The sequence below is a fragment of the Leopardus geoffroyi genome, chromosome C3, assembly GCF_018350155.1.
Source record: "Leopardus geoffroyi isolate Oge1 chromosome C3, O.geoffroyi_Oge1_pat1.0, whole genome shotgun sequence".
Classification (NCBI taxonomy): domain Eukaryota; kingdom Metazoa; phylum Chordata; class Mammalia; order Carnivora; family Felidae; genus Leopardus; species Leopardus geoffroyi.
This window is the reverse complement of record NC_059338.1, coordinates 56,860,244-57,107,683: the sequence shown is the minus strand read 5'-3', so window position 1 is coordinate 57,107,683 and position 247,440 is coordinate 56,860,244. Positions and strand designations below refer to the sequence as shown.

The window sequence follows — 247,440 nt, the reverse complement described above, 5'->3', positions numbered from 1 at the left end:
AGCGGCCGTCACAATGTCCCAGCCAGGCCTGCCAGATCAGGTCATTTATCATAAGGATCCAAGAGCCTGAATATTTATGTGGAAATCTCCGTATTTTTCAGTGCTGGCTCGAATGTGTTTAAACCTGTATGGGCCAAATAACACACGTTTGAAAAATCTGTGGCAGTCAGTCTGCAGTTCTGGCTTTACCGTAATAGAAAAAATAAAACATAAAAAGAGTTCTTACTAACTCTGGTGGACGTGGTAAGAAGTTGCCAGTTCTAAATAACATGGCCAAAAATTCTACAGAGACCTTTAAAAATTTCAGTTTAAAAATTGCACCCTTTGAACAAACACACACCCAACAATCATTATACATAGACCCTCTAGATTTTTTTGTTCCACTTTAGAGAAGTTCCACACAACACTTTCTGTGTTACCAAAGTATGAGGGGCTGCTGAAGACACGTCTAAAACAGAGAATTCCAAGTGCCTACAGACCCACACACATCGTTATATAAAGAACACAACATGGACAAAGCTAAAACTATCTAAAATTGAAACTGTTCAAAAATCCAAGAATACTTCTGAGGATAAGAACGAAGTCGTCATTGTAACAAATCCACTGGACTCCTCCCTATTCTGCAGTTGACCTTAACAACAGCAGGGGGATAAACAGTATTAAAAATGCCAAGTATCCGAACTATGTGTAACGCCCACCTTTCTACCGGGACTACAAATAAAGTGTCTACGCGGGCCCACGGAGAAAACCAGCTCCCGTTAACTCCCCTGTTCTGGAGACGGCATGATACCTGTGACAACACCCCTGCTGAACAGCGAAGGTCACGTTGAGTAGTTGGATGTTGCCCCTCTCCTCTAGGACACAGTTAATGGGTCAGGTGCCTACCCTGGGCCAAAGGGCAGTCAATTCACACATTAGCCATCTCTAGGACCCCCGGCCAGGTCTTTATCTGCCTCGGGAATCTGAACGCGCAAGACATATTTCTATTTGCTGAAGGTAAAAGGATGCCATGAGGTGGAGTCAGGGCCATGGCCGGCCAAAGCCACAAAGAAGCAGAAACTTGGCAAGCACAGAGGAAGGCAGCTGGCAGAAGGAAGAGCAAACACTGGGAGTAGCTTCGTCAGATCTGCAGGGGTGCATTACTACCCTCCATCTCGAGGCTTCCAGAAGCCCAGCTGGAAATGCACTTCCTCACCGCCACATGGACAGCCTTACAACCAGGGCTGGCATGAGGGGGCAGCTTGAGAGGTCCATGTTCTTTGACCCCAGCTGCCATTTCATCAGCAGAAAATGCCTACTTCTCTAGAACTCCTCTGTGAGAACGGAGGCATTAGTCAGAGAAGTGTTACTTTGAAGAGTGTGTAACGGAGGCCAGTCTAACTTCCTTCTCTCTTAGCCGCAAAATACAGCTTTTCAAAACCAACACGGGGAACTGCAAGAAAATGAAAATCCTCTTGGGAGGAAAGCACGGTGTTCGTGTAGTTTTAGCATTCGTCCTCAAAGGAGATAAGACGGCCACCAGGATGCAGGGGCGGTGCTCTGGCTGACTGAATGGCACTCAGCAGAGGCACAGCAAGGGACATATAGTTTACTTAGTCATTTCTCAATAGCAAACTACGTCGTTGCCAGAACACTGGGCCCAACAACACCTAGAGTTAGGAAAGCTTTAAGCGGTTAAAACCAGTTTTTCTTAGCAGTGGATACATTGGGTCTAAGACCCCAAGAAATACAACTTAAAAAAAAGAAAGGGGGGACGCCTGACGGGCTCAGTCGGTTAAACTTCTGACTCCTGGTTTCAGCTCAGGTCATGGATCTCATGGTTTGTGGGACCGAGGCCATGTCAGGCTCTGCGCTGACAGCACGGGGCCTGCTTGGGATTCTCTCTCCCTCTCTCTGCCCCTTTGCTGCTCGCGCTCGCACTCTCTCTCTCTCTCTCTCTGAAAATCGACAAACATTAAAAACAAGAAAAGAGAAAGAAAAGAAAAAAGGCAAGACGAGACTCCCTTTCTTGGGACAAAGGCTGCCATTTTACTGTTTTGAAAGCGTGATTAACGTGGACAGAAGTCTTCCCACGTCAGGACTGCAATGCTCACAGAAGAGTAGGATTACAGCCTAAGCGCAGGGCAAACTTCATCAGGTGGCAACAAAAAGATGTGCTGTTGTCTGCTTTGAAGTCAAGAAGTCACGAGAAAAAAAAAGTTACAAGAAGACAGAAAAGGAGAGCATGGATATTCTGCAGAATTTACCATCCCCTCTCTCTATAATATGTTGGGTCGGCAAGGTCTGCTCTTGAAACATGGGTTCACCTACCTTCCTCTACCCTTTGGCTTCCTTGGGCAGCACATCACATTTCTGGGCCACCTGTGGATTATGCAAGCGCTTGTCTAGGTCACCGGGCAACTCCTACTAAGAAATCGATGTCATCTGGGGAACTCTCTCTCCCTCTGTTCTTCCACAGCAATTAATCGAGATGATCTTGGTTCTAGCTCTCTTAGCTTGGAGGTTCCAAAGATAAAGGCTTGCATCGTGAGTTCTAAGGACGCCCTATACTCATCGATACTTTGTTATCTGGTGCTAACATTACTCGGACCCTTTGCTGTGATCTGTTTCAAGTACACGTTCCCTGTAATGAACTCAGTCCAGCATTGCTAGCTGACCAGCAATACGTAAAGACGCCTTTACGGACCAAAACAAGTAAGTATGATTTCAGCTAGGATTTGAAATGTTACGTGGGTACGCACACAGGTCCTTAAAAACAGCAGTAACGGTGATTCCAGAATTCAGGACCCGACTCAGTATTCACATGGTTTCCTAAACACGCTCTTCCGAGAAATGTTTCATCTTTATTCTAAAAAAAAAAAAAAAAAAAAGGCACTAGGCAAGGACAGAGCCGGCTGGGCCTCTGGGGGCCCGGCACTCGTCTTGGAGAAGGAACGCAGGCGGTTTCCCGGCGCGGGCGCGACCCCCGGCTCCCACCGCTCCGGTGGCACCGCGCACACTTGCCCGACCCGCGGCGGGGAGGGCTGCCCGGGGGCCAGCGGGGTCCCACCGCGACCCGGCTCGGGGTGGGCGGGGACGGCGCTCCCGCTCGCTGGCCCCTCACCTTCCACACCTGCCCGCGAGGCCCGGCTCCGCGGCTTCTTTCGCTGGCTCCGGCCGCCAGCAACGCGCCGGGCGGGGGTCGCCCCCGAAGCCCAGAGGCGAAGGGCGCCCCGCACCAAGCAGGGGGAGGCTGCGCGGAGGCGGAGGGCACAGCTCAACCGGCAGCGGCGCCGCGCCGAGCGCGGACCCGCGAGCGGGGCGCGCGCCCACCGTCTCCGCGCCCGGCCCGGCCCCTCCCCCGCGGCCCGGTCCCGCACGGACGGAGGACGCGGCGCAGGGCTCCCTGTTACCTGCGGGAGGCCGGCGGGGGAGGCGGCCGAGGGTCTTGGCTCCGGTCCCCTCTTCGCCCCCTGTTGACACCAGCCACCCTCGCCTACCCTGTGAGGCTGTGGCCACTACACCCACAAATCTTCGGGGGGTATGCTCCCTCCGACACCATAGAGACGGGTCCGGAAACCGGACAGAACGCCAGCCTTCAGCCCTCCGACGCCACCACTGAGGCGAACGAACCCGGAACCGAGAGAGAGAGAGGCGGCACAGGTGACGCTCAGGCCGGCGCCATCTTGAGTGTGGGCGCCGGTGCCGGTCGGCACTTCGCGCCCAGCTCCCAGCGGCCTGGCTGGTTTGTGAAGGTGTCTCCTCTCTTGGCGTTTGAGTTGAACTCGCGGGTTTGTCTTGATTTTAAGTCTTAGGCTTTTAGCCGCGCGGTTTTAATTTGACACCCGCCCGAATCCAAAATGGCCACCGCCGCCTCCAACAAATAGTAAAGGGGCTGGTCGCAGAAAAGAAGTATGGAAATTGGCCTGGACTTTTAGGAGAGTGACGTCACTCACCCCCGCAGCCGCGATTGGTTGCGCCGCGTGGGCTGAAGTCGTGCGGAACTGCGGCTGAAGCTGGCGGAGGTGATGGTGGTTCAAGCTTAAACCTTTGAGTCGGGAAGTTCGAAGTTACGCTTAATTCAGCGTACATTGGGCTTAATCATGTTAATAGTACCTGTTAATGGTTTCTACTTAATAGGATTCTGTGTGTGTTTCCCTGTTCTCATCTGTATGATCGCAGTAGTGGCAGCCATCACTACTGCTTAATACAACCTCACAGTTGACAGCTGACCTCAATAATTTGATCATCCAAAACTTGTAGTTTCTTTCTGGGAGCTGAAAGTTTCTGGTCGCTGAAAAGGTTTAAGATGGATAAGGACACCATAATTTCCTCCTGAGGTTAAAAGAAAGCAACTAAGCCTACTTTTGCTCCATATTCAGAAATGTATTAAACGCATGTTTATTGGGAGGTAGGCACATATAGTATTTAATCTGCCGGATAAGCTTGACAATGGCTGAGCTGTCTATTCTGGGTCAGCACTGGCCTATAGAAACTGAATTCAAGCCACATATTAACTTCGCTAGAAGCCACCTTAAAAACTTTTCATCTTTTTAAAACTTTTTAATCTTTAAAGATTTAAGTCTTTAAAACTTTTAAATCGTTTACTAAAGAAAAGAAGATGAGGTGAAGTTAATTTTAATATATCTAAACACAGTATATCCGGAAGATTGTCATTTAAATATGCATTCAATAGTAAAAAAAAAAAAAAAATACTGTGTTACTGACATTTTTTGTACTGTCTTCAAAATCTGCTATGTATATTTTACAATTTGGACTAACCATATTTTAATGCTCAGTAGTCACCTGTGGGTAGTGACCATCATTTTGGAGAATACAGCCCGAGGCCGTGTGACCCACCACCTTGCACTAGAAAGTTGAGAGGCAGAAATGGGTTCACCTACCTCCCTCCACCCTTTGGCTTCCTTGGGCAGCACATCACATTTCTGGGCCACCTGTGGATGATGCCACATAGTCACCATCTGACAACCAGAGATCTTACAGACCAGTGGTAGAGCCAGCACCATTAGGGATGCAGCCTCAAATGGAATCTCCGAAGGCTGAGGACACCTCGAATTTTTAGACCCTGTTCATTCAGATGTGGAGGGCATTTTCTAAAATATTTTAAACAATTCACCCAGCTTGAATTCTTTTGAGAGCCCATTTCTACTAGTCATCATGATAATTAATAAGTTGTTACTTTTGCCAATAAATACTCACTTCTGACACTCATCGTGATAATTAGCAAAGCATCCAGTGCCATCAGCGATCCAGTTGGCTAAAGTGTTTGTAGCTCCATCTCTGGAATGTAGCCTTTCTGGAATGATTCCAGCTAGCAACCTCTGGAGTGTAGATTCCTGATTACTAGAATGCTGCGTCTAGGGCATAGCTTCAACCAATTAACCCACGCAGAATATTCCACTGTCAATGCGGAAATAATTTAAATCGCCAACAAACATCATGACACCCATGCTTTAAGGAATATTGGCATCGCTTTGGAAACTGTGAACACTATACAAGTGTTGCAAAACTTAAACTTCATGTTGTTACACACTAATATTTATTCCACAAATATTTAACATATACCTTTTCTGTGTCATGTACTATGCTGACCACTAAGAAGGAAGAAGACACAATCATTGCAAAAACGTGGGTTCAAGGGGCCCAAATAAAACTTTTTTTTTTTTCCTTTTTAAGTGATTGAGGATGTGCGAGTAGCTTAATGCTAGAAAAGTTATCTTAGTTTTGCAAAGTTCCCTGCCCCGGCTTCAGTATGTAAGTTTCAAGCTACTGTTGTGTGAGGCTAGATAGGAACTAAATGACTCTACACTTCCTTGATTCCTCTAAGGTTTTCCTGACAGTTGCTCCTTGTTTACTTACTCAGTACAGCAAATACTTTATTTTTTTCTAATGTTTATTTATTTATTTTTGAGAGAGAGAGAGAGAGAGAGAGAGCACGCGCACAAGTAGGGTAGAGGCAGAGAGAGAGAAAGAGAGGGAGACACAGAATCTGAAGCAGGCTCCAAGATGCAGGGCTTGAACCCACAAACCATGAGATCATGACCTGAGCTGAAGTTGTATGCTCAACTTACTGAGCCACCCAGGCGCCCCCAGCAAATACTTTATAAATGCTCATGGTGTATCAACCTCTGCTGTAAAGACTGAGGAAACATCGGCAAACAAAACAAGATTAATTCCCTGTTCTCACAGGCCTCCCTCAAATTTTAGGGGTTTGACGGATAAGGGGAGAAATAGACACTAAGTGTATAAATGAACAAAGGTTAGTTTTCACAATGATAAGTTCTATTAAAAAACAAAACAAGGTGTTGAGGAGGAGGAATTCTACTCTGCTCTTCAAGATTCTTCCAGCTCTACTAAGGATTAAATTGACATGAAACAGATGAACAGGAGAAAATCAAACAAAAGTTTAATAACATGAGTACTTCCTATACACATGGGAAAGACCCAGGAAAACTAACTCCCCAACATGGCCAAAGCCATCACCTTAAATCCCATCTCCAGCTAAAGACAGAAGGGTTTGTGGTGGGGGAGACACTTCTGGAAGGTTACCAGGAAAAGTCCAGTAAACAAGGACAAGGTTAGTAGGTAGATTTAAATCCGTTTCTTCTCCACTGATAACAGTTTCTAGAGATTTAGGGTCATCCCTCTTTTATGAATGGAGATTTCCCTTCTACATGTAAATATCTCTTACAAAAGGGTAATTTCTTTTTTTTTTTAATTAAATTTTTAAAATTTTTTTAAATTTTAATTTAAAAAATTAATTTTTTTTTAAATTTTTGAGAGAGGGAGAGAGAATATGCAAGTGAGGGAGGGGTGGAGAGAGAGAGAGAATCCCAAGCAGGCTCTGCACTGCTAACAACAGAGCCCGATGTGGGGCTGGAACCCATGAACTGTGAGATCATGACCTGAGCCGAAATCAAGAGTCAGATGCTTAAACGACTGAGCCACCCAGGTGCCGGCCCCCCTCCCCCTTTTTTTAAAGAATAGTTTTCCAGCCCCACCCTCCTTCCTATAAAAAACCTTCCCTTTATACAGCTTCTCAGAGCTCCCCTCTGCTTGCTAGATGGTATTCTGCCCCATTCTGGAATCGTTTAAGGAAGCCAGCTAGATGTCCAAATTTATTTGGTTGAATTTTGTTCTTAACAGAATGAATGGAAATATAGAAGGATATCTACTAGTCTGTTAATGGTCCCTATATGGGGTTAGAGAGGGGATTACTTCTTTTGCAATATGTATCTGCATATTGCTTTATGTGTTACAGTGAGCATATGTTACTTCCATAATTTTGAATTTAATAAAGGACTGAGGAGCTGAAATGTAGACTTAGATTGGAAGCTCTTGCGGTCTTACATCTATAAAACTGGCCTCGTGATTCTTCATTATGTGGTAACAATGTTGCGGGGGGGGGGCATGCAATAGTAGCTGAGAAGCATTTGATAGGAAAGACGGAAGGATACAGCACGTGCACATTTTCTGAGAAGGTACAGATGGCAATTGAGTTAATGTCACACACTTAAGCCGAGAAATAGTGATGCATGATTCTCTGCGATTTTCTCAGTTGTCTTCAAAGCTGCCCTTCTAGCTCAGAATAAGTTAAACATTATTTGCTCGATTTCCTTAAGAAAAAAAAAAAAAAGTCCCTGTTCTTGCCACTCCCCCGAGTCTTCCTGAGTGACTCCTGCTACCTCCCGAGTTACCCCCTGCTCCCTGCAAACACTCACCCCAGTCTATGTTCTAAATCGAGGAAGAAGCATCGAGATGGAACAACGGAGTGCTCAGAGGACAAACGGAGTCCACAAAGAGTCTGTCCCATGGTCAGCAAACATGGTTTTAAAAAAAGTAAGCAAAGCTCTCCCAGAGATTTCAGAGCTCCTCCTGCAGGCTTTGGCCCCCACTTTAGGCACCAAAGTTCTTAAAAAATTATTTTCGCTTTTTCTCCCAACGTTTCTCTTCACTGATCCTCTTGATTCTTTCATTTACTTTTCCCCACCGTATGGGGTAAATAGAATCCAGTGACACTGTCACCACACTGGTTTGGACAGCCAAGCGGACAGGAAAGACGCCTGTGTCACAAAAGTGCAAAGGATGGCACCACCATTGCTTCCTGTTCTTTTTTTTTTTTTTTTTTTTAATGTTTATTTATTTATTTTGAGGGAGGGGGCGCAGACAGAGAGGGAGAGAGAGAATCCCAAGCAGGCTCCACCCGGCTGTGAGCATAGAGCCTGATGTGGGGCTCGATCCCACAACTGTGAGCTCATGACCTGAGGTGAAATCAAGTGTGGGATGCTTAACCGACTGAGCCACACAGGAGGCCCCCCTGCTCTTTCGAGAAGACGCAAGAGTGGAAGAAGGGCTCATCTGCCTTTCCTACCTTCAAGACACCGAGAAAGACCTGATGGAATCAGGTAGACGAGTGCTGAGATCAGAGTAACCCTACACAAAGTTTGTAAACAGGCATTTTAATAACAGAAAATCAGACCAAGGAAGAATAATTAGGTATTATATGAAAACGTGATCACACGAAAGAGTTTGGGGAGAGAACAACTAAAACAGAGGGAGACGCCATCAGACAAACTCACAACAAAGGCAAGGCTGGGGAATAAGCTTGGTCAGGTTTCAGATGGGGGCTCAGTACCCCGGCACTCTTCTGTTCCCCTTGGTGGTAACCACATCGCTTAGGTAGATGGGTGCACTTGGAACTTTACTGTGTCTTCATTCTGAGTGCTGTATTGCTGCCTAAGGAGTGGCGACAGTGATGAATGGAAAAACAAGATGTGGTATAACCATACAATGGAACATCATTCTTCCATATAAGAAGTATTGATACATGCTACAACACAGAGGGAGCCTGAGGACCTTCTGCTACACGAAAGAAGCCAGACGCAAAAAGCCACATATTGTCTGATTCCATTTCTATGAAATGTCCAGGACAGGTAAATCCATACAGACAGAAAGCAGACGAATGGTTGCCAGGGCCTGAGGGTAGAGGGGAAATGGGAATTGTCAAATGGTATGGCAATTTTGGGGGGGGGGGGGTAATGAAAATGTCCTGGAATTAGATCATTGTGAAGGTTGCACAACCTTACGGGTATACTAAAAAACACTGAGAGAACAAGCATGAGCAGGGGAGGGGCAGAGAGAGAGAGAGAATGAGAATCAGAGAATCCCAAGCAGGCTCTGTGCTGTCAGTGCAGAGCCTGACGCGGGGCTCGAACTCACAAACCTGAGCCGAAATCCAGAATGCGATGCCTAACTGACTGAGCCACCCAGGCGCCCCTGAACTGTGCTTTTTTTCTTTTTTAAATATGGAAGCTTCAGGAATTTGTGTGTCATCCTTGTGTGCCGGGGCCAGGCTAATCTTCTCTGTATCGTTCCCATTTTAGTATATGTGCTGCCCAAGCGAGCACTGAGTTGTGCATTTAAATGGTGACTTTTACATGAATTATTTCTCAATTAAAAAATAAAGCCCACGTAATGTGTGTGAGCAGGCACAGGTGTGCATGTGAAGGAGAATGGATATATTCATCAGGTCATTGTGCAACACTTGTAACAAAAGAGAACTCTACATTGATAGCAGGGACTTGTGTCATATTCTGTGTTATTGTAACTGAACTAACGTGAGTTCACAGCGCGACAAGTCCCAGATAGAAACTACATCAGGAGGAGTTGCCGCACAAAGTAAATTTATCTGCAGCACATACAGAGATCACCGGGAAAGGTTTCCAAAGCCGTGATTCCTCCAGCAAGGGTGGATGGGTTAGAAGGAACCCTCTTTAGGGTTAGAACGAATATTCAGATAAGGAAGCCTTGTCCTGGGATGTAGGGGCGGGCCTAAGGCTGCGCATGCGCCTTAAGGAAACAGGCCTATACATACTTTGTATATTATGTAAACGAGGTTTGTGCTCCTTCTTGGGCGGAGATCTTAGTATTATAATGAGGTACAGGTAGTTGTCAGTCATTCTAGTGGTCGCTCTATCTGCGCAGGCGCCAGTCAGGGGTTTTGCTCACACCGGTCTGGGTGGTCCGGGCCTGCTGGAGGTCGCTATCAGTGGAGGGGCAGTTTCAGTTCCACTTGACCTGTATTAAGAGATAAGCTGGAAAGAAGAGCTGAAGGAAAAATGTGGGACAAAGGTCGGTGAGTACCGGCAGGTGGGCAGTGAAGGTCGGGTCTTGGGGTCTAGCTGGTGACCTTGTTGAAAATCAAGTGTCAGAAAAACTGAAAATTAATTGGCAAGTCATAAAGATGGCATTAGAAATGCTCCAAGTAGGTAGACTGAACTAATTTCAATGAGAAATGATTGACAAGCTCAGAATCCCTTTCCAAAGTGTCTCATCGCATTTCTGGAGTTTGCAGATACCTTGAGCTCCCCAAACGTGTGTGGGTCTCCTTTTCAAAATCACAGATTCCTTCATACCCAGCACTGGAAGTAAATGAGCTCTGAAAGTTAAGCGAATTGAAAAGCAACACTTCCTTAGCCAGCCCTCCTGGGATCTAGGCCTTGACGGGCAGCCCCACGTTCACCTGGCGCAAGCTCGGATATTCGTGCTCTGTGGGGTCTGACTTAACAGTCACACACTTGCCCAGTGCTCATTACACAGCCCACTTGAGACGTTGGTGAATTGCAGGTTAGGAGGAAAAAGCGGACTCATATGAGATACTTATTCTGCTTTTAAGTAGCAGTTACCAACCTCCAGATTCCAGAATCATTTCCTTCAGTTCCCCAAACTGCCAACCTAGCAAGATTAGGAGGCTTGGAAGAGAAAAGGAGTAGAGGAGGTGATGTGCATGTTAAACATTTCTTTTCACAGTTAATGAACTGCAGAGTTTCTATATCGAGTGGTCGTGATGATCAAATACAAATACTTAATTATTTATTATTATTATTATTTTTTACAGTGGAAGTCCTGTATATTGTACATCTGGCAAAGGAAATCTTTCTCAATGCTTTCAGAGATCATGATTTGTAGTAACTGATAATTTTGCTGAGAGATGAATTTAAATTATTCGCACTTCAGAGTGGTAGGTTCTCTAGTGGTCTTCATTTGGGTAATAACTCTCGTGAACTCATAATCTTCGTTATCTATGGAAAATACCTGTGGTGGTGATGGATGTGAAGAGAAAGTGAAAAGGCTTAAGGAAGTCCTAGTACTTGTGATTTGGAGGATTTCTATAGGCCTTTGGATGTATCCCTGATAGAAGCAACTGTCGCATCACAAAACATCACAAACTTAGTACATAAGACACTGCGTACTTTGCTCACAAATTTGTAGGGATTTGGGCAGGGCATGGCAGGGCAGCTCATCTTGGCTCATGTGGCCTCAGCTGGGGTAGCTTGAGGGCTGGGGGCTGGGATCACCTGAAGCTCATTCACCGGTTGACTGGTTGTCTGCTGGGACCTCAGCTGCAGCCACCTGCTGAAGCCCATACACGTGGCCTCTCCATGTGGCTTGGCCCTCTCACATCATGGCAGCTGGCTTCCAGAATGAGCATCCCAAGGGAAGGAGGCAGAATTGAAAGTATTTTTATGACTTAGCCTTCACCTTTATGACTTACGCTTAACTCTATTGGTTGAAACAGTTTAAAAAAAAAGTCCATCCATGTTCAAGGGGAAGAGGTATAGACTCTATTACTAAATGGAGGAGTATCAATATCACTTTGGAAGATGAGCGTGTGAGATGGAATATATGGGGGCGGGCATCTTTTGAAAATACAACTTGCCGCATCAGCCCAAAACTACAAAAATTGAAACAACAGCGATTTATCATTTTTCACAGAGTCAACTTTCTGTGGTTGGCTGGGTGGTTCTTCTTCGGGTCTTGCTTGAATTCACAAGACTGCGTTTTGGTGAGAGGTCAGCTGAGGGAGTGTGCTCAGCCGAGACGGCAGGGCTTCTGTCTCCCAGTTTTTCACAGCATGTCAGTCTCAGGGAGTGATCCACAAGGGCAAAGGCAGAGGCCGTGGGTCTTCTTGAGGTCTAGGCCCTGGACTCCTACGTCGTTTCTGCCACATTTTGTTGGCCAAGGCAAGATACAGGGTGAGCCCAAATTTAAGATGTGATAAAACAGTCTACCTCATGATGAGAAGAGCCTGACGAATACCACGGCCATCTTTTTCAGTCAATACACATTGCCTTCTGGCCCCAATGATTGACCTTCTGTTCCCATGCAAAATAGGCTCACCTCGTCCCCCCAAAGTCTCGTATCATTGTGGCATTAGGCTCTGGCTTGTAGTGAAAGATACCATCGTAAAATCATATTCAAGTGAGGATGAGGCTTCTTGGGTGTGGTTTTCAGGGTCTCCTCTAGTATGGTTCCTCTTGATTCAGAGACTTGTGAACTGAAAGAAGTTATCTGCCACCTCCCCTGTCCACTCCCACCCAACACACAAAGATGAGACAGGGACAGGATAATCACCAAGGATACTTGCATTCTGAAAGGGGTGCAATGGGAAGTTATTGTTCATTGCAGATCTGAAATCCTGCTAGGTACACCTGCAACTTACTCTGGGGTCACAGGATGTTCTTAGGGCCACTTAATGTCAAAAGTCTGAGCATACTCTGTTTCTTGGAAGGCATTTTTTCTTTCTTTTCAGGATTCTTAAGGAAATTTCAGTTCATTTTCTCAAGAATTCTTCCAGAATATGTCAAGATAGATGTCACACCCATTTTTTAAAAATGATTCATATGTTGTAGGGAAAAAATCCTTTTTAGCTCAGGGATGTTTTCTTCTATTATCTTCTTGGCTATTGTTCCTATATCGTTTTATTTATTTATTTTTAATGTTTGTTTATTTCTGAGAGAGAGAGAGAGACAGAGAGAGAGACAGAGAGAGAGAGACAGAGAGAGAGAAAGACTGAGCACAAGCAGGGAAGGGAGAGAGGAAGACATAGAATCTGAAGCAGCTTCCAGGCTCTGAGCTGTCAGCATAGAGCCTAATGCAGGGATCGAACCCACAGACTGTGAAATCATGACCTGAGCCGAAGTTGGACATTTGACCGACTGAGCCACCCAGGCACCCCGTTCCTATACTTTTTAAAAGGACTCTTTTATTGGAAAACCAACCAAACGTTGGTGCTCTGATTTTTACCTTCTATATTATTCATATTTAATCTATGTTCTTCTCCTCTGCTTTCTCAGAGAGCTTTTAGAATTTTTCTTTCATATTACTGATTTTTTTTTTCAGTATTAATTCTATTCTTTAATGGCTCTCTATTTCCTGCAAGTCTTTATCCCAAACAGTAGGGAGGTTCTGCTGTCCTCCAAAGAGAACGTATGTTGAAGCCTAATGCATTATCACTCCAATTTAGTAGACTTTCAAGAACATGGCTAAAATGTATATGTGGGATTTTTGATATCTGAGGACATACCAGTGTTTTCTACATTCCCATTAAACTAGCAAAAACACAGAACTAGCAAAGACACAAAAGAACCCAACAACTCACCTCACTGAAAACCTCAAGGTATCCTCAAAGACAGAATTTGGGAAGACTTGCCAATAATCAAGAACAGCTGGGTGGATTTAGACAAGACCCCTCCAGGAAATGCTTGGAAAAAAGTAGGAAGATCAGTTTATCTTTCTCTTATTCTCTGTTTCATGACTAAAGACCAGGAGGTTAGTCACAGCTAATCTTGTTACAAGAAACAAAGACTCTAAAAGCAGCCCTTCAACTGTGTTGAAGAAAAACCATTCTTTTCTGTGGGACCATCTGACCATCTGGCTTAGGCCTATCCTGAAGATTCTTAGCATACCCCTCATGGCCTGGGGCGAGCCCTGGCACGCAAGGCCGAGTGACGGGCTTCTGACTGCCAGCTGTGATCAGAGCTGCAAGTGGTAATAGTACCAGGTTACTTTGTGTGATGTACCCCATCTGTCATTTCTGAAGCTTCTGTAAAGTCATGGCAAAATTTATAGCTTTCAGTTCTCTGCTGTGCAGAGTTAAGCACTAGGTGCTTATCCCGCGTACGGAAGGCAATAGGAAGGGGTAGAGTGTCCTCCTTCCCCAAATCGCGACTGGACATGGTGGCTCTCCCATGTGGTAGGCATCGTGAATCTTAGGAAGGTGACCAACACAGATGCAGCCGTGGGGGGACAGGAGGAGGAAACAGAACACGAGGAACCTATTCCTGGCCCTACGTGAGAAAGGACCTTCGGGAACTGTCAGAAAGAGCAAAAAACTCATGAGGAGAAATAATTTACAGCTATACACCAAGGCCTAAAAGCCATGGCAATTTAGTCATTAAAGTAAATGTGACTTTAATCTGTAGTCAAAATTTAGTGAGGCCAGGATATTTGACTTACATATAAATGGTATTTCTAAAAGTGCCCAAGGCCAAAATCTTTTGTTGTCTGAAGTAAGAATTTTAGATATTCTTCCTTATTCCTTTAGTAAAATATTCCTTCATAAATAACGTAAAAGTAAACCAGCCCCTGCCTGAACGGAGAGTTCACGATTTCTGACTTTGTGAAGTTCCAGAACTAATGCAAAAAACAGAGAGAGAGAGAGAGAGAGAGAGAGCACGTGCAGGTAAACCTCAGGGAGCACAGCCCTGGAAATGTTAGGAATCGTTGGTGACGCTCTTCCTAAATCAATTTACAATAGTATGAGGAAAGTTACACGTTAGAATGTTTGCTTTATCTTTCTATTAATGTCACTTATTATATTGCATGTTTTATACTTTGTAGGTATGATAAATAATATTTAGTACTGAGGTTACTGCATTGGAAACATGGAGACAGGTCAGGTACTGACCAAATATATAAGCTTGGTCAAGTCTTTTGATGTCTCCTGGCCACAATTTTTTCAGCTGTAACAGCATGACAGGGTTTTGCATCAAAGACCCTTACCAGCTTTAATATTGTGTGGTTAAAATGGAAACTAAGACAAATAAATGTATGCTTTCAGAAAGATCAATTAGGTTGCTGAGTTCAAAGACACAAATCATATCTTAGATTCACATATTCCCTAGAAGCATATATACTTCCTTATACATAGCAGGTAATTAAGAAAATCTGTTTATGATATTTAAAATTTTTATGTGTTTGGTTTCTCAAATACATAGATAGACTGGGTTATTTAAAAGGCCCTTTCCAGCTCTATTATTCTACTAAAAACATAAATCAAGCCAAATAAATTGTGTAGTAGATCAATGAGATTTTCAATTCAAGGACAGAAGTCTTATCTTTGATCTATAAATTCCCTTCAAAGCCTCATATAATTCCTTCCATAGCAGGCACTCAAGCAAATATCTCTAGATTATAGTTATTCATTTTGCTTTGTTTTTCGAGTAAATCTCCAACACTGTAATATGAATCACTTTCAAACCTCATTATTAATTATAATGTCTATTTCTAACTACCTAAATCTTATAAAGACAAGTACACAAATGGGAAATGGGTGAGAAAAATATTCTATCCCTTAATTGTCCTCAATGAGACTTACAGCTTTTCCATACTTTAGATTCCATGAGTAATAAAATTTAAAAGCCCAATACGAATCTAGGTTCATGTGCACTAACGGATGTCTCAGGTATTCTGCCTTAAAATCAGAAAGACAGGAATTCAAATCGCGAAGAGACTCCATGCATACATAACACAGCCTGTGGCACATGTTCCATTGTAGATTGAAAACTCATTGTTAACTTTGGGAAGCAACCCTGAAAAGGCAGATGGAATGGAAAAATGAGGTGACATTCTTTTTACAAACTTTAAAGTAGCACACATCACACAAAACACTTAAGAGTTTATGAGGGGGGAAAAAGGGCAGGGGAAAAGAAAATTCATACGCACCCTATATAAGCATGAAACTCTTAATGATACACATTAAATAGAAACACATGACTTTTGCTAATTCATTTGTACTTTATCCTTCTTTTTAATAGAAATTAAATTAGTCACTTAATGTACATAATGTAGTGTTTGTTTTCCAGTCTAGTTGCTTTTCAGCATTTTCTTTTGCGTCTCTTTGAATAACATGGGCAATGTTATTCATCATCAAGATGTGGTTTGATGAGTGAACAAAGTCAAACATCAACTATACTTAACAGAGGACGGAGGGGTTAGAGTTAATTTGTAGCTAACAACATGGAAAAAATAAAAAGAAGCACAGACCCACAATAATATCAACATGCATTATTAGTCAAGATTCAAAGTTAGCCCAACCCACACAGATTTCTTCTAAGCTGAGAGTACATATGGAAAGGGATGACTTTATCGAGTTCCATAGCCGTAGTAGTAAGGTTCATCAGGGCGGAATCCATAAGCTGTGGCAGGGCGTCCAAGAATGCCAACTGATTGGCCAAAGCCATCCATTCCAAGGCTGAAAAGAGAAAAAGGAGTGATAAGTTATATTTTTCATCACACATCCACATGGGAGGCCGGGAACTTGACACCTCCAAGATTTTCTTCCTAGCAGCAAAAGTGATTAATGTGGCTATCATTAAGCATTTTTCTTCTTCATATATATATACATATATATGTGTGTGTGTGTGTGTGTGTGTATGTATGTGTATATATATACACACACACACGTTATATATATAATATATATTTAATATTAATTTTACTGAATTAATGTAGCCACAAAAATGTGCATAATAAATATTTCTAACAGTGTGTGTTAAAAATGTTGGAAACCTCTGTCATCAGGTAGTATTCAAGACAAAGAGGAGGACAGATCAGAAAAGTTTTCATAAATTACATTTATATATGGCTTTTATGCCAGAATATGAAAAGATTTTATGTGCTAGCAATTATCAGTATAGTACTGTTAGGGAACGACAACACTAAAACTTGTAAAATGAGTTTTGTTATCGATAATAAAATTTTTTTCATATAGGATTGTTAATAATCATGCATGCATTTTGAGTTTTAGCAGTAAAACTCTCACTCAGGGTCAAATCATATCATAAGCCTATGACTAGAACAGGACAAGTAATTTTACAACATTTGAGTTAGTCAGATTTGATCTGCAAATCCTTCTCTGACTCCTCAAAAAAAAAAAAAAGTCATACATTTCTTTTGAATTACAACAAGATAATTATAAATTTTGTCAGTTTATTCTATGGAAATAATAGAAGCCTAAAGATGACCTTCGGCGTTATAATGACATTTGATACATGGATAAACTTTATTGCTTTAAAAATTATTCTTTCATCTATTAGTAAATTTAAAAGAAAATCTGTTCTCCAAGGCACTTTTTAAGGATCAGAGAATTATCCAACACTTAGCCAAATGACAAGGTACTTATCTGGCCAGGCAAAGATGGCAGCTAGAACATGCTCATGCACAGCTCATGCAGTGAATGCTTCTGAGCTTATTTGCAGTCAAAGGAAAACAATTTAGAATATAGAAACATGAACTTTGAAAAAAATAACATTTAAATGATTTAAGATTATTTGAGGCATATACTAGATGGAAACATATTTTATCAGTAAAATCTCAGTATGATTAAAAAATGTACTCATGTAGGCACTACCTTCCTCTCAAAACTCAAAACGAGGTTAAGTTAAAACACAAGAGAAGTAACTATTAAAATATTAAAGGTTTTAAATGATTTGTGTATGCGTGTACACATATGTGCATGTGTATACTGAGATAGGACTAAATAGTAAATATAAAAAACCTAACACATGTAGGGCATATTATTCATGTGAATCTACTGCTCAGGGAAATGGAATTTCTGAGATTTAAGTTTTAGGTTAGCATTTGTAGTGAGTGATCCTGAAGGAAACAAACTTTTTGGGCTTCTTCTAAATATGTGTCTATGATTCTCCCAAAAATTGGTTGCAATTTTTAAGTCTGAGTTTTATTTTGAAATGGCAAAATAGAAGTACATCCTTCCTACCTTGGCCTCCTGGGAAGAAAGATTAGTTTTATGATGAAGGGAAACACTGCTCTAGAGGTAGCTTTAAAGATGTTACAGAAATTAATGCAGTCCATGAACACAGATACACCTGCATCAGTTTAAAATTAGAGGAAAAGTCGGCCGTTGACATTTTTTTCTCCTGAAGCACTAAGGCTAACAAATACTCATGTATCCAGACAACTCTCAATTACGTAAAAGTTGACTGGATAGCTTATGCATTTCAACTCCTTCCTTTTTCATCTAATTATTACCTGCCTTCAGACACTGCTTATGTTTTTTAGCATCTCTTCCGAGGCCTAATAGCAGGAGACTTAGGTTAAGCTCGAGTTAATTTTATCTTTGTTTCTCAATCAATCTAGAGGCTTCCAAGGGCTTGGAAACAAGAAGCACAGAGTAGATCAATAAAGAAAATACGCAAAGACACCTTAAAAACAGAACATCTCACAGAGGAACTCGTAGCACTATTACTGTAATTCTATCGAAAAGAAGAGAAGCCTCAGAAGGGAGACTGTCAGCCATGTTGGCACAGAACAAGATGCTCCCCGGTGGCAATGTTGGTACCAACCCAAGCAATTCCTTGGGGTGACCTATAACACTATTGGGAATATCTGATTTTTGGCAGGCTTGTCCTCATTGAGGAAGGGACCTTAAAAAAGGTTCTGAGAGTGTGAGGTCATTATACATGCAAACTGCAAAACTGATTTCTATGATCAGTAGGCAAACTTCTGATCATTGTATTTCCATGTGGCTTGACAAGAGGGTAAAGAATACATTTGGACATTATCCAATCTGCCTGATGTAAATTGACAAATGGACATTCAGCTGTTTTTTTAAGGACATTCTCTGTCACACTGTTGGTAAGAATTTGCACTCCAAGTCAAGTTAAAGTAAGATCGAACCTTGAACACTGGCGAGTTTCAGTTTCTGAACCTGCAAGTTTACTGTAATAAAGTTCTATTTATGCAGTCAACAGTTCACCCAGAGACATCTGTGTGTTCTGGCCAAATTGTTTGAACTTCCACAGATATCATTTGCAAAAAAATTTTAAGGAGAAAAATTAGAAACTCTAACAATGAGTTTTTCTGTAATGATCCATCACATATCACAGATGAACTTGCTGTTCAAAGAAAAGAATATCTGAAACATTATGACCAGTTTGAATGGTACTTTGACAGAAGTCCTAGGTCCTTTTGTATTATGAAAGATCAGCTATACGTACACAAGATCTTCTAAATAAAATTCACTCTGAAACAGAATAGCTTGATTTTCTAATCTCTCGTTTGGTTCTAATACAGAGGGGACACTGGACTATTCAGGATGCTACAACCTGAAGCTAGATATTCTTCTGGGATATGTGGATACATGCTGTGCTTTCTCCCTTGGAATAAAGATGTAGCCTTGTTACTTTTGAATCTGGTTCAAAACCAGGAACACCTAATCATAAGTTTTCCTTGAAACAGGAACGGATAGATTCTTTATGTAAGTTTGTCTAAAAGGAGATAGAAATGTGAATATAAAAGGGAAGTGTGGCAGCAAACCTTGTGGTTTCCTGATCCACTAAGGACTCAGAGTACACAGTAACTTGCATGCCCTCACTAGGGACCCTGAGAACCCAGAGAAACTAAGCTGTGATACGGTGCACCTGCCCTTGCCCTGTATGACTGTTCTTCAGATGAGAGTTTGCACATTTAACTATTTATATTGGAATTTAATCTAACAGCTCACATGTGTTTCCATGTGTACATACTTTCTTCCAGGCATTCCTAACCTACATAAAAAGCCGTGTGTCCTCTAGATCAGAAAATGCCACTACTAGACCACTATTTTTTTTTAATAGGACTGTGTAGTGTCATTTAACCATTATCCTCAATGTCTAGATATCACTTTTAGACCTTTAAATTAGAAAAATAACAAAATGCAATCTCTTCTTAAAAATATCTTATTTTTAGTTCAAAGAAAATGGTTACTGTGTGTTGTGAAAAGACAACTAGGAAAGGTAAGGGCCCCCCAAATCCATCTGCTACTAAGTTTTCTGTCCCAAGAACAATGATTTGGAGGTGCCTAGAAAGGAAAATGACGAACTCTTTGTAACTAAGAAATTACATTTAAAATTGAACAACAAATATAGAAATCACATCAGGATTTTATTTTTACATGAACATTTAGAAACCTAATTAGCATTCAGCAGGCAGGAGACGGAATTTTGCTGTAATATTTATAAGGCTTCAAACAAATTTGTAACAGCATTCATTATATTTCTAAACTTGCGATGATTCAGAGAGGGGGGAAAAAGGGAATCGAGGCATGACAAGTGGCCCTTCACATGCAGCACATCACAAGGGGACCGGCAGCCAGTAAAGAATCGTAAGCACTTTGGGGCTCTACTTAGACTTCTGTGCCAGGGTTGACGTTCCCGTAGGAAGGGAAGAAAATCACCTACCTCTAGCTGTTTGTGAGGCTTAATTAGTGCATATTTGTAAAGCACTTTGAAATCCTTGGATGGAAAGTGCTGCATAAGTGAAAAGTATTATTATTTTATTAAAATTCGATGAAAGCAACACATGTCTTTATCTTCTTTGAAATTTCCAAGTCAGCAAAATGAATGCAGAGCAAATGATGACAATATTAAAGGATGCTAATAAAAATAAAAAATAAATTCAAGCCAAGTTCTCTTTTCACAGGTCACAGAATCTTTGGCTTGGAAATATTTTTAGAAATAAGCTAGACTGTGCTTCCATTCACCACATCCTTGACAGGGTCTATCGAATTCTTTGCAGAACATCTCCAGGAATGGGAGTACTCACAGGGCAGTTCTTCCATTGTGGGCCTGTCACACTGTTAGAAAGTTCTATATCTTGACCTGTAATCTGGTTGTATTAGTTCTAGAATTACCATTTGGAACCACAAAAGAAATCCAATTCTTCTTTAATATGGTTACTTCACAACTCTTGTTTACTCAATCCTCATGACATGGTTTCTCAAATCTTTACTATCTGATTTGCTCTCTAAATAACTTTTGAGGGCTGCTGGGGTGGCTCAATCGGTCAAGCATCCGACTTGGGCTCAGGTCACGATCTTGCGGTTTGTGGGTTTGAGCCCTACATTGGGCTCTCTGCTGTCACCACAGAGTCTGCTTCAGATCCTCTGTCCCCCTCTCTCTCTGCCCCTCCCCCACTTGCACACATGCTCTATGAAAAATATTAAAAAATAATAAAATAATGATTTTTTTCAATGTTTATCTTAAAATGAAGCTGAAAATAATGTGATACTGTACTTATTATGTGGTCTGAAACCAGCACAGAATACAATGAGATCCTGTTTCTGACTCTCTAATAATGTAGGCTAAAAATGCACTGATCTTAAATTTTTTAAAGAGTCGTTACTACAAAATGGCTCACATTGAATGTATATGTGTGTGTATAGTTGTGCGTATGTACACACAGAGACACACACATGAAATTTTCACACTGAATTTCATCTTTTTGGCTTGCGTCTTTTTTTTTTTTTTTTTTAGGAATTCTATTCTCCCTAAGATAAAATCCTTTAGAGTAATATATTTATAAGTAGAGGGTGGTGATTCTTATTAACTACCTTTGTGATCCATGGGATAATATCGAAGGCTAGAATTCTTTTGGGATTGTCAAGTGAAAGGACTTAACATAGGCTAACTTTTTTCAGAGGAAGGATATTATAGAGCTGTGTGAAATGTGATCTGATAATAGTTTTCTAGAACAGTTCATTCTTTTTATCAAATATTCCAATATATTTATCATAGAATCAAAATCAGTATTTTTATCTTCCTAAGTAGATTATAAATTGATCAGAGTAATTTCAGCTTTACTATGATTTGTCATGAGAAATTTAGTAATACGTAATTGTGGTAGTGAAATGTAATAGTGATCCTTTGTATCCATCCATCCATCCATCCATCCATCCATCCATCCAAATAGTACATGAGTTCCTACAATGTGTTAAGTATAGTATTGACAATCAATGTTAAAAAAAAAAAAAAAAAAAAGATGTGGTACTGGGAAGGCAATAAGTAAGACATGATCCCTTGGCCATGCACTGGAGGCAACTAAACATGGAACAAAATTCTGATAATAATATGATGTTGTATTACCCGTAGTACATTTATAAATTGCTACAAAAGAATAGAAGAAGAACAAATATTTAGTATAAAGTTAGAGTATAATAGAGGTATGTACAAATTGTTCCAAAAGAACCTAGGGGACTAGGAAGTCTTCACAGAAAATATTTTTATTTTAATGCATCTGTCACTTCCTGACTATATCTATACCTATCTATTATCTTTTTACTTTATTTCCTATGAGACTATAAGTACCATGAATAAAGGTAAAGACTGTCACTGTCTTATTCATTGCTATATCACTAGCATCTAGCACTGTATCTGACATGCAGTGGGCATCCAAAAAGTATTTTATTGTATGAATGGATGAATCTAAAAGGACAAATTGGATTTCACTTGTGGCAGCCTGAGCAAGAGAGAGAAGGCACTGAAGAACAGCCTCTGGTTTGTTATGGTTAAAGTCAGGGTTACGATGAAAGCTGAACCCAAGTGGCAGCAGATAAGGCTAGAAAGGGATGTTAAGACTAGATTTTGAAAGCTCTTCATATGCCATGCTAACTATGTACTTTGGGAAATTTGTCTACGATTTTTTAAAAAGGGGAACAACTTACGTGTTTTAGAAAGAGAACTGTGGTAACTAATGGTGTTAGACAAAAACATGGGGAGCATTTAATAGAGAATATTACGGCTGTCCATATGTGAAACAGTGAGAGCCCATAGAGGCAGCAGCAGAAATATCGATAATCAAATATGCTACCTTTCATGATCAAAAAAAAAAAAAAATAGTATCACTGGGGTGCCTGGGTGGCTCAGTCCATTAAGCAGCTGACTTTGGCTCAGGTCATGATCTTGCTCACAGTCCGTGAGTTTGAGCCCTGCATGGGGCTCTGTGCTGACAGCTCCGAGCCTGGAGCCTGCTTTGGATTCTGTGTCTCCCTCTCTCTGCCCTTCCCCTGCTCGCACTCTGTCTGTCTGTCTCTCTCTCTCTCTCTCTCTCTCAAAAATAAATAAACATTTAAAAAAATGGTATCAATTTCTCTTTTGAAATGGGTTTTTTAGTTATATTTTTACCATTTAGGAACTGAGAATGAAAAGAAAGAATATCAAAACTGGCTGAAATTTTAGAGGTTATAGCTAACTGGCATGAAACAATTTTGCCATAGAAATATGCTTCATCAAATAACTAAGAAGCCGTAGTATTCCATGTAGATGAATACCACAGACTGTACAAATAGCTTGCCTTTGAATTCAGTAGGAAGAACTAGACTATTCTGGCAGAAGAGAACGTATTTTTCTTGAAATTCTTATATATAGTAACAAGAGAAGTATAAACTGAATGGGATAAAGCCTATAAAATTGCACCCAGCATTAGATATATGATTAAATCAAGATCTCAATGCTTGTAATTTATAAACCAAACACTAGATGGAGAGCTTGTCTTATCACTGAGTATCATTTACTTTTACAAAGTTTTAAAGCAAGTTTTAAGTTTTATCAAATTGAAACTTCTTAGCATACTTAACATTTAGAGAACGTGGTTTCCATTGCATTTACCATATAGTCCATGTTCTCATTTTATAAATGTGAAATAATTTAGAGCTAAATAGGAATGTCATTCATATGCAAAAAGGTTGCGAAGGTGGGGGCCTACGAGTCTTGGACACTGAAAAATGTAATGTACGTGCATGTTAAGTACTACTGCTATAGGGACAGCTTCTAAAATTTTAGCTGAACCTGTCAAAAGCACCTTGTCTCTCTAAATTTATATGCGACAAATGCATATTTTAGGTTGCTAATAGGTGTTAGTTGTTGAACTTGAGCCTTTGTATTACTGAGGTAAACACAATTAAGCAGTCTTCTGATGAGCTTTACCAATATATATCAAGTTCAGCTGTCATTTCCCATTTAGTTTTTATTCTTAATCTTTTACATGCATAAGTATCAATTTTCCTTTTATTATGATAAAACTAAATGGCTAATGACTCTTAAAGAATATTTTAGTGGAATCGAACCAAGTAGTATTTTCTCCAAAATCAAGGGCAAATGATACGAGTAGTGGGAGGTTGTACTTAAAGTACTCATCTGGAATTTATTTTGAAAAAGTTTTTTAAAAGACATCTGTCAGTTCTAAGGGGATATATACCACCTTGGGGACAGATCCTTTCAATTTAGTTACAATACTATGACGCTTCAGATAAAAACTAATTTGTAGTAATGATGGGAGAAGCATGTGTAAAACAGTCACTGATTTGTTCCAAATGGTAAAGAAATTCCATTTTACTGATGCTCTTCTAATTTCATTTAATTCACACTTCTCTTATTATGCATCTTAATCTGTTGTTTAACCCATCTCCAGGACCTATTTTAATGATTGCATTTTTTATGTTGAGACGTTATAGTTGGCACTTTTTCATATTATGACATTGCACTAATTTTCTAAATTCCTTTGTCTTTTTAAAAATGTTATGGTCTAATTGAGAGTCTTCTATTAATTCTAGTTCCTGGGCATCCTAACTCTCTGTTATGCCTGACAATTCCCCTTTGTGACAATACTTTTCTTCATGAGCTTTGCAATTTTTTTATTGTGTTCAATTTCAAGTTGCCTTTATTTATTCATTTGCTTTTGCCTGTCTGTTAGTCCTTGAACTTGAAAATATTACTATAGAGAGGTTCTGTATTTGTTTATAATACATTGAGGCTCCAGGGGGTTCCACTGTCCTGAAAACATTTTTAATGAAAATTACTTGATTTGGGGTTCACTAAATTGGATGAATAGTATAAATTCTGAACCCACACACGCTCATGGAGAAAGCTTGTGATTTCTTTCTCCTGGGTAACTCTCCTCCTAGGGCCTTGGGGCAGAAGATAAGTTTTGGCCATTTCTCTAGGCTGGTGAATTACAATCATCTAGTCCTTTTTTCAAATGATGAGAAAAAGGCAGCCCATTGAAGTTCCGGGCCTTATACAGGAATTCAGTTTCATTTTCCTTTACTATATAACCTATACCGAGTTCATCATTATTCTCATGCGTGGTTATTTTGTGTGTGTGTCCTATCTTTGTGAATTTGGCTGTGAATTGTAAATTTTTGTTAACATTTAATCCGCCTTTTTAATATATCTATATGGGGACACCTTCTAAGTCAGCCGGGTCTACCATCTTGCTGGAAGTCCCTTCCACTTTACTCATTATCTGCTCTGCACACTCAAGAAAATAATTTATCAACCTTGTATTCCTGTGACTCAGAATTGGCCCGCTTGAAGAGAACAATGACTTGAAAGAAATAACTGCAGCTATGAGAAGATATTTTCTTTTTCCTTATTTGTAGCAATTAACAGGAAAAATACTCTCATAGGTGCCTCATGGCAGCTGTCAAATGTGATTATCAAGCTGAAGTGAGTATTTACTCAAACCTATAATGGTCTTGAACTTTTAATAATAATCTTTTAGGGAAAGTATGCCATTCTAGTCATCTTTAACTTGTTCTTCAATTAAGTGCAAGGACTTCTTGAAATTGTCAGTTCTATACTATCAAGCAGTACCTCATTTCATAACACCAAATGTTCAGGGAACCCACTGAGCTGCTTAAGTAACCCCTAGGTCAATAAACCGAGTCATTAGCACCTCCTTTGAATAATTGTTTGTCTGTTACTGGTTCAACATTTATATAATCTGTCATAATACCTTGGTTTTTTAAGGTACAAAAATTACTGCTGTAGGCTTAAAGTAGTGAATATAACATAAGTAGCAATGTTTTCGCAGCGATAGTTTAACCATATTGTCTGGTACTGAGTGAGTTAAAGCCTGAACACCACAGCTAATTACTATGTAATGCTAACCTTAGTTGCTGGTTCATTTTGAGATTCTTTAAAATATGAACTGTGTATTTTACCCCTATGCACTCTCTTAATGATTTGTTTTTTTAGACTGAAATCACTTCCAGCCATCAGTTATACTCTTGGTCTCTACATATGCACTTCTCCAAGCACAAATATTTCTTTTTCCTATTGGTCTGCCAGCCCTGTCAGAGCAAATTTCACTTTAAACTAAATGCTATGATACTTAAAACCTCTTGGATTACTCAGGCTGCTAGTGTGATCTATGACCTTCCAAGAATGACAGCTGAACTTTCCAATTTGCTTATACTGCTTGGGGAACTAGAAAGCACATGCCAAATAGGAAAATGTTTCTGATGTTGAACAGAGAGAAGTTCTTGTTGGAGGTGAGAGCAGGAGACTATTAAGTACTGAAAAATACTAATAAGAAATGAAAAGAAACTAAACATGCTGCAAAGTCTAAGACCTTGAGCATAATTCAAACGTTAATGCTAGTACTCAAAACTTTTCAGTCCAGTAAAAATATGAATAATGACCTTCGGTTACTGTAATTTAAGCACAATCCAGAATCTTAAAGTGATAATGCACTATCAAAACGAACAAGTTCAAGATACAGAATAGAATCTAAAATTATCATGAGTACTATGTAAAATGGGCTATATGAAGTCCCCATCTTTCTTTATGAAACAGACAGAAATCCGACATATGGACACAATCAGAGTAAACAGGGCTATCTAACATGCATGCTACAGATCACTCTCTCATAAATGAAAAATTAATGTTAAGCTTCTGTTAATACCTTGTCTCTCAAATCCTCAAATAAATAATACAGTTTGGGGATATTTTGATATACTTTAAACCTTTTCACTTTCTTTTACTACCTTACATAAGAGGTAGATAAGTGTTGTAAAAAAAACCAATCTCAAAAATCTTATCAAATATACGAAGCTTAATGTAAAGTTTCCAATATATGTCATATTCTACTTATTCGTTTGTCTCAATAATTTTTAGGCTAATAAAAATCAAATGGTGGTTGATAAGTAAAGACTTTTTTTTGTACCTAAAATCAAACCAAGTCACATTTTTCTAAAATTGAGGGCACGAGTATATATATAATAGAAACTATGTTTAGACAAATTCAAAGTGTGTATTTTTATTATTTTATTTTTTTAATGTTTATTTTTGAGAGAGAGAGAGCACAAGCAGGGAAGGGCAGAGAGAGAGGGAGACACAGAATCTGAAGCAGGCTCCAGGCTCTGAGCTGTCAGCCCAGAGCCCGACATGGGGCTCAAACTCACAAACCATGAAATCATGACCTGAGCCGAAGTCGGACGCTTCACTGACTGAGCCACCCAGGTGCCCAAAAGTGTGTATTTTTAAATAGCTAAGCATGGAAGTGTGAAAATTTGATCCAAAATAAGTTTATAATACTAAATATACAACAAAAGACATTGCCTTCCATTGTGATATTTTAAAACATCTATGTTGGACACTGTTACATAAATACTTTCAGCCACTAAGTCAGGAATCACTACAGGTCAGATAAATATTTCATAGCTATTTTAGTGTCCTCTAGAGCATTTAAAATCTCAGTATACTATACAATATACCAACATTGTATTTAGCACTGGAAAAACAGGTACTAAAGTAAATCTCTACTCTTAAGTTTTTATAAGCTCTCTTGTCCTTGAGAATATGTTCGTTATGTCGTGGGTCTGTAAAAAAACAAAAAACCCCAAATCATTTTCTGTTTATGTCTAAGGCTAACTGTCAGATGACTGTCAAGATACGGACTGATTTAAATCACTCTGTTCAACCAGACTGTAGAGTTCTGATGATACAGCCAGGTATTTCTGTACCATCTTCACAGAACGGGGCCAGCACAATTTGGGCACATGCTGCAATGATACCCAGCAAATTAATTCAGCGTAGACTGGAATGTATACGATGCTGACAATTACTTTTCTGACTTGTACCCTACTGCCATAGTTAAATTACAGTTATTTTCAAAGCAACATAAGAAAACATCATACTTTTTTTTAAATCACTGATGTACATGGGCATTTTTTCTCCCTTAATTTAAGAAATGGAAAGTATATTTATGAGCAAAACTAACTTAAGTATAAACTTATCAACAACTCCCGAATTTTATTAAAGTTAGTGGGGTGCAATGACCTCAAACCCAGAATATCTGGCTATGTTTTCTGCTTCTACTGATATACCTTGTTTCAGCCTATATTTGTAACTGTCATAATTTCTTCTTGTAAAGTAAGAATAATGGCTATCCCTTTTAACATCTGCCTTGAGATTATTATACGTCCAAGTCTCTTATAAGAACAGTTAAGAGATTATATATTTGGTGTTGTTATTGTTATGACATATGAAAATGATAGAGCCTTCCCTAAAAATACTTATGAAATTCTGGCTCCTGCCACATGATCTAGACAGTTAAAAGACACTCGATCATATTTGGCATGCTTCTTACACATGCTTTCCGTTTGCTTTTATAGGGCTGTTACATAATTCATAGAGATTTATGCCTATACGTAGGCAGCTAATTGTTATTGCACTAAAATAATGCCAAGGCCAATCATATCTTCCTTTTACCATAGTGAGACTCGACTGCTTGTATAAATAAGGTTATTCAAGCAAAACCCTTCAGATTCTATATCATGATTGATGCAAATGATACAACACATGTTGGGATGAAAATACCGCGAATGTCTCTCTGCATGCTTTTCTACCTTATTTTATATTCAGTGAGTTTATTTTGAAAGCAGTAAATCAAGGGTAAGGTTTTTAGTTATTCCACACAAATCATCACTTCCCAAACTGCATACATTTCTGTACTCAGGTTTACTGCTGTTAGAAAAGGGCACAGGTCACGGACGTGTCTAGGATAGGGTATTTTCATTCCGTGATGTTCATTATCTTGGGGTTGTGCCAGCCCGACAATCTGGGACTTATAAGCAAAGCTGGGCAACTATCAGGAGAAATCTTCAGGGACACGGTAATGCACTGACTGTACATTTTTGAGATTATAGGCAGTATAGAGTTTTAGGCAGTATTTCAAACTAGCATATAGGTATAGCTAGATTAGGTTTTTCAAGTATGCAGGACAAGGAAAGATTACAAACTGACTTATTTAAAATGACTATGGTGCCCACTTGCTGATGGCAAACAGTACCCCCCACCCCAAGACTTGAGGGGAAAAAGGCAAGATGCAACTGTAAGAAAGTTTAATAGTTTCTTTTTTCCCCTTAGTGTATACAGAGAACAAGTTGAATTACAATAGTCCAATATTTATAAAGTCCTTAAAACACACAACTTTTTGAGACTTTTAAGAATTCCTGCGGGGTTTTTTTTAACCACTTCAAAAAAGATCCTAGCATGAAGTTTGAACACCCATGTAAATACAGTTTTATGGGGTTTCTTGTATCAATTTGAAAAGATGTAAGTTTTAGGTTACAGTTGCAATTTAAAAATTTACTTGCCAAACTATGTTCATAGAAGCCTCCTCCCATCCTTTCACATTTGAGGGGCTCTAAATTAGCCACCTGATACTGTCCACACAAATCTGGATTCCTTTTTAAGATTGTATTGCCTTTTAATTTCTGACAGGCCAAGGTGCTTTGTTTTTAGCTGGAAGAACCTGAAATGGAAAGAATTTCTGAAAAAATGGGATGTATCAACTTTAGATAAACTTTAGATATTACTTGAAACAGAATGCAGATATATGTTCACAAAAGAGAAGATATTCAGGAAATCATTAATTATGCTCCTGTTTATAAGTTTATTCAAAGGACTAATTATTTTATAATATTTAACTCAATCAAAGGGAGTAAGAAATAATTTGTTGATCGTACCTCTCCAGTCTGAAATGAGACTGTAGAAAGGTATAACTTTTACATGAAAACCAACATAGACATACACAGATTTTAAATTCACTAAGAATTAACAGTTAAATAGATGTATACATTTTAGAAAATTACCAATCATTTTTTCTCAAATATAAAAACAAAGTAACATTTGAAAATTGATTTTATTACAGGGGTGCCTGGGTGGCTTAGTTGGTTAAGTGTTCGACTTCAGCTTAGGTCATGATCTCACGGTATGTGTGTTGGAGCTCCACATTGGGCTCTGTGCTGACAGCTCGGAGCCTGGAGCCTGCTTGGGATTCTGTGTCTCCTTCTCTTTCTGCTCCTCCCCTCCTTGTGCTCTGTCTGTCTCTCTCTCAAAAATAAACATTAAAAAATTTTTTTAAAAAGAAAATTGATTTTATTACAGACCGTCCCATTTGTCTCTCTGAAGTAGGTCTGAGTTCTATTTATTTGCTAGAGGCACTAAGCAGTTATAAAATTACTAAGTGGTCTGGGCTACTACTTAAAGACTGCATGTTGGCCTAAAATCCTTACACGATTATAATCTACAGGATAATAGTACATAATCAATCCCCTTAATTCCAGACATCTCTTCCATTTCCAAACAACTACCAATGGAGGTTTATTGTCTTTTTTTCTTTAATGAGAAAACCTGAAACAAATCATGTGTAATCTGAAACTCTTTCAATTAAAAGCTTTGAGAATTCATCAATAGCTATGATATCAGTGTAAATCAAAGACTAAAATGTAGGGTCACGTATTCCCTTGGGAACAGCTATCTGCCTACCTACCTGCCCACCTACCTACTATGTAAGAGGAAAGGTTTCTATTCAGTAAGAGTAGAGATAGGTGGCATCAGAAATCAACATTCACATCAAACTCTGATACAATGCCTTTCCTCAAATCACACAATTATTCAAAGTATGTTTTGTAGGACACTGATGTGTTTGTAAAGAGGCATTGTCTCTATTACAAAGCCACAACAAGCTGCTGTCTGGACTAATCTTTCCAAAGTGCTTATTGTTCTAATGAAGTAACTAAATTCTAGGGAGTTACCAGACCATCAAAGTATAATGTTTTATTAAACAGTCTATATAATTCAGGGGCTATATTTCAATAATAATGTGATTCTTTGTCAAGTATTGCAATGCTTAGCTTAAAATGCAAAAAATCTGAATCTGTCACTCTATTTACTTTGTTATCTAAGAAAATTCTTCACAGTATCTTTAACATTTTTAAAAATTTTACTTTTCTCCAGCTTTGAGATATAATTGACATAAAACACCATCAGATTATGGGATTTTTTTTCCTTAAAAAATTTCTAAAGGCATACTTTTGTAATGGAAGTTAAGAAACTGTAATATTCTAAATAGCATACTCTTAAAAAACTGTTTATTAAGGTAGAGTGGCATTCTTTTCTAAAGATTGTGTCCTCTAAAGATTAAGGACAATTCAGAAATGTATAATACATATATGTACAGAAATGTACATATACAGGAATGGGGCACCCCTGGCTGGCTCGGTCTGTTAAGTGGCTGACTCTTGACTCTGGCTCGGGTCAGGATCTCACATTTCGGGTCGTAGGATGGAGGCCGGTGTCAGGCTCTGTGCTGACTGCATGGAGCCTGCTTAGGATTCTCTCCCCCTCTCTCTACCATTCCCCCCTGCCTCTCTCTCTCATGTTTTTTTTTAAATGGGCAGGAACATGTATTAGACCAACCATGTCCAAATACTGACAGCGTACTTAGTATTAATTCCTTAATTCCTTTTCTAAGCCTGCTATTACCCTTAAAAGTTTTCAAAAAAAAAAAAGAAAGTTGATATAAAGAATAATAAATAGGATAATGTAAGTTATCTCAAAAAATTATATTTTAACCCTGAACTATAAGCTTCTCAAAGGGAAGTGATTTTGATCTCTTTATCCGTAGAAACTAGCCAGTGCTCGTCAATCAAAAAGGTTACTGAGTATAGGAAAATTTAAGTATTAAAACATTTAATGCACATCCTTACCTTGATTGTATCTTTATTTTATACTCTATAAAGTTGATTTCATTTATCATTACTCTATAAAGCTAATTTCATTAAATGTCTTTAATTCAAGTAAAAGTTAAAGGTATCTTTTGGAAATAACAAAATAACCTCCAACATGTTATACTTCTGATTTACTGCCTGCTAACAGGTCATTTTTATTAAGACCCAGTAATAGGAATGAAACAAGATCAAAGAAAACCTTTATTCATTTTAAGTATAACATAAAATTTGTTTCTAACAGGACATAAGCTATTTGGTAATGAAAACTAATGCAAAACTTGTAACACTGGGACGTTAAAGTTTCTTTTGGCATTAACACTTTTTTATGGTACAGAATGCTTACAGTCAGTAGAGATGAGTACTTCTTAGTAGATTCAAACAGATATGTAGTATAATACATGTGAACTGAGAATTTCTTAATTCAGTCTTAACTACAAAGGCAAGTATCTTTATCTATAAAATACTGCAATTCAGAAGACAGTTTTTTATCCTATATAGAATTTTCCCATATAGCATGGGTTCCTATCCCAAATTTTATAATACAAGCACATAATATATTTTGATTGCGTATTTAATACGTTGCACATTTGAAAGAATACTGAAAAAGTAAAGATTAAATATAAAACTAAGACACTGTAACAAAACAACACTGAAAGTAAAATACAGCACGGGAAATGGAGCAAGACATATATGTGTTTAAGCTAATGGCTCTGACCCTTATAACTCATTTATTAAACAAATATGTACTGAGAAGCTAGTGAATGCCAGGCACTGTAGATGCTACTTTGAATAAGAAAGTCTAAGTTCTTGGTCTTCTGGAGACGACATTCTTGTGGAAGGAGGGAGATGAACAAGGGAACAGCAAATAGATGATTAGGGTGCTAAAACCGACAGTAAGGACAGGATCGGGGAGAAGGTGCTACTTTTGACAGTTTTGTCGGAAAAAGACTCTCTGAGGAAGGAATATATGAGGAAAAGGGAGGAATCAGGAAAGACTCCCAAGTCTATGCCTTGACCTACTGAATGATGGTGACACTCACTGAGATGAAGATTAGGGGAGGGACCTATTTGCATGGAGGAAATCAAAACTTATGTTTGATCATCTTAGTAAACATTCAATTGGGTATGTTAAACAGTGACAGGAATGGTGGGTGCTCAGAGGAAAGGTCTCAGATAAATATTTAGGCTAAGATCGTATTTAAGGCCATGGAATCTGGATGAAATCCTTTAGGTAGTGGATGTAGGTAGACGAGAGGGCCCTCCAAAAGGGTGTTGTTAGAGAACAGGGCCGAAGCCCTGAAGTAACCAGTGTTTAAAGGGAAAGGGAGGAGGAATATACAGCACAGAACACTGGGAAGGAATGGAGAAGTGTTTAGAGGAAAATCAGAAAAATGGGGTATTTTGAGATGAAAGAAGGGAGATTCAAAAAGCAGGGCCCGGACATCTGTGCCGAATGCTGCTGGGTTAAAGATGAGAAAGGTCCACTGGATTTGGCAACATGAAGATTACCGATGATTCTGACTAGACTGGAGAAACTGAAGAGTACATGGGAGTCTTTTGAGGAGTATTCTATGAAGAGAAGTGAGACATGAGCAGTAGTTGAAGTGTGCTGTGGGGCCCAAGAGAATTTAACGAGGGGGATTCCAGATTATGTTGGTAAGCTGACAGGAATGATCCAGAAGAAGGGAAAATAATGATGAAAAGTCATGAAAAATGATGAAAATAATGAGAAGTCCTTGAGAAGGCAAGAAGGGATGGAATTTGGAGCAAAATGAACTGACTGGACTTTGAAAAAAAAGGACATTTCCTTCATTCTAAGCAGAAGGGAAGAGAGAAAGATGGGTAAAAGTAAGAGAAGAGATTAGGTGGTGGAATGATTACCTGTGGGCAAGTCACTTAACCTGATAAGCTTTGGTTTCCTTAACAGTAATGTCTGCTTCCCTGAGCTGTTAAGATGAAATTAGATAAGGAATGTAATAAACAGCAACTGGCATATTGCCTGGCACTCAGCAAATATATTTCAATACATATCATAATTATTAATCAACATATCTGACTGCAGACAGATGCAAAATCATTTTAGAGAATAACTTTCCAAACAATACAATTAGAATAAAGATGAAGTCTATATGGTATTGAAGCCTGCATTGTTTCTATTCCTTTCCAGTAATTTCATTTAAAACTGGACTTGACTATTCATGTTCCAGAAGCAAACTTTTGTGGGCAGCTTCACTTTAAGATTTTTATTTTATTAAAAATTTTTTTTGTTAAGTTTATTTATTTATTTTGAGAGAGAAAGCATCAGTGGGGGAGGAACAGAGAGATAGGGAAGGAGAGAAAGAGAGAATCCCAAGCAGGTTCTACACTGTCAACACAGAGCTCAATGCAGGGCTCAAACCGAGGAATCAATCATGAGATCATGACCTGAGCCTAAATCAAGAGTCGGATGTTTTAATGGATTCAGCCATGCAGGCGTCCCTAGGTTTTAATTTTTTTTAAAGAACAACAAAAACTGAAAAAAAAAATGTTTATTTTGTGCAGAAATTTTGTGTGGACTTTCAAATCCAGAATTTTGGGGGGCTTACGGACTAATGGTCTGATACAGATTTAAAGTTGTAGAAAAACAAAGAAACAAACTATAGAACAGTTTTCCCCACAGATAGAGTCTAAAATTTTGTTTTAGCCTCATTTTTTTCACATGCAAACTATGATGTTACAGTGAAAGTACACCTAGATAGGCTTATTTGAAAACATAATAATTCTAAGAGAACTAAAATTTTAAAGTTCAACATTTCTACCTTATATTTAGCACCTGCTGAAAAAGGCCTTGGGCAGTAAGGCACCTGTCTTAAAATTTTCAAACCACTCCTTTCCAACCCCTTTTTAAAAAAAATTTTTTTTTTTTTAATGTTTACTCATTTTTGAGAGAGACAGAGACAGAATGCAAGTGGGTTGGGGCAGAGAGAAAGGGAGGCACAGACCCTGAAGCAGGCTCCAGGCTCTGAGCTGTCAGCACAGAGCCTGACGCGGGGCTCGGGCTCAGGAGCTGTGAGATCATGACCTGAGCCAAAGTTGGATGCTCACCCGACTGAGCCACCCAGGCGCCTCTCCAACCCTCCTTTCTTACTGTGGTATCTAACAACTGGTACTGTCCCAAAAGTGGGTCCTCTCTCGGTTTTATCGGGAGATGTGACTTTACTGCCTCCAATTTAGAAATATTCTGAGTTTCAATACATTTTTAGTCATTGTTTTTATGAGAGTTATGTAAATCAATGAATGGATGTTACACACTATTGATTTATCCCAACATTTTGATTTTTATGAGACTATAAATACCTTGTCCTGTGAAAGCAGAAGTCCTGTGACTTCAATGATGAGGAACTAAAACCAGCTTTCTTTTATATTTCATTTTATAATATATATATGATCTATATAAATACATAATATTAATAAAGTACATATATCAATGGCTATCATCTAAAATGGCCTCTAAGTGTGAATTTCTTGAGCTATAAGTTCCAGTTGCCAACTACAAAACAAGACCGAAGATTAAAGGTGTGAGTGAAATAAATTTAACATAGATTAACTGAATCAAATAATGCCTCAACTGAGAGATTTCACTGTAGCCAACAATGAAAAATAAAAAATGTAAGATTTTCTTGTACTTCAGTATGAAGATATATGTATTTAATAATGTACAAAATTCAGCTTGCTTTATGTGATTTTTAATTTCCATTGGTTTATTCAACAGATATTTATATATCACCAGTATGTGTAAGGACCCATTTGATGAGATGGTTCAGTAGATGCTGGTAACAATGTTATTTTTACTTTAAGGACAGCTCTTATAATGTAGGGATCAAAGTTTTTGAAATACTTTAAATTCCATTAAATACTATAGACTCAAAAGAAATGTATGCAATCAAAAGTGAAAAACAATGTTCTAACCTATTAAATAAACTCATGAGGTACAAATTTATGTTGAAACGGAATATACAACATAATCAAAGTAATAATAAACCAGCTTGTTATTTGAGGAGAAAAAGAGGCTTGGTCTTTCGAAAGCATTAAAGTAGACCCAATTTGAATCTCAACGGTGGTACAGATCCACGTGCACTCACCGCTTCACCCCTCCTCCCCAACACACACACACCTTTCTTTTCTCAGTTTATTAAACATTCTAAATCTTCCTCCCAGGTTTGGCTTTGGAACCACTTACTTGATAAAGTAGGTCACTTAAAAAGGAAGAAAGCCCAATAAAATGAATTACAAAGACAACAAGATTAAATTGATTGCACTGTTTTCATACATTGTAGCTAAAATTTTGCAAATATGCAGTTGGCTGTGGTTTGGCATTTAACAGCATGTGATCAGTAAGAAGGAGGAAATTTTATTCTCATTAACTGTTGCAGATTTACTGCAGTGAAAAAGGGCTATGTAACCCGAGATGTGACAGTACAGAAAGATCAAAGCCATGGACTGGAAACTAAATAAACCCTCTGGCTACTTCCTGCAAGGAAAATTCACTTTGGCAATGTAAAACAGAGCCCAGTTAAAAACTACTCTCAGTTTTATGAGCTGTCATAGCAGCTCAAGTGGTTTGGACCGGCTGAGTTTAGAACATTATATTTCCTTGTTTTTGTCTTAGATACTTCTGTAAGCAGTTTTATAGACCTTTTTTTTTTTTTTTTTAAACACAATAACCAAAAAAAAAAGGCAACTCTTTTCTTTTGGTTGAAATTGAGAAGGTAACCCACTCAACTTATTAAAGCAGGCAGGTCTTCATTTGCACATTCTTTTCTCATTTACTACAGTTTAATATTTTGCTCTTAGATTTATTTGGCAATTATAAATATAGTTTAATAATTCATCTGCAATCTATACAATTCCTATTCAAAATAAGTGCAAATCAGTTTACAGAACCCATATGGCTCATATCTGAGGGGTGAGCTATTTGTAACAGCACATCTGGAAGGACTATGGGCAATATGGAAAATATGGGAATTAATTAATATTATGTTTAAAAACCTATAGGCTCTAGATTTCATGTTTTTTAAAACAAAAATATTTGGTTTAACATTTCTAACCTAAGGAATTTTTTTAACAATTGTTCATAAATACTTAAATCACATGGTTAAGTCAATCAAAACACAGATGGGTTACAATAAATCAACTTTAAATTAGAGAGTATCTCTGAGTTGAGGAGTAAACTCAATATCACCAAATCCAGATTTACAGGAAATAAAAGACATGATGTGTTTTCCTCTCTTATTTTTTTGGAGGGAGTGGTTGTGTTTATCAAACAAATTGCTTACGGTTTTGTTATTCTCATTAGAATGTCAATAAGCAAGGCTTTATAATGGCAATTTACATCCTATTCCCTTAAAAAAAAAAACACTTTTTTTTTTTTTTTTAAATAAGTGCATTGTTCACAGGTCAAACATGTCACAAAAGCAGTCATCTTTGCTTATGGACTTCCTATTTTCTTTACATTTAAATTTACAACTAATTTTTATATATTTGTATAGTCAAAGAAATACAATTAATACATATGAAAATGTATAAACTTTAGCACTAGATAATCCTTCTTAAAAGGTGGTGATATAATTAACTTCCTGGCCACGACTGGATTAACTTCCATGTCATGTCTTCTAGTACAAAGCTACACCATAATTGATGTGTTAACATTTTTATAGGATCCAGTCGTAGTCCGATTACTTTTTTTATTTATAGACTCAGTTATGCTGCATTTCTTCTAAATAAAAGTCCTAATAAAGTGACAGTAAATTTCGTTTTCATTTGGAGCATCTTTGGGCCTTATATACAGCTAACGCGTATTGCTCAGATCACCAGACTGAAAATTACCACAAACTTAACGAGAGCAGTTTTGTTGCCAACTTCTTCTCTTGCTTCTAAATTTCCAAAGGAAGGTAAATCACTTAAAATATTTTTACAAGTCAGGAGTATAATTTCTCTAGGATAAAACATCTTCCCAAGTTTCCGGGATTCTAAGCCTTGAATTTTGGCTTGTATTTCTATATTTCAGTAAAGTTTACAATTTGCTAATGCTGATGTGTGATAATCTAATAAAAATCTGGCCTTAAAAGTTATAGGCCCAATTTACTAATAAAACCTAATTCAATTCTCCTTGGGAAATGCAAATCATTAGTGTCCCAGCAGCAGAATAAGCCTTTGTTTAAGGCTAGGAAGACTGTTGTCTCTATAAAATGTCTAAACAAATAAGACAATTAAGACTAACATATGAGGATTCATATATAGGTACAAAACAACAGCATCATGTATATAAACATGTACATTAATTAGCTAAATAAATGATTTGCACGAGATATTAACCCTTAGAGACAGATTATTTTGCTCATTTCATCCTCATTTTTTATATGATTGGATTCTGTGGAGAACTTTTATTTTGTTTTGTTTTTATTTTTCTTTATTCTGTGGAGAACTTAATGAACTAAGAAGTACTTAAGAGAATTTAACAGTAGTTAAATTACTTATTAGTTCACTATTAATTACTTAAGTAATTAATTACTTAATGTGTTCATACGTTTTTAGCAACTTGCCTCCAAGCAATCTGAAGCATCAGTTTGCAACAAACTATGTGAAATATATGAAAGCAAAGTAGGTAAACAATGTTGTGCTGCACAGCAGAAACTAAATATCTTACTCTGAATTTTAATAACATTTACTCTAAGATACTATAAAGCACAGTTCACTGTTAGACTAATAAATCTGCCTGCCTTTTGGAGGCCATACTGGTATAATAGTAAAGGCTTCACTATTTTGGACTACTCCCTTAAAAATCTCTAAGCCTTCATTTCTACTTTTGTTAAAATAGAGACAGGATTACCCTTTCCCTTATCTACTTCACACACTATCGATGATCAAATGAAATACATGATGATATATACATAAGTGCAAGTTACTATTTTTTGTACGCTCTGATTTAGACCAAAAAAAAAAAGCCTTAAACATTTTTCCTTGAAACTTTTAGAAGGCTCCTAAGACATGTCACCTCCTGAAATAAAAAAAATATACTGGCAGAATGGCTATGTATTTAAAAAGAAAAGTGCAATTTAGTGTAATACAAATTATGTTACAGCCCGAGTCTCATAGTGTAAAAGTCACTTATTTGCATTGACTTAACGTTCCCATCAGAACTGTGTTACACAGCTATTGCATCTTGTGTTCTCCTGTTTTCACCATTCCACAAGCTTAAGAGTAAACTTTCATTACCTTAGATATAATTTTACCTGTCACATAGTGTTATTTCTTATAAATGGTTTAAGAAATTTTACCATACATTTCTGTTTGGTTAATATTGGTGAAAGGAGGAAGAACTTAAAATGACTAGGTATAGCACTGATTACTAATCTTGAAATACATGCTTACATATATTAAAAACAATGCTATTTGGGTAACTTAATACAATTATAATAAAAATGTGCACAGATCTAGATATTTTTAGACCAAATAATACACCCTGAAACAGAGCAACTTTCAAAACTAAATAGAATATTGTCTGTTACCCAACCCCACTGGCTTCTATAAAGAAGTTTTCCTCTAACTGTTTTAATTATGATTTAACATAATTGCATTTAAACTGAGAAGCAACTCTTGCAAATATCTCAAACTAGATACAGCTAAGAACAAATACTAGGGACCTATACAAATGTGTATGCCAAGAACAGAGTCGATAAAAGGTATAATAGTGCCTTGTATATACAAAGCATTTAGTAAGTTTTTGTTTTTTAATGTTATACATTCTTTAATAATAGGCTTGTCTTAAAATGAAAATATGTTTACATATTAAGATTAAATCAGTGAGTCTATTGTCATGTTTTATACATGCAACTGAATATAAATAGAACGACCAAATACTCCAAAAATACCGTCAACTTTCACTACTAGAAATCATAGATGTGGCAGTAGTATACTCACTTTTATGCTACCAAAACATTATAGGTAAATAACATTTTTTTAAACAGAATTTTCTATAAGGAAAAACCAAATGAAAAGCTCTCTGTGGTCAATTCTTTAAAAAGTGGAGAATTTAATGTAAAGTGATTATCTATTGCTAAATGGATCTGCTTTTACCTATTTTGACCTTTATATTTATGCTTTTAAAAAAATTTTTAATGTTTGTTTGTTTTTGAGAGAGAGAGAAACAGCACGAACAGGAGAGGGGCAGAGAGAGAGGGAGACAGAGAATCCGACTCAGGCTCCAGGCTCCAAGCCATCAGCACAGAGCCCGATGCGGGGCTCGAACCCACAATCTATGAGACCATGACCTGAGCGAAAGTCGGACGCTTAACCGACAGCCACCCAGGCGCCCCCTTCATATTTATGCTCTTAAATCAGAACCCTGGAGTAATATAATCTAATATATGGATAATATCATGTGACACAAAAGCAGCTGCTAAAAATAACATGCACTCCACAATTAGATAGGTGTACACTACACTCACTAAACTCAGTGTATTTATTTTCTTTGACACACACTCACTTTAAAAGGATTTTTTTTTAATGTTTATTTACTTTTGAGAGAGAGAGAGAGAGAAAGAGAGGGGGACACAGAATCTGAAGCAGGCTCCAGGCTCTGAGCTGACAACACAGAGCCTGACACAGGGCTCGAACCCACAAACCACGAGATTGATCCTGACCTGAGACAAAGTCAGATGCTTAACTGACAGCCCCCCAGGCACCCCAATCACTTATTTTTTTTAACAGTTCATTTATCTAGTGTTTATTTTTTATTGATTCATTAAGGATAAATTGTTAGAAATGAAATCACAGAGCTAAAGGAAGTGAACAATGTAAGGATCTTGTTCTTGATTACCAAATGCATTCCACAAAGGTTTTATCCATTTAAATTCCCACAGAGGTGTATCAGAGTACTTCTTTGCTTCTATGTGTGGGAATTAGTATTAAAAAAATTTTGGCAATTGATTGGTGAAAATGGAATTTGGTTGCTTTATTTTGTAACCACCATATCTGGAAAAAATTACTAAAGTCAGGAGTTTTTTTAAAGGCTTCTCATAAATGTTCTCCTCTGGGCAAAATTGATAGGAAAAGAAATCTATAAATAATAATCTATAATAATTTTTTTAAAGTTCGTTTTTAATGCTTATTTATTTTTGAGAGAGAGACAGAGAGACAGAGAGAGAGAAACACACACACACACACACACACACACACACAGAATCCGAAGCAGACTCCAGGCTCTGAGCTGTCAGCACAGAGCCCGATGCGGGGCTAGAACTCACGAACTGTGAGATCACGACCTGAGTGGAAGTTGGAAACTCAACCAACTGAGCCACCCAGGTGCCCCAAGCTATAATAATTTTTGATAAAAATTTAATAACACACTAAATAAAGCAGTATTTTAGTTAATGATTATCTTTAAAAGATTTCATAAGTATATACCAATTCATTTAGTTCCTAAAACACTGCTAACAAATGGATGGTCTCAATGTCTATCAAAGGAACTACTTCTAGGAGGTTCTTTTCATTTTCTTTTGATCCTTCCATATACTTTCTATATTACTTACTCAATAATGAAGATCACTAAAACTTTATTAGAATGGAAGAGTTTGGGTTATCATTCAAAATTGATATCAATTTTTATAGGCATATTTATATTCCTCTCAATAGAAAAGAACTTCCTGACTAGCCAAGTGAAGGGTTGTAGCAAAGACAATAATTTGATTTCTCCTTTGAATAACTGCTTTGAAATAATCTCATGATATTCAGTTCTAAGCGTAATATGTAGTTCTGTGAACACCACACAATGCCTTTTAGATTGAGAACATGTCATTTTGAGGTTACTCTTTTCAAATGAAAAAACTGGCTGAATGGCTGAGCATACTGGCCTTAGAACTAAAGAAATTAGCCTAATTTTCACATGTAGAGTCCTTGTCTCAGGAAAAAGTTATACATTTAAAACCGTGGATAAAAGATCTTTTTTTATATATTGAGAAAATAATTTGTCAGTTCTATTCAGGAGGATTTTAAAGTGCAACTGCCATTCCAACTGTGATTTAATGTTTGAAAAAAATAAATTAGAACAGAATAAAAAAATGTGTATGTATAATATATAATACATATAATGAACAGAAAGTTAATGTCAAAGTATGCTAAGAAGGGGAGAAAAAGAGGCAGGCTACATAAAATATGTACAGAAAATGAAAGTGTGAGAATCAGATGCTCAGATAATGGCTTTGACTCCAGTGAAATGGTCAGTCAATGACATCAGTGTGCCAACCACAAAGAAGAACTCCAGGCCTGAAAAATATTTTTCAAAGCCCCAAGGAAACCTAAGCAGTCTCTGCAATTTTTTTTCCAGTTTATGAAAATTGGATTCCTATAAAAGAAAAATGGACCATTTTTACTGCAACAAAACCTGATTTGTAAAAGCTGGAAGCAGTTTAAAAATACTCAACATGAGGTTCTTGTTAGTCTTGAAAAGTAAGAGTTATAATAAAAAAAAAAACGGTCCAAAAATATGGTACGGATATATTGTATAGAAGGGGGAAAAAAGCTAGTCCTACTCCTATTATTTTTAATTAGCTTCAATAGCAAGTTCCACTTTACTTTCTAACACCAGTTCAGATGTGTTTGGGGGGAAGATTTACATCTAACCCTCTGGGATTGGCAACTCTATAGCTAACCTGAGAGCCCTAATGTATTTTGCATCACCTCCAAGTGTTGGGAAATTCTGGCGCCAAAAGGTTCAAACTGATAGTGACACATGTCTAAAACCCAGGATTTGCTGTCCAACTGCCAGTATCTATTTTATCAAACATTCAGTCTCCCCTGTAGAACAGGATAGATGAGTTTAACAATTTTCACTGTTTCCAATTAAACTGCCTTGCTATATTACAAAAATGTAGGCATTCAGGTTAAGAAGGACCTCCTGACTTGGATTTTAAGAAAAACACCGATTTAAATGGTTTAAACGATTTTCTAAATCTGGCTCAGTGTCCCCATTTTAACAGATTTGTCCTATTACTAAACTTTGTCACTTTAGGAATAAAGGGAAGAATTTTTCTTTGAACAATTAAAAAATAAAAACTTTGCATCATACAAATTAGAAACGTATTCTTTGTCTTTCAGGAACTTGGGATCATGTACTTTACCTGAACCCACTGAAACAAACATATAAAACCACAAAGACTGAGAAGCCACGAATACTGGTTGAAGAGCGTGCTTTTGCTTCATGTTCTCAAACCATTAAAAACAATAATAAAGATAAAAATTCACATTTTTTATATTAACTGTAAAAAAATTCTTCTTCCAGGGGTGCCTGGGTGGCTCAGTTGGGTAAACATCTGACTCTTGATTTCGGCTCAGGTCATGATCTCAGGTTTGTGAGTTCAAGCCCCACACAGGGCTCTGCACTGACAGCATGAAGCCTTCTTGGGATTCTCTCTCTCCCTCTCTCCCTGCCCTTCTTCTGCTTGCTCTCTCTCTCTCTCTCTCTCTCTCTCTCTCTCAAAATAAATAAATAAACTTAAAAAACAATTCTTCTTCCAGGTTACTTGACAGTGCTTATTTATCAAACACATGTGATAAAGAACAACAGGGAAAGAATTTGTAAGTCATCTGGACAACTTCCCTGATTTAAAGGGAACCTCCCCCGCCAATAGGTAACGTTTCCTCGCATTCAGAAATCAATCAAGACATTACACTTTCATAGTTAACCCAAATTCTTCATGTTGCCCATTAAGTCTGCATATTCTCAAGAATCTTTCCAATGGCGATGAAGAACAAGAGTCCAATAGCTTCTGTTAACATTTTTTTAAAAAAATTCCTATTTTGTTTAAAATATTCCTATTTTGTTAAAGTAAAAAATTTCAAAAGTAGTATTGTAAGTCAATGTTATTTGATCTAATAGGCTTTAAATTTACCTATTGGATATCAGAAGCTGAAAGTAGCCATTAGTTTAAAATTTCACATCTGGGACATTATGCAGCAAAATTATGCCAAAATATGTGAATAATTATGTAGCACTTTAAAATACTTAAATCTCTGCAGAATTAAAAAGTAAGCCAGAGTTAAGATGCATGGTTTGTCACTATCAAAGAAGAGCCTACGAATCCTATTAAGATAGAATCCTAACCAACCAAAAATGATTGAATAAAACAAAGTAAATGATTCCAGAGCAGGTCAATAAAATAAAAAGCAACTATGGGTATTTGGCTATATTGTATACTTTCTCTGTATCTCTGCTGATACAACTGAGTCCCTTTTTATTTGATCTATTACCTATTAAAAAACTGAGGAAATTCATTGTAAATTATTTCTTCTGGAAATAAAAAGAGAAAATGATACAGTTATATGATTTAAGGCCTAAAAAATTACAAAAGACAAGAGATGAAAGACTTAACTTCCTCAGGAGAAGTCCTTTTTACAGGTCAAACAATTCTCAAGTCAAAATGATTATAATAAATAAGTAGTTCACTCTTTTGATTTGAAAAAAGAGCCTACAGTAAGTTTTGTTAGCTAATCCTTTAAGCCAACATTACTGTGTTGTGTCTTTTATGATGTAAAAGAAGCTACTTAAATATTTTTGCCCTTGAAAAGCAACTGAAGGTACAAAGGTAAGAGGATTCCCTGAAGTCATGTTTTAAAAAAGTTACTAACAGAATTGAGGAATAAAATCCTGAAATCTTTGAACAGTGTATAATTTACTCACTGCGTACCACCATCTCTCAAAAAATTTTCATTGTTTTATAAAATGACCATTTTTGAAAACCAGAAATGAGAGATTTTGCTGAATTGAGCACAGAAAGTTCACTGTTTTGACTGCTCAATTTTAATGAAAGTGTTCAGGTTCTTAATCATATAATTATGTAAAAAAAAAAATGAAAGCAAGTCTTTCTGAAATAAGTAATGTATGAGTAATATCAGTCTGCTTTCTTTAGACTGGCAATATCTGCAGGAGATACCAAAATAATGTTTTTGTTCATAGTGAACAAAATAGTGAAACACATATGTGCCATAGTGAAACAAATATGCCAGCATAATTAATCTTGTGATGCTATCGGCAAAAATCTTCAATATAAATAATTAGGATTATATACCCAAATAATTTCTTCCTTTTCCAATTATGTTTCAGAAAACATTTTTACAGTGAATTGTCACATGATCGAGTATAGTAGTTACAATGATTAAACAGAGCCTCTATTGAAATAATTATAGCTAATATAGACAGAAACCTCAGAAGCAATCAAAAGCCGTATGCTTTCTGATGTTTAAATATGTTTAACTTTTATGTCCTAAGGCAAGGAGTTTCCTACCATGACAATCCAGTCACCAATGAAACTATTTCTGAAGTGATATTATTTATTTAAAATCCACTACAGAATACTGAACTGTATATAATGTTATATCACATTTCATGTAATACTCCTCTAAGTTTTTCCACCATGCTTTTAAACTTTGGGTCACAACCATCAATGAGCTGTGAAATCACATAGTTGGTTGCAATCTGCATTTGAAAAATGAAATAGAATAGGATAAAACAGAATTCCTTCTTACTATCATTAAAAATTTTTGTCTTACTTACAGGCATAGGTATATATATGTATATAAACAAATATATATATGTATGTGTGTGTATATATTAATATATGTGTCTATATATGTATATATACACACACACATATATAAACAAATCTGTATGTGTACACTAAGTTGCAATATAAAATGTATTGCTTAATATGAGTTGTGGTTAAAAACACATACACACACACACACACACATACACACACACTTAAAAGTCACTATAGTATGCTGTGTTTTCTTCCAAATTAGGCATCATGTTCTACCAGAAAGAATATAAGCTTTGAGACATATAGACTGGAGTTCAAATTTTTCCTCTGCCACCCTACCTGTGATAGTTGGTCATTTAAGCTGAAATATTAGGGCCTTGATTTCTTCAATTGTAAAATGGCTATAATAATACTTGCTTTAAAACATTGCTGTGCAGGTTAAAGTAAATATGATGGATATTCATAAAATAGATTATACACAGATGATCAATATTGCTTGCAGTAATAATTATTGGATTAAAATGGCTTACTATATGTGATCATTAAAAATCATAACATATTGGTCACAACTGCATTCTTTCATGTAAAAAAATACATTAAACACATCCTTCAAAGAGAAAATAATTGATATTAATGAAAAGTAGAATTTTAGAAGAGGAAATTAAGTCAATAATTTAAACAAGACCCCAAACATTCATCAAACCAGTGTAATGTGAAATTTCAACAAACTATTGCATCTCTAGGAATGATAGGAAGGAGAAAATAATGTACATACTTTCTGATAACATCTGAAAAATCTATGATACCAGTAATGAAGTAGGATATTTGCCAGGGGAATCTTTATTATAATTGTAAAACAACACTGGCATGCCATATATTTCTTAAATATTTTACTTGAATGCCATGCAGGGAAGAACAGTCTTTAATCAGCTTTTAAAGTGATGTTTGAATAATTATTAAAATACATGAATCGTGTTCTTGTATTTTACTGGCTTTGGGGAGCACTTAGGGAAACAATCCGAGTTCATTAATTTGGCAATAAGTATTTCAATGGACAGCCTGTATTTTCCAAAGTGATGAAGCATTTTTATTTTCAGATCTGCCATCTCCATTTTTTAAATATAAAATATGTGACTTCATAAGTTAATTTAAAATAAAACAAACATGTTCTTGAAAATATTGAGGACTTTTTCCTCTTTAATGAAAAAAGATAGAGAAATGGGGAGTGAAGAGATTTCTAGCCTTTCAAAAACAAGGGAAGCACCATATATTAGATTTTTCTTGGATGACTATTTACCTGCCAGGAAATGAGTGCTGCCCAACTACATCTCCATTTTGAAGGTGATAATCATTGAAGAAATCTGGACTTATGGCTCCTTCAGAGGCAATTAATCCATCTAGAAAGAAGGAAAATTGGTAACCAGTGAAACATATTTATAGGGAATAAGAAGGAAACTATTCTATCAAGCAACAGAAGAAAATAATCTATATGTTTAATCTGGAAAGAGAAATGTTAGCACGACATGCTGCTCTCGCTGGAAATATGAGCAAAAGACCATATACACTTAAGTGCTCACAACAACACAGCACAACTGAACATTTCTTGAGCATTTACTATGTGGTAGTACAATACTAGCACAGAGATAAATAAGACAATCTCTGCCTTCAAGGGACTTAATAGTTTTTGGAGAAAAAAGATAAGGGGTGAGGTAAGGTAGTATGGGACAGTAAGGATGGTCCAGGCTAAGAGAAACAAAATGAATACAGACAAGGAGACATTAAATAGCCTGGTGTCAGGGGTACCAGGGTGGCTTGGTCGGTTAAGCTCTTGATTTTGGTTAAGTTCTTGATTTTGGCTCAGGTAATGATCTCAGCGTTAGTGATCAAGTTCGAGCCCTGCATCGGGCTCTGCACTGGCAGTGTGGAGCCTGCTTGGGATTCTCTCTTTCTCCCTCTCTCTCTGCTCTTCCCCTCCCTCTCTCAAGATAAACCTTTTTTTTTAAAAAAAGAAGTACAATTGTTTTTTGTATAATATTCTTGTGTCTACAACCTTACTGTACTCATTCATTAGTTTTAGTAGTTTTTTAGTTTTTGAGTTCTTTTTCTTTGCTTATAAAGTGCTTCTTTTCCTATATCTAAGTCTTTGTTATTACTTCTTGTTGATTTTAGAGTGATACTACTTTCTTATTTGCTCCAGTCTAAGCAATAAGATAACGTACTATTGATAGAATGATGAATAAGTTAAGAATAAGAAAAGAATTTGAGGAAAAAAGTTCTAAGTGATGGCGTCAGGACTATCGTAGGCATAGAACAAATATATTTCAGTATATGGCTTTTTAATAATTATCTGAAAAGGGCTCAGGCTTTTTAAAGTTTCCTTTTCTGAAAGTATTCTGGGTTGTTAAGTGACCTATAGATAAATATTGGCTAGGTCATACTCACAACATTGTTTATAAACCTGGCACATAGTAAGCAAAATTGTTTAGTCACCAGATGATCATTTTACACCTACCAGTTGCATAAAACACTTTACTAGGTTCTGTGGGAAATACAAAAAATTGCAGTTTCTGTTTTTAAGAATTTTAGATTAAGTGAAATGTAAGACAAACACTTAAGATGCAATTAAATAACACATTTCACTAATAAATGATATACAACAGGAATGAATGTATGTACTGAAAGTGCTGGAGGCAGAGGAAGCTAAAGAGAGATTACTGTGTTCTGCACAGGTTAGAAAATCTTACTTGGAGAGGAGGGAGGAAGCAGTATAACTGATTTGAGTCTTGAAAGATAGGTAGCAATTAAATGACAAAATCTGTTTGAAGAGTAAAGTTACTACAAATCAAGTGAATGGCAGAATTAAGTAATAGTGTCGGCAAATGAATGAGTGAGCTGATTTGTACTTCCATAAGACAAGTATACTTACTTGTTACATATACCCATTTGTTACATTCACAAACTAAAGATTTGTATTATTATATAATTGTTGAAGTGTTAATATCTTTGGTATTTCTCTTATTGCTTTAGTAAATTTTAAATGCTTAAGAGGTAGCTTAAAAGTATCTAATATTTAGTCCAGTTTCTCTGCTCTAAATGTTAATAAATCAAAAGACCAGTTAAACACAAAAAGTTATAAAAAAATGAAATTATGGAAAATGCCAGGACACAACAGATTGACAGTTAACCAGTTAAAAAAACAATTTTATCTGGATTGAAGACTTCTCAGGAGCATGGCCAAAATTAACAAGGTTAAGATCACAAAAATCAACAAATTCCTCTGTTAAATTAAAACCAAATAACTGAAGATCAAGGTTTAAGAAACCTGCCAATTTCAGAGGAACATAGCTAAGTAAAATGCCAAGATAAAATACGTATCACACTTTGAAAATGAATACAAAGATATTCAGCCTGCCAGTAGAATAAAAGATTCTAACACTCAGAAAATAAATACAAACAATAAGCTACTGGAATTAAATTTTAAAAGTTTATACTACATGACCTAATGAAGTAAGCCAGATTAAGAAGAAGAAATTAAATGAAAAACTGTTGCCAATTTCTCAACATCTTCATTTTGACCCGGAGCTCCCATTGTCTTCAAAGGGAAAAAAGAGTAGCAAAAGGCTAAATGGAATACAGGAGACTACAAACTGGGAGCTCATCAAATAGAGATCAAACTAAAAATGTCTGAGTTTAAAGATCAGTCAGCAATTTTATAAACCCAGAATACAATAAGGATGATATAATAAACATGACATTATGTAAGTACGAAACAGTAAATTTATACCTCTGAAATTAATTTCTAAGAATTCTAGGGCACAGCAATTCATTCAGTAAACTATAGCTTCTATTTGTGCCCTTTAATGCCTTAACAAAATTTAGGCAGCTCTGATAATATGGGCAACCTTTCTTTACTAGAATGAGGAATAAAAATTAAATTACACCCTAAATAAATAAAATCCTCAACTCAAACACCTCAACTTCTTTGGAAGTTGGAACTTTGGTAGTTTGGAGCTACCCTATTTGTTTCTCAGCATTCTGCATTCCAAATTAATTCTTTTATAGAAAAGATAAAAAGGAATCGTATATTCTTGACTCCAAGTCCAGATAAATCTAAGAGTGCCCTTCCAAAGCTCCTACTCTAACACTGATTCAAAGATAGCAATAAGGGGCCAAAGAATTTCAGGTAACATTTAAACTACCAGAGAACAAACAGAAGACCGAGATGATCTACACCAGAGCACTTTGTGAGCTGTAGAGCATTATACCCATTTAGGTTATTAAATTATATGAAACCTTTTAGACCACAGTTATACAACACACCTTTCTGAGGTGCTCCTAGTAATGATGATAATAGGACTATGAGTAAAATGGAGTAGGTACTGGAACAAAGATGAGATCTAAGCACATTTATTGTTAGCACAGGTAATTTATGAACTTTCTGATTTTTGAAAGTCAGTTAAAAAACTGACTTATAGACATTGTGAAGAAAGGTAAAAAATACAAAACCTCAATATCTTCTTATATATTGTTACTAAAATAAACTTTATTTTTTTAAGTCAAGAGAAAACATAACATTGGGCTCCTTAGTGAACTAGGCAAAAATGAAATTGTGGCTGTGTGGCAGAAAATAGGTATCAGTAATGAAGAGAATGAGAAAAAGAAATGACTAAAATAAACCATAACTTACTGGGCTATATCTGATAAGAGATATCACAAAAGCTATGAAAATAGTTTATATAAACTATTAGTATGAACTATTATTATAAAACTATGGCTTTACAATAATCCTGAGATAGAAACAAAGTACTGTCAACTTCACATTCCAGAAATATATCCACATATTAAATGCTAAGAATAAGATTCAGCAAACTGATAAACAATAAAAACAAAGTAAAAAGTCATTTAGAAATATGTAGTAGTGATTCAGCTTTATAAATAATACTTTCTCTGTGGGTAAATTTGCTTTCAGCAAAAAGCAGCATTTTCATGATGGAAGAGGAAAGTACTCAGCGACTATAATCACAATAATTTTAGACTCTAAAGAAAAAAATACTGTAACTAAAGAAGATACTAGATTCCTATTTTCATAGGACAACAGCAAGATCCTTTAAAAAAATAAAAGCAAGAGAGAAACACTTATTTTGACATATTTAATAGTTTGAAAATATAGAAGGCAATACTAATGACTAGGAAGCAGCAAATGCTATTTCATCTTAAAGTGAGAGACAAGGCCCAGGGAATCACAGGTGATTTAGCTTAACCTCTGTGGCTAAAAGCTACTAAGGCTGCTTTTATCGGAAACCCTCTACAGTTCCATGGAGACCAAAGACTTAAATAAGATGGCTCAAGCATTCAAATGAATCTGCAGTTTTACAAATTTACCTGATGTTTCTGAAGATACAACCACACACAATAAAAGACAAGAGGCTGGTATTATCTAAATTTTAATGACACATATCAGAGAGAGAGAGAGAGAGAGAGAGAGAGAGAGCACAAAGATTCATTTAGTTGAACTATTCATGGAAAATGAACTAGGTATAATAATGGACTAAAATACTACAGATGGCTTGATATGAGATCTTTATCTTTAAACTCACAGCAATGTAATCGCCCTTATCAAATGTCTACCATGTCATCAGGCTACAGGGATTTAAAAAACAACCATGAGGATATCTAATGATAATATTCCACTTCTCATATGCTTAAATTTTTTTTTTCCATCAGCTGTGGCTATTTCTAAACTTCGATATATAAAATATATATATATAATTCAGATCTCCCACAAAAGCAGAAGTTGTACATTTTAATTATAAAACACCCCAGAAAAATGTTTATGATTTTTATTTTAAGAGGTTAATGTAAATGAATCAATTTTGGGAATATAGTATAATTTTTTAGAAATTTGTCCTGAAGTTCTAATTATACTAAAACAAAGTTGAATACCGAGGTGGTTTCAGTTGTGGAAACTAGTAATCGATTCACACTGAAAACTAGCTATCAATCTTCAAAGCAAGAAACCTGATTCCAAAACATTCTGATTCCTGTTAACAAAAAAATTTATATCATATATATTTTACATCATTTCACTTCATGAATATCTGAATACGTAAGGAACAGCTGCTTGCTATTACTGAACTAAGACATTCTGGTTGGCTGAAATTAATGATCTACTCCATCTGGTTTAAAACACAAAGCAGTATTTCATAACTACTGTAGAGTTTGGTTAGGAAGAAATTCATTTAACTTTTAAAGTAAAGTATCAATTTTACAAGCTTCTAGTATCTATATCAAATATAAAAATAATATAGTTTATGGGCAATCTGCACAAAACAAAATTATGAAAATAAAGTGTGAATGAATACATAGCAGGGAGAAAAAGTAAGCCACCAATTCAGACATAATTACTTTGATGCTTTTTATATCCAATCTGCTACAGATCTTAATTAGAAATCCTTTCTTCCTCTCAACTAAATGACTTCAATGAAGTAATATTAATATTGGCAACAGTGCAAAACTTCAAAAACCAGAATATGCAAGAGCTTACCAGCCTTTGTGCCAAACTCATCCTTGGAAAAAGGCAGTATAGCAGAATCAACAAAGTTATAATATATGCATGATTTATGTAAAAATTAAATTTTACCCTGAAAACACTAGCAGAGTTCAAAGGAAAAAAAATATTACTGTAAAGTGTCTAAATCTTCCCAACCAAGCAGAGTTTATTAGTTCAAGACTAAAGCAAACCCATGGCAAAATTAGACTGTGCAAATGAAATATGTTAGAAAACAAAACATAAATTAGTTAAGTTACATATTTAAATGAATGAAGGATAGAGAAAAAATATTACATTTTCAACAGAGGTCAGAAACCTTGAGGATGTCGTTTTAAGTTATACATTGTAGAAAGCAATAAACTAAGAGTAATTAATTTTCCTAGGTACAACCTTTTTTTCTGGAGAGCACATCCAAGACTAACTGGAAAAAAATAATGGTGAGTTAATAGGTTTGTATGGTGTATATGGATGGTACTTCTGAAATCATTCGGAGAAGTCTATTTATATATCATAAGACGTGCTTCCAAAGCTTGGGAATGAGCAAGGCTGGTAGACCAAAATCCCTATTTATAGCACACAAATGTTTAATTTTGCCTTGGTTACCATCTTACCGGAGTTATAGAAAAGGTCAGGTCTTTCGAGAATATCTCCTTCATGGATATATGGCTCAATTCGATCATCCCCATACAAGTACTGCTCACTCTCATCCATCTGACGGCTCTCTACCATCTCTAGCCACTGGGAGTTATGCCAGCGGAACTTTTCACTCTGAATTTTCTTAGCCCATTCTTCATCATATTCCTATTGAAAACAAATAGTCAAGTATTACTGCATAAGCTTATAAAGTTACTCCCTTGGCCCTCAGATAACAGGTTATAATAATAATTTGGAGATTCTTCATTTGGGTCACAGGAAACATTAAAAATACCCGTTCAGAATTATTCTATACAATAATCAATAAAACCAATTGAAGACGTATGTTAAAGGCATCTGTTTGAATTACCAATTGCGAATGGTAACAGCAAAAACTGGAAAAGTTTAAACTTCACAAATTCTCTATTACTAGAATTTAGGTAAGCAGTCAGACTTCAGCTCCCAAAGAAATTTGTGGCAATAGTTACCTGTAATGTTAGTTACCACTAATGATAGGTGGTTAAGCATCAAAATGGTATCTTTCATGATACCTTATTTTAGATAATACTTCTTAATAGGAAAGAAAGCACTTGAAAAGAATGTCTCCTAACTGCTGAAATGGTTTACCATTAAAATAACAGAATTTAATTTAATTTTATTTCAACCACAAAATAACATTATCTTATTTAGTCATAATTATTTCTTTAAATGTCTGTCTCCTCCTCTGATCATGAACTCCCGAGGAGCAAGACTGGCTTCTTCACTGATGTATCTATAATACTTGTTCACATAGAACCTCCTTGGAGAACATTTCTGATATAGGCAAGTTATACAGGCAAGTTATTATTAGCTACAGATCAACCTATCTAGTTCCCTACTTTTCCCAAAGACTGTAGTTATTCTGACTAGTGTATTCACTTAACAATGAATGGACAGTACCACTGATGGCATAGATTAAAAAAACAAAAAAGATTTCAGGTATTTCTTGTCATTATAACTCTAGAGTCTTAGTTTTAAATTCCTCTGCCATATCTTTAACATTTTTGTTTATAGTTATCTAAAAGAGTTGGAAAGGGGCCAGGCAATAGTACTGTCCTCCAACAGTAAAGATGACCATGATAATTAACAGGTGGACCAAATACACATTGTAGTTAAATAACGAGCAATTTTCATAGAAAGCTGAGGCTCAAGTAAAAAACTGTCATCATAGAAGGAATTTCTGGGATGTCCTAATTATTAAGCTTTCTTTAAATTGTTTTCATGTTTATTTATTTATTTTGAGAGAGTGAACAAATGATCAAGTGTGAGTTGGTGAGGGCAGAGAGAGAGAGAGAGAGAGAGAGAGAGAGAGAGAGAGGGAGAGAATCCAAAGCATCCTCCACACTGTCACTGTCAGCACACAGCCTGACGTGGTGCTCAATCCCATGAACCATGACAGCATGATTCAGGCTGAAACCAAGAGTTGGAGGCTTAATCAACTGAGCCACCAAGGTGCCCCTAAGCTTTCTTTTTTGATAGTTAAATATTAACATTCCTATTAGTTCTCAATCTATTTCCTAATATAATTATTTAAAATTTAATTGTATGAAAGAGCGATTATAAACATTATTGTATTTTATTTTAAAAATAAATATGTATTAATCCACTTGTTATAATTTCAACATTTAAATTGCTTAAGTTTTTACTCTGAGTTAAATCTACAATTTTAGCCTACATTTGAAATTGACAATTTAGATATAAACAATAAATTCTAAATCCAAATGCCATCTTGTTGATATGCTTACAGTGAGTAGATCATATCGTATCATATAAATATGATAATTTATACAATCATTCATCTACTGATCACATGTAAGTTCTTCTGATAAAATGACATAATACACGTAAAGCATTTAGAATGCTTAACTTAATGTTAATCAATACTGTTAATTAATTGAAGAAGGTACATTAATTGAAGTACCTAATTAACTGAATTAGGTAGGTACTATAATTAGGTACTATTAATTATCGTCTTTTTACAAATGAGAAAATGAGCTCCAGAACACTGAATTAACTTGATCAAGTGCACACTGCTAGTTGTGGCTATTACAGCTTTGTAAACCTTGGGCTGGCAATGTGAAAAAGGCAGAGGATAAATGAGTATTTGTCAGGGTCACTGTAGAATGGATTCTTCAGTAATGAGAATATAATAAATGAACTCCACGGTCAACTTTCAGCTCTAAGAGTCTATGCATGTGTTGAGTTGTTGACCAAGCAGCGATAGGAGAGAAGTGGCTCTGGTCTGGTTAAGTATATTACATAACACATTATATTCTCAATCATGTTCTCTCTGACCTGGCTGTACATGGAAGGATGTTAGGGAAAGAGGGAGTTGAAAAAATAATGGCACAGTGATGTTGTTACAAGCAGTTTCATTGGCTACAATTTCAGTGGTTCACTTTGGGTTTCCAAAATTAGACAGAATACTAAATTGTGCTAATTATGTAGTATGAGCAGTGTGATTAGCTTTAAAATAGTTTGGCCCAAATGCTAAATATAATTTTGAACCTCTTTAAAATTCATGACTTCGCAAGTATACTTTTTGGTTCCCTATGTAGCACAGTGAATGTATTAGTTGCAAAGTTGGCTGCAAAAATGTATTACTATCATATTAGAAGTGGCTAGATGATTTAAGAAGAATGATCACATATACTTACAGAAAAAAAAGGATGAACTTATTGTCCATTAAGGTAAAAAAATTTAATGCATAAAAAAAGTAAAATGGTATTTTGGGGGAGAAATTCTCCATACTAATTGGCTTTTTTTCTAAAAGATAAGTTAGTTACAGGTCATCAGAACTCCCAGAATATGCCTTATAATATCATTATGCCTTATAATCCTATTAAATCTACATTAAATACTGGAGCTAATTTGATAGGTACTGTTTCTTTTGTGAGTACTAGTTTGTTTCACTTGGCAAGAGGTATGAAACTAACTTTACTTTTTAAAAATTTTTAATGTTTATTTTTGAGAGAGGGAGACAGAGCATAAGTGGGGGAAGGGCAGAGAGAGACAGAGAGAGAGAGAAAGAGAGGGAGACACAGAATCGGAAGCAGGCTCCAGGCTCTGAGCTGTTAGCACAGAGCCTGACGTGGGGCTGGAACTCATGAACGGAGAGATCATGACCTGAGCCGAAGTTGAAGCTTGACTGACTGAGCCACCCAGGCACCCCGAAACTAACTTTATTTTGATAGAAATACTTTAAATCTGATTATCTGAATGAAGAAGTGTTCAATAAAGATGACAGAAAGAGGTATGACTTGATTGTTTTAATTTAGGTTCAGGCTTAAGGATTCCTAGTGTAAGAACAGGATATAAAACCTAGTCAAGTGCTCAAAACATATTAAAATATGGGGTTTGCTATTTCACTGAGAGTAAAACTTGCCTCTTACAAATTTCTGTGAAATGTTACAAAAACAAACATAATTTAAAAAGTAAATTACATATCCATAAAGTGTATTTAATCTAGTAAATAATGCTCTGCACAAGGGGAAAAAATCATGCTTATTCTAGGCATTACTATTTTACATGCTCCTCATAAGATTTCCCTATTCTAATAAAAGTACAGTAATAAATGTAGAAAGATGCTATTTTCTTCACAAATGCCCTGCAAACTTAAGCTTCTGATCACCTTTCAAGCTGAGAGCAATGTTCTCATTAATGAGCCTACACATACAAGGTTTAGTTTCTAAAATAAAAAAGACCACCTATCCACAGACTATCTATCCATTTGACAGAAGTCCATACACACAAACCAAAAACATCCATAAGCATCTACAGCTAACTTTTGATACTAAAGTTTGATTTGTTAGTGTCTTGGGGAAGCTGATTTTCCAAGGCAGTGAATTGGCACAGACCTAGCACTAAATGTAATTAGACTACCTTATGTTAATCTGAATTCCTTTACAGTTTTCACCATATTTCTTTGGTCACTTTATGAGTGAATAAACTCATAGAACCAAGGCATATCTTAACATTATAATGCCCAAGAGTATAGCAGCAATGATGCAGATTATACTATCATTTTATTAAAAATAAAAATTTTTAAGTATTTTTGTACTATAAAACTATAGGTTTGATTTTCTATTACTAACATAATGATTAATGTGCAGATTATTGTTTACAGGATCGCAATGAAAACACTATGGCTGTCTTAGGTCTTTAGAAAACAACAGTTTCTTCCTCAGGAAACAGGAGACAAAATATGTTATTCTGTACCAAGCTGTTTAATCATTTAAGATATAGAAAACTATGTTTTGCAGATGATCCAATGATAATGGATTCCTACTATAATGAATCCACTAAAATGACAAGAGGATTTTTCATGAGGTAACCGTTAGCAACTATGTGTGGCTTTTTGTCATAGATTATTGCAAAGAAAATGGCAAAAACCCTTGACCAACCAGTATCAAGCCCTTAAAATCTCAAGAAGTTATAACATAGCTTTTTGAAATATTTATAACCATAAAACTATTTCATTATTGAAAGCTGAAAATTATAGAAAAAAATACCCATACCTTTAGCTAGCTAGAATCCTAATACTCTATATACACTATCGGTTTTTGATGACTTTCTTAAGTCCAATATTAATAGCTAACTTTAGGAAATACTTTTTAAATGTATTTTTAAAATTTAGAAGCTAAGTATGAGACATTATTAATATGTAGTACTTGTACCATAAAAGTTTTCTCTAGTTTGTGATAATATGGCCTTAGGTATTTGAATGTTTAACAAATACAGCATCTTGGAATGAAGCATGGAATGAGGAACACAGTATTTGTTTAAATAATTGATTTCTCCTTTTCCTTAATAGTCAACATTAGTGAAAATGAGATAGTACTATTTCACAACTAAAATGCTGGGTTTTGATTTTTATGTTTCTGAAACACTGATTTTTATGTTCCAGATTACTTTCTTTTCCTTATTTCCTTCTCTCCTTCCTTCCTTCCTTCATTCCTTCCTTCCTTCCTCTCCTCCTTCCTTTCCTTCCTTCCTTCCTTCCTTCTTTCCCTCCCTCCTTCCTTCTTTCTTTTCTTTTCTTTCTTTCTTTCTTTCTTTCTTTCTTTCTTTCTTTCTTTCTTTCTTTCTTTCTTTCTTTCTTTCTTTCCTTCTTTCTTTCTTTTTCTTTCCTTCCCTTCCCTTCCCTTCCCTTCCCTTCCCTTTCCTTTCCTTTCCTATTCATTCCCTTTCCTATTCCTTCCTTCCTTCTTTCCTTCCTTCTCTCTCTCTGTCATCTATTTATTTATTTTTGAAAGAGACAGAGAGAGTGTGAACAGGGGAGGGGCAGAGAGAGGGAGAGAGGGAGAAACCTAGGTAGGCGCAGAGCCTGACACAAGGCTCATACCCACAAAATGAGGAGGTCATGACCTGAGCTAAAATCAAGAGTTGACGCTTAACGGACTAAGCCACCCAGGCAGGCGCCCCTATGTTCCAGATTTCTTAAAAATCAATTATTTTAGCTTATGCCTGTTGAGAGTCTATTTAGTACTAAATTAATAGGCTTGGACAGTGGTCCCAAGAGTTTTAGATTTCAGGAAAGTTTCAAAAACAAATTTGGGGGACTGATGTTATATGTAAATCAACTACTACCTATTATTGACTTAGAGAAGAAAGACCATTTTAAGACTATAAATGTAAGAAAGACAATCTCAAAATGAAGATCTACCTATCCAAGACAAAACATGTTAACAACCTTATATTTGTAACAGCTCCCCAGCCCTAACATCTCTCTCTGTGTGCCCCTCCCTGGACCTCCTCTCACTATTTTTTTAATTCCTCTCTCTCCCATTTTAGTGAAAACCAGTAAAAGCTTTATCATGCTCCAATGGATCAGCACTTAGCTATCTTCTGTATCTAACCTCAATGAGTAGAGTTCAACAGCCATGGCAAAGCCAGTTCCTTTGTGTCTCGGAGTCTGAATTTATAGGAATTGATGGTATTACAGTATGGTATAGAACAAAGAACAGTGGATTAGGAATCAGGGGACTTGGGTTCTATTTCCAGATCTGATACGAACAACCTTCTAAAGGCATTTTAATACCTTTTGGTCTCAGATTCTTCATTTCTAAAATGAAACAAATCTAGGTAAGATTTACTAAAGTTCTAACATTCTATAAACAAAAAAATGTATGACTAATACCGTTATTTCATAAAGCTTTTGAAATAATTATCCCCCCAAACTGAAGAATACTGGCAGTCTAAGGAGTTTATTTTTAAAAATTAAATATCAACTCTAAATGAATATCCAGTGTCAAACATTTAATAAATTCAACATATATCAATTAAAATCTATTCTCCCTAACCCCTCTCACCCAAATCCCCTTCCCTCTTAAATATCCCCTTCCCCCATTGTCAGGAAATAACTGGGAATTCAGGGATGTTACTGCTCAACCACAGCCAAGATACGTCATAAAAATTTATCAAGCTGTTGTGGAAATACACCAGGAATACAGTTATTTTTTTCTTCATTTTTGAAATACTTCTTTTCACAAAAAGGGTACCCTGATAGCCTTGCTCTGAGACTTGAGTTTGTCTTGTATTTAAAGGTACACATGCTTTTTTATTTTCTTCTCAGCTCCTGACATGATCTTAAGCACTCAGTTTCCATAAAAACTACATGTCATGAAAGACTTATGGTTTGATTTTAAATGGAATGTGCCATCCTTTTTGAAGTCCTACATCATTTTGTTTACTACTTAACCATAGAAACATTGTGAAGCCTCACCCAGCCTATTATCAGAGCCTGTTCACTATCAGAAAAACTCTTTGTAACTGGCTTCCGTCACACCTTGTATCTGATTAACACACTATAGGATAACATAGAGCTACATAGATCTGCTTTGTGTTCTAACACAGCTGATGGAAAACAGATTTTCCTTTCTCCTTTAATGTGACAGCCCCCTAATTGAGAATGTAATATGGTTTATTTAATACACTTCTTCATACTAAATTAAAGCAGATCTAGAGTAATTTAGTTGCTCATTAAGGTTAAGGTAATAGTTGCTAAACAGATGCCTTTTATATCGTAGAAAATACTTACCCCAATGATATGTATAGGATAAGTAAATATAGATATACACATAATTAAACACATACATAACAGAACTGTTGACTTTTAGGCACATACTACCTACTTGTCAACAGTACTATCCCAAGTTTGTCCTTTAGTCTTGACTATGAATGACATTTTCTAACCAGACCTCAAATATAATGCTTTCTTTGACCTCTGTTTAAAGTGCTGGGGAGGCTCATCTGTGCAATATCATTTCAAATATCATGTTCAGTCAGGCCACAAAGTTAAAGATAGAACTAAATGAAATTTATTTAATTAAGACATCATGATTTTTATCTTTTGTACTATGCTTGGGTTCTTTTGAATCCAGTATTGCCAATCAAAAGAAAACCACACACAATAAAGCAACAACATGCATAAAGCTAGCAAGAAATACATATACATTCATATACATACGATCACATTCATATCATACATATATATACTCTATATTCTAACGAGCTAGAAGAACATCCTAAATTTATGCCTTTCAGGTTTATACAATATAAAAATGAACTCCAAAAAAGGGCTAACCAAACTTATCTCTCTAAACCCAATTTAATTATACAGAATTGAGAAATAAAAAAATCTCACTTACAAATCCGAGCCAATGAAAACTGGTACCAAAACTATAAAAGAAGCAAGAACCAACTCCACCTGTTCTGGAAAGAACACCTCAGTAGTTTTCTGTCAACTACTCACTTAAAAATTCTCTGCTCTGTGCCCATACTCAACCTGTAAGTCAATTAAAACTGACTGCTGTCTACCCATTTTACCCAATCCCCACCCATTCCCTGCTTTTGAAAGCCTGCCCTGAAATAACCTGAGTTCTAACCCGGTTCTAATCTAATCCTATGAAATCTAATCCTAATCTAATCCTATGAAAGTTTCTCCAACTGTCCATTCCAAGATGTCATAAGACATCTTTTTAAACTGCTTTCCCTTGCTGGCAAGATTAATAAACTTCTGTAGGACACAGGCTGGCCTGGCAATTTTTGTGGGGACCATACCAATTGATGTCTTAGAGTTTGTATGTAAACCTACAATGGTTTATCTCATTTTAAAACACCAGTCTTATTAAATATAATTTTGACTATCCAGGAATAAAGACAGCACCTAATTTTTCAAGTTTAAAATACCAAAACTAGATATTAATTCCAGGTTACTAAAATATACACAATTTGCCCATGATCACGGACTTACTAAAAGAGAAAGGAATGTCCTTCAAAATCTCAGTGACCAAACTTGTGTTAGTATCAGATCACAGGGGCCTGTGGCTGGTCAGAAAGACAACAGACATTAATCCTTTACCAGAGAACCTAGGGACATCCCTTTTCCCATAAACACCTTGTAGATACAATGTACCATTAGTGCAGAACATCTTTTGATAGGGCCATAGAGTAGTACCGCTCCTGGAAGGCAAGTTCACCTCTGGATGACAGTACCCTGTATTCTCTAGAGTCTAGGATGTAAACTTTTGTATTCTAGGGACTTTGTGTTGCTGAGTTTTATATTCCCAGTGCCTTAGTGTTTTGACACAGTACGTCCTTAATAAACATGTATTAAATGTTTTACAACCCAATAATGTCAGGGGAGGGATTTTTTTTTTTACCAACTGGGAAAGAATTCCTGAGGTCCTCAAATGCTTCACGCAAAGTTGAGGAAGTACTTAAGGATAAAAATCTAATTGGGGTTTTAGAAGCTCTCTATGTGTAGAGGGTTCTGTTCTTCCCTTCAGGATTCCCAAGGCTTGGAAGAGAAGAGACAACAATCAACTGCCATATATCCCCTTGGAAAACGAAGCTAGGCTCCTCTCCTCGTGTCCCTACTCACTGCAGCTACTCCAATCCCTGCCTCCCAAAGCTACCCGTAAGGCCTAGTCAGACAGGTGACAACTTGCTCGTGAGGCCATAGAGACCACATCACCAACCATATAACCCTCCAGGTACAAAGAGTACTACCACCCCACATCTGTTTTAAGTTGCCAATTGAGGGATTAGGCCCAAATTCATTAAACAAATCATCACTAACGTAACATTTCCATAATTTGGGGGACAAGTTCTTTACGGCAGAAGGCATATTTCCCCAAGCACCACAAGGTATCGAATTTTTCTTAACTATTCCATGTTGTTCTGAGTAAAAATGAAGTTTGTTTTCTTAAAGATAAATTGCCTTAAACTACAAATATTCTCATTCTTTTTCTTTTCTTTCTCTCTCTCTCTTTTTTTTTTTTTTTTTGATTTATTATTGTTCTAGAACACAGCCATGCTGAGAACACTAGGATATCAAAGCCTAGTGGTGAAAAGAATCTTAAGAGATCATCCACTCCCATTCTAGGCAGGTTTCTAACTATTTCAGAAAGTTGGTTATGTAGTTATTACTAATGCTTACTGGATGGAGGCTTCACATTCTCCCTTGGCAGCTTATTTCTAGTGTTTCATCATCTTTGCTGTGTCTAATCAAAGTTTCTCCTGTTTTGAATTAAGCCAATTTCCTCTTGTTTTACTCTTGAAAAAGATTCAGGACAAGCAAATAGCACCCTGAGTCATGATCAGTAATAGAGTCTGAGCTCAAAGAACCGGACTGGCAGCTATGTCTCAAGTGAACCTGAGAAGCTGTCATTTTACTGATGCATTAAAAAAGCCCACTCCTCAAATTTCTCCCAAATAAGGAGGCCTAGACAGGTAGGAGTGTCACTCTGGTCTGAGGTTAGCCAATAAATTGAGTCCAAATTAAAATAAGTTACTGCAGATTCAGAACGTGGGTAATTTAACAGATAAGGCACTTCTACACTAGAAGAGGCAGATTCCTGTTTACCACACTGTCCTAATCAAGGCCTTTTGGTTAATTACCCTATTTAGAATTGCTGTGACATGGAGCTTTAAAATGCCAAATTCAGCCATTTTGTAGAATAATCTTAAAATATAAATAGTAATATTAATATATCTGGCCAAAATACATACTCCAAATAATTTTCCACAGTTAAAATCCAAACAGTGAACAGATTATTTTCCAATACCATTTAAAATATTTAAATGGACAGAAAATAACATAGATAATTAACTGTACCAAGGAAAGAAAATGTTGGTCCCTGAATTTAATCAACATATAAACTTCTCGGGGCACCTGGGCAGCTCAGTCAGTTAGGTATCCAACTCCTGATTTTGGCTCAGGCCATGATCTTATGGTTTGTTGAGTTTGACACCCGCATCGGGTTCTGTGCTGACAGCTGGAGCCTGTTTGGGATTCTCGGTCTCCCTCTCTCTCTGCTCCTCCCCCACATGTATGTGCACGCACACGTACACTTGCTTTCTCTCAAAAATAAACACACAAAAAAATTAACTTCTCAACTAGGTCTGAGTTTTGGTCTAGTTTGAACAAAACAGAGAGTGACCATCATGTAGTAGATGCTTCATATGTATTTTCTCTAACCCTAACGATAACTCACTAATCCTCAAAAGTGTCATTGTAAACTGAATCTTCAAAAAGTTATAAAATGTCTGAGATTATTCAGTAAGTGAAAGAACTAGAATTAGTTGTATTCTAGATGCAATACTCTATTAGACCAAGTTGTCACATCATAGAGGCCAAAGTTGAAGATCAGAACCCTTACCCAACTGAGAAGGGGAGAAAAAGTTCTGAGAAATGGTGCAGTTCCTTACTATCAAGCCAAAACTGAACCAGGGCCTGGACACTTATACATGTATAGTGGCAGAAACGTAAGGAAACATTCTTCCAGCAGGATGCGGGGTGTTTCTAGCCCTTTTATCATCTATATTAGACTACTTCTTTTCTTGTAAGAAACTCAGCTGTGAATATGATGAAGTTGGGTAGCAGAGCAGGACTTTTAAATCATATAATTCACACACAAATATCTTTAAATATTCTGTTTAATAAGTTTATTATTTCTAAATATCTTTTTAGACTAAAGTTTCCCAATGTGTGAAATGAAACAGTCCAAAATTACTTGGCATCATATCAAGTACGTACTTTGTTAAATCTCGTGTAGAGAGTCATAGAGTGATTAGGTGAACCTTCAGAATACTTATTCAAATTTTTGTTATACTAAGTCAAGTGATCAGACGGCATCTTAGGGAGCCATATATAGGTAGCTGATATATCAGCAGTTTCATTTTATTGATTGTTCTTCTTTAGAGGCCTTACCAACAAGGTTCTTTATGAATATAATAACCTAAAATAATTTTCTTTGTGATTTTACATTTTTAACTCTGACTAGGATTTATAAGTTCCCTTAAGGACAGTAAGATCAACAAAGTAAAATGAAGATTAAAAATGTTCACTGGATTTAGAAAAATGAAGGCTAGGTGACTTTAGTGAGCACCATATCAGTGCAGCAAAGGAGGCAGAAGCTAGAATTCATATAGGTTGAAAGGTGGATGAGGGGAACTGAAGAAATGAAGGAAGTAATATGTAGACAGTTTTTTCAAAACATTGGTTCTAGAGAGAAAGAGAGAGCTAGGACAGCCATCTAGAATAGAAAAGAAAGGTAGACACAGGGTGGGGAAAATTCCCGTTTAAGATGAGAGACTTTACACGGAATTCTATTCCTGAAATCATTATGTATTAATATATTAACTAACTTGGATTTAAATTTAAAAAAAAAGATGAGAGATTTCAGCCCAGAGTTTAGAAATTATTGGGAATAAATGTTTTTATATTCATATTTTATACTAAATTTTTTAATAATGAGACTGAGCTGGCATTTTGGAACTATCACAAATTTACTTTCTGTACCAAACATATCTAAACATTACTGCCTTCCATCTACTTTTCTCAAATAAGACAATTTTAAAAGTATGCTAAAGGCATTCTCTAACAAACTGACATCTCTTTCCCTTCTTCATTGCTTAAGGTAAGATAATCACAAATAGAACTTGATGAAGTTTTTTCTTACACTACCTGCTTTATACACAACACTAAATTTAGTGATCTACTAGAAAATAGTATATGAGCCATGAAATTATTCCCTAGGAAGATAAATATTCTCTATTCATAAACCCTGTCACCAGGGGTCTACATGTATGAAACATCTTACTGGAATAAGTATTTAATATGCAAAGTTTCCTTATTTTAATTTAGAGATCAAAGCTAAAAATGTCAACATACTCATTTAGTTTTAAGCCAGTAATGATATACTCAGTCCAATCTGAAAAATAGATGACATCAAATAAGATGAATTTTGAAATAAAATCCAGGAAATTAGCAAGGAAGTACCTGATAGTGACTGTCTGATTTCATAATGAAATCACTAGCATAAATGCCAACTTAGAGGACTTCTACTAAAGTTGTTAGCTGATTCTTTAAAATGTTATTCTAAGGCGGGCCAGGGTGGCTCAGTCGGTTAAGCGTGCGACTATTGATTTTGGCTCAAGCCATGATCTCAAGGTTCATGAGACAGCCCTGCATTGGTCTCTGCGCTGACAGCCTGGAGCCTGCTTGAGCCTGCTTGGGATTCTCTTCCCCACCCCTCCCAGCTCCCTGCTTCCATGTGTTCTCTCTCTCTCTCTCTCAAAACAAACAAACAAACAAACAAACAAACAAACATTAAAAATGTTATTCTGATCATTTAAAAAGCTTAAGTTAAACTTTGAAAACTACTGAATAGGGTATATTCAAGAAACTTCTTACTGAGTGAGCCAAAATAGAAGGTATAAATCCAGTTCAAAGAAGGAAGCACTTTGTGTATGCCACAGGTGAAAAACATTTAAAGTAATCTAGTGTATGGCACATCCCAGGTGCAAGGCCCAAGTCCAGGCAGAAGACTAGGTGGTCAGCAGGAGCATGACTTCTGAAAAAATCTGTACAGAGAGCAAGTTTCTAATCCAGGACTCAGATCACCCTTCTGATTATATTCCTTCCGTTATACATCCTTTCAAAACTTCTAAGGTCATGAATAACATGATTTTTGTATGTTTCATCATTCCAAAGCAACTGGCAAAACAAGTGTATGCATATGACAAAAATCAAAGCACTGAAAAAATAATTGATATAACATTTGTCTTATTAAAAAAGTTTAATGGTCAAACTGCAAAACTGACTATTAAATTCTGGTAGAAATTCTCATCAAACCCCTGCTCCAATGTAATAACTTCTCTGAAAAACAAATGATTCTGAGAGACATGTAGACCTCTTCAAGGAGCCTAAAGGCTGAAAGCCTTTAATCATTTTTTAATGATTAAAATATGAATTTAATATCACTGTATTTTCAGAGACTCATCAAAATACAAATTTGCATTTATATTAAATGCCAAATTCTAAAAAGATGTACAGAGTTTTCTTTTCTACCAAATAAAGACTATTATTACACTTTGCATAAGAAGAAAAATTACTTACCGCTATAATATCTAAAGTATTATCACAGACCTTTCGGATTTCATTATTTTTATCATGCATCAGATCTATGAGATACGCTGGAGCCTCTGAATAAAAGTGGTTAAAGATGCAAATTGTGTTTGAGATTGAGCCTATTCAAGGATATTAGAAACATCTCACATTTCTCTAAATTCAAATTGCCCCGGGAAATCTAACTTCAAGTTTTAAAATTGAGTCATCAATAAAAGCTGACCATAAACATTTAACATTTCATTTAATTAACAGAAATAAGAAAGAAAAAAAACACTAAATAAAAAAGGGTAAGGAAAACAGAACCAGTAAGTCTCAGAAAGTACAAGGCCATCTTTTTGAAAATAACTGAAATTATTTTTAAGGCCATCTTTTTGAAAATATCTTCATGAAAATAACTGAAGAGGGAGCTCCAGAGCCACACAGCTATCTGTTAAGCTTTCCTGAGAGAGCTGGCCCACCTAAAAGTTCCAGTGAATTAATTTCACATAAAAATAGCAACAGAAAAGAATCACAGTCAAATTTTGTAGATGATTATGAGAAAAATATAACATTTTCACATAAAAGATGAAAGGTGTAACCCAATACTTCAAAAAGAAACAAAAGAATGTAAGAAAATAGAATATATGTATAGGAACAATATATATCAAAGTTAGAGAACTCAAAGAAATGAAATAATTCAGGAAAGAACCAAAAATAAAGATAAAAATAATTCCAGATATATAAGAACTAAATTTATAGTAACACATGAGTAAATAAAAACAGATAAAACTCCGAGAGGAATGGGAGCTAAAAAGGAAGAAAACTTTTAAAATTTAAAAACAAATAAGAGAAAATATTAGAAAATGACTAATTATTTAAAAGATAGGCAAAGAAGATCCAACATAATAGAAATTCCAAAGAAGACAATAAAAGCTTTTAATAAAAGAGAACAAATACTAAAAACTAAAATTCAAGAAAATTTTCCTGAAATTAGGGGAAAAAAAGACAAAACTATATACTGAAAGATCACATATGATACTTAGAGAAATCAAGCAAGGATGATGAATACCAACTCAAATTCTAATAAAGCTATTTGGCTTTAAAAATACAGAAATGCTCCTCTGGTCTTATTGGCCAAAATATCAAGTCATTTATAAGGGAAAAAAGAGTAAATTGTCATCAGACACTGACAGCTATCAATAATTAGCAGACTACAGACGGCACACTGTCATCAATTCAGGCAAGAAGACAGCGGAAAATTACCTCTTAATTGTGGAGAAAAATCATTGGCAATCTAAAACTCCATATTCTGCTAAATGATTATTAAAGAGAACATGCTAGTTATTTTCAGATATATTTTATTATTCATAGATACTCATTTAGCAGTATAAGAGAACGTAATTATGAAAGGAAACTCAGAGAGATAGAGAAATGGAATTCAAGAAAAAAAATAGCAAACAGGGAATAGGTCAACATATTCTAAGTCTTGAATAAGTACTAGTTTTTAAAAGGCAATAGTTAAAATAATAATTCAGTTTCAAATGTTAGAAAAATGTTACAAAAATGAGGTGAATTATTACACTATCACATACCATGGAAGATGCAAGTGGGGACGTTAGACTTACAAGTAGAAGAATACAGTCCTTTAAAACTGGAGAGAATACATGTTGAAATTGGGTTTAACTCCTACAAATAAGTAGGGGGAAACAGAGGAAAAACAGAAAACTCAAATTAACAGAGAAACCCCAAAGAATCCAAAAAAGGCAGTGAAGAAAAACTTCTTGATCTCCAATATTTACAGCCGATCTTTGTTAAAATTGTATTTGAAACAGAAGCCGGACGTTTCCTCCAAGAAACTCTAGCACACATGTACACAAGCAAATGACATTCTTTGCAGCACTGATTACAATGCCGAAAAAAATTTTATCAAGTTTCACAGCAATTGCAAAGACAGAGGTTAACCCTCATCTTCTACTCATTGGTGCTACTTACTATTTTTCTTAAGGGGAAAAGAGGATACATTTAAAATGTAGAAAAAAATACAGAATAATACATTCTCAGAGAGAATCTAAAAGGACCAAGTCAAATTTGACTTATTTTCCCATGCTGCCATTGTTGGGATTGTATGAAAATTATTACAATAGCATTGGTTCTCAATTTCAGATTCTCAATTTCTATGCATTGTGCAGAGAGCTATTTCTGATATCCCAAACATTTTAATATAAATCATATGTTGACCTAATATAAGTCTATACCAGCCTTCTTAAACATCAAGTTTCTTTCATTCTGTTTAAAATTATATCAAATAATGTTGATCATTAATCTAAATTTAAAAACGGGAAAAGGAAATAATTAATAAATCTTCACTTAAAAATTTAAGTATAGTCAAAATCACGATAAAGTACTTAAAATTATAGTGAAATATTTTAATAGTTCCTAATTATGTGACAAAAGACAACAAGACATATTTAGATATCATTGACATCAACAAAAATCCCGGCTTTTGGACACCAAAACACTGGGCAAAAGCACTCTAGCAATCTTTACAATCTCAAGGCATGGATGAAAGCATTGGATCTAAGTAGTATTCCTTGATGCTTTTGTAAAAATTTTAAATCAGCAGATCTTTTCTGTCCCATTCCTTCCATTTTCAACATGTTATATTCGTCAGAATAACTATTTAAAAAGTACTCACTTCAGATTCAATGGCTTCACAGAAATTGAACTTGGGAGAAAATAAAGTTACACTGACAAGAAAAATCAAATGGAAATGGTCTTAATACTGTGAACTTTGACAATAAGGTACTGAGAGTACATTTTAAATAGATAGACTAGGGTAGAGACACTCACTATGCACTAGCACTTGGTAGGTACCATAAATACTTAATTCCTTAGTCTTCAAAAAAACCCTATGGCGTGACATGTAAACAAAGGTCTCCTTCAAAGAAGTTACCTTAGGAAAGCTATGCTTTCACTTTCATATTTTCTAACATGTGTTTCTTATAGTGTCTTCTGTAGTTACAGAAATATTCTATTATAGAATATCATTTCAGATTCGCTCAACCCAGAAAAGCATATTAAGGTTTCCAAGAAGACCCTGTAGCAAGAAAACCTGTTTAATTCAGTGTTTTCCAAATTCATTTATCACAGAACCTTTTTTCATGAAGCAACTATTAATACAAAAAAAAAAAAAAATCCCTGGAACACCACTGGGGAGAAGGAATTTATTCTAATGTTAATACTGCTCAAAAGAGTGTATCTAGAATTTATTTTCCTGAGTCAGTTTATAAGCCACATTTAAAAAATATTACTTATGACTGGGGCGCCTGGGTGGCGCAGTCGGTTAGGCGTCCGACTTCGGCCAGGTCACGATCTTGCGGTCCGTGAGTTCGAGCCCCGCGCCGGGCTCTGGGCTGATGGCTCAGAGCCTGGAGCCTGTTTCCGATTCTGTGTCTCCCTCTCTCTCTGCCCCTCCCCTGTTCATGCTCTGTCTCTCTCTGTCCCCAAAATAAATAAACGTTGAAAAAAAAAAATTACTTATGATAAAGGAAGCTCTCTCTAGTTAAGGCAAAACAGTGTTTGCATTATTGATAGCCCATATTGAAATCAACATTTCTGAGTTTAGACTTGTTACTCAGACTTGACTCTCAGAGACTCCAGTAATTAATCTCAAAAACAAGGCAATTTTCTCCAAAGATGATACTTAAAGCATGTGTCATTGACTTTGAATGTAAGATCAGAGGACTTTAAAATGATGTTTTGAGCGATGGCCCATCATCATGCAAAAGAAAAAAAAAAGTCTTCCAATGTATTAATTTTAAAATTAATTAATTTTAGACACATGTGTTCAGTGACCTAAGTACTACCCACATGCTAGGTGCTATGTTAAATTTTGAGTATAGATAAAGATGAGGAAAACAAAAGCTTGTCCTCTAGCTTGAAGAGCTCAAAACCTTTGGTAAAGACAGGCATATAAATATACAATTTAAAGTTCTTTACTGGAGGTGAAAATAAATTACTCCTACTGGGAAGGAAGGAGGCTTAACTGGATTAGAAAGGCTTAACTTTAAAGATGGCTTATAAATCTACCTTTAATGAGCTGGAGATTATTAGGTAAAGAAAGAGAGAAATGCATTTGAGGTTGATAAGGCACACGAAGAGGCAAGAAGATGGGTCCTATCTGATAAATGATGAAAAATTTGGGTGTGCTAAGAGAAAATTGTGCACTGTAGAGTTAAAGGGGGAACTCTAGAAAAACAGATTAAGGTTATCCTAAGTTTAGATTTTTCACATGGGTAAATAAGTATTTTACTAGAGGAGTTCAAAAGTAGTTTTTTTTTGGGGGGGGGTACACAAACATGCAAATGACCACAATAACACACACACACACACACATACACACAGACACACACACTCACACACATGCACACACACACACAGAGATGCAGCTTAGATATCACTTCTGCTGCCAGCATTATATGACATCCCCAGACTCGGTTCTATATATATCCTTGGATATACATATTCTTTCCTGCCCAATGCATATACCTTTATGACATTGCTACACTGGGTTATAATTTAATATTTCTTATTTACTTGTCTGTCTCCCCAATTAGACTATAAACTCTTTGAGTACAGGGACTGACTTTTTTATAAATCTAGCACTTAAAACACTATCTGTTAATGATTAGAACTTGGCAGATGTCTGCATTATGAATGTCCAATTATGTGTCATAAAAGAGGTAGCAGACACAAAATGCTCAGCTACGAGACTGATGGATGGTACTGCCATTATCCACTGTGAACACAGAAGGAGGATACAGGGGAGGATGTTGGCATTATCAAGTACCCTTTTCAATGCAATAATGATAAACTCTCACTTATTGAGTATCTCTGTGTGTTGGAAATAATTACAGGCACTTTAAATCCATCAGTACTTATAACAATCATACAAGGCAGGAGATGTTCCCATCATTTTTATCAGATTATGGTCATTTTATAGATGCAAGATTTTATACTCAAGGGAGGTTAAATAACATATCCAAGGTCCTGCAGCTTGTAAGTGGCAAAGGTAACTTAGAATTCGGGTTCTTTGATTGTAATACATGTAACAGCTCTTTCAACAGGTGGAAGACATCCAGATGGCAGTTAGAAACAAATGCCTGGGACTCAAGAAAGAGAATTTGAAGATACTAAATACTTAGCATATAGTTGGTAGCTGAAGCCATGGGAATAGATTTGTAGAGTGAACACGTTAAGATTGAAAGAGTACTATGAATAGTACCAGGAACATCTGGTAGTTAAATTATGTTAACAGAGAAGAAAGTTCTGATATGTTTGTTAAGTTCTTAGGAATCACAGCCCAATAAGTTAATAAAATCGCTTGTGCTGTTCTACCTGTACGCTGACTTGGGGTCAAGAGCTTCCATGAAAAATAGCTTGCCCTCTGAAATTATTTTGGGGCTTGGTATTTCCCACATCATTTGAACATCTGCTAGGAAAAAATATGTAAAGATGCATCTTTTCTGAATATGTGAAATGTCATTATCTGTCGTAAACATTAAAAGGATACGTGTTTCCTTGATTATGACATCTCTTGTGGCTTGGTGAAAAACCATCTGGTAGAAGACATAAATTATCTGACACACAAATTCATCATCTTCTTGTTGGGCTGAAAGGAAGCAGAAAACGTCAAATAAGAGAATTCTATAGTTCTATACAAAAGTGAAATACATCGATTGGAATAGTGGAGAATGAGAAAACTAAAAGGGACAGGAGACAAGTAAAGGGTAATCAATTTAAGTTATTTATAATATATGGGTGGCATATATCATTTATATCTTTATTTAGATATTTTTCTAAATTCCATGATGATGATCAGGAAATTTTATAACACATTTTCAGAAGTTTTAGTAAATTTGGTTAAACTACATAGGTAAAATTACTTTGAAATAAAAAGAGAAAACTAAGATTTTGTAAAAAAGAAATTATATCTGCTCTGAGTTTACATCAGACTACTTGAGATGGTCTCAAAAGATCAGGCTGGACTTAGGAAGCACTGAAGGACAAGACTGGTGTAAGAACACAGTACCAGTGTTTCTCTGTAATTAATTCTCACCAGATTTTGCCTCCAGGTATAAATACCTTGATTAAATTAACTTCTATGGCCCTAATGTGAAATGGCGACACTTAACAACACTTGTTTTTTTGTCCATCGTAAGAATTTTTTAAATAATTCTAATTTATGAAATAAACCTGGTTCTATATTTTGTCTGTATAATGTTGACTCCTCATGAGAAAAACAGTTCTTAAAAAAAAAAATCACACCTTCTAAATTCTAAGGTTTTGGTAGAAAAACTTACAAAAATTTTTTCTAATGTTTATTTATTTTTGAGGGGGAAAGGGAGACAGAGTGTGAGCGGGGAAGGGGCAGAGAGAGAGAGGGAGACACAGAACTTGAAGCAGGCTCTGGGCTCCGAGCTGTCAGCACAGAGCCCGACGCAGGGCTCGAACTCACAAACTGTGAGATCATGACCTGAGGCTAAGTCGGATGCTTAACCGACTGAGCCACCCAGGCACCCCAAGAGGTATTATTCTTGAATAATGTTAACAACATTAAATTTTACTTATTGTCATAAGTTATTTTAGTTTTAATGTAACTGATTATATAAATAGTAAAAGGAATGTTGCATATCATAAGCTAATTAATGTTTAATATTATATAAAGAATAGTTTAATAGGTTAGCTGATACCCACTGATTAATATATAATGGCAAAAGCAAATACTTATAGAAATCTAATTTTTAGGTACTGGTTATGAAATTTCATTTATTAATAGTTTTGTATCAACTCCTGGCATTTGTTCAATGATACCTGTTAGACACAGATTTACAGGTCAACAGAGCATTAGCTATTTGTGTAGAATAAAGTGCGGGACCCTTAAAGTCCAATCTGTTCCAAAGGATTTCCCTCACTAAGTTGCCAATGAGAAAAAATTCACTCAATACTCACCATGGTAAGTGTAGTCACCACCTGACATCATAAATTATTATAGTATTATTGACTATATTCCTGGAAATCCATGTATTTCTTAAAAAGAGAAGCATATAGCCTCTGTTCATGATAACTTCATGGCAGAGAACATTAAGACACAGTAAGACACTGTGAGCTGGCTCTGTCAGCTTGCCTTGTACATGTCTCAGCTCCCTCAATCATAATCAAGGGGGGAACAGCAATTCAAGAAAACCAGTCATTTTGTTTCAGATTTCTCCAGCTCATCACAAAATCTTCATTCTCACTCTGCCAACTACATTGTCTTCATTTACACCTCCCAACCACCTAGTCTCTCTTTTAATTGTTTCTCATTTGGAAAACTCCTGGCTGGGAGAAGGGTGCACCAAAGTAAATATGTGTGTGTGTGTGTATATATACACACACACACACACACACATACATATACACACACATACATATGTATATATACACACACACACACACACACACACACACAACATGTAGGAACACTTCAAAATATGGAGGTATTATCTCTAGATGATCTATTAAATGCATTATGTTAAAGAATTTATAAATCAAACTTAAAAATTCAAAAGAGAGAAATGGGCAAAAGACTTAAATAGGTATTTAACTTTATTAGCCATAACTAACTGGCCAATAAACACAAACAGGTACTCAATTATTAGTCATTAGGGAAATGCAAATTAAAACCACCACTCTGAAGGCTACAATTAAACAGACTGATATTGCCCAGACATGGAGGTGATGCAGAACAACTGGAACTTTTGCACATTGCTGGTGGGACTGAAAACTGACTCAACTACTTTGAAAAACAGATTGGCATTATTTACTCAAGCTAAACTTATATAGACTCTATGACCTAACAATTCTACTCCTAGTCATATGTCCAAAAGGAATGAATACATATATTCATCAAATGAAAAGTTTAAGAATGTTCATAGAAGCAATATTTATAATAGCCCTTCTCCTATCAAAAAAAAAACCCCCAAAAGCCACCCTATCGTTTGCCAATAGTAGAAAGGATAAACAGTCGTATATTTGCAGAGCAATGAGAAGAAACACACTTCTTAACACAACATAGATGAATCTCACTTTATAACGTATGACCAAAAAACCCTGGATTCTACTTACATAAAGCTCAGCACCAGGCAAAAGTAATCTACATGTGACAAAAGAAAGGATAGACACCAGTTTGGAGAGGGTGATAATGACTGGGAAATGGCAGAAGAGGGACTTCTAGGGTGATGGTGATATTTTATTTCCTCATGTGAGTGGAAGTAACATGGGTGTGCTCATTTTGAAAATTCATTGAGCTATATTTTTGTATTTTTCTTGTTATACTTCAAAAAAATCTATGAAAAATAATACAAAATGCAGATTTATTATACCTGGCAGGAAGGCCTGAGATTAGAAAGTTATTTCAGGCTTCCCATACCTTCCAAAATCCCTACCTTAAAGCCCTAACCTAAATGTGACTCTAATTTGGAGACAGGTCTATAAGGAAGTAATTAAGGTTAAATGAGGTCATAAGGGTGGAGTCCTGATCCCACAGGATTAGTATCCCTTAAGAAGAGATACCAGAGCACTGTGCGTGTGCTCTCTTACTAGCTCACACTCTCTGCCCTGTGAGGATGTGAAGACACACCAAGAAGGTGGCCTTCTGGAAGTCAGGAAGAAAGGCCTCACCAGGAACCAAATTGGCTGATACTTTGATCCTGGACTTCCCAGCCTCCAGAACTATGAGAAAATAAATTTATTTGTTTAGGCAATCCAGTCTATGGTATTTTGTTATGGAAGCCTGAGTAGACTAACACAGAGTCCTAGAGAACTTGACGCTAATAGAATAATATTAGATTCAGTTAGATTTTGTATGCAGTGTGGAAAACAATGAACCCTGGCCCCTTAAAAGCAATATGAAGTTAAGGGAAAAATTCCATCTAGGCCTCATTGCCCAATTCTGTAACCATAGCCACTGTGGCTAATTGAATTAAAATTAAATACAAAATTCAAGTTCTCAGTCCCAATAGCCACATCTCAAGTACTCAACAGCCACATGTGTTGGACAGTGCAAACAGAGAACATTTCCTTCACCACGGAACGTTTAGAGGACAACATTGGACCTAGAAGGGAATAGGATGCTTCCAAATGAATCTTCCTGATTAGAAATCAAGACATTAAAAAAAGATAGGAGATCCAATTCAATCAACACAAAGCTCAACAGAAGGACAGAATATTAGTATTTCATGATTGCAGATCTTTTATATTTAAAAATGTAAATAGCCTGTTCATATATTAACAAAAGTAAATTGAAACAAATTATAATTTACCATTTAGCAATTCAATGAGTGCAGGGATTATCCCAGATTTGGCTAGCAATGCAGCACAAGAGTCATCCATAGATACAGTTCCAATCATTATAACCACTTCTAAAACAAGGTCATCTTCTGCAGCACCTAATAAAGTCAAACCACAGAAAGTTTTCATTGAAATGTCTTGATCCAAATCCATTTATACTGCCAAAACTTCAATGTACAGAGAATATACTGTAAGCTATTAAATCAGTTCTTATGAATCCTTAACCTGCTTGTAACTTTGCCCTTTCTTCCCATTTCTATGCTCAATGAAGAAGATAGTTCATAATAGTAAGGGAGGGCAGCACTGAAGTGATAACACCTCTCTGAAAATGTAAACAAATGACAGTGTAAATACAGAAAAGCGAAGAGTCATTTGAATGGCTCAAAGAACTTTGTGTGTTCACAGGTATGCATGCATGCAAAGAGGATATGGTATTTGGTAATTTTTAAAAGGCAGGATAAAAAAATAAGCAGGGTAGGGAAAGGAAACCAATATTAAGATAACACGTTTTTAGGAAAAAGAGTACATACATCTAACAGGAGACCTAGTGATCACCTTTCTGGGAGGAAGAAACTAGAACTAGAGCTGAAAGTTCAGGTGTGGGAAGAAAACACATTACCTAGTATAATAATGGTCACAAAATACTGCTCTAGCAGTTGCTCTCAGCCGCAACAGAAAGAAATAGAAATAACTTAATGATTACGCAAAATGGAAATACTTAGCACAGACCTGGTTTTAGTTTATCCTTGAGGTATGGGACCAACTTGTACTCCTTAAGAACCAATTCCCAGTCTAAGTCTGGAATGGTCAAATTTGCAAGAGTTCCCAGACATTCAATCACAAACTCCTCTTCCTCATCATTAGAGATCTGGGCTGCAAGGTCCCCAACATAATCCTAAATAAAACAGAATTTTAATACAAATTTAAAATATGATTTCTGCAGAAGAACCAATCTAATAATGTAATCCACAGGAAGAAAAAGTAAGTATCAAATGTGATTCTCTTAATAATCTTGAGCCAAATTGCTATAGGAATCATTGGTTTAAAGTTTATTATGTATTTTTTTAGTTACCTCTATACCCAAAGTGGGGCTCAAACTCACAACCCTGAGATCAAGAGTTGCATACTCTTCCAACTGGGCCAGCCAGGTGCCTCAGGAGTCACTTGTTTAAAAGGCAAGACAAGTAGAGTGAGGACAGAAGTGTTAGGGGTTGGGATCATAAAGTGAAAACAACTCTAAAATTGAGCATGGGATTTCTGGAAGCTAAACTTACAAGAAAGTTTATAACAAAAGAACCAACTTGGGTCACGAGTTAATATTGATAAGAGCTCAGTAAGAGTTTTATTTCCAAATGTAGGACTTTAAAGCTTCAATTCTCAGGCTGTTTTAATAGAAAGAAAGAAACTATACTCACAATAAATAAATTTTTAGTTGGTCCATCATGCTGGGAAATGTTCCTAATCATTTTCATCAGCAATGGATCCTTAAACTTCAGAGCCCTCTTCATGAGCATCTTTAGCCCATTTCCTGCAAAAAACCAGAAAACTCCTCCAATAGAATTAAGGTTCATTTAAGTTTAATAAAATTTGTTTAGTTTACAGTTCTCAAAAAACCCCCAATTTACATACAGTAAAATGCCTGAATCTTAAGTGTACAATAGATTAATTGTGATTAAATGTGTGCCCCTGGGTAATTCATACCCATATCAAGATACAGACATTTCCATTCATTCCAGAAAGTGTCCCTTCTCAATTTTCGTCCCCAAATGTAATCACTTTACTTCTCCTTTTCCTCTTCCTCCTATTTTCCTTCTCTTTCTTCTTTTTAAAAAAAAATTTTTTTAAATGTTTTTATTTATTTTTGAGACAGAGAGAGACAGAGTATGAGCAGGGGTGGGGCAGAGAGAGGGAGACATAGAATCTGAAGCAGGCTCCAGGCTCTGAGCTGTCAGCACAGAGCTTGATGCGGGGCTCAAACTCACGGACCGTGAGATCATGACCTGAGCCAAGTCGGACACTTAACCGACTGAGCCACCCAGGCGCCCCTTCTCTTTCTTCTTTTAAACATAGATTAATTTTACCTGCTGTAGAATTTCATATACATGGTATCACACAGTATGTGCTCTTCTGTGTATGGAATATGCACCACAAATTTTAAAAATGTAAATACTTTTTGAAATGTATCCTAAGAACATGAAAATCGAAATATGAAGTTTCAGAGAAAGAAAAACTACTGCAACATGGTTTGTTTCAGAAAAGAAGTGGCAACAAACTGAATATCCAAAATAGCTGATTAAATTATAGAAAATCCTTTAAAGGATTATTTTGCCACTATTGGCAATTATTTTATATAAAATACCTAATCGCATGGAATGAGATTCAAGATATAACTTAAAAAAATGTCACCATATATAGATACAAAAACCAAATTTTATCTTAAAAATCTGCAGAAGCATTGTACCAAAATTTTACCTATGATTATCTCTGGATAGTGGAAGAAGAGATTTTAATTTTTCCTATTTGCTCATTTGTCCCTTAAAAAAACAAAAAACAGAAAACAAATATGTATACTTTCCAAATAAGAAAAAAACTATTGAGCAGATTCTGAAATATCATAATGCATGACAAGCTATTTTACAAAGGTATTATAGAAACAAATATCTGATACATTTTTATTGTTATTATCTTACACTGTAACAGATTGTTTTGCAAATAAAAAGTTTTGTTTCATCTAGAAATGTTTTTAAAAATGAAATTTAATTAAGGGTAACTAAACCCTGGTTTATAAAATATTACTAAAGGTAAGTATTTCTACTCATGATATAAGAGTATTTGTTCTGAATCTATCTGACCTTTAAAGATTAAAGCTATAATTTTTAAAACTACTTAAAAATAGGATTTACACAGCTACTGTAATTCTTAATTCCTTGTTTCTTTTCCAGAATTTGCCAGTTGCCATATGATTAAAGGTTATCTATGAAGCTCAAAGGCACTAACCTTCACAGATAAGCTGTACATTCCTTTTGTTAGCAGCAAGATTAATGCAGAAAGAAATGAGTTCCAAGTCAATTCGTTCATCTGAACATTCAAACAGCATCTTCATTAACTAGCAAAAAGCACATGGAATATTTTATTCAAAAAAACACACAAAAAAGCATCAAAAACACCAGATGTATTTTATTACAATGTATTATCTTAGATTCTGTGATGGGAATAATATAATACATTTCAACATATAAGTGGTAAGCTCTCACTATGGACTACTGAATGAATAAATGGTTGATGAACTACTAGATGTTCGGTATTAAATGTAAACTACTGAGTACAATGGAAAATACAGGAGGAATAGTAGATACAGCCTTTGCATTTAAGGAATTTAAAATATTATGTAGAAGTAGAGCATTCTGAGCAAAAAAAAAAAAAAAAAAAATAGCTTGTGCAAAGGATACAAGGTAAGAAAGAAGAAAAGAAGGCAAGCATGGTTGGGAGTGAGTGAAATAGTGTTCAGATATAAGAAGGTAAAAGCCAAATCATGCAGGGTCTTGAAGTACATGTTAAAGATTTGGGCCTTCATTGTAAAGATAATAGGAAGCCATTAAAGGCTTCTAAGTAAGTAAAATGGCAGGTTAAGATCTGTGTTTCAAAAAGATCTGGCCAGTGTGGAAAACAGACTGAAACAGAGTGAGAAAATGTAGGAAAACCATCTAGGAGCCTAGAGGAAAAGTCCAGGTAGGATGATGACTCTCGGACTACATGGGGCCATGGGGATGGAGATAAAAGGATGGATTAAAGCTGTATTTAGGAACGAGAATCAAAATGGGATTTAATAACTGACTAGATGTTGGGGTTAAGGGAGAGGAAGGGTTAAAGATGACTCCCAGGTTTCTGCACTGAGCACCAACATGGACAGTGGTGTCCACATTTACCAAACAGGAGAAACTAGAGTAGGAAGACTTTAAAGGGAAGACAGTCATTTTGGTTTTAGATGTGTTGAGTTTAATAAGCTGCCAATGTGATAGTGTGATACAGATATTCAGTAGAAGTTATAAATGCAACCCTGAGTTTATAAGAAATGTTTGCACCGGAGATTTAGGAATTGTTACATATGGTTGATTACTGAAGCTCCATGCTGGATCCAATCATATGGGCATGGGTATAAAATGAGAAAAGAACTCTACTTAATGATAAAAGAAAGAGAAGGTGGGTCTGAAAGGCAACAGACAGAAAAGCAGAAATCTAGGAAAAGGTAGGCTACCTATGCCATCTATCTGTAATCCAGATTTGTCATGATGAAAGATGGTTGCTATAATAAAGGAGAAATGAACTTTATGCTATAGTTTTTAGAGGCTAGTCTTCTATGACTGGTAAATCAGCAGATTAACTGAGTGTATACTATGTAAAGACATTTTTCTCTAAGTCAAATGGCTAAGACATAGGAAAGTCAGTCCTAAAATTTGTTACCTAAGAATTTCTTATGTTTTGCCTCAGGGCACTACAATACAATACCTTTTTAGATCAACATGCCCTTGTGAATCCAACACAGCACTGTATATACAGGAAGTGAATAATAGCTATTTGTTGACTGGTTAGACCCTCTTCTGTTAAATCTTGTTTTAATTATTCTCTTTGTAAATTTCAGATAACTTAAGTTTCAAAAAGGATGTATGGTCAACATACAAAAATCAACTGTATTCCTATGTGCTAGCAGTGAACAACTGGAAACCAAAATTAACACAGATCCACTTACAACTGCTCCAAAAAATTATACCTAAGTAAGTACAATTCTAACAAAACTATACTTATATATATGCTGAAAACTACAAAACACTGTAACAGGTGAGTAGTTAGCAATATATCATGCCTTTTTCCAGAGGGCAGCTCTTTAACCACAAATGTTGCTACTAATGGAATCTTTAGATAAGGAATCATTAACACTTAATAATATTATAGAACAAAAAAATTCTATGGCAAAACTAAAATAAGCTTAATCTATTGGATATACATTTAATAGATTTTGCTACCTATCTATATGTTAATTGCCAATTAAAAGTACAAATCAATAAAAATGTATGTGATAATCCTCGAATTAGTATGTTTTTCATACTCTAATTAAAAATTTACTATAGATTTCTTCCAAATTTTTACTGATGTAAGAAACTTCTTTATAATAACAAAAATCTGTTACAAAAGCAAATGATCTGTTGCTATTTACTTGAAATTGACCTTGTAGTATGAAAATTGCCCTTGCAAATGGGGTTAGAGGTGATCTATTAGAAGCTGAGGGGTTTTGTTTGCTTTTGGTAATTTCTATGTTAAATCCTGTGGTGAAGTAATCAGGGGCTAGATTTTTAAAAAATAATGCACAGTTTGAAATCTTATCCAACTACCCCCCCCCCAAAATCAAGAGAAATTAGGACTAAATGTGAATGAAATGTATGATGATATAGAATTAGTTTTTCATAATAGGAAAGAGAAACACTTCAATTTTAATTAAAGCATTCACATTTTAAAATAATAGTTTCCTTCAAACTCCATGGGCAACATTATGTCTCTAATTTGATTGCTACCCCTGGCACTTCAAAAGTAAGTGTAATTGCTGACAACTAGGAAATATTAAAACTAGATTTGCTCTGTTTTAACTATGTCCATTGTCATCTTTTACTAATTTAACAGGAAAGCACTAAAAGGCCTTCAGCCTGTGCAATGAAGAGGCAATAGTGCTCAATCAGACAGGTCCCATATTGAGTATCAGATACCAAAGACTCAAGACTGAAATCACTGTGTCTAGACTCTCTGGCACCTGACTTCACTTATTTACCAGTGACCAGAGGCCAACCCCCACAGCTCTCTGAATTCACATACACCTCTACTACCCCCATCCCCCCACCCAAACATCTTTGAATGATTATGGCAGAACTTTGCATGCCTCAGGAATCTCTTCTGACTGGCTACTCCCTAACTGTGCTGTTTGAAGTGATGCTCTGGTTTCTGAACTTCAGCAGATAATGGCAGGCAGGAGCAAAGGGGGCTGTCAGAAAGGACGTTTACCAGCATTCAGCTAAAAAGAAGCATGTAGATCAAAGAGGGGCCAAATAGGACAACTGTGGTAGAAAACATGTGGATCGCTATGAAGATTCTTACACACTGTTCCAGGGTAAAATATTAAATAACGCCATGACATCATTACCTAAACATGCACTTTGATTGGCCATTCTAATACCAATAAATACTTTTATAAGCATCTGGATGGCATTTACACCTATTTAAACAAAACATGCATCTTAGAGGTCTAAATAACAATGAACTGTTAATGTGTACTTTTAACTATTATTAGAATACAACTATTAACTCCTGGTTATCCCCAAGAATGCTTACCTGAACCAATTCACCCACTGAGACCATTAAGATCATCTATAAAGCCAGACTAGCCCTGGACCCCAAATTTTGCAGAATGGTGACATAATAGGGAAAAAAATTACAATATATTGGGTAATTAGAGGCACTAAAGTACAAAAGAAGAAAAGCAATATAATACTGGGAGAGATTATGAGGCATATTGAACATATAAGCACCTACTCTGAGTATTAAATAATTTACAAAAAGTCTAATTACAGGTTTATCTTATAAAATGCATATAAGGCAGTATTTAAAATGGACAGTGAATGGATCCAAAATAATGTGAATGATTTGATATTTTACTAAGAGTACCGTATTTTTGTATAGTCTTTTATGGTTTATAAAGCTCCTTTACACAAATATCTAATGTAATTAAAGAACAAGACCATATTCCACCTTTTTTTTTTTTGTCATTAAAATGAATATGGGTGACTAATGAACCACTGTTTTCCTTCTTTCAAAGTTATTTTAGGCTTTTCATTTATAATGCTTGACATTCTTCTTTTTTTTTTTTTTTTTTTAAGAGAGCGCAGGGGAGAGGGGCAGAGGGGGAATGGGAGGAGGAGGGAGGGAGAGAGAGAGAGAAAGAGTGAGAGAAAGAGAGAGAGAGAGAGAGAGAGAGAGAGAGAGAGAGAGAGAGAATGAATCTCAAGCAGGCTCCACGCTCAGCACAGGGCCCGACACAGGGCTCGATCCCATGACCCTGGAATCATAACCTGAGCCAAAATCAAGAGTCAGATGCTCAACTGACTGGGCCACCCAGGCGCTCCTTGACAGTCTTTACTAAACAAATATTAATGTGCATAATTTCAAAGTTAACCAAGTATTACATTAATTCTAAGATCCAAACATTAGATATAGCTTTATTTAATAAGTACAATCAGCTGCTGTCACAAAGTTTTTTTCTTTTGTTTTGTTTTGTTTTAAGGATTTTATTTTTAAGTAATCTCCACATCCACCATGGGGCTCAAACTCACAACCCAGAGATCAAGAATCACACACCCTACCCACTGAGCCAGCCAGGCGCCCCAGCCAGTAGTTTAAAGCTTTGCTATATTTAAAAACATTACTCTGAGCAGCCTCTACCTCTGAAAGGAGTATCTTTTTAATTTAGGAAGGAAGCTTGGAAATTGCAATTTAATCCCAGACTTGCTTTCCACAATTCTGTTATTCGATAATGCATGTCGCACTGGGTGGCAATCAAGCCATGTCAACTTTTCCATAACTATTTCAAAATTGAGCCTTATAAGTATAAGTCATTGGCTGGATAGCATGTTAGGACCAAATATATGTGAGAGTGCCATTTGGTTTCTCAAAATATGGCTTCATACTAAAGAGCTTCAGGATGTTTATGATGTAATTTGGTAACATCACCTCACCGTTCCTATAAGGGTTGAATTTTATTAAAAATTAAAAAATACTGACTACTAAATAGGTTTTGGAAGGTTTTGTTTAAGAAATATAGTTCATAAATGTTCTGAAATGTTCTGAAAACCCCACTGCAGAAACGTTTGAGTTAAAAATCATTAGTCAAGAAAACATGCATGAATATTGTTCTTGAAAAGGTATGGGAGAATTTTCTACATACAAAGTTTTCAAGTGCAGTGATAATATTTTTCAGAAATGACCTAAAGAGGCTCTTACTTTCAATTCTTTATTTAAAATAAAGTTTTATGTCTTATGGTTGAGATTATATATTCTAAAAGAGGATAACTCCAATTTGAAGACTCACCAAGAGTAAGTTTTCCATCCCTTTTTATTTTACATTTATTTCTTTTTTATTTAATGTTTTTTTCTTTAAGTCTAATCTGGATAAAAACAGTCAATCTAGGCAAGAATACTATTCTTCTTTGGCTGCTTTCCAATTCATATCCTGTAGTCAATGAAGTTCTGACACTGAATGCGTTGGAAAAGGAACACCCTTTGAAACTGCAAAGCAGAAACCCTTGGAACATATGGAGTGAGACTGTAGTAAATCACCTGTAATCTCTCTTTGACATGGCTACTCTTTTATTGAAAACTTGTTTGACAAAGAATTTGATTACACTTTGCACTGGCTACACTTCTGACATATGTTATCTCTATAAGAAGCCTTGCCTTGTTAGATAAGATATGCTCTATATTCTTTGAAGAATGTCTATTTCCTATAAACATAATTAGTTTATCCTCTTGATATAAAAGGCTAAGAAATTACCCTTAAGAGTTTATCAGTTTTTTAATTGCATGTAGATAAAGTGTTAAAATTCTGGAATAGCAAATTCAATTTTAGAACTATCTCACTAATTTGGGATGAATGAAAAGATTGTCAGTAAGAATAAAAAGAGAAATTATGGCTGATTTTTTTACTATACATTAATTAATTCTCAAGTAATATACATTTAATAACTTATATCAGCTTAATGGGGAATTGCCTAGCAGGAGTCTTAAGAGGAAATACTTTTCTAAGTGTGACTTACTATTCATACTCTTCTGAAGTGTTGGGTTTTTGTTTTTTTGTTTTGTATATAGATTTAATCTTTATTTATTTTTGAGAGAGAGAGAGAGAGCATGAGCAGGGAAGGGGGAGGGAGGGAGGAAGGGAGGAAGGGAGAGAGAGAGAAAGAGAGAGAGAGAGAGAGAGAGAGACACACACACAGAATCCGAAGCAGGCTCTGGGGTCTGAGCTGTTAGCACAGAGCCCAATGCGGGGCTCAAACTCACAAAACTGTGAGATCATGACCTGAGCCGAAGTCGAATGCTTAACTGACTGAGCCACCCAGGTGCCCCCTAAAGTGTTTTTTAAAGTGTTATTTTTATTGTTTGCCATACACCCTGCAAGTTTGCTTTTTCTATTTTAGGAAACCATTTTATAAAAAATAATGTAATATTTAAAACTGGCCCAACCAGTGTTCCAATCATCAGATATTCAAATTACTGGAGCTCAGTTTAATAAAGATTGATGGCAAAATAGTGATTCTGTGAATGTATATTCCCTAAGAGCAAAATATGTATAATATGTATAGAATCTCTATCCTTATAACATAGTCCATGTAAAAAAAAAAAAATCACTGAACTACTTCAAGATAAAAAGGCCTAACATATGAAATATATCAAGCAACTGAGTCATAGCAAAATCTTTCTTAAAGATAAAAGAATTTTGATAAATCATTTAAAATCACTGAACATAAACCAAATGAGCAGGCAAAGTTAGGAAACACTAGCAATATGACAAAGAATTAAAATAGTTCTTTCATATTTGGATCTCATTTATTAATACTAAAAATATTAACGTGCCAATGGAAAAATTGGCAAAGGACATGAATAAATAATTTGTAATTTTTTTCTACACACACACACACACACACACACACACACACACACACACACACATTACTCAGCCATAAAAAAGAATGAAATCTTGCCATTTGCAACAACATGGATAGAGCCAGAGAGTATAATGCTAAGTAAGAGCAGTCAGAGAAAGACAAATATTATATGATTTCACTCATATGTGAAATTTAAGAAACAAATGTGCAAAGGAAAAACAAAAGAGACAGAGAGACTCTTAATTATAGAGAACTGATGGTTACTAGAGGGAAGGTGGGTGGGTGGATGGGTGAAATAGGTGATAGGGATTAAGGAGTGCACTTGTGATGAGCACTGGGTGTATATGGAAGTACTGAATTACTACTGTATATCTGAAACCAATAAAACACTTTATATTAACTATACTGGAATTAAAATAAAATTTAAAAAAAGGAAAAAAGTGACATGCTAGTTGGAAATACAAACTTGCCTTCTTAGAAGAAAATATGTCAAATACACAAGTGTTTGTACCTTTTGACTTAGTAATTCTACTTTTAGGAACTTAAACTAAAGAAAAACACAGGGATGTGGATAAGCATTTATATACCATGATATTTATTCCACCTTATTTCATCTGTTTACCTAAGTTTACTTACATCTGTTTTTATGTGATAAACTGGAAAAAACACACAATTTAACAATAATTAAATAATGATACATTTAATTTAACAGACTGATGATACATTTAACAGAATATCATATAACTATGAGAAATAATTTTTTTTTTTCAACGTTTATTTATTTTTGGGACAGAGAGAGACAGAGCATGAACGGGGGAGGGGCAGAGAGAGAGGGAGACACAGAATCGGAAACAGGCTCCAGGCTCTGAGCCATCAGCCCAGAGCCTGACGCGGGGCTCGAGCTCACGGACCGCGAGATCGTGACCTGGCTGAAGTCGGACGCTTAACCGACTGCGCCACCCAGGCGCCCCGAGAAATAATTTTTGAAGACTGTTCAATGACATGGGAGAATACATTGTGATCTAGTAAGTAAATAAAGTAATTTATAATTACATACTGTATATAATCTCAATATGTTATTTTTTAACTCTGTAGAAGGAAATATACCAAAATGTTAAATGGTTATCTCTGAGTTTGGGATAACAAAGTTATTTTCATTTTTATACTGCTCCCTATTTTCCAATTTTCTATCACAAACTCATATTATTTTTAAGAGGGAATTTTTTTTAGGGAAAAATGTATCTGGAAAATCAAGAGAAGAAAATGGAAAATACCTATTTTTTTAATGCTTTTAAAAAACACTTAAACCACTTACCTGTGGTATACAGTCAGTGTATGCAAACATTGATTTAAAGCGATCATCCATGCTAATGTGGTAAAGAACACACATTGCTATTTGTTTGTAGTTTTCATTACCTGGGAATAAGAAATCATGAACATGATTAAATCATGGATATAATTAATTTTTTTGGTATAACACACTCAAATTAATACATTAAGACTTTTAACCTCCTGAATCAAATGCTTATACACCTCTAATTTAGAAAATATTTTGACCTCCCTATTTCAATTTTAAAGTCTAGAATATACTGTCTGTGAAATACCATTAATTTCCAAGAGACAACGTGCATTTTGCAAAAAGAAAATTAACCACAAACCAAAGAATTTATTGTTTTCAGTAGCCTACTGTGAACCAGATTGGATCACTGGCATCCTCACCCTGATGTTCCATGAAAATATGTGATTAACACAGCTCCTAACAGTGAGGACATAAGAAAAATAGCGAACAGAAAGTATATTTAATTCTTATGAGTCAGAAACTGGAAAAATAATCTAAATGATAAAAGAAGTACAGTAGTATTTGTAACATTAAAAAAATACATGACTATAAAATGCTAAGGCCTACAAATAGACTAAGGACCGCCTCAGTACTGAGGCCTAATACACCTCAAAACTGAGAAAGAGAAACAAATGATATATCATAGAGTGAACAATAAAATGGGATTCTATGTATCATGCAGTCCTTCCTGCCTTCAGATAGGTCATATTTTAAGGTCCGATTTATGATCTCTAAGTCAGTGAGTGACAGAACTAGAATTAGAAAACTTGTCTAACTAAAAAGTTTATCAAGAAACAATATCCTTTTTGAAAATTCTAGGCTATGAGAAATACTTGGAGATATTTGGAATTTAAAAGAATCAAGTAGGTAAGTGAATTTAATTGATAAATAATATATGAAGATTTTAAAAGTTTTAACATGGAGGATAAACTTAGCACCTTTATCCTTGTGTCTACCATACCACAAAATTACTAAAATATGTAGTGTTTTTTAAAATTCTGTTTTAGATTTTTATTGAATTTTTTGATATATTAGGCATATCTTTCCAGATGGTTAGAAATTCTTAGACCATGTGAACTTTGGTATTCTCACAAGGCTTAGTAGAACACATGGTAGTTTCTTATTAAATATCCACTGACTGATTTTAATATTTAAACAGCATAGTGATTATAGTTAACAATCCTGTATTGTATATATTTGAAAGTTACTGACAGACAGTAAACCTTGAAAGTTCTAACCACACACCCACACCCATCCACACACCCCCCAACACACACACAGTAACTGTGTGAGGTGACAGATATGTTAACTAACCTTACTGTGGTAATTATTTTTCAATATATATATATATCAAATCATTACATCACATACATTAAACTTATATCATGTTATATGTCATTTAGATCTCAATAAAGCTGGAAAACAAGGAGCAGTGTTACATTAAAAAACCAGAGGCTGGGGTGTTAAGGAATCTACTCCTGAAATCATTGTTGCACTATATGCTAACTGATTTGGATGGAAATTAAATGAATGAATGAATAAATAATAATAAATAAATAAATGGACTAGCATGTCCACTGGGTTATTATTTTAATATTTTAATTTATTTAATTATATCCAAGTTAGCTTGGAGTTAGCTTATAGTGCAAGTTGAAGTTAGCTTATGGTGCAACAGTGATGTCAGGGGTATGGGTTATTATTTATAACTGAAAATTTGAAAATAATCTAGATAACCAACATTTAGAAAATCATAAAATAAATGGTGATATGCTTAGGTAATATTATCTAAACATTATGCAATTATTATGCTTTGCATGTTATAATTATATAACATTATATAAATATTAAAAATCATTTTTAAGGATGCCTGGCTCGCTCAGTTGGTGTAGCATGTGATTCTTGATCTTGAACTCCATGGTGGGTGTAGAGATTAGTTAAAAATAAAATATTTAAAAAAAATAAAAAAAAATCAGAGGCTAAAACAGAAGAAATAAACACATTTATTCAAAGACAGAAATTACTAAATTCTACAAGAGCTTCAGATTTGAGGCAAATATTTTTAAAGTTATAGGAGATCTTTTACAAGTAAATAAAAAAATATAGCGACTAGCTCTAACTTTTTGTTTTCCTTGAGCTTATATGTTACATAAAAATATATCACGTGGTGGGACACCTGAGTGGCTCAGTCACTCAGGCATCTGACTCCTAACTTCGGCTCAGGTCATAATCCTATGGTTCATGAGTTTGAGCCCTTTGTTGGGTTCTGTGCTGACAACGCAGAGCCTGCTTGGGATTCTCTTTCTCCCTCTCCCTCTGCCCCTCCTCTGCTTGTGCTCTCTCTCAAAATAAAATAAACATTAATATATATATAGACAGAGAGAGAGAGAGAACAAAATGAATCTTCAAAACAATAATCTGTCAAGTAAATATTATCCCTATGCTTCAGATGAGGAACTTAATGCTTAGAGAAAAATATATATTTGCTACACGGCCTTGTAAATGAGCAGGGATTTAAACTCTGATTCTAAAATCTTCACCAGGTTATGTTACAATAACACTCAAATACTTTTGTAATTGATAAGATGAAATGGCCTTCTAATACTGGGTAGGAAAGACTGATCTATACTGACTGACAGACATATGACAGAATAAAACACATTTTTGAAACACTTTTTTAAAAGCTGGATTTCTGCATCTTTCAAAATAGTTTGGTTAAAGCCTGTTTCCTTCGGCTTTCAATATCAGCATAAAAATGACTCCTTGGGATAAAACAAACAAAAAAAATCCATTCCTTATCTGATGAATACATACTAGTATACATTTTCATTTTAACTAAAAATCTGTGAATTCACTAACTCAACCACTTGGAACACAACACATGCAGAAACTACATTTTATATGTGAAATAACACTTATTTTATCTCATGTTTTATGTCTGTTTCTCTATAGCATTATAGTTTATAGAAAATTTGCAGAATAAAGAGTGCAGGAGAAATCATTTTGGGTAAATTTCAGGTCCTTTCTATTTGAAAAATGTCACTACACAATCTGTGGAGAAGACAGATGCTAAATTCAAAAGATAAGCTCTAAGGATAATGACCCTAGGCTTAGATGAAAAGGTGAGATATAAGAACAGAGGAGAAAGTACACTTAATCTGAAGATGAAGAGTAGTAAATTCAGAAACACAAGTTAGCTGTAGAAAATATATACACTAAGTATTTAGGGGTAAGAATTCTACTTGGAAGATGTGAGGCAAAAATTGTGAAATTACTCCAAAATGAGAAAAGTATAGAAAAATTGGGTATACCACCAATTCCAACATTTTGTTCTTGGGACCAAAGCAAATATAGAAATAGAAAATATAGAAATCTATAGAAATATAGAAATCTATAGAAACAGAAAATATAGAAATATAGCAATAGAAGATTCACAGATACTACTAAAGCATATTTTCCCACTGTTGAAGGCATGCATTTACACTTATTCTAGTATAAAACACACCTGTCATAGGCAAACAAATCTTTGTACAAATTTTCTTTTTTTTTTTTTAATGTTTGTTTATTTTGAGAGAGTGTGCACCCACACCCATGACGGTAGGAAAGGGGCAGAGAGAGAGAGAGGGAAAGAGAGAATCCCAAGCAGGTTCCACATTGTCAACGTAGAACCTGAGGTGGGGCTCAATCTCACCAATTGTGAGATCATGACCTGAGCCGAAATCGAGTCATATTCTTAAACATCTGAGCCACCCAGGTGTCCCTGTACAGGTTTTCTAATACGTGGGTTAAAAGAGAAGAAATCTAGGGGCGCCTGGGTGGCGCAGTCGGTTAAGCGTCCGACTTCAGCCAGGTCACGATCTCGCGGTCCGTGAGTTCGAGCCCCGCGTTGGGCTCTGGGCTGATGGCTCAGAGCCTGGAGCCTGTTTCTGATTCTGTGTCTCCCTCTCTCTCTGCCCCTCCCCCATTCATGCTCTGTCTCTCTCTGTCCCAAAAATAAATAAACGTTGAAAAAAAAAATTTTTTTTAAAAAAAAGAGAAGAAATCTGGGGCGCCTGGGTGGCTTAGTTGGTTAAGCGTCTGACTTCAGCTTATGGTTCGTGAGTTTGAACCCCAGCTCAGGGCCTGGAGCCTGCTTTGGATTCTGTGTCTCCCCTTCTCTCTCTCTGCCCGCCTCTCTTTCTCTCTCTCTCTCTCTCAAAAATAAACATTAAAAAATTTTTTTTTTAAAGTGAAAAATTCCAACTTTATTCTCCAAGGAGGAGGGTATCCTTATGGTTTGGTCAGATTATACTTCACAGTATTTAGCTTTTTTTTCTAGGTATTGAGATATTTTTAAATCTTTTCAAGTAGGGTCCTTCAGCAAGCTTTCATATTTTTTTAATTTTAATTTTTTAATGTTTATTTTTGAGAGAGAGAGACAGAGTGTGAGTGGGCTGGGGCAGAAAGAGAGGGAGACACAGAATCTGAAGCAGGCTCCAGGCTCTGAGCTGTCAGCACAGAGCCCGATGCGGGACTCGAACTCAGGAGCCACAAGATCATGACCTGAGCCGAAGTCAGATGCTTAACTGACAGAGCCACGCAGGCACCCCAACAAACTTTCATATTCTGAAGGCAAATCTCTTTTTCCCTGCTATTCCAGTTTCTTTCTATATGTTGTTCAGCTGTGGGTATGTTCTAATCCTACTTAACTTTTACAAAATATTTTTTTAACAAAATATTATTTGAATATATTTTCTCTATGTAGTGGGTTCACTGAAAAGTAGGATTCCAAAGCACACAACTTGGTAAATGGTAAAAGAAACAAAGAATCAATAACCAATAAAAAGATTCTTCAAGATCAAAGTACATCACCAAACAAATTAGAATTCAATGTGGAAACAGGAATAAAATGGTCCATGCTTGAGGAGAGTCTATTGCTGGCGTCAATGAAAAGAATTCTAAGAACTGTTTTAAGGTGGTACATCATTCATATAAGATGAGAGAAAAGATTCACTTTTAAGAGATCTGTACTCAATAAGATAGGTAACAAGGAAGCTCCTTTAGAGCTAATGATAATACACACTGATAATACAATGTATATAATGGTAGTATATCCTAAGGATAAATCAAAGATATAGAATACGTGATAGAATAGGAAGCCTGGAGTAGAGTCCTAAAATTATAATAATTTCTGAAAAGCAGATGAATCACATATGTAAGAAACAGATCTCAGATATGACAATAACTTATTTTTTTTTCACAACATAAATATCTAGTTTCAAGAAACAGAAAGATTCATTCTTCAGCCAGTCCTGCGTCTGCTCTTGTGTGCTGTCTCTTCTCCTCTCTCCACACTCGTGTCCCAAGGTGAAAACTCCTTGCAGCTCTCTAATGCCTTCCTAATTCTTCTCTATCGTGACCCACTATTAAGAAAAAAACAACAAAACACCTCTGAACATGTCCCCAGTTCCCATCATCTTCCCCCCCCCCCATAATATGTACCTAAAATGCTAATCATGCCCCAATGCATGCTGAAAACTGAAGGCCTGCGGTGGAATCTCCAGGGAAGCAGTGCTGTCCTGAAAGCCTGGCAGACAGCCAATCTTTTTAGAACTGTAGTTGTTTGAGAAAAGGGGAAAGAGAAAGGGTTAAGCCAACAGTGATACTGTTCCTACTGTATGTTAGGCATATGTTTTCTCATTCACCCTGTGAGGAGGTAGATCCTATCTTTGATTTGGAGATGAGGCAATGATATTCATTAAGGTTATGAATCCTTCCAAAGGAGACGGCACCATGAATCTGAGACTCAAATCTAGGTGGGACTACAAAGCCTGCTTGTGGGCTTCCTGTTATTATCATTATCCCTTAGTGACATAGTACAGGAAGGAGATAAAATTAGAAGGGACTCTATGAGACCTGGGAGTCTTAGAGAAGACAGTGGGAAGGTGGCCGAAGAGGGGAAGAGAAGATGGAATGCACAACGACAACCAGTTGTTTACCGGAAGACCTGTGCCCAGATACAGTAGGTTCTGAAGGGCCAAAGAAGTTCCTGACAGGGACAAAAGGAATTATCCCCCCAGCAGTTTGGGGGACTAGATCTTCAGCAGTTCTGAAGCTCACTTTCACTAAATTGGACCAGAGCTACCATCAGGCAGTGTTTGAGTTTATGAAAAAACACAAGGTGCTACAGAAGCTTAAAAGATGAGTGGCCCTGGTAGCATAACACTGTGGTTCAGAGCTCGGGCTCTGACAGGCTGGGTTCAATCTGTGACTCCTGCACCTGAGATAGAGCCTGTGAGTGTTATTTAAACTCTCCGTGCTTCAATTTCTTCATCAGCGGAATCGATATAACAACTGTACCTAACTCAAAGGGTTGTTACGTAAGGATTAGTTAGGAGAATTCTGGTAAAGCAATTAGTAGTACTGAGTCTGACACAGTAATAAACCAATTCAATACATGTCATTTCTTACTCTAATTATTATGTGAACAAGAATGTTTTTTTCTGTTTTACCAACAGAACAGTACTATCGTGCGCCCCTAACACACACGGTGGGTTTTTCTCTTTTCAAGATCGGATCATAGTCAGAAATAAAGCAGGCTTGAGAAGCAGCGGAGATTTCTCCAAGATGAGCTAGGCAGGGTCCAGAGGTATATTCTGAGCCTGCAGCTAAGCCACTTGTCCTTCTATTCAGTCACTTTCCCGTAAAGCTTTACTATTCCCAAAGTATGGGCTGAAGAGAGTTACCTTACTACAAGATTCCACTAAGTGACCCCTATCTGATAGGAGCCCTTCATCATTCTCTCATTCTTTTTTTTATTTTTATTTTATTTTATTTAAAAAAATTTTTTTTTCAACGTTTTTATTTTTGGGACAGAGAGAGACAGAGCATGAACAGGGGAGGGGCAGAGAGAGAGGGAGACACAGAATCGGAAACAGGCTCCAGGCTCTGAGCCATCAGCCCAGAGCCCGACGCGGGGCTCGAACTCACAGACTGCGAGATCGTGACCTGGCTGACGTCGGACGCTTAACCGACTGCGCCACCCAGGCGCCCCTATTCTCTCATTCTTAAACAGGGTTATAAATTCCTTAATAAGAGTGCAACTTGAGAAAAGAACATAATCAAAATACAGATTCAGTACACATTCGTCCTCCACCACTACCACAAACACACTGTGAATCTCTCACCCCTCTTTCATGCTTCTGCATCTGCAATAGAACTTAAACTCAGTCTTGGAGTAGGAAACTATACAGGTGATCGGCTACCAAGAAGATGAAAGGACTCAGGCAGAAGTCTAAGAACACTGCAGACAAAGCTCACAATTAGCTACATTACTTATTTACCTTCAAGTGGCATGTCCCATGCTTCCCCCCTTGTTTAGGCCGAGCACAACTGAACAAAAGAAACTGAAATATGACAGGCATTATACCAGAGGTATTCTTTTTCCTTGAGAAAAGTGGGAAAGGAGGTGATGACAGATCTAAGGGACTACAATATTGTACTCACAGGTCAATATAACACAAGTTGCTGATATGTCTTCTGGTTTTGTCTGGGTAAATGTTCCCTGGACCCCAATCACGTGATTTACAAATACCTATAAATTTGATTTTCAGGGCACCTGGGTGGCTCAGCTGGTTAAGCATCCAACTTTGGCTCAGGTCATGGTCTCACGGTTCATGGGTTCGAGACCCACATCGGGCTCTGCGCTGTCAGCTGTCAGAGCCCCCTTTGGATTCTCTTCCTCTCTCTCTGCCCCTCCCCCACTCACATGCTCATGGACTCTCTTTCTCAAAAATAAACAAACTTAAAAAAAAATTGATTTTCTGGGGCGCCTGGGTGGCTCAGTCAGTTAAGCATCTGACTTTGACTCAGGTCATGATCTCGGGTCCATGAGTTCTAAGCCCTGCGTTAGGCTCTGGATGCTGACAGCTCAGAGCCTGGAGCCTGCTTTGGATTCTGTGTTTTCCCCTCTCTCTTCCCCTCCCCCACCCATGCTTGTTCGCTCTCTCTCTCTCAAAAACAAATAAACATCAAAAACTTTTTAAAGGGGCACCTGGATGGCTCAGTCGGTTGAGCGTCCGACTTCGGCTCAGGTCACGATCTCACGGTTCGTGAGTTCGAGCCCCGCGTCGGGCTCTGGGCTGATGGCTCAGAGCCTGGATCCTGCTTCTGATCCTGTGTCTCCCTCGCTCTCTGCCCCTCCCCCATTCGTGCTCTGTCTCTCTCTGTCTCAAAAATAAATAAACATTAAAAAAATTAAAAAAAAAACTTTTTAAAAAATTGATTATCTTCCTTTTTTTTTTTTGTATTTTTTTAGGGAATTTAAAAATACAGAAACTGACATTTGCCCTTTAACTCAGAAAAAAGATGTAAATATCCTATACATGATCTTCTAACCCATGTTACCTTGACAATTCTAATTCACATCTTATTGCTGCAAATCACATATTTCCTTTCTCTACTAAAGAACTGCAATATATGAATGAAGATTGCAATATATTACAGTATATAACCGTAATTATTCACTGAAGCATTAATTATTATATAAATGATTAGTTGCTTGATGAAAATACAGCCTATAACTTCATGGCATCTAGCAGATATTCTGACAGCTGTAAAAAAAGGACAAAATATTTTAGGACAAAAGTGCATACCCGCAGTGGGAAGATGTCTGGAAATAACCTAAATTCATCTCCTCAAACACAGCTGCACACAAAAAGTAATGGCTTTCTGGCAGTCAACATTTATTATTACTTAAAGGCTAATTTGCAGATCACATAGCAATAAACAGTCATTAAGAGAGATTAAATGGTCCAAGTAAAATTAAGAGCTTATCCTTCATTATAAGCTAATCATCTTCTTTGATTGGAAGAAAGGATATCTGAGTTTTTAAAAAATAAACCTCAAAAAAAATCTTGTATATCCTAAATGAATTTGGGGCTTGGGGGTATGATTTTCCCATAAGAATTCATGACTAAGAACCATAAACTGCAGCTAACCAGCTATGATTCCTCTACATCCTACAAATGGCAGGCATTTCAAAAGGGCTCCTTTAAGACTTACAGACATCAATTATTCCCAAGTAAAAACAGGCTGCCAATAGTCCGTATGCTGGCATAGCACCAAAGGCCCTGTGAATTTTGAGCAGAGCAGTGAAAAGACTGAATATTTTTGAGAACTAGGTCCTTAATGACTAGAGGTGGATTAGTCAAATCTGTTCAAGTAATAAGGCCAGGGTGGAAAAAAAATGGCCTAGTCATTATGATTCCTTTGGTATTTACGGTAATAAACATGAATCATGATGAACTCACTGGCTATTAAACGCAGAGGTCATAAGTACTTCGATAGGATTTCCACAGGAATTCACCGTTAATTAGCTGGATCATTATTTGAAAGTGTTAGTGAATTATCTTAGCAGTTGTGCAGCCATTCCCCCCAAATTGGTCATTCCCAGCTGAGGGCAGTTAATGCCTTAACAAACTGGTCATTAACTCCAGTAACTGATTTGTGGGAATTACTGCACTTATAAAGTACATTCAAGACTTTTTTTTCCTTTTTTAAAAAATCTGCAGCTGTAGTTCAACTGGAGCAGCTGAAGGAGGAAAAAAAAACGTTCTCTGGACTGCTCTCATGATCGATTTTCTGCCAATTAAAGGGCAAACGCATGCTGATGGGTTTTGAATTTTAAAATGTCTTCAGTTTTTCATCTCCAAAGTGATTAGTAAAAACACCAGTTAGTTACTAATTTTGTAAGACACTTGGGATTTTCCATTCACAGTTCAGTCAAGCAGAAATATGAGTTTGAACACCAGAACTCAAAGCCAAATTTCCGCTTCTGCAGTAGACCCAGCCCAACACTTTGTAAAAACAGAGTGAGAACACAAGTTATGGGCCACATTATTAGCCAGATTCTCATTCTCTTTTGCACTCCATGTCTTCATTCAAAGTAGAAAACTCCCTTTGAAGTCACAAAGGCCCCAGGAGAAGATAAGATATATATGCTCAGTATGATCAGACAGCCTTAGTTTAAACTTGAATTTGAGGAGATCATTTTTAAGACTACAACTATACTGGACAGTCTCCTTTTTAGAATAGATTTGTTCACAGTATAAAGATTTGAGATGAATAGATAAAAACCAAGAGCTTTTAATCATGAGCTGAAGGGGGAACATTACAGAGTGTAGGTTACAATGATCAGTATGAAAACAAGTGTAACAATAGTCTTGTGATACAGGGTTTCATGGATAAATGATTTTTGTGTCCAATGACTTGATATAAAAACTATAAAAAACTGAAATTGTAAAGCTACCAGTAAGCTCAACAGCTCAGTCACATTAAGAGATATTCACTAAGTACTCTAAAATCAAATACTTTTGATGCATTTTCATTCATTTTATGTACAACCGCACATTCTGCCATATAGTTCATTTTTCAAATATTTGCAACATATTTTAATTATTTTATTACCTGGTCTATAGTGGCCTTTTATTATGTCTAAAGCATACTATAACAACTTATAATACATCCTACAAAATGTGCACTCTTGTGGTACCAACGATAGGGACCAAAATAAAGCCCTTAACAATGACTGCTTTCTAGCCTACAGGTCCACACCATTGACTTAATGTGCTTCGGTCAGCTTTTACCTTGTAGAAATGGAGACACCCCAGGCAATATTCACACACAGAGTATTGGAACCAGCTGGTGATAGAAGAATCCTAAGAAAAAAGGCTTCTTGATTTAATTGGGAAAACAGGAGGAAGCATAAATTTTACTGCCATTAATAACTTCAAGCAATCTTGATATGACTCTACCTCACCCTGACGGCTAAACATGTGCTTTTTGTTAAAGTGTTTGCCACATCTGACCCCTATTGTTTGCTCACTTGATCAGGTAAGAAAATGTAGGTTTATTTATAGGATAAATGAGGCCTATTAAAATTGAGAAACAGTGCAGTAGTCTATGAGGAGCTGCATACTGAAACAGATGTGTGAAATTCCATAACAGTTTTGTAATAAACAGGCCAAATGAAGTTATTTTAAAAAGTCTACTTTAAGTTTCTTAAACCATCATAAAGGCAACCTAGTTTTTAAAAACTGGAAAACACCTCCTAATTAGAAAACATTATTCTGACAATTTCCCACCAATTTTTAATAAACAGGCCAAAAAAATGTCGTGTACTACATATTACTCTCTCCACAAAATAAAGACGTGCTTTATTTCTTAATTTTAGGATCCTTTTGATAAAATAAAAATTAAGCCATTAATTATAATGAAAAATAATATTATGGGGGACTTTCAAAGGTGTTCAGAACCTAACTGTTTCAATTTTCTTTTAAGGACATATGACAGAATGGTCAAAAGAAATAACCCTTAATTTTTAAGTGATCAAAGTTTAGAGTCCAACAGTCTCTGCTCTGGTGATCTCCCACAATAAGGGAAATCAGACTTGTCTCAACCGGAAGAAATCAAACATTTATCACTTAACTCTTGACCTGGTCTGACTTGCTACACGCTGATAAAATCTTTCCACAGCCTTGGAAAATGCCCTGAAACCCAGATTACCTAATGTAATCTAGACCAAGATGAATCAGGTGCCATTCCTACTCTCAAAACCATTCTGGGTCTACTCACAGAATGCAGAAACATTTATATCCATTTAGAACACCTTGGAAACGCTAATTTATCTTGCAGTGAAGACAATATGGTCCAGCAATGCTGTGACTGAAATTTGGGTCCTTTTTGAAATGATTCATGTGGAACTGTGAAACAGGCGTGACGATGTGCTACTGAATCTCAGAATCCTAATTTTCCTGCCATAACCAATAAAATTAGTTTCAGCACAAACCAGTCATGTAAATTAGCATGCTCACAACTTTCAAATTTGGAAGAGTCAAAAGTTATACAGCTAGAAATTTAAATCAAGATTTAAATTACAGACCAAACTTTCTCACTAGTTGTATGCAGTGCTATACATGTATCAATGACCTGATGCCTCTGGTGATTAAAGGGCAACTTGAAAAAGATGTCTGGGCTAGTTAACTTTTTTAGTTAACTTGCACAGAGATTCATAAATCACATGTGAATGTGCCTAATGCAAGTTAAGCACATGATGAATATTTATTGAGTGTGAGTTCGATCTTTAGCTATTACTATATTACTATATATATATATTGAAAAGCTACCAACATCTCTAGGTAACACTACGAATTCCTCAGTTTTTTTAGGAAGCATTCTCCTGTCTGCTCATAAATGAACTAAAGAAGTATCCCTAGGCAGGGTAATTTGTGATGCTGGATTCAACATTTGGGTTTTGGCTTGTTTTTTTATTTTGTTTATTTTGTTTGCTTTTTGGTGGTTTTAAAAAGTTTCCATTAGGGGCGCCTGGGTGGCGCAGTCGGTTAAGCGTCCGACTTCAGCCAGGTCACGATCTCACGGTCCGTGAGTTCGAGCCCCGCGTCGGGCTCTGGGCTGATGGCTCAGAGCCTGGAGCCTGTTTCCGATTCTGTGTCTCCCTCTCTCTCTGCCCCTCCCCCGTTCATGCTCTGTCTCTCTCTGTCCCAAAAATAAAAAAAAAAAAAAAAATAAAATAAAATAAAATAAATAAACTTAAAAAAAGTTTCCATTTTAATTCCAGTTAGTTAAGGTACAGTGTTACGTTAGTTTTAGGTCTACAATATAGTGATTCAATACTTCCATACATCACCCTGTGCTCATCAGGACAAGTGCCCTCCTTAATCCCCATCACCTATTTCGCCCATCCCTCCACCCCCTTCCCTCTGATAACCATCAGTTGGATCTCTACAGTTGAGTGTTTCTTGATGTGTCTCTTATTTTTTTCCTTTTGCTTGTCTTGTTTCTTAAATTCCACATGAGTGAAATCCTATGGTATTTGTCTTTCTCTCACTGAATTATTTTGCTTAATATTATTATTATATTCTCTAGTTCCATCCATGTTGTTGCAAATGGCAAGATTTCATTCTTTTTTATGGTTGGGAAATATTCCACTGTGTGTGTGTGTGTGTGTGTGTGTGTGTGTGTGTGTGTGGTGTTTGTATATGTGTGTATATCTTCTTTATCCATTCATCAATCAATGGACACCTGGACTGCATCTGTATCTCAGCTATTGTAAATAATGCTGCTATAAACATAGAGGTGCATGTATGGGCTTTTGAATACTTTAAAAGAACAGCATGCTAATCTAAGATCAAACCTGTCTTTTCATCTATTTGAATAGTGCTTCTCAAACTACCTGTGGTTTAGGGTCAAGTTTTTATTTTTCCTCCCATGTGTCAGAGACCAACACTTTTATAAATTATACTGAAAATTAAAGAAAATATATGCAACACAGAAGTTCAAAAAATGTATTATACTCAGCAGACATAATATTATATACATAAGTTGCTGTAAATTGTCTAAACTCTGATTCTTAATTTCTGGATTTACTCATTTCAGACAAGTAAAAAACAGTTTATGAATGTGCATTGGTCGGTGGACCATACTTTGAGTTATCACTGTATTAGAAGATTCCTGCCTTGAATCACAAAATTCACTGAAGATATCTGTACCATATAAGTGAAATCCAAGTGCTATTTCAAGGTTTACAACAAACCCCCAGGCATAGAATAGTCAAAACTATGAGGTAAGAAGACTTTTTACTATGCTCATCTTTTTTCATTTAGGGACCATTAACCCTCAAACCTTCCCTTCCTTTTCTTCCACCTTATCATAACTAACGTTTGTATAAGGCCTTTTACTTATGAAATAAATAGACATCAATTCTCTCATCAGAGTTGCAAAACAATCCCGTGGGATGGATTTTCTAAACAGGACAAAAGGCTCACACCTATTGACTTGCCTAATGTCACCCAACCAATAAGGGGTGAACGGAAGGAAGGAGACTCAAGCTCAGTTCTTTTAATGGTCATTCCTTTCATGTGTTCCTTTCATACATTAATCCATCCAACCACCTACCAGATATTTTCTGAGAACTTACAATATGCTAGACATTATTGTAGGCACTGGAAATGTAGGAGTGAATGAGACTGATACAAATCCATATTTTCATGCAGCTTATAGTCTTTGGGACCCAATAGGAATGGTGGTGATAGTGGGTGTGTGGTGAAGACAATAAACAAGATAATTACATGAAAGATAGATCATGTGGTGATTAAGTGCTATGAATAAAAATAAAAGGAAAAAGAGAATAACCTGAGAGCAAAGCCCTTTCATGAGGGAATGAACTGTGCAAACAACTAGAAAAGGACATGGTAGGCAGAAGGAACAGGAAGTGTCAAAGTCACGAGGTAGGCGTGTCATTACTGGGTTCAAGGAATAGCAAGGAGGCCAATGAGTTTTCAGCAGAAAGAACAAAAACAAGAGTACTAGAAGATGTAGTTACAGAGGTAAGGGGCAGACAGAGAACATATAGATGCTTGTAGGCCATTGTTAAGACTTTGGTTCTTCTCTGGATAGGAAGTCATTGAAGATTTCTGAGCAGAGAAATGACAGGATTTAACTCAAATTTTAACGTGATCACTCTGTGTGCTGTGTTAAGGAGAGAATGTGGGGCAAGGGTAGAAGCACAAAGACGAGTTAGGATGCTACTGTATTAAGCCAGGAAAGAGAAGATGGGGCTGGCAACAGGGTGGCAGCAGCTATGTTTTGAAGACAGAGCTGACTGCCCAGACAGACTGGATGGAGGGTAAGAGGGAAAAAGAGAAATTAAGGAGAACTTCCCCAGTTTTGGCTGGTTAATTACAAAGTTTCCATTTTATGGAGAGAGAAAAGACTGAAAACAGTGGAAATTATCTATCTTTCTGTTTATATTGGGGAGTCGTCCACATAGGCAGAGTATTTAAACAGAATGGATGAAGTCACCAAGGGAGCAAGTATAGATGGAGAAAAATTCTATGGACTATGCCCCGGAAGGTGTTCTAATGTTTAGAGACGGGGAGATAAGGTAGAAGCAGAAAAGGAGACTGAGAAGGACTGGGGACTTAGGGGAAAAACCAGAAGAGTACTGTGTCCTGGAAAATCAATGAAAAAAGAAGAGGAGAGAAACTACCAAATGTTCACTACTGATGGAGTACTAGGAGTGCTGGGAATTGACCACTGGATTTGGCAACGTAGAGGTCACTGGAACTTGACCACAGTGATGCCATGGGGGTGTGTGTATGTGAAAGTCCAACTGGAGAAGATTAAAAAGTGTAGAACAGTGAGGGAGGGGGGAATTGAGATTGGATAGAGAAGAGAGGAGAAAGAGGGAGTGGGATGCAAAGAGCACAGAGCAGACAAGAAGGGATATGAATGCATGCAAAAAGAGAGAAACTGGGAGATAGGAAATGACCGCAATTCTTGAGGCATTCTGCAATAATGGGAAGAAGAGAAATGGGATGGTAGTTGAAAGATGAAAGAGTGAAGTGAGAGTAAAGAAGAATATTAAGATGGAAGAAATAGTAGCATATTTATATGTCGATGGGAATGATCTTCCAGAGAGGGAAAAATTAATGCAAGGGAGGAGAACTGCTGGAGCAAGAACCTTGAGTAGGTGACAGGGAATGGGATGGAGAGGGAATGTTGGTCAATGATGAGATTAGGAGCAAGTTCATCCAGAATAATGTAAGGGAAGCCAAGTACAGACAGAGGTAGGAGGGTAAGTGTGGCAACAGGAACTCATGGAAGTTTTTCTGACTGCTCTTATAGTGAAATAGGAACAGAACAAGGTAATGAGCCTAGGATGAACATGAGGTGTTGGATTTATGAGAAGGTATAGGAATGAAACTCTCACTTAGGAGAGTGGGAGGACCACATAAAGAAGAAAATGTAGTATGACTGCTGGGCAGCATGAAAAGTCTAGTATTGGTTAATTATCCAGAATGTACTGTATGCTGTTGTCCCTGTGTGCTCAGGGTCTTCCTTTTCCACTCTCCTACATCATGTCATACATTCCCCACCCTTCTTCACAAAGCACCAAAGAAAGTGATAAAAATGATTCTAAGATGTGAGTGGCTGAACACTCAAAATGTCTAAAGGGCAAGGCAAGAAATATAATGAAACGTCTACGAGAAAGTAAGGTTTATCTCAGGGGAATGGGAGAGTTTGGATCATGCCTAGAAATCCAAAGATCAAATTAAGAGACTACATTTTGGTAAAGCCGAACATGTCTTCTAGCTGGATTTAAGCTGCTAATTTGAGACTCCTGGTGTATTATTACAATCAGGAATGTATGCATTTAACAGGAATTAAAAGCTTTAAAGGAATGCTCTAATTCACTGGTCTTCAAGGTGCAGCCTGAGGATCCCTAAAGGGGATCCCCAAAGTCACACCATTTTTATAACAATACTAATATATTACTTTCCTTTTTAAAATTCACATTCTCTCATAAGAGGCTAACACATATATGAAATATGATACCACGACAGAGTGTTGAGGGAGCTAGGAGAGCCAGCTGTTGTCTATTAAGCCTGACTTTAAAGAAATTTGCAAAATGAAAAAAAAAAAAAAGAAATTTGAGAAATATAAAATTATGCTACTCTTGTCACTAATTTTTGTCTTGTTTTGGAAAGAGTTTTGATAACATATTTATGTTAAAGTGTAGCAACTTTGTTATTTTAAGATGAATATTTAATTTTTTTCTCAATTATGAATATAGTAAATATCTCTAGATATAATCTCTAATAAACAAAAGTGCTTTGGAGGTCCTTAATAATTTTTAAGAGTGAAAAGAGTCCTGAGACCAAAGTTTGAAAACTGATGCTCTCTAACCACTGAATTCCTACAGTCTCCTGATAAACAGGGAAAACTTACAAAATAGCAGAGAAACTGTGGGAAGTGAGGATTGCCTATAATTTATAGGTAGCTATCTAATCTGTTTAACCACTAGGCTGGCTATGACTATTCCATTTTTGTTTTAACAAACGCAAAATTTCGTATATGTAGGATGAGACCTACACATTTTATGTGTGTGTTTATTCCCTTGAGTTTAAGTCCCTTTGAAAATCAAGTTAAAAATTGAAAAGCTGACAGGAAAACTTGGAACATTACTCACTTTAAAATACACATCAATATCATTCAAAAAGGAAAAAGAATACTGTAAATAAACTCAAAATTGTTCAAAAGAGTTTACCAGTGAAATACGGTAGTTTTTTTTTAAATATTGATTATGCATTCTGTAATAAAGTATCTCTCCCATTATGTGATGTTTAAAGCTTTCTGTACAAACTATTTCATGATGAACTAGGTAGGCTCTCCCAAAGAATGCACTTCAGTTGGGGATTTATGCTTGCTCCTTTACTTAACATCATCCCCAAGCACATCAAGCAGTACTTATTAGCTTATGAATCATCGGAGCCAGAGCAACTGAGAGGTGCAGAAACATTTGTCTGGTGCATCAGATGAAAAGCTAGGAACATTTAGTTTTCAAGTCACTTTTGAAACACTATCAGTGCATTCTCCAGGAAACTGAAGAACACACTATGACGAAGCATTTCCTTGCCAACTCCCAACCCAGGATATTCTGACATAAGGAAGCACTCTTGAGACACATCAAGGTCAAATGGCTTAAGAACTTATGACAGAGAATTTTTTTTTATAATGATTTCTTAGATGAGCCAAAAATCTCTAAACATTTAAAAAAAAATTAACTCTATATCATAAAAAACCTGACTGAACTAACAATTGGCTAAATAAAGCCAAACTTTCTAGGTCCAATTCAATTTGCATACAATCACGTTTGCGGAAACCCCCGGCTATGACAGGTCTCCCAGATGGTAATATGAAGTTTCTAAGCCTAAGAAATTATGTGTCAAGCATGGGAATGAATAACACTGAAAAGATTTTATAACTGATACTGAAATAGTAAGCAGAGGTAAGTTTAGGATCCTTTATGAAATCTTAGGAAAGTAACATTATCAAAAATGAAGTAAGAATGGAATAATTTTGGTGGCATTTAAAAAAAACAAAGGGATACTTAGATACAAGGGTTCTCATGGATCCAAACAAAAATTGTGAAACATTTTTAACCATCAGGCTGGCTGTGACTAGTCCATTTTTGTTTTAACAAATGCAAAAATTCATATATGTAGGATGAGACCTACACATTTTATAAGGTTTATTCCCTTGAGGGAACTTCTATGCCTAGCAAAGGATCAAAACTATTCAAACAAATCAATTTCAGGAAAAGTGGAGAAAGAAAATTTTAAATAATGATTTCTAAAATTCTTTATTAATCCATTTTTTGTGTCCCTGATGTCAAAAGAAAAGCTAAATTCAAAATCCCTAAATGAAATGCTTTATATGACAATATTTTTAAATAATATTTGGTTTTACTGAGTAACATTTCACTCAGCCTCACATGGCGAAACAGATGAGCTATAACAAAACCTCTCTGCCTTTAAAAGTAAGTCAAATCACAAAATCTTCCTCAATTACATTTTTTTTCTCAGTTATTCAGCAATTCTGACAACAGCAGGGGTCGCAATGTACTAGTTAAATGTTTCAGGATGCAAGAGAAGGGGATTAAATGTTCACATAGCACAGCTTTATTAGAGCCTGAAAGATTCATGATTCATTGTACTCTAGTTAAAATAATCTATCATTAAATATAAAAAGATTTTTCAGTTATGGGGTCCCCAAATAATAGTAAAGAAAACCTACTTAAAATCTGATAGCATTTCCAGTTGAAACAGCATCCCTTAAAAATCACTTCTGAAAAGTTCTCCACATGTGTAGCCCTACAAAAGTGGCTTTACATTTTTTGCATCTTTTAAAAAATAAACAATTTCTATATATAAAATAGGTAACTCTTTAATTCAGTCCTCTATCAACCTGAACTGAGTTTCTTTCTAATAAAAAACCAACCTGACCACTCATGTTCTACTCTATGCTCTTTAATTCCTTCTCGGTGATTACAATGAAGAAAATGTACTCCAAATTCTTCAAATACTTGATTTACAAAAGGTTTTTTCCATTAAAAAAATTTTCAATTCCATGGAATCACTCCCATCACTACTTGCCAAGAATAACCTAGAAGAATTTAGATAATCTACTGTTCAACACACAAAAAATCCAGCAGAGACAGTGATTAAGATTTCTGAACATTTGATGGGAAAGAAATCTAATCACTTTCCCATAGTTCAATGTTTTCCAAATGAATGTCAAATCAATCAGAACACAAAATTAATATAAGTCATAAGTAGAATAAACAATGAACAGAAAATAAATAGAAAATACAGTTCACTGCACACAGAAATGGTAAATACTGCTTTGTGAACATTTTTAAAAATTACGTATGTTAAAATCTGTAATAGATGTAAGAAGTAAAATGTAATGTATATAAATATACACATATGGATATATACACATGCATATATATATCACATACACATGTGAGTATTAGGTTGTAGTGTAAACTATACTATAGATTGGGGTAAAGATGTTTGAAAGTCATTGCTCTATACTAATTATATCCTATCCCTTTAAAATCTATGCTCTGTGTAATGCTTCCTCACTACAATTTCTATATAATTGTAGTGGCCAAAGACCAGAGATATTAAATGTATCACTGAATTGCTCAATTGAGAAATTTAGTTTATTGTGTTAGGAGTTAATGATTTATTTTTCCACACAAGTAACATATACATTAACAAGTATAAAAATGACTATTCTATTATTAATAGCTTATCAGCAAATCATTTATACACTCAATGCAATTTCTTTGGACACAGCAGAGAGAACAAGCAAAATAGGTTTCTTCACAGTTAAAAGAAATGTTACAAAGTCTGCAATAAACCTTACTAAGAGGAGTGTGTTACTGGGAAGAGAACCCTTTGGGCATTCATTTGGAATTCATTTTTAACAAAATATACACTTCAAATAAGCTCAGTTGTCAGTTTCCAAGACCACAAGAGATTAGAAATATATCATTAGAGAGAGGAAAATTGCTGCTATAGAATTGCTTCTGGAACAGAAGAAATGAGAAGTGACAGCTAAAAATAAGAGGGGAAAACAGAAAACCTGTACATAAAACATTTAAATACATGGAATTCTGAGGCCATTTAGTAAGGGGAAATAGTTGAGCACAGTAATATTTACATTCCTGTATAATAAATTATTTTGACTCGATGATTAAAAAAACTCATATAGCAGGTGAACGCTGGTACTCTGGTTCCAAAGCCCATCGTACTAACCACCACACTATACTTCTCAATAAAAATTAAATGACGTTTATGGTATTAAAAGTACATTTAAGAAAACATTTATGAAAAGAAACATGTAATCAATTTTAAAGAACTTTATATAAAATGATTAAATACCCTTAATGTTATAAGCTGAGAAAACTTTCTTATCATAAAGACCCATTCCTTGGATATCTATAGTTTGTATTCTATATAATTTCCTAACACTGTACTCTTATTTAACCTTTCCTTATTAACATGCATTATTATCTATATACTGAAGATGAGAAAATGGACACATAGGTTAAATAATTTACACAGTATCACATAGCTAATAACAGATGAAGCTAATATTCAAAGTCATATGGTATGGCTCCAGAATTCTAGCTTTTAATTAATGTGCTCTGTGGTACTATAGTAGTTAGATACACTACATATGGTAGTATTGCTATAATGTCTCAGGATGTATTTTTTTAACAGATTCTGGTAATCCTGGAAACTCAGCTAAAATAAAATTCAGAAGTGCCTGGCTGGCTCAGTCAGCACAGAATGTGACTCCTGATCTCAGGATTGTGAGTTCGAGCCTCAACATGTGCATAGAGATTACTTAAAGATCAAAATCTGGGGTGCCTGGGTGGCTCAGTCAGTTAAGTGTCCAACTTTGGCTCAGGTCATGATCTCACAGTTCGTGAGTTCGAGCCCCACATCGGGCTCTGTGCTGACAGCTCAGAGCCTGGAGCCTGCTTTGAATTCAGTGTCTCCCTCAATCTCTGCCCCTCCCCCACTCATACTCTGTCTCTCTGTCTCTCTCTCAAAAATAAACATTAAAAAATAAAAAATAAAAATAAAAATCTGAAAAAATAAGTAAAAGAAAATTCAGAAAAACTGGAAAATACTTTTCAGGGTTGTTAGGTTGCTAACGCACCAATATTCTAGTTCTAATCCTTCCAAACATTTGCCAACCCCTTAAAGTTCGGCATGGCCATGTGACTTGCTATTATCAGTGCCAAGTGTAAGCAAAAATTATATTTGTCAGTTCAGAGCAGAAGTCTTCAAGAGAAGTTTACAACTCTGCCTTTTCTCTTTCTCTCTTCCCTGGTGCCATGGTGACCCAGAGATTCTGTTAGTCTTGGTCTCTGATGGTGACACAGACCAACACTTTCTACTCACTTATTATGGATACGTAATACGAGGAAGAAGTAAATCTTTGATGTGTCTTAAGGTACTGGGATCTTAAGGTTGTTTATTAATAATCATAGCCTTGTCTTCCACTAATACAGTTGACAGGTTTTTCGTGGGAAGTGATGAATAAAAGGGCCATTTTTGGACGATGATAAATATAAACAATTATAAAGTTTACAAAATGGTTATGTTCTAAAAACTCATACTGAAATCAGTTATTTGGAATTTGAAATGCTTTTTTTCCCCATAGGCTCACCTTATAAAAGGCCCACAGAAGCTTATTTAACTCATAATTTAAATGAAAAAGTAGAAAACAACAGTGTCTTTAAAATAATTAAAAGAATGTATGATACGTAAACAGATGTAAACCTGTATATTCTAAGTACTTATAGGCATTCTGAAGCATTTTACAGAAGCTGAAGTCACTGTTCTCTAGTATATTTTAATTTCTCTTCAATATGTACATTTTCTCCCTTTCCTTGATCCTGGAATATCAGTAGATATTCTCTTTTGTTTACTATGTATGATTGCCATTGCTTCCATGGCTTGTAAGTAGAGAATGAAAAGGTGGAACTAAACAAAGTTATTAAGCAAAAGATACGTGAACATTTGAAAAGAAAGAAATTGCTTAGGTTAAAATTCAATAACTTGTGAGCAGTGAACAAAAAGGGAAAAAAAGATGGGACATAATCTTTACCTAAAGAGGAAGGATTTTAGAGCCTACTTATTAGTCCTCAGATAGATCAAAGTTGTCATGAGTTTACAAAGTATACTGATTCCCCACATGGCAGAAAAGTTGAGCTGTACCCAAATTTCTGTTCACTTTTAACAATTATTCAAATCACAACACTATTCCATATTTTTTTCAATTTGTTCTCCCAGAAAATTTTTGTGGCTGTTCTTGTGAGGATTTAACTATCAACCTATTTTATTTACCATACAAAGGTAAGCCAAGAAGTTATGAAGGTAAGCTACCCATAAGCATCTCAACAAAATCATTCTGCTTTTAATCTGTTTTTACAGATAACAGAGGTAGAAAATTTTCAGATCTTCTACTTCTACCTATGTAATGCAAGATTTGAATAATACTAGCTTTTTACTTTCCTTGGTGTAGTAAAATCCGATGCCTTAGGAATTCATGATATTTCAAAGAAAATAACGAAGTAACAACACTTTGAAAGAATAACTCAAACAAGGTAAACACTTTTCAGTTGCTCTTCCTACTCAAAACCTCCTCATCTCTGAAGCATGAAGAGTCCTAGATTATCATGGCTTCTCAGTAACGGCCTAAACTTGATATACTTTTTATGTATTTGTCAAAAAATAAACACATTTCTCTGGCTGTTATGTCTCCTTTACTGGTTTACTCTTCCCACTTTTCTTCTATAAGGTAAGTGTTCCTTTTTTAACCCTCACCCCTCCGGACCTATAGACCTATGTTTCTACTTGTCTCCAAAATGTCTCACACTGAATCTATTGCTAGCTTCCTCAAACTACTTCCCTCACACTTCTCTTTTTCTGTCCCTGGCACTAGACTTCTAACAGTCATGGGGTATGAATTCTTCCTATCATCACCTACATTCGAAAAGTAAGCATGTCACATTAAGTCTACCTGTAATATGTATTTCTTTTGCCTCACATCTGACATACTACCTCTTTCCTAGTCCATGTTTTCTGTACTTCTGGTCTTGCTGTTACAATAGACTATTATGCTCTTCTGCAGACTCTAGTTCTAGTCCATCCAATAGAATAATGTCAGATTAATTTCTCTAGAGCAGTACTCTGTGACCCAACTAGTTTAAAAACCTGCAATGATTCCCACCATCAGCTAAATTCAGTATAACTTATTAGCATAGTCTTAACCTTCATAATAACACATAAGAACATAAACCCCATTTATTTTCAGTTATCTCCTACTATCTTCTTAGTTATTGTTCCTCACACTGGCTTAGCACCATCTATGCCTTAGGTAATGTTGGTCACTTTACCTGAAATACTTTCTACAGCCTCTATTCTTCTTCCTTTATAAACATCACCTTGGTTAAAGTCAACGTGCATCTCAAATGGCATTTTGCCGATGAAGGACCAGTAAGGAAACATTCTCTCTTTTGAATTTCAACATATCCATAGATTGAAAAATATTTTCCTATAGTGCTTAACACTGGGCTTTGCCATAGCAGATCTTCAACATTTTACTGCATTGAAATTGAATCAAACCGCACACATCCCAGGAGAGTAAAAATAAATAAGCTACCTAGTTTGTATAAATAAAGACATAATACCTATTTGAAGGTATTTGTATTCAGATCAAGGTAAGTCAGCAACACTTATAGAATGTCCACTTTAAGTAATGATGATGATGGTGATGATGGTAAAAAAATGATTTATAGCTAATATTTATTAAGAAGATACTATGTGTCAAGTACTATTTTAAGCACTCTGTAATACAATACCTCATTTAAGCTTCAAAAGAACTTTAAGTTGGTTACAATTATTATCCCCATCTTAGAGATGGACAAAAACTGGGTCAGAGTTTGGGTACCTTGCCCAACACAACATAGTTAGAAGTAAAGACAGCCATAATTCTAATAAGACAATCTGACTCCAGAAATCGAGCTCTAGAAGAGATGAAAGAAATTATTTTATTAAATACTATATCTCATATCACAAAATTTACTATTTGTTAATAAAATATAGACTGCGTATCCTGTTCGTAATTTCCCCCAAATCTCTCTTAAATCATTTGTTTCATAAAAGTAGGTCACTAAATACAGAATAAACCAAATAGCCTATGAACTCCTTCAGGACAAGAAATATAACTTACTCATCTGCATACACTGAGAATCTAACCTAATATCTGATACATAATTCTGCTAGATTCATGCTAGATAAAGGATCACATGAATTAAATTCAAAGTGCCATCAATTTTACTTTTCAAGTTTTCCTGTTTCCTTGTTAAATGTATTGCTTTGGTTCCACAAAAGCAATTTTTGGAAGTGCTTCTCAACAGAGTTCCTTCTACACTGTATAATAAAAGTCCTATGCAATATTTGTGCACTGGTCAATAGGCCAAATGTTCTTGGACTGACTGGTGAAAGGTTTTCCTATTCTGAGAAAAGGATTAAGAAATAAGTTTCCTGAAAACTTCCTTTATTTTAAGGGGAGTTGCAGAATTGGATTTTCTACTTAATCATGGTCTACTTAATATACTACACAGTGTAGTTTAATGTAGTAGTTAAGAAATCCAACTTTGGCAACAGACACAACTGAGGTTGAATGTGGGCTGTGCCTTTTATCAGTTGTGTAGATGTGAGTAAAGATCTCAGGGATTCCACGAGATAATGTAAAGAAAGCACAAAACAAAATGACTGGCACAGTAAACATTCAATATAAATGTTATTGCTAGTATTATAAAGAAAATAATGATATCAATGAGAGACTAGATTCATAGATATTAGACAGCTAAGAATAAACTTAATTTTAAATCATTCTCTTCTATTACACTACTAGTGGTTAACAGTTAAAAAAATATTTGAAAACAAGGATAAAGCTACAAAAAAAAAAAAAAAAAAAAAAAAAATGAAGCCGCAGTGCTGAACAAAGGAACGGAGTCTTAAAAGATGGGTAAGAATTGTGCTTTCTGGTTAAAAAACACAATGGCATTCCAGGTAGAGAAAAAAAGCAGGTGGACAAGTACTTAGGTATAAAGAGCTTGTTTAGAGAACTGTATAGTTCAGTATAATATATGTTCAAAATATGTTATATGTGCAGTATAAACATAATAAAGTATCTGTTGGGGAGTAGCAAGTACCTATGAAGACAGACATTGAACAGATCATAAAGGACTTTTTAATCCTCTTCCAAGAAGCCTTATGTGTGAGCATTAAGAGTTAATTATTCAATCCATCTTTGCTATATAGTTATCTTGCTAACAGTTAAAAGAAAACAATGTAGGGGCGCCTGGGTGGCGCAGTCGGTTAAGCGTCCGACTTCAGCCAGGTCACGATCTCGCGGTCCGTGAGTTCGAGCCCCGCATCAGGCTCTGGGCTGATGGCTCAGAGCCTGGAGCCTGTTTCCGATTCTGTGTCTCCCTCTCTCTCTGCCCCTCCCCTGTTCATGCTCTGTCTCTCTCTGTCCCAAAAATAAATAAACGTTGGAAAAAAAAAAAAAATTAAAAAAAAAAAGAAAAAAAAAAAGAAAACAATGTATTATTAACTAAATCTGCCAATGCAATATTTTCTAACCCATGCTATTAAAAAAATGCCCTTTTCAACTTAATGACAAAAAAGCTCCACAAATTTGTGTATTCAAAAGCAATATTTTAACAGTATGGCAGAATGTAAGAATTAAATGATACCTGCTTTAAAAAATACTATTAAAGAGAAAGTAATTTTTCCTTCTTGCTTTCTTGGTAGTACTTTTATATTTTCACTTTCACATCGGCAAATGAAGTCAGAGTTAAAAGTTTCTATTCCTTCATTCTATAGCACCATGGAAATCCTGGCTCACATCATTTTTCATTCATTCTGCTTATTTTTAGTATTGAGTTCCCAAAGAACATATATAGAATGATTTTTGCTCAGCAGACTTCAACACAGAGCTCAATTTTCCAATGGTGTTGAAAATTCCAAGCAACCCCATCATTAGATTTTAAAAGACATACCTAGGAGTGCAGTGAGTTTGGGAAGCAGTCCAACTTGTACCATCTTATTCCTCAGTCCTGTGTCAAAGGATAAGTTGAGTAAAAGTCGTAGGGTGATATTCAGCAGATCTTCATGTTCACAGGGTATCATTTTTACCAGTTTTTCAACAATATCCATTTCCACCTATGTAATACAATAATACAAATGCAGTGAGGTTCAGTTGTACAATACGACAAAAAAGATTGCAAATAATTATTTTTTTACCCTTAGGTATGTCTATTTTATAATTATGTGTTACTCTGTTTACTCATTTTAATCTATAAACTTTTGTAAACTCAAACTTTTGAGGAGAAAACACATATTTCTACATTATCCCATCCTTCCTTCACTTAATAGTGTCAACTGAAGCCAAATTACACTGAGACTTTGAAAACACATTCTTGAATGCCACCTACAAAGTGCCAGGCCCTGTGCTAGATCAAACAAGATCATGTCTTAGCCTTTAAGGATTCCACAGTCTAAAAACAGAGCAGACAAATAGAACAAATAATTAAAATACAATGTAATAGGGGTGCCTGGGTGGCTTTAGTCGCTTAAGCGTCTGACTCTTGACCTTGGCTCAGGTCATGATCTCAGGGTCGTGAGACAAGCCCCAGTCAGGCTCTGCGCTGGGCATAAAGCCTGCTTGAGATTCTCTTTCTCCCTCTCTCTCTCTGTACCTCCCCCTCTTGTAAGTACATGTGCACACGCTGTTTCTAAAGAAACAAACAAAAACCAAAACCAATGTAATAAAAATGGAATGCGTGAAGTCTTCTTGAAGCAACATGGAAAGAATACCAAGCTATCTAGAAGAGTAGAGAAGACTTCAAATTAGGAATAAAGTTTTTAAAACTGTCTAATAATTTACTCTCTGGTTAAGAAAGGCAATGGAGATCCAGGTAGAAAAGCTAGTGGCTAGACACTTAGGCATAAAATAGCTTATCTGGGGCACTGCAAGTGCTTTGGTATGGACATAGTATAAAATATAAGTTGGGGAATGGCAGGAGCCTATTAAATAGATGTTGAACAAATCACAAAAAACTTTTAGTGCTAAGAAGAATGCTTTGAATGATTTTAAGTCCAGAGGGTGATGTGGTCAGACTAGTAGCATAAAGATCAATATATAAATACATACATACATATATACACATATGCATACACAGAATAGGACACAAACAAATGAGTAAGGGACATCATATAAGGATAGTCTGCAATAGGTAGAGATCGAAAGCAGGCACTTAAGAATATCTTGCAGTAGACAAGTGAGAGGTGATTGGGGTCTGAATCAAAGAAAGGACAACGAGGTTGAAGAGGAGGGTATCGGACAAAGAGGACAAAAAAAAAATTTATTTTTGTCATGTTTAATTTGACCTGGTAGTCATCTGATATTTGAAAATCTTATAAAACTCAGGAGAGAAGGGGCACTTGGGTGGCTCAGTAGTTTGAGCTTCCAGCTTCTGCTCAGGTCATGATCTTGCGGTTCGGGAGTTCAGACCCATGATGTCCGGCTTGCTGCGTCAGCGGGGAGCCTGCTTAGGATCCTCTGTCCTCCTCCCTCTCTGCCCCTCTCCCACTTGTGCTCTCTCTCTCTCAAAAACAAATAAACCTTAAAAAAAACAAAAAACAAAACCTCAGGAGAGAAGCTGGTCTACGAGTAACAGTGGAAACTCCAGGTTGGGGTCAGCAAACTATGGCTAGTTTGCTAAACTAGCTAAAGAGCTAAAAATGGTTTTGACTTTTATATTTTTAAATGGCTGAACATAAATCAAATGAATAATATGTCATGACACATGAAAATGTTTAGAATTCAAATTTCAGTCTTTGTAAATAAAGTTTTATTAGAGCGCACTCACACTCATTTGTTTACAGACTATGACTGCTATCATGCTACAACAGCAGAGAGGAGAAGCTGCAACAGAGACCACATGAACCAAAGATAAATACATCAAATGAGGACTAAAATATTGGCTACCTGGCCATTTACAGAAGTTTGCTCACCCTCATTCTAGGTGATCATAAAACTGTTTCGAGAGAAGCCTGCTTTACAGTGAGAACTCATAGAAGACAGAACTTTTTTGGTAACATAAGCCCCATATTCACTTTTCTTTTTAAATTTTTTTTTAACATTTATTTATTTTTGAGACAGAGAGAGAGCATGAACAGGGGAGGGTCAGAGAAAGAGGGAGACACAGAATCTGAAACAAGCTCCAGGCTCTGAGCTGTCAGCACAGAGCCCGATGCGGGGCTCGAACCCATGGACCGCGAGATCATGACCTGAGCCGAAGTCAGACGCTTAACCGGCTGAGCCACCCAGGCGCCCCAATATTCACTTTTCTTAAGGTAGCAATCAGAACAAGTTGGTTATAAAAATATCTCACACCTCTGTCACAAAGCAATGGCTAAAAAGGAGAGAAATTATTAAATAATTACATGTTTCTTCGATCATTACCGAAAGACTTATGAGTAATGTTGCTCTACTTTTCTTGTATTAGAAAACTAAAGCATTTATTTGCCTTACCATACCTTTACTGCAATCTTTCATTGACCTCATAAAAGTCACATTGCTAACTGAGCCCTCAATATACCTTTTTCCCTCTCATTCCATGCTAAGCGGTGAACACTGGTTTTCTTAAAAAATACTAAATTGACAAACCAACAATGATTTTTCCTTCAGACCTCTATCTTCACTCCACAGCCACACTGTAATCCTATCTAGAGCTCTTCACTAAAAAGTACAAATCCATCTCCAAAGACTCTAATTTTGGTTCTCCCTTTCTCCTAGTTTAACCTTCTGAGTAGGCCAGGTAAATATTTTGTTACCTTCCTACAATTTCCATAGAGGCCAGTGAAAAAGATTTGTCAAATTTATACAGAACCATAATTCTATCACTAGCTTCACTGATTACAGTAAATAACAACTTTTTAAGCTTCATTTATTCATTTAACAAATATTTTTTAACTTAAGTCCCAGTTACATATTGGTGAACAAGGGAGAAATGATACCTGTCTTCATGGAGCTTATATTCTAGAAGGAGTGAAATAAAGAAATTATTATACAGTTACTCAAGAAGATTTAAACAAAAGCCAGTACCATGAAAAAATATGAGTGGATCTGATATAATCTCAATGTGAAGAGTTGTCGAAGAAGGCTTCTCTAAGGAAAAATAATCTCCTGGATGAACAGAAGTTATCTAAAGGTAACTGAAGAGGCAGAGGAAAGAGTGGCCTAGATGGAAAAAAAATAGCATGTGCAAAGGCCGTGGGGTGATATGGAAGATTCAGCATTCAAGGAACTCTTTAAAAACTATCCTTCTGATTACAAAGTGGAAAATGTATTGGAAGGAGGCAAGAATAGAAATAGGGAGATTAATTAAAATGCTATGGGAATAGTCAAGTAGAGGCATAGTGATTAAGAAAAATAGGCAGAACTATGTGTCTGGCCCTGTGCTGGACAGGGTGGGAGATATAAAAGTGAATAAAAAGCATATCCCGTCTTCTGAAAAAGAAAAAAAAAAAGGCAGAACTTCAAACTTACTTTTAGGATATAAAAATCTGGACAAGATGTGGTTCCCACCCTAACTGGAAGAAAATTCCAGATATAAAATCATAACTTAAAAAAAAAACAAAAAACATTGGGGTGCCTGGGTGGTTCAGTCGGTTAAGCGTCCGACCGGCTCAGGTCATGATCTCACGGTCCGTGAGTTCCAGTCCCATATCGGGCTCTGTGTTGACAGCTCAGAGCCTGGAGCCTGTTTCAGATTCTGTGTCTCCCTCTCTCTGACCCTCCCCCATTCATGCTCTGTCTCTCTCTGTCTCAAAAATAAACATTTAAAAAACAAAACAAAACATCAAAGAGCTGAGGTTCCAAGGAAATCAACTGGCCTGAAATATAAGGAAGGTAGGTACCCTGAAGGAGAGAAGGGCCATGAGCGCTGGTTTATATACACAGGGTGGTTCACTGGAAAAAAACAGAGTTGCCACAGAACTGGGAGAGAAGATTGCATGGAAGATTTTAAATAAATTGTGAAGAAGCCTGACGATAGAAATGTGACGCTGCAGATGCTCAGGGTGTTTGCAACCACTCGCAAGGTCTTTTCTGGGACCTGATCGGAAGGTCACAAGAAAAACTGGGGACAGAACAGGACATGGAAGAAAACTTCCCCCTTAGTGGAGGGGGCCTCAGGGGAAGGGAACGGCTGCCATTAGGGAAGAGGCATAAAATGCTGCCCAGATCTTTTCCTCCTATTTCCCCTAAAAAACAAAAGACTTAATTAAGCTTCTTGGGTAAATACGACAAAACCTGTCACATCCAAAACACAGGTAAAGACCCACAGCAGCTGGGGGAAAGAAACCGTTCTTTTCTGTTCTTCTTGTTTCCAGAGGAGAGGTGTTGACGGGATGAATGCGGAAGCCCCACTGCTGACAAGTACAACTATGGACATGGGACCAGCCTAAGACTGCCTGAAGGCTAAATCAGAACAACAAAAAAAATCTCTTTCCCCCTCTCTGAACCCGGCACCATATTAGCAAAAGCCAAGTAACAACTAATAGCAGTACATTGCTGAGAGAGTGTTAAAATGAAGTGAGAGGTCCTCTTTGAGGCACAGACACACCGGGAAAGTCTGAAGTGGAGGGTGGAACATGAACACTGAGAAAAACCCTCTGGCAACCAATACCCCATACCAAAGACAACATAATGGTATGTGGGTGTGAGCCCATAAGACGTGGAAGGTAACTCCTGACAAGAACGACTAAAGGCTTAGAAAATAAAGTCTGCCTATTTCCAGACATAAATAATATTTATCTCAATCTGTACTAATCAACACATGGTGTCTAGGTTTCAATAAAAAATTATGATACATGAAGAGCAAGAAAATATCCCACTGAAGGCAGTGAATAGAACCAGACTTAGATATGACCTGTATAATTATCAGAGAATTTAAGATATCAGAGAATTATTATTTAGTAATAATTTAACATGATTATTAAAGGCTCTACTGGAAAAAAATGGGTAATATGAATGAACAGAGAATTTTGAAGAAAAAGATACTAAAAGAATTAAATGGAAATGTTAAATACACACACACATACACACACAATACAGAGATGAAGAAAACCTTCATGGGCTCAAAAGCAGATGTGATATAGCTAATGACAGAATAAGTAAGCCTGGAGGTAGATTAATAGAAATCTTCCAAATTGAACTAAAAAAATTTTTTTAATTTTAAAAATAAAAAGAATAAAACAACAACACAGTATCAAAGAGCCACGAGACAATATCATATGGATTAACAGGTATAACTGAAATCCGGCAGAAGAGACACAGAAAGGGACAGAAGCAATACTTGAAGAGATAATGGCCAAGGATTTTCTAAAAACCAGGAAAGAATCAAACCACACATACAAGCTCAGAGAATCTTGGAGGCAGGCAGAAAATAAAAGACTCATTACATATAGAAGACAAAAGATAAGAATTACCTCACACTTCGTGCCAAAAACTATGAAAGCCAGAAAATAATGAAGTGATATTTATAAAGTATGTTAACCTAGAATTTTCAATTCAGTGAAAATATATTCCCCAAATCAAACCAAAAGCTGGCTATCTGAAAATATCAATAATATTGACAAACCACTAACTTACAAAAAAAGAGACAGAGAAAGAGAAAAGAAACAAATTACCAATATCAGTAATGAAATGAGGAATAATCACTTCACACCTTTGGACTTTAAAAACGTAAGAAGGAAAAAGTACAAAAACTTGTTTGCCCATACATTTGACAACGTAGATGAAGTGGATACATTCCTTGAAAGATTAAAACTACAAAGCTACCACTCAAAAAGAAATAAATAATAATAGTTTTTTTTAAATATTTAGATTGAAATGATACCAATTCTACACCAACCCTTCCAGAAAAATTAAAAACAGAATGCTCCCCCAACTCATTCTATAAGAATACTGTTATTCTAATAGCAAAAGCAGACCAAGTCATCATAAGAAAACTATAAACTAGTATTCCTTCATAAACACATATACAAAAATCCTCAACAATATATTACCTAATCAAATCTAACAATATATAAAAAGATAATATATTGTGACCAAGTGGTGTTTCTCCTCGGAACGCAAGACTGGCTCAATATCTAAAGTCAATTAACACAATTCACTGTATCAACAGTCTAAAGAAGAAAAACCATGTGATCATCTCAACTGATGTAGAAAAAGACACTTAACAAAATCCAACATCCATTCCTGATAAAGTCTCAGCAAACCAGAAATAGAATAGAACTTAAGTAAACTGATACAGTATCTACAAAAAAACCTACTTAATATCATATTTAATAGTAAAAGAATTGCTTTCTGCCTAAGATCAGTAAAAAGAAAGGGGTATCCACTTACAGCATTCCTTTTTAACATCATACTAGAGGACCTAACCAGTACAATAAGGGAAAGAAAGAAAGAAAGAAAGAAGGAAAGAAAGAAGGAAGGAAGGAAGGAAGGAAGGAAGGAAGGAAGGAAAGAAAGAAAGAAAGAAAGAAAGAAAGAAAGAAAGAAAGAAAGAAAAAAAGAAACAAAGGACGTGCAGATTAGAATTAAAGAAATAAAAATTTGTTTATAGATAACATAATTGTCTACTTAGCAAATGTCCAAGAATCTACAAAGAGCCGTTATAATTAAAAAACTGAATTCAGCAAGGTCATAGGACACAAGGAAAATTTACAAAAGTCAAATGTAACTTCTGTATGTTATCCGACAATAACAGGAAACCATTTATTTTTTAAAAACTACTATAGCTGGGTGCCTGTGTGGCTTAGTCATTGAGTTGTCTGACTCTTGATTTCAGCTCAGGTCATGATCCTGGGATCATGGGATTGAGCCCCATGTCAGGCTCCACACTCAGCATAAAGCCTACTTAAGATTCTCTCTCTCCCTCTGCCACTGTCTCCCGCTTATGCTCTCTCTCCCTAAAATAAAAAACAAAACAAAAAAACCCCCTATTATTTCTAATGGCAAAACACTTAGGTACAAATCTAACAAAATATGTGCAAAATATATGTGCTAAAAGCCATAAAATGATGGAAGAGATCAAGAAGTTTCTAAATAAATGGAGAGCTATACCATACTCATGGAGGAAAATCCAGTATGGTTAATATATTGAATCCTGCCGATAGAGTTAATGCAATCCCAGTCAAGATTCCAGGATTTTTTATTTTTATTTTTTTAAGAAATAGACTAGCTGATTCTAAATGTATATAGAAAGGTAAACAATATGAAATAGTCAGAATAATTTGAAAGAGAATAATAACATTTGAGGGCTTATACTATCTGATTTTAAGACTTACTATAAAGCTACAGTAATAAAGACAAAGATATATCAGTGAAAGCACAGACAGGTAGATAAATTAAATATGAGAGAGTACAAAAATAAAACCACACATATATAGCCAATTGATTTTCAACAGAAGTACAAAAGCTTGCAAAGACAATTATGTGGAGAAAGGACAGGTTTTTCAACAATGGGGCTGGAACAACTGGACATCTATATTCAAACATGAATCTTGATCCATACCTTGTACCACATATAAAATTAACTAAAAATGGATATCCTAAACTTTTAAGCGTCCGACTTCAGCCAGGTCACGATCTCGCGGTCCGTGAGTTCGAGCCCCGCGTCAGGCTCTGGGCTGATGGCTCAGAGCCTGGAGCCTGTTTCCGATTCTGTGTCTCCCTCTCTCTCTGCCCCTCCCCCGTTCATGCTCTGTCTCTCTCTGTCCCAAAAATAAATAAAAACGTTGAAAAAAAAAAAATTAAAAAAAAAAAACATTAATTGAAAGACTTTTTTAAGTAAATTAAATTTCCTTTAAAATATATTAACCCTAAAAAGGTCAGTATTAGTTCACATCAACAGTAAAATGAACACTTTATTTAGACAAATAATACATCCTCAAAAATAGAGGAACAACTCCTTCTCTCCACCCCTTTTAAATAAAATTGCCACAGGCTTCATCTGTTACTAATTAAATCAAGTTAATATATTTCTTTTGAAATAAGAACATTACACAATGGTTGTTATAGCAAACCTAATAAAGTAATGAGAGTTTTAAAAAATTAATTTGCATTTCCATTGCAAAAAATGGAATGTGAAGTATGTACCATGTGGTCCAATCAGATGGTTAAACACTAGACATAGCCTTCTAATCATGTGTTTTTGATTGATAAAAGCCCAATCCCACAAGCTAAATTCAATAATTATCTCAACATGCAATGCCCTTTCAAATCTATGTCTATAAAATGGAATTTATAATTAATTAGTACTTTTACTAAATGTTTTATATAAAGTGACAGTTTATTAACAATCTATCAGCAAATTTATTTCAGCCAATTCTTTTTCAGTGTTCCTAGAGGCCAACATTTAAAAGTTGCTGATACTTAATCTTTGCCAAAAATATCTTTTTAAAAAACATAAAGATTTTTTGTTTTGTCTTGTTTTGCCCTGGGAGCAGAGAGAAAGAGTAGGAAGCCAAACACCCACAGATGTTTCTTTGAGCAAATTCCTTAACCTCTCTGATTTTCTGCTAATTTATCTGCAAAATTAGCTAGATCTAGACATAGATGTAAGGTCTAGTCAAGCTCTGAAAATCCTGATTCTACCAATGCCTTAAAATAAAATGTACTTCTTCCACAGTGAAAGATGAAATGCATCCAATCTATGGTAAAAATCTGGCTAATTGCATCATTTTTATGACCTTGGAAAAAGGACCTTTTCTGAACCTCATTTTTTCCTCCTCAATAAAAAGTGAGATTTGATGAGACAATTTATATGGTATCTTCCAAATCTACGACCTTACCAGAAAATTATTTTTAATAATAATTTTGAGATCACTTTTGATAGAATCAACACATAAAAAGTTTATTTCCTAAATACAAATCTAACCAAAATGTAGTAGATACATGCTGATGGCAAATTAATTTGAATTTTGCAAACGTACTAAAGGTGAACTTAATCCAAACACAAAAATGGAAGAATTATTTCAACTTGTAGCAAGAGAAAGCAATTATTTACCTACACTCTACTCAAGAGTATATATATCACCATCTCATCATATTCTTCTTTAAAATAATATCAATGAAAACAAAAAACATATTTTTTATTAATCTAAGTAAATTCAATCTTAATATCAGGCATACAGTGATCATCAATAATTATATACTAATGATGAAAATGACAGATACTAAATATTTGTGGTTAAAATAAAATTTCATGTATTTCAAGTATCAGAATTCAAGGCACTTATTAAATCTGATGTATCAGTCTCAGGTTTTCAAAGAGCATGCTGTGCCATTCAATAAGCATAAGGTACTTCCTAAAGAAGTACTTTTTAATTTCAAAAGAAGGAAAAAACAGGCAGAAATACTATATATTTAGACTATCTGAAAGAGAATCTACTTATACCAATAATACACAGTCATATAATGACTTGTATTGGCATATACTTCTAAAATGGTCCTCAATACAGTTAAGGCCAATGATCTAATGACTCCACATCTAGGAATCTATCCTAAGAAATTAATCAGAAATATAGACAATGATGCATGTACAAATGTGTCCACTCAAGTGTTTTTTAAAATAGCTATAATTATAAACAACTTAAATATCTGAAAACAAGTTCTGGTTAATATAATATCTATACAATGTAACACTGTGCTTACAAAGCTTTTTTAATGATGTGGGAAAAAAGCAGGTAATTTCTACTCTACCTTTACATTATTTCTGAATTGTGTATACTTTTCAGAAGGGGAAATACTATATAATCAGCTTGTATTTCTGAAAGATCACCCATCAACACAATATAAGATGGCAAACAGAAGCCTACTATAATATTCAACAAGAAAGGAAGAGGGTGTAAATAAAGATGGCATGAACTAATACAACAGCACTGAGAATAAAAAGGAGGTACAGCTTCAAGAGACAAGTAAGTAGAATCAACAAGTTGTGGCTACCAACTGGGATGGTAGGTGAAAAAGGAAAGACCAGGCTAGATTGCAATTCCGCACACCAACATCAGAAATGCGGGAGAAAAAAATAATTTAAAGGAAAATAACAAACCAGATGCTTCTGAAGGACAATGTTAAGTTTAAATTACTTTCTACATATTATGTTTAATATGGAAAGACTCATCCTATACAATATATTAGGAAACATTTTTTATTCAGATAGTTTCAATTTAGTGTAGTATGAACTAATAAGGAATATACTTCCTAATGAAGCCATTTAGGAGAGTTACTGCCATTGTAAAATTTTCATTCAGAATAATCTCAGTAGGGGAATAATGTGTTTATTTCTTATCAAAATATTTCTAACTTGAAAATGGTGAACATGGACTATTTAAATGTAAGTTACCATATCATTTTTATTCTCCATAAAAATGCTGAGTTTCTTCAAGAATGACACAACTAGAATAAGTAGCTCAAAATTGTCCCGATCAAGAGCCTTCACCAGCATGTGAACTATGTTCTTGTTCCTCATCTTCAGTTCTGTACGTGTATCCTCAGCAAGATTCAGAAGCAGATAAAGAGCAACTAAAAGAGTAAAACAGGTGAGTGTAAAATGACTGGCATACTGAATCAACAATTTAATAAATCATTTCTACTCAGCATAGTAACAGATGTAGTTCTAAGAAGATTATATTTAAAAGTTTTTAATTTATTATTAGTTGGCTCATTAGAAAACATTTGTTGTTACTGAGAAATACATATGTTATAAAAATTAAAACTATATACATACACACACACACAAAATCATTTTCTTATGATCCTGAGAAGGGCACTAACCAAAACAAGATAATGATTCCTACCTTCTCGGAGCTTAGAGCTTAATTGTAAGCAAATGGCATTAAAGGTATATGCTAATAAATAGTAAGACAGGTAGATGGAAAAATAATTTTATACATGTAGAAAACAAGGTAAAACTTCAACAACTAGGAGCTGCTACGTTAAAAAGAACTATAATCCAAGAACAAACTGATGGTTACCAGAGGGGAGGGGGAGGCAGGTAAAATAGGTGATGGGGATTAAGGAGTGCACCTGTGACGGGCACAGGGTGATGTATGGATATACTGTGTGTATAGTGTCACTATACTGCACACCTGAAACTAATATAAAAGTGTATGCTCACTAATAACAACAAAAAGAACTATAATCCAAAACGTATAATATAGCTAGAGCTAAGTGTGAGGATACTAAAATCTATTTTTCATACTCAAACTGATCTTCTGATAGTTACTATAGATAATGGTCATATTAAATTCAGTAACACAGTTGTGACACTAGACAAAGTTAAGGCACTGTTTACTAATTCTAAGTAAAATTTCTTTTAGATACTGTAATAAAAATGTTTAGGTTCTCCTAAGAAACTCGTATGATTCATCCCTTTTGACAGTGAGAATTTGTAACACACAATATTTTCCATTTTGCCTTGACTGACAGGAAGCTTCAGAGTTAAGACTTGAAAGGTTTGTCAGAATTTTTAGGCTATTATGATCAACATAGTACTATGGCCTTGGTTTACTCATTACTTTACAGCATTTCATGTGTTCTTATAAACCATCTCTATATCTTTATGAAAATAAGAAATATATGCAATAGTTGTAAATATGTAATTTATTTAACAAATATTGGAGATGTAAAGGGAATTCACACTAATTAAGGCTACTGCATAGCAGGCACTGTACTAGTTGATATATAAACAGCAAAAATTTTGTGGGAAAAGAAGTATTATAAATTTTACAGACAGGCAGTCCCAGGTTCAGAGAAGTTAAATAACTTACCTTAGCCACACAGTAAGAAAGTGATAGAGCTAAATTAAAATTCAAGCCTAGCTGAATCCAAAGCTCATGTATTTACACTACTGCATCATGCTGACTCTCCATGCAAGGTACTATTAAAAGGTTTTAAAGTTGTGTTGAAATCTAAAGTATCTTTCAGATGGATCTGGGAGGGAGGGGAGTGTCCCCAGGACCTAGTCCTGTTCTAGGGACCTTGGACTTTTTGCGTCCCATGTGTTGGCTGCACACAAGCATTGCCCAATTGGCACAGTATCTTTGGAGCAGCAAAGGAAGCACGGGAGCCCTGCATGGGGTTCTGTGGCAGCCATGCTCAACTTTAAGATAAGCTGACTGGGTTGTTTTCATTAGGAAGTTTCTACAGGATCATTCTGACCCTGTTTTCCATGCTGTCTTTCCATGGAAAGACAGAAGGTATTCCCTGTAAATATTGTGGGATGTGTGTGACTATCTTTGATGTATTTTAGTTCTGTTCTCCTAATATTCATGACAACAAACGGCTCATTTCTCTGTCTCAAACCAAGAAATACACTTAAAAAACTGGGACTTAAAAAATTTGTATTGTATACTCTCTGATTTAAACAGTGTTTTAGCACTCAATGAATCAATTTCTCTAAAAAATTTTTTTAATGAAATTGTGTTGAAAAAGCAAATAATAGAATTCTGCTTGCAACCAAAAGAGATATAATGGGTTAAATAGTGTTCTTCCAAAATTCATGTCCCATAGAACATCAGAATTTGACCCTATTTGGAAATGGGTCTTTGCAGAAGTAATTAGTTAAGATGAGGTCATATTGGATCAGGGTGGACCTTGAATCCAATGACTTACGTCCTTGTAAGAATGGCAAAGGACATGGCTACAATGGGAGGGCAGCCATGTGAAGATGGGGGCACAGAATGGAGCGATGCAGCCATAAGCGAAGAAACACCAAGGATTATGGGAAGCTACCAAAAGCTAGGAAGAGCCAAAGAAGGATTCTTCTATGGAGCCTTCAGGGGGAACACGGTCCTGCTAACACCTTGATTTTGGCTTTCTAACCTGCAGAAACTATGACAGCATAAATTTCTATTGTTTTATTAAATGAGCCAGTTTGTGATACTTTGTTTTGGCAGCTCTAGGAAATTAGTACGACAGAATAACAGGCACCAGATTTAAACCCTTACCTGAAACAGTAACAACCACAACCACCACCAGATTAAAATATACAAAATAAAGGTTTTCACAGCAATGAACATCAGGTAATGAAGGACAGTGACCCAACAGATAAGAAATAAATGAGATGGCTCTATGATTGCCCCAGAATACTGCCTTGAGAGTCTCTAAGACATGACACAGAGAGGGAAAATCCTGGCCAAACCCAAAAGACACCCAGAGTTGAAGAGATGGAACCAAGAGACCAGGGAAGCCAAAGTGGCTAGAGTTCACAGAAAAGAGTACCAGAGAGGAGAAAGCTGTACACAGAGAGAATTCTGGAGTTCTGTGGAGAACTACCTTGTGTTCTAACTAGCCATGTGAGTTAGGAATCTGAGGCTGGAAGCCAAACAAAGTAACAGAATTGGAAGACAAAGTACATGGTGAACACGCAAGGCTGGAAATAATGCTTGTTTCTCCCAGCCATAGTAGAAACTCCATAATTCATGTGGCATTAGCTAAAGTACTCAGAAGGGTTTTGCCCTGAAAGTAGGAAATCATAATCTTTAGACTAAACGCTGCTATATCCATGCTACCAAATCATAATAGAAACATCCAAAAGAATCAAACTGCTTCCAAGTAATTTAACTATGTCCCAGCAGAAAGTTCAAAAATATTTATAGGAATAAAAAAATACCCAACACCAAACAATGTAAATTTCATACTCTCAGGAATTCAATCAAAAATTAAAAGCCATTTACAAAAGCAGGAAAATAAAACCTGTAAGGAGAAGAAAACTCAGCTAACTGAAACTGTCTTGGAATTGACACCAAGGTTAGAATATTCAGATAGAAACATTAACAGACAACCATTTTCAAGATGTTCTGAAACTTAGGTAGAGACATGGAGGCTATAAAAAAGATTCAAATCAACTTTTAGCAATGGACACTCTAATGACTGAGATCATATACTAAGCGGGATAGTAATTTAGAGATGAGAAAAGATTAATAAAATTGAAGACATAGCCACAGAAACTTTCCAAAATTAAAAAAGAAAAAAAAAAACAGCAAAAATGTAAAGACTATCAGTGAATTACGTAGAAAGTATAAAGTGGCCTAACAGGGGGTCTGGATAGCTCAGCCAGTTAAGAATCTGACTCTTGATTTCGGCTCAGGTCATGATCTCATGGTTCATGACATCAAGTGCCACACTGGGCTCTGCGTTGACAGTGTGGAGCCTGTTTGGGATTCCCTCTCTCCCTCTCTGTGCACCTATCCTGCTCAGGCATGCTGTAAGTAAGTAAGTAAGTAAGTAAATAAATAAATAAATAAATAAACAAAAAAAAACAATAAAGTGGCCTAATATACCTGTAATTGAAGTCCCAGAAGAAATAGTTTTCCAGTATGATAATTTTGGAAATAATTATCCAATAATTAGCCAATAATTTTCCAAATATGATAAAATTATACACCCACAGTTCCAATATGGACAATGAACCTAAGAACAAGAAACATGAAGAAAACTACACCAAGGCACATCATAATCAAACTGGTCAAAACAAATGATAAAGAGACAATCTGAAAGCAGCTAGAGAAAAAGAAACTCTATATGCAGACCAAAAAAGAAAAAAAGATGACAGAAGAGTTACCAGTAAAAACAATGGAAACAAGTCAATGGTAGAACATCTTTACTAAACAAAAAGAAAAGTCACCCTTAAATTCTAAACAAGTAAAAATATTTCAAAAAAGGAAAAAAATGAATTTTAAACACAAAAAATTAAAATAATTCATCATCACAAAATCTGTCTTACAAGAAATATTAAAGGAAATCTTTCAGGAAGAAAGAGACCGGACAGGCATATGAATCTACTCAAAAAAACAAAATCAAAGGAAATGGTAACTTTATTTTGTTAATATTTAAATATCTTTAAAACAAAATCATTTATATGTAAATGTATAATAATGTATTGTAGGGTTTCTAATATATAAATATAACCAATGTTAATTATAATAGCATAAAATTGAGACGGGAAGAAACAGGAGTAATGGTTCTCATACCACAGATGAAATGGTGCAATATTATCTGAAGGCAGAATTAACTTCTGATAGGTTAAATAGGTATACTTGGAGGCAGACAACTTATGATTAAAGATATATAATAAAAATATATTTAAATATTTAACATATTTAAATATATTTATATATTTAATAAACCTTAAAGCAACCAACAAAAGAGTTATAGCTAAGCCAACAACGGAGATAAAACAGAGTTAAAAAAACTCCTTCAACCATAAGAATGCAGACAAGGAGGACAAAGAGGGAAAAAGATAAAAAATAAATAAATAAAAGCAAGACTAGACTATGTACTGTGTATAAAAAACACAGTTCAGTATAAAGATATAAATATCTTAAAAGGATGGACAAATATACAGCATGCTAACACTAGTCAGAACAGAGCTGGAGTGTCTATATTAGTACAAGAGAAAAATGATTTCAGATAAAAGAATATTAGCAGGGATAATGAAGATCATTTTCATAATGGTAAGGATCAAGAGGATGTGACGATCTTGTATCTTTCCATCCTTAAGAAAAAAAAGTTTAAAATTCATGGAGCGAAACCTAACAGAACTGCAGGAAAAATAGTTAAATCCATAAATATAGTCAGATATTATAATATTACTCTTGGAATAATTAATAGAACAAATACAAAGAAAATCAACAAGATGTAGAGATTTGAACACATTAGCAACTGACTTCTCATGGACATTTGCAAAACACTCCACAGAACAAGAGCAGAATGCACATTCAATTGCATATGCAACATCTGCGGAGGCCATACTCTAGACCATCAAACAAGTCTCAATAAATTAAAAATTCAATTCATAAAAAGTATTTTCTCAGAAGAGTGTGGAAGATGGCAGTGGCGTACGAGGACCCTAGGCTTGTCTCATCCCATGAACACAACTAGATAACTATCAAATCATCCTAAATACCCCAGAAATCAACCTGAAGACTGACAGAATGAACTCCACAACTAAAAGGAGAGGAGAGGCCACATCTAAAAAGGTAGAAAGTGCAGAGACGTAGTTTAGGGGAGAAATGGACCATGGGTGCTATGGAGGGGAGGAAGCCATGGTCACAGAGAAGGGAGAGGGACAGGAACAGGGGAAAGGGAGAGGGAGAGAGGTAGGGAGGGAGGGAGAGGGATAGAGAGAGAGTACACACCCACACAAGGCAAATATTTCCCCAAAGCCACTGACTTGGAAAACAAAAAGGGCTGAATTTTGTGAGTTCTTGCAAACAAGACTTAAAGCCTGGAGTTTTAAAGGTCAGTGGGCTTGGCTAGGATAGAGCCCTTAGGGCACTGCCCTACTCCTGAAGAGAAGGCAGGCAAATAACCCAGGAGCAGAGTATGATGCCTGGGGCACACAGATGGGAGATTATTCCCTCTTCTCTGAGCACATCCCTGAGAGGCAGTATTCAAGGAGACTCCTCTATGGGAACAAAGGAGTTGGATGGCAGCATTTCCCTCCCACCACCCCTCAGCATAAACACAGAGCCATTTGCAAGAAACAGAGCAACACTGACACTGATTGCCTAACTTGCACAAACCAGGCCCCACCCCACTGTGGTCCAGTGGGACTGCCCACCTCAGTCAACCTTGCCTTTCATTTCCAGCACAGCCCAGTGCAGCATCGGGGCCCCTCCTGCAGAAGACCCACACAAACCCCTGCTCACACACTCCTGACCAGAGAGTTCTGCAGGGGCCTCAGTTCTGGTGGAGTTGGTGTCAGGTCTCATTTCACAAGCAGATCGCAGCACATCTAGTTAAAACTTGCCACATTCAGGTGAGGTACCAAACACTACCCACTGCAGGCAAGGAAAGCCTCTACAGACAAGTGGTCTGAAAAACAGAACAGCCAAAACACAATAGCAGAGCACATGTATCACATACCAGAGACACTCCCTGAAGTGCCAGGCCCTGGGCACTACATGCCCTCTTCATTATAAGGCCATTATTTTCAGGAACAGAGGAACAGAGGAACTGGCTTTTCTAATATACAGAAGAAGGCAGAGGCTTAGACAAAATGCCAAAATGGAGGACTTATCCCAAATGAAAGAACAAGACAAGGTCACAGCAAAACAGATATAAGTAACATGCCTGATGGAGAATTTAAAGCAATGATTATAAGGATATTCACTGAGCTTGAGAAAAGAATGGAAAATATCAGTGAAACCCTTACAACAGACATAAAAGAGTTAAAAAGAATTAATCAGAGACAAAGAATGCAATAAACAAGACTGGAAACAGGCTTGATGCACTGAAGAGCAGGCTGGAAGAAGCAGAGGAATGAATTAATGACCTAAGACAAAATAATGGAAAATAATGAAGCAGAAGAAAAGAGAGAAAGAATTATGCAACACAAGAATAGACTAGGGAACTCAGTGACCCCATCAAACATACTAACATTTGTATTAAAGCATCCCAGAAGAAGAGAGAGAAAAGGGGGCAGAAAATTTATTTGAAGAAGTAATAGCAGAAACCTTCCTTAATCTGGGGGAAGGAAACAGTCATCTAGATTCAGGAGGCACAAAGAACTCCTATCAAAATCAACAAAAGCAGACCCAACACCAAGACATATTAAAATTAAATATATAAAATACAGTGATAAAAGAAAAAAATCTTAAAAGCAGTAAGGCAAAAGAAGTCCTTACTTTACAAGAGAAGAGCCATCAGGGTAGCTAGAGATTTCTCAACAAAACTTAAGAGCTAGAAGGGAGTGGCATGATTTCTCAACAAAACAAAAGCTAGAAGGGAGTGGCATGATATATTCAAAGTGCAAATAGGAAAAACATGCATCCAAGAATACTCTATCCAGCCAGGCTATCATTCAGAATATAAGGAGAGATAAAGAATTTCCCAGCCAAACAAGAACTAAAAGAGATCAGGATCACTAAACAAGCCCTGCAAGAAACATTAAAAGGGATTCTTTGAGTGCAAAGGAGAAACCAAAAGTGAGAAATACAAGAAAGGATCACAAAAAATCTCCAGAAACAATGACAAAACAAGTAATAAAATGGCAATAAATACATATCAATTATTACTTTGAATACAAATGGACGAAATGCTTCAATCAAAAGACACAAAGTATAAGAATGGATATATCTATATACCGCCAATAAAAGACTCATTTTAGACCTAACAACACCTCCAGATTGAAAGTTGAGGGGATGGAGAAAAATTTATCATGCAAATGGATGTCAAAAGGCCAGAGTAGCAATACTTATATTGGACAAACGACTTTAAAATAAAGACTGGAGGATCGGGGCCAACATGGTGGAGAAGTAGGAGGATCCACAAGTCCCACGTCTCTCTTTGAACACCAGAGCCTGGGAGGAAAAGAAACTGAAACTATTAGGAAGAAAATGGGAAAGCTGGAAAAAAGATAGGTGGGTAACTGCGAACTGGGGGAGATAAAAAAAAAAAGGCCACGTGGGCACGGAGGGGAGGGACCCCCTTCTGCAGAGAAACAAAGGGAAGAGAAAGAGCGGCTAGGGAAGTGCAGGACTGTAACTGGACAGGAGAAACACCTTGGACTGAGGCTGAGAGGGGTCCCATCTCTAACTGCTGGGCTTTCTTCAGACTGAGGCCTGGCTCCCTGTTCACGCACCTGGGGAGGAGGGGAGCCAGCCCTGGGTGCAGTGGTAGATCAGAGGCTCAGTCTGCAGCTGGAGAAAGTGGTTCCCTCCCTGGAAGGCTGCGTGACAGCACAGAACCTGCCTGCTTCCGCCACCCCTGGAGCAGTGGCTGAGCTGAGGGCTCAGTCTGCAGGAGGATAAGGCGGCCGTTTCCCTGGAGTGCTTTGGTAAAAGACAAAGGCTGCCTGCATCCGCCACCAGGGGGCTCGTGGTGAGGGCAACAGCTCTCAGTCCGCAATAGAAGTCGGTCTTCCCTGAAGCACAGTGGCACAGAACAAGCCAGCCAGGCGACTTTGAATCCTAGCCAAGCACAGGGTCAGGGGAGTTGGTGGAGTGAGAAGGACTGCCCTGTCTGCGCCCCAGGGCACGGTGAGGACGACTCAAATGGAATCTACCCGGTCTGGCTCTGTGGAGAAGAGACTGGGAGATCACCATATCCCCTCCCCCCCCACACCTCCGCACCAAACCACCACCACCACCACCACCACAGTGGGGCCTCAGGGATCACTCCTGGGGCCCATAGTGGAGGTGGGTTCAGAATACGCCAAACCCCGCCCCCTTGCAGTGGATAACTGTGTAACCACCTGAGCAGCACAGACACTGTGGACAGCTCCTCCCAACAAGTGATGCAGCACTGCCTGGATTAACTCTAAGTCAATTCTGGATATATAGATATATTCTACCTGCCCCCCCCCCCCCCCCACACCATTTCTCCTCCTTATCTCTTCCTTCCCCTAGGCTGGTTACTCTGGTTATTGGTCTGTCTAATCAAGCCATATAGTTTCTCTGTCTGGGTAATTTTATCTCGTCTTGTTTTCCCTGCCTCCTTTATTTTCCTTTCTCTCTCTCTGGGTTAAGCCTTTTAGTCTCTCTGCCTAATCGACATGAATTCCCCACCCTGCCCCTGTCATTTCTCTCCTTGTATATGCTCTTCCATCAGCACCGCCTTCACCCTCTTCTCTACTTGTAGTCAGTGTTTTGGTTTTAGTCTTTAGCGTTTTGTTTTTGTTTGTGTTATTTGTGTGTTTGCATGATTCTGTCTCCTGTTTGTCTATATGTTTTCCTTTACAGGACTACTCCAAGGAACAAATCAAAGCACACCTGGTGGAGGGTACAAAATATTACTATGAGTAGGATAATAAAATAACCAAAGTCACAACAACAGAGACCAAGTAACAATTCCCAAAAAAACATTTCCTGAAGGGCCAGGCCCTGGACAGTGTATGACCCTCCTTTAATACAGCAGTGCTCGCAGGTGTAGAGCATACAAGCTTTTTTTTTTTTTTTTTTTTTTTTAAATTTTTTTTTCAACGTTTATTTATTTTTGGGACAGAGAGAGACAGAGCATGAACGGGGGAGGGGCAGAGAGAGAGGGAGACACAGAATCGGAAACAGGCTCCAGACTCTGAGCCATCAGCCCAGAGCCCGACGCGGGGCTCGAACTCACGGACCGCGAGATCGTGACCTGGCTGAAGTCGGACGCTTAACCGACTGCGCCACCCAGGCGCCCCCATACAAGCTTTTTAAAATGCATAAGGGACAGAAAACTAACCAAAATGACAAAACGGAAGAATTCTCCTCAAAAGAAGCTCCAGGAAGTAGCGACACCTAATGAATTGATCAAAACCGATTTAAGCAATATAATGGAACAAGAATTTAGAATAATAGTCATAAAATTAATCCCTGGGCTTGAAAAAAGCATAGAGGTCAGCAGAGAATCTATTGCTACAGAGATCAAGGGACTAAAAAATACTCATGATTAATTTAAAAATGCTATAAATGAGGTGCAAAATAAAATGGAGGTGGCCATAGCATGGATTGAAGAGGCAGAGGAGAGAATAGGTGAATTAGAAGATAAAAATATGGAAAAAGAGGAAGCTGAGAAAAAGAGAGATAAAAAAAATCCAGGAGTATGAGGGGAGAATTAAGAGAACTAAGTGATGCAATCAAACAGAACAATACCCATATCATAGGATTTCCAGAAGAAGAAGAGAAAGAAAGGGGCTGAAGGTGTACTTGAACAAATCATAGCTGAGAACTTCCCTGATCTGGGGAAGGAAACAGGCATTGAAATCCAAGAGACACAGAGAACCCCCTTCAGACATAACCTGAATCGATCTTCTGCATGACATATCATAGTCAAATTGGCAAAATACAAGGATACAGAGAGAATTCTGAAAGCAGCTAGGGATAAATGGGCCCTAACATACAAAGGTAGACACATACAGGTAGTAGCAGACCTATCCACTGAAACTTGGCAGGCCAGAAAGGAATGGCAGGAAATCTTCAATGTGATGAACAGAAAAAATATGCAGCCAAGAATCCTTTATCCAGCAAGTCTGTCATTCAGAATAGAAGGAGAGATTAAAGGTTTTCCCAAACAAACAAAAACTGAAGGAATACATCACCATTAAACCAGCCTTACAAGAGCTCCTAAGGGGGATTCTGTGAGTGAAATGTTGCAAGGCCCACAAAGCACCAGAGACATCACTACAAGCATGAAACCTAGACATCACAATGACTCTAAACCCCTATCTTTCAATAACAACACTGAATGTAAATGGACTAAATGCTCCAACCAAAAGACATAGGGTATCAGAATGGATAAAAAAACCCAGGACCCATCTATTTGCTGTCTACAAGAAACTCATTTTAGACCTAAGGACACCTTCAGATTGAAAGTGAGGGAATGGAGAACTATCTATCATGCTACTGGAAGTCAAAAGAAAGCTGGAGTAGCCATACTTATATCAGACAAACTAGACTTTAAATTAGAGGCTGTAAAAAGAGATGAAGAAGGACATTATATAATAATTACAGGGTCTATCCATCAGGAGGAGCTAACAATTATAAATGTCTATATGCCCAAATGTCTTTGCGGGAGCCCCCAAATATATAAAACAATTAATCACAAACATAAGCAATCTTATTGATAAGAATGTGGTAACTGCAGGGGACTTTAATACTCCACTTACAACAATGGATAGAACATCTAGACAGAGAAATAAATAAAGAAACAAGGACCCTAAATGATATAGTGGATCAAATGTACTTGACAGATATATTTAGAACTCTGCATCCCAAAGCAACAGAATAGACTTTCTTCTAGAGTGCACATGGAACATTCTCCAAGATAGATCACATACTGGGTCACAAAACAGCCCTTCGTAAGTATAAAAGAACTGAGATCATATCATGCACACTTTCAGACCACAACGCTATGAAACTTGAAATCAACCACAGGAAAAAGTCTGGAAAATCTCCAAAAGCATGGAGGTTAAAGAACACCCTACTAAAGAATGAATAGGTTAACCAGGCAATTAGAGAAGAAATTAAAAAATATATGGAAACAAACAAAAATGAAAATACAACAATCCAAACGCTTTGGGATGCAGAGAAGGCAGTCCTGAGAGGAAAATACATTGCAATCCAGGCCTATCTCAAGAAACAAGAAAAATCCCAAATACAAAATCTAACAGCACACCTAAAGGAAATAGAAGAACAGCAAAGATACCCCAAACCCAGCAGAAGAAGAGAAATAATAAATATCAGAGTAGAAATAAACAATATAGAATCTAAAAAAAATGTAGAGCAGATCAATGAAACCAAGAGTTGGTTTTTTGGAAAAATAAACAAACTTGATAAACCTCTAGCCAGGCTTCTCAAAATAAAAGGGAAAGGACCCAAATAGATAAAATCATGAATGAAAATGGAATTATTACAACCAATCCTTCAGAAATACAAGCAATTATCAGGGAATACTATGAAAAATTATATGCCAACAAAATAGACAACCTAGAAGAAATGGACAAATTCCTAAGCACCCACACACTTCCAAAACTCAAACAGGAAGAAATAGAAAATTTGAACAGACCCATAACCAGTGAAGAAATTGAATCAGTTATCAAAAATCTCCCAACAAATAAGAGTCCAGGACCAGATGGCTTCCCTGGGAAATTCTACCAGACATTTAAAGCAAAGATAATAACTATCCTTCTCAAGCTATTCCAAAAAATAAAAAAGGGAAGGAAAACTTCCAGACTCATTCTATGAAGCCAGCATTACTTTGATTCCCAAAACAGAGACCCAGCAAAAAAAGAGAACTACAGGCTAATATTCCTGATGAATATGGACGCAAAAATTCTCAACAAGATACTAGCAAATTGAATTCAACAGCATGTAAAAAGAATTATTCACCATGATCAAGTGGGAGGCATCACAATCCCAGACTTTAGCCTCTACTACAAAGCTGTACTCATGAAGACAGCATGGTATTGGCATAAAAACAGACACATAGACCAATGGAATAGAATAGAGACTCCAGAATTGGTCCCACAAAAGCATGGCCAACTAATCTTTGACAAAGCAGGCAAGAATATCCAATGGAAAAAAGACAGTCTCTTTAACAAATGGTGCTGGGAGAACTGGACAGCAACACGCAGAAGAATGAAACTAGACCACTTTCTTACACCATTCACAAAAATTAACTCAAAATGGATAAAGGACCTAAATGTGAGACAGGAAACCATCAAAACCCTAAAAGAGAAAGCAGGAAAAAACCTCTCTGACCTCAGCCGTAGCAATTTCTTACTTGACACATCCCCAAAGGCAAGGGAATTAAAAGCAAAAATGAACTACTGGGACCTTATGAAGACAAAAAGCTTCTGCACAGCAAAGGAAACAACCAACAAAACTAAAAGGCAACCAACGGAATGGGAAAAGATCTTTGCAAATGACATATCTGACAAAGGGCTAGTATCCAAAATCTATAAAGAGCTCACCAAACTCCACACCCAAAAAACAAATAATCCAGTGAAGAAATGGGCAGAAAACATGAATAGACACTTCTCTAAAGAAGACATCCGGATGGCCAACAGGCACATGAAAAGATGCTCAATGTTGCTCCTTATCAGGGAAATACAAATCAAAACCACATTCAGATACCACCTCACGCCACTCAGAGTGCTTAAAATGAACAAATCAGGAAACTATAGATGCTGGCAAGGATATGGAGAAATGGGAACCCTCTTGCACTGTTGGTAGGAATGCAAACAGGTGCAGCCGCTCTGGAAAACAGTGTGGAGGTTCCTCAAAAAATTAAAAAAAGATCTACCCTATGACCCAGCAATAGCACTGCTAGGAATTTACCCAAGGGATACAGGAGTGCTGATGCATAGGGGCCCTTGTACCCCAATGTTTATAGCAGCACTCTCAACAATAGCCAAATTGTGGAAAGAGCCTAAATGTCCATCAACTGATGAATGGATAAAGAAGTCGTGGTTTATATATACAATAGAGTACTACTTGGCAAGAGAAAGAATGAAATATGGCCCTTTGTAGCAACGTGGATGGAACTGGAGAGTGTTATGCTAAGTGACATAAGCCATACAGAGAAAGACAGATACCATATGTTTTCACTCTTATGTGGATCCTGAGAAACTTAACAGAAGACCATGGGGGAGGGGAAGGGGAAAAAAAAGTTACAGAGAGGGAAGCAGGCAAACCATAAGAATAAGTTTTTATTCTCTTAAAACTGAGAATAAACTGAGGGTTGATGGGGGGTGGGAGGGAGGGGAAAGTGGGTGATGGGCATTGAGGAGGGCACCTGTTGGGATGAGCACTGCGTGTTGTATGGAAACCAATTTGACAATAAATTTCATATTTAAAAAAAAAGAATCAATTGGCAATACAGAAATAAATGTGCTACTTACTGACATACTTAATAACAAGATATAGATGCTTATCTGATAATTGCCATAATTTTCTAAATACTAAGGAACATAAATGGTAATTCAAGGTATCTACATCAACTATGATGTGATATGAAAATTTCTGACGTTTCTACCGGCAATGAAGTTACAAGTCCTATTAATCTTATGGGGATCTGTAGCCTGAACTCATAATAAAAGACTCAATTTCAGTTAGTGATTAGAAAAATTTTTAAAAAAGTAAAAAATGGACAGAAAACATGAGTAATTTTTCCAAAGAAGACATCCAAATAACCAACAGACACATGAAAAGATGCTCAACATCACACCTTATGAGGGAAATACAAATCAAAATTACACTGAGGGGCACCTGAGTGGCTCAGTCGGTTGAGTATCCAACTTTGGCTCAGTTTGTGATCTCGGCTCTCGAGTTCTAGTCCCGCATCAGGCTCTCTGCTGTCAGCGCAGAGCCCACTTTAGATCCTCTATCCTCCCTCTCTCTGCCCCGCCCCTGCTCACTCTCTGTCTCAAAATAAACACACTTAAAAGAATTACACTGAGATATCACCTTGCACCTATCAGAATGGTTAAAATAAAAAAACACAAGAAACAACAGGTATTGACAAGGATGTGGAGAAAGGGTAACCCTCTTGCACTGTTGGTGGAAATGCAAACTGGTGCAGCCACTCTGGAAAACAGTATGGAGGTTCCTCAAAAAGTTGAAAATAAAAACTGCCCCATGATCCAGCAACTGCACTATCCAAAGAATACAAAAATACTAATTCAAAGGGATACATGCCCCCTGATGTTTATAGCAGCATTATCTACAATAACCAAATTATGGAAACACCCCAAGTGTTCACTGACTGATGAATGGGTAAGGATGATGTGGTATAGATATACCATGGAATATTACTCAGCCATAAAAAAGAATGAAATATTGCCATTGGCAATGACATGGATAGAGCTGCAGAATATAATGTTAAGCATAATATAGAAAGATGAATACCATATGATTTCACTCATGTAAGATTTAAGAAACAGAACAAATGATCAAAGGGAAAAGAAAGAGGGAGAGACAAACCAAGAAACAGACTCTTAACTACAGAGAACAAACTGATGGTTACCAGAGGGGAGGTGGATAGAGGGACAGGTTAAATAGGTAGATGTGGGGATAGGTTAAATAATGCACTTGTTGTGATGAGCACCAGGTGATGTATGGAGGTGCTGAATCACTGTTACATAACTGAAATAATAATACACTGTATGATAACTTGAATTTGCATAAAAACTTAAAAAAAGTATTTTCTCTAATGACAATGGGATTACATTCAAAATTAGTAATACAAAGGTCTCTGAGAAATCCCCAAATATTTGGAAACAAAATAACTCCTTTCTAAACAACCTATGAGTCAAAGAAGAAATAAAAAGGGGAATTAAAAGGTATTTTGAACTGAATAAAAATGAGAATAAAAACAGGACATACTAAAATCTGTGGGATAGTTCTAAAACAGTGCTTAAAGAGAAACTTATAGCCCTACACACCTTTAGTATAGAAGATCTTGAATAAATGATCCCACTTCCACCTTAAGAAACTACAAAAAGAATAGCAAACTGAACCCAAAATAAGTTCAGAAAAGGAAATAATAAAAATCTGAACAGAAATCAATGAAATAAAAAATATACACGTAAAGAAAATCAATGAAACCAAAAGTTGGTTCTTTGAGATTAAAAAATGATAATCTTCCAACTTGAAAGATTAGGAGTAAAAAAAAAAGACATAACATCAATTTCTGCATTGAGAGAGGTTATATCACTATAGATTCTATAGGTATTAATAAGATGATAAGGGAATAATAATATAAAACAACCTGAAAGGTAGAAATTCCTTTAAAGATTCAAGCTACCAGAGCTCATTCAAGAAGAAAAAGAGAATGTGAACAGTACTTATTAAAGAAATTGAATTTGCAACTTAAAATTTTCCCATAAAGAAAATTCAAGAGCTCAAATGGCTTTACTGGAGTATCTTACCCAACCTTTAAAGAATTGATAGCAATTCTGCACATACTCTCCTAGAAAGTTAAACAGGATGGAATAAATCCCAACTCAACCTATGAAGCCAGCATTTCATGAAATTTTTACAACAAAAGAAAACAACACACAAATATCCCTTGTGAATATAGAAGCAAAAATTCTAGGGGCACCTGGGTGGCTCAGTTAGTTAAAACATCCAACTCTTGATCTCGGCTCAGGTCATCATCTCATGGTTCATGAGTTCGAGCCCCACATCAGGCTCTGCACTGACAGTGCAGAGCCTGCTTAGGATTCTGTATGTCCTTCTCTGTGTCCCTCCCCTGCTACTTGTACCTCATTTGCTCTCTGTCAAAATAAAAATAAATAAACTTAAAAAAAAAAGAAGCAAAAATTCTAAACAAAATTTTAGTAAATTTAATCCACTGATATATAAAAAGGATAATACAAGTGAATTTTAATACAGGAGTCCAAGGTTGATATAGCATTTGAAAAATCAATCAATGCAATTAATGACAAGGAAACTAAATGATAAGAAGTTTCCTGATTTGAAAAGATAAAACTATTTTTATTTATAGATAACATAATCATCTACATAGAAAATATAATGGAATCTTTAAAAAAAGTTACAAGTAATTAATAAATGAATTTACCAAGGCTATGCAATACGGAACCAATATACAAAAACCAATTATATTTATATATACTAGCAACAAATAATCAAAACTTGAGATTTTTAAAAAAAGAGTATATAGAATGGCAAGAAAAATATGAAATGTGCTTAGGGGTAAATCTGACAAAAGATATGAAAAACCTGAAAACAATAAAATACCACTATGACATATTAAAGAAGATCTAAATAAATGTAGAGACAAATCCTTGTGTCAAAAGACTCATATTGTTAAGATTCTTCTTATTAATCTTCCCAAATTAATATATATATTCAATGCTGTCTGAATCAATATCCCAGATTTTTTTTTTGGTAGAAATGAATACACTGCTTATAAAGTAATATGAAAATGCAAAATACCTAGATAGCAAAAACACCTTTGGGGAAAAGAAAAACATTGGGAGGCCTAATACTACTTCATTTTAATATTTTCTATAAAGCCACAATACTGAAGATACTGTGCTGTTGGTATCAAGATCTATAAAAAGGATGGGCAGCACAAAGTAGAATCTAGAAATGAGAATGCACATACATGGATAAAAAAGATTTTCACAAAAAGAGAAAAAAATCCAAAAGATAAAGGATAAAAGGATAGTGTTTTCAACAAATAATGCTTGAATAATTGTATATGTATAAGCAAAAAGAATAAAGAACTTTGATCCATTCCTCACTCCACATACAAAACTTAACTCAAAATATATTTTAGACTTAACTATAAAAACCTAAGACATAAAAACTTGTAAAAGAAAACATAGAATAAAATCTTAGCAGTTAGAAAAGAATTCCTTAGATACAATACCAAAATTGTAAATCAGAAAATATGAAATCAATTGTACTACATAAAAATTAAAAATTCTCGGGGCACCTGGGTGGCTCAGTCAGTTAAGCATCTGACTTCAGCTCAGGTCATCATCTCACGGTTTGTGAGTTTGAGCCCCGCGTCGGGCTTTGTGCTGACAGCTCAGAGTCTGAAGCATGCTTTGGATTCTGTGTATGTCTCTCTCTCTGCCCCTCCCCTGCTTGTGCTTTCTCTCTCTTTCTCTCTCTCTCTCTCTCTCTAAAACAAATAAACATCAAAAACATTTTTTTAATTAAAAATTCTTATCTCCAAAAAATGCTCTTAGGAGAATAAAAAGATAAGCCAAAAACTGGGAGAGAATGCCTGCAAATTATAAGTCTGATAAAGGCTTGTATCCAATGCAAATAAAGAACTCTCAAAATTCAATGAGAGCAATCCAATAAAAAAATTAAACAAAAGATTTAACAGATGATATAACAGAAGATACAAAATGACAGATAAACACACGAAGAGATGTTTAATACAATTAGTTGCTATGCAAATTAAGACACAATATACCACTGCATACATTTTTAAATGGCTAAAATTAACGAAATTGACCACATCGACTGTTGGTGAGGATGTGAAACAAATGGAACCCTGATGTACTGATTATGAGAAGATAAAATAGTACAATCATGCATAAAACCATTTCACAATTTCTTAGAAAGATAAACATACACCTATGATCCCAGCATTCCATCACAAAGTATTTTACCTTAGGAAAAGAAAGCAAATGTCCATGTGAATACTTGCACATGAATGTCCACAGCGATGTTATTTGTAATTGAAAAAAAAAAAAAAACTGGAAACATTCCACTAGCCCTTAATGAATGAAAGGCCATCCTAATAATAAAAAGAAACGAACTATGCATATAAGATGGATGAATCTCTAATTATGCTGTAAATGTGTATTCTTGGGCCTGCATGGTATTGTCACAGGTAATGCAAGTGCACAGGGCATTGGAAATGAAGATGCACAGCAGGAGGAGCTAACCTAAAGCTTGTGTATTAAGAAAAACAATCTATATATCACTGGAGTCCCAGAATGAAAAGAAAAAGAAAGGGACAGAAAATTTACTTAAAGAAATAATAGCTGAGAATGTCCCAAATCTGGGGAGACATATGTACATCATGATATAATTCACCCCAAAATTTCAATCATGGAGAATAATGTTCTATAAGATACATTATAATATGTAGAATACATTAGAACGTGTAGAATGATGTTCTACAAGATACATTATAACAAAATCATTTAAAATCAAAGACAAAGAGAGAATTTTAAAAGCAGGAAGAGAAAACAAATTATTTCCTACAAGGGAATTCCCATAAGACTATAAGCAGATTTCTCAGCAGAAACCTTACAGCCCAGGAGTTAAGTGGAATGATATATTCAAAGGGCTGAAAGAAAAAAAAAATGCCAACCAAATATACTTTACACAACAAAGTTGTCCTTCAAAAATAAAAGCAAAATACTTTCCCAAATAAACTAAAGCTGAGGGAGTTCATCACCACTAGACCTGTCTTACAAGAAATGCTAAAGGAATTCTATAAGCAGAAATCAAAGGATGCTAATCAGTAACATGATATATGAGAGGGCACATACCATAAGCTCAAAGTGAAGGGATGGAAAAAGATATTCCATGTAAAAGGAAACCAAAAGATAGAAACAAAAAAATTGTAGCTATACTTGTATCAGACAAAACAGACTTAAAAACTATAACAGGAGACAAAGAAAGTCATTTTTAATGGTAAAGGGGTCAATTCATGAAGTGGATATAACAATTGTAAATATATATGCCCCCAATAGTGATGCACCTAAATATATTAAGCAAATACTAACAGATCTGAAGGGAGTAAGAGACATCTATATAATAACATTACAGGACTTCAATACCACACTTTTAACAATGGATATATAATTCAGACAGAAATAAATAAGGAAGCAGACATAAACTAGACTTTAGAACAAATGGTCCTAAGCGACATAAATGGAACATCCCATTCAACAACAGCAGAGAACACATTCTTCTCAAGTGCACGTGGAACAGTCCCTAGAATAGATCAAATGTTAGGTCACAAAACAGTCTTAGCAAATTTTACAAAGTTGCTATTATACCAAGTATCTTTTTCAACCATCATGTCTTAAAACTAGAAATCAATAACCAAAGGAAAGCTGGAAGATTCACAAATATGTGGAAATTAAACAACACACTCTAGAATAACCAATGGGTCAAAGGTGAAATCAAAAGGGAAATCAAATAATATCCTGAAACTAACCAAAATGAAACATACCATAACAAAACTTAAAGTATGCAGCAAAAGCAGTGCCAAGAGAAATGTGTATTAAGAAAAAAGAAAGAAAAAAGAAGAAAAATCTCAAATGAGTAACCTAACCTTGCACCTCAAGGAATTAGAAAAAGAATGAAGCCTAAAGTAGCTGGATGAGGGAAATCACAAAGATCAGAGCAAAAATAAATGAAATGGAGAATAGAAAAACAATAGAAAAGATCAGCAAAACTAAGAGTTGGGTTTTTAAGAAGATAAACAAAGCTGACAAACTTTTAATTGACTTACAAAGGAAAAAAAAGGATTGAAATAAAGATGGAAACGAAAGTGAAGACATTACAACGAATACAATAGCAATATAGAGGATCTTAAGAGATTAACATAAACAATTACAAGCCATTTGGATATCCTAGAATAAAGGATACATTTCCAGAAACATACAACCTATCAAGACTGAATCATAAAGGAGAAAATCTGAACAGACCAATAATGAGTTGATTAAGTCAGCAATCAAAAACCTTGCAAAAAGAAAAGCCCAGGACCAGAAGGCTACATGGACAACTACCAAACATTTTTTTTTTTTTTTTTTTTTTTTTAAATTTTTTTTTTTCAACGTTTATTTATTTTTGGGACAGAGAGAGACAGAGCATGAACGGGGGAGGGTCAGAGAGAGAGAGAGGGAGACACAGAATCGGAAACAGGCTCCAGGCTCTGAGCCATCATGAGCCATCAGCCCAGAGCCTGACGCGGGGCTCGAACTCACGGACCGTGAGATCGTGACCTGGCTGAAGTCGGACGCTTAACCGACTGCGCCACCCAGGCGCCCCACAACTACCAAACATTTAAAGAATTAATGCCAATCCATCTCAAACTCTTCCAAAAACCTGAAGAGTTACCCTGATAAGGGTACTTATCTAAGTATCTAAATATCCTTATCTAAGCCAGATAAGGACACTACAAGGAAAACAAAACACCAAAAAAACTATAGACAAATATCCCTGAGGAACAGAGATGTAAAAATTCTCAATAAAATACTAGCAAACTGAAGGCATAGCACATTAAAAGGATTACCATGACTAAGTGGGATAAATCCCACGGATAAATGCACGGATAGTTCAGCATACACAAATCAAAAAATACAATCACGTTAACACAAAAAAGGATGAAAATCACATGGTCATCTCAATAGATACAGAAAAAGCAGTTGACAGAATTCAACATCTTTTCATGATAAAACTCTTAGGAACAGAAAGTAATTAATATAACAAAGGCCACATATGAAAATCCCACTAACTATCATATTCTGGAAGTTTTTACTGTAAGATTCACAATAAGCTCATCTTGACACTTTTATTCAATATAGTCCTGGAAAAACTATCCAAAGCATTTAGGCAAGAAAAAGAAATAAAAGGTATACAAATTGAAAAGGAAGACATGAAATTGTCTCTGTTTGCTGAAGACACAATCTTGTACAGAAAATCTTTTAAGCCTATACCAAAAAACTGTTAGAGCTAATAAATGAATTCAATAAGGTTTCAGGATAAAAAAAAAATCAATACACAAAAATCCTATACACTAACAACCATCTGAAAGGAAATGAAAGTCTCATTTACAATAGCATCAAAATCAATAAAATACTTAGAAATAAATTTAACCAAAGAAGTGAACAATGTATACACTGAAAACTATAATAGACACTGATGAAAAAAACCGAAGACACAAATACACGTAAAGATGTACTGTGTTCAAGGATCAGGTGAGTTACTATCATTAAAATGTCCATACTACTCAAAGACATCTATAGAGCCATGTCCTCTCTACCAAAATTCCAATGTCATTTTTCACAAAAATGGAGAAAAAAAAGTACCAAACTTTGTATGGAAGTACAAATGATTCAAAATACCTAAAGTAATTTTGAAAAAGTTTAAAACTGGAGGCATCATACTTTCTGGTTTTAAAATATGTTACAAAGCAAAGGCCATCAAACAGTAAGGTATTTGCATAAAAACAGACATATAGATCAATGAAGAGAGCTCAAAACAAATCTCCATATAAGGGTCAACTAATATTTGATAAGGGAGCCAAGAATACTCAATAGGGGAAAGGACAGTTTCTTCAATAAAATTGTGCTGGGAAAACTGAATATTCACATACAAAAAAAGAAAGAAAGAAAGAAAGAAATGGTACCCCTAACACCACTCACAAAAATTAACTGGACTACAAAGGAAAAAAAAAGAGGACTGAAATAAAATTAGGATTAAGGACTTGAAACTGTAGAACTCCTAAAAGAAAATATAGGGAAAAAGCTCCTTGACATCCATCTTGGCAATGACTTTTTGGAAATGACACCAAAATCACAAGAAACAAAAGCAATTATCAAGTGGGACTACATCAAATTAAAACCTTCCACCCAGCAAAAAAAAAAAAAAAAAAAAAAAAAAAAAAAAAATCAACAAAATTAAAAGACAACCTACAGAATGGGAGAAAATACCTGCAAATCATCTACTTGATAAGGGGTTAATATCCAAAAGGTTTAAGAAACTCATACAACTCACTAGCCAAAAAAAAAAAAAAAATCTAATTTAAAAATGGGCAAAAGATCTGAATAGACATTTTTCCAAAGAAGAGCTACAAATGACCAATAGGTAAATGAAAAGGTGCTCAACATCACTAATTATGAGGGAAATTCAAATCCATATCACAATGACAGATCACTTCATACCTTGTCAGAATGGTTATTATTAAAAAGACAAGAGATAAATGCTGGCAAGGATGTGGAGAAAAGGGAACCCTAGTGCACTGTTCGTAGGGCTATAAAGTGGTGCAGCCACTATGGAAAATATGGAGGTTCCTCAAAAATATAAAAATAAAACTACCATATAATCCAGCAATACCATTCTGGGTATATATCCAAAGGAAGTAAAATCAAGAGATATATGCATTCCCATGTTCACTGAAGCATTCTTCACAACAGGTAAGACAGGGAAGCAACTGAAGTGTCCATTGATGGATGAATGGATAAAGAAGATGTGGCTGGCACGCGCGCGCGCGCACACACACACACACACACACACACGCCCTGAAATATCATTCATCCATAAAAAAAGGAGGATACTCTGCCATTTGCAACAACATAGATGGACCCTGAGGGTATTATACTAAGTGAAGTCAGACAGAAGAAGACAAATATTGTATGTTCTCACTTACATGTAGAATCTAAAAATACTGGACTCATAAAAACAGAGAACAGATTGAAGCTTGACAGAGGCCGTGTTGTGGGGAAAATGGGAAGACCTTGGTCAACAAAAGATGAATAGTTCCAGGAATATAATGTACACCATGGTGTCTATAGTTAACAATACTGTATTGTATACTTGAATGTTACTATGAGAATAGATCTTAAATGTTCTCATCATAACCACAACAACAAAATGGTAATTATGTGAGGTGAAGGACACGTTAGCTAACCTTATTGTGGCAAACATTTTGCAATATATGTGTGTACCAAATCATCACATTGTATACCTTAAACTTAACACAGTGTTATATGTCAATTATATTTCAATAAGGCTGGAAAAAAATCAATAGTCAACTACAAAGCAGGGGTGGAATGCATACTTAAAAGCCCCACATCATTCTCACTAACCTTCTTAAGACTATATCTTATCAATGACTGTGAATCCAGACTACTGAATTGTTAGACCTCTCAATAAACCTCAGAAAGAGACTATTTTTTATTAATTAAAGAGAAATATTTTGAAAATTTGTATATCAATTTCCTAGGAAAGCAACAAAGTTACTAAATAAGATGTTAGTATTATTATAACTAATATTAGTTAATATTAGTGTTTGAGAGACTAGATTCTTATTGAAAAGGACAAGTACTGGATTACAAATCCTCTCTGAATAAATGAATTATAAGTGTATATACATTTAAGAGCTGAATAGGGTCTTTTGGTGAAAAAATAATGGAACGAAACTTAAAACATTACCCATGCTAAAAACAAAAGAATTTGTAGCATATGAAAATGTACAGATTTTTCAATTATTATGATATTAGCTTTGCTGATGTGACAAAAAAAATTGAACAAAATTAATGTCGAGTCAGCACTTTGTTGTGTTTCTCTTTGCTTAGGAAATCATACCTCGTAAGAGCTGTTCCTGTTTTACCACAAGCCCCTGGTATTTTTTAAAGGTTTTTTCATAATCTTTTCTCAAGGTCTGGTTTTCAGGGTCTTCATCAAGTAAGCAACTTAAGTTAAGGATCATCCATATTCACTGAAGCAAAGAAAATCTACTGAAAAATATTATGAAGGACAGTACTATTACATTTTATGTGCAGTGTTAGCCAGTTATTTTCTCTAACCAGTAGTTTGAAACTAAAATGTTTGTCTCTGTACAATAATTGTGTTAGAACTTCTTAACCAAGTGTTCAAGGATGTTCTTAGAGATCTTGGATGAACACATGTTTGGGTATCATCAAATACTTGAATGCCCAGAAATTTTATGCAAATGTCTTATGTACGTGCACAGGTCCCTAAATTTCAACAGATTAACAAGTGGGTTAACGAACCAAATTTTGATATGTCTTATAATCCATGACATGTTACAATTTAATTGAAGCATTTTTTTCCATTCTTAGTGGTTCATAAATAATAGTGCATCTTACAATCAATGGTATCTAATATTTACAGGAATACGATATATACTAAGATATCAGTTCCTGTCACCCAACAATCACAAAGTACAAATTACTGATGGTTAAAAGTTCCATTAGTGGTTCTCTCCATACCCCTTCTATTTAAGGAATTTTGGGAATATTCAGGAGACTTGTGACTCCAGAAATGATCTGAAGTCTCCAGGATTATTGAGCTGTCACACAGTTTAAGTCAACACCAATCTAGATGTCAGAAGTACAGAGCAACAGAAAATTTCTAAATGTGGAAAGACCCTAATTAGGAAAAGTCAAAGCCTGTGTGTGTGAGAGAGTGTATTTTTAGAGTGTCTTAGGGATTCCATGAAGGAGAGGTAAGAAACATATGATATTCTTCACAATAGGAATAATACTTTTACTTTTTAAAAGAGACCAATAGGGGCGCCTGGGTGGCGCAGTCGGTTCAGCGTCCGACTTCAGCCGGGTCACGATCTCGCGGTCTGTGAGTTCGAGCCCCGCGTCAGGCTCTGGGCTGATGGCTCAGAGCCTGGATCCTGTTTCCGATTCTGTGTCTCCCTCTCTCTCTGCCCCTCCCCCGTTCATGCTCTGTCTCTCTCTGTCCCAAAAATAAATAAACGCTGGAAAAAAAAAAAAATTTAAAAATTTAAAAGAGACCAATAAAAATTGGGTTCAAAGGAAAATTACCAGCATGGCTTGCTGAATAAGCCATATGAATAAGCTAGGGCCTTCAATCTAGGAAAAACTAAGCTGTAGAGGCAATACGATAAATATCTTCAAATATAAGAAAAGTGATGTTTAAGAGACTTCATCCTTATTCTATATGGTTTTAGTATGCAAGACTGGATTCAAGGGATAGAAGTTACTGACAAGTGGATTTTAGTACACTAAGCAAAAGAACACTATAATAAATAGAACGTCAAACTACACAATGAACTAAATCAATAAGCAGTGACGTTGAAGATACTAAATAACCGATTTGTAAGGGAGGCTGCAGAAGATTCCTGTGCTGAAAGATAGGTTAAAATAGGTCATTTTTAAAGATTCCTTTCATAGGTTCCATCATTCTGCAGGCCTCTCAAATTTGCATGTATTAAAAGACTTTTTGTGCTTAATTAGTAAAATAGAATTTAAAACTATGTTCACCAAATTCATACCCATTCCAATCAAAGTCCCCTTATTACATAGACAGAATTACATAAACAACAGCAGTGAGCCACACTTCAGCTGACCAAAGGATCTCAGTCTCCACTTGGAGACTCACAGTTCAATGATTAGACCACTATTATCTGCTTCTTCTAGCTTATCAACCAAAGTTTTAAAGAGATAAAAAAGTATATGTCAAACTATATTCACTCTGATAGTTTCAATATTCATCTTAACCTTCAACACTCTTTCATTTTTCCAAATAACGTGAATCGCAAGAAAAAACAAAACTATCCCACCTACCCAAAGCTCAGAGCAACAACACTGGGGTGAAAAGCCATTCTAAAAGGATATCAGCTTTCTTCTTTTTAGAGAGTTCTTCTTGCCAAAGCTCATGTCTTTTTAACTCATGATCAATGATATTCATACATAAAGCTCCAATTTTATAGTGAGTGATAAGTCCATGGAACTGAGAAAAGCTTTAAAAAAGAGATTTTAGTATGTATTTAAAGCAATACAATTTGTAGAATCAGGAAATTTGTTTTGGGTAAACACTTGTCAATGTAGAAAATAAATTTGATATATTTATTTCAATAAACGAAAACGCCCACAGTATATTAGAAAGACATGAAATTATGAGATTACTTTAAATATATGCTGTAAATATAATTTTTAAAAAAACCCTTCCCTGAAATTAAATTATTTTTAAGTTAGAAATGAAATAAAACACATTTTTTGTAATTAATGACCATTTTAACTATTCAGACACTCTCAAAATAAACTTTCGGACTACTGTATAACAGAACTAATAATGTAACAATACTAATACTGAATAAAATTGATACCAGAGAATAGACCAGCAAAGTTATCAGTAATCAGGTTTTTACATATGTTTCCTACACAATTCATTCATACAAGTATTTATTCGATAAATAGTTATTTGCTAATGCTGGCACATTTTTGGAATAGATGCAAGTAATTTTCTGGGAAATTGGCTAGAAACCTTTCACACTATCTCAATAAACATCTTTCTAAAGTATATATGTATAAATAGCATATATGGATACATAACAGTTATATATATGCGTGTACATATAATGTATAACAATAACATTACTGGCACTTACTCTGGGTTAGGCTTTATTCTAAAAACCATCCCCAAACAGTGTTACTATGACTATCCAGTTGACAGCTGAGGAAACTAAAGCACAGAGAAGTAATATAATCAAGAACACAGAGGTAGTACACAGCAGTACTTGGATTCAAATCCATTTCCAGAGTCCATACTCTTACATTCTAAACCATTTTACTGTTCTACTTTGTGTGTATATACATGTACATGCATGGGTTAGGACAGACTGAATGAAAGAACAGAGAGGACAGAAAATGGGAAAGAGAGTAAGAGTTCAGAGGCAAATAATGGGCAGACACACAGGAAGACTGGGCAAACCAGTAATCTACAATCCAAACTAATGACAGAGAAACAGAGATAGACTTCTATTTTTATTTCCTAATTTTTATACTTACCTGGAAAAGCAGAAAAAGATGTAAATTATGTTTGTAGCTAACTCAACACTTTGTTTCCAGTCTTCTCTCAGGACTCTTGCTAATGCACCCAGGGCAGTTTCTAAAGAAAAAAGGAACATATAAAAATGATCATTCGCCTTGCCTGTGGTATAAAGGGTGATTGGTTTTAAATGTCTACTTATTAATAAATAACAAAGCTCAGATAGAACTGGGTCAAAAAAGGAGGGTGGTTCTTTCCAACACAGAAAGCTGTTTTTAAAACTGAAATATAACTTTTACTTAAAGACCTATAACATACAACTTTAAGCCTGTAGCTATAAACAGAAAAGTAAAATCTGATTTAGATAAAGTAACATATTAAGTATATTATGGGTGACAAAATAATAAAAAGACCATTTATTTCTTGATTTGCATTTCCACTTGTAATATGGCTACTGCAGTGCCATTTTGCTTGTTTTTTAACATCTGACTTAATGTGTTTGTGAAGAAGGAAAAAAACTAGAATAAGCCTAAAAAATAATGAGTTTACCAGGTTAACACTAGCTTCATTAAGCAAATTAATAACCAAATAAAGTTTATACACACAAAAATAAATCTATTTTAATACGTTAAATTAATTCCAACAAACGTAAATAAAACAAAAAATCTTCCACAAAAGTAGTTTTAGGGTAGAATAAACATCTTCACTAGATTTTTATCTTGAGAAAGGTAAAAATTAATGAATTGATTAATGAGAACTACCATATGCTAAGTAAACATAAAGTAATGAGACCAGTTTCAAATTAGAACTGTTATGTGGCTTACCAATTCTTAAAATATTAAAACATTACACAAAGTATCTGCCTGTTATATAAATATCATAATTCAACTTTCTATAATAGGTACTCAGGATCTACAGTACTTCATGGACTGCATTATTATTTACTATAGTAATGAAAGTGTTCAATTTATTTGTGCTTTTTGACCACTCATTATGAAACAAGTATTATTAATCTACTTAATGAAGAATTTTTCAAACTAAAAAACATCCATCCTATATTTTCTTTTTTTTTAAATTTTTTTAAATGTTTATTTACTTCTGAGAGAGACAGAGACAGAACATGAGCATGAGCAGGGAAGGGGCAGAGACAGACGGAGACACAGAATTCAAAGCAGGTTCCAGGCTCTGAGCTGTGGGCACAAAGCCTGATGCGGGGCTTGAACTCAAGAGCCATGAGATCATGACCTGAGCTGAAGTCGGATGCTTAACCGACTGAGCTACCCAGGCACTCCAATCCTATATTTTCATAATGTTATTCATATTCACAATGCAGAGCACTGGTATACCATATGCTTTGAACAAAACTATTTGTTCAAAGTAATGAGTAGGCAATATACATTAACATGTAAAGTTTCCACAAAGCCCTACTTAATAAAGCATTTGGTAACTTTGTTTAATTCAGTATTACTAAAGGCATTTTATCACTATAATCAGAGGAAACAGTATTTCTTAGAATATACATCTGACCCTTGAACACACTTATTTGATTTGGATTTTTTTCAATAAATATGTATTTCATATTATGATTGAAAAATAAGGTAGAAGTCGCCCAGTGACTCAGAAGGGAAGGCAAAGGAAAGATGCAGAGAAGCCTGGAATAGCAGGGCTCTTGCCTGCTCCTGACATTCCTCACCCCATTTACTATCTGTGGGGAAGCTAGGTTCACTGAGGTCTTGAACTGGGAGGTGCAAAGGAACCAGCTCTGGGGAAAGAGTCTTGCTGAAGTGGTGGAGCATGGCCAGTCACTGGCCAGAATTGGCCAAGGATCACAGAATAACCTGCCTTCCACCCTCACCCCCTCCCAGGGTAACAGGTCCAAAACATTAGGGACAAGAACACCAAGCAGGAGCCTGAGACTTAAGAGTGGACAGCAATGATGGTGCTGTCCGTGGTGCTGAAAGCTCTCCAAAGTGAGGAACCAATACCTCCAGGGACAGGCAGCTCACCACCTCCCAGCATCTCCTGTAAGCAGAAGCTGCGTTAGAACCTCATAAAGGGGTTCTGATGGAGCTCGCAACCTAGAGAGACAGGTAAAGGTGCTCTGCCTTCTCTCAGGTTCCATGTGTAAAAAGATTTCCCACTTTCCTGAGTACAGGAGCAAGGAACAAGTGTCACTCTAGGATTCAGCTTTGTTAACTTGGGGTTGGACAAGTAGAGGTGTTGCCCTGTTCTATTACTGTACATAGATAAGTTTCTGAAGAGTCAAAAAATACATGTGTATTTTTGACTGGGGTGGGGGGGCTGGCATGCCTAAACCACCACTCCCTCCACTGTTCAGGGGTTAATTGTACTTTGGAAAATGATGTACTATAACGTCATGAATTTAGGCATAGGGCTAGTGATTTATTTTTCAAATTTTATTTCAATTTTCTCCTTTAGTATAGAATAGAAAAATGTCTCAATAAAAATACAGCTTATAGGAATTGTATGTAGGTTATAAAGAAATAGCCAAAAGAAAATTATGAAGTCTAATGAAGGTCAAAATATAACCCCAAATTAATCTATAACTTAAATGCAGTCATAATTAAAATTTCATTATAATTTTTTAGAGCATATGGTAAAGTGATCTCAAAATAATATATAAGAAAACATGTAAGACCAACAACACCTATTTTAAAAAAATCAATAAATCAGAACGTTTCTCTTACCAATTCTAAAACTCTAGTCAAAATATAAAACAAAACATAACAAACAGTGTGGTACTAGCATGGAAATTATCAAATAGATCAATGGAAAAGAAAAGAAAGCATTAAAACATATCAATGAATGTATCAGAACAAGACATGGCACAAAATAAGCTTTCAAGTATATAATGAATAAAAGAATTGAAGGCATATAACAGAAAAGGCCATTTAAAATCTTTGGGGAGGGGCGCCTGGGTGGCGCAGTCGGTTAAGCGTCCGACTTCAGCCAGGTCACGATCTCGCGGTCCGTGAGTTCGAGCCCCGCGTCGGGCTCTGGGCTGATGGCTCAGAGCCTGGAGCCTGTTTCCGATTCTGTGTCTCCCTCTCTCTCTGCCCCTCCCCCGTTCATGCTCTGTCTCTCTCTGTCCCAAAAATAAATAAATGTTAAAATCTTTGGGGAAAGAAGGAGTACTCATTAACTAGATTGGAATAACTGGCTATTGAATATGCAAAAAATTTATATCTCTACCTCCTACTTACAACAAAAATGAGGGGCACCTGGGATGGCTCAGTCAGCTAAGCATTTGACTCTTGACTCCAGCTCAGGGCATGATCTCATGGTTCCTAATTTTAAGTCCTGCATCGGGCTCTGTCTAGCCTGACAGCATGGAGTCTGCTTGGGATTTTCTTTCTCTCTCTCTCTCTCTCTCTGCCCTTCTCCTCTCACACTTTCAATCTCTCTCTCAAAATAAATAAATAAACTTAAGAAAAGTAAATTCCAGGGGCAAGGATTTCTGAAACAACCAAAGTAAGGACCTCCAAAAATCCACTCCTCCATAAGTGAATGAGAACACTGGTAAAAATGGTCAGAATCAACCTTTTTAGAACCCTGGAACTACATTTTGCAACAATAAGAAATACGGCTGAACCTTAGTAGAACCAGTAAACTCTGTGGTATTTCCACTTGCCATAAGTACATCCCCTCTGTGCAACTTTGCAGAAGCCTTGAAAATCAACAGCATCACAAATATAGTATCTATGAAAAACAAAAGCAGAGCAGCAACTGGAGGGGGCAGAATAATTTGGCACTCCTGAAAACCCCCACTCCAGTGAACTGTCACTATCTGACATATCTGGATATTTGCTGCATTTCCAGGGTTTGCATTTATCTGACTTGACTCAGAAATTGCTTTGTACAGCCTTATACCCAGGGCATTTGTTGAAAACCACTGGTGGCAACATTGCAACTGCATGCAGCAGCCTTGTCAGCTGGGGTTAACAAGAGGTTGACAAAAAAACTTGAAAAAGGAAAAACTGGGAAATGAGAGATTCACAAGGTCTTTGAAAAGCTCCAATATATTCCTGAGAATCTAGAAGGTCATGCACATGTGCAGGAATGTGTTGATACCAGGAAAAGACGTAAGGAGGACCTCATCTCTCATCTCTGGCCAACCCTGAGGCATTGTACAAGCAGGAATTAAAGACTAAGGCCTTGGGGATGCCTGGCCGACTCAGTTGGTAGAGTATGCAACTCTTGATCTCAGGGTCATGAGTTTGAGCCCCACTTTGGGTGTATAGATTACTTAAACAAATTTAAAAAATAAAAAATAAATAAAGGCTAACTTAGCCTTGTACACTACCTGCTTAAACACTGAAGACATGCTCCAATACACACATACACAGTCACTTAGCAAAGGCTGGGACACTTAGGGCCAGGCATTTAAAAAAATCTCTATCCTGGGCACCTGGGTGGCTCAGCTGGTTGAGTGTCTGACTTTGGCTCACATGATCCCACGGTCCATGGGTTTGAGCCCCAGGTCGGGCTCTGTGCTGATAGCTCAGGGCCTGGAACCTGCTTCAGATTTTGTGTCTCCCTCTCTCTCCACCCCTCCCCCACTTGTGTTCTCTTTCTCTCTCTCTCTCTCTCTCAAAAATAAACATTAAAAAAAATTAAAGTAAAATAAAAAATCTCCATCCGATCATTAGTTACCACTAAACTACCTGAGCTAGAAGCTTCAGTGGCTGCACAAAGATCACAGACTTTTCAGAATTCATCTAAGAAACTCACTAAACAAACAGCAAAAATAACAAGCTCTGGAGAGAGTAGAATATTATCATAACAACAATAAAAACTACAAGACATGCAAGAAAACAGGACGTGATGTCTCATATTCAGGAAACACAGCATTCAATAGAAATTGTCCATGAGGAAGCACAAATGTTGAACTTATATGACTAAATAAGCTATTGTAAATATATCCAGTGAATTAAAGGAAACCGTATCTAAAGATTTAAAGACAAGTATGGGAAGGTACGAGAATGATGCCTCACCAAATGATATCAATAAGGAGATACAAATGACAAAGTATGAACCAAATAGAAATTCTGGAGTTAACAAAGTACAATAGATATCTGAAATGAAAAACTCACTAGAAGGACTTCACAGCAGATGTGAACTAGAAAAAGAAAGTATCAGCAAATTAAAAGGCAGGTCAATTATGATTATTCAGTCTGAGGAACTGAAAGAAAAAATAATGAAAAGCAAGTAGAGCCTCAAAGACCTATGGGACACCACCAAACATATTAACATGGAATTCCCAAAAGGAAAGGAGAGAAAAAGGAGATACTTGAATGTTTAACAAAATAATGCCCCAAACTTCCAAAGTTTGATGAAAAACATTAATCTGCAGATCCAAGGAGTTTCACAAACTCCAAGAAAACACACTAAAAGATGTAAACACCTAAATACATCATAGTCAAACTGGCAAAAGCCAAATGCAAAGAAAATGTTACAAGTAGCAAGAAGGCAGCTCAAGAGTTACACAGGATCCTTAATGAGATTAACATCCAATTTCGTATCAGAAACCATGGAGACATGAAGACAGTGGATAACATTGTAAAAGTGCTAAAATAAAAAGACTGCCAAACAAGAATTCAACATCTAGCAAAACTATGCACACAAACACCAAGGAGAAATTAAGTCATTCCTATTCCTAGGCAAACAAAAATTTAGAGAATTTGCTGATAGTAAACATTCCCCATAAGAAATACTAAAGGGAATCCTTCAAGCTTAAATGAAAAACTAGTAGAGAGGAATGTAAATCCACACAAAGAAATAAAGAGCACTGGTAAAGGTAATTATATAAATAAAATGACAGCTTAAAATTATTTCTGATTGCAGTCTTTTCTTCTATTTAACTAAAAAATTCACACATCAATAAATTCTGTGCTGACAGGCAGGTAATGTGTAATGATGTAATTTGCATTACTATAATAGTACAAAGAAGTGGGGAAGGAATAGAGAGGTAAGTCAGAACACGGTTTTTGCATGCTGCTAAAATTAAATATTGGAACCCTACTATTAATTTGAACTAAATTATTTTAATAGAAGATAGTAACTGTAATCCTAGGGCAAACACTCAGAAAATAATTCAGGAAAACACAGTAAAAGAACAACAAAAGGATTAAAATGGTATACTAAAAATATCCATTTTACATAAAAGAAGGCAATAATAGAGGGTTAATGGAATAAAAATGATAAAAGATGCAGAAAACAAAGTGTTAGATGACAATCCCACTTTATGAGTAATTACATTAATGGTAAATAGACTAAACTCTCCTATCAAAACGCAGAGATTGGCAGAATGGATTAAAAAAGGGCGTGATCCAACTATATACTTTGTACAATACAAACATTTTAGAGTCAAAGACACAAATAGAGTGAAAGTAAACAGATAGAAATGGATATGTTACCAAAAAAAAAGAGACAATAGACTGGCAGAAACCATTTCCAAGTACATAAAAGAGAAAGAACATAAATGATATATATAAATTTACGTACTAAATTATATATAAAAAGGATATGTACATTTATATATAAATATACGTACAGTCGCATACACATACACACAAATACTTAAGACAGGAATACAAAATTCACAGGGTGGAAATTCCAAAAGTCTAATGATAGCAAATTCATTAGAAATCAGGCAAATGCAACTTAAAACAAAGAGAGCTTGTTTATTACCATAATACAATGGCAAAAATTTTAAAGTTTGATGGCTTTCATATTCTGTTGATCTGGGGATACAGCAGCACAACCATTTTGGAAGGCAGTTTGGCAATACCCTTTAAAACATTATCATCTGTTTTTATGTATGACCTTTGTTTCTGTCCACATACCCTAAAGAACCCCATACTGTGTATATAGAAGATATGTACAAAGATGTTCACTGAAGCAATATTCCCTACTGAAAAATCTGGAAACAATCTAATGACTAATCAACAGAGGAATGGCTAAAACTTATAGAAAGCTTCATAAAAACAACAATCATAGTTAAAAAATTAATTACATTATAATGTATCTATATGCATGTAATCTCAAAATATTACTATATGGAGAAAAAATTACCAAGAAATAAGTACGATATTATTAATATAAAATTCTTACAAAATAATACTCTATATTTTAATATAGGAAAAAATCCTATACATATATATATGTAAAAGTATGAAAAAGATCTAGAAGAATGAATGCACTCCAAACTCAGATAATAATGACCAAATTACTAATATTCTAATTCTTTATAAAGAATATACTAATATATGAGTTGTATAATTTTGAAAATACTTAAAATGTACACATTTTCTACTTGGAATATTGGTAATGTTCTAGGACTTTCTGGACAGTTCTTTTGTATATATTTTCCAAGCTATCAAGTACTGGTGTGTACTGTGCAGCCTCCATAAAAGGAGTATGACGACAAACAAAAAGGTACTCTTCCTCATGTGACAGAAATCAGTTAATAATGACATCTTCTATATTTTAATTTTGGCAAAAGTAAAGTCAGAAAACCACACTTTTAAAATAATTCTAGGGGCGCCTGTCTGGCTCAGTTGGTTAAGCATCTGACTCCTGGTTTCTGCTCAGGTCATGATCCCATGGTTCGTGAGATCGAGCCCTGCATTGAGCTCTGTACTGTCAGTGCAGAGCCTGCTTGGGATTCTCTCTCCTTCTCTCTCTGCCCCTACCCTCCTTGCACTCACTCTCTCAAAATTAATAAATAAAATTTATCTCTGTCTGTCCCTCCCTTGCTTGCATTCGCACTTGCTCTCTCAAAACAAATAAACTTTAAAATAAAGTAAAATAAAATAAAATAAAATAAAATAAAATAAAATAAAATAAAATAAAATAAAATAATTCTATTGGGGTATTACTGAGAAAAAAGGTTTTAAGAGCATTATCTCTTTTTTTTTTAATTACCTAGCACATCTAATGAAAGGAGAGGATCAAAATTTAATCTAAATGAAGGTACAGAGATTAATATATTTTTTGCTGTGCTACTGAAAGAAAACTAATATTGGAACCCTAATTTAGTAACAGTATATACGTATGTGTGCAAATGACAAAGTTGATATTGTATCCTAACTGAAAGAATAAAAATCTTCCAGAATAGAAGACACAGTACCATTAGTGCTTTATATTTGTTGTTTAGATTAAATGAATTTTTCAGATAATATTTAATGTTATGCTCTCAAAAATTAAATAATTTTCAGAAGAAAGATGGTAATAAAGGTCTAGGAAATAAATGCATTCCTAAGTTCGGTAAAATTTTAGCTTTGTCCTCTATTATAATAAGTTTCAAAAACATATTATGCAACAATTTTTCTATTTTTAATATTTATAGATATAAATCACCATTCAATAGTAGTTCTTCCAAGTTATCAGGATTTCGAGCAAGTTGCAAGATCAAAGCAGAACCCCGAACTTTATCAGGAATATCTTCATATAGTAACTCAATGTATTCATCCATGTCATTGATGTTAGCCACTTCATCAATCTGAAAGAAAGGAAGAGGAAGTCCTCCTAAAGAACAATGATGTCCCTCAAAGCTACTGCCAAGGAATGATACTGTGTGGTCAACATATTGCCCTTTTAATGACAGACAAGTTTTCAAAGGACTCATAGTAGCCAGGAGGAAATTAGACCTTTGGGTGTTAGGACTCCAATACAAAAGTAGTTACAAACCACATGAAAATAGGATGTACATAAACGCTAAACTTGGGTCTATTAATATAAAGCATCCTAAATGTAATGCAAAATAATTTGTGTCTACTATAATAGGTTAAATAGTATTTCAAAACACACTGGATATGTTTAAATATAAGAATATTTAAAACATTTCAAAACTTATCAAAATAAATTATATCTGAAAAATATGCCACTAACTTTTGACTATATAAAACACTCATTATCTACCTTTTCTAGGTGCTTCTAAGTTCAATAAACTTTCTACATCTACTTAATGTTAGTACATGAATCATTGATGGGAAAAGGCAACAACCTTACAATCAATCAGTTCTCTATTAGATCAGAATTAGGTCTTACCTCCATTCCTTCAAAAGGAGGTGGATCTTTAGGCTTGCTCGATTTTTCTTTTTTTTCTGTAAAAAGATTTTTTATTTTTAAATGAGAAGAACTAGGTGTTTAGAGTTTCTGGGTAATTTTTATATTTAGTAGCTGAGTTTATAGCTAACCTGGGGATCTTACAACTGACTAGTTTATGAAATAGTCTTTTTCCAATAAATAAAAAAATTTTTAAATGTTCATCTATAATCTGTTATAATGAGATATCAAGGAGAGTATATATGAATAAAATCTAGAAATAATCCCAAAGTTATGTTATGCAGCAATTTTAATTCCTCCTAGGTTAACTTTTTGGGAGGTAAATAGCCAGACTTGCCAACAAGAAGCAAAAGAGTCCCCTCCTGATTCACATTTAAGGTGGGAATAGGGAAATCAATAAAGCAAAGATACATTAATGAGTTGAATATTAGAAAAAACAAAATGAAAAAAATCACTTACAGTAATGAATTACATAAATAAGTATTACTGTTTTGTTTCAATCACTTCTGGGGGGCAATGTATCTAGTTTTGAAATAGTGAATTCCAAGTAAAAAAAGTTAAAAAGAAAAATGGAAATTTTTTTAGTAAGTACGTATTTAACATGGTAACAACATTTCTTACATCTCCAAACATTAGTATCTATATACACAGACTGATTCAAATGGATTTATCCATGTATGTTGACATGAAAATTTCCTCATATTCATCTAATTTCTGGGGAAGAAGGTGAGATGACTGATCTACCTTGAAAACTCGCAAGACTTTATTAAGATATTAATATAAATGCATTTGGAATTATATTAATTAGGCATTAGGAAAGATCAATTTTCACTATATTGTACTCAAACTAAGTACATACACACCTTACAAGAGTATGGGATTTACTTTGCTCACTTTGAACTTATTAAACTTATTGAAGAAGTTCTCTCTCATCATTTACAGGGATCTTAATAGGAATAGTCTATCATGAAACATTTAATAAAAGTGTTTCTTGATAAAATTTTCCTTATAGCACTAATTATTAATAATTAATAATTATACATTGAGTGCCAGTTATGTAGCTGGATACAAGTTCAAACTGCTTATTTTTGCTTTTAAATAAATACATTCACAATCAATTCATTCAGAAATATATATGATCATATAATATATGTTAGATAATATATTCAGGATTAACTAATAAGAGTGATATTAGAAAAAAGGCATTTTATTTGCTGTGGTTGGAGAGAAAAGACTGAGTAATTCAAAAAAAGTCAAAACAAATTTTCTCTCATTTTTTTCTACTTAGTATAATTGAAACATAAGCATTTATAAAGTTTTTCAAAGGTACCATATTTTAGAACTCACCAATGATGAAAGAAAGAAATGTAAACCTAATCAATACCATGAAGTGGAATAACTAACCATTCAATAATCTGAGATGACTTTCCATCAAAATGTGTTTTTATTCCGTTTCATATTTGGTTTAGATTATTTGATGATATTTTCTAAAAATAATCAATTCCTTAGCTCTAATATTTTAATGACTTGGTTCCTTATGAAGAAATTGAAGGTAGAAGAATGGCAACAATGCAGACAATAAGGAATAAAAAAGTAATATTTTCTTAAGAAAGATTCATATAACTTGTATCTTTAGGATAGTCTAAAGCATATGACATTTTAACATTTAAATACTTAGTAATCTATTCAAATTATAAATTGTCAATAAGAAATTTAGAAAATATAAATCTGGTTGGGTTAGAGAAAATAGGTTTTTTTTGCCCCAAATTCTCTCCTTTTATTATTCTAGAATATGACAGACATTTGAGTTCGTTCCTTATTTCAGCACAGATGTACACATACAAACATACACACATGCCACAGTATGAAATAGAAACAGATCATTTTTTGTGGAAGCATCTAATACAGAGCCTGGCACGGAGAAAACTAATAGGTTTATTCTTTCATTCGTTTACTTATGCACAGCACTGGCAAAACAAAACAAAACAATAACAACAAAAAACACCACCAAATATCAAAAGCACGAACTATAGAAACAGCTCTGGTTATACATTAAAAAGTGAGGAATCCTACTTACCTTTTCCTGGCAATGAATCACGGCGATTCTGTAGATAGTACAATAGCTGTTCTACCTCATTTAGTTTTGAGGGATGGATAAGTTTACATTCTTCAACCACCTTCCGGGCCAGGGAAGTTATATCCGTGTTGGCATTGAGACTCTTAAGACGAATGCTGTGAGCACATCAGAAATTTTCCAACTCAGGTATTATAAAAGTAAGTGATAAGTTAAACAATACTTCTTATAAATAGTTCACAAAGCACTGAAAGGTACCTGACATAGACTCTTTTAGTAAAATATAATAAAGTATTAGATACGATTAGGCTTAGAAAAATGCAAAGAAATGACTTCTTTGAACTGAACAAATGAGATAACAAAAAGAACATAAAATCTGTATCTGACTCTTCTAGGGAGGACAGCATATTCAGAAATCTTGTTTTAAAATAATCTTTCTAGGGGGCGCATGTGTGGCTCAGTTGGTTAAGTATCCGACTCTTGATTTTCTCTTAGGTCATGATCTCACGGTTGGTGTGCACTGGCAGTGCAGCACCTGGTTGGGATTCTCTCTCTCTCTCCCTCTCTCTGTGCCCTGCCTTACTCACTTTCTCTCTCTTTCTCAAAAGTAAACTTCAAACAAATACGTGTTAAAGAACTAAGAACTAAATCTTTTGCCTGAAATGTGGATATCTGAGGTTCTAAAAGCAAAGACTGATCTGCTAGCTTTTCTTTGGAAGTCAAATTAATAAGATCTCAAGGGGTGCCTGGGTGGCTCAGTCAGTTAAGCGTCTGACTTCAGCTCAGGTCATGATCTCAACACAGTTCATGTGTTCAAGCCCCACAATGGGCTCTGTGCTGACAGCTAGGAGCCTGGAGCTTGCTTCGGATTCTGTGTCTCCCTGTCTCTCCGCCTCTCCCCTGTTGATGCTCTGTCTCTCTCTCAAAAATAAGTAAGCATTGGGGTGCCTGGGTGGCTCAGTCGGTTGAGCGTCCGACTTCGGCTCAGGTCACGATTTCGCGGCCCGTGAGTTCGAGCCCCGCGTCGGGCTCTGGGCTGACAGCTTGGAGCTTGGAGCCTGTTTCGGATTCTGTGTCTCCCTCTCTCTCTGCCCCTCCCCCATTCGTGCTCTGTCTCTCTCTGTCTCAAAAATAAATAAACATTAAAAAAAATAATAATAAGTAAGCATTAAAAAAAATTTTTTTTAATCAATAAACATAAAAAAAAAGATCTAAAGAGATTTTCACATGCTCCCAAAATGTATAAAACTCAGGCAGTAATCACAACACATTAATGGAAGAGAGAACGTGTAAGAGGACACGTAAGTACGTATGTGTGCATATATGTATTTTTCTTCAATTTAGTGAATTATCCAAAGACTTAGTTCTTTTAATTTTTTTTTTAATGTTTATTTATTTGAGGCAGGGGGAGGGTGTGGAGGGGTGGGCAGAGAGAGAAGGAGACACAGAATCCGAAGCAGGCTCAGGCTCCGAGCTGCCAGCACAGAGCCCCATGCGGGGTTCAAACCCACGAACCGCGAGATCATGACCTAAGCCAAAGTCAGACACTCAGCTGACTGAGACACCCAGGTGCCCCAAGGACTTAGTTATTTCAATGAATTGTATGTGTAATTTAGTTTCCTAACACAAAAAAAGAAGACAGATTAGGGATCTTACTAAGATACTAGGCAGCTTGTCTTTTCGGGGTGCTATACGCCAAAGTTTCTCAATTACAGCGCTATTAAAATTTGAAGCCAAACCATTCTTTGACCTTGTGCATTTTAGGATGTTTAGCAGCACCCTGGCCTCTATCCACTAGATTGTCAATAGGATCCCTCCAGTTACAACCCCCAAAATTGTTTCCAGGCATTACCAAATGTTCTCTGGGGGAAAAACATCACAACCAGTTGAGAACCACTGCTATATATTTAAAATACAGTGCTTTGGGAGCGCCTGTGTGGCTCAGAAAGTTGAGTGTCCAACTTTGGCTCAGGTGAGGGTCTGGCAGTTTGTGAGTGCAAGCCCCATGTCGGGCTCTGTGCTAACAGCTCAGAGCCTGGAGCCTACTTCAGATTGTGAGTCTCCCTCTGCCCCTCCCCACTCACACTCTCTCAAAAAAAAAAAAAAAAAAAAAAAAAAAATTAAAAAAAAATTAAATACAGTACTTTTCAGGGTGCTATATCACCAAAACATACTAACACTCTTTTAAACTAGTTAAAATCTTCTTAGCTCCCAAATCAACTTTTTTTTTTTTTTTTTTTTTTTTTTTTACGGAAGGAGAAGATTGGGAGAGAACACTAGGCCATCTCCGACCTTCTCTACTTCCACAATACTATGAAAGGAGGGCAAGACAATCACCAGCACAACTATAGAATAATGAAAAAGGCCAGTTCCCAAGGGGCTCCTGAAAGTATTATAAAAGTAGGAAGGAGAGTGTAGGATGTCAAGAGATGTAATCCCAATTCACTGAGTCACAAAATTGAGTCATTACATTACCAACATCTTTCACAGGGCTAGACTTTGAAGGGATGAATTCAAAGTACATGCCCCACTTGGGAATTCTGGAACGCATACTATCTTCTACAACTCCAGGGAAAAAAGAATAATACAGAGAGGATCCCCTGAAACAGAAATTTCTTAAATTAAGCTAAAAAGTCTCATATAAACCTCTTTTATTTCTGATTTCACAAGTTGTAGTAGTTTATACTCTATTATATGCATTCACTAAATGGGATAAATTAGAAATGATATTTTTCAGCAACTTTCCACTATGCTTAGGTAAACATGATCTTCTCTGGAATAAATATACTCTGTATTTATAGTTTAATATGGTCTCTGCTTCACTAAGATGAAGTATGCCTAGAAGAAGGCAGAACCATTTGTAATCTATGCTGATTTAAATAACGTCAGATTTCTACACAGCTTATATAAAATTCACCACTTTCAAACTATGCACCAATGAAGAAAACTTACATCTTTTGGCATTCCTTTCGTTCTCCCAACATGGGATCACCCATCTCTCCAAGAATAGTAGCTTCCACTTCATATTGAACAATGAGTGCTTTTTCTGATGGATGTACATCAATATTTCCTCCTTTAACTTTCCTATAATATAAAATAAAAACAGACATAGGTAGATTAAAAACTCACAAAATGTCTATGCTTTTTATCTAGTTTTTAGTTCTAAAGGCATGTGGGTCAGATTAACATACGCATTTAAATTAGATTTACTTTTGACTTAGACCAAAAAATAACTCTTTTTCTCCAACTCTGTAAACTCTGTACTATACATTTTTCTTGATCTTGCGGAAAGTACCTTAATAAATAGCTATACCTGGGAAAAAATACATTTACACAAAGAATCATGCTTATATAAAATTTGCAAGTGAATACAACAAGATGTTTTGGAGAAGAGACCTCAAACAAAAATCAGTAATTCAAAAATAAAGATAGCTGCTCCCAAATTTGTATTAAAAAAAAAAACAACTGCCTAACAATTAGCCCATTAACTGGCTCACAGAATGACACGAAACTTTCTAAACCACAATATTTATTATCTATCACTTTACATAAATATATATACTGCAGCATTAGTACCTAATCTTCAAAACACACTCAAATTACATAACAAAAAAACATTAAGAGGTTATGTTTTACAGTCCTGCATCTTCAAATTATAATGTCATTAGTAGTTTCCATAGAATGTTTCTATATACCTCATCCCCCAAGCTTCTAAAGTTATACAATGAATCTTTAGTTATAGTAAACCAATGACAAATTAATCACTACTTGTCACTTGGCCACATTAGAAGGTGATAAAACAAGTGATATTAGAAGAGATTAAGCAACGAGAACAAGAAAAATTTCTCACTATAGTCAAAGTTGGCTAGTAGGATATTTTAGCCTGATGAGAAGGAACAGAAATATGACAATATCTTAAATTAAAATTCCAATGATTAGACACTCAATGCTCTTTCTTTAGTTAGAAATTAATGCCCTATTATGCATATTCTCAATGTAAGTTTTAAAATGATCTTTTCATCAGAATTATTTATGAAATATGGAATCTGTACTGGGACCATGACTAAAAGTCAAGTATAGAGATAGGGTAGGAAATCAAATACAATGCTGGAGTCTAGGTAGGTCAGCAACTACACTGACAGTAAGATGTACAGAACAAGCTTGTGAGGGATTAAAGCAGCTAGAAACCAGGCAGGCTGGTAAAAATAATTAGGAAATTAGATACACACACATATATTAAACAGGATGGCATACACTCCAAAAGGCAGGATAAATGGGTACAAGCTGAGGCTAGCAATCAAAAACTAAAGGAATCACAGGAATCAAAAGAACTAAGAAGAGTTAAAAAAAAAAATGAAAGAAAGAAAAAAGAAAAAAAAGTTGTACTATAGCAATCACTACAGAAAGCATCTTAATTATAGAACAAACTAGTTCCGTGCTTCCTCTTAAGATGGAGAGCAATCCCAGTTGTGAATTTCCTATACAGAAGGGGGTAACCACTGTATCCAATTCAATGAAGACAATTATAAGGATAAAACACAAATGCAATCCTAAGAGTAGTCTCCTACCACCACTTGCACAGCCGGTCTTCTATAGGTAAAGAAAAGTGTAATTGTCTTCTGGTCTGATATCATGCATTTCTCAAAGAAATCAAATTGATCAAAGAATCTCACCACTCCGTTCTTGTTTTTGTTTTTGTTTGCTTTTTTGTGTGCATGTGTGTTTTTTAAAAGTATGTTCATTAAATTTTTTAATAGCTTCTTTATCACTAAAGCAAGTTATGTTTTTATAGGAAAAGTAGAACACATAAATTGCAAAGAAAAAAATAAACTCAAAAACCTGGAAGAAACCAATTGTTACAATTTTAGCACATATACATTCAGGTATTTTTTTAATTCATGTATAAATAATAGAGTGGCAGCTCTAGAAGTTCTTTATAGGAGAGGCTTAATTAATGGTAGCAATTTGGTAGGGTTGAAACTACACTGAATAGCACTTTACATAAGGGTAATACAAGTTATTAACTGCTTATATAACCTGGGGGCTGATGGAAATTATGGATAAACCCCTTGCTTGTTCTCCTTGGCATTGTGGCTGAATATATAAGAAACGTATATTAAAACGAATCCCTCATTATACTGTTTAGTAACACATTTAAAACTTACTATGGGTGCCTGGGTGGCTGAGTTGGTTAAGCATCTGACTCTGGATTTGGGCTCAGGTCCTGATCTCACAGTTCATAAGACTGAGCCCCACCTCAGGCTCTGCAATGACAGCATGGAATCTGCTTGGGATTCTGTCTCTGTCTCCCTCTCTGCCCCTCCCCCACTCTAATGCATGCATTCGCACTCCCTCTATCAAAATAAATAAATATTAAAAAAAGAAGAAAACCTGTACAAAGAATAAAGTCACCAAGAAAAAAAGAGAGAGGACTCAAATAAAGTCATAAACAAAAGAACAAACATTTACAACTGATCACACAGAAATACAAAGGATCACAAGAAACTTAGCAATTAATTATACACCAACAAATGTAACAACATAGAAGAAATGGGTAAAATCCTAAAAACAATCTGCAAAGATCAAATCATAAAAAAACAGAAAATATGAACAGACCAATTCCTAGTACGCCACTGAATCAGTAATCAAAAATGTCCCAATAAACAAAAGTCTACACTCAACTGCTTCACTGGTTAATGCTACCAAATATTCAAAGAATTAATGACAATCATTCTCAAACTCTTCCAAAAAACAGAACAGGAGGGAATACTTACAAACTCATTTTATGAGGTCAGCATTACCTTTACACCAAAACCAGACAAGAACACCAAAAAAAAAAAAAAAAAAAAAAAAAAAAAAAATTACAGGCTAATACCCAAAAGGAACACAGATGCAAAAATCTTCACAAAATACTAGCAAACCAACTCAAGTTTACATTAAAAGCGTCACACATCATGATCAAGTGGGATTTATTTGAGGGATGCAAGGATGGTTCAATAAATGGAAATCAATCAATACACTACATTAACAAAATGAAGTATAAAAGTCATACGATTATCTCAACAGATGCATAAAACATTTGACAATGTTCAATATCCATTTATGATAAAAACTGCCAACAAAGTGAATATACAGGGAATGTACCACAACACAATAAAGGCCATATATAATAAATACACAGCTAACATCATACTCAACAGTGAAAAACTAAAAGCTTTTCCTCAAAGACCAGGAACAAGGCAAGGATGCCCACTCTTACCACTTCTATTCAACACAGTATTAGAAGCCCTAGCCAGAGTAATTTGTCAAGAAAAAGAAATAACAGGCATCCAAATCAGAAAGCAAGAAGTAAAACTGCCACTATTTGTGGATGACATGATATTATTATAGAGAAAACTCTAAAGACCCCACACACAAAAAAACTGGAGCTAATAAACTGAAGAAAGTTGCAGGTTAAAAAAAACCAACATTAAAAATCAGTTGCATTTCCATACACTAATAATGAACTATCTTAAGAGAAATTAAGAAAATATTCCCATTTACAATTACATCAAAAAGAATAAAATATCTAGAAATAAATTTAACCAAGAAGGTCTTTAACCAAGACCTATACCCTGAAAACTATAAGATATTGATGAAACAAAGTGAACACAAATAAATGAAAAGATAGTCCAAGTTTATAGACTGAAAGAATTAATACCGATAAAATGTCCATATCACCCAAAGCAATCTACAAATTCAAGGCAACCCCTATCAAAATCCCAATGGCCTTTTTTCACAGAAATTGAACAAACAATCCTATAATTTGTATGGAGCCACAAAAGACCCTGAACAGTCAGAGCAATCTTGAGAAAGAAGAACAAAGCTAGAGGCCTCACATTTTCTGGTTTCAAAATATATTACAAAGTTACAGTAATCAAAACAGTATGGTATTTGCATAAAAAAAGACACATATATCAACAGAATACATAGCCCAGAAATAAACTGACACATATATGGCCAATTAATTCACAACAAAGGAGCCAAGAATACACAATAGGGAAGGACAGTCTCTTCAATAAATGGAATTTAGAAAACTGGACAGCTACATGAAAAAGAATGAAACTGGACCATTATCTTACACTATATACAAAAATTAATTCAAAATGGATTAAGAGTTGAACATAAGACCTAAAACTATAAAACTCCTAGAAGAAAATAAGGACAGTAAGCTTCCCACCATAGATCTTGGCAAGTTTTTTTTGACACCAAAAGCAAAGGCAGTAAAAACAAAAATAAATAAGTGGGCCTAAGTCGAACTAAATATCTTCTTCCCAGCAAAAGAAAAAAAAATAAAAATACAACTTATTAAGTGGGAGAATATATTTGCAATAATATGCCTGAGAATGGGTTAATACCTAAAATATACAAAGACATCACAGAGCTCAATAGAAAAAAAGAAAAAGAAAAAAAGAAAGAAAAAGGAAAAAATGCCAATCTGGTTAAAAAATCAGTAGAGGACGTGAATAGGCATTTTTTTCTAAGAAGACATACAGATGGCCAACAGGTACATGAAAAGATGCTCAATATCTCTACTCATAAACAAAATGCAAATCAAAACCACAATAAGGTATCACCTCATACCTGTTAAAATGGCTATTATCAAAAAGACAAGAAATAGGCAGTGTTGGCAAGAATGTGGAGAAAAGGGAACCCTACTACACTGTTGATGGGAATATAAATTAATGCAGCCACTATGGAAAATCGTATAGAGGTTTTTCAAAAAACTGAACACAGACCTACCATATGATCCAGCAAACCCATTTCTGAGTGTTTATCCAAAGGAACTAATTCTAAGAGATATATAGTACACACCCCCATGTTCACTGCAGTATTATTTATAACAGCCAATACAAAGAAGCAACCCAAGTGTCCATCATAAAGAAAATGTGGTGTATGTACGTGTATATGTGTAAAATCTTGCCATTTGTGACAACATGGATAGACCTTGAGAGCATTATGCTATACGAAATAAGTCAGAGAGAGACAGACAAATTCTTTATGATCTCATTTGTATGTGGAATCTAAGAACAAAACAAACCCAAACTCACAGATACACAGAACATATTGGTAGTTGCCAAAGGCAGGGGGTGGCAGCTGGGAAAACAGGTGAAGGTGGTCAAAGGCACAAATTTCCAGTGATAAAATAAATAAGTCCTGGGCACCTGGGTGACTCAGTCAGTTAAGCATCCAACCACTGATTTCAGCTCAGGTCATGATCTCATCACATCATGCTAAGCATGGAGACTGCTTAAGATTTTCTTTCTCAGGGGCGCCTGGGTGGCTCAGTCGGTTAAGTGTACGACTCAGGTCACGATCTCGCGGTCTGTGAGTTCGAGCCCCGCGTCGGGCTCTGGGCTGATGGCTAGGAGCCTGGAGCCTACTTCCGGTTCTGTGTCTCCCTCTCTCTCTGCCCCTCCCCCGTTCATGCTCTGTCTCTCTCTGTCTCAAAAATAAATAAACGTTAAAAAAAAATTAAAAAAAAAAAAAAGATTCTCTTTCTCTCCTCCTCTGCCCTTCTCCCCCATTTCTGAACTCTCTCAAGATAAGGCCCGGGGATATAACGTACAGCATGATGACAATAGTTAATAACAAGGTATTGTACACTTGAAAATTGCTAATAGACTAAATCTTAAAAGTTCTCATCACAAGGAAAAAAAAAACATTATTACTATGTGGTAATGGGCGTTAACTAGACTTATTGTGGTGATCATTTCACAAGTGTATTGTGATATGCACCTGAAACTAATATAATGTTATGTCTATTACAGCTCAATAAAAGATTTCAAATCAATAACTTGATTTTACACCTTAAGGAACCAGAAAAAGAATAAACTAAACCACATGCTTATAGAAGGTAGGAAATCATAAAGACAGAGAGATTAAACAAATAGAGAATACATATGCAAAATAAAAAAAATCAAAAGTTGCTTCTTTGAAAAATTCACAAAATTGGCAAACCTTTAGTTAAGAAAAAAAGAGAGAAGAGTGAAATTACTACAATTGGAAATTAAAATGGGATACTATTGACCTTACAGAGATAAAAAGAATACTATAAACTATTGTAAGCCAACAAATTAGATAATCTAGATGAAATGGACAAATTCCTAGAAATAAACAAACAACATAAAGTCAAAAGAAAGAGAAATTCTGAATAGACCTATATAGTAAATAAAGAAATTCAATCAGTCATCAAAAACTTCCAAACAAAGAGAAGTCCAGGATCAGATGACTTCACTGGTGATATCTACCACAGATCCAAAGAAAAATTAACACCAATCCTTCTTAAATGCCTCTGAAAAACAGACCTCATTCTATGAGGTCAGCATTACTCTGTTACCGAAGTGAGACAAACACACCACAAAAATAGAATATCTCTTATAAATATCTTATATAAAGAGATGGAAATCAATATCCTTCATGAATATAGATGCAAAAGTCCTCAAAATACTAACAAACACTATGCAGCAGCATATTAAAAGATTACAAGCCAAGACCAAGTAGGTTCTATTCTAGGAATGCAAAGAAGTTATACATATGAAAAACAATATAATACACCACATTAATAAAATGAAGGAAAAATGTACATGATTATTCCAATTGATGCAGAAAAAGCATTTGACAAAACCTAACACCCTTTCAAATAAAAGCATTCAATAAATTAGGAATACAAGAAAAGGGCATATATGAAAAACCTACAGCTAATAATATACTCAATAGTAAAAGAATAAAAGCTTTCCTTTAAGAATAGGAATAAGATAAGTATGCCTACTTTCATCCACTTTTTTTTTAAGTTTATTTATTTATTTTGAGAGTGAAAGAGAGCATAAGCAGTGAAGGGGCACAGAGAGAGGGACAGAGAATCCCAAGCAGGCTCTGTACATGGGGCTTGATCTCACGAACCGGGAGATCATGACCTGAGCCAAAATCAAGAGTCCGACACTCAACTGATTGAACCACCCAGGCGCCCTGCTGTCATCCATTTCTATTCAACATACTACTGGAAGTTCAAGCCAGAGCATTGACATATAGAAAAGAAATAAAAGCATCCATACTGGAAAAGAAGTAATACTGTATCTGTAGATGACATGACCTCATATGTTGAGAACTGCTAATCACAGTAAATTCAGCAAATTTGCAGATCACACTACAAACACACAAAAAAATCAGTTGCATTTCTATATACTAGTAATGAAAATGCCAAAAAGGAAGTTAAAAAAACAATTCCACTTACAATCAAAAGGAATAAAATACTAACAAATTTAAGCAGAGAGGTGTAGCACTTAGTGAAACTACAAAACATTGCTGAAAGAAATTAATAAGAATTAAATGGACAGATATCCCTTGTTCACAGATTGATAACTTAATAGTGTTAGATGGCAATACTTCCCAAAGTGATCTACAGATTTAATACAATCCCTATCGAAATCCCAAAAGCCTCTTTTAGGGATCCTAAAATTCATATGGAAACACAAGGGACCCTGAGTAGCCAAAACAATCCCAAAAAAGAACAAAGGTGTAAGACATACTTTCCAATTTCAAAATACACTACAAAGCTACAATAATCAAAACAGTGCAGTAGTAGCATAAAAACATACAGATCAATGGAGGAGAATGGAGTCCAGAAATAAACCCCTACATCTACCATAAATGGATTTTCAACAAAGGCAGCAAGACCTTTCACTGGGGATAGAATGATCTCTTTAACAAATGGTGCCAGGACAACTGGATATCCACATGTAAAAGAATGAAATTGGACCCTTACTTTATATCACACTATTAACTCAAGATGGATTGAAAACAAATTTGAGAGCTGAAACTACAAAACCCTTAGAAAATATAGAGGCAAATATTCATGACTTTGGATTTGGCAATGTTTTTTTAAAATTAATTTTTAAATTTTAATTCCAGTATAGCTAACATACAGTGTTATATTAGTTTCAGGTGTGTGATATAGTGATTCAATAATTCTATACATTACTCAGCACTCTTCTATAAGTATACTCTTTAATTCCCATTACCTATTTCACCTACCTCCCCTCTGGTAACCATCAGTTTGTTCTCTATATTTAAGTGTTTTTCTCAATTTGTTTCTTTTCCTTTGTCATTTGTTTTGTTTCTTAAATTCCACATATGAGAGAAATCATATTGTATTTGTCTTTCTCTGACTGACTTATTTCACTTAGCATTATACTCTCTAGATCCATTAGTGATGTTGCAAATGGCAAGATTTTATTCTTTATGGTGGAATATTTTATTATAGATATACCTATATAATAATATTCTATATATATACACACACATATGCAATATATCTAAATACATATACCGCCTCTCCTTTATTCATTCATCTGTCAGTGGACACTGGGGCTGCTTCTATAATTTGGCTATTATAAATAATGTCGTAATAAACATAGGGTGCATCTATCCCTTTGAATTAGTGTTTTTGTATTTTTTGGATGAACACCTAATAGTGCAATTACTGGATCTTGGGGGTAGTTCTATTCCTAACTTTTTGAGGGACCTCATACTGTCTTCCACAGTGGCTAAACCAGTTTGCATTCCCAACAAAAGTGCACAAGGGTTGCTTTTTTTCCACATCCTCACCAACACCTGTTGTTTCCTGTGATTTTGATTTCAGCCATTCTAAAAGGTGTGAGATGGTATCTTATTGTGGTTTTGATTTGCATTTCCCTGATGATGAGTGATGAGCATCTTTTCATGTGTCTGTTGCCCATTTGTATATCTTCTTTGGAGAAATGTCTGTTCATGTCTTCTTTATATATTTTGGATACTAACCCTTTATCGGATATGTTGTTTGTAATTATGTTCTGCCATTCAGTAGGCTGTCTTTAAGCTTTGTTGATTGTTTGCTTTGCTATGCTTTTTATTTTGCTACATGCAAAAGAATGAAACTGGACCACTCTCTGACACCATACACAAATGTAAATTCAAAATGGACTAAGGACTTAAATGTGAGATATGAAACCATAAAAATCCTAGAGTTAATTACGTGGTATAAAGGGTCCAATTTCATTCTTTTATGTGTAGATATCCAGTAATTTCTCTAACATCAGCCTTAGCAACATCTTTCTAGATGTCTCCTGAGGCAAGGGAAAGAAAGAAAAAATAAACTATTAGGCGATGGTTTCCAAAATAATGGTAGCAAAAGCAAGTAAAGAAAAAATTAAACTGGACTCCATCAAAATTAAAAACTTTTGCATAAGGAAGGACACTATAATGATAATGCAAAAACAATCACAGAGTGCGGCAAAATATTTGTAAATCATTTATCTGGTAAGAGTCTAGTACCTAGAATGTATAAAGAACTCATTTCCCCAAAGAAGATAAAGGCCAAGAAGCATATGAAAAGATACTCGATGTCACTAGTAACTAAGGAAATGCAAATAAAACCACAGATAGTACTTCACATCCACTGAATGGCCAGAATGTGAATGAATGAATGAATAAATAAATAAATAAATAAATAAATAAATAACAACTGTTGGTGATGTCGAAAATTGGAACTCTCATACACTGCTGATGGGAATGTAAATGGTGCAGCCACTCTGAAAAAGTTTGGTGGTTCTTCAATAAGTTAAACACACAATTAGTACGTGACCCAGAAACAACTGGGTACATACCAGAGAGTGAAAAAAGGTATTCAAAGTAAAACTAGTACAGGAATGTTCAAAGTAGTTTTACTCACAGTAGCCAATAGGTGGAAACAATCTAAATGTCTATCAATAGATGAATGAATAATCTACATGTGCTATATCCACACAATGAACTACCATTCAGCTATTAAATGGAATGAATTGCCGCTGAATGCTAAAATGTGGATGAATGTTGAAAACATACTGTATAAAAAAAGGGCTTTCGGGACACCTGGGTGGCTCAGTCGGTTGGGCGTCTGACTTCGGCTCAGGTCATGATCTCACAGTTCGTGAGTTCAAGCCCCATGTCGGGCTCCATGCTGCCGGCTCAGAGCCTGGAGCCTGCTCCAGATTCTGTGTTTCTCTCACTCTGCCCCCTCCCTGCTCATGCTCTGTCTCTCTCCCTCTCAGAAATAAACATTAAAAAAAAAAAAAAAAAAAAGAGCTTTACATGAAGGCCATCCACTGATTTTGCTTATGTACTTCTAGCACTCACCATAAATACAGTAGTTACTTCTGGTTATATATTAATTAAAGTCTGTATTCCTCACTACGTTATAGGCACATAAAGGCAGAGAAAGTATATGTCATTCATCCAATACTTTTTATCACTTGACTAAGTGACTTTTACATGGTAGAATTTCAAATAACTATTGAAGGAATGAATAAATGTCATTTACTCTTAAAATCCTTCAATGGTTCTCCACTGCTTTTACAAATCTCCACTCTTTACTATGGTTTATAAGTCCAGTATGATTTGGCCCATTTTTCTTTGTAACCTCATTTTTACTTCATTTAATAACTATTTAGTGAGTACTTCTGATCCAGGAGTTGTGCTGCGTGCTGAGGATACAATGAGAAGTAAGATATATAGTTCCTTAGCCTTCTGAAGCTTACAGACCAGCAGGAAAGACAAACAATAATAATATGGTAATAAGAGTAAGTAAAGACAAGGTATTAGGTATCATGAGAACCTAGCAGGTATATCTGACCTGGATTGTGGACTGCGGGATGAAAAAAGGGCAGCTCAGGAAAGGCTTTCTGGAAAAAGTGACATTTAAGCAAAAACAGGAAAAATGAAGAGCGAGCTGGGTGAAGAATGGGGCAAGTTCCAGACAACAGGAAGGGCATTTGGAAACTTACACCAAAACACAGGAATCTAAAAGAAGTTATTTCTGTAAGGCTCAAGTATGAAATTACTGGGGGTGGGAGGGAGGCAGAGAGAGAGCTGAAAAGGTAGGTGCTCTAACTCTAAAAGCAATGGAGGGGTGCTTGGCTTGCTCAGTGGGAAGAGCACATGACTCTTGATCTCAGTGTCATGAGTTCGAGGCCCACGTTGAGAATAGAGATTATTTAAATAAACTTTCAAAAAAGTAAAAAGCAATGGAAAGCCATCAGAGGGTTTTAAGAGGAAGCAAAAAAATCACAAATAATTGTCTATTTTTGTGTATATCTGATCGAGGACATAAAATTTGTCTATTTAATCATTTCTCCAGTGACCAGAACTATGCTAGGCATATACCAGGTATTTTGTAAGTCTTCATTAAGTTTTACTGAATCAAAACAAAAAATCAAACTGTATTTGATTCTATAATCTACTACACATTTAAAGAAAGACTAGAAATTCCCCATGAAACCATGGAAATCGACTAATTAAAATTAGACTGAATCAATGAGAATGAAACTATGTTGCTGTACTGTTAGAAACAAAATGTGAAGGTAAAAATATTACAAAAAGGAATACATAAATGTAATCATTATCAAAGAACCAATAATTAAAATGGAAGGTTCTGCCAGACATCATAAACCATCAGGCCTGTATGATTGTACGTTAGCTGCATATTTCTAATCTGAATGCAGGCAACGCCACCTTTTAATTTACTTATATTGTCAAAATTAGGCGGAACTGAAAAGTGTATATTTCAACCTTTGCAAGTTCTAATCTTATTTTACTTCAAGCATTATAGTGACTTGTTTGGTTTTATTTTTTGAACTTTAGATAACACGGCTTTTAAAAGAATAGATTGGGAATTATGCCTAAGGGTCCATACAGGTACAAGAATCTAATAAAAACTATATTTTGGCACAGTGTATTACACGAAAACAAACTGCTGGTATAATAGTAGCTCTTCACCTAGAACAATCTTGAATCTGAAGTTGAAAGAGAAAGAATTTACTATTTTCTTCTGTCACGAAATTTTCAATCAAGGTATTTTACAAGATCAATGTAGGCAAAATTCAGTGAGGAAATAAATACTGACTATATACTAGTTATGATTACATATTACTACAAAAATTTACTGATAAAGTCTTGTTATTTGACAGTTTCAGATATATTCATATACAATGAGAAAGGCAGGCAATATATGCCTCAGTCCTGCAAAGACCGTGCAGTCGGTTGTAGGATTTTACAATTGTTTGAATCCCTTTTAAGAATTGATTAAAGTTTAGAAGATCTTCCTGTGATGATTAAGGCCATCCCAGGCCAGGATAAATATATACAGTAAAAGCATATTATGACTTGAAATATCGCCACCACATTACATGGCATGTTTTATCTTTTAAAAGTATTTTCATATTTGGTCCACATATTTCTCATAAGGTAATATTTGCCCCATATTTAAATAAGGAAACTGTGTCCAAAAATAATAATAATAATAATAATAATAATAATAATACATGTGACTCCCCCTGTGTATTTTACCCTGTCACTAACAGTGACTTAACTAATGGAGAAAAAATGGAGAGTCCTACTTAAGATCGTTTTCTATTGGATCACTGCTAACTCTTGGTCCAATGACAGGTATCCTTTTTCATCAGGGATGACCTTATCTTTGACAGGAGTCAAATAAATAATCCCCAAAGATACAATTTTCTTTAAAGAGTAATTGATACTACAGATATTGTTAAACTAAAGAAATTACGGCTTGCTGCAGGACAAGCTCCTGAACAAACCTCTTGATAATTATGAATCTCCTACAAAAAGTATACTATATACATGGCAGTCAAATGGATGAAATGATTGAGGAAAGCAGAAACAGGCTGGAAGGAACCATCTCAGCCCAGCCTCCCATAAAGTAAAAGCCACTTCTCTCTTCTTCATCGCTTCAAAACCCGATGGCAGTGAAGCCCAAACAGAAGACAGAGAGCAGAGGCACCAGAAGACTTCATTCTCAGGCTCCCAAGGGATTTATTCTACTAGGGAAAAATGGGGAGTCCAAGTCGGGGTGGGGGGTCAGGAAGACGCGGTTTACACAGCCCTTCGCCCCTCTCCCGAGACGGATGTGGCAAGGAAACCATCTGCAATGCTGTCAGGGTCCCGCCGAGCCAGGTAAGAGGCTGGGGAGCCTCGCACCCCCGAAGGGCCCTTTCCTCTTTTCCCCAGTGCTCCTTTTCCCTTTCCTTTCCGTGACTCCCCTCCGCTTTACCCCCAGCTTCCACATCTAAGATCCTAGCTTTGCCCACTGTCACCTCAAAGCCAACCCAAGGACCTCTAAGAATATCTTCAGGGCCTCGCAAGGAAGGTGGGACCGAGCCTCGGGGAGTGGTCACCTTTTGAGGTATCTGGCGTCCTCCCCTTGCATGGCGGCGGCGACGGTGGCGTGGGGAGGATGGGGGTATCTGAGAAAGCCGGCGGAGCTATTTCCGGGGACGGTGGCCCAAGTATCCCCACACCCAAAGGCGATGACAGTCCCGAGGCCTGCAAGGCGGGGCGGCGGTGGCGGCGCTGCGGTTACCACGGTGAGGCCGCCGGCTCCTCCCACAGCTCCTAGGCCCCAAAACACTGGAGGGACCCAGACCCGCCCAGAGCCGCCTCCGCCAGCCCCGCCTCAAGGCGCATGCGTCCGCTCCGGCGCGCCCGTGTGCGCAGGCTCAGTATGAGGCGCTGGCCCCCGGGACTAATCTGACGCACCCAGGAGTAGAGCGTGAAGGTTTCTGCGGCAGATTTCTGCGGGTGTGGTTCAGGAATGGCTCCCTGATCATCGCCCCCTTGAGGATGGAAATTGGAAGAGTCATCCCAGTAGGCCTACTCGAAATTTCAGGTCCTAGCTTCAAACAAGAGAAAGGGAATCCATTAACCTTTTCATTAGTGAATGCAATAGAGCAGCTCAGCCCCCCGCTGATAACCTGTAAAGTGAGGTTTGCGTTTGGAGGCATTGTGGAAAAGGAAGTGCACTGATTGCACTGAGAAGCTCTATAATTTGTGGAGATGAGCTGACCTTCATATAAAATGAATACAATTAATATTACCTTTGATTCATTGCAAATCTGTGACTTCCACTTTGGTATTCTGAATCTAGAATGCACCACCCCCCCACCACGCGGCCCAACAAACACACACAGGCAAAAGAGCTCCTGAAATGCCAGCTTCTGCTCTAATTATCCAAAGGTACTTTCGGAATTGTTTGCCCTGAGGCAGGCACCTGTTGGCAATGCAGGCCACAGGGAAGAAGAGCTGTTTTTGAACCTTAGCAAGTAAATGTCCCCTGCTTTCAGTTCTATGCCCATAGGCTCAGCTATCACATCTATGCAAATGACTTACGTTCATTTATTCAGTAAATATTAAGGGTCAGCTTTGTGCCAAACACCAAACCAGGGTCTAGGGTTACAAAGAAGCCACCAGCACTTCCTTTCCTCACCTGTGATCTTGTCACTTACTCTCTTCTAGTTCTGTATTTTCTATCACCTTGGGCCATGTCTACACAGTTGTTTCGTTGCTTTTCTCAAATGCAGTTAGTTGATACAGTACAGTGCATAGAATGTTAAATATAAGGACACAGTCCATACCCGCCAAGAGACATTATTTTTATTTGTCTACACATTCACACCAGCTACACTATTTCTGCCAGTGTTGTAGTCATTCTCTTAGTCTTCCAGAGAAGAATACTTGGAGATAATTTTGACATCCTCCTCTGGATCATGTGCTCTTATTTAACTATTACAAAATTCTATCCTTTCTTTCTTCAAGATACTCCTGCAATCCAGCTTTTCTTCTCCATTCTCACTTCCATTCATCTATCTACTTAATACCCAGAACTGCACTTCTTTTCTAACAGGGCTTCCTATCTTCTGGTTTATTTCCTAAATATTCATTCTGGAAAATGATATGAAATTTTACAAATCATCATTTATGTCTAGATTACCTTAAAACCCTCACAATACCCAAAATTGCCAGATCACAATAGCCATTAAAATGCATGGATAATATAACAAGCATTCTTGCAACGTAAGCTTCTTGAGAGCAAAGATGATTTTTGCTGTGTTAACCTCTGTATCCTTAGAACAGCACCTGGCCCATAGTTGGCAATATATAAATAGTTAGAGCTGGAAAAAAAAAAATGCATATCGGAGCTTGGAAAAACAACAAGAATCTAAACAAAATGCCCAGAGGACAGAAAGGAAGATAGAGCTGAAAATAAGATAAACCGAAACTGGGACTGAACTAGGAAGCTATTAGTCTGTAACAGGAAAAGTATAAGATGAGCCCGAGCATTTTATGCTTGCAGGTAAAGAAATACTCAAAGACTGGGGCGCCTGGGTGGCTCAGTGGTTAAGCGTCCGACTTCAGCTCAGGTCACGATCTCGCGGTTCGTGAGTTCGAGCCCCGCGTCGGGCTCTGGGCTGATGGCTCAGAGCCTGGAGGCTGCTTCCAATTCTGTGTCTCCCTCTCTCTCTGCCCTTCCCCCGTTCATGCTCTGTCTCTCTCTGTCCCAAAAATAAATAAACGTTAAAAAAAAAAAATTAAAAAAAAAAAAAAAAAAGAAATACTCAAAGACTAATGGGATTGTGTCCAAAAGACACTGGTCAACTTTGAGGTAATTTATACCAAAAGGAATAATAACTGTGGTTGATTTAACACATTAATAAGAATCCAGGCGTCTATGATATTATGCAACGATTGACAGAAAAACAGAAAAACAAAATTTCATTTTCATTGAAGGCAACAACTACCTCAAATCCTTACTCTGAAAATTGGTAATTAAAGGGAAGAATTAAGCATTTGATTCACTTCTTCCCTAATCCAGAAAAAAAAAAAAACCCACCTATAATTTACCTCCCCTTGGTAGGCAAAATCTCTTTATATAAAATGCCACTAGTAACAGAGAACAATAATTGTAAATGGTTACTATTTTGCAAGCCCCAACAAATGGTGGATTCACCTATACCTCATTGATTTGTTACAAAATGATTTGAAATGTGGCAAAGTTTCACCCCACAGTTTACCTGATAATTCCAAAGGGGACAAAAATGTTACTTTACATGGAGAGATCTGTCAGCATCATAAACAAATAAGCAGATAGCATCATTAATAGTGGCAGTACCTGATAGTATATGCAATAAAAACACAATAAATCATCCATTAAGTATTCTTGCCAAAAATTAACCTTAATCTAACCAAACTGTTAGATCTCATATCCAGTAATAAATAATGAATATGATCCTGAAAAACAGAGAATATACTTAATTGGATATCAAGATATATTACAAGAAAATAATAATGACAAGCATAGGAATAGAACCCCAGGGGAACGAAACAGAGAACCAGACTTATGCATATATGTAAATTTTAAGTATGAAACAAGTCAATTCTCAGATCATTATGGAAAAAATGTATTGTCAATAAATAATTTCGAAACAATTTGTTATGTACATATAACAAATTAAATTGGATGTCTACCTCATACCACATGCAAAAACTGATTCCACATTAAGGGCACTGGCGGGGGTGGGGGGGGTTCAGTCGGTTCTTTAAGCATCTGACTTCGGCTTACGTCATGATCTCACAACTCATGAGTTTGAGCCCCACATTGGGCTCTGTGCTCTCCTCACAAAGCCTGCTTCGGATTCTCTGTCTGCCTCGCTCTCTGCCGGTCACGTGCACTCTCTCTCAAAAATAAACATTAAAAAACGAATTCCAGGGGCGCCTGGGTGGCGCAGTCGGTTAAGCGTCCGACTTCAGCCAGGTCACGATCTCGCGGTCTGTGAGTTCGAGCCCCGCGTCAGGCTCTGGGCTGATGGCTCAGAGCCTGGAGTCTGTTTCCGATTCTGTGTCTCCCTCTCTCTCTCCCCCTCCCCTGTTCATGCTCTGTCTCTCTCTGTCCCCAAAAAAATAAATAAACGTTGAAAAAAAAAATTAAAAAAAAAAAAAAAAAAAACGAATTCCACATCCAATAAACCCTTAAATGTAAAAATCAAAACTTTAAAAACATTCAGAAGCAAATGTAAATTATTTTTTGACCTTCAGTTAAAGACATATTTTTTAAACAAGATACAGAAAACACTAAAATTGATAAATTCACTGCATTAAAATGAGTAACTTATGATTATCAACAAGACACCACAGAGCAAGCGAAAAGATAAACCAAAAAAAAAAAAAAAAAGATACACCTAATTTGCATCACATAAAAACTAACACAGGATTAAATTAAGACTATTTGAAGATCCCTTATGAATAAAAAAGTAAAAGATAGACAACCTGATGGGGAACAATGGAGAAAGAAGATAAAGAGGAGATAGAAATAGCAAGAAAGAAACTAAACAAAGCAAGAAGAGTGCTCAACCTCAGTGGTAGCTGGGAAAATGCCAGTTAAGGCCAGAATCAAAAATTAAGAAGTCTGAATGAATACACCAAGTGCTGGTGAAAGTGTGAAGCTGGAAATCGTTTACTAAATATTTCAGGGGTGAGTACATTGGGATTACCACTTGAGAACGAAATGTGTTGCATTGTTTTGTAAAGTTAAACAGGCATATACCCTAAATCGCTACAATTCTGCTCCTAGTTACATAGCTCAGAAAATTCTAGCACGTATGCACAATAAGGCTTGTTCTAGACTTATCAGAGCAGTATTGTGAATAATAGAAAAAGAAAAACCGAAAGAGAGCTCCAAAGTAATTTGGCAGGAGAATGGATGAATACATCTGAATTATTTGTATACAATACAAATTGTATATTACACGGTATTAAGCAGCAGAGAAAGTTTATGAACTAGAACTACACAAACCACGTGGATGAGTATTAGAAACATTTTACTGAATGAGAAGAGCAAATTGCAGATTACATACAGTATGATAACTTTTTAAATTTTTTCAGTATAATTTATATACAATAAAATGGATTCTTTTTGGTGTGCAGTTCTATGCGTTTTGATAAGTGCATAAGTCATGTAACCACTACACAATCAAAATACAACACAATTCTATCATCCTTTCAAGTTCCTTTGTGTTCCTTAGGATTCATCCTATTCCCCAATCCCAGATTCTGGTAAGTACTGATCTGTTTTCTGTTCCTACAACGTTTCCTTTTCCAGAATGTCACTAAATATAATTGTATGTGATGTAGCCTTTTAAGCCTGATTTCTGTCGCTCAGATAATACATTTGGAAGTCATCCATGTTGTGTTTCAGAAATTTATTCCTATTTGATTGTTAGGTAATATGTTACTTATGAATGTACTGCACTTTATTCATTTACTACATTTGGGTTCTTTCTAACTTTTGGTGACTATGAATAAAAACACTATAAACATTTACATACAGGTTTTTGTGGGAACTAAAGTTTTCTTTTCTCTTGTACAAACACCAACGAATAAGACTGCTCAGTTTATGGCAAATATATGAATAACTCTACAAAATTGGCAAACTGTTTTCCAAAGTGGCTGGGCCATTTTGCATTCCCACCAATGATGGAGGAGTTCAGATTGACCCACATTCTCACCAGCACTTGGTTTTGTCAAGATTTTTTGTTTGTTTGTTTACTGTAATCATCCTACCAGGTGTGTAGCCATTTGATTGAAGTTGTATTTCCATGGTGATAAATGGTATGAGCATCTTTCCATGTTCTTATTTACCATTTGTGTACCATGTTTGAAGTCTCTGTTCAAATACTTTGCTCATTTTTATGGTTTTGCTACATTGGTCAAACTGATCAGGGATAGCAACAGACAGAGATGTAGAGAAATTATTGATTTATGAAATGAAAGGCCATAATTGAGATTTTACAGGTATATATAAAAATGATAAGGAAACACTGCACATAAGTTTACACCGACAAATTCAACAACTTCAAATGGGCAAATATCTTGAAAGACACTTATTATAGACAAGAAGAAATAGAAAATGGTAACCCTATACTGTTAAAATTTTTGTAAATCTGAGTCTAGTTAACACACAATGTTATGTTAGTTTCAGGTGTATAACAGTGATTCTTCATGTCTGTAAGTTATGCTATCCTCACAAGTGTAGCTGCCATGTGTCACCATATAATGCCGTTACAATACGATATTATTTATTTGAATCTTTTTTTTCTTAGCTAAAGTTTTATCTATTTTGCTTATCTTTTCAAAAATCAGCTCATGGTTTTGTTGATTTAAGAAAAATTTTTTTTAATGTTTATTTCTGGGAGAGGGAGCAAGAGAGACAGAACATGAGTAGGGGAGGGGCAGAGAGAGAGGGAGACACAGAATCAGAAACAGACTCCAGGCTCTGAGCTGTCAGCACAGAGCCCGATGTGGGGCTTGAACCCACGGACAGCGAGATCATGACCTGAGCCGAAGTCAGACACTTAATTGCTGAATCGACTGAACCACCCAGGTGCCCCTTTGTTGATTTTTTTTCTATTGTTTTATCTAGTCTTTATTTCTGCTTTGATCTTTGTTATTATTTTTTTTTCTTCTGTTCTCCTGTTTCTAGTTACTTGAGGTATAAGGTTAGGTTGTTTATTTGAGATTTTTCTTTTTTCCTGAAGTAGGCATTTATGAATATAAATTTCATTCTTAGTACTGTTTTTGCTGTATCCCATTCATTTTGGTATATTGTGTTTCTATTTTCATTCGTTTCAAGATATTTTTTGATTTCCCTTTTGATTTCTTATTTGACCCATTAAGTTGTTCAGGACTGTGTTAATTTCCACATATTTGTGAATTTTCCAGCTTTCCTTCTGCTATTGATTTTTAATTTCATTACACTGTGAAGATACTAGATATGATTTCAGTCTTCTTAAGTTTATTAAGACTTGTTTTTTTTTTTTAATTTTTTTTTTCAACGTTTATTCATTTTTGGGACAGAGAGAGACAGAGCATGAACGGGGGAGGGGCAGAGAGAGAGGGAGACACAGAATCGGAAACAGGCTCCAGGCTCTGAGCCATCAGCCCAGAGCCCGACGTGGGGCTCGAACTCATGGACCGCGAGATCGTGACCTGGCTCAAGTCGGACGCCTAACCGACTGCGCCACCCAGGCGCCCCAAGACTTGTTTTTTAACCTGACATGTGATCTATCCTGTGATCTATCATTCCTGGAGAATGAGACACGTGCACTTGAGAAGAATGTGTTCTCTGCTGTTGTCAGATGGAATGTTCTCTATATATCTGTTAGGCCCATTTAGTCTATAGTGTTGTCCAAGTCTACTGTTTTCCTATTAATTTTGTCTGGATTTTCTATCCATTATTGAAAGCGGGGTACTGATATTTCCTACTATTATTGTATTGCTATTTCTCCTTTCAGTTCTGTCAATATTTGCTTTCTATATTTAGGTGCTGTCATATTGGGTGCATATATATTTATAATTATATATTTTCCTGGTTGTCAGCAGGGCTTTATTCCTTTATGGAGGCTCTAGAGGAGAATCCATTTCTTTGTCTTTTTCAGCTTTTAGAGGCCATCCACATTCCTTTACTCATGGCCTCTGTTCTCCATCTTCAAAGCCAGCAACAGTGACCAAGTCCTTTTCAAACTACCATCTTGCTAGTCCGCCTTCTGTCATCACATCTCTCTTTCTTTCTTCTTCTTTTTTTTTTACATTTATTTATTTTTGAGAGACAGAGAGACAGAGCACAAGTGGGGAGGGGCAGAGAGAGAAGGAGACAGACTGGAAGCAGGCTCTAGTCTCTGAGCCATCAGCACAGAGCCTGATGTGGGGCCTGAACTCACAAACCACGAGATCATGACCCAAGCCGAAGTCGGACACCTAACTGAGCCACCCAGGCGCCCCTGTCATCACATCTTTCTAAGACCACTGCCAGGAAAGGTTTCCCTAAAGAATTTTAAGGATTGTGTGGGCCCACCGGATAGTCCAGAATAGTCTATCTTAAAAAAGTCCTTAACATTAGTCATATCTTCCAAGTCCCTTTTGCATATAAGGTAATATATTTACAGGTTCCAGGGATTAGGATGCGGGCATTTTGGGGGGAGGACGAGAGCATTATCTTGCCTACCAAAACACCCACTATACTGGTTAATTTAAAACATCAGACAATACCAAATGTTGGCAAGAATATGGAGCAGTTAGAGTTCTACATTGCTTGTGAGGATGCAAAATGGCACAACCATTTTGGAAAACAATTTAGCAACCTCTTCAACAGTAAGCATACATCTACCACGTGACCCAGTAATTCCACTTCTAGATATTTACCCAAGAGAAATGAAAACATATGTCTACAGAAATGGGTGTCCACGAATGTTCATGGCTGTTTGCATAATAATACAAAACTGGAAACAACCCAAATGTCCATCAATATATCGATTGATACAAATGGTGGGATATTCACATTATGGATATTACTCAGCATTAAAAAAAAAACCTAACTGCTGATATACACAGCAACATGAATAAACCTAAAAACATTATGGGGGTGCCTGGGTGGCTCAGTCAGTTAAGCATCCAACTTCAACTCGGGTCATGATCTCATGGTTTGTGGGTTCAAGCCCCATGTCGGGCTCAGTGCTGATAGCTTAGAGCCTGGAGCATGTTTCAGACCCTGCCTCTCTCTCTCTCTCTCTCTCACTCCCTCCCTCCCTCTCTCTCCCCCTCTCCCACTCATGCTCCATCTCTCTCTGTCTCTAAAAAAATGAATAAATGTTAAAAAAAATTTTAAACATTATGATAAAAGAAACAGATGGTTTGATTCTGGCAAAGAAGCAAAAAGCAAACTGAGGGCAAAGCACAAGCTAACACCCTGCACCCACCCCACCCCCAGGTGGGGGTGACATGATATGGGTGACATTTCTCAAAGAAAAGAGAAAAACAAATGGTTAACTAATAGAGATCATAGTCATTCAGGACACGAGTCTCCATCAGTTTACAACTGTCTTAATGATTAGCAAGAAAAATGCAATCTCCAGAAACCTATAGATTCAATTTCCTGGACTCTAAAGTCACCCTTGCCTCCATAGGAAAGAAAGTCTTATATAATCAGTCACTCCTCACAACCCCAGTGCAGCTTTTTCTGCCTATGGGCCCTGTCTCCACACTATAATAAAAACACCTTTTTGCACTGAAAATGTCTCAAGAATTCTTTCTTGGCTGTTGGCTCCCAAACCCACATGATATCAATATCATGAATGAGAAATTTTTCAATATATATATATTAAAAAAAAAAAGGCAGATAAGTGATTGCTTGTGCCAGTCATAGAGGACAGACAGACTGAATCAGGATGGGGAACATTTGGGTTATTTATACATTTGTCAAAACCCATCAAACTGTAGACTTAAAATGCCTTTCCTTTACTGGATATCAATTATTCCTCAATTTGGTTGTTTTAAAGGGTATAACAAACAAGGAAATTGGAAATTCATATTTAGATATAACATAATTAAATTACATAATTACAAAGATAAAAAGATTTCAAATGCCATCACTGTTTTTAAATATATATATATATATATATATATATATATATATATTAATTTAACCTTTCTCTCTTATTGCAACCCAGTGATTTATACATTTTTTGAGTGAAGAAACCAATCCCATTCAGCATGTGGAAACTGTAGTGATGGTTAAGAACCTGAATTTGGAGTCAGAACTGGGTTAGAATATCTGATCCACCATTTATTTACTCTTTGACCGTGGGCAAGCTAAACATTATAAGCTACAATTCTCTCATCTATAAAATAAGAATGGTAATAGTTTATGTATCTTAGAGTTAATTATGATGTTAAATGAAGTAGCATACATAAATTTATAACAGGGTGATTACGGTAATGTTAATGATTGTTATTAGGTAAACTAGGGGTTCAAAAACCATATGTTAATCATGTGACTCTGAACACTTAAGCTGGGTCTTCTTCATTTAGAAAAATTGGGATAAATACCCAAAATGTAGAAGATTAGGGTGAGTAGGGATGCCTGGGTGGCTCAGTCAGTTGAGCATCTGACTCTTGATTTCGGCCCAGGTCATGATCTCAGGGTCATGGGATAGAGCTCCGTATTGCTTAAGATTCCCTCTCTCTCTCTCTCTCTGTCTCTCTTCCTCCCTCTGCCCCTTGCCCCCACTCATGCTCCCTCTAAGAAAAAAAAAAAAAAAGATTAGGTGAGTACAAAATGAGTTAATCTTGTAGACCATACAATTATATGAAAATCATTATTTCAGCTTCATCTTTAAATTGGTCAACTGCATTTTTAATACTGTAGCAGCAGTGAGGCGTTTCAAAGTATTGAAGAAAGTGATTGCTACTTCTTGAATCTTATAATTTAACATAGAAAAGAAGGAATACAAAGGTACATAAAGCTTTCTATGACAGAACCATTTAAATGCAAATAACCCCAGTAATAAACCTGCATTCCAAGGATGGTTCCTGGAAGGCTTCTGAGCTATAACAGTCAGGCTGCCTTGCTTTGGAAGGCCTTCTTGTTACTGTCACAGTTTACCCCAACAAGCAAAACTTCCTCCTGGAAGCTTTTCCTGAACTCCAGACTTAGTAAAGTGACTTCTTTGTTCTCCTACTGCATTTACTGTATATGAAGGGCATAATTTGTTTATGCTTCTGTCTTTTCTAATAAGAGTGCTTAAAAAGGTATAAAATCATGGATTTCCAATTACATTTCTAATCATAGTGCTTGGCACATAGTCACAACTAATAAATGATAACTGCTACTGTATCAGATATAATTACAGCCTTCAAGGAGCCTGTAATCACCAGGTACGTAATCACCAGTTTACTTGTGTGTAAACAAATAAATGCTGAACATATTAATGCTTGTCATAGTGGCAGCATGAAACAAGTAGAATGTTGGCATAAAGGAGGGAATAACCCTCTCATCATGGTGGATAGAGTTAGGGTGAGGCTCACAAGAGACAAAAAAAACATTTTAGCAGAAAGCATAATTGGGAAGGAGAAGGCAATAGTACATATAAAGACACAAAAGCTTGAAACATCAAGGGATGTTTTACTAACTGCAAATAGTTTGAGGTGTTTAGAGAATTAAGTTTGAGTAAAAGCAGTAAAAATAACTTTGAAAAAGCCAGCAGGGACAAGATGATGTAAGAGAATCATCTGGTGTAAGAGAATATATTTGGATATTTTCTGCAGGCATGGGGAGCCACAAAACTGTTTTTATTTTTAATATTTTTATTTATTTTTGAGAGACAGCAAGAGACAGAACACGAGTGGGAGAGGGGCAGAGAGGGAGGGAGATACAGAATCTGAAGCAGGCTCTAGGCTCTGAGCTGTCAGCACAGAGCCCAACGTGAGGCTTGAACTCATGAACCACGAGATCATCACCTGAGCTGAAGTCAGACGCTTAACCGACTGAGCCACCTAGGCTGCCTGAAACTATTTTATTATAGGAAAGTCATGTTGAAATTGATTACTTTTGGCAATACTAATTGTTCTATATTTTACCACACAGCAACATAGGGCAGAGGTGAAGGAATTACATTTTTATTCTCCAAATATGATGCTTTTAAATTTCCTGATATGCTTCAAGAGTCCATAGAAAATTCTTTCTTACCTTGTGACTGCCTTTGGGATATCATCAAATGGCCATGGTGGTCCAAAGAGTCCACATCTACTGGCTATTAATGCAGCCATCTTCTCACTTTTCAAATTAATTTGAGCTCACAATGCACATCTTAGAGCAAAGAAGATTTCAATTAAAAAGGACCCTTTAAAATACATCCTCTTCTTAAGAGTGGTAACCTCTGTTTTCAACTGGTATGACATCAGACAATAACTATGACATCATTGGGTTGCTCCAAGGGTGAGGGCAAGGAAGCCGGTGACCCACTAGGACAATAAATAATGATACTCTGTGCTTTTCTCCTTCCTCAGGTTCTCTTACAGCCTGAACCATACTTTGAGAAAATAGTTGTGTGGTATGTCAAGCTGGTGATTCTTAAAGACATGCAGTCAAATGAATACCGGGCACAGTGTAAGTGGAAGATGTGCGCACTTAGTCGTACATGATTCGTTCATGTACAAAACCCCAGTGTTTGTGAATTTGCATATGTGAATGTATACATACATGTTCAATTGGAGGTTTCCTGCAGGAAAGCATAGCTGTTGTAGCATAGCTGTTGTTATGCTCTCAGAAAAATGCACATGGCATGGTGAGGAAGAAGATCTGAATATATTCATCCAGGTTAGCTGCATTTATTAATTTAACCAAAATTTGTGAGAAGGCATTGCTTTAGACTTAAGTATGCAGAAATGAATAGACGTAGTTCCTGACTTGAAGAATTGTACTAAATCCAGTAGGGATACGCATAGGGTGAATAAATGAAATTCAAATACATTCTGTGGTAGAGCTATTATGTACCTCTGTAGAAATCAAGACGACTATGGAATCATTAATCAGGCATTTAATGCCGCTTCCAAACAAGGCATTTAAGAATTGAGGCTATAAAGTGAGTGAAATACAGACCTTACCCTAAAGGAGGAGTTCAAAATCTATGAATAGGCAATCAGAGAACAAGTAATTGGTGTCTCAGCCATATTTCCCACACACCTACACCCCAAGTCAAGTTTTAATTGGTTTTGTTTTCTTTTTCTGGATCCTGTTGTTTCAAACCATCTTACCCATTAATTTTGTTCTTGTAAGTAGATGGCACACCATCTCTTTTCAACTTATTGCTTCAATTCATAATCTCTCACAGTGAAACAAGTTCTGTGCGAGTTGTAGATATTAAGTGCATCCAATCTCTCATTCCGTACACATTTGTTTAGTGCATATTATGTGTTCCAGGCACTATTCGAGCTCAAGTAGAAGTCCCAACAGGGTAAATTCAGGCAATGGCTATATTAGCAACCAGATGTTTCCTCCGAAGTCTTAGTAGCAGAAAACGTATAGAGCTGTAAAGTGTATGACAACTACCACCACATACCTCTGCTGAAATGAGTTGAAAGCTATTTGGTCCCCAAGGAGTGCTCTCTCTTCCTCACCTCTTTAAGAAAGGTATTGCTGTAACATAAATGTGACATACCCTCCGGGTCATTAAGAACAGAACCAGAACTGCCAGTTCATTCCAAGTCAGTTCCTAGCAACAACGAGTTAGCAATAATATCTTTGAAGTTGGGTGAGAAATGAATTTGTGCTTCTAGGGTCAAAATATACTATGTCTCAGTGGGTGACATAGTCCCATAAGTAGGGGGCTGACATTAAATCACATGTTACTTGACTTTAAAGCTTTTAACTTTGATTTTTCTTTTCTTCCATTTCCTTTCCCTTCTCTTCCCCCCCCTCCTATTTTTTTCCTCCCTTCTTTCCCTCCTTCCTTTCTTTCTTTTCATGTGTAGACAGCACATGTGACGTAAAAACCACCACACTGGAAACAGAATTGAATCTGATTTTGAACATTTCCTACCAAATCTGTCTCTCTTCAATGTAGACTTTGCTGTATCAGGAGACAGAGTAGGTATATATCAACAACCCTGAGAAATGGTTGCAGTGAGGTCAAATTCTTTCCTGTGTGTGTTAGTGACAAAACAGCTTTAATTAATTAACTAATTAATTAATTATTTGTGACAAAAACAGATTTAAAACTCATTTCATGTTAGCTCATCTTTCAGTACCTTGTCCAGGTTGCCCTTTTGTTTTTGTTTTGTTTTTTTTTTTTCAAAGAGGGAGGCGTGAGAAATAAGATGATCCTATTCCAAACTTGACAAGTTGTAAAATATTTCTCTCAAATCAGTCTTCTTTCTGCGTTTCCCCCTCATTGGGATGGTAACTGCTTTTTCTTTCCAAAACGAGTCAGGTGAGGATGTCAACATTGCTCTGAATAAAAGATGCTAGTATGCCATCACAAAAACAAAACAAAGTCGAAACAAAGTAGGGACAATGCTGCTTGTCCACTTCCCTAAATTGTTCTCCTTGGGGCATGGTGATGTGCATTTCTTTTTGAATCATTTCCTTGATATTAAACCAGGCCCTTGTGCTTTCTAAGCAACAGAAATTGACAAGAGGCCAAATGGACGTTTCATGCAAGGCTTTATTGGGGCTTTTACTTGAGCACAGGGGAGGCAGAACAAAGCAAGAATCCTCAGGCTGACTCTCCCAGGAAAGGTAGAGTTTTTTAAAAGAAATTTGGGTGGAAAAGGGTGATACCTAAGCAAGTAGAAATGGGGATTTATCAGCACCTGTGTATTTTTTTTTAATGTTTATTTTTGAGAGAGACAGAGACAGAGACAGAGACAGAGACAGAGTGTGAGTGGGGGAGGAGCAGAGAGAGAGGGAGACACAGAATCTGAAGCAGGCTCCAGGCTCTGAGCTGTCAGTACAGAGCCCGGTGTGGGGCTCCAACCCATGTGCTGTGAGATCATGACCTAAGCTGAAGTCTGATGCCTGACTGACTGAGCCACTCAGGGGCCCCAGCACCTGTGCATTTAAAGGAAAGGTCATGTTTCTTCATGTTAATTGCACCTGTAATTAACATGTTAAACCTCTGCCCTGGGTGTGATTTTTCCTATTATAATGAGGGGAAAAGTCAGTGAAAAGTTCAGCACTGGGGTCCACCTGGGTGCAGACTGGTTTAATCTGGTGTTGCCTAATCTCCATAGTAAGCATCGTCCCAAGGACATAGAGTTTTAGGTGTTTGTTTGCTTGTTTGTTTGTTTCCCTGGTGGAGGCAGCCAAAGAATGCTGGATTTGTGGTCAGGGTTGAGGGGACCCGAGTCTAGTCCCTTTTTTCTTATCCTCACTGAACTCTGTCAGCTAATCACCATGACCAAGTTGACAAGCTGATAGAAATTCCTCCATGTGAACTAAGGAAACATTAACAACTTAAACATTTTTAGTAAGATTGATTTTATTTTACTTTATTAAAATATTTCCGTGGTTCCCAGAATACCTTTTGTTTATAGACCTTCAGATTTGGGGCCAGGATTGATTCTAAGATTATTCTGTTGCCTATACATTTGAGTTATAATATCATTAAAATTGAATAAATCTGAAAAACTTTGGAAGTTCAACTCTATCAATTAAAGAAACTCATATTCTACTTTTTTGTTTTGCTGGTTCATTAACTCAGAGCAAAGAAAAAACAAAACAGGCCACAGGAAATGCTCTCAGCAAATGAGTTTTGAATGACTACTTATAGACAAGGAGAGAAATCATCAAATCAATTGAAACTTACTCTTAAACTTTGTCATAAAGTAGTAGGTTTTGTGTTTAATTTTTTGCATGTAGGCCATTAGGGTGAAGACTATATAGAAATTGGGGCTTTTGCATTTTTTTTCTATTAAATAATACTGCCCCTTGTGGAGAGAGTAGTCAAGGAGAGGAAGATCGGATGATTGTCCTTTATTTACTTCCACCTTAGTAAACATTTATTTTGTTTCAGTTCTATTGGTTTCTACTGGCTCAAAGGTAAATTTGTTCTATTGCATTAAAAAACTATGCAGGGGCACCTGAGTGGCTCAGTCGGTTGAGCATCCAACTTCAGCTCAGGTCATGATCTCATGGTTCGTGAGTTCGAGCCCCACATCGGGCTCTGTGCTGACAGCTCGGAGCCTGGAGCCTGTTTCAGATTCTGTCTCCCTCTTTCTCTGACCCTCCCCCACTCGCTTTCACTCTGTCTCTCTCAGAAATAAACATTAAAAATTAAAAAAAAAAAAACCAACTATGCAGTCATATGGAGAGAAGGGGGATGAATATTGAGGACATCAGTCCTAACAGAAACACAATTATAAGAGGGAAAATTATATTTTACAGATGAGGAAGTAGAGATAGTTGGTATAAGTGAGTAGAGCTCAGACGAGTTTCGTAAAATTTTCCTTTTTTATTTTTACCTTTTTTATTATAAAGTAACACAGATATAGACAGCTGTATGAGTCAGGTGCAGACCTTAGTGAATTATTGTATGGCAAACACCCTTGTAATCAGATGGAGATACAGAACTTTTCCAGCCACCTCAGAAGCTCCTCCCAACATCAGCCCCTTTCTTGCCTCCAAAAGTACTCATTATCCTGACTGTGACAGCAGCCACATCCTTGCGTGTGCATCCCTAGATACCACAGTTAGATTTTGCCCATTTTTAAAAACTTGATATGTCTCTTAAGTCTCTGTTTAAATTTACATATTTCTATTCTATCCCCTTCTTTTCCTTACATTATAGCTATTAAGGAGACAGTAGATTTTTACCTCTAGATTTTCCACATTCTGGATTTGCTGAGCACATACTTATGATGGAGTCTAGTATCTTTCTCCTGAAAAAATATATTTTGTACTAATTTGCAGCTAAATCCAGAGGCTTGATCAAACTCATGCCGGGCTCCTTTGGCAAGATAATAAGTGGTGTCGTATTATTTACTCAAGGAACACAGTGCCTGCTGTTCACTTCTTTTTGCTGTCAGTAACCCCCAGTGCTCAATGCTACCAGTGTTTTTTCAATGTCTTTGTAGTCACTTTGGTTGCTTGAAGCTCATGCTTGAGTATATTTCTTAGGAAGGGCGCATGGCAATAATATTCCTTGAGGATTTGCCTGTTGATAACAGTTGTCTGTGCTTTTTGTACTTGAAGTTCAATATTACTGGATACAAATCTAGCAGGGGAGGGGCAGAGAGAGAGGGGGAGAGAATCTTAAGCAGGTTTCATGCCCATCATGGGGCTCGATCTCACAACTGTGAGATGTTGACCTGAGCTGAAAGAGTCGGGTGCTTAACCAACTGAGCCACCCAGGTGCCCCTTGATGCTGTCTTCCTAATGTGATTTGGAAGGATCACCCAAAAAATTATGCTGCCACTACCATCATTCTAGAGTATGCTCTAGGGAATCTGAAGCCCAAGGAGATAAAGTTATTTGTCCAAGATCACACAACTAGCGGCTGAAGATAGACGTATACGTAAAGCATCTTGATAATGCCAGGTACAGATAATCTGCCTAACGCATGCTCTTTCCTTCCTTCTTTCCTTCTTCCCCTCTTCTTCCCAGCCTTCTTCCTTTCCTTCCTTTCTCTAATTCTCCTCATTCCCTCCAGAGCCTATATTTAAAACCAGTGATTTCTGACTTCAAAGCCTCTGCAAGCTCATTTAATATGCTATGCATCTATCCCATAATGTGAAGTCGCTAGAGCTTTTCAACAAATTTAAACAAAATTAACTTTACTAAAACCTGCAGTCATCTTGCTCTAAAGAACACTTTCCACTATGTTTTTATGCTCACATTCTTTTCAAATGGAATCTACAAATGTTAGATTCTTTGACACATGCCTCATTAAAATTGGTTTGTTAGAAGTAAATTGGTCCCCTTATTTTAATTAATCCATTTATAGAGATTTTATATAATCCTTTAAAAGCCTTCTTTCTTATCTTCTACTAGGGCCTAGGAAACTACATTTGATTAGGAGTCAATGAAATCTGAATCTGAAAAACCTTGATTTCACTTTCAAATTTACAGAATTTCACAGAATTTAAAGAGATTTTTTTAAATTAACATTTTTTTAAAAAAAGAGATTTTTAAAAATTTCACAGAATTTAAAGAGATTTTAAACTTGGCCAAAGTTGAATGTTCCGCTTTTGAAAAATCTTCTAAAAGATCAATTTTGAATAGAAAGCTATGCAGCTCTCAGACACAGGTCCCTAAAATTCTAAGCTCCATTGGTTAGGGTGCTTGTCTACTGATGATACTTGACTGAAACAGATTCATTCAAAAATTGAATGCCCCATGAAAGCTCCCAAGGAATTTACACTGTATACTCTGTCATATAAACATTCCAACTTACTAATTCTCCATAATCCTCTATGTAAAGCCAATCAGTAATTAGATCGTGGGGAGTAGAGTTTTGCTTCAGGTATGAAATCACCACACAAGTCCTAAGGGATTTATAGCTCTATTTTAAGCTAGCGCTTTTATAAAATCCTGTTCCAGTTTTTGGCTCTGTAATGGATTTCCCAGGTTGGTGATACACCACACAGAAAACACCGTTTCCTTATTTTTCTTTCCTTGAACTTCCTGCTCTTACTGTGCAGGCTTAGTTCATACTGTTTGAATTTACTTATTGTGGTTTGCATAAAATTACCATTCACTCATCTACACATAGTAGATAATGGTTATTTGCCTATAAATCTAACAGGTACTGAGTTTTATTTACCCTCCTGCTCTGTGGGCACTCTCTGAACAAACCGGCAGTTGTTCTTGAAACATTTTCCATTTTTATGAGATTTGGACCTGTTTCTCCTTGTTGCTTTGTGTGCTTTTTAGCAGCTTGAGGCTCCTTCTTTCATGGTGTTTACTCTGGAGCTGGTGTGAACAGAGGCCCTTGGAAATGGTGGAGTGTTAATATCCTGGAGTGTGTCCTGCTACATGTAAAAGATCGCGTCGCTAGGCTGCCGGGAGCTGCAGCGGAAGCCGGGCTTTCACAACATGTGCAGATACACTCACAGTCATGAACGGTCACACACCTACGCTCAATCTCTCACGCTCTCCGACTGCGCATGTGCAGAAACGGTCCAGAAAACCCGACCCCACGTTCATCAGGATGTTGCTTTGCATTCATTCTCAGAATATTTGGAGCCTCGCGTGTGTTTCTCATTAATGCTCATGTTTGATTGTCCTAAGTAATTTTTTTTTTAAAGTTAAATCAATCTGTATCAAAAACTGTCACTTTGCTTTAAAGGAGCACAATTAGCTTGCTCTGTGGGCACAAGAAGCAAAGAAAGAAAGAAATGAAATATCTGTTTCTTTACATGTGTTTCCATAAATGAGAGTGGCAGTAAGACACGGGAGTACATTTGAGGTTCAGGGGATTTTAAGGAGCTTTTGAACAAATCAAGCACAAAGTAGCATTACTTATACAAAGAAACTCATTCAAAACAGAGCTTGTTAACGGAATGTGGTTTAAAATCATGTGTTTTAAATAGATCTTCAGAACTGAAAGTTACTGGGCCAGAGACTGAGAGGTAATATAAGCTGATAGCTGAACATAGTAACTATAAATTTGGAGGTGCATTGTTTCACCCCAATCATATGCAGGATAACGTACTTGGGCCTGAATGACTTCATAAATTTCCCAAAATGCAGTTTTTGAATCTATTTCTGTTTTACCTAACTACATAGGGGCCCTCCCCAATCTCAGCTTGGTAATGCTGTGCCCCTTTTAAGACAACAGGGAGTAAAAGCTATCTGCCTATCTATCTATCTATCTAATCTGAACCTAAGTGGCTAAATCAAGTGTTTTAAGATCTAGATATCAGTTTCATGTTGCCTCCTGACTCTTAATTATTCTTTCAGTTCACTCTTTCATTCTACATATTTTAAATAGTGTTTTTTATATTAATCTTTTTTTTTTTTTTTTAATTTTCTATATTTGACATCTTGGGTGGCTTGGGGAGGGATTACCCTCCAGAGGTTATCTAGTTCCTAGAGATAGTAAACGCCTGGCTTATGAGCACACCTTTCATATGCAAACCAACCAAACATAGCTCATACCTCCAATCCCCTCCATTTTCAAATTTTCACACACCAGGCCAGTAGTCTCCCTGCCCTAAATCACCCCAGGGCCAGGTACTAGACGAGGGACCACCCTACCCACTGAAATTATTCAGACTATCCAATCCTAAACTTATGCAATGTACTTACTTCACTCATTCCTTCCCTCAAACCCCTAATTTTCCATTTTTTCCTTCTGCCTCCTGACAGATCCAAGTGCTTCCCCATGTGGCTCTGCAAGCCATGAAGGGCCCCTTTCTTTTGAGAATTGTAGATAATAAACCGTCTTTTCAATGGTAGTCATCTTCGGATCTGTCGGCCCACCATACCTGATCTAAACAAATCCTGGGTACATTTTCATACCCTTTGGCACCCATTCCTGTTGTAGACTCCAGGCTTCTCTCTAGCTCTTTTTGTTTCCTATTACTAAAGAACTTTCTGACTGTGGACCATGGCTATAGCTATTAGACACTTCTTTTCAGTGAGGGACCCTCTTGTAAAACTCCTCTTCCAGGGAAGTTCCTTGAATGACGGACGGTTAGGCATCAAAGCCCCTGGCTTTTGTGGTAAAGGTACTCCATTCTGCCAGGCATAACCCAATCTCCACTGCTGCCTCAGGGGTGGAGTAGAGTACATTTGTGATGTGCTTCTCCTGCTGCACCTGCCCTAGGCTCTGCCATCATCTCAAACCACAACCAACCTTACGTACTTCATTCATCCCAACTTCAGATCCCAGTCCTCCCATGAAATATAAGAGCCTTCTGCCCAATCGTCCAGGCTCGTTTCTGCTCTTTCTTATATATTTTCTCCACCATCTCCACCCAACCATCTTTCTACTATCTAGTCAAAGTTGTACCAGTCCTTCAATCTTCTATGAAATGTCCAATAATGCCCTCTTCCTTGCATTTGACTGTATTGAATTGAACATTTTATTATTTGTTGTCTTCTTCTATTTTGTGTGAATTTTTCCTATCTAGTTGGATTACTAGCTTTTAAAATACTTGTAAAAAAAACCCTGAACTGTAAAAAAAAAAAGCTTGAAATTTGACAGAGGACTTGAGCATATTACTTACACGTTGTTTTAGTCTGCTTGGACTTCCACAACAAAATCCCACAGGCTGGGTGACTTAAACAGCAGACATTAATTTTCTCAGAGTTCTAGAGGCTAGAATTCCCAGATCAAGGTCAGGTAAGGTGGGTTCCTAGTGAGGACACTCTTCTTGGCTTATAAACATCCACCTCTCACTGAATCCTCTCATGGCCTTTCCAAGATGCTCTCATATGTAAAGAGAGAGAAAGACAGTTCTCTGGCATCTGTTCTTCTAAGGACACCAATCTCACCAAGATCAGGGCTCTTTCCAATGATCTAACTTAACCTAATCCCTTTCCTAGAGGCCCCATCTCCAAATACAGACAGAGATCTGGTGCTTCAAACATATGAATCGTAAGGGGACAGAAGTCAAGTGACTATGACCATATCTTTACATTTAAAAAGGAAGATAATACTACTAAAAATTTCTGCCCAAAGTCTACCAAAGGGCTGGACCACGTTAAGTGTTCAGAATATAAATCTTAAATAAAGAATTTTATTCTGTGTATTTATCAAATTGATATAGCAGAACAAGAAGTAAATTTGTGTCACCTGAGATTCTGGAATTAACTTTTCTGGCTTTTAGTGTTGAGTATGGAGAGCTGGATATTGGATACCTAGGAGAGCTACTAGAAGCCTTCACATGTTCACAGCTGGTTCTTTCCATTGCTACTACACACAGGATGAAATAGTCTATGGTGTAAAATTCTCCTCCTCTCTAAAAGGAAATTTTTAAGAATACTTCAGAGAGAATCATCTTGTTCATTGTATTATCAATCTAGCATCACATTCCAGCATGAAAATCCCAGAATTCTAGCAGAAATATGGAGAGGCCATTTAAAATCACACATCATAGCTGTAGAGGCCAGTTTTTTTTTTTTCCATTTGGAATTTAGGACTCTTTTTTAGTAAGCTCCACCCTGTCCTTCCCAGGTTGATTAGACTTTGTGTCTTATACTCTTCCCAAAGAAACTCAAATTCCTTTTGGTGAGTATTAGGCAAAAAATTCAATTCAAGTTAAAATTGCCTCCCCAGGTCACTCTCTAGAATTTCAAGTTAGTCATTCAGTCCATCATGGTTCCTAAATCATGGATCTTTTGAAATAATATTTCCTGGGTGCTGCCACCTGTTATTACAAGCACCTCTTTTGATTTACCCCTAACTTTCTTATTGTTCTTACCTTCTTTCTGCTTTATTCCACATTGTCACCATGCCCAAGAAAAACATATATTCTCTTCTTTAAGAATTCCCTCGTATGAATTACTTTTCTCAGTTAATGGAATCACTTTTGATTCCTTCTACTTTCACATCCCACAGATGTAACTGATCACTGAATCATGAAGATTCTCTCTCTTAAACACTTCCAAATTCATTCATCCATTCAACAAGGATTTCTTGAGAACCTTGTATGTGCCAGGCTATATAGGGGCTTGATGGTGAATGAGATGGGCCCAGTCCCCACCCTCATTGGTTTTAGAGTCTAGTGGGCAATGAGTTTTCACTCCCTGGGAAAGTGCTAGGCTGAACTCACCATAGAAGCGATGTCAGGGCACAGAGAGAGTAGCAAGTACAAAAGAAGCGATGTCTATTAGCGAAATGGAACTGACTTCAGCAATTAGAAGTGACTTCTAGATGGTTCCCTCACCTCTAACTGATCTTATATTTGCTGATAAATCTTTCTTTCTTTCTTTCTTTAAATTTTTTGATGTTTATTTATTTTTGAGAGAGAGAAAGACAGAGCGTGAGTGGGGAAGGGTCAGAGAAAGAGAGGGAGACACAGAACCTGAAACAGGCTCCAGGCCCTGAGCTGTCAGCACATAGCCAGATGCAGGACTTGAACTCATGGACTACGAGCTGAGCTGAAGCTGAAGCTCATGACCTGAGCTGAAGTCAGACACTTAACCGACTGAGCCACCCAGGTGCTCTAAACCTTTCTTTCTAAACACAGACTTTATGACATGCTTGTTTAGGAGTTACTGATAAATTTCCATTACCTACAGAAGAGCTAAACTCAACATATCATATATAACCCTGTGTGGGATACCTGTAGCCATTCCACATTAGCTGGGGAAGTGCTCAAATAAAAATACGCTTTGAACTTCCATGAATTTTCTTCTTCCTCCTATATTTGTTCACCTGATGAACTCATTTTAGATTCAGCTTTAATGTCATCATTATGAAAACTTTCCTAACCCTTCAGTTTCTCAAGTACAATTAACTGATTTTTTTGTCTAATTTTGTAGCTTGTCACAAGCGCATATTGTTCCTGTGACTGCCTCTTTGTCCACACTATATATTTTTGAGCCGTCAGACTATTTTATTTTTGTTATTTTTCTAGCTCTGAAAATGGCACCCAACACATCAGAGGTCTTCAGCAAATACATCCTCAATTAAGTTAATAAAGAGTGAATTCAACTCTTTTCTCTCTTCACTAGGATCAATGCATTTAACTCCTTTTTGTTTGATTTTTCTCCTTCTCATTTGCAGAAATCATTTATTCCAAGAAACCTCTTTAATAACAGTTGAACTACTTGTGGAGTGTACTTTTGAGTTAATAGGAGAATGATCAATCTTTAGTAAAGCTGGGCTACAATGACATACATTTCCCTATGCAGGTAATAACATCTTGATATTGATTCTTGAAATATAAAATGATATTGTCATTTGACTTTTTCAATTGTTGTTTTTTTTTTTTTTTAAATTTTTTTTTTCAACGTTTATTTATTTTTGGGACAGAGAGAGACAGAGCATGAACGGGGGAGGGGCAGAGAGAGAGAGAGACACAGAATCGGAAACAGGCTCCAGGCTCTGAGCCATCAGCCCAGAGCCCGACGCGGGGCTCGAACTCACGGACCGCGAGATCGTGACCTGGCTGAAGTCGGATGCTTAACCGACTGCGCCACCCAGGCGCCCCTCAATTGTTGTTTTTTAAAAATTTTCCCATGCTAACTAGCTTAATACATATTTAAATAAATAAATAAATAAATAAGTATAACGTTGAGTTTGATTCTGTTGAAGTGTTGACCAACAAATTTGCAGGTCAAAATGTAAGGACCACCATAATAAAACTTATATTATTGGCAAACAGAGAGTAATCTGAATTCTTCCATGTTTCAGGATCTCCCATATTCAAACTACCTATCTAGGACTTGATAATACAGAAAAAACCCACCCTGCATATTGTTCTTTATACAAAGGATGCTGTTTTACAGGTGTGCATTTGCTTATGCTGTGTTCTCTACCTAGAATATTCCTTGCCACTCTTATTCTTTTAAATAACTGCTCTTTAAGAAGTAGCTTTATTATTGCCTCCTCTATGAACCATTGCCCAAGCCTCCTGACAGGGTTAAAGTAAGTATCCACAGAACCCTGTTTTTATTTTTATCAGAACACATTCCGTATTATATTGGAATTATTTTTTTACCATCTATTTTTTCCCAATTAAGTGCAAACCCTTCAAAGAAAGGATCCATGTTTTATTAATTTAGTTTATTCTAGTGTTCCTGATATACAGTAGGTAGTCAGTAAATGTTTATTTACTTTATTGAAATTTGATGATTAATATATTGTATATACCAAGTGTATTTTTAGGGCTGGCACCCATCCAATGTCTTCATGTTTTTCCAGCAGGTCTCTTTCATGGTTAAGAATATGTGTCTTAAAGCAGGAAAGACTATCCAATGGAAAAAAGACAGTCTCTTTAACAAATGGTGCTGGGAGAACTGGACAGCAACATGCAGAAGGTTGAAACTAGACCACTTTCTCACACCATTCACAAAAATAAACTCAAAATGGATAAAGGACCTGAATGTGAGACAGGAAACCATCAAAACCCTAGAGGAGAAAGCAGGAAAAGACCTCTCTGACCTCAGCCGTAGCCATTTCTTACTTGACACATCCTCAAAGGCAAGGGAATTAAAAGCAAAAATGAACTACTGGGACCTTATGAAGATAAAAAGCTTCTGCACAGCAAAGGAAACAACCAACAAAACTAAAAGGCAACCAACGGAATGGGAAAAGATATTTGCAAATGACATATCAGACAAAGGGCTAGTATCCAAAATCTATAAAGAGCTCACCAAACTCCACACCCGAAAAACAAATAATCCAGTGAAGAAATGGGCAGAAAACATGAATAGACACTTCTCTAAAGAAGACATCCGGATGGCCAACAGGCACATGAAAAGATGCTCAACATCACTCCTCATCAGGGAAATACAAATCAAAACCACACTCAGATATCACCTCACGCCAGTCAGAGTGGCCAAAATGAACAAATCAGGAGACTATAGATGCTGGCGAGGATGTGGAGAAACGGGAACCCTCTTGCACTGTTGGTGGGAATGCAAATTGGTGCAGCCACTCTGGAAAACAGTGTGGAGGTTCCTCAAAAAATTAAAAATAGACCTATCCTATGACCCAGCAATAGCACTGCCAGGAATTTACCCAAGGAATACAGGAGTACTGATGCATAGGGGCCCTTGTACCCCAATGTTTATAGCAGCACTGTCAACAATAGCCAAATTATGGAAAGAGCCTAAATGTCCATCAACTGATGAATGGATAAAGAAATTGTGGTTTATATACACAATGGAGTACTACGTGGCAATGAGAAAGAATGAAATATGGCCCTTTGTAGCAACATGGATGGAACTGGAGAGTGTGATGCTAAGTGACATAAGCCATACAGAGAAAGACAGATACCATATGGTTTCACTCTTATGTGGATCCTGAGAAACTAACAGAAACCCATGGGGGAGGGGAAGGAAAAAAAAAAGAGGTTAGAGTGGGAGAGAGTCAAAGCATAAGAGACTCTTAAAAACTGAGAACAAATTGAGGGTTGATGGGGGGTGGGAGGGAGGGGAGGGTGGGTGATGGGTATTGAGGAGGGCACCTTTTGGGATGAGCACTGGGTGTTGTATGGAAACCAATTTGACAATAAACTTCATATATTGAAAAAAAAAAAGAATATGTGTCTTACAGGGGCCACCTGGCTGGCTCAGTCGGTTGAGTGCCCGACTCTTGATTTTAGCTCAGGTCATGATCTCACTGTTTGTGGGATCAAGCCCCACGTCAGACTCTACATTGATAGTGTGCAACTCCTTGGGCTTCTCTCTCTCCATCTCTCTCTGCCTCTACACTCTCTGTCTCTCTTTCTCAAAATACACAAATAAACTTAAAAAAAGGAATATGTATCTTCCAGTAGTTAATATCAAGATGTTAATGAGGAATATAACAAAATAAGAATGAATTGTATAATTTTAGGAACCAAGGCAGCTCAGTAGAGGAAATCTATTTTGGTGGACATGAGACTTTCTAGTTCTTGTTAAATTATGCTAAGTAAGCCACTACCTCCTATTGCTTTTTACTGCTACCTTTAAGCAATTTTGGAACTCCACAGATCAGTTCACCGTGAGTTCTTCCCACATGACCAAACCTCCCAAATGACCAAATCCAATTTGGAGAAATTCTGGCTAAAAATAATCAAAAAGTTCCTTTTAAGTGAGCTAACCAGCATTTCTCTGATGTGTCCAGCAGGAATGTGACATTTTGACTTATTGATCTCTTCAGTGTTTACTCTTTAGGATACTGGTTAATGACCGCACATATTTCTGCACCAGCTCTGCAAACCAAAATCCCAGCATAGTAATTGGACTTGTATACATTACATGCCATTTGAAGACCTTTCTAATCTGGCTTCTCATTACCTCCTCAGTCTACCTGCCACATATTCTCTTTTCAAGTCATATAAGAGTGTTTCTTCGGTACTCTATAACTTAGCTCATATAGTTTGCTTTCCCTGGATTTCTCTTCTCTTGCTTATTCTCTTTAAAATTCTGACTCATCTTTCAGTGCCACTTGTCCTAGGAAAATAGTTATTGATTCTCAAAATAAAATGAATTGCTCCTTCTTCTCCCCTAGCACTTTTATCTAGATTATAGAATTTATTACAGTGTTATAGTGTTATAGCTTGATGCATCCTTGTCTGCACCACATATTTTGAATTCTTTGAGATAAAGGGTTTTATCTTTCACATACTTTTTTTTTTTCTTCTTCTCAACTATTTCAGTTCCTAGAAACCTAGAGCAGTTTGCCTCAATGGAGGCTTGTAGTAAGAAGTAATATCAGTAAATCAATGAACCAGCATATCCTGGACACTAAAACCAGGTTATATAATTAGAATAAATATTTCTTTTTGAGCATTAGAATTGCATTAGTCTTGGTTTTTTTTTTTATGTTAATGCATTAGCAAAGTAAACTGTGTATATTACTATAACATAGAATGATGCTAATCATCCAAGCTAGAGTCTCAGTGGCAACAGAGAAAATTCAGGGATTAAATGGATGGTTGATTGACTGACCTAAGGATTCCTTAACCTCTGAAAGCAAGTGATACCTGTGATATTCATTGCTAGCCAATGCAGAAACTTATAGGCAAGTAGATGCTGACCATGGTGCTGAAGAGTTAAATTGCATAGGATGATCTCAGCCATATGGTCTTACACAATATAAAATTAAATCAGTGACAGTCTAGTGCAATTTTATTTCACACATTATATTTTAACATGTGCCTATATATAATGCTATCAATGCCCACACCACTTACCATTTCTAACTAGTGTTTCTTAACACAGAGTAGATTGAAGTAAATCATTCCTGAATCTTTTCATTTTTCTTCAGAGACTTAAAATGTGAGTGTAGTTATCCATCATACTCTTATCACAGCTAATTGTGGAAGGACTGTAGATGACTTCATAAAATTAAGGCTTAGCCAAGAAAATCATGATGCAGGTATCAATAAGCATGAGAGGCAGGGAACTTCATTGAAGAAAATCAGATTTACTGTGCAGATTGATATTCATCCTCAAATCTACTTGTTGGATAACTTTTTACTTTCAGACATAGTTTTAATACTTGTAGTAAGAAGTGAGGAAAGCTGCTTAGAGTAGGAAAGTTCTGAGTTAAGTGGACCTGATGTTATTAACCTTGAAAAAAATTAAACATTTTTTTTCCATTATGTTAGCTTTACTTGTGGATGAATATTTTCATATGTGCATGTAGCTTGGGCCTAAATGGAAATGCAGTGTGGAAGTATTGAAATGTCACTATATATATTTCTTCCAAAGTCTGTTTAGGTGAAGATCATTGGATAATAGTATCTGAATGTAGAAGAGAAGAAATAAAAAAATAAATCTTTCAAGCACTGTTGCCAAAGCATTTTAAAGGAGAATATCTAAAGCCACATTTTAAGGTTTTTTGTTCTGTTCTTTTGTCTCACTTATCTCACCTGATTCCTGAAAGAGTGTATTGAGATAATGAATATAAACACATTTTATGAACTAAAACTTCCTATGCAAATGGAAGATTTTGTTATCACTATTTCAAATTGGGTCTGGATTCTAAGCCTTTTCAGCTTTTATCCTAGTCTTGAACTAGAATGCAGAGACCCTGGATAGTATGAAGACCTCTTCAGGGATAAAATGCCTGAAAAAAAAATTAAAGGAACAGATGACCAGATCTTTGACCTTGACAAATATTTGTTCTCAAAATTGATCTGCCTGACAAAGCACCTATCTTGGAGGGGCAGGTGTTACTTTCCTAACTTCCTTTTTCACAGATGTTTTTTTTTTTCTCATGTCCCAATCTAGATATCATATTCAGCATAATATTATGATTCAGGCTTTTTTGAGTTAAACAAATCTCTATGGCTCCAATCAATAGGACAATGTGAAATGTTAATATAATATTGAGTAAATGGTTGCTTCTGGATAACAGCTGCATCTGCAAATAAAATTTCCGCTTTTTTGCTTTCAACAAAATAGAAGGAAGTTAAACATTAGCTAATATCTAATTAAAAATAACTTTTGGTAATAGGTCATATAGGATTTTTGATATAGAGGATAAGTATAAATAAATATATAGCTATAGTGTAATAAAACTTCTATTCCCATACCATAAGAACTGTTTCTCAGTGTCTACACATATTAAAAGAAATTGTAATAGCATTTATGATCATTCCTGTTTCATTTTAGTTATAAATTATTTATCTACAGATATATTAAGTAATTGAAAAATGAAGCTCAACCTATCTTATTAAAAGATGGCTTTCCAATAAAAATTTTATTTTCTTTAAAAATTATTTACTGAATCTGAACAATACTTATGTTTTGACTTCTTAATTTTGGAATGCCTAGGGTTTTTGGTATTTTTTCTCTGTCCATACTCAGTTCTTTCTCATTCCATCTACTCTCTGGACTTTAAATTCTACATGTATGCTGATAACTCCCAAATTTATATCTCTAACCTCCCTTATGAACTCCAGAATTATGAATCCAACTACTTCCTTAACATCTCCACTTATATATCTGACATCTTAAAGTCCTGAGGTTTTCTCAAAACTTGCACTACTCACAGTCTTTTCCATTAGTTGTGGGATACTTCATCCTCCCAGTAGTTTGGACCCCAAACTTTTAATTTATTCTTGATTCTTTATTTTACATCTTACATCCAGTCTGTTGAGAAACTCTATTAGCTTTACCTTTAAACTATATCTGGAATCTGATGGCTTCTTACTGCTCCAGTGCTAACAACTTGGCTTGAATCTCCAAGATATCTTATCTGAGTTAATGCGGTAGTCTCCTAACTGGTAGCCTGAATTCACACTTGTCATCTTATAGTCTATTTTCAATCAGCAGTCAGATCATCTTGTTAAAACAGTTGTATTATGTTATTCCTCTCATAATCCTGGAAAGGTAACTGTGATAGTTAATTTTATGTGTCAACTTGGCTGCGCCACAGTGCCCAGATACTTGGTCAAAAATTATTCTAGATATTTCTGTGAGGGTGTTTTTCAATGACATTAACATTTAAACTAATGGACTTTGAGTAAAGCAGATTGCTCTCCATAATGTGGGCATGCCTCATCCAATCAGTTGAAGGCCTGAATAGAAAAGACTGACCTCTGCCAGCAAATAGCCTTAGGATTGGAGCTGCGACACTGACTTATCCCTGTGTTTCCAGCCTTGCTGACCAACCCTGCAGATTTTGGACTTTCCAGTTTCCATAACTGAATGAGCCAATTGCTCTAAATCAGTATCTATCTATCTATCATCCCATTAGTTTTGTTTCTCTGGGGAATCCTGACTAATAAAGTAAAATTTTATAAGATTTTCATTTTTTACCATATGGATATCCAGTTATTCCAGAACCATGTGTTTTGGTGCACTTGTAAAAACCACTGGACTCTACATGTGTGAGTCTATTTCAGGTTTCCATTCTGTTCTATTCTCTTTCATTTTGCCAATAACACACTGTCTTGATTACTATAGCTTAAAAAAGTTGCCATATATATATGGCTCTCTCTCTCTCTCTCTCTCTGTATATGTATATGTATATATATACATATATATATATTCTTTTTTAATTACTATTTTATTTCATTTTAATTCCAGCATAGTTAACATACCGTGCTATATTAATTTCGGGTATACAGTATAGTGATTCAACAATTCCATACATCACCCAGTGCTCAGCACAACAAGGGCACTCCTTATTCCTATTTCCCATTTCCTAAATGTGAGACCTGAAACCATAAAAATCCTTGAAATAGCACAGGCAGTAATTTCTCTGACATCAACCATAGGAACATTTTTCTGGATATGTCTCCTGAGGCAAGGGAAATAAAATAAAAAATAAATTATTGGGACTCAATCAAAATTAAAAGCTTCTGCAGAGGAAAGCAAACAACAAAAAGTCAACCTACTGAATGGCAGAAGATATTTGCAAATGACATATTTGATAAAGGGCAGTATCCAAAATATATAAAGAAATACAACACAACACCCCCAAAACAAATACTCCAATTAAGACGTGGGCAGGAGGAATGAATCGACATTTCTCCAAAGAAGACATCCAGATGGCCAACAGACACATGAAAAGATGTTCAATATCACTCATCATCAGAGAAATGCAAATCAAAATTATGATGAGATATCACTTCAGACCTGTCAGAATGGCTAAAATAAAAAACATAGGAAACATGTGTTGGCAAGGATATAGAGAATAAGAAACCTCTTGTACTGTTGGTGGAAAGAAAAGTTTTGAAACTGAGTAGTATGAGTTCTCCAACGTTTTTCTTTGTTTTAAAGATCTTTTTGACTATTCTAATGTCCTTAGGTTTTCATATACATATTATAGTCAGCTTATCTATATCTATCTATCTATCTATCTATCTATCTATCTATCTATCTATCGCCTTCTGGGATTTTTTAAAGTTTATTTATTTTTGAGAGGGGGGGGGGGAGAGAGAGAGAGAGAGAGAGAGAGAGAGAGAGAGAGAGAACAAAATCAGGGAAGGGGCAGACAGAGAGGAGAGAGAAGCCCAAGCAGGCTCTGCACTGTCAGCACAGAGCCGATCATGGGAGATCATGACCTGATATTTGAAACCATGATCTGAGCCGAAACCATGATCATGACCTGAACTAGAAACCAAGAGTCAGATGTTTAACCGACTGAGCCACCCAGGCACCCCACCTTCTGGGATTTTGAGTGGAATTGCATTGAACCTAAATCAATATGGTGATGATGATGGGAATGGATTGACAAATTCCCTGCATTTGGTGTATCTTCATGTAGGTCTACTTTAGTTTCTTTCAGCAGTGTTTTATACTTTTTAGAAGAAAAGGTTTACCCGTCTTTTGTTAAATTTATTCCTAACATTTTAACGTTTCTTGATGCTATTGTAAATAGTACGGTTCAAAATATTTTTCTAATTATCCATTGCTGCTACATAGAAATGCAGTTGATTTTTATATATTGACTTTGTACCGTGCAAAATTGTTAAAATCACTTATAATTCTAGTAGGTTTCTTATAAATACCTTAGGAGTTTTTCTCTTTCTTTACTTTTCTTTTTTTTTTTTTTATAAGTAGGCTTCACACCCAGCACAGAGTCCAGTGTGGGGCTCAAACTTACAACCCTGAGATCAAGATCTGAGCTGAGACCAAGAGTCAGATGCTCAACCAAATGAGCCACCCAGGTGCCTCTAGTACCTTAGGAGTTTTTATGCATGTAATCCTGTCATCTGCAGGTACAATTTTTCCTTTTTACATTTTAATGCTATTTTTATTTTGGTTTAGTGTACAAGCTAGATCTCCTGTGATTAGAGTGGACATCTTTATTTTGTTCCCAGTCTTAGGGGAAAAGCATTCACTATTTCACTATTAGGCATAATATTAATAGCAAGGTTTTTGTAGATGTCTTTTATAAGGTTGCACATGTTTTCTTCTGTAATTATGTTGATGAAATTAAAAAATGTTTGTTCATTTACTTTTGAAAGGTAGAACAGGGAAGGGGGGAGAGAGACAGAGAATCCCAGGCAGGATCCGTGTTGTCAGTGCAGAGCCTGACTGGGGTTTGAAGTCACGAATGGTGAGATCATGACCTGAGCCGAAATCAAGAGTTGGACACCCTGAAAAATTTTTGTATCATAAATGTGTGAAATCCTTTTTCTGCATCTACTGAAACAACCATAATACTTTTCTTCCTTAAGTTGTTGATGTGGAGAGTTATGCTGAGTATTTTTCAAATGTTAAAAAAACTTTGTATTCTGGTGCTAAATCCAATTTGTCATGGTGTGCTATCCTTTTTATGTATTGCTGGGTTTAGTTTGCTAATGTTTGCTAAAGAATTTTGCATCTATGTTCATAAGGTATATTGGTCTGCAATTTTCATTCCTTTTTTGTTTTTCTTTTCCTTGATTTTAGTATCAGGGTAATACATTCTCATGAGACCCGCCGCTAAGTGTCCCTCCTCTTTTTTTGAACTGTTTGTACAATATCCATAGTATTTCTTTTTAAAATGTTTTATAGAATCCACCAGTATATCCTTCTGGGTTTGTTCAAAGATTCTATTTTCTGCTATTTCTAACTTATTGAGAGTATTATCTATCTCGGGTATTATATTTTTTCTTTTCTAGATTTCCCATTTGAATATTTTATATAATCTCTTTGCTATAATTTCCCATCTCTTCATGTAGGTTGTCCATTTTTCCATTAGATTTTAAAAACATTTTTATCATGATTATTTTAAAGTTCCTGTCTGATAATTCCAACATCTGGGCCATCTCTCGGTTTGTTCCATTTTATATTTCCATGATGGGGCATATTTCCTTGATTTTTGCCAGTCTTGAATTGTTGATTGAATGGAAGATGCTGAGTAGAAGTGTACTTTGTAATGAGGTAAGTAACATTCCCTCTCTGAATAGGGTGTTCCTCTTTTTCTGTGAGGTCATTAATTACAGAATGAAGTTAAAGTAGTCTGTAATTGAACTGGGTCTGGGTCTAGTGGTTGCTTTAATTATGTTCCGGGCACCGTGGGCTTTGCATTTTCCCCATGGTGGGCTATTGTTCTCTTGTACTTGCTATAAAACCTGGAGTGCCAGACACATATCTCAGTTGTCCTTCTCTGGCCTCAGAATTTAACAGGCCTGTGCATCTGTGCCAAAAGATGGGTCTCTCTCAATGCTCTTTCCTCTTCTCTAGGATTAGACTGCTATTGTCTCATATTTGTCAGTGCCCAGGATGCAGGAGGGTTTTCTCAGTTCTGCTGCTCATCCCTTAAATTTGGAGAGATTTGTGTTTTTGTGTCTTTAGAGTGGGGCCTCTCTACACCCTCCTTTGCTTCCCTTAGCATCAGACTGTTGTTGCCTAGTGCTTGGTGCAAGGCTTGGGGTGTGTGTGGGGGCAGAGGAGGGACAGAGGGGAGGTAGAGGGGATTCCATCTTGTTTTCCACCTCTGCCCTTGGACTTAAGCAGCCCTTACTTGCAAGACCCTCAGAGGGAATCTCTTTCAAGTCTCGTTTTTCTTCTCCAGTGGCAGATAGCCACTGCCTTATACTCAGTGCAGGGTCCAGAGCAGAGAGAGGCTTCGCTCACTTTTCCCACTCTGTCCTCAGGTTTTGGCATGCCCTGCATACCTGTGACTAAGCAGATGACTTTCTATCCTCCTGTCTTGTTCTCAGTCATTTCATGACCTCTCAGTTATAAACACCATGAAAAGAGTGGACGAACATTGCAGACCCTCCTTGTGTCCGGAACTCTCGAGATCCTGTAATGCCATGCCAGCTCACATGTGGCCTTTTGACATTTAAAATTTCCACTGTTTTGTCTTACTCATGGCTGTGGTAACTTCCTTTCCATCCTGCTGCTCTGTCAAAGGGAAACAGCCGTGTCTCTCTTGAGAGGAGCTTTCCACCCATCTGGGTCTAGTTCATTAGGCTACCTTATGAGATCTGACCGAAGTCTTTGCCTAGTTAACTCATATTATCACTTACATTTTAGCTCAACCTTCATTTCTTAAGTGAGAGTTGCTGTGTTCTAGACCATAAGACACCCTTGCTTTTCCCTACCATAGGTTTTTGCTCCCCTTCCCTGTTTATAATAGCTATCATACTTTTATAATAGCTATCATACTCCAAAATGTCTGGAGCTTTCTTGAAGACAGATATTATGCCTTTATTAACTCACTGTTATATACCCCAGACCGTACTGTAGAGACTGGGATTAATAGGCACTCAAGAAAATAACTGTTGAGTGGAATTGAAATTCTCACTTGATTTCCTGGGAGATATTTTGGGTTCTTGGCTGAATGACAAAGGAAGGGAGAGCACTTCTTTTTGGATTTGAACAGCACCATCTAAACCCTAGTCATTCCTCTAACAGTTTGAATTATCATCTCCTTCCATTCCTAGTGTTGATGGGAATGTCATATGTCTTTGAAGTTATGATCATGGTCTCTGGGCTTATATAGTCTGTTTCGTGTCCCATCTCCTCAACCAGTAGCCGAATGACCTTGGGCAAATTACTTAATGACTCAGAATCTCATTTTCCTTATTCATTAAATATCTATCTCATTGAGTTGGTGTAAGAATTAACTGAATTAGTGTGTACAAAGACCCAGAGCCTAATATATATTAAATACAAGGAAAATATTGTTTTCACTACTTTTTGATGCCTTCCTTGTTGTTTTTCCAAGAAAGGAAGAGAGTTACTATCCATTAAAAGGGCTTTCTAAGAAGGAACAAGAAATTACACATATTTCTGTCCTCTAGACCCAGTATATTATTAAATTCCCTCTTTACTTTCTTCTTTTCTTGGTCCCATCTCAATTAATTTACTCAGGGGCTATTGAACAAAAGGGCAAAAGAAAGCCAAAAAAGAATTCGGAGAGTCAAATATGAGTGTGTCAGTATTAATCTACTGAAATTTAATCAGGCAAGAACTATTTTATCCACTTGGAGGTGGTTGCTGATATTTACAGACTGTGCATTATCCAGAGGCCTAAACATTCTTTGTCTTTAACAATTCCAACATGAAATTAGGTTTACAGACATTGTGGGAGTGCTGAAAGGTAAGCCTTCCAACCCTAAAGTATACTCAGGGAATTCCTGTGAGAGCTGACGTTCCTGTATGACCTTTCCAGCTCTTTCTTTGGACTCTTTTCCTTCTCTGGGAAAAAGGGCCTGAAGAGCAGGTTTCTTTGTCCAAGATTCTTTGTCCAAGAATCTCCTATTGTGACTTGTTCATCCCAGGAGCAAATTTCAATTTCTTCGTTGTCAGTATCTGATCTAACCTGTCTAGGCTTCTGGTTTAACTGCGTGTATATGGTTTGGCCGCCACCCCTTTTCAGTTGAAGCCAACCAATGCTGGCACAGTAACAACACTGTCAGGAGAAAAGCTTTGTACCGTATGGCAGTATTAATCAGAAATCGTATCATGAGTACTAAACCAAATCTTCTGTCAACCGTGGCAGCCAAAGATCAAGGTTAGGCGACCAGGTTGGCCAGAGAAACAGATTAGCATGAAGGACATAACAGATGCAGCAAACTGCAAGAAGATCAAGAATGCAGAGAATTAACATCAGATTTCTGGGCCACAGTTAGGAACATTAGCAATAAGCGTCAGATGGTTAAGGCAAGAAGGGGATGGTGGAAAAATCAGAAAACAGGACAACTGAGGTAGATGGTTAAGCCCAGGTCAGGAACTCTTTAGGTCAACATCAGGGTCAACATCAAAAAGTCTATTGATCCAGTCTCCCATCAAGGACGGCATAGTATCAAGGAGGTAGGTCATCAGTAAGATGAAGAATGCCTCAGAGCCTTAAATACTTGGCTACACCCGGAAGTAATGCTGTCTGCCCCTTATCCTGCCTTGTTTCTAATCTGCCTTTCCCCCTGAAGCTTCATGGAAAAGGAACAGAAGTAAGGCCATCAAGCGCCTGTCCTACTTTGCTAATCTCCTCGCTAATCCTATGTATCTTTGTTGCATTGGTGAAACCTAGAGCACCACCCCGCCATAGCCTTTAAATTATCGCACCATCTTAGGGGTGCCTGGTGGTTCAGTCGGTTAAGTGTCTAACTCTTAATTTTGGCTCAGGTCATGATCTCACAGTTTGTGAGATTGAGCCCCGCGATGGGGCTCTGTGCTGACAGTGTGGATTCTCTGCTTGGGATTTTCTGTCTCTCCCTCTCTCTCTGCTTCTCCCCTGCTCACTCTCTATCTCTCGAAATAAATAAATTGCTTGCACTATTTTAGACCCTGAGGGTTGATATATTCTGATGGTAGTGATAACAGGGTTCACCAAATGTCCATTAGTCTCCTGCCCCAGCCCAACCACCCATTTCTGAGTAGTGCTTTCTAGAAGCAACTCTTTTGGCTGTTTCTTCTGCACTTTCTAGATGACCTCTAAATAACATGCTTCTACTACCGCTTGTCATTATTTTTCAGCTCTAGATATTACCTGTTGACATCCTTATAGTGGACAATGAAGGTTCAGGTTTCTCACACCCCTGTCTCTTATCCATACTTTACTCTTGTTTTTTTTCAAGGTGTTAAATTGCAATGTTTTTGTTAAATTCACATTCACTATTTGCAATATTATAGTTGTATAAGTGACATTCATAGCTGGGCCATGTCATTTTTATTTCAATTTTTATTCTTTTATGATGTTTAGCTTTCTCTGGAATCACTAAATCCCTCCTTTTATAAGTCTCTTAAGGTTTATACCCACCTATCACAAATTTTGCCTCACACTTTTTTTTAACATACATACATTTATTTATTTATTTATTTATTTATTTATTTATTTATTATTTTGTTTAATGTTTATTTATTTTTAAGAGAGAGAGAGAGAGCCAGAGCATGAGTCGGGGAGGAGCTGAGAGGGAGACAGAGACACAGAATCCGAAGCAGGCTCTGGGGTCTGAGCTGTCAGCACACAGCCCGACACGGGACTCGAACCCACGAGCTGTGAGATCATGACCCGAGCCGAAGTGAGATGCTTAACTGACTGAGCCACCCAGGTGCCCCATCGTTTACTTATTTTTGAGAGAGAGAGTGCAAGTTGGGGAGGGGGCAGAGAGAGACGGAAACACAGAATCCAAAGCAGGGTCCAGGATCCGAGCTGTCAGCACAGAGCTCGAACTCACTGACTGTGAGCATGACCTGAGCCGTTGGACACTTAACTGGCTGAGCCACCCAGGGGCCCCACCATCTTATGCTTCTCATCTCTCCCACTATATCCAACACATCAGGTAGTTGATTCGGTTCCTCCTGGAGACTTCCATCCTCTAGTTCTAAACGGGACCAGTGAGTTTTTAAAACTGCTGCATGCCTGATATTAGGGAGGTTTTTTGTTAACATTTTTATCTTAGGGATGTTCTTCTTCTTCAATGACAGATTCCCCATTTTCCCAGATTTTGTAAATCCAAAACTACTATATGCCCTGTAGTCCCTTTTTAAATAATTACATTCTATCCTTTCATTTCATAATGTGAACTTTGAGCTACGAGGTTATTTATTTATTTATTTTTTTTTGTCTCAGTGCTATCTAATAGGATTCCAATTCTTAGCTTTAACAATCTCAGACCTTCCAAACAGCTGGTGAAAGAAATATGAGAAAGATCAAAAGGGGGGGGGGGGACAACCATTTCCTCATTCTTTTCAGTTGCATAAATCCATTTTTCTTAATCAATTAACTGATTTTTTTTTTTTACAGGTTTCATAACTTCATGAAAAAGTACTGGTAAAAAAGGTGGCATTGAAAAAAGACTGAGTTTATCTTGGAAAACTGGACTATAAGACAAAATGAAAAAAAAATTAACAAAAGAAGGTTAAGAGGTCTTACTTCAAACAACAGCAAAATATAGCAAATACATTTTGAGGCCATTGAAATTTACACAACTGAAGGCTGCTTCATTTACTCGGGAAAATCCTGCAACAACACTCGGGAAAATCCTGCAACAATAAAACTGTATATCCCTGACTGAAACATATCAGGGAAAGTTATCATTCACCTTGATAAAATGATGATTTGGAAAAGCCTTTAGAAGTCTTGAGTCTTAAGGATTGCAGTCTTAAGATTTGTGTCAAAATAGGTTTGATTATCGTGTTAGTTGTTCAAAACTGTTTGGGAACCATTATTTGTACAAGGGAAACTTTTAGACCCTGGACATTAGAATTTGTGGCTATGTCCTTTGAAATCTACTTCTTCTTTTTTTTTTTTTTTTAAGTTTATTTATTTTTTGAGACAGAGAGAGACAGAGCATGAACGGGGAAGGGGCGGAGAGAGAGGGAGACACAGAATCGGAAACAGGCTCCAGGCTCTGAGCCAGCAGCCCAGAGCCTGACGCGGGGCTCGAACTCATGGACCGCGAGATCGTGACCTCAGCTGAAGTTGGACGCTTAACCGACTGCGCCACCCAGGCGCCCCCAAAAAAACTATTTTTAAAAGAATACACAGGTGTAGAATAGTTTTAGACACCAACTTTCATTCTGACTGCCAGTGTTCCGTGATTTTCCCAAACAACTGTTCTAACCTTTGGGGTTTGCTCCCTTTCCCTCAGATGATGTGCAATACAGTCTACAAAAGTCATTACTGATCTGCCCACCTGCTCTTCCGTTGGTCCTCCTTTTGTTCACAGCGGCTTCTCGTGGCTCTTCAAATCTGGAATTTTGCTTTCAATCACTGTATTGAATATTAACATTAATTAATATTAAAATTGCCGTTAATTTTCTATTATTCTGGTCGCTCTTTGGCTAATGCTGATTTTAAATGTGGTTCTAGAGTTGCCTAACTTTAAGAACCACCAGTTTGGGGCGCCTGGGTGGCTCAGTCGGTTGAGCGTCTGACTTCGGCTCAGGTCATGATCTCACGGTTCCTGAGTTCGGCCCCCGCCTCAGGCTCTGTGCTGACAGCTCAGAGCCTGGAGCTTGCTTCTGATTCTGTGTCTCCCTCTCTCTCTGCCCCTCCCCCCCACACGCTCTGTCTCTCTCTGCCTCTCAAAACTAAAGAAAACTAATTAAAAAATAGAAACACCAGTTTTCATGGTTTCCTAAAAATGTGCATGTCCTAATTTTTTAAACATTTGGTAAAACTGTTCCGAGTATGTACAGAACTTTCACACACCTCAAAAACCAACGATGGGTTTTGGGCCGTGATAAAAACTCCAGAGTTCAGATAAAGGAAGTATAGGCGATGAGGAGAGGAACAGGGAATGAGCAATGGGAAAAAGAAAAGGCAAGGAGAGGACAGAGTGGATAAGTGAATTACAGCCAGGAATTTTTTTGCACTAGGTTTCTACTCCTTATTCTATAGAATATGTGGAAGTGTAAAAAAAGAAAAAAGTCTTCTGATGGTTGGCTTATGACAGTTGGCTTCAAGACTCATTTTCGTGTTGAGAGGGAAGAATTCTCTGTATAATGATTATTTTACTGACCTAGTCAGTAAATCTAGGAGTTGTTTTCTACCAGAGGTGATGGATTTGCTGTGATCTGGCCATAATCTGTTATTCAGTCCTACCACTGGCAGGTTTCACAGATTTATAAAAGAGATGAGTCAATTAGGAATCCGGTCTGTGGTTATAAAGTGGAACAAAAGTTAGAAGGCTTAATTTGGCTTCAAATGCAAGTCTGCCTTGCTTATTCTCTAGATACCCTGGATGTATGCGTACAAATGTGTGCAGAGAGACCGGTTATTTTAAATAACGTCCCTGAACCCGTCAGTGTTCCCAACTGTACAAAATATACATGCTGGCCAAAGCACTGTTAAAATCAGCCTGGAAAAAAATGACCCCAGGGAGTCAAGTAATTTATGACTTTGGTTGTCACTAGGTTTTGAATTCATCCAAAGTACTTTTATAACTGGAAAGATAGGAGATTTCACAGTGATCCCAGAGATCTTGATAGATGCGCCAAGAGCAAAGGGGGGACAGCTTTTCAGCCTCACTTCGTTATTGTCTGGCTTTCGTCAGAGCCAGCGTTGGAGAGTGGTCCACTGAGCCTGTGCAGAGAAGGACCGGTCAGTGAAGCTTCAATGCTTACCCTGGCCTGACGTTGGCATTTCATGCTAATGCTTCTGTGCTATGTGTACAATTTAATAGCTGATGTCACCTGTAACTAGGATTTATACAATCATTCTTCTGGGCATGCTGGAACTACAAAAATAAAAACACGGAGACAAATCTGCTGTATCCTTAATATCGATCAAAAGACAACGTTAGTTAAAAGGGAAAGCAAAACATCCTTGGTCTAATAAGTTACCTTGTGTGAAAAAGGAAGATTGTCCAACACATATAAATCATGGCAACTTCTGTCTGCAGTAAGCACTTTTTCCCCCCTCAGAATTATCATTCCGTAATCAGAAAATCCCTAGAGTTTAAAGTGTGCCTCGTACGAATGTCACTTCCAAGCTTCAGTGCTAATCCAGAGGAAATATTATCCTAGCGGTCTCCAAGGTCCAATGTGTAGGTGTTGGATACATGATAAACTTACATGGAGCTTTCTTAGTGAGATATAGTCCTCCAGAGGATTGAATTTTTTAAGGCTTAGTACAACCCAACCCTTTAAATAAGATTTAAGCTTCCCTTGTCAGGTTCTTTTAAGAGCTTTTTAAATTTTTTTTATTTGCTGCTTTGACCAGGTTCTAATCCCTAGTCCCTGGTGACAACCTGGCCATCTCAACTATTTCATGTCTGGTTTCCCAGGGCCCCGTACGGCTCGTACAATGGAAGATATTTTTTCCCCTCTCCCTCTGAAGAGCCTCATTAAAATAATTTGAGATGGAAAATTGCAACAGCAAGATTTTCTTGCTGCTTTACTGATAATATACAGTTTTTTTTTTTTTTTTTTTTTTTCAACGTTTATTTATTTTTGGGACAGAGAGAGACAGAGCATGAACGGGGGAGGGGCAGAGAGAGAGGGAGACACAGAATCGGAAACAGGCTCCAGGCTCTGAGCCATCAGCCCAGAGCCCGACGCGGGGCTCGAACTCACGGACCGCGAGATCGTGACCTGGCTGAAGTCGGACGCTTAACCGACTGCGCCACCCAGGCGCCCCACAGTTTTTTTTTTTTAACCATTACCGCCCCCTCCCCATTTTATAGGTAGCTCTTTTCAATAGATTAAATCATGACGGAATACTAGGTATTGGGGATAAAGAATGGGTCTACCGGTCTGCTCCTTCATCTTGGACTTCCCAACCTCCAGAACTGTGAGAAATAAATGTCTATGTTTAAGCCACCCAGTCAATGGTATTTTGTTATAGTAGCCTGACAACAATTAAAATTTGTGAATACTTTCTTGTGCTTAAAATTAATGGGGAAATTTCAAGGTCCCAGAAACAAAAAGGGGACTCGAAGCGAGAATGTAAGGTTGGAGTTGATACTATGGCATCCCACAGGATTAGCTGATACATATATATATATATATATATATATATATATATATATGTGTGTGTGTGTGTGTGTGTGTGTGTATGTATATATATATGTATTCTTTGCAGCATATTCTTTTCAGTATTTAGGGCTCCTAAAAATTGATATTTGGTCCTGACATATGTTCAGTTTCACAATATCAGAGGCTAATTTAAATTTTTTTTTAACGTTTTATTTATTTTTGAGACAGAGAGAGATAGAGCATGAATGGGGGAGGGGCAGAGAGAGAGGGAGACACAGAATTGGAAGCAGGTTCCAGGCTCTCAGCCATCAGCCCAGAGCCCTACGCGGGGCTCGAACTCAGGGACCGCGAGATCGTGACCTGAGCTGAAGTCGGACACTTAACCGACTGAGCCACCCAGGCGCCCCTATCAGAGGCTAATTTAAATAGAATGCTTAGCTCCAAACTTAGTTTGCTAAATGCACAGTAGGATAAGTAGGGAGGCTCACATACTTATGAAGACATTGTTGAGTAAAACACTAGGGACAAATTAAGTAGGAGCCAGGATATCAGGTACACGAGAAGTATTGTGATGGGAGCACAACGCCATTTTCAAGGGCAAGTCTACGCGGAATTCTCATATATAAAAATTAAATTCGGCTCCTCTGGCCAATGAGAGGGTAGGGAGGCCAAGGCCCACTTGCTTGCCCATCTCATTGTGCTCGGTCCCTAATCCATAAAGAAGACCCATAACTCCTGATAAGGCAGATCTTTTTCACATTCCAACCCACATTTCTACTTCCTCTTTCAACTTGCCCTCCTACTGAAAGGAGAAAAAAGGGTTGAAAACTGAAATATGAGGACGTCAACCTGAGACTTCATCGTATTTCTGAACTCTTTAAGTATGATAAAGAAAAGAGGTATACTTTTATTTTCTTTTATTAATACTTATCTAATTTTTTGGTTAAGGAAAATGTGCAAAGATTAATTTGCCTGGATAGTGTTCTTTGCACTTTTACCCATCCAAGGTCTTATTGAAATATTAGATTATGGAAATTATGTGAAATCAAGCTTAATTATATTTTAAAGGAGAGTGTGATAAGAAGTTGAGTGTTTTATAACTTACATTATTATATTATATTATATTTTATTATAATGTTATATATAACATGTTATAAAATATACATGTAATATAAATAATATTTTATATATAATATATTTTAAGAATAGATCATATAATAAATCCACAATAATACAATTATATATAATATATAATTTATATGTACTTTGTACAATTTATGTGTAATGTTTTATAATTTTATAGTTTATAATTTCATCAACTAACATAAGTGAGGGAAATGAGAAAAGTACAAACACACACACATACGTGCACATATACACACACCAAACAGATGCTTTAGGCCGGGACATTATTCCCTTCATTAGAGATGTGAATATATATATTTTTAATTTAAATGCTGGGGAATCAAACCCCCTAATGAGAACTAGGCAGCCCAACTGATTTCTCTCCTCCTCAGTAAGACGGGAAGGGGTCCTTCAAGGGCTGCTCCAGCCTTCCCGTCTGTTGAATTGAATGACTTCACCTGAACATTATGGGCTTAAATATTTCTTCAGCTGCAAAGGGTCATTTGCCTCAAGCCCCATTTTCATTTAATAATGACCGTGAAGTTGAAACCTGACTGCTAACATTGAATCTGATGGCTTCGTATACCTAACACGCAGCCTTTCTGTATTCTGTGAGGCTCTACAGTGGGTGAAAGTAGTCATCTAAATCTCCTCTTGGGCCATATATTCCAATCACATATCAGGTAATGGGCTTTATCAATGACTTCCAAGTTATAATCAGAGGTGATTTTGATTGGGTGCCTCTTCCTTAAAAAAGCAACATAAAGAAAGAGGCAGATACTCTAAGTACAAGGTAAATTGAGGCCTGGTGATCTGTTTGAGTTGCTCTTTTTTTGCACTATTTTTCATAGCGATGTCTCACCTAGCTTAAAGTCTATTTCCATGCCCATTTTAGCAGAAAGGCACATTTGAGTTTATCAAGCAGAATTACTCATTCTGTATTCTCACCCCTGATTTTCACTGAAACCTGTGTACAAGAATATACATTGATGATTTTATCCTAAATTTAATTTCACTGATTTTGGCTTATCGTTTTAGCCTTAGTTAATTATATATATTATCATATATATATATGATGATATATATCATATGATTTATGATATATGATAATATATATATATATATATATATATATATATATATAGTTAATCTTTCATTGAATGCCTATGAATGGTAAACTCAATCTTGGCCTGAAAATATCTTTATTTTATCCTCTTTGTTGAATTTTCACTTTAAAGTATAATGGAATCTTAATTTGATAGGTAGTTTGCATTGAGTGCATTTTCCCAAGTATTTAACTTATCACACTAGTGAATGAATATGTTCTCTATAGATTTTTTTCCCTGTATCCTTTTTTTACTTCTGAGTCTCTCTTCCTGCTAATTTACTGTTTAACAGTGGTTTATTCCTCACCAAGTGATCCCTTGTGACAAGGCAAACCAATCTGAATAAACTTAAGAGTTCCCACCTTCTCTTGCTACTGTTGTATTTCTTTCCTCTACATTCATTGCTTTCCTTTCCTGCCTGGAAATTAGATGCCTGTGGTAGACTGGAGATCTATATCATAACCTCACTCACTCTGTGTGAATGTAAGTGAGTGCTGTGAGGGGGTAACAAACAGAACGTCTCAGCTGGGAGAGAAAAATTATTTGCATAAGGAAACAAACGCAACGAGCCAGAAACTGGTGCAAGCTATACCCGTATGAGAAACAGTCGCGAAATCTAAGACGACCCACGGAGATAAACAAAAGCTGACAAAAGCATTTTGTATAAACCAGTGAGCCTTTCCTCCCCACTCAGGAATACGGGTCTGCAGTATAGAGATCTGAGAGCATGATCCTTCTCCAAACATAAGTAATTCATGTCCATTTTAGAGCGAAAGAAATTAGTTCTGTAAAAACCGAGACACCTGCCAGTATCGGCTGCCAGAGAATGGGGAGCAGTTGGAGTCAGTGGCTGCCAGTCTGTCTCCTGGGACCAAACATCCTGACCTTTTTCAGCCTAGGAGAGGTTGTCAAAACATTACGGATGTTGAGGTTAAGAATGTGCCTCCTGTTAGATGCATTGACAAATACAGGTAACACAAGAGGATCCTTTCGTTCTCCTCGGCCACTGCTTAGTTTTCCCTCCAGCAATAGACAATTCTGAAGGATAGATGAATGAGCTCTAATAGCACAGTTCATTTGGATGTCTTTTCTCTTCAACTTCGCAATGTATCCAGTGAGAATAATCTCCTGCGTAGGTGGTGAAATTTCATGGGAAGGGACAGCGTCCCACTGAAAACAACCCAAGAAGAGCCACAGGTACTAAGTATTTTCAGGACCTGTAATTTATCATCAGCCTTCTTCCAAAGATTGTAACGAGAATACCTACCACTTATTGAACATGGACTGTGTGCCAGGCACTGTGGTGTTCTACTTGGAGTATCTTTAGTCCTCACGAAAATTATATGAGATATATACTATTATCATTATCTTCATGTTACAGAAGACGAAAGTGAGGCTCAGAGACCCAGAATTTGTCAAGGTTGCTCAGTATGTAAGTGGTGGAAATGAGTTTCTGACTTCATCAAATCTGTTTAAGTTAAGAGTCTTTCTTCTTGGGGTGCGTGCACCCCTCAGCTGGTTAGGCCTTCAGCTTTGGCTCGGGTTGTGATCTCCTGGTTTGTGAGTTCAAGTCTCATGTCGGGCTCTGGGCTGACAGCTCAGAGCCTGGAGGCTGCTTCTGATTCTGTGTCTCCCTCTCTGCCCCTGCCCTGCTCACACTCTGTCTTTCTCTCTCAAAAATAAATAAACATGAAAAAGAAATTTGTTTTAAGTCTTTCTTCTTAACACCATGAAATGCTCCTGTGGTTTCCCTGTTCTGTTTGATATCAGCTGCTTTCTCTCCATCCTCATGAAAATTGAGTGTAAATAAAGCAGGATGGTATTTGTGTTAGATGAAACTCCGGGTGGCTAGCATAGAAAACCCAACCCAAGCTGGAATTAACAGATTTAGATAAAGGTACCGTCTTCCAAATGAAAACTGGACCTGAGAGAACACTGTGTGTTGATTGGCTCAGGGCGGGATGACTTACCCCTTCATGAACCACACGCTGCAGCAAAGGAAATGGTAACCTGGATTACAGTTTGGGCAATTCCTGAAGCCAGGGATGGGGACAATTCCATCAAAATTGAATAGCTGCCCCTTGAGGTAGGGTGAGGGAAATGGGAAAATAGAAGCAGAGAAAAATGAAGGAAAATAAGTCAGAGTCAAAGAAATAGAACCCTTACTTTCTTGCCAGTAAGACTAACATGTCAATTAAACATAAAGAAGGATCATGACTAGGTTCCACATCTCAGAAAACTTCCACTGATGATTTGTGAATTAGCTATCTATTGCTGCATTGAGACAAATTATTCCAAAATTTAGGTGCTTAGAAGATGAGACATTTATTTCTGTAGGCTGGTTACTTGGGTATAGCTTAGCTGGCTCGGTGTCTTTTATTAGGTTGGCTGGGGGAAGATCTTCCAAGCTCACTCAGGATTGTTGGTAGAATCTAGCTCCTCCTGTTGGACTCCAGGCCTGTGGCACTGAGACACTTTCCTTGCCATGTGGGCCTCTCCACAGGGCAGCTCACCACAGGCACTGGCTTCCCTCAGAGCAAACAAGCAACAGAGCAAAGGAAAATGTCCAAGATAGGCTTTTTCACAACCTAATCTTGGAAGCGATACCCTATCGTGTCTGCCATATTTTATTCTTTAGAAGTGAGTCAGTAAGTCTACCCCACTTTCAGGAAAGAGGAAGACACAGATGTGTGACTATCAGGAAGGAGCAGGGGATCTTTGGTGGCCATCTTAGATGCTACCTACCATAATGCATAAGGTGCGCATTGGTGCATCTGTGTGTGTGCTTATGTTTGGGGTTGGTGGGTGTTCTGTGGTCCCACATGATATGGGTCCAATGGAGCATTGAGTTCTTATGGACTCTCCTGTTAGGAACATTAGAGGGATAAAAGGGTAGTCATGGTGCCTATAGGAAAGAGACAGCCTTCACAAGTTGAGAGTTTGAGCCGGTTTAATAAAGGGATTATTTATGGGGCTCCGGGGTGGCTCAGTCAGTTAAGCATCTGACTTTGGCTCAGGACATGATCTCATGGTTGGTGAGTTCAAGCCCCACATCAGGCTCTGCTGGCAGCACAGAACCTGCTTCACATCCTCTGTCCCCCTCGCTCTCTGCCCCTCCCCCACTTGTGTCCTCTCTCTCTCTCTCTAAAAAATAAATAATAAACATTAAAATAATAAAAAAGGGGGCACCAGGGTGGCTCAGTTGGTTAAGCATCTGACTTTGGCTCAGGTCATGATCTCTCATTCTTGGGTTTGAGCCCCATTCCAGGTTCTGCACTGACAGCTCGGAGCCTGGAGGCTGCTTTGGATTCTGTGTCTCCCTCTCTCTCTGCCCCTCGCCCGCTTGTGTTCTCTCTCTCTCTTTCTCTCTCAAAAATAGATAGACATTAACAAAAATTTTTAATTAAAAAATTTAAAAAAATAAAGGGACTATTTAAAAAGGTGTAGGTAAGCATAGCAAAATTGCAAGGAATAGTGCATTACTTCCGGGCTTGTGACGGGATGGCACGTCACTACCCGGAGGGCTGAGGCAGTAAAGGAGGGAGCAGTTATAAGAAGTAGGACAGGATATGTGTATGAGATGATGCCAGCTAGGAGCTATGACTTTCCACCAAAGGAAGAAGTCAGCCTATGGCATCTCCACAGGGAAGGTGCCAGGGGAATAAATACATCGGCTTATTCTCCTCCAGTCTCCACCCATTGGCTGGACCCAACTAGAATCCAGAAGGCAAGAGAGTCCGCTGATCTCAATACAGGTCAGCCTCCAGGGTACAAAGTATGTGGGAAGGGTAAAGGGCCTATCAGAGGTACAGAAACTAAGTGAATACTTATGAGGAAAACCATCCCCACGATAGACAGAGAGGAAGAAACAGGCTAACCTGATGAGGTGTTGTTTAGAGCAATCTAGAAGGAAAGATTTGCTGGCAGAGATGGGTAGTGAACATCAAAACAGGTTTTCATATAACTGCGTCTCATGGAGAATTCTTAAAAGTGGGAAACCCATATCCGCCTCTACGAAATGATTTGGGCAAACTTGCACTGATGAGAGGAGCCTGGGTGGCGAGGATGACTTTGAAGGGTCCTTGTAACTTGAGGATTCTGTGTTCCAGGGGGAGTGATGGAAATCAGGAAACAGGATCTCCTGCAAAATGTGTCCAGCGCTTTGAAATGGAAATTAGGCTAATTCCAATTTAGGAATCAAATTAGAGCAACTAGTCAGGGTGTTAGTGGGTTGTGCTCGTCCCTGTTTGAAGTTACAGACGGACGCTGCTTTTTCCTGGATGAAGCAGGATCCCACTCAGCCTGTTTTCATCTTTACTTAGCACCTGCTGGCTTGGAGCGGTGTCGCCCAAGCAATCAGACGGAGGCATGCGCCAGGAGCTTGACCTCCTGTGTCTGCTGCCCCTCCCCCACGCCCCATGACAGCCTCTCCTGATATGGATGGACAGGGGCCGGTTTAAAATGACAGTCTCAAGTTCGTGTAGGAAGGGAAGGCTAATTCAAAGAAACGGCCAGGCAAGCTTCCTGCCTCTGTAGGAATAATTTTCATCCCCCTTCACCATGGCCCACCTGGGAGCCCATTTTGCCTTTCGATCCCGCTGGCAGAAGACCGACGACGAACTCTGTCGACATAGCATGTCCTTCATCCTTCACAGAGCCATTCGCAATGACTTCTTTCAGAGCTATCTCTACCTGCTGGAAAAAATTCCCCTGGGTAAGTGAGTCAGAGCTACTAGAGAAGGGACCAGAACGGGGGGACCGTGGCGAGGTCGCGCAAGAGGAGTTAGAACAAGGACTCTTTTCAGATAAAAAGAACCCATGACCAATGTCAGTGGGCTTAAATGTTTCAATGGCATTCTTTCTTGCAGGGCGCAAAGGCTGGGTGCTGCCTAGCAGGTCAGGCCTCCACTTTGGGATTTCCACGCACCCTCAGCCACTGTGATTTGCTTCCCAGGGTGTTGGTTTGCTCACAGAAATTCAATTCCTGTGTTTTAGAGGACATTTTTTATCTGCAAAAATCGAGACGGGGGGCAGGTTAGGTAACACAAAGGTGAGAGTATTAATGCAGTAGTATATCAACTAAGGGTCCAAAAAAAAAAAAAAAAAAAAAAAAACTAAACCATAATAGAGCAAGGTGTCTGTGTGTGTATGTGTGTGTGTGTGTGTGTGTATGTGTGTATGAGCCCACACTCCACACACAATCCTTTCTGGCTTCCCTGAGTCACAATAATAGAGAGCCGAAAAGGAGCAAATTTTACTTTGGTCTTTGAATTTTAAGAAAAAAACTGGGGGCAGTGGTCTGTCTCCATTTTCGTTATTTCCTCTAGTTTTCAGGGAATTAGACAATGGGCAATAAAAAGCTTATCGGGTTTGTCTCCACTACTTTTCTCAGCCTCTGTGAAAGTGGTTACTTCAAGGAACTCTTAACAGCACTGAAGAGGAAATAACTGGCGATTAAAGAGTGAAGTGTCCCCCTTTGATTTATATTTTCCCCCAATGAAAGCAGAAACAGTATGTATCAGCCCCAGTCTGTTTTCTTAAGGCTGTCTCAAAGCCTCATTGTGCCCTTGATGTAGCCAGGCTTTCCAGACGTCGTAGGAACTAATAATTCTTTGTATTGCGTTCAAGAAACTAGATACCAGCAGACCACGAAATTTTCTTTTCATAAATCCATTCCTGAAGGGATATTTAATTCTTGACATACAAATACATTCATCTCATACTTAGACAATGTTTCTTAAAATTTTTCCGTATTTGTAATTTTATTTGATCCTCACAGCCATATTATGGGATAGAAAGGAAAGTAGCATTATTTTTTTCCTCCCACCTGTGCACCTCCGCTCCCCCTCCCGCCCCCCCCCCCATCTTGTTTCTTCAAGCAGGGAAAAGAAAATCAGAGATGATGAGATCTAATCTAGACAGATCTCATCTAGATACCAAAGCAAGAACCCAAGACCAGGGTTCTTTCTGGTAGATCACACCACCCACAAGTAATTCTTGTAGGATGTGTCATGCATCTCATTTGTGTCCAACTGGAGAACACTAGAGCAGTCCATTTGGAAGGCGAGGATGTTCTGGTTGCTCCACACACCAGCAGAGCATTGTTTTTCCAGAACTAATTCTTGAGTATCTTGTGTGCACCCCATCTCGATAACGGTAGCCTGGTGGCCTTAGCTATCAAGAGAAAGATATCAGGAGAAAGATATCAATTACAATTACTAGGATACTCACTAAGGGGCAGATGGCTGCCAGATTTTAAAAGTAATTACTAGAGGGGCGCCTGGGTGGCTCAGTCAGTTGAGTGTCCAACTTCGGCTCAGGTCATGATCTCACGGTCCGTGGGTTCGAGCCCCGCGTCGGGCTCTGTGCTGACAGCTCGGAGCCTGGAGCCTGCTTCGGATTCTGTGTCTCCCTCTCTCTCTCTGCCCCTGCCCTGCTCGTGCTCTGTCTCTCAAAAATAAATAAACATTAAAAAAAATTTAACCAAATTACTAGAGACGAAAAGGAACACACCCCTGAAAGTAGCTGAAGGTGAATTGGAAAGGAATCTTTTCCGTATCATCTGAAAATCAGATGAAAGTAGACTGGGACAAGTAGGCTATGATTTATATTTTGCCTAAATCCCTTTTTTCACCCAATACATTCTGATTTTACCTATTTTTCTCTTCTGTGAATGTGCTGATAGTTTATCAATGATTTCCAATCTCTTAAAAATTATTAATAAAAGACAAACATTTTGACAAAGTCTTCCATGTAAGCCCAAAGTAAAACAGGAAACTGTAAATTTTCTGCTTAGGGTTGGGGGCAGGATCTATGCTCTATCTGCCTGGCCTCATCAGTGGCTCTAGCTCCCATGACAATAGAGACTTATTTATTTTTCCTCTTCTTTATTTATATAGTTAGCATTTGCCATGGTTCTTGGCCCATAGAAAGAACTCGATCAATACCTGCTGGCAACAGATTAAAAGATCCCTCAGTAATAATCAGTTGCACATCGCTAAAGTCTTGAGTGCGACTTCTGGCACTGCTGCTGATACAAAAGTCACCAAAGTTAATGCAAATTCCTGAAGTCTCTGAGCATCATTTTCCTCAAAACCACAGGGCAATCGGAAGGATTAAATGCAGTTACATATGTGAAAACCGTCAAGGCTCAATAAGGACTCGTTTTTGTTTTTGTTTTTGTTTTTGTTTTTCCTTTTCCTTCCTCAGAACCAGACCTCTTTTAATGTCACCATGTAGGTCTTCCTTAGAATAGGCGTCACCAAAGATGTTAAGCTCAGCTCACTCTATGGGACTTCCCAAGCAGCCACGGGTGTTAACGCTTTTTAGTCTGAACCCAAAACTAAGCCAGTACTTCTCCCTCCCCAGCTCCACTCAGGTGTTTTAGAATTGGCTTCCCCCGCCTTTTGATGATTTCAAAACTTCACAGAAATGAAAATAAAGCCCTTAAAAAAAAAAAAAGGTTAAGGAATGGCTACTGCAGGGTATACACAGAGAGTTTGTTGTTTAGGGTAATTATGGGAAGGATGTGGCTAACCAGACTCTTTGATTCCTTCTTTCCTTCCTCCCTCCTGCTAACTGCCTGCATTGGGTAGCCAGTCCCTTACAGCATGCTCTGCAGGGACATTCAGTCATGGGGACCTTTGCTCAAATATCCTCGGCTAGCTTCAGAAATTCGTGGAGAAGCAAAAGCGTGCATCCTAAAAATCTCCAGTGAAGGCTCAGCTATGCCACTGAATACAACCCCTCTTCAGGAAGGAGTTAAGTAACCTGCCGCGGGTCACGTGGCTTTGGGTGGTGGAGCGGGGTTCGATCCGGGCGGTCTGACTCCAAATCTGCCTTTTTTGAACCTCAAAATCCTGCTGCCTCCCGATGAAAATTTCCAAAGGTGGCTGTTTGTGCACAGATAGGAAATAAACAGGAGAACAATTATATACATCTCCAGTTCATATACTAGGGCTCAAAGGGGCTCATGCAAGGCCTGATGGAGACGTTCCAGTTAACCAGTCAGTAATTCTTCCAGCACTATCCACCGTGTATTTCCAAGTACACAGAAGTCAATGAATATTTATTAGTTATATATTGAGCAAGAGTCTAGCACTCCTGGACTTCGTTAAAGTCTTAGTCTAACTTCACCTTTAGAACAATGGTTCCACAGAGTTCAGCAGAATCGGGGTGGGGCGGGACCTGGCCATGACCCTTCGTTTCTGTGTGATATTAAGTTACTAAATCATTCTGCGTCACTCATCACTCATCTGCAAAACGATGCGCATAATCCCAGTTTTGAGTTATCATGGTGAGGAGTAAAAGAGAAAATGTGAAGAGATGGTAAGAAAGTGTTTAGTACAATGCCTGGTGTACTGTTCCCACAAGTTCTTAGTACCCACCCTCTACTTGACTTTCTAGAAGAGTAAGTCTCTGAGGAGGAAATTGATAACAATGGTCACCTTTTTGCCATCACAATTAAAAGCCAGAGTTAATAAAAACACTTCCTGTAAGACACGTGGGACTGCCAAATAAAACTCAGCGTATAACCCATTGGCATTTTTCAAATTGATTTCACCCCTGTGGCTGGTGTTGCTGTACAACTCCCTGAACAGTGATGCTTTGTTCAAATGTTTACTGTTCCCTTCGCAAAGCTGCGAGATTATTTTTCTCTTTAAAGAAATGGAGAACCAGATAACTCCCCTTTTTATTTAGCAGACTTTCAGATACACAGCATGAGACAGATGAGATCCGGGTTTGGGATTTAAATAGACCTAGGTTGGGGCGCCTGGGTGGCGCAGTCGGTTAAGCGTCCGACTTCAGCCAGGTCACGATCTCGCGGTCCGTGAGTTCGAGCCCCGCGTCGGGCTCTGGGCTGATGGCTCAGAGCCTGGAGCCTGTTTCTGATTCTGTGTCTCCCTCTCTCTCTGCCCCTCCCCCGTTCATGCTCTGTCTCTCTCTGTCCCAAAAATAAATAAACGTTGAAAAAAAAAATTAAAAAAAAAATAAATAAAATAAATAGACCTAGGTTTAGGGACGCCTGGGTGGCTTAGGTGGTTAAGCATCCGACTTGGGCTCAGGTCATGATCTCGTGGTTCGTGAGTTTGAGCCCCGCATCGGGCTCTGGGTTGACACTTCAGAGCCTGGAGCCTGCTTCGGATTCTGTCTCCCTTTCTCTCTGCCCCTCCTTCACTTGCTCTCTCTCTCTCTCTATCCCTCTCTCTCAAAAATAAATAATAAAACATTTAAAAAAAAAATAGACCTGGGTTTAAATTCCAGTTGTGTCCTCACTAGCTACTCGATCTTGGGCTCGTGTTCTTGCTGCCTCGTGTTCTTCCATGGATAATACCATCTCTCACCTATTCAGTTAATATAAATGCTTAGCATAGGTAGGGCATACATCCATGTGCGATCAATGATAGTTACTATTTTCTTATTACATGGGTATGCCTAATTAGGAGGATAGATATCTTACAAACTATATGAAAACTGTAACTTGTGTCACTTATGTCAGCTTTTCCCTATAGCCAATCTCCATTTTGTTGAACCTGTATGTTACTCGAAGAACAAAACGCAAGACAATATTCATTTAGTCAGCGAATAGTCAAAGGACGGCTGCTATGGGTTAAGCCTAATGGTAAGTCTTGGGGTGGCACAGACAAGTAAGATATTGCCTTCTCGTGAGGAATTCAGTGTAGGGAGACCCACACTGGCGGTTTTCATGGAAAGTGGAAACAGAGTGACAGAGACCCCCACACGATGCTGCACAGGTGCAGACGAGGCATGGCGACTTGCTGAATCAGCTTCTGACCCTTCCGATGATATTCTCACCAGAAATCTGTCCCCACTATCTCGTCCTGACTTCCGGCCTTCTAAAATTTGATAGTAGGTGAGGTAGGACGCTCAAGTAGAAATAGAGAGTTGGGAAGACGTCAGCCAAGTGAGTAGGGGATGTGATGTGTGGTGGGAAAAGTGTGTTGTCCCTCCCGCCCTCCCTTTTGTTACCTCATTGGTGTTAAAGCCTGAAAAGAATTAGGAAACACCGAACTCGTCTTCCGCTGAAAAGGAAACATCCCTCTAAAACTTTTTTAGGGTAGGCAGTGCATTATTTTAGAGACAAGAAACACCAGATGGCTAAGGCATTCAGGGAGCAAATCAAGCCTACAGGGCCCCTCAGGGCAATTCTGAGACTTGATAATGATAACTCTAGCATTCTGGCACACCAGACCTTTGGATTCCACCAGAAATACTGATAAAGTTCTACTCCCCAGCCCTGCTGGTGAAAAAAATAGATATGAGTTCAGTTTTTTTAAGATTTCACGTACAAGTGAGATCATATGGTATTTGTCTTTCTGCGGTGATGTATTTCACTTAGCATGATACCCTCAGGGTCTATCCATGTATCCATGTTGTTTTAAATGGCAGGATTTCCTTCGTTTTTTTGGCTGAATGATATTCTATGGTACCTAGATCTTTCTCCCTCCCTCCCTCCTTCCCTCCCTCCCTCCCTCCCTTCCTTTCATTTTTATCATTAATTATTTAATAGCTAAATTGGGAAGGGCTCATCTGCAAATTTCTTTTATGGAAGGTCTTATCCTTCATAAGGGCATGTCCTAATTGGGCTTTTTTTTTTTTAAATTTTTCTTCTTTCTTTCTTTCTTTCTTTCTTTCGCTTATAAATAAAAGGTTAGCATGATCCAATATCCTATCTCAAATCATTTCAAACTAAACGTCTAAACTTAGCCTACCCATCCTCTCAGATAAATTTTCAGTTGACAAACAGTTCTAACGTCTGGAATAAAGTCTAAACTACCTATAACCAACCATTTAGAAAAACAAAAAGGAATAAAAAGGACATGAAAAGACAAGAAGATATTCAGCAGATGTAAGCACTTAGCTATTTACAACATTTTCCTCAGAGAGTTCACAGGATCTAGATTCTTCAGGGCAAATCAACTAGTATTCTACTTTCTTTTTTGTAACAAGTAAACTATTGCAAGGTTCTTGGGAGGTCAGCCCATAATGTAGGTCAAGAAATAAGCACCATATCATATCAAGAAAGAATAGAACTATATCAAGAACTCCGTCTTAGACTACCCCAAGTTTCACAGAGGTCTTGCAGTCCTACAAGAATGAGCTACAAGATGTGTTTCTGTAGTAAAAAGGCACAGGCTGATGACTGATTACCTTATCTGAGTCAACTTGCACCATTGCAGGAGCTATCAGGAGGGGAGAACCTGGGGCTGGCCATGACACCTCATATATCGTTTTAGTGAAATGCTCCTGTCAATTAGGTGAAAATGAGAACTCAAGCCCATAACCATAAAAACCTACCTATTGAGACTGACCCCTGCTGGGCTTGGCATTCACTTGTGGTCTAAATGTTGCTGGCATAATGGACCATTCTCATTTCCAGATTAAGGTTTTTAATGGACTTCACCAACTAGTTGACTTAAGGTGATGATGAGTGTGGCTGCTTTGCTGCTTTGGTTGGATCAAGGAAACTCCTGGGCTGTGGCTCGCTTGTGATCCCAGGGAGCATGGAGCTCGGGGAAGACTAAGAACTGTGATTTCCTAGCCTGGATTTCTGAGACATACTGAAGAATTTGGAGCAGTCATGCTATGGGGACAGTTATGCTTGATTTTTGTCATCCCTGTTGAATTTATTGAGCCACCTGCTGTTTACACAACACTTTACCAAGTGCTAGAGAAGGGAGATTGGTGTAGGTGAGTGGTTCCCAATGTTCTCAACATGAAGACTCTCCTTTTAATGTTGTATTTCCCCAGTCAGTTGCTAATATGTGTATAAGATGGCAAAAAGCATCTATATATTTAATACTTTTAGAAGACATTTTAAAAACAATCAATGTATAACAGTTAGTATATATGGGAGATATAGTATATAATATTGTTAGTCTCTAGAAATGATGTAGATTGGAACTGATTCTTATATCCCTTTCAGTAAGTTCATGACCATTAAAAGATCCAAACAGTGGCTCCAAAGTCTTTGAGTTGGAAAATACTGATGTAACTCCATAGATGGAATGTATTATGATGGAATATTTTTTTTTTTAATTTTTTTTTTCAACGTTTATTTATTTTTGGGACAGAGAGAGACAGAGCATGAATGGGGGAGGGACAGAGAGAGAGGGAGACACAGAATCGGAAACAGGCTCCAGGCTCTGAGCCATCAGCCCAGAGCCCGACGCGGGGCTCGAACTCACAGACCGCGAGATCGTGACCTGGCTGAAGTCGGACGCTTAACCGACTGCGCCACCCAGGCGCCCCTATGATGGAATATTTTAATATAAGTGGTATTTGTTGGATTTTTAACTTCTAAAATCACAATTTGGGACTATGTCATTGCTATTTAATCCAGAGACAAATAGTACATTAGTCCAATTTCACAATCTTGGTGTTACCTGAAGAAAAATGATTTCTAGTGAAGGTTAAATAGACTCTCTTTTCTCTCTTATTGTTTCTTTTCTTTCTACTGGCAATTATGTCTATTTTGGTTTGCTTTACATCCTGATCAGAACATTTTGTACTGTTGTGTATTTTGCTTGGAGTTTCCACCTATCTTTTATTTGTGATGGTTGAGATTAAAAATATGTCTTCTTTAGAATATCACTAATGTCTCCTTGCTTCTTGTCTACTCTGTCTATTGCCCAGAATCCAATGCATTCTACTTCTGGATGAACTTATGTTTCTGAGGCCTATAATTTCTGTTGTAATAAAAACTTTCTAGATCTGATAAGTATCTGTCATTTGGGAATTTGTTTTCTTTGGATTCTTGGATTACTTTCATTGTCTTTTAACATGTATCTTCTCTTGATTTGAACGCTCATTGGGCTGGAATATTGCTTCAACAAACTTTTGAAGAATGAATCCATGGTAGGTAAATATTCTTTCACAGTTTGATGGGGTATTAAGTTTTAGCTTCAAAATACTTTTCCCTAAGAATATTGATGGCATTGCTTCTTTGTTTTTAAAGATTTTATTTGTAAGTAATCTCTTCACCCAACATAGGACTTGAACTCGCAACCGTGAGATCAAGAGCCACATGATCTACTGACTGAGCCAGACAGGTGCCCCTGTTTTCTAGTGTTTCTAATGAGACTTGTGTTATAAGCCTGACTCTAGTCCTCTGAGTATAGAGTTACCAGATAAAATATAAAACTCCAAATAAATTTGAATTTAAAATAATCAAAAAATAATCTTTAGTGTAAGTATGTCTCATGTGATATGCAATATTTCAAGTATATTTATACTATGAAATTGTTTGTTTAACTGAAATTAAAAGCTAATTGTGTGTCTCCTATTTTTATTTGCTAAATCTGGCAACCCTTGAGGGTCAACCACCTTTTCCCCTCTAAATAACTTTAGAATCTTCTAATTCTTCCTCTTTGCATTTTGAAATTTCCTAAGGATTTGTGTAAATGTGGCATTTATTTCATTATTATTATTTTTTTATATCCATGCTGCTCAGAACTTGTTCGATCCTACAATCACTTTTAGCTCTGGGAAATTTTCTTCTATTATTTCTTTGATCATTTTCTTCCTTCTGTTTCTCTGTTCTTAAAAATCCTAATTGGTTTGATGTTTGAGCCTCCTGAATTAAGTCTTTATAGCTCTAATCTTTTTACCTCTGTTTTCCACATCTGTCTTTTTGTTTCTGTCCTGACAAATTTACTCAAAGTTGTATTCCAAAGTTTTTGGTAATCGAAACTTTAATTTCTAAGAAGTCTTTATTATTCATTGAATTTTCACTTTCTTGGCATCTTACCATTGATTTATGGATACACCAGTTCTCATCTCTCTCCAAGGATATGTGAATTTTCTGTTTAGTTTTGTTTCAAATTCTCATCCATTTCTTGAGTTAGTTCTATTTCCTTTGGGGTCATTTCTGATTGTTTATCTCTATTTTTTCTTTCAGACTGCCACTTTACCCCCATGTGTTTGGAAATCATTGTTCATCCACAGTTAGGAATAAAGAACAGGGTCAATGATTCTAGGTAATGGAGAATGTTTCTTCTGGTATATATGTCTTTAGTAGATCTTACTAAAGTCTCACCTGTGTGAGCAGATGTGATTCTTAGAGTTCTCTCTATAACAAAATAAGTGGTATTCCAGGATCCTATACTAACTGGTTTAGGTCTCCTTAGGGGATTAATTAAAAAAAAATTTTTTTTTTAAAGAGAAGATACTTCCCTGCCCAGGATTACAGTTGTGCTATCAGTTGCTTTTGGGAGGGTGCATTTGTCCTTTCATTGGTTTTTTATTAACTCTTATTTCCTTTTGCAACTATCTGAGGCTGCAAATTTTTTAGCTTTGTTCCATCTGCTTTTTTTGTCTTCCAGACATTTGTTGAAGTCATGAATCCATCGGTGGCCCCCCCTCTCATTTTCTTCAGTTATGTGTTGAGGTTATTAAAACAATTTGGGGGGGAATATGGGGAAGGAGGAAAGACAAATGCATTCAGTTTACATTCTTGAACGAGAAATTCCTTCCTTTCATTCACTCTTTACCATTTCCTCCTGAATGTCCTCTAATATGGCAACCCTTTATATTTTATACCTGAAGAGGTATAACATACTATTTTATGCCTGAAGAGGTGTATTTTCATCTACAAAGATCACTTAAATGCATGCAAATTTGCCTCTCAGAAGTTGGAACATATGTTTTTCAAAAAATAAATGTGTTAAAATAATACCTCATGCGGTGTCTAAAATAATGAAGTGACGTAGTATATGAGAATGTGCCTAGCACACTGCCTGCTACAGAAGAGTTGCTCAATAAATATAACATTTTTTAATTATTTTATTTTCAGAAGATAGAGCTTAAGCACATTGTCTGTAATGTTGGTACAAAGAGATATTTCAGTGTGAGTTGCTTAAAAAAGAGGTGAAAAAATAGCTACCCCAAATGTACTTTGTGATTAGAAGTGAAGATTAACAGTTAAATCCTCATAAAACACTTGGAGCTCAAAGATAAAACTCACTGTGAAACTTGTGACATGCTGTGTTTTTTTTTAAGTTTATTTATTTTGAGAGAGAGAGTACAGGAGGGGCAGAGAGAGAGAGGGAGAGTGAGAATCCCAAGCAGTCTCCACACTCAGCAAGGAGCCCATAGTGGGGCTTGAGCCCATGAACCATGACCTGAGATCATGACCTGAGCCAAAAATCAAGACTTGGATGCTTAACCCACTGAGCCACCCAGGCGTCCTTGTGACATTCTTTATTCTACGATAACAAATACTGCCAAACTTAAAAAAATATATACAGTAATAAGCTACAGTTTCATTAAACTATAGGGTCATTAAGTCATGAAAATGCCACTATGCATGAGCTACCCAAAGATCAGAGGGGTTAAGAAGTTTTCTCAAGGCTACATATCGAGTAAGTCACTGAGCCAGAACTCAGACCCAGATCTTCTGACTGTGCCCTTTCCTCCACATGACAAATGGGCAGGCTTCTGAGAAACAATTCCATGTGTGATAAGATTGAACTTGTTCTGTCATATACATATTGATAAATATTAATATTTCATTTGCAGTGAAATTGTATGCTTTAACAAGTCAAATCATCAATGGGGAGATGCAGTTCTATGCCAGAGCTAAACTTTTCTATCAAGAAGTACCAGCTACAGAAGAGGGTATGATGGGAAATTTCATTGAACTGTCCATCCCAGATATCCAGGCTTCTCGGGACTTTCTTCGGAAGTTTGTTGGGGTGAGTTATGCAACTGCAGCTTGATGAGGAAGCAAAGTCCTCACAAACATTGAGCTCACATGCTTCTGTGTGGTCATTTAAGTCGTATTAAAGCCATATGGCTCAGCCAAGAGTTGAGCCCGAAAGCCTCTTTTAAAATGCTCAGAAGGGATGGGTCGCATCAAACCACTGGCTTATCCCCCTTGGCCTTTCACCATCCTATAGCCTCAGCTAATCTCTCATGCTTCAGGGGACAGGGAACTAGCAGTGCTAATACTACGATTGGGGGATTAAGAAGACATCTCTTTTATAGTCATCCAGATGAAACCGTTCACACCCAGATGACTGATGAGAGATCATGCCATTTGGGATCTTGGGGCGATTTACTGATTTCCTGCAATACAAATGCAATATAGTAAGGAAGTGCATGCCTATGTTTGGCTTGAAAACGAGAAGTACAGTAGAATCTCTTTATATTATTTAATACGTAGTTCAGACTTCGCCTTGAAAGAATGTGATCTCTTTGTAGCCCCGGGGTTGGGTGAAACTGCTTCCTCACTTCCCTGTCAGATGGAGAAAGATAGTAGAGGGTAGGGACAATAATCTTCAGCTCTATAGTTATTAGGTTCTTCTATTTAATGTACAAGCAACCTTGGAATGGTTCCTTAAATGCTGTAAGCTTCAGTTTTCTCACCTGTGACTAGGGCATTAACCATCGAACCTACCTCAGAGGATAATATGAAGATCCAATGAGCCAATGTGCAAAGAAATGTGCTTGCTTTGTTGTGCATAATTATTACCCAATAAATCTAATTTATTGCTACTAATAATAATAACAGGCTTTGGGGTGCCTGGGTGGCTCAGTCAGTTAAGCGTCTCACTTCGGCTCAGGTCATGATCTCACGGTCCGTGAGTTCGAGCCCCGCATGGGGCTCTGTGCTGACGGCTCGGAGCCTGGAGACCATTTCCGATTCTGTGTCTCCCTCTCTCTCTGCCCCTCCCCTGCTCATGCTCTGTCTCTGTCTCTGTCTCTCTCTCAAAAAAAAAATAAACATTAAAAAATTAAAAAAAGTAATAACAGGCTTTCATAAAATGCATTCATTAGAGTTTCAGGAACTTCATTTAGTTGCTAGAATAGATTTAATAAAGCTGCCGAGGGGCGCCTGGGTGGCGCAGTCGGTTGAGCGTCCGACTTCAGCCAGGTCACGATCTCGCGGCCCCGTGAGTTCGAGCCCCGCGTCGGGCTCTGGGCTGATGGCTCAGAGCCTGGAGCCTGTTTCCGATTCTGTGTCTCCCTCTCTCTCTGCCCCTCCCCCATTCATGCTCTGTCTCTCTCTGTCCCAAAAATAAATAAACGTTGAAAAAAAAAAATTTAAAAAAAAAAAAAATAATAATAAAGCTGCCGACACCACAAAGCTGTTGTTGGTCCTACTGAAGACAAAGTCCTAACTGGCAACCAGGTTTCGTTCCAATTCATTTGGAAGTCATCTGTTTGAAATTTGGAGCCCATTGTATCCTGATAAGGGAAGCATTATCAATATTATAAATATCTGAGTTAGGTTTTCAAGTGCACTATCAAGAATACCCCGAGTGTTGAGGTGAGGTTCACTTCACATCCAACCTCCGTGGAGCACCAAGTGTCTGAGCAGAGAAGTTAAATCAGGATGGAGCATCCATCGGGGCCGACGTGTCTGAACATCAGCTGTGGCCACAAAGGACCATGAAGCTGGAGATGACGTCCATGAATGTTTGTAGGTCAGGATAACCCGGAGTATTTCTAAATCAGTATCACTGACTGATTTCACGGAGTGCTTTTCCTGCAATAGTCCCTCTGCTAAGCACTTTAGAAGTATCGTCTTGATTACCTTTCAAAAGAATTCTAGAAGGTAAGTACTATTATCATCCGTATTTTTTACAGTTGTAGAAACCGAGGTTTGGAGACGTTAACTAAGTCGTCAAGGTTATGCAGCCGGTAAGAGACAGAGCAGGGACTGAAGTCCAGCCAGGCCTGTCTGACACCAGACTCTCTACTCTTAACCATGACATATTTTTTCCATTTGTCTCATGAAGCAGAAAAATCCTTGGTGTGTGTGTGTGTGTGTGTGTGTGTGTGTGTGTGTGTACCACAGACCTCAATTCTCCTCCAGCCTGGCCGAAAGCTCTCCCTTCTGCCTGCCTCGTGGTGAGGCTGACTTTGATCCCAGTGCATTTCAGAAGCTTAGTTAGTAATCCAGCTGTCTTGTCATTCCATGTGGAGTGCCAAGCTGACCACAGGGATGCTGGTCAGACAGAGCCCATACAACGCCCATGGATCTGGGAAAGGAAACAGCCTTGTGCTTGCATATTTGTGTTGGAAAAGAGGAGCCTGCTCTTTTCAAACAAATATAAGGAGTCCTTCTTAGGAGACAAGGCTCATTGTGAAACCGTGACCTCTAACTGAGTATAAACAGTCTTTTTAAAGAAATGATATTTTTGTACTTTGACCTCAATAATCTGCTAAATTAGTATCCAGGTCAAGATACAAGGAGTTATGGAATATGAGTATCTGACATGATTTATCCTTATGTCAACTGGGAAAAGGCAGATTGTTTAATTTAAAGTTTTGCTTTCCTTTCAACACTTAGTGACACGGGACAGCGAGAAAAGTTGTTTAAACTTGCTGCGTTTATGTTTACTTTAGCAAATAAACAAATGATGCCAAGGTGATGTCAATGGCACGGCTGATAACGGTCCTCGTTTTAGCTTTCTAGTGGGGGAAAGTGGCAATTTGTAAAAAGTAATCAGTATTTGACGGTATTTATCTATTGACATTTCTCAGAGATTGGATGATTAAAAACTCTGGGTCTCACTTGTTATATTTCACGGTTTCTATACAGTGGCATTCAGCACTTCCTTTTGAGTTTTAAATCCCACAGGAATGAACTTACAATGATGTCCTTGAAAACAAAACATATAGGCAGGATCAAAACTAAAACCAAATTCCCAAGAGTATTTTACTATTTTATATGAGTCCATAAGTATGAAGACAATACCATAAATGAGAATGGAATTAACAAAACATCTTGTTTTGAAATCACACCTTGTATATAGGTCCAGTCACATTCATGGAAGGACATCAGATTTCAATACAGGCAGCCTTGGTGTCCAAGAGGCAGGAGATGTCCCTGAGAATGGTCTTTAAATTTTTTTTTTTAATGTCTGTTTATTTCTGAGACAGAGACAGAGCACGAGTGGGGGAGGGGCAGAGAGAGAGGGAGACACAGAATCCGAAGCAGGCTCCAGGCTCTGAGCTGTCAGCCCAGAGCCCGATGCGGGGCTCGAACTCACGGACCGTGAGATCATGACCTGAGCCGAAGTCAGACGCTTAACCGACTGAGCCACCCAGGCGCCCGAGAATGGGCTTTAAATACCCCTTCCCATACGAGCTGCATGTGAATGAGAGAGAGAAAGAATATGGGAGGCAGTGGCAGCCGTATGCAGTGAAATATAATAAATACAACTAAGCCACAGTGGTGAGAGGCGAGCAGTACACACAATTTGGGTGAAAGGTACCTTTCTGTATTTGTAAATGACCATTGTTTCGAAAGTAATTATAGTCAAATATCGCACGTCTCTGTTGGTGAAAAATATAAATCAGAGAGTGAGAATTTTTGAGGGAATTCTATTTCAAACATTTCACCTCTCTGAGCCTCAATTTCTTGATATAAAAAAGTAGGGAAATTAGACATGAGTGCTTTAAGCACTCTAGGGTTTTGCTGAGATCCTTCAAGGTCCTGCTGGGAGAATGACAGGAAGGGCGAGCGGGTGAGGCTCTGCCTCACTTTAACAAGAGCAGCTTCAGGTTTATTTATTCAATGAGAAAAAGGAGGTCAGCTATTGTAATCTGACATCTCTGGCATAGGTCTCCGAGCCCTCTTTTCTTTATCCTTCTATGGTTCTAATTCTAAGGCCACTTGCTACAATAATGTGAGCAACATGATCTGTAGAGACTTTAAGGCCAAGTAATGGTAAGAAAAATTTGTAGTAATCTCTGAGTATACACGTTTCTACTAAGATCATTTCGACAGCTTACGATAACATTCCTATACTTATCCCACCCATCGTGTTTATGTTGTGGATTTACTTAAGGGATGTTTTCTTTATGGCGCTCACAGCATAAGCCTTTAGCCTAGGTCTTCTTTTTCTCTGAATGAGTTTAGTTTACGTTATAATATCTGAATGAGGGAGGCAGCATCGTGTAAGTGGAAATGGCAAATACATGGTATGGGTACCACCACATCCCCCTTCCCATACTCAAGGGAGACATCACTAGTCAATCACAGAGCTCTTTCCTGCTCAGTCTCAGTGAAGCCTTAGAATATTTTTCAACGTAGCATCGGACAGATACTATCAAGGGAATCGGAGTTGGTGCTTGAGGGGACTGCTCTAAGGTAGAACTGCCTTTGGATTCACACAGTTCCCTGTTCAAGTTCTAGGTCTGCCATTAGCTGTGGAAACCCAAGATTCCTCAGCTTCAAACTGGGGGGTAATCATTGTCTTGTGGAGTTGTTTTGATGTTAGTTATTACAGATGCAAAGAGCTTCTATATATAAGCACATGATAAATCATGCTTATTATGATTCCATTTGAAAAGAAGCCAAAATGTCTTCACTTTTTGTTCTTCACTGTGCCTTTCTTGCTGTACAGAAGGCCCTTTGAGTGGATTAGAAAGCAGCATTTCTGATGTTTCCTTCTGTTCAAATCTTTTCTTAAATCCTTAGTTCCTGAGAAAACAAGAGTAGGCTTTCTCCTTAAGATCTTGATTGGCAAGATCTTATTATTATAATTTCTAGCACAAAATCTCTTTAGCAGTCATCCCAATTATGGACAAATAATTTAGACCAGATAATATAGAGAGACCGAATAATATATATCTCAGAGTTTCAGCTGGCCATATATATATATATATATATATATATATACATATGTGCATATGAATATACTACTTTACAGAAGCAAGTTTGAGAAAGTTTTCATTGGCTGATTTCCTCCTCCACCATCTATCCATCCTTCACCTCCGGTTAATTTAGTGTACAGACCTACTTTATTTTTATTACTTTTTAAAGTTGATTTTTTATTTTTATATCTTGAGAAAGAGGGGGGTGGTTAGAGAGAAGGGGAGAGAGAGAATCCCAAGCAGGCTCTGCACCATCAGCACAGAACCCCACGCGGGGCTCGATTTCATGAACCATGAGATCATGACCTGAGCCAAGATAAAAAGTTGGACGCTCAACTGACTGAGCTACCCAGGGTCCCCGAGACCTACTTTATAAAAACAATTTTAGGGGGTTTTGTGCACTGTACGTCATACAGTTTCTCTTACAAAGGCAGGAAACAATTTCTAGCATTAAAAGAGATAAGGAGACTTTGCCACAAACACCTTCTATCCATGTGAATGTGCTGTGTGCCATCGGGGTGGTTTGAAGTAAAATTCTGTCTGTAAGGTTTTCCGGCTTCGCTTCGTTTCACCTCGCCTCTCCTCTCTCCCTTCCCTTCCCTTCCCTCCCCTTTCCTCCCCTCCCTTCCTCTCTCCCCTGTCCTCCCCGTCCTTTCCCCTTTTCTTTCTTTCCTCTTTCTTTCTTTCTTTCTTTCTTTCTTTCTTTCTTTCTTTCTTTCTTTCACAAAGCAATAAGCTACCATGCAGGTCCATTTAGCTGTGGGCTTGACCCAAATTTACAGTTAATAACATTCTACTTTATAGGGCTTTCTGTGACCCATTTCTTAGAGGAAATTACTGAGTTTTTAGACCTAAAACATTATTTTCTAAAATCTTACTTTGTAATTCTTTTCAAGACCTCTATTTGGATAAAACAAAGAAAGTAAACACTAGCAGTGTTGGCTATTTCTTGAAAGAGGCAATTGGACGTTCTAGAACTTGTTTGTGGTAGTCGGTACGTGCCTGGATGCATTGAATGGTACACTTAAAATAGTACATTTTATCATATGAAAATTGACCTAAATAAAGTTGGTTCAAAGAGGTAACCGGAGTATCCTAGACTCAGGGTACATGTATGTACTTGAAGCATCCCACAAGGTACCTTTCTGCAGGGCCCCGGGAGAGCTGGGACAGACTGTGCCTTGGATTGTGGCTCTGGAATAGGAAGGGTCAGCAAGCATGTCTTGTTGCCGGTTTTCAAAAGCGTGGAACTGGTGGACATGATGGAATCGTTCCTCGTCGAAGCCCAGAACTACCTGCAGGTCAACGGGGACAAGGTAGAAAGCTACCACTGCTACAACCTGCAGGAATTTACACCCCCACTGGGGAGATATGATGTCATCTGGATTCAGTGGGTCTCTGGTCAGTCCTGCATGGCATGGCATCTGCCTTTGTCCCCTTCCGAGAGAGAGAGAGAGAGAGAGAGAGAGAGAGAAGACAATACTTGGGGCTAATTTGAGGATTTGCGGAGAGGGAGCAAGGATGTTCGGGGAGATGTAGTCGTAGTTGTGCTAAGGATAGTTAGGCAGCCTTAGGCATCATGGAAACTCCCCCCGCAGCTCTGGTCCTCCCACCGTCTCCCCTAACATCCTCTGTCACGAGCCTGAAAATTCCCACCCTTGGAGATGGAGTGCCTTCGGACCAACCTAACCCTGCAAAGAAAACCAAATACTTGAAAAACTTGAAAAAGTGGGGGCAAAAAGAGTTTATCCCCATGTAGGCGCAAAACCGGACTTCCTTAGATTTAAATTCCCAGGAAGTGAGACAGCAGTGAGTTAGATATTGGTCTCAGTGTGTGTGTCTAGGGGACACAGAGCAGTAATGACAAAGTTGGGTTGTCTGGGGACGATAGCGGGATTCATGGGAAAGGCAATAGTTTATTTCGTGCCTATGAGGTAGATAGAACAGGTGGCATAATATCTAGTTTATAGATGGGACACTGAGCCTCCTCAGAGAGGATACCTATCCTCCTATCGAAGCCTCTCACAACCAGAACAATTCAGGCTATTAAATAATTCATGAATGAGTGAACCAGTGGTCTCCTGATTCTTAGCCTTGTGATCTTTCCTACCTTCCTACTCCCCTCCCTCCCCACCCCCCACCATTCCATCCTGTTTCCCCATCTACTTGGCCTCACCTGTAGGGTACCTGACCGACAAAGACCTTCTTGTATTTCTTTCCCGGTGCCGAGCTGGCCTGAAGGAAAACGGTGTCATCATACTGAAGGACAACGTGGCTCGGGAGGGCTGTATCTTCGATCTCTCGGACAGCAGTGTGACTCGGGACATGGACATCCTCCGGAGCCTCATTAGGAAGAGCGGGCTGGTGGTGCTGGGCCAGAAGAAGCAGGATGGCTTTCCAGAACAGTGCATCCCGGTGTGGATGTTCGCACTGCACAGTGATGGACAGTCCTGACCAGCAGGTGGGAATGGGGCTGGACTGCACAGGGGTGCTTTGGGACAGAAGTGCGCTCCTCATAATTCACGGCGGTGGGGGGGGGGGTGGCGGGATGGAGAGAAGGGATCCAATGCATGTCTGGAAATGCTCAATGTAGTATGTACAAGTTTCCACTGATTTTATAAGTACGTGCACACACTCGGTGGATTTCCCGGCAGATAAATGGAGTGAAACATCAGGAAAACTGTTTTAAGAGACTGCCCGTATACACCCAAACTGTACATTGTACACAAAACCAGAAAAGGGGGCAGTGTTCACAAATTCTAAACTGCCCTGGTCCCTGAAGATTTGCATTATGGAGTAATCCGGGATGGATGGGGTAAAGTCTAGGCCCCCCTTGCTCTGCCCTCACGTTAGATGCATTCTATTCCCTTCCTCTCCGGGACGACTATTTCTCTTAGAAGTAAAAGCTCACCCTAATTACGAAAGGCACGGGTCAAAATAATCTTATGAAAACAAACCCATTGCTTAATCTCGTCTTTAGCTTTTCTTTTCACAGAAAAAGTATATATGGTTTCGCTTTCTATTTGGGGTCAGTTTCACCACCCAGTGATGTAATATGGGTGTAATTTGATAACAGAAGCCTGCATTTCAGTGATGAGGAAGCGTCTCGTTTCAGGAGAAAACGTTGTACCGTTGAAATTTCAGCTGTGAACAGATAAGTAAATGTCATTGATAATCTAATTTTAGCCACTGGCCTCCGACACTGCTTGCCTCATCGCGTCTGGCCCCGTTGCTTTCATTGATGTGAATGTACGTTGGGAAGAGAAGGGAAATGATAAACCTGAAAACTGAACTAATGGGATTAATTTAAGGCATCGGTTTAATTAAAAATAATCTAACACCATTCAAGCACAGCATTTCATTTTTATTAGCAGAATGTTTAAATGTCACTGCTCCTATCTTCGAAGCACTCCAATATCTTCATGTTGAGGCGTATATTTGTGTATTGACGTATATTGTGTTTTGAGACAGACGGAGTCTTGTGCGAAATGCAACACATTAGTTTAATTAAAGAAGGTCTACTGCATGGATATGCTGTAACCGTAAAAATCACGTTTGTAAGTCAGAGTTCTAACTTAGGAGGAAAACAATCATTATGAAGCATTTGCTACCTCATTATAGGATTACCTTGGTGGTTTCATTTATGTCCTGGGAAGTGATTTACTTTGCTTCTGGAACCTTCTAACCGTTGTTACTCACCATGCTCTAGGGTAACATGACAGAATGTCAGTGAGAGCCACTGGAGAACAAGCCCAAGACCAGAACTAAATCAAATGGTGAACCATTGCCAACCAGACCGCATATGGCTAAACATGGGCATTCACGTTTTAATCCTCTGTGCCTTGGGACAAATTAGCCAAATCATCTTTTTAGGCCCGTTCCAGAAACTTTCTGTTTCTTTTACACCAGCACCCTTAATTCTCTTATCTCTTGGCTTTCTGCTTTGCCAATACTCAAATGGTAGTTGACAAGTTATCAATATTCTCTGCCCCTGGGTTCTTGAGCTTGGGAGGAAATAACATGGAAATAATATGGAAATAATGTGGATGTGGAAATTTGCTCTTTAACTCAGATGAGTCTTGAAGATTGACCAGCAGTCCCTTTCTCTTCCTAAGTCAAGTCACTTTCCAATTCTTTTCAGTTTTTCTTAATGTGTATTTATTTTTGAGAGAGAGAGAGGGAGAGAGACACAGAGCATGAGTCAGAGCATGAGTCAGGGAAGAAAGAGAGGGAGACACAAAATCCGAAGCAGGCTCCAGGCTCTGAGCTGTCAGCACAGAGCCTGACGCAGGGCTGGAACTCACCAACCACGAGATCAGGACCTGAGCCGAAGTCAGATGCTCAACCGACTGAGCCTCCCAGGCACCCCTTTTTCAGACAGTTTTCAGATCTTTACTGATTTACACAATTTCTCAACTCCATAACTACCCTTAATTTAATTGACAAAGTAGAAGTTGGGGTGTAAATTGCATCAATATCCACCCCGCCCCGCCCCCTCCCCCCCTCCCCCCCCCTGCAAATAACAAGTACAAGGTAAAGGGAAGGGTGGCTGGAGAGGAGAGATCATTGGAGCCAGACTATGCTGCTTAATGGGTTGTGTTAAGGTTTGGACATGTTATTTAAACAACAAGAGAATGTTCTGGAGGGTTTAAGTAAGGGATTGATTTTCCTAGTCCTGGGAGTAGAGGTGTAGATCATGTAGAAGGAAGATATTTAGAGTGCCAGCCATCTTTAATCTAACGCAACAAGCCAAACTCACTGTTGATGTTCATCGACATATCTGTGTTGTGGTGCAAGTAGCAGTCTCTGTTAGTCCCTTAATTCTGTCCCTAGTCCAACTGCCTCAGAATCACATGGGAAGATTTTATAAAACAGAGATTGACAGGCTCCGTTCCCATGAGGATCCAGTTCGAAAAAGTGGGCTCAGATTATCTGTATTTTTATAAGCTCTTAAAGTGAGTCTGATCATTAGTTTTGTTTGAGAACACTGACGGGAAAAGGGGTGTGGAGCTGAGCTGTTCAGAGCCACAGGAAGATTAGGTAGAGAAGGCGGGCGTAGGGGCCAGTTTCAGGGGAGTAGCTAGAGAGCGAAATCCATTCTCCGCACTGATGCCAGTCTTTCTGAAATATAAACCTGACCATGTCATGTGTAAGCTTTCAGTGACTCCCCGTCACTGGTAGCATGAATCCTCACCTCCTTAGAATGACATATAAAGCCTTTTGTGATCTAGCCCTGCCTTCCCTCCGCAGCCTCAGATTTTCCACATCGCCTGTACCTGTACTTAACTACTTGCGTTCCCTAAAGTTGGTATGATTCGTAGCTCACAGCATTTATGGATATTACCTCCTTAGTACAGAACATCTCTCATTCTTTTTCATCTGGCACAGACTGCTTAGACGTTGCTGAGTCTAGGAGAGCTTCCCTCAGCCCCTAGGTGCTGGGTTAGGTGCCCTCACTCCATGCTACCCTCACACTCCCTGCTTAACATATCACAGCTCTAATCATGTGGCATTCTAATCAAGTCTCCTTGCTATTTTCTCTGTTAAATTCTGAGCCCTTTAATGGAGCATTCATGGTTAGAGTCTCAGTCACAGGCATAAACCCTAGTACAGCTGAAACCCAAGTTTTTGTTGAACGTATAAAAAAGGTGACGTTCCAAGCAAAAAGACTCAGGGGAAGTCTATGTTTCTGGCTTCAAACGTAAATCAGAGCAAAGCAGCAGGAAAAAACCGCAAGGGTTTCTGCAGTTGCACGAGCACTGGGATGCGCAAGACTGGTCAAAACCGTGATCCAACAGTGCAAGCTCACCAGGACCGGGAAACGCACAGAAACAAGAAGGCAGTGACTTCAGGGATCAAGCATCTGGGAGGAGACTGCAGCAAGAAAATTGGGTTCTGCCTAATTAGGAAATGTCTTCTTTTAATAGGAGCCAACCCAAGGGCATGGCCAACCCAAAGCCCATCGTTTCATCAGGTGAGAGGGTGGATTTCATACGAGAGAAATATTAAAATTATGGGTAGGTCGTAACAAAGCAACGCCTAAAATCCTCACCCGTTTCCTGCTAAGCAAAAGCCCAAAGAAACAAACTGGATTGTAGATGCAGTTAATCCTTCTGTGAACGTCGAAGGCAAGTAGAAGGTGCTCACCTGTGCTTCCCAGATGAATTAATTGCAAACATGCCTGCACTTCTACGTGAACCCTGGAGGACCCTTGGCTCGTACGATGATTCACGAATGGGTGTGATCTTCACCCACCTCCTCTTCCGAGAACCTGAGCCACCACTGCTAAGCCCCAGCATAGGAGCACGCCGAGTCTTAAAGGGTCAGCAGTCTTATAGATGTGGGACCATCATAAAAATATAAAACAAAATGCATAAGGTCA

General features: G+C 37.0%; 3 protein-coding genes, 1 long non-coding RNA gene and 1 other non-coding gene across 17 annotated transcripts in view; 2 read left to right on the top strand and 3 right to left on the bottom strand.

Moving 5' to 3' along the window:
* SCYL3 (SCY1 like pseudokinase 3) overlaps positions 1 to 3,590 on the bottom strand; it is a 41,995-nt gene extending 38,405 nt beyond the window's left edge. For 3 of the 12 annotated variants that reach the window (XM_045452982.1, XM_045452972.1, XM_045452983.1), the window contains exons 1-2: positions 3,393 to 3,506; positions 2,311 to 2,848 (exon numbers count right to left, since the gene is read on the bottom strand). Coding sequence is in view for 1 of the 12 variants with exons in the window: in XM_045452972.1 (XP_045308928.1) it covers positions 2,311 to 2,345 (35 nt within the window). In the remaining 11 variants the exon portion in view is untranslated. Of the gene's footprint in view, positions 1 to 2,310; positions 2,849 to 3,392 lie in introns of all 12 variants that reach the window. The other 9 variants (XM_045452979.1, XM_045452981.1, XM_045452975.1 and 6 more) reach the window with 7 other exon arrangements.
* Positions 3,591 to 9,298: 5,708 nt separating this feature from the next.
* LOC123587046 lies at positions 9,299 to 9,407 on the bottom strand. Its single transcript, XR_006707116.1, has one exon. It is a non-coding gene; the product is annotated as a U6 spliceosomal RNA (small nuclear RNA).
* Positions 9,408 to 15,838: 6,431 nt separating this feature from the next.
* Positions 15,839 to 189,951, bottom strand: KIFAP3 (kinesin associated protein 3). Of its 2 annotated transcripts, XM_045452967.1 has the most exons (21): positions 189,836 to 189,951; positions 188,464 to 188,583; positions 163,992 to 164,123; positions 161,043 to 161,197; positions 158,948 to 159,003; positions 158,258 to 158,399; positions 149,896 to 149,995; positions 148,723 to 148,847; positions 146,696 to 146,794; positions 122,740 to 122,918; positions 112,321 to 112,483; positions 86,298 to 86,398; positions 78,279 to 78,387; positions 76,697 to 76,809; positions 76,011 to 76,176; positions 75,254 to 75,379; positions 71,464 to 71,562; positions 65,901 to 65,986; positions 52,435 to 52,624; positions 46,571 to 46,670; positions 15,839 to 16,315 (listed from the first exon to the last, which is right to left on the bottom strand). In XM_045452967.1, exons 2-21 carry the CDS (start codon positions 188,541 to 188,543, stop codon positions 16,207 to 16,209), a joined length of 2,430 nt encoding a protein of 809 aa, XP_045308923.1. In that variant the 5' UTR covers positions 188,544 to 188,583; positions 189,836 to 189,951; the 3' UTR covers positions 15,839 to 16,206. The 2 variants fall into 2 exon arrangements, with proteins under 2 accessions (XP_045308923.1, XP_045308924.1); XM_045452968.1 differs by lacking the exons at positions 188,464 to 188,583; positions 189,836 to 189,951 and adding an exon at positions 177,287 to 177,555.
* On the top strand, positions 27,382 to 42,978 carry LOC123585141. Its single transcript, XR_006705937.1, has 2 exons — positions 27,382 to 27,634; positions 42,833 to 42,978. It is a non-coding gene; the product is annotated as an uncharacterized LOC123585141 (long non-coding RNA).
* Positions 189,952 to 224,694: 34,743 nt separating the features above from the next.
* On the top strand, positions 224,695 to 244,406 carry NTMT2 (N-terminal Xaa-Pro-Lys N-methyltransferase 2). Its single transcript, XM_045452966.1, has 4 exons — positions 224,695 to 225,141; positions 235,968 to 236,143; positions 242,210 to 242,459; positions 243,241 to 244,406. The coding sequence occupies exons 1-4, from the start codon at positions 224,988 to 224,990 to the stop codon at positions 243,510 to 243,512; spliced, it is 852 nt and encodes a 283-aa protein (XP_045308922.1). The 5' UTR covers positions 224,695 to 224,987; the 3' UTR covers positions 243,513 to 244,406.
* Positions 244,407 to 247,440: the final 3,034 nt, after the last annotated feature.

Bases quoted from the DNA above. Each gene is read 5' to 3' on its own strand.
- KIFAP3 (XM_045452967.1), bottom strand. From the start codon at position 188,543: ATGGCTGCATTAATAGCCAGTAGATGTGGACTCTTTGGACCACCATGG. The intron at 149,996-158,257 runs GTGATTTATATC...TTTTTTCTTTAG, and splicing joins GGAAGAACTACTATTGAATG to AAACTGCCCTGGGTGCATTA. The intron at 52,625-65,900 runs GTAAGTAATTTT...TGTTTTCAATAG, and splicing joins ATACTTTAGATATTATAGCG to GAATATGATGAAGAATGGGC.
- NTMT2 (XM_045452966.1), top strand. From the start codon at position 224,988: ATGGCCCACCTGGGAGCCCATTTTGCCTTTCGATCCCGCTGGCAGAAG. The intron at 236,144-242,209 runs GTGAGTTATGCA...ACCTTTCTGCAG, and splicing joins TTCTTCGGAAGTTTGTTGGG to GGCCCCGGGAGAGCTGGGAC. The intron at 242,460-243,240 runs GTCAGTCCTGCA...CCTCACCTGTAG, and splicing joins CTGGATTCAGTGGGTCTCTG to GGTACCTGACCGACAAAGAC.